Source organism: Labrus bergylta, chromosome 14, assembly GCF_963930695.1.
Source record: "Labrus bergylta chromosome 14, fLabBer1.1, whole genome shotgun sequence".
In the NCBI taxonomy this organism is placed as follows: Eukaryota; Metazoa; Chordata; class Actinopteri; order Labriformes; family Labridae; genus Labrus; species Labrus bergylta.
In genome coordinates, this window is record NC_089208.1 from 7761108 (window position 1) to 8040069 (window position 278962).

General features: G+C 39.4%; 16 protein-coding genes across 30 annotated transcripts; 6 read left to right on the forward strand and 10 right to left on the reverse strand.

Moving 5' to 3' along the window:
- The first annotated feature begins 1177 nt into the window (after positions 1–1177).
- riox2 (ribosomal oxygenase 2) lies at positions 1178–11736 on the forward strand. Its single transcript, XM_020628072.3, has 10 exons — positions 1178–1237; positions 2179–2625; positions 4028–4147; positions 5448–5576; positions 6197–6300; positions 6515–6617; positions 8585–8747; positions 8865–8953; positions 9535–9642; positions 10120–11736. The coding sequence occupies exons 2-10, from the start codon at positions 2185–2187 to the stop codon at positions 10270–10272; spliced, it is 1410 nt and encodes a 469-aa protein (XP_020483728.2). The 5' UTR covers positions 1178–1237; positions 2179–2184; the 3' UTR covers positions 10273–11736.
- A 1407-nt stretch (positions 11737–13143) lies between these two features.
- Positions 13144–18434, forward strand: tiprl (TIP41, TOR signaling pathway regulator-like (S. cerevisiae)). The gene is made up of 8 exons (XM_020648934.3): positions 13144–13271; positions 14429–14556; positions 15021–15200; positions 16686–16785; positions 16864–16995; positions 17178–17273; positions 17426–17488; positions 17850–18434. Exons 2-8 carry the CDS (start codon positions 14432–14434, stop codon positions 17973–17975), a joined length of 822 nt encoding a protein of 273 aa, XP_020504590.2. The 5' UTR covers positions 13144–13271; positions 14429–14431; the 3' UTR covers positions 17976–18434.
- Positions 18435–19438: 1004 nt separating this feature from the next.
- ska2 (spindle and kinetochore associated complex subunit 2) lies at positions 19439–27042 on the forward strand. Of its 3 annotated transcripts, none has more exons than XM_020626957.3 (6): positions 19439–19572; positions 22695–22787; positions 23191–23367; positions 23648–23722; positions 24315–24348; positions 25426–27042. In XM_020626957.3, the coding sequence occupies exons 1-6, from the start codon at positions 19540–19542 to the stop codon at positions 25446–25448; spliced, it is 435 nt and encodes a 144-aa protein (XP_020482613.1). In that variant the 5' UTR covers positions 19439–19539; the 3' UTR covers positions 25449–27042. The 3 variants fall into 3 exon arrangements, with proteins under 3 accessions (XP_020482613.1, XP_065819024.1, XP_020482612.1); XM_020626956.3 differs by having other exon boundaries at positions 19441–19572; positions 25423–27042; XM_065962952.1 differs by having other exon boundaries at positions 24315–27042.
- Positions 27043–27135: 93 nt separating this feature from the next.
- LOC114918435 (otolith matrix protein OMM-64-like) lies at positions 27136–34365 on the reverse strand. Its single transcript, XM_065962950.1, has 11 exons — positions 34013–34365; positions 33190–33280; positions 33008–33092; positions 32061–32194; positions 31501–31616; positions 29778–30402; positions 28555–28647; positions 28354–28438; positions 27949–28038; positions 27786–27863; positions 27136–27274 (listed from the first exon to the last, which is right to left on the reverse strand). The coding sequence occupies exons 1-10, from the start codon at positions 34331–34333 to the stop codon at positions 27788–27790; spliced, it is 1716 nt and encodes a 571-aa protein (XP_065819022.1). The 5' UTR covers positions 34334–34365; the 3' UTR covers positions 27136–27274; positions 27786–27787.
- Positions 34366–34367: 2 nt separating this feature from the next.
- On the reverse strand, positions 34368–36934 carry LOC136182400 (inactive serine/threonine-protein kinase TEX14-like). The gene is made up of 3 exons (XM_065962951.1): positions 36790–36934; positions 35576–35763; positions 34368–35086 (listed from the first exon to the last, which is right to left on the reverse strand). The coding sequence occupies exons 1-3, from the start codon at positions 36905–36907 to the stop codon at positions 34931–34933; spliced, it is 462 nt and encodes a 153-aa protein (XP_065819023.1). The 5' UTR covers positions 36908–36934; the 3' UTR covers positions 34368–34930.
- Positions 36935–48495: 11561 nt separating this feature from the next.
- amot (angiomotin) lies at positions 48496–81773 on the forward strand. 3 transcript variants are annotated; one of them, XM_065962977.1, is made up of 14 exons: positions 48496–48834; positions 61790–62075; positions 64547–64607; positions 65785–66847; positions 68261–68912; positions 69409–69553; positions 70922–71014; positions 71126–71271; positions 71367–71516; positions 74516–74712; positions 75126–75254; positions 76114–76352; positions 76712–76966; positions 77314–81773. In XM_065962977.1, the coding sequence occupies exons 3-14, from the start codon at positions 64547–64549 to the stop codon at positions 77436–77438; spliced, it is 3255 nt and encodes a 1084-aa protein (XP_065819049.1). In that variant the 5' UTR covers positions 48496–48834; positions 61790–62075; the 3' UTR covers positions 77439–81773. The 3 variants fall into 3 exon arrangements, with proteins under 3 accessions (XP_065819049.1, XP_065819050.1, XP_029136070.2); XM_029280237.2 differs by lacking the exon at positions 48496–48834 and adding an exon at positions 57396–57519; XM_065962978.1 differs by lacking the exon at positions 64547–64607.
- Positions 81774–81920: 147 nt separating this feature from the next.
- LOC109995254 (mitochondrial fission factor) lies at positions 81921–94657 on the reverse strand. 3 transcript variants are annotated; one of them, XM_029280240.2, is made up of 8 exons: positions 94588–94657; positions 92949–93129; positions 92344–92468; positions 90890–90990; positions 86872–87057; positions 85807–85890; positions 82850–82922; positions 81921–82559 (listed from the first exon to the last, which is right to left on the reverse strand). In XM_029280240.2, the coding sequence occupies exons 2-8, from the start codon at positions 93127–93129 to the stop codon at positions 82428–82430; spliced, it is 882 nt and encodes a 293-aa protein (XP_029136073.1). In that variant the 5' UTR covers positions 94588–94657; the 3' UTR covers positions 81921–82427. The 3 variants fall into 3 exon arrangements, with proteins under 3 accessions (XP_029136073.1, XP_020504571.1, XP_029136074.1); XM_020648915.3 differs by having other exon boundaries at positions 94551–94651; XM_029280241.2 differs by lacking the exon at positions 85807–85890 and having other exon boundaries at positions 94551–94651.
- Positions 94658–100723: 6066 nt separating this feature from the next.
- On the reverse strand, positions 100724–122184 carry nipal4 (NIPA like domain containing 4). The gene is made up of 10 exons (XM_020648940.3): positions 121946–122184; positions 117109–117213; positions 112641–112778; positions 109501–109557; positions 108318–108408; positions 107367–107527; positions 105979–106146; positions 104528–104607; positions 103808–104020; positions 100724–102523 (listed from the first exon to the last, which is right to left on the reverse strand). Exons 1-10 carry the CDS (start codon positions 121986–121988, stop codon positions 102290–102292), a joined length of 1290 nt encoding a protein of 429 aa, XP_020504596.2. The 5' UTR covers positions 121989–122184; the 3' UTR covers positions 100724–102289.
- A 2693-nt stretch (positions 122185–124877) lies between these two features.
- On the reverse strand, positions 124878–128097 carry LOC110006110 (insulin). Its single transcript, XM_020661338.3, has 3 exons — positions 127983–128097; positions 127049–127244; positions 124878–125235 (listed from the first exon to the last, which is right to left on the reverse strand). The coding sequence occupies exons 2-3, from the start codon at positions 127230–127232 to the stop codon at positions 125054–125056; spliced, it is 366 nt and encodes a 121-aa protein (XP_020516994.1). The 5' UTR covers positions 127233–127244; positions 127983–128097; the 3' UTR covers positions 124878–125053.
- A 3379-nt stretch (positions 128098–131476) lies between these two features.
- On the reverse strand, positions 131477–134871 carry LOC109995268 (E3 ubiquitin-protein ligase RNF26). 2 transcript variants are annotated; one of them, XM_020648937.3, is made up of 3 exons: positions 134734–134871; positions 134545–134641; positions 131477–133730 (listed from the first exon to the last, which is right to left on the reverse strand). In XM_020648937.3, exons 2-3 carry the CDS (start codon positions 134548–134550, stop codon positions 132465–132467), a joined length of 1272 nt encoding a protein of 423 aa, XP_020504593.1. In that variant the 5' UTR covers positions 134551–134641; positions 134734–134871; the 3' UTR covers positions 131477–132464. The 2 variants fall into 2 exon arrangements, with proteins under 2 accessions (XP_020504593.1, XP_020504594.1); XM_020648938.3 differs by lacking the exon at positions 134545–134641 and having other exon boundaries at positions 134734–134850.
- Positions 134872–156747: 21876 nt separating this feature from the next.
- On the reverse strand, positions 156748–168782 carry cdx1b (caudal type homeobox 1 b). 2 transcript variants are annotated; one of them, XM_020648927.3, is made up of 3 exons: positions 168117–168781; positions 158569–158717; positions 156748–157768 (listed from the first exon to the last, which is right to left on the reverse strand). In XM_020648927.3, the coding sequence occupies exons 1-3, from the start codon at positions 168613–168615 to the stop codon at positions 157511–157513; spliced, it is 906 nt and encodes a 301-aa protein (XP_020504583.2). In that variant the 5' UTR covers positions 168616–168781; the 3' UTR covers positions 156748–157510. The 2 variants fall into 2 exon arrangements, with proteins under 2 accessions (XP_020504583.2, XP_020504584.2); XM_020648928.3 differs by lacking the exons at positions 156748–157768; positions 158569–158717 and adding exons at positions 158925–159775; positions 160326–160474 and having other exon boundaries at positions 168117–168782.
- A 14214-nt stretch (positions 168783–182996) lies between these two features.
- taf9 (TAF9 RNA polymerase II, TATA box binding protein (TBP)-associated factor) lies at positions 182997–190149 on the forward strand. Of its 2 annotated transcripts, none has more exons than XM_020648913.3 (7): positions 182997–183098; positions 183910–183991; positions 185810–185946; positions 187548–187682; positions 187790–187871; positions 188396–188509; positions 189731–190149. In XM_020648913.3, the coding sequence occupies exons 1-7, from the start codon at positions 183063–183065 to the stop codon at positions 189886–189888; spliced, it is 744 nt and encodes a 247-aa protein (XP_020504569.1). In that variant the 5' UTR covers positions 182997–183062; the 3' UTR covers positions 189889–190149. The 2 variants fall into 2 exon arrangements, with proteins under 2 accessions (XP_020504569.1, XP_020504570.1); XM_020648914.3 differs by having other exon boundaries at positions 187790–187856.
- Positions 190150–192375: 2226 nt separating this feature from the next.
- On the reverse strand, positions 192376–221988 carry LOC109995255 (arrestin red cell). 5 transcript variants are annotated; one of them, XM_020648917.3, is made up of 17 exons: positions 221642–221988; positions 209389–209419; positions 207908–207968; positions 207426–207470; positions 206971–207068; positions 206765–206863; positions 205370–205429; positions 205153–205220; positions 202333–202468; positions 202116–202200; positions 201731–201803; positions 200632–200769; positions 200404–200487; positions 199757–199780; positions 198568–198644; positions 198221–198275; positions 192376–196908 (listed from the first exon to the last, which is right to left on the reverse strand). In XM_020648917.3, the coding sequence occupies exons 1-17, from the start codon at positions 221662–221664 to the stop codon at positions 196821–196823; spliced, it is 1245 nt and encodes a 414-aa protein (XP_020504573.1). In that variant the 5' UTR covers positions 221665–221988; the 3' UTR covers positions 192376–196820. The 5 variants fall into 5 exon arrangements, with proteins under 5 accessions (XP_020504573.1, XP_020504572.1, XP_020504575.1 ...); XM_020648916.3 differs by having other exon boundaries at positions 192376–196911; positions 221642–221984; XM_020648919.3 differs by lacking the exon at positions 199757–199780 and having other exon boundaries at positions 221642–221985.
- A 2295-nt stretch (positions 221989–224283) lies between these two features.
- On the reverse strand, positions 224284–241210 carry ap4m1 (adaptor related protein complex 4 subunit mu 1). Of its 2 annotated transcripts, none has more exons than XM_065963216.1 (16): positions 241048–241210; positions 240334–240392; positions 239917–240002; positions 239479–239585; positions 238797–238893; positions 237113–237223; positions 236905–236982; positions 235341–235403; positions 234856–234922; positions 232216–232269; positions 231312–231418; positions 230078–230169; positions 228352–228396; positions 227882–227932; positions 225763–225880; positions 224284–224720 (listed from the first exon to the last, which is right to left on the reverse strand). In XM_065963216.1, coding segments are annotated over exons 1-16 (1329 nt in total). In that variant the 5' UTR covers positions 241050–241210; the 3' UTR covers positions 224284–224528. The 2 variants fall into 2 exon arrangements, with proteins under 2 accessions (XP_065819288.1, XP_065819289.1); XM_065963217.1 differs by having other exon boundaries at positions 240334–240395.
- Positions 241211–241464: 254 nt separating this feature from the next.
- Positions 241465–247144, forward strand: rbmx2 (RNA binding motif protein X-linked 2). The gene is made up of 6 exons (XM_020648921.3): positions 241465–241549; positions 243065–243180; positions 243317–243368; positions 243497–243626; positions 244433–244634; positions 246109–247144. Exons 1-6 carry the CDS (start codon positions 241545–241547, stop codon positions 246678–246680), a joined length of 1077 nt encoding a protein of 358 aa, XP_020504577.2. The 5' UTR covers positions 241465–241544; the 3' UTR covers positions 246681–247144.
- A 271-nt stretch (positions 247145–247415) lies between these two features.
- siah2l (seven in absentia homolog 2 (Drosophila)-like) lies at positions 247416–271732 on the reverse strand. The gene is made up of 3 exons (XM_020648922.3): positions 271178–271732; positions 253841–254020; positions 247416–251432 (listed from the first exon to the last, which is right to left on the reverse strand). Exons 1-3 carry the CDS (start codon positions 271676–271678, stop codon positions 251061–251063), a joined length of 1053 nt encoding a protein of 350 aa, XP_020504578.1. The 5' UTR covers positions 271679–271732; the 3' UTR covers positions 247416–251060.
- Positions 271733–278962: the final 7230 nt, after the last annotated feature.

Sequence of the window (278962 nt, forward strand, 5' to 3'; positions counted from 1 at the left end):
TATCAGATTTATGAATATAAATCATTTTATATTGCTGGTTCTGTTCCATGAGGCCTGTTTGGAACAGAAGCTGAACATATATAACAAACTTACATCTTTTATACATTTCACTACATGTCACATAATATAAATACTAATTCAAAATAGCAGAGGGAGTCATTTAGAGGCTGTCTTCAGTGTCTTGTCCAAAGATGCGTCGTCATTTGACTACAGGAGTTGGGATTTGAACCCTCAACTTTTGGGTTGAGCGTTGACCATGAGCCACAGATGGAAACATGCTCAAAAACTGAACAGGCCTAGTGAAAGAACCATCCATCACATTCTCATAAGGGCTGCTGTTTCAATGTGGCCTCTGCAGAATATATTTTAATCAGGCATGTACCTTTCCTATTTTCAGCAACACTTGTTCTCTAATTGATATCCTGAATGAAATTAGGAAAGCCTTTGGTTTCCTCCAAACTGCCTCATGCAGACTGTTGGTAAAACTCTGTCCATCTTCTGATGAAACAAGGAAACAACATCACCATAAAGAAGAACTACATTTCTCTGTTTTCTTTACTGCTTCTTGTTCTTTACCTGAGAGTCCTGCAGTGTTTGTACCTTTCTATTAAAATAAGTCTTTATTGGAGTTCTGTGTTTAGTTTTTAAGGTGTATTTTTTTTCAGCTGCATTATAAGACTCTGCCTCTCTTTCATGCAGAGTCTTAATGGACTCTAAAACATGGTGCTGTCTCCATAACCAGCAGGTTAAGCTGCAGGTGTTTTAGAGGACGTCTCTTCAGAGGGTTCCTGTTGATAGTTTTGCTCTGTTATGTTTCCACCCGGAGGAGCAGCATTTGGAGCATAACTAACAACAGGTCATTATGTCGCTGACAATTTATAGTTAGGCTACAGATTGCTCTATCTGTAAATCACCAACTTTACAGACATTTGGGTTTTGTTGCATTATTTTTTTTTTAGGTTGTTTTAACATTACACAAAAGGTTAATTTTCACTCTAGGCTGCAGGTATGACAAAGGTCAACAGCTTTGTCTATTTAATTCAAGAAACAAAAGAAATGTAGCCTACATGAAGCTGAAATAAAGCTGTTGAAATCATAGACTGTTCACATTAAGGTTAAAAAAAAAAAAAAAAAAAAGACACATTGGTAGTCTACGTTTTTGTTTCCAGTCGGACATATTTAGTGGGACACAGCGCGCTGGGTTCACGTGTAGCAGTGAGGGACCCATGACAGAGAGGTGAGTGAATAATCACTGCTCTGCTCTTACATGTCAGACTCAGGACTGTATGCGGTGTAGACCCACTAGCCTGCTTTACACCTGACTTATTTTACTGTATAACCTCCTGTACACGGTGCACAGGGTGTAACACCTGTGTGTGTATCCGACTCACTCTGCAGGCTTTAAACCTCTGTTACACACACACACACACACACACACACACACACACACACACATATCATCAGACATGTTATGTTATGAGGAGAGGATAAAGATTCATTATACTTTCTCTGTTTTAGCTGCTGAATCAACATCTGAATTGTATGCTCTTTAAAATGAGTAGATAGCGACATCTGGTGGCAGTAACACGTATAACAACCCCTGAAACCTGCTTTAAATGTGGATGTTGTTCCCCATAGACTGTAAAGAATAAAATTGACCCCATAACGTTTAAATGAACTGGAGAGTGATATCACTTTTTTTTTTTTTTTCTTTTTTTTTTTTAAATTAAGAATAAAAAGTATTCACAAGTTTTAACAGAATATAATCTGTTGTTTATTTTATAATTCATATGCCTGCCCACAAAAAAAAATGTCAGTGCTTGATTGTGCTCTTTTCAAGCAAGTCAAAATTGAATGCACTCATGTTGTTGTTGTGTGGCTTTACATTTCAGCAGACCATCTACTTTATATTAAGCACATTTGTCTATAGTTATGAATAATCATGTTATGCTACATTTTTGGCCCATGTGGTGCTGAGCTACAAGCTTATCGAAACATAGACCAACTACTGTAATTTTTATGAAACAACAGTGAGTAGTCTGATGTGACCAGAGGCTTTCGATGAGTGCCGACATAGAGAACAAAATTACTGGGACTTTTAACTCTGTGGAGTAATACCGTCACCGTTTCACAGTTTTTCCAGATTCCTCTGACTTTGCTCTCATCCTGTCTCCTCAGATCAAAATGCCGAAGAAGAGCAAGGTCAAGAGGCAGAGCAGTGAAGAAGAGCAGCTCGCTCCCAAACAGAGCCGAGTGGAGCCCGGCGACCCCCCCGCTCTCCTCTCCCCCCTGAGCTTCCACGGCCCTGCAGACCTGTTCAGCAGCCTCCTGCAGCCTCTGAACTCAGACACATTCTTTCGGGAGTTCTGGGAGAAGAAGCCACTCCACCTGCAGAGGTCTGACCCCTCCATAGCCGCCTACTACAAGTCTCTGTTCCAGCTGTCGGACCTGCAGGCTCTGTGCTCTGAGGGTCTTCAGTACTACAGCGATGTCAACGTGGTCCGCTGCATCAACGGCCAAAAGAAAGACCTCAACAAGGAGGGCCGTGTCAAACACAGCGTCCTCAACAAGAGCCTGCTCCAGAATAAAGCCACCATCCAATTCCACCAGCCCCAGAGGTTTAAGGTGAGAGTCGGGATGCTAATGCTAATGCTAGTCCATCTATCAGCACAGTTGGCCTCGTCCTAAATTCTATCTGGACCAGGACCTATCAGTAGGAGTGCAAAACTTTAAAGTGGATCCACGATCTGTTCAGACCACCCTCCACAGTTCAGCCACTGGAAGATGTATCATCATAATGTGAAATAAATGTAGTGCCACTATACCCCTCTGCAGAGTCTCAGTGAAGAAAGCAGCATTCAATCCATTTAATGTCGTCGAGCAAAGCTTGCTCGCTCAGCACATGTACTTTTTAACAATCGTATGGAGGCCTAGGTTGTGAATTGTGACTGCACCGTTTTGATTTAACTCGCAGAGTGTGAGCTCTGAGGTTGTGCCGACAATCTGGTCTTTTTGTGTGAGCGTATAAATTGTGAGCTTTGGTCGAGTGTCTTCAGTGGGTTTAGTCGTACAGTGTGAGCCGACATTTCATCCCCAAAATGTCTACGATTGTTCAGTGTACGCCAGGCTTCAGTGGTTGCTGTAAACATATATAATGTTAGCTCGCGCTGACATTGAAACGGCCAACTCGCTCAGTTGGTGGAGTCGATCATCTCTCAACTGGAAGGTCAGGGGTTTGATCCCCAGCTCCTGCGGCCACAAGACACTTAACCCCCAGTTGCTCCTCACTGTGTAAAAGCTCTTGGAGTAGTTTGAAGACTATAAAAGTGCTATACAAGCTCAAGTCCATTTTGCAGCTACAGTAGAACCACTGGGCTTGAGCTTGTACAGCGTTTTTCTAGTCTTCTGACGACTCTTCATACGCCGCAAGTCACACTTAAGTGTCCATTAGTGCGATTATTAATCCATTCATGTTAGTTGGACAGCAGCTCAGGAGAAGTGGAGGTCCATGTGAGCCTCGTGGATTCTGTTTAATGTTCATCACAATGCAGTGTTTCCCCTACCATTGTATTTGGCGGCGCCCACCCCCCCTAAAAGTCAAGTAAAAAAAAAAAAGATTTAAAGATTTATTTTTGGGCTTTTTGTGTCTTTATTGTAGAGATAGGACAGTGGATAGAGTCGGAAATCAGGGAAAGAAGTCATTTAAGGATACCTCTCCGATAGAAAAGGACAGCTGTCATTAAAAGTAACACATGAACACCAAGTTTCCTTCAAGTGTTTGTGTCGTTGTGTCGGCTTGTCCCCACCCCCCCAGTATATGGAGTATATGAGTAGTGATAGTTATATCGTTTGAAATGATTATAAGCAATGAGCAACAAACACTCCTGTGAACTTCTTCTTAGACATGTTTGACCTCAGGCCAACAAAATCTCTCTGTTTCTTCATGTCCTCTCTCTCTCTCTCTCTCTCTCTCTCTCTCTCTCTCTCTCTCTCTCTCTCTCTCTCTCTCTCTCTCTCTCTCTATTAGGACGAACTGTGGAAGATCCAGGAGAATCTGGAGTGTTTCTTCGGGACCTTGGTGGGCTCAAATGTCTACATGACACCGGAGGATTCTCAGGGTCTCCCAGCTCACTACGATGATGTCGAGGTACCTCTGGACTACACCAGTCTAAATGACTGAGCCCTGAAACCACTAAGCCCCCCCCCCCCCCCCCAGACATCTTCTTACAGCAAAGTTTATTTTAAGTTATACCAGAGTGTTTCCACCATGTTTTAAGTGTTTTTTATTTTTAAACGTATCAGGAGAACAGGATTACAGTCACAGTCTTTTTATTCTTTATTTTATGGTTTATTTGACAGGGTCAGAAACAATACACATACACAGACAGAAAACAGCAATCCAATTCCAGTATCATTGTGTTTATAGAGGATGCTAATTTGTGTAAATTAGATAGAATTTACCACAGTTTTGAGTCACAGTTCAGCTCATATCACGGTTTTGAGCAGTATTTGATCGTGTTTTATGAATTTGAGTCATACCTGGACTGTGCTATGGTTATAATTCAGAGTTAGATCTTTATCAGAGTTTATCACTTCTTTTTCTTCCATGGTCTGATCGTATTACGGTTTGGAGTCTCAGTTTGTGTGGCGTCTTGTTTCCCTGCACAGCGTGAGTGTGAATCAACTCACACTTTGATGTGGGAGGCGCTACAAGTCCTCCTGCTCCTCTGCTTTCCATCCATAACTGATAATGATCTGCATGATGACCACATTCTGTCTCACCACTAGAAATACACATTTTCACCTCAGTGATCAAAAGTGGCAGGCTGCGCACGACTAGTCGGTCCATTAATTGGCTAGTAGTCACAATTTTATGGTTGAAATTATTTAAATCATTTTTCAGGGCTGACGCGTAAAAAGGGTTTCGAGGGGTTATTATACTATCAGAACAAGCAGCATGTGTTTTAAGATGAAATTATTTTATTTTAGCTCAACTACATGGCCCCTCCTCTGTCTCTTGTCAACTTTAGCACGTGACATGCTAACATGCTGAATGAATCATTCAGTGATACTATATCAGTGTTACACTTCCAGCTGTAGTCCTTTTAGGGACGTGCCGGAGCAAACCCCTGAACACAGCAAGTATTAGAGTAAAATAATCAGCGTTCAAGCACTCTGCTGCCACCTTCATGTGCAGCCCCAACAGTATCACTACGGTAACACAGCAGCAGTCCAGTCATATCAAACCAGGATGGTCTGCACAGTTTCTGCAACATCTAATGGTGCTTAGCTTTAAATGGTCAGTTTCATGTTGTCATACGTTCAGAATGTTTAGCACTACAGTAACCTGACTCAGTGAGTGTTAGATCAGCAGACAGCAGGTACATTGTCCGAGTCGTTCTTTGCATTTGCATTCTTCTCGTGTTGATTCTGTGTTTTCTGCTCAGGTTTTTATTCTGCAGCTGGAGGGACAGAAACACTGGCGTCTCTACAGTCCTACTGTTGCCCTGGCAACAGAGTACAGCGTGGAGTCAGAGGACAGGATCGGCAGCCCCACACATGACATCACACTGAAGGTATGTAGGTACCGAATGTGTATAGATAACTATGTAAAGTTCCAAAAGATATTGCATGAACTGTCTCAGTTCCTCCCCCATGCTTCACTTGGTCTCTTCTCTTGGATCCAAACATCTTACACTCTTCTGTCCTCATCGTTTCTCTTGACTCTCTGCTCTGTCTACTGTCCACTGTCTTTCTCATTTCTACCTTTTTCACTGGTCGTCTCACATTTAGCTTCTTCTTTGAAAACATTGCCTTGATTCCAGCATCAGTCACCTGTGGTGTAAAAGTCAAGCACCTACTGGAGTATGATAAAGGATCACACTTGTGAGTCAGTTTGTCCTGTGAAGGAGCAGAACATGAGATCTTCAGTTTCCTGGAGGTTTCAAACATGAAGCAGCCTTCATCTCTTTACAAACAGATCACACTGAAAAGTTTTAGGAGAAAGTCCTTCTCTTGCAATCAATACAGATCCAGTTTCTCAGCTTCTTTATTGCTTTCAACACACATGTTTAGTGTCATATGTCATCATGGTTTTCTTTGTTTATCATTAGTGCAACAAGCATCAGTATCATCTGAAGTGTTTTCACAGAGAAATGTTTTAATTCACAACCAGTGTTTGTTGTCTTCTCTTCAGGAAGGAGATCTTCTGTACTTCCCCAGAGGAACCATCCATCAGGCCAGCACTCCATCAGGAGTCCATCACTCCACCCACCTGACCCTCAGCACCTACCAGAGAATGTAAAGACCCCCAGACACAGTAACATTAGGGTGGGGGGCAGTGTATCACAGGGGGGCACTGAAACATATAGGGGGCACAGTGTATAACAGGGGGGTGGGCAGTGTAACACCATTGGGATCATGAACTGCTAAACTATGAGTTAAAGGAGGTCTCCATGATTGGACTGCATAAACTCAAGGATTAATACTGTTCTGTGTACCTGTCCTCTCTAAGGTCATGGGGAGATCTGCTGTTGGATGTTCTTCCCAGCATGCTTTCTGAATCCAGCAGGACTGATGTCAGCCTGAGAGAGGGCATGCCCCAAAGAATCCTGCTGGTAAAAAAAAAAAAAGTCATTTCTGTTTACTCTGTTAGAACGTGTGTGTCATGGTCAATGAATCACAATTTGAAAATACCCCAAAGTGCCACATTGAAATGCAAAGACAGCTACTAGCAACACAGGGTGACACATCAGATTACAAGGTGGGCCCTGGCCACCCCGACCACCCCCTGGATCCCCCCCCCCCCCCGCCCCCCCCCCCCCCCCCCGCTGCCAAGGCATCATCACGCTCATCACTACGCGTACAGAGGTGACTGTGGTGCAGCATTATAGATGCAAGCACAGGAAACTACACTCTGAAAACTACACTTGCACTTGGTACAATCTTTGCCAGATTATTCTAATTACATTATCACAAGATTACCGTTCAGCATACGGTGACCGAGAATTAAAGACAATGATGGGCTCACCTAGGGCAACAAAAGACGCCTCTTTCTCTGACTGGAATAGATGTTCACTGTCTTCGGAGTGACTGTTTTGTTATTGTAACCCTTATTACTGTTGATTTATTCACCTTATATGCCAAATGTATTAGTCATACATATTCACCTAAAGCTAACTTCAGTTGTTTTGTTTGTGTAATTCTAAAAAGAGCAAGCAGATCTCTGACAGAGAAGTAAACAACTCCTGGTACAAGATTGGTGAAGAAATCACAAACACACATGTCACTGTTTATAACAGAGGCTGTTTATACTCTGCTAGACGGGCCACTTAAAAAAACAATTAAGAGTATACCCACTTCTTTAGGCACAGCTACACCACTGCCTGCTGCCACATGTCTTACAGTGTGTGTCCTTGTGCAAGATACTTAACCCCTAGTTTCTTCCGCTGCTCCGTCAGTTAGTTATAATTTCTAATTTTTCATAGTTTTAGTGTTTTATCTTTTTATTATTTTTTTGTCAGTTTCTGTGTTTGTGTCCTGCTCATCTCACAACCAATCAGAAATCATCATCTCTTAATCTCACATCAATCACTCAATCTTTATTTGTGTAGCCCCAATTCATAAAAAATGTTATCTCAAAGAGCAGGTATGAGACCTTACTCATTGTTTTTTTTTTTTATCTACAAAAACCCAACAAACATGACGTGTGTCTCTGGGATCTGATGTGAAATTCTAGTGCTGAGTGTTAAACAGTTTACAGACAAGATTTCCATTACCGTGCAGCGTTTACATTGAAGACATAAGTACCTTTTGTTTCTTGGCCCATAACATCCTCTGGAGTAGCGTCTGTTTTTAGTTATACAGTTGCTTTACTCTGGCTCACTTCACTGATTTATTTGCAATTAATGGAATTAACTTTACTGAAATAACACTGAAATCATGATGCAGATTTTTTTTAAAGTCCAGTTTTGTCAGGTCTGTCATTAGGATGAAAAAAAAAAAATACTTGTTTGTTGGATGGAGATCTATGACTCAAGTTGAAATGTTTGATCAGTACTGATTGCTAGTCACACTTTTATGCAGATTTCTATTAGAGTTGTATAAATAACTAGAATACTACAGAAATGAGCTGGTATGTCAGGTAAAACATTCCACCTTTTATTTGACATCCAGGCGGACTGTTTTTCCTCCACATGTCAAAGTCTGCTGAAACCTAATTGGTCAATACAGCTTGGACTACAAATGTACTACAAACTGAAATAGGAACACTTCCCTTAAGGAAAATCCAGATCTCTCTGAACAGATTCTATATTTCTATGTAGAATCAGTAAATGGAGCTTAGTGTCCTGTCTGTGTGTTCTTTTTGAAGCACTTGGGGCCACAAGCTGTTATGAATGAAAGGTGCGATACAAACAAGGATGAGTTGAGTTGTTTTTAGCAGTCGGTGACTTTGACTCACTCAGTGAGTGTGACTAAGAGCAATAGCAGCAGGTCCAGGGTGTTACACATCCACACTGCTGCTGTCTCTCCTCTCGAGAGGGAAAACCATCCTGATAATGTGTTTGTGCGTATGCGTGTGCAGGGCAACGGTGGAAGTGAGGACACCTGCAGGCGGCTGGCAGCTCACCTCAGGTCCCTGGCTGATGTGATGGAAACGGGGAAACTTGAAGTTAGATGCACTCACCTGAAGAGAGACTTCATCACGAACAGACTGCCTCCATACAGCGAGCAGCAGATCGCTCCATGTGAGACTCTTTCTCCTTCTTTCAATATGACTCAATATGACAACTTAAGAGTCTAAATGTGTAGCTGTGTGTGTGTGTGTGTGTGTGTGTGTGTGTGTGTGTGTGTGTGTGTCACAGCTGGAAGGATCCCTGCCCTGGAGGATGTGGTGTGTTTGAGGTTTAAAGAGCACATGGTGATAACAGTGGAGCCCTCCCAGCAGAGAACAGTGAGTCTGTTTTAAGTTTTCATTGAGACGTTAAAATGTGTTGCCTGTAAAAAAATTAATAAAATGTTTTCATAAACTAAACCTGCACACACAAGACTGAAACACACTCTTGTATGTCATTGTTCTCACAGCAGCCATAGTCTTTCCATACTGTTTGTATTCATTAACATGATATGCAGACTTTAAGAGTTGATAAGCCCTTTTGTTGGCTAATTGAAAAGAGAATATCAACTTTTTATTTACCACTTAAAACCCTGACATTGGTCATTTCTTTCAACAAAAACTGTTCAACCTCAGGAAAGAGATTATTCAAATCAATTAACCTTAATGATCCTCCTGAAAGTTAAGCTCATTAGGAAAAACTTCAACATGAACAAGTTACACTTTCTGGTGGCTCAGTGATATAGTCAGATGTCTCTCAACCCGAATGTTGGGGATTTGATCTCCAGCTCCTGCAGTCACAGGTTAGATTTTGAAAGCGACGACCTGTCACAACAGGATTAACTGACAATTTCTTACCAATCATTGTCTGAGTTTGAACTGCACTGACCAGCTATACGTTATGTGAACGTGTGTTTTAGGAAGAGGCCACAGAGCAGGTTGTGTTTGTGTTACACTCCCTGAAGAACCAGAGGGAGAGCCACATGATGGGTGAAGGTGATGAAGAGGAGGACCGGGATATCTCCAGGGTAAGATTTCAGTCACTGATTCCTCAAAACACTTACCCACAGGTGTCACCAAACACCGGATCAGCAAATAGAACAATTGAATTGCACCAACCAGGTTTCAGCCTGTAGAGGGCAGTTGCTATTTCTAACGTAATATGTAGGATTTTAAGACTTTGAATTCAAATGTGGAGATTTGCTGCCACTACTACTGTATGCTATAATCAGGTTTTCAGCTGAAAAAAGTTGTCTGGTGATTTAGTTACTCTTAAATATTATCATCAGAGTAAGCTGTCACAGGAGGACCTGGACAAAGTTCCTTAATGTCCACATCTGCCACGTGTCACCACAAACACCTGTACCTCTGTTAGTTTGGTTTTAACAGTTTGTTTACCTCTCATTCTGTCATCATGTAGTCTTTTCCCTAGTTCCTCAAATACCAGAAGTCAGTGTATTTGCTAATCAGTGTGCGCTTCCATGTGTGTGTCTCTGTCCATGCAGGGTCTACAGTTCCCTCTGTCCCACCTCCAGGCCCTGCAGCAGCTTCAGAAGGAGGAGCAGGTCCCCGTGGTCCAGCTCCAGCTGCACTCACAGGAGGAAAAACTCAGTCTAGTCCTTGCCCTGTGGTCGGAGTGCCTGCTGGTGGCGCTATAACCCAGCACTACATCTATTTTATCATTTTATTGTCTTTCTTTGACTCTGCGTGTTCTTTACTGACTCCTCTTTAATAAAGCCGACGCAGGTCCAGCCCTGACTATGAATGTTACATGCTTGGCAAAATTGAGGCATTCAAATGGACTACTGCTCTTGTTCCAGAATACAAACACTGACAAAGTAATGATTTGTTGATGGAAGTATGTCTGACTCCACTAGAGGAGGTTGTGATATACCACCCTAGCTACGATTGGACTGGTTCTGGTTGACCTTACCGTCAAGTTAGCAAGTGGCAAACTGGTTGTATGTTGAATGGTGAAATCATGTACTTTTTTTCATATTCTTTGCTTTACCCTTGGTACAAATGCAGTGCACGCTATCCCTCTAGCTTATTGTGAAATCTGAAGGCAGACGACAGCACATCTTCTTTTATGCTACGCATTTATGCTTTTCAACTGAAATGATCTAGTATGAGGAAATAAAAGCATGAATATTTGATTCTGTTTTGTTAAAAGATTAAATTGACCTGATCTTTGAGGTGTTTCGAGGTTGATAAAAAAGCAGGATTAAATAGTTTCTTGATGTTTTGATTGAAACTTAGGTCACTTTCAAATGTAACTCCCAAGTTTCTAACAAGGCTTTTAACATTTGAGAGTAGTGGGCCGAGCAGTGGCTGGATCTGGTTCCGACTATTCTCAGGTCCAATAAGAAGAATTTCTGTTTTGTAGGACAATAGTTGTAAAACGTTTGTGACATCCTGTCTTTTACAACAGTTAAACAGCTTTGAAGTGTAGCTGCTTTACTGTATTTAGTGGGTTTTAGAGATAAATATAATTGGGTGTCAACAGCATAACAATGACATGAAATGTTGTGATGATGAATGATATGACATAATGCGAACATGGCAAAACAGAATTGGACCAAGAATTGATCCTTGTGGTGTGCCACATGAGGTCTCTGCAGTATAAATGACGAATTAATCAAAGAGACATAACATTTTGTGTTTAAAAGAGAGGAGGAAAACCAGTCAAGGGCAGTACCAGAAATTCCTACCCCATCGTGTAGTCTGCTTATTAAAGTAACATGTTCAATGGTGTTGAAAGCTGCGCTAAAGTCAAGCCACACCAGTATGGAGCAGTATGCAGAGTCAGCTACCTTTCATGAATCCTAAGTTATCCATAGAGAAGTTTCTGTGCTGTGTTGTTTGCAAAACCAGATTGAAATTTCTCAAAAATGCATATGTTGAGTCATTTACAAGCAAGAGAAAATCATCCTGCAACTGTATTATCTACATGTGTTAGTCCGACATGGACAACTTTGACTTTTAGACGCACTAACCTGTGTACATGCATTTAAACAGTCAAGTTTTGATCGTTTTACTCAATAAATCAACTTTATAACTAACTTTTACAACTTAATGTGAAAGCATTGAGTTTCTATAAATATAAATCTGATGTGAGTGCATATGGATGTCCAGCTCCTTTCATTGTTTCTTCTTTCAGACTCCATCTCACGTCACAAATTGTTCTCACACTTTTATAACAGTAATACGATTAATTATCATAAGTTTGTTTATTCAGCCCTTATCAACAAAAAAATCTTAACAATAAAGAGGATTACGTAAAAGGGGAACAATGGTAGACTAAAAGACACAATAAAAAAAATGACAAGAAAGCCCTTAGATGAGTGTAAGACTTTAGAAGTGTTTTAAAGTGTTGTAAAAGAAGTTGTATAAAGTGAGGTTGTATCGCCGCTGAAGGAAAAAGCAAGTCTTTACCTGTGATATCACTTTCCTGGATACTAGAAGCCCTGACATAACTGCTGTCGCTCTCTCAGGAGCTATATGTCAGTAAATGTTAACTCATGGATTTGAAGATTAGATTTCATTCATTTTTTTTCCCTTTTTCACAGTGAAGCGACTGTACTTCAGTAAGTGTAGTGAGCATTACTGTTAGTGATTTTAACTAAGTAAGCAGATAACTTACGATGAGCAAAAAGTTTAATTTCAGTGTGTAGAAAAGCTGAACACCACTGTGTCTGCTGTGATTACAGACAGATCTGAACACCACTGTGTCTGCTGTGATTACAGACAGATCTGAACTCCTCTGTGTCTGCTGTGATTACAGACAGATCTGAACTCCTCTGTGTCTGCTGTGATTACAGACAGATCTGAACACCACTGTGTCTGCTGTGATTACAGACAGATCTGAACACCACTGTGTCTGCTGTGATTACAGACAGATCTGAACTCCACTGTGTCTGCTGTGATTACAGACAGATCTGAACTCACATGGATTCATCTGGCCTATCATGGATTTATTTCTGGTCCAGCATTGAATCAAAGGTGGATTTATAGCTGACACAAAGGGTTAAAAGAATACCACCCCAGCTGTACATGTCAACAGTTTGACAGAGGTTTGATACAGTGTTGGATTTCACGCGTTGATGTACCTCTGCAGCTCTACACATGAAGTTATATGGTTGTATTTTGTTCTAACTGTATTCCTCCATAAGCTTTTAAAAAAATATCATCCTTACGTTGGTATTGGTCTGTTTTTTTAAACGTGCTATATAAATAAAGTGACTTGACATGACTAGAAGTCTGTCTGCTTTTTTGGTTACCTTAATTATTATTATTATTATATATCACTAAGAACTATGATCACAGTGATTTATTCGACTTCACTAAATGAAATTCAAATGGGCTTTACTGACATGTGAATCATAATTTGACAATCATAATTTTACATCGAAAATAAAAATTAAACACGAATGTAAGTACAATCAAAAAGTATTAAAAAAAAACAGCTGTTCGGGATTGCAGTATGACCAAAAGCGCCAGCAGGGGGCGAGCTGAGCCCCGCACCCGGCCGGTGAAACAACACAAAGAAGAAGAAGGAGAAGCGGAACCACAGCGGGAGCCAGAGCGGACACACGGGCAGCTTTTCAGACGGACTCAGTAGCTTCCATGACAGGCAGCAGTTAACTACTAAATCGAGGTAAACAGAGGTTGTTGTTTTTTGTTTTTTTTCACATTCATGTAACTCTCAGTGTAGAAGCAGTGACACTTTGTGTGGTGCTTAATGTTCAACACGCAGATGTACAGACTGACATCAGTGTGACGATGAGAGAGCAAACATTCAGAAGCTAAATGACAATCATTAAGATCTCAGGTTTTTACTATTACTGTCCGGAGATCATTTCAGTAAGACAGAACAAAGCTGGTGTGATATTATCAGTCTTATAATATGATGTATGAGTGGATAAAAAAAAGCATTATGAATAGATTAAGGTGCAAAAAGAAGCGTTTTGATTGATAAATGACTTAATTGACTTGAGTACATTAAAAGAGGGTTGTGTTTGAAATGTGCTGATAAATCTAACAACCAGGAACTGTTTCATTATTTCTAAACCCGGGCTGTGAGTTTCATCTCCCTCTTCATCTCTTATTGTACCTCCTCAATTCCTTTCCTCACCTCCTCTCCTTGTAGTTCCTCCTCACATGTGATGAGAGTCGATAAATTATAATCCAGTTTACTGTGAATGTAAACACATCACTCACCATCTCATTATTATTATTATTATTATTATTATTATTATTATTAACTACAATTAAAATGATCAGATTTCCCCATTTTACTGTCATTTCAATAGTTAGTGTTAATATTAGAATGATCAGCAGGTTATCATACTTTGTTTTCAGAGTGTATACTTTATTATGACTGGAATTGTAGCTATAGATCAGTTATATTCATTGTTGTTGTTGTTGTTGTTGTTGTTGTTTTGTCTGGATGTTCAACATGAGTGTGGTTCTGCTCGAGGTGTTAAAGGCAGTGCTTTGCTCAGAGTGGACTGATGTAGGGTTTTTATAAATAATTGAATCCAGAGTATGGTGTTGGTAAGTGATCGTTACACCGCATGTCACACCTTCCCCATTCACACGCTGATGGTAGAGGCTTCTATGTAGTGAGACCATCAGATATAACTAAGCATTCATACGCCGCCGATGAAGCAGCTGGGTTTAGTGCATTGCCCAAGGACACATTGGACATGCGGCTGCAGGGGATCGAACCGAATTTGTGCTGTACAAATGAAAGTCGTGTTTATGTCGGGGCGTTTCTTAACGGACTCTCTGCTGTTTGCGTCTGTGTTGCAGTTGATGTTGGTGTCTCTGTCAGCCATGATGTCACATGGATTCAAAAGCAGTAAGCAGGACTTCACCTTCGGACCCTGGAAAGTGACGGCAGCCAGAAACCACATCATGAAGTCCAAAGACATCGAGCGGTGAGACGGTCCCTCGTGTTAACCGCTGTGTGTTTGTCTGCTTTGATTGTTTTAGAATTCATTTTGGGGCTGTTGCCTTTATTTTGACAGGACAGGCAACAGGAAATGATGGGAGAGACGGTTTGGGGTGACATGCGTGGGCTAGTCAAACTTGAAGACTGAAGCTGCACTTACAGAGATCAGTCAAAGCTGAATTGTTGTCACATGACTGCCTCGAAATGTTAGTGGACGAGACTACAAGCAGAAACTACAAACTCTGCCGATTCCAAATTCCAGTCCCACTAAGTCCCACAGATGAGTCACCTAGAACCCAAAATAAAAACAGGACTGAGGTTTAAAAACTTCATTTTCAACTTGTCTGTTATTGTCTGAATATTTAGGCCTAGCAGCGGTCTACCGGTTGGATTGTGATGACTGGATGTGTACGTTTATGTCGTGTTTCCTGTTTCCTGTTGGGGTTGCAGGTTAGCAGAGGAGATGAACATGCCCTCCCTGCCTGAGATGCTGTTTGGAGATAACGTCCTCAGAATCCAGCACACAGACGGCTTTGGCATCGAGTTCAATGCCATCGACGCGCTGAAGAGAGTCAACAACATGGAGGATGCTGTGAAGGTGGCGTGTGCTCAGGAGTGGCAGGAGAGCAGGTAGGACACGCCCCTCACTCTCTCACTGCTGCAGGAGCTTTAGTTCAGGATTCATATTTCAAACTAGAGATGCATTGATTGCAATTTCTTTGGCCGAATCTCACTTTCAAGGCCTGACCTCTGTATTCTGATTATGGCCAAGTCAGATTTTCCATCTTCAAAGAACCATAATGGACAGAAAAAAACACAGAAATGTTGTAACCTTTTTTGAAGGAAATTTTAAGAAGTTGCTGACTGTTAATTAACTGTTTATAAAATGAAAAACTTAAAAATGGCACCAGATAAAAGACATTTGATGTAAGGGAGGAAGCACATCCATGTGCTAATTTTTGTTCTTCAAATGTTTTTGGTTTTTTTTTACTCTCCAAAATTATTGAAATTGGAATCAATAAGAACCGGAATTGATGAATTCGAGGCATCCGACCCCTAGACTGAGTGCAAGTGTGGACTTTATCAATTCATACTTACACTTAGGAATGTGTGTGAATGTAAGCACAGCTCTGACCACGCTTACTCACAGAATCTACTGGAAGAATAGTAAAACTATAAATACGGAGCATTACAAGTGTCTCAGCATGAAATTAACAAACTCAACATCCACGTTTGTTGCACCTTTTCTTTAATTTAAAAACACTCAGTCGGTGAATTTGTCTAGTTTGAAAAGGACATGTTGCCTAATTGGTGTCAAAACCTTTCAAAGACATCTGTGAAGGATGTATGAAATGTAGTCCCGTCGCTCATTTTGCCTTTTTTGGAAGATTTGGCAAACCTATGCAACCAGCGTGTTTTCAGAGAGCGTGCCGTTTAGCTCAGCTTGTTCTGCTGGTGAAGGTGTCGCTGTCTTCTTGGGTATTAATCCCAGAGGGAGCTGTGTCTAGAATTCTGACAAATGATTGGCCAAGGATGAAATCTCTATGGTACTCCGTTGTCCTTCAGTTGCGTATGAAATGCGCTGACGTTAATATCAATCCACCTCTTCTTTGTTTTCTGAAATGTTCTCTCCTGTGACCCAACAGAGTGTACTGCATCTGTCATCTTCTTCCATGCAGCATGTTTTCTTTTGTGAGTTACTCCCTCAGAACCTCTCAGTTTGGTTTCTGTTGAAGTTCTTCTTTCTTTGCTCTCTTTTGCCGTCATGCTGAGGTAAAAAAAAAAAAAAGCCATGTGGTTTTTTAAAGGGATGCGTTGTTACCATATTTGCTTTATTGGAGGCCAACATCTACACGACTCAGTACATGGACCTGAAGGTTGCTAGATGATTTATTATTTAAAATCATTTAATCAAAGGTACCAGTACCAATCAGTGAGCACTGCATGCTGGTACGAAACAGAAAAGAAAACATGTGTAATTACATTAAGCCGAGGAGTTAACTGAAACCAATCTGAACACATTATGCTATTCATACAACATATTGAAAAGCCCCGCTGGCAGGCCGGATTGTTGTTGTTGACAGGAAACGTGCACGTGTTGTGATTTGTCTGCAGAGCGGACTCTGAGCACTCCAAAGAGGTTGTGCGTCCGTACGACTGGACCTACACCACAGACTACAGAGGCACTCTAATAGGAGAGGAGATGCAGATGGAGGTGAGTTTCTTTGTGTCACGTCAGACACTCTGTTACATTAAAGGGCTACCTGTTGATCAGTGTGTCCGTCCTCTGCAGGTGACGAAGACGTCGGAGCGGATCGACTTGGAAAAGCTGAAGGCGCGGGAGCAGATCATGTTCTTCGACGAGGTTTTGCTGTTTGAGGACGAGCTGCACGACCACGGAGTGTCCATGATCAGCGTCAAGATTGTGAGTGGTCGTGTTCAACAGCTGATCAGATTCAGCGTCGCAGACTGAGTAGAGTGACATGAAATAATGAGCTTGAGCTGCTGTGTGCTCCTGCAGGTGACGTCATGCACGCTGTCATGATGGGCTTTTGCGTCAAATTCTAATGTGTGCGTGTGCGTGTGTGTGTGTGTGTGTGTGTACAGAGGGTGATGCCTACCAGTTTCTTCCTGTTGCTGCGCTTCTTCCTGCGAGTGGATGGAGTCCTGATCAGAATAAACGACACTCGGCTCTATTACGAGGTCAGCTGCAAACACACAGGCTTTGTGATCAAATACACAAAGTGAAGCATTTAAAGTAACACCAAATGCACAACCATAAAATATACACGGTGTAGTATGAATAATAATAATAATAATAATAACACACAGTGACTGAGTATTTGTGTCTCCAGGCTGGAAAGAGTTACATGCTGCGAGAGTTCAGTACGAGGGAGAGCAGGATCACAGAGCTGAAGGTGAGATCTGACACACTACAGACAGAACGTGCACAGGTGTGTGAAGGCGCTTTGATACAACCGACAGAGGGGGAGGAGTCTGACATGTCTTGCGGGCTGCAGCGGGAGTTTGATATATGATTCTCACTGCTTTAAGAATGCTGTGCACAGCAGCAAAGATGTTCAGTCTGCTTCAGCTGTGAGCCCATCTCAGAAATAGACTTCCAGGAAAGACTTAAGTTTCTTTGCGGCAACATTTATTCCATCATGATTTATTGTCCATGAGCTTCTTTTTGGTTGTGATGTGTGCGAAGACGTAGTTCTAAATCTCCTGTGACGTCCTGTATATTTATTTATTTTTATCCCTGCCTTCCTCTCATAGAACGTTCCGCCTGCATTGTACACTGATCCCAATGAGATTGCTCAGCATCTGACCCTCAAGCTGACCGAGTGTGAGCGTCTGGAGCTTCCTCATCCTAACTCAGCTGCTGACGAAGAGCTGCAGTGATTGGTCGGACTGTAAAACTGATGTGCTGCATGATGAAGAAACATCCACTGATCTCCTGGATGTCCTCTCACACACACATACACACACACACGTGTACAGTATAGTTTTTATATGTGACCCCTTGATCATCTGTTTCAGGATTTAAACTGTAACAACTGAAATAAAAACTCTGTTCCAGTTAAACTCCGTGAACACATTTAGTTGAATTAAACATTTCCCCCAGTCGTTTATTACACTTTGGGAAAAAAAAAAAAAAAAAGAGCTTTGTGGAAAAGCTTCTGTGTTTGTTTTTAGTAGTTTATTGATATGTTTGTAAAAAGCATCACTGTTAATATTTGAAGTCAGTCAGTCAGTGTGTCTGTAAATATGTCTCCTGTGTTTTCTACAATAAGTCAGACTGATCCAGAGCCTGTGAAAATGTCAGAAGTACGGCCAAATAAATTCACAATGTGCAAAATATACCCGTTTTGTTTTTCTGGTTCTCTTTGACAGGATGTCTATGAGGGTTACCTTAACCTCATTCTAACAATGACCAAATAATCTTCAGTGACCTGTAGATGATATACAGTACACTGTATTTAATCAGACAGAGACAAGAAGTCAAATAAACAGAAGCTAAAACACAGGAATAAATTAGAACTGTTTTTACGATATCATAGTCTACAGCAACAATGCGTGGTTTCCTCCTAGCCTTTAAAAGTTACATTTTAGAGAGAGGAAATACCACAAGACTGAACTCTGACTTTAAATCTAAAGTTGACACTTGTACGGGTGTTTATGTGTGTGAGTTACAGACAACTGCAACATGTAAATGTAAACGCTTAAGTGCAAAGTTTTGGAAACTGATTCAGGGATTACTTTTCATAATAATGTATTGGTCTCAATACAGTGTGAACTTCATGAAAAGACGAATGAGAAGTGTCCCAACTTCTTTTTTTTTTTGGAAACAGGGTTGTGCAACAAGATGGGATCTGCATTTTCTTTAGATCTGTCTTTTTTGTGTGTGTGTTAATATCATTTTAGACTTATTGTGTTGTAAACAATTATGTTAGTGTGTCCTTAGCTGACAATTTGAAAAATACTCTTTTTTTTTTTCTTCTTTTTTTTAGATAAGCAATAAGTTCAGCTCATTCTAATTGATCTGCATTGTTTCTCCTCTGAGCATTATTGTTAAAAGTTGATGTTACAGTGTGCTGTTTGTGCACTTCGTGAGCCTTTTTCATGTTTTTTTTTAATGAAGAGAATAATAACGAATATTTTTCAAGACGTGTTTTGAAACTTAACGTGTGTAAATTAAATCTCTGGTATAGATTTAAAAGTACGACATGTTTACGGAAGAGATTTCCCAAAACCTTCAGGATGATATTTACACGAACACACAAAACCTGCCGCGTTCTGTTCAAAGCGCTGTGTTAATAAAGTTTTTCTTTTTGCTGTTAGAAAAAAAAAAATGACTGGCACTCAACACAGAGGCTTTCTTCCTCACGCAGTTGACCAATCAGCTCTCTCCGCTCCTCGCAGTTGCCCAATCAGAGCGCGGGCATCAAGCTGACAACAGTTCAACATGGAGACCACAGTGGAGCGGCTGGAAGCGATGGTGAGCTAACTGTAAAACTGTTTTTATTGTTGTTTATCAGTCTTAAAAAAGACACGAGCGCGGTGAAACGATTACTGAGACAATCTGCAGGTTATAAATGATCGATCATTTCTATCATCGCGATGCCTGTCACTCTCAAGAGAAGTCCACAGATGAAGTCATAAACAGTCAGACTGTACAGCAGGCCGCCTGCTAACGTGACAGCACAGTGAGGTGACAGCACAGTATTCAACACAGTGTATCATAACAAACTGAGTATTCAACACAGTGTATCATAACAAACTGAGTATTCAACACAGTGTATCATAACAAACTGAGTATTTAACACAGTGTATCATAACAAACTGAGTATTTAACACAGTGTATCATAACAAACTGAGTATTCAACACAGTGTATCATAACAAACTGAGTATTCAACACAGTGTATAATAACAAACTGAGTATTCAACACAGTGTATCATAACAAACTGAGTATTCAACACTATAATAACAAACTGAGTATTCAACACAGTGTATCATAACAAACTGAGTATTCAACACAGTGTATCATAACAAACTGAGTATTCAACACTATAATAACAAACTGAGTATTTAACACAGTGTATCATAACAAACTGAGTATTTAACACAGTTTATCATAACAAACTGAGTATTTAACACAGTGTATAATAACAAACTGAGTATTTAACACAGTGTATCATAACAAACTGAGTATTCAACACAGTGTATCATAACAAACTGAGTATTCAACACTATAATAACAAACTGAGTATTTAACACAGTGTATCATAACAAACTGAGTATTTAACACAGTGTATCATAACAAACTGAGTATTTAACACAGTGTATCATAACAAACTGAGTATTCAACACAGTGTATCATAACAAACTGAGTATTCAACACAGTGTATCATAACAAACTGAGTATTCAACACAGTGTATAATAACAAACTGAGTATTTAACACAGTGTATCATAACAAACTGAGTATTTAACACAGTGTATAATAACAAACTGAGTATTTAACACAGTGTATCATAACAAACTGAGTATTTAACACAGTTTATCATAACAAACTGAGTATTTAACACAGTTTATCATAACAAACTGAGTATTTAACAGTGTATCATAACAAACTGAGTATTTAACACAGTTTATCATAACAAACTGAGTATTTAACACAGTGTATCATAACAAACTGAGTATTTAACACAGTGTATCATAACAAACTGAGTATTTAACACAGTGTATCATAACAAACTGAGTATTTAACACAGTGTATAATAACAAACTGAGTATTTAACACAGTGTATCATAACAAACTGAGTATTTAACACAGTGTATCATAACAAACTGAGTATTCAACACAGTGTATCATAACAAACTGAGTATTCAACACTATAATAACAAACTGAGTATTTAACACAGTGTATCATAACAAACTGAGTATTTAACACAGTTTATCATAACAAACTGAGTATTTAACACAGTGTATAATAACAAACTGAGTATTTAACACAGTGTATCATAACAAACTGAGTATTCAACACAGTGTATCATAACAAACTGAGTATTCAACACTATAATAACAAACTGAGTATTTAACACAGTGTATCATAACAAACTGAGTATTTAACACAGTGTATCATAACAAACTGAGTATTTAACACAGTGTATCATAACAAACTGAGTATTTAACACAGTTTATCATAACAAACTGAGTATTTAACACAGTGTATAATAACAAACTGAGTATTTAACACAGTGTATCATAACAAACTGAGTATTTAACACAGTGTATCATAACAAACTGAGTATTCAACACAGTGTATCATAACAAACTGAGTATTCAACACTATAATAACAAACTGAGTATTCAACACAGTGTATAATAACAAACTGAGTATTTAACACAGTGTATCATAACAAACTGAGTATTTAACACAGTGTATCATAACAAACTGAGTATTCAACACAGTGTATAATAACAAACTGAGTATTTAACACAGTGTATCATAACAAACTGAGTATTCAACACAGTGTATCATAACAAACTGAGTATTCAACACAGTGTATCATAACAAACTGAGTATTCAACACAGTGTATCATAACAAACTGAGTATTTAACACAGTGTATAATAACAAACTGAGTATTTAACACAGTGTATCATAACAAACTGAGTATTTAACACAGTGTATAATAACAAACTGAGTATTTAACACAGTGTATCATAACAAACTGAGTATTCAACACAGTGTATCATAACAAACTGTGTTGAACACACACACACTCACACTCAAAGCCCTCTATCCCAGCACACATTACTACCACACACAGTTTCACAGTTGTTCTTCAGAAAGGGAAGGGAGACGATACTAACTAACATTTCAGATGCATGCTTAAGGTTTATTCCAACGTGTTTTTAACCTCATTTATTAACATAGAAACAGTTTTCTTTTAGCTCAGCAGCAGCAGCAAGAGAGGCTGTCATGGTGGTGCATTAAAAGTTGTTGTTTTTGTCACTGACAGGCTCAGATTGTTCTTCTAAGAGTCTTTTGAACATGACAGAGAGAGACCTTTTATGTTAAAATGTATTTTTTTTTTTTTAAATGTGGAAGAGTGAGACCGTGGTAAGCTGTTGGCAGCTGCTCTGACTTCATTGCACTACTGTATGAGACAGCGAGCAGTGCAATAGTATTGTCAAAGCATCTGAAAGCAGCACACACACACACACACACACTGCAGCTGTGAAATGTGGCCTGTTGCACCATCTAAGTTGGTGTAAAGTTCACACTAAAGCTTACATAGAAAGTAAGTTTGTAAATTAGGTTGTGTCATAGTTAACGCAGAGACTTAAGCTTCATCTGAACCGTGCAGTTTTTTTTTCTGATTATGTGAGTCAGATTATTACACTCAGGAAACTGCTCCATGTCTGAGAAGGAGGATGATGAAAATGGTGTGTGTGTGTGTGTGTGTGTGTGTGTGTGTGTGTGTGTGTGTGTGTGTGTGTGTGTGTGTGTGTGTGTGTGTGTGTGTGTGTGTGTGTGTGTGTGTGTGTGTGTGTGTGTGTGTGTGTGTGTGTGTGTGTGTGTGTGTGTGTGTGTGTGTGTCTGCTTTCAGTTTGTGAAGTCTGAGGCGGACTTGGAGTACATTGAGAAGCGTCTGAAGCTGGACTTCATCAACAGACCAGCAGAGACCGGATCAACTGCTGAGGTAGAACACACACACACACACACACACACGCACACACACACACCTACAAACACACTGAACGCAGTGTGTGTAGACACCTTTTCAAACACAGCTACACAATGTGTGTGTGCGTATAATGAATACAGCTTTTATTGATAACTTGATGGTAAAGTACAACTCTTTCTTTATGATTTAAAAAAGAAAAAAGTGACCATAATTCTTGAAAAAGTCTTTATAAATATGAGTTCATTCTGACATGATTCAGAAGCTACAGTCAGATTACAATCTGATCAAACATGTAAACACTTCAGTCCAAATAATGAAAGGGGAAGTTTAAGCAGTTTACCAAACTGATAAAAAAATACAAATAATGAAGGTTTTAAACTCGTAACTGAAAAGATAACCTCTCTGTCTGTTTCTGCAGGAGAACCCGGCTGTGATGCTGGAGAACCTGAGAACCATCAGAAGCAAACACTCAGAGCTCAGCACTCAGCTGAAGGAGATCTCTGCTGCTCAGAGCGAGTCCATGAAGAACATCAGATCAAGCCTGAACTCTGTGAGCGAGCTCATCCAGAACCTGCAACACAACCAGGACCTGAAGGTACACGACCACACCTGACGTACTACAAGAACACTGTACTAAAGTACTAAAGAACCACACAAGGCCAGCACAGCACTATACACACTGCAATATAACACCTCAGTACTTTAACACTACTGTAATACAGCACTACTCCACTGTGGCACTGAAGATCAACAGAACCATACAGCACCAGTACTGGAGGACTTCAGTACTTCCCTCCCCAGCGTGGTGTCGTGTTCATTGATATAATGAAGCTCACATTGTGGGTCTCCTCTCGTGTGGTTATAATCTGCTGCAGGTGGAGCCGCTGACAGAGGAGGAGAAGAAGGCAGTGGAACTGATTGGATCCTTTTTAACAGACACCAAATCACAGGTGAGACCCTTCAATGATGTCACACGTCTAATGTTCAGATTCTCACACACAATAGTTAGTTTACTTATGCAGGAGGATCCTGCAGGGTTTTGTCGTTAGTTAACATATCAGTGATCACTTCATCTCCTGTTATCATAAAACAAATCCTCTGAAATAAATAATAGATATACAGCTCTTGTTGTCATAAATGAAAACCCCTGAGAGTTTAATTAACACATTTACAGCTCGTGTCGTCAGCATTACTGCTGATGCTGCACCGACATGTTAGTCAATCTTAGGATCCATTATACCCTTAAAAAAGACCCTGAGATACTTAAACTCCTTCACTTGAGGCAGAGGCTTACTCCCCAACCCGAGGGAGCAATTCACCATCCCAACAGCTTCTCTTATGGCTGCAAACCATCTTACTCACCACCGGGTCCAATCTGGCCACCAGATGCTCGCTGTCAAGCTCCCGATGTTAGACATGTGGGACTGATGGGAATTTGTGTTTGTTAAAGAAGTCACAAGCCGCCTGCAGTCAGTAATTATGATCAGTGTTCACACTGTGAGAATAACGTTTGATGAATAACTTTAAAATGTTTTCTTTCAGATTTCTTCTTCTGCATCTGAACAGGAGCCACAATGTGAGTCTGATCCTTCTAAATCCTCCACGGTGATCTGAATGTGTTTGATAGACCAGCAGACATCAGAGAGATCAGCAGACAGACCATCAGACATCAGACTCTGAGCAGCAGACAGCTTTATTTCATGACAAACATTTCACTTTTTAAAGGTTTTAAACAGTTTTTTTAACCTGAATGTGTTTTACCTGACAGACGGCAGACCTCTAATATTAAGGGATTTAGGGACCATGGGAAGCAATGTATTTTGTGTTAAACCATTATTTTATGTTGAAAGGTAAAAACAGACTGTACGTGATATAAAAAGTTGCAACAGTAATTGCTACCCTCTTTAAAAACACAACGGAAATCCTTCTGTGAACAAAAAGTTTGCTGTCATTTACAAAACGAGTTAGGCTTCGACACTGCTGAATATGCAACATCAGACACTGTTCAGTGTGCGTGTGTGTGTGCTCCTGCAGCACATGGCAGCTTGTGTTCAGGGACTGAGGCTACAGGATGACGTTACCTACGTTAAGTTAACAAGTCTTTTCACACAGAAACAGCAGCTGAAACCTGCATGATAAATGCAAACATGGCAAGAGTGAGAAAAGTCAATACACAATGAAATATCAACACGTTACAACCAACTTGTGTAAAAATGTTTGTTTTTTTTAAACTGGATTGTATTCATATTTGTACGTCTGATCTCCACAGCGCCTACACACACTGCTTAAAAGAAGCCTTATTTTAACTGAGGGACCTCACAGGGATTTGGCTGCAGTACTTTTATTTCATCTATCTCCACATCACATGCAGCCTGAACCATGGGAATAGTAGGGAGTAGCTCATGGATCAGCCGTGATTCTTTTCACCATTATTTGTTATTAAATAAAGTGTTTTACTCAGCAGACAACATTTGAATCAGTAAATTTCGTAATCCAGCAGATGCAAATAAATCAGTTTAGTGTAGAAGATTATGTAAGTTTTTGAGCTGTTAAAGATGTTACATACGTTCAGGACAGTGAGTGTTCTGCGTCATGTGGTTAAAACACTGTTTATCACGTTATTATAATAATATTTCTGTTCTGTGTGCAGCAGCTCAATCGGTGTGCAGACGATGAAGATGAAGGCTCTGTTGTGCTAAACCTCTCCATGGTGTAGCTGAGTAAGGGGGCAGCTGAAATCTGCAGGGGGGGAGGGGGGGGGGGTCAGTCCATGTGTTTGTTGATTCAGCAGTCATGCTATTATGTTTTCAGTCACTCCTTCACTTTCTCACTTTAGATCCACACACTTCGCAGAAACAAACAAATCAGTGTCTGACTCTCACCTGCATGCTCCTCCCCCTCCGTGATCTTCTACTCCTCTTCCTCACGCTCAGAAACATGTTCAGTGTTCTTGTTTCAATGTATTCATTTATAAATATAATTAAAGGTTTCAAGAGAAATGTTTGAAATACGAAATTACGAGAGCTTTTATTTTGAAAAGGTTCAAATGATCCACAGACTAAGATGTATGACAGATTAATAAAGTATTTAGAAAACGGTTGTTGTTTATGGTTGGGGTTGCATGCAGTCTGAAGGGGGCGACAGTGAGCAGTTTGTGTTTCTGTGATGATGAGAAGAGTAAAAGACAAAGCAGGATTTTCAGTTATTGAGGTCACTTCAGAGGGAACTCTGGGTATTCAGAAGGTGGTTGACGTCCTACCGGGTTAGATCCCCATGGTAAGCAGGTTAGGTGTTAGGATGAGAGATCAACTTGTATCAACCTCCGCCCACTGACCAATCAGATCTCTCGATCGTGGAGCTCTGTAAGCAGATCATGATAGGGAGGAGCGAGAGGGACCGACAAAACGCTTCCATCTGATTGGACATGAAATCTATGAATGAAAGTCACTCATTTTGCTTTACTTTTATCATCCTTTAACGGAGGCTGAAAAAGCTCAGGAGCCTTGGAGATGTGTTTATAACATTTAAAATATGAGGACTGGTTGCTTTGAATTATGTATTTTAATATAAATGTTTATTAACTCCATACCACTCTGTTAACGTTGGGGCTGCAGCTGAATTATAACGTTTAAAACAGTCCTAGATGCCACAAGAATACTGAGCAGTGAATACAATCAAGGGGAATAAACTTGAGCTTTTCTTTTTCTGCCATTTCCTCCTTCAATTTGTAAATGTGGCTGTTTTGATTTTAGTCTGTAGTAGCCTAAATGTTTAATTTCATATTGTTTGATTATCAGTTTGCTCAGAGTTTGTGAGTGAAGGCGATCTGCTGGCGGCAGACTTGTGCATGCAGACTTGTGCATGTGTACAGTTGGTCGTATGCTACTTGCACCGCCCCTTTCATGTGAAGCAGTCATAGACACTCTGGGTTGACTCATCGAGTTGATAACCAGCTTCGTGTGATCTCTGAAGCAAGCAAGACCAGGAAAAGTTAGCCTGGTTATGTTGAACTCGCCTCGTAGTACACGCCCCCAAAAGAGGGTTCATGATCTCCTCTCACCTTCACTTCTACAGGTGTGTAGTGTTCTGTAGACTGAGGTGTTTGTGATGTTGGAAATGTATGATAATCATGTTAAACATCTGTGATCAGTGTTCTTCTAAAGAGAGGTCAGGTCAGAGAAAAAAAAAAGAGCTTCTTTTGACTTTTGCTCTACTTTTAGTGAAACATTGTCAAACAGAACATTGTGTAATAAAACCTTTTTTCACAGTGTTGTGTTTGTCCTCATTTCATGAAGACTTTCAGCTCAAACATTTGAAGGGTTGGAAACTAAACAGGACTTCAAATGATCTGTGTTGATTAGAATTTCAAACATTTTAAAAACGTTGACGTCAGGTTTTCTCCAACAAGGTGCAAACATTTACAACAAACAGAATATTAATGGAACTTTAACAAATTAAACATTTAGAGAACATTTAGTGTCCGTCCTGCCCCGACACGCCTCCTGTGTAAACAGAAACACAGAGAGGAAGAACATTTTAGATTAATATCCTCAGAATAAAAACTATTCTTTAAATAAGCACATGAATGTTCATGGGAAACCTCACATTATTAAAATGTTTATTAAATGTCAAATTGCGTTATATAGCGTTCATCAGATTTGTACCAACAGTAAAGCATTAAGTGTGTGTAAAATGTACAGAGCTGTTTAAAGTAGTCGTATGTTTACAACTTTTGGCATATAACCAGGTGGGGGACAAGGACAGTAGTCCAATTAAAAGGTTTAATTTAGCTATAAGCTTGAGCATGTGAAAGTACCAGATTTTTACCAGTTCAATAATCCGCTTCGATTCCCAAGCCCCTGCAGTTAAATTGAAGTGTCTGTTGGCAAGTCACTGATGGCCATATTACTCCAAGCAGGGTTTGAACATGTGTGAATAAAATAGTTCTTTGATGGGAACGTATTGTGGAGTGGAAGTGCTTTGATTAGTCAGAGGACCAAAAAAGCCATTTACCATTACTGCTGTTGACTGTGTCTCTGTCCTGCTGAGTGTTCTTCATGGTCACTAGTCTGTCCCTCAAACAGCGCACACCTGCACATTACACACACTCTGTTAGACTGGTCTGATACAAACACACACACACACACACTAGTATTAGTGTGATGTGCTCCCTCACAGGATTTTGCCGTCTCTTCGGGCTCCTGGACTCTCTCTTTCCTCCTCACATTCAAACTCCTGCAGGACGTCGTCCAGGGTAGAGTGAGCTCTGAAAAACAGAACAAACAGGAAGTGACATCACCGCCCCTAACCGACAGACTGCAGTAAGCCTTAATGGTGTAAAAGGACAACAGACAACAAGCTCAAACCTAGGGTCCGGCCAAAAGTACTAAAAAGTTCCCAGAAGATGGAGAATTTAGACAACTCTAATCATGGCTGAAGTTAAATACTTCCGAGTCAGTTCACTCAGTCAGGAACCTTCCTAACCAAAAAGGACTGCGACCAGACCCCTTGTTTGATTTCTGTTCCTGGGGCAGGAGCGTGTGGGCTGAGATGTGTGTAGCAGAGGTGTAGCTGCACTCACCTGGTGGTGTCTTCAAGTAGACTCTGCTGTGACTCCATCAGATGTTCCTTCTTCTTCTGTGACCCAGGCAGTAAGCCTGTTCCACCTGATGAACCAACAGTAATAATCATGATTATTCTTATTAGTAGAAGAAGAAAAAGAAGAATAGTGTTTACAAACACAGCCCGATTCACTACACCGTTCACTGGCTGAATCTGTTACCTGCTGTTTCTTGATCAAATAATCCTGATGTCACCTTCCTCCTGTCATCAGCCTCGTCCTCAGGCCCTTCCTCCTCCACTCCTGAACTCACCTCTGCAGAACACAGCCAAAGTTTAAAAAAATGATAACTGTGTTATTCATGTGCTTTCACACTTTCCCTTCACACATGATTCCTATGAGATCTCCTGATATCAAACCGTTCATCTGACATCTGTGTTGATAGTGTTCTAAAATCAAACTATAACAAAGATGTATATTTGAAATATAAAATATCACATTCAATATTCACCAATATTGTTTTTCAGATAAAGTTCATTTTGTAGGTAAATGATTCATGTTATAATAGACATGCTTTTTATGGTCAGCATTTATTTTTACAGTAGAATACATTTCATATTTTGAGCCTTGAGCTCCTCTCTCTCTCTCTCTCTCTCTCTCTCTCTCTCTCTCTCTCTCTCTCTCTCTCTCTCTCTCTCTCTGCATATACAGTACATCATATTACTGCATGTATCTATCTGTAAATCTCAGTCACTAACCACCTACTTTCCTGGGAGCTCTTGAGCTCTCTTAGTCTCCTCAAGATCGTTGGTTGACGGCCTGCCAGAACAACCCCCCCCCCCCCCCCCCCCAACAGATTGTTGATGGACGGTTTGCCTCCCCCTGCCTCCCCCAACCTCCTTGCTCCCTATCCCTCTTCCTGCGTCTTATCCCATCTCTCCTCCTATCCCTTTCCAACCCCGGCGCAGTCTAGGCCTGTGAAGGCTGTTTCGTCATGAGATTTCTGCCTTTTAATAAGGCAGTTTTTTCTTACCACTGTAACTTTTGCTGCTTTGCTAAAGTGCTCATGATGGATAGGCCAGATCTTTGTAACATAGCAATAAGTAAGGTCTTTTACCTGCTTTTTGTGAAGTGTCTTGAGATAACACTTGTTATGAGTTGACGCTATACAAATAAAATTGAATTGAATTGAATTGAATATTTTTACACTCAGATCTGTGTGTCTGCTGCATGTTCTGTCTGTAACACATTAGTAACATGTCTGTCCATAACATGGATGTAGGGAGTGTATTTAGTGTATTGTTATGGATAACCATGTTAAAAGTGTTTGGGGGTCATCAGTCATCTCTTCAGCTGAGGATGGGGGGTTCGATCCCCAGCTCCTGTACGTGGCCACTTAATGGATCAGACCCCACCATCAGTGTGTGAATCTGCTGTGTTCTCACCTCTCTGTGGGTGACAGAGGCCGGCCTCATCTTCATCACTGCCCTTTTCAACCCACTCCTCTTCAACACGCTCATCTTCATCACTGCTGCCTGCAACCGACTCCTCTTCATCACTGCCCCCTACAACACGCTCATCTTCATCACTGTACTCTTCATCACGCTCTTTTTCACCAGTGTACTCATCAACACACTCCTCTCCATCACATCGTTCTACAACACAATGTTCTTCATCACTTCCTTCTTTAACACACTCCTCTTCATCACATCCTTCTTCAACACGCTCTTCTTCCTCACTCTGCTCTGCCATGTTTTCCTCTTCGTCCCTGCTTTCTTTTGCAGTCTGTGATGATTTCTCCTCTTCTTCATAAGCTTGCTCTTCATCCTCCAAATGTACCAGAGGTCGACTAAGGCTGGTTCCATCCTCTTCCCTCTGCTCTGCCTCAGCGACCCCTGCTCTCTCTCCCTCCTCCTCCTCCTCTTCCTCACTTCTGTACTCCTCTTCCTCAGTGCTGTGGGCGATGGAGGTGTGAGATGTGGTATCGCTCTGCAGGCAGGCAGTGATGAAGGTCTGGGAGCTGCAGGGAGAGTGCATACTGAAAGGCGGAGGCTGGAAACTGTTGAAGCCCTGAGAGTTCACAGGAGAGAGAGTCAGCTTTAAGAGCAGGAAATGTTCAAAAGATTTTCAAGAGAAGGAACATCAATTTAGAAATGATGAAAATTCAAACAAAGTCAAAATAAAACACTGATAGACATGTGGTACAATAAAAAAAATGCTGCAAATAAATAAATAATAATAATTTAACATGAACAGCAAACATAAAAGATACAAAGTGAGACACCCACATTCCCAGAAAATGCAAAAGAAAAACTCAGGAAACAGGAAAGCTCCAGATCCAGAGGCGCTGCTAGCTGTAATCCTATGTGTACACTTTATTACCAGTTACATTTCTTCAGTGTGGTTGATTCTTTTTCCCTTTCCCTCTATTCTCTTCTTGAGTTGCAGTCTTGGCTGTACCTCTTACTGACATCACAAATCATTTGACGGTAAATATTTGGTGTCACATAAATAGTCGGTGTAACAATCAAGGGTTATTACATCAAAACATGTCTGGAGCTGAACTGTGAAGTGATCTATGCTGAATTTTGTGTTGGGAAGAATTTCAGTAGCACATGAGATAACGCAAACAACGGAATATTTTTTAAGCTTTGGGAAATAAAAAGCAACTTTGAAGTTAAACTAGCATTGCTAATATGGCATTTGTGGTAAACAGAAGGCAGCAGCCATTCAGTTTATAGTGAAGTACAGAAGGAATCTATGGTCACAGATATCCCTGTCAGTTTCTGTTTTCCAAGCCCAAAAGACTCTGATATTTTCCCCAAACCGCAGCAAATATCCACGGTATGAGTTACCTCAGCCTCTCCAGATGACATCACCTGTGTTACGGCTGATGAGCTAAAAAGGCCATGTGACTCTGTCAGAGCTGTTGTGTTTTTCTTATTGCTGCTTTACAGTCACTCCTTGTTGTTACACTCTTTGTCTTTCTGTTGCTTTTGTTGTCTTGATAATTGCTTTTGAATTTTTCAGAATTTGTAGCCTGTCTCTTCAAAGGTAAATCTTTTGGGCTGTTTCACCGTCTACAGTATTTCTAATCTTCAAACCTGTGACGATGAGAATAACTGGTGCGCAGATTAGAGTAACTGTGATGAACGAAATGATGGAAACCTGTATTGAGTCTTCTCTTGCTGTGTTGAAACTCTTCAGGTTGGCAGAATGAAGGGCGCTGCATGCAGGGGATTGTGGGAGATCGGCTTCCATAATCTTTACGCGCCGATGAGTGTCTGTCAAAAGATAAAAATAAAATACCTTATGTGGAACTGAAATCTTAATAACAAACCCCTGAGTCGAGGGTTCACTGAAACTGATCTAACAGATAAATGTCTTCAGGAGAAACACTGATTGTTTTCATGTGAGCAAAATTTGTTTGCAAAAACGTGTTTTTAAATATAAATGCATGTGACGGACCAAACATGAAATAACTGCAGGTTGAGACTGAGTCAAAGTGACAATCGTTTCCACTGTTGAGAGCATGACTCTTTTAAACCCTAACTGTGAGGACACACAGTATCATCTGTTGGATAATTAACTACTATAAATAATCTTCTTCATCCTGAGTATTATGTTTTTAAAAAGTGAAAAAGCACACACAGAGCGGTCAGTGTGTGTATGTGCGTGTGTGTTTGTGTGTGCGTGTTTGGGTGCCTGCATGTGTGAGTTTGTGTTACCTGGACTGTAAGGGGTACTGTAATAGGGCAGGGCTCGTGTGTTCACAGGGGGACTACAGAGTTTCTGTTGAAGCTGAGCCGGAGAACATGTGATGCTGGACATTTCAGCTAACAGAGCCACATCAGAACATGTCCTGGCAGACACACAAACACAAGGATCAGCCTTTGATGGCATGGCAGAAACACTTTTTTAACCTCAGTAACTGATCTGATGGTTTCTCTGAAACATTCTTTCATTTAAAGTTCCTGTCTATGGACGGGTACAATTTCTCACAGACGGACTGGTATGTAGTTTGTTGGCTTGATGCTAACACATACTGGAAAAAGCCATTAACTCACAGAATTATCTTGGTGATCATATTAACTTAGGATATGATCTATTTTAGTTCTACATCAGACCACGACAGTGTACAACACATACAGTAAGCATAATCTCTTTCCTAATCAACATTGTTAGCCAAGAAACGACTCATACAAGCTGCTGATCCAATAAATCAGCTCCAGAAATTACATTAACCACTCTTCACTGGAACAGTCAAAAAGACCACTCGTGTAACCCAAATCAGCTCTTTTTCTGATACTTATGGGGGCAATAATCCACCCCCTTTTCCTTTATACATCCATCTAACTATTGTCAGCATTAATACAGTCTAAACTTTCTTGAAATCTTCCGATGTTGTTGTTACATGGTACTAACAAGTGAAGGTCAGTGGGGAAGACATGCTTCCTGTGTTACCATTAGGTTTATAATGAATCACTGCCGAATGAATAAATATGTTAATGGCTGAACAAACTGATCACACTGTCAGTCCAACCAGTCTGCATTCGTACAGAACAGTCTCTATGTTTTCATACAAAGTAAAAGGTCTTACATCCATAAACACAAAGCTCACTCTGAGGTGTCTGAATGAATTATAAAGCACACATGTTCAGTTCAGGGTCCTTACATGTTGGTGTTAGATGTATGTTGTGTTTGACCGGCAGCAGCATCAGTGACAGTTTCTTCACAGTGTTTAGGGAAACTCTCGTACTCTGAGGAGGAAAACAGTGAAACTGTGTTAAAACTTCACACCATTCTGCAAACACTGCCCTGCTCCATATTGGCAGGTTTTAGCAGGTAATGTCTTACTAGTGTTCTGAGTATCCACCAGCAGATTCCCTGTAGATGCTGGTCTGCACATCTCCACTGTTACATCTGCATCTTCTTCTGACCTGGAAGTCTGGACGAGACATACACTATCTGAATGTTGATATGCATTTAAGAAATGTTGCCTGTGGGTGGGAAACGAGGTACAACACTTGGGTATGAGGATTGTGTCCTCATGAGATCAACCAGTAGAACCATTATCAGAATGACTGTCAAGGCCAAGCGTGGACAGTGAGGAGCTAACAAGAGTTGAACCTCGTTTCCCTCCGTCAAGGAACATGACGGAGGGTTGAAATACAATACGCCACTTCTTGTTTCTTTTTACATTTTACTTTTGGGCCATGTTCACCTTTATTAGACGGGACAGTCGGGGAGAGACAGGACACTTTGAGAGGAGAGGAGGAGAGAGCGTGGGGATGACATTCAGCAAAGGGCTGAGGTTGTTTCATATAGCCTCTGTACGTGGGGAAGCAAGAGAGGTAAAACATTCCACTTTCAAAATGACAGAAACTGGTCTCCTCATTTCCCAAAAGGCTAACACAGCATTGTTAAAAGACAAAAGTGGCGCAACAGAGTGGTAAACATGACCGTGTCCAAACTTTTTTGAAACCTTTTACTGGCATCATGTAAAAAATGGGCGTATGAGTTTCAAAGAAAAATGAAATTTCTATGTTTTAATATTTCATATGTTGTCTTTGGGCTTTTTTCAATTCAAATATGCAGTTTTCGGTGTTTTGCAAACCATCTAATTTTGTTTTGTAATTACATTTTACACAAGTAACTTATGTGGCCTGTCACAGTGTACCTGCTGCTTCCTGTCAGACATGATGTTGAGGTCGCTGTCATCCAGAGCAGAAACATACTGACTCAGCTGCTCCGAGCACTGATCAGCTTCTCCTGTAGAGAGACCTGGCAGAGACCATCTCTGCTCACACTGCATCTGATCAGCTGGATAATGACCCAGCCATAAAGACAGCTCTTCCTCACTCAGAAGCTTAAAGTCTCTGCTCAGAAGCTGGAACACCAGGTTCTCTGTCCAGTCATCTCTCCCATAAGGGGAGAAAGTGTACCACTCTGAAGGAGGTCCAACAGCAGCTGTGACCCCACAAGGATCTTCTGAGGACATAGATAAGAAGAAGGAGGAGGAGGAGGAGGAGGAGGAGGAGGAGGAGGATGTGTTGTCATGGATACAGGGAGGATCATTTCTGTGGACCAGCTGGCAGTGGTTCTCCACTATGTCCAGACTCCTGTGTGCCTCCTGCAGCAGCTCCCTCGACACTTTTAGGTTCACTGATATTGTACTGATCTGCTGATTTATTCTGGGCTGCATCAGGCCAACCAGCTGCTCCACCGTCTCCATGTCTGCATCAGGTTCTTCATCGTCTGTTACTGAGTCAGGTTCTTCATCATCACTGCTCGAGTCAGACTCACTAAGCAGAGGAAGGGTGAGTGTGTGAGGGTGAGGGAGCATTGGTTCTCCTTCTGAACATGTATCTCCCTCTCTGTCTGACTCGGACTGTGGTCTTCTGTCCAGCTGTTTGTTAAGAGGTACTTCATCACTTTCCTCTTCTGTGCTTGCTTGGGTTGTGACTGGCCTTAAAGCTCTACAAACAGCTGACGGAGACAGATTACATTTACATTGAATTATATTTTCAGAAAACACAAACACACTTAAACACATTTAGAAATCATAGATGTGTGATTGCACGGTTGTGTTGTAAATTCACATGCAAAATATGTCTGTGTGTTTTTGCTCAGTACCACTATGTACTTGTTCCTTCACAGTGGTTTGCTGTGTTCTGGTCTGGACTCTACACTCAGGATCTGGTTCTGGGGAGGCACTGATGTTAATCCCCGGCTGTTCATCCATGCAGAGCCTCTGCAGACAGAGAAAAACAAATGTATGATGTAAAGGCTCACTTCATTAAAATGATAAACACTCTTTAGCTGGAGGTTTTAAACGTAACTCATACATCAAATTATATGGAGCTCAGCGTAAATTCAAGCAGGAAGACAGCAAGCAAGAGAGATTGATTGATTGAAAAGTGGGTCGCGGAGCCATTTTTATGGGTCGTCAATGTGCACCTGGACAAAATATTGTTTTAAAAAGTCTATGAAGCACTTTTTCAACATGAGTGCTTTGTTTTGTTCTGCTGCATTTTGAACTGTCTGAGGTCCAAACAAATCTGGTTGGATGAAATATATCCGAATGATTGGTGGTGGGCTAGACCAGTTGCCCTAACCCTTCTTTCCTCTCTTCAGCTTAATTCTTCCTGACTCCTGAGCATGTTCAACAACAGAGTGTGAAAACTGAATTTACCCTTGTGGTATTATTAAAGTATATCTTCTTCTTCTTCTATGACCTAACCTTGATGTCCTGTTGCAGTGTGTTTGTCAGAGTCTGCAGGCTGCAGGTCCGGTTCTGAGGCTCCAGCTGCAGGCCTGTGGACACCAGCTCATAGTACGGCAGTGGAACGTTGTTTACTGACAGGGCCTGTCCTGAATCCATCGCCTGTTTGATTTTGAGCGGGTCCAATGTGCCCCATGGTTCATCATCTAAAATAGTGAACAACCCATTGGATTCTAACATACCTGGTCAATAAAACAGTTTTAAATGCATTCAATGAAGTCAAGAAATCTAAACACTGGCTATTGTATTTAATCAAAACATTGGGGTCACACCACAGCATTTACGGTAGCAGATTTTTCACCTTAAGGGTAAATGTTTGATCTATAAACAGCACTTACATGAAGATATCTGTTTATAGAGATAAATAAAATGATTTTGGATTATAGATGATGGGTGCTGGAATGTCATTACAGTGGATTGTGTTTTGTTTGCTTTTGCTTCATTTAGGGACTGTTTTTCCATGCAAAAGCCAAAGCCTCCTGATATGTGATTGGTCAATACTAATGAGACGTCAAATGCAAACCAGAACACTTTATATATATATATATATATATATATAAGTCAGGTATATACCAAAGTCAGGTCCTGAGTTAACACATTCTACAATCTATAAATAGAGATCATTATTATTTTAATGTAAATGGTAAATGGACTTGAGCTTGTAGATTTTTCTAGTCTCTGACTACTCAAAGCGCTTTTACACTTTATGTCACATCAACCCATTCACCCCCATTCACACACTGATGGCAGAGGCTGCTATGTAAAGTGACCATAAGAAGTAACTTATCCCATTCATATACATTTATACACCACTGATGAAGCAGCAGGAGCAACTGTGGCTGAGCGTCTAGCTGAAGGACAAGTTGCTGCAGGAGCTTGGGATTGAACCCCCAACCTTCTGGTTGAGAGACAACACACTCTACCAACTGAGCCACAGCCACAGCTGATGGATGAACGGAAATGATGATTATATGACAATACTCCTAAAGCAGATTACAACTACAATTACGGCTTATATTAACACACACACACACACACACACACACACACACACACACACACACACACACACACACACACACACACACTATGAGCCAAGAATGAGAAAGGCACTATGAAGTTGAGTGTTGTCTCATTAAATCAATTCTAAAAACATGCAGGGTGAGAGCTACCTGTATACAGCTCCAGGATCAGAGCACACACACTGTAGATGTCAGCCTCTTCCCTGCAGGCTCTCTGTTTGATGACTTCAGGAGCAGCCCACCTGTGCAGGCTGGGGGGGAGCTCCATGTAGTGGGGGGGTTTAACACGTGAAGTCTCACTGCTGGACACAGAATATTATAATAACAAAAATTGTGATGAAACAGAGAATTAACCAGGAAAGAAGATTCATAAAATATCATTATAAATAATACTAGATATTGAATTGTATCTGTTGTATGTATTAATAACATGTTTCCATGAATAGTACAGTTCTTTTTCTTTAGGCAGAGCCTCTGTTAATGAGTGACTGTATCTATATCAGCAGGTTACTCATCTGTCTGTTTGGTTCATTTAGCACTCACATTAATATACTTGTCATTAGGGGTGTAATGGTACGCAGGCGTCACGGTTTGGTTCATATTTCTAGGTTTCTTTTTTCGTAAAGACAGTGGTGCAAGTTACAGTTTGTTCCATTTTGTGTTATTTAGAACTTCCTGTGATAGTTGGTACAACCTGTTGTGTATTAAACAGTAAACACAAACAAAATGATGCAACACAGAATTTAATACGTCTCCTGATTTGAAAATATAAAAAATACATGTCAAAAAATAATATATGTGCCTTATCATATTTATAATTAACATGCGAGTCTGGCAGGTTAATATGCTCGTCTTAAAGGTTCAAACTGGACCGCTTGGTGGAAACGAGACTAATGACCACTCCCAGTTGAAGAAGTATGTTGTCACTATGAGATAGCTATAAGTGGCACCCTCTCTGCCTTCACATGGAGAGGCTTTTTTTAAAAACAGAGGGGAAAAGGTGCAGTGATTTGTCAAGAAGAAGTGGACAGGTCTTTTAGCTCTGCTGTGTCATCTTGCTTTATTACTCTTCTTCTTGTGTTTTATTCATAGAATGTAATTTTTTTTTTAAGGTTTTGCTGCGTCTACTTATTCTTCTGCATTTGTTGTTTAATCGCAGTAGGCAAAGAGTTACCATCATAACTGTTCGACCATCATATCATCACCAGCTGACTTCAGAGTTTTTCTACTACACTCAAGTCTTTGGTAATCATTTTGAAGGCATACTTGACTACTTGTTAGGAGGAAATTAAAATCTTTTTTTAGAGCTGCCCAGGGTTAAATCACATCTTCAAATTGGCTTGACATCAAGTTTTTAAAAAATTTCAGTACAAACCATTCAAAATGTAAATACCGATTATTTCTCATTTTAAGATCGTTATTTGGCCATTTTCAACAAAGAGAGAGAGAGAGAGAGAGTATTGGAAGGAAAGAGGAGATGGCATGCAGCAAAGAGCATGAGAGCTGCTGCATTGTGTAGCCTCTGTGGCACATGCTTTAATTATTTACTAAAAACAGACTCAGCTGATAAATCTATGAATAAATCAGTAATTCTTTCTTTGCACCACCTTGCAGAAGTGTTCCAGGCTGTGTAACCACAAACAAATCATGCCATCAAAGTTTCTGTATTAAGAGACAGATAGTAAAGAAACAGAATCACTTTTATGAAAGGAAAGTCTTTCAGACCTTTTGTTTAGCCACAATGATCAAAATATCAGAACACACAATGATACACATCGTGTGTACTTAAAGGGAAAATGACTTTTTTTAACAGAACAGTGGGAAACTCAAAGCTAAACGTTAATATCTTGCACCAATCTAGAAGCTGAATTGGGAACGTTAAAGTAAACATTTAAAGCAGTTAAAGCAGTTACAGCCTGCACACTAATTTGCCCCTCTTCCTTAGAGGACGTTCTGGGTCTGGTGTAGACCTGAATCCACCTACCTGGAGACAATGAAGCCTAAACAGCTTAGTTTAGCGACTGTGAGCTTTGTGAGGATCACGCTATGTGAAGAGAGGGCCCTCATCACCAGTGCCCCCCTGTGGAGGAAATGAAGACCCTCACAGACCTGCAGCATCACAGAGAGGATCCACCCTTCCTGCAGGACTGGGAACTCTGCTCGCTGCAGAGAAAAGGAGACAAACAACACAAGTGAGAGTTTGATAACACACAAATATATATGTAAAAAAAACATTATTGATACATGCATGAATCAAATAGCCTTAGAAATTTAAATTAATTGTTTTAGTTGTCTGACACACTTGCTATAAAACCTCTTTTACAACCAAGCAGAGGGCCCAAAACAAATTGTTCAATGAGAGAATATGACGGGTTCACGTCACTGTTGACACCATTCAAAACAAAAATGGACCAAAGATTGGCGGAACCTCCATTGTACAACGTACCTGCTAAGTGAAGTGATTGAATAAGTATACAAGCTGGTCTAAAGGGTTCAGACAACACTGCAAATCAAGAGAAAGGACCAACAGACATGCAAACTCTACAGAGAGTCCACAAATTCTCAGGTATGTGTTACCTTGTTGTGCAGCAGGCCGTGCAGTGTGCCGACGTCGACCTGCTCAAACACCAGACTGGTCCTGAGGAGGTCATCAGAAACACCCACTGCCATCAGCTGCAGTAGCTGAGGATGGTTCAGCTGGCTGTGTATACAACACACACACACGCACAGAATACACGCGCACAAGAAAAGATGCATACATTTTTTTCCAGAGGCTCATCTTGTAGTGTCATTTAATAGAATTAACTGTTTTGATATCCCAGGGTTAAAGAATGAACTGCAGCATCAACTAGAGTAAACACTTCCACACCGCAACATCCAATCAAAACCTCTACCTTTCCTAAGGAAGAACAGAAAATGTTTACAGATAGTTGCTGCTTCTGTTCGTTTGTGTCATTCTATTTTATCTTCTGCAAGCCTGACACAGTCTAACACAGATGACTGTTCAACATGAGTCTAGTTCTGCTAAAGGTTCCTGCCTGTTCAAAGGACGTTTTCTAAATGTTGCCAAGTGCTTTGCTCACGGTGGATTAATGTTGGGTCTTTGTAAGTTACATAAAACAGTGCGTGCTCTTTTTTCAAGTGTCTTGAGATAACATTATACCAAAAAAGATGAACTGATCATTGTTAATGTCATACAGAGGAAGATCAGTCAGTTTTACACAGAAGAAGGACATATAGTTTATCACAGAAGTAAACAGGTAGTTTCATAGAGCAGAACAGAACAGGTAGATTCCAGTCTGACCTGCAGTACTGTAGTTCTGTCAGTAAGAGGTCCAGGTGCTCTGTCTGACTGTCTCTCAGTGACTTTACTGTCACGTTGGACCCCCTCCAGCTGCGCCTGAAATAAAAAACCATTAGTGTGATTCACTTCTCAAGGTCTTTAAGATGATCTTTTTTTAATGTTCCTGCATGTCTTCTGTTTCTTGGAGAACTGCACACATTCAAGAGGTCTTATTTCTGATGGTTGCTCATATGATTGACCAATCAGCAAACATCAAGTGACTCATGCCAGAAGTCGACTTCTGCTTTTTAAGGAGAGAGAGTCCTCAGGCTTAATCCGGGTTGGGTCTATATTCCTCCTCAATGAGGAAGGATTTCCTTTGGTATAGAGACACAGAGAATCTACCAGCTAACACAGTGTGTGGTTATGTATATTTTGTTTTCTAGTATTTTGTTGTTGCTGGTAAATGCACCTGAACTAACTTGTATAGCCCTTTTCTAGTCTTATGACTAATTAAAGCACTTAAATACTACATACATATCACATTCACCCATGTATTCAATAACTTGGGGTTCTGTGTCTTGCCCAAGCACACTTCAACATCTCCCTTTAGGAGCTGTGGATCAACTACATTACCTTCTGGTTGGATGTCATATCAGTATGATTTTATGACGACCTTCTATGCCACTGAGCCATTGTAGCTGTTTTTCTGGTATGGTTCTGATTGTAGCTGTTCTTTTGTCCCCCTCTTATACTTGTGTTTATTTTTCTGTCTGTGGTTGTTATTGTGGTTGTATTTTGGTTTTAATTGTGGTTCTGGTTGTTCATGGTGTTCTCCTTCTGGTTGTGATCGTTAAACTGGTTGTGGTTGTTTTTTTGTTGTTGTTGCAAATGTGTTTGTGGTTAAGGACCTGTTTCTGTCTCTGGTTGTATTTCTGATTGTTATTGTGTTGTGTGTTCTTTTTTTGGTTGTGGTGTTTTTTTTTGTTTTTTTTTACAGTCGTGGTCATTTGTCCCATTGTGGTTGTTGTCTTAGTTATGGTTCTGTTTCTGATTTTGTTTTTTTGCGGTAGTGGTTCTGTGTGGTAAATTGCTGGCGTTACCTGGTCATGGTGGTCAAAGGTCCACAGCTGAGGGACAGCAGAGGTTGACCATGAGTGTGGGTGAGATCAGTCACTCTGATCAGAGGAACTGATGCTGGAACAGTTAAACCCTGACAGGTGTGGTTCATACACAGCTGTAGAAAAGCACCAGTAGAAGAAGAGCAGTCAGGTGTGAAAACAGAGACACAGCTGAATGTGATCTTTGAGTTACACACACAGAAAAACAACTCAAACATCGAACGAACATGTTTTTTTTAAATATAGCCTAAACTTGAATTTATATTGTCATTGCTGTGGAAACAGTGTTCCCATTAACAGTCAGCTGTATCAGTCAGATCATCCTAGTGTGTTTTAATAATGTAATCTTTGTCCAGGCTCACAGCTGGTATCAGCCTGTTTAAGTGATATTTCTGCCTCACAGCAGACACACACAGTTAAACACCAGCTGGTGATTATGTAGCCACTAAGCAGACCTCAGACATTTAAACCACACCTCTATTTATATATAAAACTACTATTTTCATTTCAGATGCTAACACATAAAATGTCTATTGCGGTGGTGGAACCCATACAGAGTTAAAAAAAAAAAGAAACAGAAGTATTAAACACAATTACATCCCTGAATAAATGATAACTAATGCTGTGTATCTGCTGACCTCTGCTGGTAAAACAATGAAGTAACAAGCTAAACATTGACAGCAGCATTGTAGAGGAGTTTTATGCAGAGTAATTATCCAATAAACCCTTAAAGCATGCTCATATGATATCCAACATTAATAAGAGTGTTTAACGTTGTTTACAGAAAGAACAGCTCAAAGGGGGCATATTGCAACCTCCTGTAATAAGTGAACCTACCACCGTTAATAAATCGATTCTTCTCTGGTGCTTGTGTACTGTTACAAAAGCAGTAGTCCGATTAAAGTATGTTAATGTACCAACATACTGACTGTGACCCAGACAGGAGCTCCAGAGATGACCACCATCATAACATCCGTCAGGAAATCACTGCTGTCCCATACTGACACACACACACACACACACACACACACACACACACACACACACACACACACAGTGTACAGTCTGTATATATACCTTTCCAAAGCCCAAACAGAGAGCTGCTGTAGAGGAACACCTGCAGTTTGTCTTCTTGTTGAACAGCAAGTCACTACAGAAAACACACACAACCGATACCGATATTAGACCGATGCATCAGAGCTTGCTAAATAAAGACCTATTTAAAGAGTTTTTCCAAACCAGTTATCCTCTACCCACTGAATAGCAGTCAGTCCACAGCCAAGAGTCACAGCAGAGCCACTTGTAGAGTTTCTGTTCACCTAACTGGCTCAATCTCCTTCAAGGCGTATCATGCCAGGTACCACCTCGATGTTGTGTCATCTGTATTTCATCCCCCAGTTTATACTTTATTCTCAAAATCTTGTTCCCCTCCATTTAGACCTACTTACCTGGAAAAAAAACGTTTCTGTCAAACTCGTCACTATCCTTCATTGCATTTCCGTCTCCCATTCCCAATTAACAATGTTAATCAATGGCTTTAGAAACCAGGAACCTTCAGTCACGTTTAAAACACCGGCCACTAACTTTTGACTTTTTCAGTCTCTGATGGTTCAAGCTACTTATCCCTTGTTGACTGAATCTAACCTAGAGTCCATGTTCCTTCTAGCTTTCTTTGGTTTCCTCTGGTGCTCTGGATTTGCCCCAACTTCATCTGTCTTCAATCCATCCCGCTTTTCCCAAACTACAATTTACGACTTGACTCTTATCATTGTCCACACAAACCACTGACAACATACATGACAGCAGGTATGCTACTCAGGCATGACCTCGACACCCACTCATACTAACTGAAACAGGAAAAGCGGCAATTAGATTTTGGTTCATGAAACAGTATATAAGGTCCTCCGCATTTCCGGTAGAATACTATTCAGCCCATTCAGTCCACTGCATCCTCGGCAACTAGACTAGGCATTACAGACCAAACCATCGAGGTTCTTGGACGCTGGTCATCTGAAGCATATCACTACTACATCCGGACCAATCTTAATGATTTGCGCCGAGCCATTAAACAACTCAGATCCATTTAAATCTGACTCTTACGGGGGGCTGTAACTCATCAGGTAGAATTACGCCTGAGACGAGGCCCCCATACTGAGGGCTCTTCTCAATCTTCAGTTCATTCTCCAGACCAGTCCAACAACAACAACAACAACAACAACATCATTCTTCCATCCAAACTCCCCCAACCCCATCTTCAAATACATTAAATCTGTTTCAACATATATGGATCCTATATTTTAATTAAATACTTCAATGCATCTTGTTGTGGTGTGGTCCTTGATAGTGAACATAAAAAGTTCACTAAAAAGACAATTCTGAGACATTTATGATTAATAAAAAAAAAAAACTATTTGAATAATCAAAAGAAAATGAAACATTATCATGTTGTGTAGATGAAAGTCATAAATACCGTGATTTAATACGATCCAGCAGAGACACGGGCTGTAACAGGCTGGAGGTTGACCTGTAGGGAGCGCTAAAGCAGATATTCATCATGCCTGGACTCTGAAACAGCTGCTGCATAGAGGACATGCAGCCCTGCAGAAAGTCCTCCATCTGAAGAGACAAAACAGTCTGAACTATTGAAATCATCTGTTTTAAGTTCTGCATCTTTCATCATGTTTTATATCTATTTAATATCAGTTTTATTTCCTTTTTCTAACATTTCCTGCAAGTGTTGAATATACTTTTCTACTTTTAAATACATGTTTACAGTGTTGAGTTACCCTGGTCCTGCCGTCCTGTGGGGCAGACCTGAGCCAGTCAAAAGGACTCCTGCCCTCTTGATCATGAAGTCTCAAGTCTCCTCCGGCATCCAGCAGGCTGCTCACCACTAAAGGGTTACAGGAGAACACGCCTGCATGGACCGGGGTGCTGCAGTCCTCACAGCGACTGGAAAACAGGTACATCACAGTCAGGTAACTGACTCCTATTATCATTATTATTATTATTATTATTATTATATATCATAAGTGTGTTAGCTGACTGACAATGTGAACACCAGAGATCAGTCGAGGTCACTGCCTCATGGGTCAGTCTTAAAATAAACTACTTCCAAAAGATGAATCAACCCAGTGGCTCAAATCAGACCCTAAAATCAAACAGGAAACCATCACTGCTGCAATCGTTTCAATAGCTGTTTGATATGCCATGCTCAGATATTTTAAAGGGCTTCTCCCTCAGCCAGTCTGAGCTCAACAAGGTGCTTGAGATCCTCCTGCTCAAAGTGTGAGCTTTTATTCCACAGAACATCTAATCTGACACAGTTTTGTTTCTGAAAAAGGGCCAAATGCTGAAACCAGCAGCACACGTCACCAAATTATAGAGAGATATCGCATCTTGAAACTGCAGACCGTATAGGGTTTGAGTCTTGATACTCTTTATTTATCAACGCTGTTTCTTTTTTTGTCCTTTAAGCTCAAACATTATTCTAAAGACGAGCCTGATCTCAATCTAATTAACATCATGACTCAATGGGTTAATTACCTGGTTAAATAAAGTTTCAATTAAATTAAAAACTGACTTACTGGTTTGGGTCTGCTCCATAATCAAGCAACAGGTCTGTCAACTTCACTTGTCCCCACAAAGCAGCACAGAAAAGAGAAGTCTGACCCATATGGTTCACACAGTCCACATCCACACCTGGAACACATGAAGACAAAGTGAAACTATAGCAAGACCAGGTCTAAGCCAGACCAGGACACAGTGAGACTTAAGATATGATCATCAGAATGCAAGACAATTATCATTATTCTTATTATTATTATAAGTAGTAGAATTATATATGTGGCTCACCTCTCTTTAGCAGCCTCTCTATCTTGTTCAGGTTTCTCTCCACAGTGTATTTGTGCAGCTGGGCATGTTCTCCTCCAGTGGTCACAACCCCGACATGAACAGGAGCGGGGAATGGCAGGGAGGTCATCTTCTTTACCTGTTCACGCAGATTTAGCAGAGTGTGCCGTCTGTAAACTGATAAACCAACCTAGTTCACAAGTGATTGTCTTTGAAATCTGTAATCCAATAAACATGGAGTAATAAAAAAAATGTAACAGAGCCCCAATATTCAAGAGTACTACACTAATAAAGATTACTACAGCAATAAAAAAAAGTACTGAAGAGTAAAACAGTAAGAGTTTATTACTGTAGTACTCTATTGGAAACAGCCAGGTGCATGATTACCTGTGAAGAAGTAACCATTAGTTCAGACTTTTCATTTATTTTGAAAAAACAAAACAAAGGTAAGTTCTGTGGAGAAGAATAACAGAAAACCACCTTCAGGAGACTTACACACCACCAGCAAACATCCGCTACAGACATCTACTTACATCTGCTACTGCCAACATGTACAGATATCTGTTCATACACCTGCAAACACCTGCTAACAAGTGATAACATCTCCTGACATTGACTAATGACTGTATGTGCAATACAACTGTTAATGTCTCAGATATTACAAATGTTACATCTGCCTTTATGTGAAATTATTAAGAATATCTATGCACTTGTGTTCCCCCAATTACAATACTTAATCATATTTTCACGTTCTTGTCTTTGCTGTAGAGACAGAGTTATTACTGAAGTGTTTCACTCAGGTTGAGGTACTTGTACTGGAGAAGGTCACCTGTATTTACCTGTAGAGGAGTACATAACAAACACATTGTCATTTGAATACTTTACCATATTTGGCAAACACATACTATATTTTTACATATATAAAACAACGATAATAAACTATGATTATTATCTTTAATTAACTCTCACCTGACATAACACCGCTAACTATGTTAACTCAAATACTATGATACTGCTCAGTAACAGCTAGTAGCTAATCTCGAGTTAGCATATTAAATATTACACACAAGGTTTACAGATAAAACTCTTCATCAGAAAAAATTGGAAAAAAATCCAGTTTTTTTTATTTACTGTCTGAAATTCACACAACACTTGAGAAGTACAAATTTAAAGTTTTTATCAACTTAAAAACGGATAACAACCAGCTAGCTTAAAAAAAAAAAAATCCTAATCTGCCTCCTGCTCAGCCTGCTAGATATCTTGTTTTTTATTTAGCTTTTCAATTTTCAATGTAAAGAAAGACAGCAGAGATACAAAATGAAAGCCTTTTTAAAAGGTAATCAATCGTGATGAGGTATTAATAAACAATAAATGAAAAGAAAAGTCCTACCTTGATCAGATAGTTGTGTTTGTTTCATGCAGCTGTAAGGACTGGAGAGACATTAACACTGCAGTGTAATTATCATATCAGGCCTGTATTGTTTTTATTTATATATCAAAGCAAGGTAGACTATCTAAGTGTGCATTATGCCTACTAAAATCTTGTATTTACAATCTGCTTTCTTGTATGAATATGTTGGCAGGTACCTTTTCCAATCTGCAGAGCATGCTGCAGAAACACCTTCAGTCATTTTTTTACCTCTTTTCCAACAGGTGGCGTCCTCACCTGATGCAAAGGGTCAAAGGGTTTGCACTATTTGCTACTTGGGTTTTGAGTAATCTGTTTTTTGTTTTTTTTAATTATTAAAGGACTTGTTAAATCCTCATATGTTATCATTTTAAGTAGGCTATAAGTACTGAAGTGTTGCCTTGTCTTCTAATCTGAAGAGACTTTCTTTATGAGAAAAAAAAGGTTATCCTAATTTAAATAAAAATAAGTTAACTCAGAGCCTAATTTTTTTTAAATGCATTTCTTTGAAACAAGTAATAAAACACTTTTATTTTTCACTAGAAAGTTTTCTGGTGTAGTGCTACATCTGTCCACTGCAGACAAAGCATCAAGACAATTCATACCCTTACAAATAGAGACCAAAGACATTAAAATAACATGTTTTATGTAGGCTATGAGAACATTTGTTATGAATTGGCGCTATACAAATAAAGATTGATTGATTGATAAATGTAATATTAGATGCAATCGGGCAATAGAAAAAAGATTCCTAGACTGTAACAAAATATATATATATATATATATATATATATATATATATAGCATATTTACCATCAGTAAAACCAAATTGAATATCTCTAAATCCTATCATTTATAATACATTAAAACTATTCAATCCTCCCAAAACAAAAGCCATTAAGACGATCACTGTATATGTACCTCATTTAAAGTGTATTTTCTGTCTCTGCAGTTACATATTTAATGTTTATCTCCTTGCATCTGTTATTTTGTCTTGTCGAAACCTGTCACAAATGTGTAACCTTTTTAATGATTGATGTATTCGTGCTGAATTTTGGATTACATTAAAAACAAAGGCTGTGTTAATCAACTTCATAAGTAACAACCAGACTGTTAGGCCACAGTCTGTGGTCACTTTAAGGGTCTGCCCCTGGTGTTCAGGACACGGTACTACACCATACATGTTTCAACATGGCTTGCAAACATCTGCAGTTAGTAAACTTGATTTTAAATGTGTCTGTGTATTAACACACTGAACACTTCAGTTCAAACAGCAGCGTGAGCCACATCACGCCTCATCAAGTCACACTGACTCAATATCAAAACCTGATCTAAACATATTAAACGTCATGTCCGGGTTGATGCTCTGCTACACAGAAACAGCTGTATGGCCTCACACAGTAGCCTACTGCGTGCGTGCGTGTGTGTGTGTGTGTGTGTGTGCCTGTGTGTGTGTGCGCGCGTGTGTGTGTGTGTGAGAGAGAGAGAGCGAGACAGACTGCAGGAAAAAAACTCACTCTTTGTGTCTTTAAAATGAACGATCATAAATGACTGTCCACTGGATTTGAACCACATGGTTCTAACTACCCCTGATGTAAGGCTATGTGTACTGTGTCTCGAAATCCGACATTTCCGATAGCACTTGAATGCATCAGTACCAGAGTTTAGATTCACAAAAGCCTCTTTGTTTTGGTTTTTTTTTTTTGTTGTTTTTTTCTCTCAGTTTCTCCTTCTTATTCCTGTTTCATCCTTTCTATTCAAGAGTCCACTGAGGTGGACTTCAACCCCGGCATAAGCCGATACACTAAGCAAACTCAGGTCAGATCTGAAACAGTCCATCATGGGAGACAGAACATGTCAATTCATGCCTAATAAAAGTAAACTAACCTATAGAGACTATATAGTTTGACCAAAGACCACTTTAGTTTTATCTCATAATTAAACATCAGATTTTTAATTTATTTAATGATTAAACTTGATGTAATTCGACACATCTTTAATCTTTTACCCTATCAGCTTTCTGTGTCACTTCTGTTTGATGAAAGTCACATTTATTTGATGAAAAAATAGACCCAAAGAGCATTGAGGAGGAGGAGGAGGAAGAGGAGGAGGAGGAGGGATTTCCCTGCTCCAAAAAAACTCTTTTCCTCCAGTTTCCATGAGGAGGTGGAGGGGGTGAGGGAGGGACATTCCTCTCATTCTGTAGGCCAGGCAGGGGGGAGAACTTCCTGCCTCTGCTCTTGTAGGCCTACCGCTTCTTCTTTCACGGTGAAACATGAATCTAACGGGGAAAGGAGAAGACTCTGTTGCCGAGCATGAGCTCCTGTTCCCGGGAAAAGGATTAAAAGCCACGGAGAGCAAAAGGAGCGAGCCTTGGCAGAGGCTTTTCTCTCTCTAACTTTTTGAGTTTGAGGAGTTTTTCTGCTGCTGAGAGCCGCTTCAGATCCGCAGAAAAACTAAAGAAAAATCACCGAAAAGATGATTCAGTGAGCGGAGAGCTGCAGAGGAAACGACAGAAGTTCAGCACGAAGGTAAAACTGCGTTTGCTTACTTTTAGTATGAAGTTAAACTCATTATTAACGAGTGTCAAAACTCTCGTGTGGTAAAGTAGGCTATAGTGAAAGTTTGAGGGGAAACAAACGAAGAAATGTGTTTTAATTGCCACTAGGCCCGAGGTGAAATGTTTAATGTTGGACAGATTGTTGGAGTGTGTGCCTCCTGTCTCTGACACTTTGATGTGTCCGCGAAACTTTGAGGGAAACAAGCGGACGTGACAGCGAAACTGGTCCAAGGTCTGTTAGATTCTTTTTCTTTTGTACCGTGAAGGCATCACGGACAGGCAGTGTGAGTTTTTTTTTTTTTTGATGAACTAATTCAATTTAAGAAAACAAAGGTAGGCCACGAATCTGTGCTGTCGCTGTGATTTCAGACTCAAACTGAAGCTTCATGCTGTGGCTGCAGACTGAGCTAAACACCTTCTGTTTGCTGTGTTTTAGATGGCATCTATTCTCCAGCTGGGGGGGGGAGTTGGTGGGGGGGGGGGGGGGGTCATGAAAAACATTCAGGTTGTTGTGTCACTGGTGATGCAAACAGCAGCTTTCTCCGAGAATGTTAATGTTCTCACTGTAATCTGCTTAATCTCAGACTTTGTCACACTGTTTACACTGAAACAGTTACAAGATTTGATGTGACAACCTGGAAACAAAGGTTTACACTCCTACTTTCCATTGGGTCACTGAATACAACGTAGGCCTGCAGGTACTGCAGCAGCAGGTGAGCTTTGACCAGTGGATCCGTTCATCATGTCATTAGTAAACATAAATAGATTTAAAACTGGAGAAACATGCTGTGATTTTCATTGGTGGATGATTTTTGTATGAGAAGTGGACCAATGTTGAGTTCAGCATTTACTTTCAGAGCATGAAATTCTGTTAGAAGAGAGGATGGATACATATTTCTACATCCTGGGTGACAGATTGACATTAGCAGTTAGCCCTGCATGAAATCCTCTCTTGCTTTCTGGTCTATTTGACTCTAAATGGGACCATCATTTACTAAAGTTGAACCACAGACTTCTATACAGACATTACATTTCTAGTTAGCAACAGTGCCTTTTTTACTTTTTATATTGCAACAGCATGTTATGAGTGTGTGATTTCACATTGCATTACGGTGTAGCTGCAGCAGGAGCATCGCTGTAAGCAAGTTTTCACATTTGCACTCCTGAAAGTATCTAGGTGATTTCAGGGGGACTGCTCCCGGACATTCTCCTGACTTGGCTGTCCACACATGCTCCTCACAGCGGTAGACAAGGCTTGTGTTATCTGCTGTCAGAGTGTCTGTTCAATCTAGCTGTGTTTGTTTACGGCCCTCGAGGTGGCCTTGCGGGTAATGTATGCATGTGATGGGCTGAAAGGTTATAACTTGTGAATTAGGTAGCTCTGCCTTCACTATAAAAATATGTAGCTGGAATTATAATATTTCCAGATTTATTCAGAATTAGGGGTTTTCTGACCTGTGGGGATGACCCATGAGACAAAGGCTGTGTAAGAAACCACATACTTTCATACTATTCATGCTAAGCATGACATCAACTTTAGTATGTAGTACCTTCAAAATTCGTAGTACTCGTTTTTGTGTATGCAAGAAATGCCTGGATGTGTTCTTGACTGGCCAGAATTTCTAAGTATGATTCGAGAGTAGGCTTTGCTGATAAAACGATAACATTAATAATCACGATGTCATTTTTCTCGATACAAATATAACAAAACCTGTAAATTACACCACCTTAAATGAAGAATGTGTGACTTTTTGATCCAGTAGGTGTCGCCCATGAGCTCCAGCATGAAACCAAAACAAACTGCTGTTTGGTGACACCTCCGCTCTCCTACAGGGGATATGCCTCCAGCCCCTCTCCCCAAAATTGTCACGGTCTCGAGCTGCGTTGTTGTGTTTAGCAGGCTAGTGGTAGCGCTCTTTAGTTTGCTTGTAGCTTCACATTGCATGTAAGTTTACACGGAATGATCACGACGTTCAGCCTTTGAATTTGAAAGGAATAATGATTTCACATTTATCGGGATAATTATCGAAATTGAAATCGTGAAGTTTTTTATTGCGATAACATTTTCGCCTATAGCCCTACATGAGAGCTCACTTCTCATTATAAACCACCCCCACAATGCATTGCAGCTTTTCAGTCCATCCAATGGCGAAGCTCGCAATGCAGCTTAGAAGTTTTATATATCTACCTGATGTGACCTACAGTATGTACATTGTTGTAAAATCTAGTAGTAACTAGTTTTGTGCTAGTTTATTTAACATAGCTCGGGCTGGAAATACAGCCCAGAGAACGAGTGTTAGTAAGGTGCAGTATGAGTTTGTAGAAGGCAGTAATGTGTGTGTGGTTCCGGACACAACCAAAGATTATCCAAGAGGATGTGAGCTAGTGTTGTTCATCTCAAAATCAACCATCAGTCATCTATAAACAAAAACAGACAGCGGTATAAATGTGTTAAAGTGTGAATGTTAACATGTAGTTTAAAGAGTTTCTAAGAGCAGTCATATTACAGAGTAGAATGTTTGTCAATGATTTAAATTAAACTAAAATAAAACTAGCGTATTATATTTTATGGGATAATGTTCCTGATTAATAAGGACATTGCTCTGTGTTTAATGTCTGTAACTTGTTCATTGTGCTGCTGCCTGTCCTCATGGGGTTTTCTTATGTTAAATACATTTTAAATAAAACATTAGTTTGGCACAGACTAGGGCTGGGAAATTAGTCCAAACCGACATCCAGATCATCTAACGGTTACCGACGTAATCTTGCCCATGTCGATTATTTTGATTGTTTTGAGGGCGGAGTCACGTGACGACACGTCCAATCCACGACATGGAAGCAACGTCTGTCGTTTTGGACACATTTTGTCAAATGTAAACACTGCCGAAAAACTGCTTGCAAGAAATTCAAGTTATTTGTTTTCTACTGTTTTGAGAAGTTAATTTGTACTTTAACACTAAAATGTGTCGTTTTCATTTCAAGCGATGCTTTGATTTCAGTTCGAAATATTCAATGAATAACCACAAAATAGTTAATCAGATATGAACTCTTTTATTAGTAAACATATCCCAGCTTTAATAGTTGAGCATATTTACAGTAGAGACCATGTCAGTGAACTATGAGGGCAAAAAAACTAAAAACAAATAATCGTTCATTAATCGTGATCAAGGTAAAATGTTCAATTAATCGTGATATTGATTTGAAGTCATATCGCCCAGCCCTAGCGCAGACCCTTTGCTGCATGTCATCCCCCACTCTCACCTCCCAACATTTCCTGTCCCTCTTCATCTGTCTTAATAAAGTGAAAAAGCCTTTTTAGGTCATTAGTTTGAACAGCTGGTTGCACTACAGTAGAAGTAGCAACTTTATTAATGAAGCACCAAACAAATTGTTTAATTGTTCCACCGACAAAGCAAAGACAGGAGCTCCAGATTAGATTATGAACTATCAACAGAGGCTGCACGTTGGTGATGTTAGTGCTGTTGCCCCACATCAAGAAGGTTTGAGACAGGAATCAGAATCAGAAATCCTTTATTAATCCCAGGGGGAAATTCGGTTGTTGCCATTGCTCTAAGACACAATACAAGTAGGAAGTATAGAAATAATTTAAGAATGTAAAAATAAAATACAGATAATAAAATAAGCAATAAGTACCAGGTAGGACTGGAATAATATGCTATATACAAGTGCAGTGACAGTGAGAAGACATGAAACAATATTTACAGTTACTAATACAATGAGTTAAGCAGTGTGGATATTGCACATTGTATTTATAGGTTTCAATAGAAACAAAACATGTATGACCGGTTTGTAGACTGATTGCACGTGTGGGTTCCCTCTGGGTCCATAGACATGCAGGTTATTAGGTTGATTGGTTAATCTTAATTGCCTGTAGATGTGTATTTGAGTGTGTCTGTGTCTTTGTGTCAGCCCTGTGATTGACTGGTGCTATTCAGGTATTGGCCGGCCTCTCGCCCCAATGACTGCTGGGATTGGCTCCAAACCCTCATGACCCCAAAAGGGATGGGCGGCATGGTTAATGGGGGAATGGATAGTCCTACAACTGTCAGGCCAAATAGAAAGTAGTCTCTAAAAAACAAAAACAAAGAGCCATTACATTTTTCTTCCTTCAAAAATACACAAAGAGAGAAGAAGGAACACTTTTATACATTTTTAAAAAGTTAAATCTTCGTTTCTATGTTGACTTTGCCCTGGTTAGCACCAGTGATAAGCTAGCCTGCTAAAATAGAATAAATAAAAAAATCAGTTAATTTAGAACAGAAACGTTATTAACATCGAGTCCTGCTTTATGATCGAGCAGTCTGTGTTTAGATCTGGATCAGGATGATGCTCAGTTAGTTGTTTACAGATTTTATTTAAAATCATCAGAATACTTTTTCACTACTCATTTACTTTCAGTCTTTTTCTCAGTGAGGCTTCAGCGTGGTGTTGGACATTAGTTTCTTCGTTGTAGATGTTGTTTAATGGTTGTAAAGGTTAAAACATTTACATTTCTTTCATGTGTGTCCTCTCAGAATCAGAGGTTTGTCTCGTGATGACTCTAAGAGAGAGAGAGAGCTCAGAGCAGAGCGAGAGGCCCTCTGGGTTTGAAATTCCTCTCAGAGCTGCTCTGTGATATAAACACTCCTCGCTCCACTGTGAACTTCTTTCTCTTGGTTTGTCTATTTGTCTGTCTCCATCTCTATCTCTGTCTCTCTTTCTCTGTCTCTTCCCCTCCCTTCATCTGGCACCTTGTGCACAGGTAGGTGAGAGTGAGTAACCATGGTTACAGGGATGTTTTCATGTTACCCTTTGTCATAAGACTTAAAGGTCACATATTATGCAAAATACACTTTGCCATATTTTTCTAACACTAATATGTGTCCCTAGCATGTCTACAGTCCCCCTAAATATGAGAAAAGTCCATCCTCTCCGTCTTTCGCCTGCTCCACTTTTCAGAAAATGTGTGTTCAAACAGGCTGTTTGGAGATTTTCCCTTTGTGACATCACCAAGGGCAATGACCCCTCCCCAGGTGGTTGACACTCCCACAGCTAGGTGTTTGTTCTGCCCTCTGAGTCTGTCTTCTCATAGTAAACAACAGGGCATAGAGAAAAAAAGCCAAAGCCACATCCCTTTCCAGAAAGGGGGCGTGGTCAGACGCAGCTCACTTGCATTTAAAGGTACAGACACAGAAACAGCCTGTTGTGAGCAGGGCTGAAATAGAGGGGTTTATAGGCATGATAAAATACAGGATCAGAGTAGATTTTTAGTAAGAAACTTCACACACATGTTTTGGGGAGCTCTGAGATGTATTCCTTGTTGAAAAGGAGTCTAATGTTTGAATCTTTAAACCAAAATTTAACCTCTGTGTTCTGTGTTTTTTCCCACCCATTTTGAAATTTGGTTTCATATATATCAGGACAGATTCTAATCTGTGATTACATTAATGGGGTCAATAATAAGATATATTTAAATATAATAATAATATAATTATGAACACTTGATAACATTTAATACATAATATATTATAGACCTGCCCTACACAACCCATGTATTAGTCTATGAATAGACTAGTTTTCATAAATGTATAAAGAGTCTTTTTCCACTGCAATGTTGCTGTAGCAACCCAATCTCATTCATATGTATTTATCCAGGATCATTATTTTCTCTATGGGCACTGTTACGTTTAATTTAGAGTTCTTTGGGAGTGTTGGCGTGTTCAGTCTGACAATATAGACTAATCTGGAGTAGACGGTATTATTACATCACAGCAGTTCTGCCCGCATCGTGGTGACAGAAAAACAGGGCTATAAAAAACACACATTACACCCCATAAAACTGTAGCTTTCTACATTTGAAGTTTTGGAATCACCACGTCCTAATATGCTTGTCATGCTATTTACAATTTAGGGTGGGGGTACTGACACGCTACTGATAACGCTACATACAGGGCTAGATATTAACTGTTATGCTAACCAGCTACTATGGCTAATGGTTTCGCCAGTCACAATTCTGTTGATAGGAAATTAGGTTTTATACGATTGAAGTTGACTATGGCATCATAAAAGTTACTCGAGCTACATTTATAACCCTTTAAAATGTAAATGACCCCTGTACACACCCAAATCTCGACCTTTAATATTTTTGTATTATTCATTTGTAGTATTATTCACACACAATCTATATATTCAGATAGTTCATGTACAGTAATGCAGCACTGCACTGTTCATCTTCTATCTTCTATTAACTTCCTCTGTCTATATTCATCTTTCTCTATATATATATATATCTAAAACTGCTCTCTCTCTCTCTCTCTCTCTCTCTCCATTATGCACTGCTGTCACATCTAAATGGTGTATATATATATATATATATATATATATATATATATATAGTTTAAGTGTTCGTCACATAAGTAAATATTTGTTGTCATAACAGTTTTTCTGAAAAACAAAAAATGATTCATTAAGTGCATACCATTTAAGCACATAGTGATCCAGCACAGACCACATGGGTTGATCTGATATTTCAATATAAATCTAGCTTACAATGTAGAAAGTGAAGAACATGGAGGTGCTATTTTGGGGAGACATTTGTGAGGAATCAAACTCTATTTTGATGCTATTTCATGCACTGTGGGCCTTTTTAATAACATTCAAATAGCCAACATGTTTTTGCTCATTGCACATTTGATGCACACCAGCTATGATAAAAAATGAAATGGTGAGAATTGGAGAAAAGTTACTTGCATTTATGTTACCATACCTTTTAATCGCCTACCTTTTACAAAAGGGTTTTCTACAATCACACAAATGTTCAGATACAATTGAATCAGTAGTGTCTGCACTGTTTAGCGACCTGTCATAATCTGCTCATCGTCTCTCTGCAGCTGTCTGTCAGAACAGATCGCATGAAAGTATTCTTTGTGATCACTTAACGGGACAGTTATCATTTTATTAGTGCCGACGATCATATGAAGAAACGTACAGTGAAAAAGTCGTAATTCTTCATGTTACTTCAGGGTTTAACTTTTTAACCTCACTAATGTTTTGGAACCAACAAAGATACTGACTTGTTTTTTTAATGCCAGGATCTGATTACTCTCCTCTTGTCCTACTGTTGTGGAGTGTGTAGTGAGTGGTGAAGTCAGCCAGAGGGAGACTTAATAGAGGAGAAGGGAGATAATTGGGTGACTCCCACTTAAATCTGGAGTGTTGGAAGGTCTGCAGATGCCTTTTGAGAAGACTACGATTAAAAAAATACATACAATCCAACCCGCCAAAATGGCTAGTCACAGGAGTGACTGTGTTACACACCACTGCTTAAATCCGGCAGATGTTAATGTCACCATTGATCATAACATAATTTAGCAGCACATCATGTTCCTAGCTAGATCATATGCTAAACTGTCATTTTTTGTACATCATGGAGAGACGCTGTGAACCTAAATGAATGTCTGGCGCACGTCTACTTTACCATTGTCTCACTTGACTAACTTGCTCAAACTGCCACCCAGTGGAGAATACAGATAATAGTTTTTCACACCGGAGCTGCATTTGACCTACAAAAAGACCCAATGTCGTAACAATTCTAGTACCCAACTGTTTTGAATAAAAAGGACAGAAAAAGTGCACAAAATGTCGGTACTGTGCAGCACTAATAGCTCAGCCTGAAGAATTAAACTGCTCATACTAAACGCTTATGCTATAAGACTTGTTCAATGGGTTCTCATGAATGAACCGATCATTGATGTGAAAGGTCGTAGATGTTTATTTTAAGAGGATGATTCTCAAAACATTAAGCACATTAGAGGTCAGAGGAATGAATGATGTAGAAGACAAACAAACGAGTGAATATCAATTCAACAAGACACTGAAAAAGATGTTCCTTTTATAATGAATGAAAAGTCTTTTATGATGTATCGCTCACACAGTTGCAGGATATTTTCTGTAATATTTCCTGCTAAATGTATAAATTGAGTCAATAATACACAAATGTATTATTATTATTATTATTAATATTATTATCCAGACTGTATACAGAACATTGCAGGTTTTCTGGAGATATTTCTGAATGTGTGAAAGTGTGTGAATGTATTTCTGAATGTGTGAAAGCGCTACATGTGACAGTATTTACTCTGTGAATCATAAATTAACTGTCTCTGCCACCATGTGGAGATTTATTGTTCAGACTGCAGACTCATTTTCAAGTTTCTTCATGTCGGCCGTCGGCTGTCTTCCTTGTGAAATTTAAAATAATGAGAGAATCAGGAAACATGTGCAGTGAAGCACTGACTCATCTTTTTTGGTCACAGAAAACATGAAAAAAAAAGCATTTTCTACTCACTCTGTGGGAAAGAGGAAGTGATAGTCTGAGGGTTTTTTTTTTTCTCATTCGACGGTTGGCAGAATAAATGCTGGTAGTTACACCAGCACACAGGTATGAAGGAGTGGCTCAGTCCTGAATGTTTTCCAGATCCACCTGTCTCTCCCTCCCTGCCCCACCTGTTGCAGTGAGGGAAGAGGGAGGGGGGAAAAGGAAAGAGAGGTGTACCGCCTCAAACCTGCACAGAGCAGCAAGATGTTAGTAAAACAGAAACTCACCGTCTGACCACCTGGATACTTTTTTAGTAGAAGATACAGGATTTCCGAGGAGGTAGGAATTAACTCATATAAGCCACATTTGTCAGAAATCAACAAGGTTGGAGCTAAACTCAGGTTTATATAGAAGATGGTAACAGAGTGATTAAGGACAGATTAAGAATCTAAATGTATTTTTCATTCATATCTACTCATAGCCAGACAGTTTTAAAAGTCTTTATAGTTTTAAGCTTCTCTGCTGGGTATACTCTGCTGGATTTTTATTCCCTTTGTTTTTATTTGATTTCTGGCTTCATTTGTTGTCTTAAGGACTTTAATATTACATGCAATTTTTCTTAATTTTATCATTAATTAGTTCATAAATTGAACCTTTTTCACGAGCAGCAGGTGATATGCTTGAGCATTAAAATTGAAAAACAACAGTCACAATGATTGAATGAGTGATGACCAAAGAATGTGGCAGTCTGGAAAACATGTACAAACTTGTCTGAACAACATGAATCCAAGGTGACTTAAGTTTCACATTTCAGGTTTGATCACTTTGCATATTAATTCACAAGAAAAGAAAGGGCAGTGTCACAGCTGGACGTGTAAAAGAATCCAGGAGGTCCAGTTTGAGTGACACATTAACATGTTTTAAGGTTCATCAGACACTTAAACTTCAAACAATGGCAGAGACATGGCTGACGTCTTTGTTACATTTAATTAGCCTCAAAATGCCGATGCAGAATAAACATTTCACTTCCCCAGTGTTTTGGCTGTTAGTTTAGATTTCGTTTCAGTATTAGTCTTTAAATGAAAATGTATTTTAGTTTTAGTCACAGTTTAGTAGTTTTTACCCTTTTTACAGTTTTAATCCAGTTTAGGTGACGACAATTCTAAACATTTCAGTCCTGTTTTGATCTGTAAAAAATCATTACATTTCAGTCATTACTTTAAGCTAAAAAATCTTTGTATCTTAAAATAATTTGTTACTTAAATAATTAATCGGGACAAAGGTAGTATAATCTGTCTTCTTTAAACTCATATAAAACCTTCACACCAAAAGCAATGAACTGCTACATGCATATTAATGCAGCTATAAAATGAATAACCTATAACTAAAACACTTTCAGGGAAATATTACTTCAATATTGATACTTTTTAACATCATACTAATGACGATACTGACCTACTTTGACTGAAGGACTTTTACTTGTAGTGAAATACTGTCAGCGTGGTACAGTAAGAGTACTTTTATTACTGCACCTGGTATACATTTTTATCACAGAAGAGCTAAAGATTCTTATAGGTTACAGATTCATGTAAGTTAACTAATATTAGCTCAGTCTTCAATCAGTTACAGAATCGCTACGTAAGGCTATAGCTACTGGTCCGTCCTCAGTTCTGATGCTTCTAGACTTGTCAGCTGCCTTTGGCATTGTTAACTATCAAATCCTCCTATCCAAGCAAGGATTTGCTGGTTCGTGTCCTGCCTCTCATGGGAGATCTTTTAGAGTATCTTGGAAAGAAGAAGTCAGAACTGCACAATTTATCCACAGGGGTGCCCCAAGGGTCAGTGCTTGGTTCACTTCTCTTCTCCATATACATCACCTCACTTGGTGCAATAACCCTTTCTCATGGCTTCTCGTACCACTGCTATGCTGAAGATACCCAGCTCTTCCTGTCATTCCTTCCAGATGACGTCACAGTCTCAGCAAGAATTTTGTCCTTCTATGGAACCACAGATCAATATCCAGCTTGGTACAACCAAACTCATGCCCACAAAGTCTTCCCATAACCTCTGTGTCATGATTGATGGCCAGCTAACATTTAGGGTTCAAGTGTCCTCGATTGCTCAGTGAAATCAAACTGCAGATGATCCAAAGCACAGCAGCGCGACTGGTCTTCAACCTCCCCTGTTGTGCTTTCTCCGCTTGTCACCGCTCACATCAAATTCTAAATCCTGCTGCTCGCTTACAAACAGGCAACAAAAATGGCTCCACCTAATCTCTCTCATTCAGGTCTACACTCCCTCCCACCCACCAAACTCTGCCAATGAAAGGCCTCTGATCCAACCTTCACAACATGGTCCTAAGTCTCTAGCTAGACACATCTACTCTGTCAACCCTGGTGGAAGAATGAACTTAAAAATTCCATTCAATCTCTTTGCATCTTTAAGAAAAGCAACCCGGAAGTAAATTTCCCCATTCAAATCCTCCATTGACATTTCACAAAATCCTGATATCAAGAGATTGAAGTCAACCAGCTACCCCAATTGTGACAATAGAACATTTAATTCAGTGCAAAAACTGAGAAAAAGGGAAAGTTACAAGACTATGTACATAATGTTCATCCAAAGTCAATTATCCATCCCATAATCCATTGCGAATGATATTGCTTCTTCTTAAATGTAACTTTTTTGTTGTTATGGCGTCTATACTGGTAATGCAAGTGTTGCAATATCTTGTAGTCTGTGTTGTTGAGTATATCAATTACCTTCACTGCTCCATAACGAGGTTATTAGTACATTTCCTGTTAGCTAACCAACCAGCTAGCCTGCTAGCAAAACTATTGAAACATTGTCACGGTAACAGTGAGCTACACCAATCAGAGATGTCGTTGTGACACTCGCGAATAACCCATGTTCAACGAGGTTGATATCACGCAAACTTGGGTCTTCTAAAGGTGTATATAAAAATAGATGAAGCTTCAGTCACCCATTGGTTTCTGAAGGGCCCATCCACTGGGTTTGGAGATGCTGACTATATTAAACTATGTCAAACAGAGATACAGCCACAACGTGATGTCAATAATCTTCATAAATAAATGTATTATTTAATAATAAATTGTCTTTACATATACTCTATACATCCTATAGAAAGCAGCTGAGCATCATCATTTGATGTTGTTTTTTTCCTGGTGTCTTTGCAGTATTTAGATGATGGGATTTTTTTTTTAATTTCTTCTACAGTTTCTATCTTTTTAATTTACAGGTCAAAAGCTCAGATTGATCTTGACAAATATGTGCATGTTTGTGGGAGGAGGGGTGGAGGGAGGTGCAGGCCTGGGGAACGTCCCGGCCGCATCTGGAGCTCATTATTTTTCTCTTCAGAGGAGCAGAGTTAGTTCTGTTGTCGTTCTTATCATCTGAGTCACACTCGGAACTTCTGTCCCCTTAGGACATTCGTGTGTGTGTGTGTGTGTGCGTTGTGTGTGTGTGTGTGTGTGTGTGTGTGTGTCAAAGGCAAGTTTGTTATTCATTGTTTTAAAATAAATAATAAATAACATAAACCATTCATCATTGTTGATAATATAACAGAGAGGAGGTATTTTACCGGCTCTTTTGTAGTGGTAGCATTTGTTATGTGATTGATTGATTGATTGATTTATTGATTGATTGATTTATTGATCATAGCCACATACACAATGTTTGACTCCAAAGTGCAACAAACTTTTGCATCTTTTTGTGTTGGTGACAGATTCAGTTTTTTACTCGCAGCATTTTACATCTCATACATACAACCATTAAAACTCTTGACTGTTTTGTCAGTCTCTCTGAAAGGATGACATCAGTAGAGAACAATTAATAACTTTCACTGTTATTTTTCACATGTAAAATCTGATGGTTATGACAGAGTGTTTGCTGGTGTCAAAGTTTAAGTGATGAATTAACTGGAGATAGTTAGGCACGAGCGGCTTTTGAGGACCCGAGTTTTCTTTCAAAATAACATTTAACATCCTAAATCTGTCGCTGGCTTCCCATATGAGAATTTATCAGTGCCTTCAGCGACATTAGTGTTAAAGAGTTTGTGGAGTTTGCCTTGTTTTGAACACATTTTTCAACATTCTTTTGAAGACAGTAATAAACTCTTGTAATAGGGAAGTAAGTTGAAAAGGATGGTCAATGTTATTGGATAGAAAACAATAGTCCTCAAAAAGGCAAGCATGCTAAACATCTGCCAGAATTTCACCAGTTAATTCATGACCAGTTACACTGTGACACCGGTCTCTCTCCCTCATCCACTTCATGCTCATCAGCTCACAGAGCTCCACGATAAAGGGCTCTGATTGGTCAGTTGGCTGAGACTTTTACAGAATGATCTCTTACTCCAAACATAACTTGCTCTGGAGCAGGATAGGTGTTCAGTTAGTTCAGCAAGTTACCACCTCGGTAAGAAGTGAACCTCATTTGCAGTCCTGAAAATCCAGAGTTAACCCTGAAGTTACCTCAACCGTCAGAAATCCTGCTTTGAAGTATCCCCCCCTGCTTACACTGATCCTCAAACAAACAAAGCAGTACATTACATGTTTAAATGTTAAAATTAATCTCTCTCCTTTTGCAGGAACATTCACCAGAACCTCTCTATAGGACCTGCAGGGAGGCCAAAACCAGGAGCTGTGCCACGCTACACTGGACCCATTCAGAACAGACCTCCCTAAACTGTACCACCTTAGACAAGACCACTTTAAAACGGACCACTTCTCCACCCAAAACACCTTTTGTCATCAACATCATCAACAGCTACTCCCAGACCCCGCCCCGCCTCCAAGTGCTGGTGCTGCAGCATCTGAACATGAACCACTTCTGACGCCCACTACAGGCACAGTGCAGTGTGAGCAGCCTCACAGGTAGGTATGGGTGGGGGGAGGAAGTTAGTGTGAGTAACTTAGTGGAACGTCTGCAGAGGAACACATACAGTAGTCACTGCTTGTGTGTGTGTGTGTGTGTGTGTGTGCGTGTGCGTGCGTGCGTGTGTGTGCGTCCGTGTAATAGTGTAAGTCTGTGTTCTAGATAGAAATTTTTTTTTGTAGTATAAAGTCTCTTGTCCTTTTCATTCTGCATATCAAAGGTCTTGTTGCATGATCAATGATTCTGATTTGCATTGGTTGAACAGTCTCTGATGTCATGTTATTTATCTCTCTGCTTCCTATGAATTGAATTTTTAAGTTGAAAGATACCAAAACATTTAGAACAAAGTTACCCCAATGTACATTACATTACAAAAACTCTATAGTTGTGGTATGGATATTAAACTTCATGCCAAGAAACAAGTTTCTGTATTTGACTCACAGAACCAAAACTGTGTTTTTTAGAGACTTAAACTGAATTTCTATAGACTGAGCTGGATTCATAGAGACTGAACTAGATTTATAGACACGGACAGAGAACTGGATGGGCAGAAGAGTTGATGTTGACCTGCAGAAAAAATGCAGTTGAAGTATGCTATAGAGAGGAACAGGGCTGGGTGGTTGTAAAAAAACGAAAATCTGAGTTGTAGTCAACTAAAAACTACTACACCATCTCTAGGATACTGATCCTGGTTTATGTCTATTGCACAACCTGCCAAAACCTCCAATCTAGTTATCTAGTAATTCTGAATGTATTCCCCTTCACTTATTATCTTAATTTAAAATAAAAACAACTTGTGCCCCAATAAAAAAATATGAGCGCCCCCTTCCTATGCACACACACACACATTGTGACCGTGTCCCAGTGTTTTTGACCTACTGATAATTTACCTAACACCCCACATGGTCTTTAGTGGCGACAACAACCCAAACAGAACAGCCAACTACGACAGACCCAGGCTATGCGCGGGCCAGGCGCAGAGCGCAAAGAGGTCAAAATAAAAAAAACAATCAGAGTGTCAGCTCCCATTCCCTTAAAGAGCCAGGTGCGCCTACAGAATGTCACGTTGCTATTTACACAGTGGATTTCAGTTTTTATTCTGAGATAGATCAAACGCCAGATCATTTAACTGAATTCCTTTCATTGTGCCACTGAACACAGAGAACACAAACAGGATGAAATATGTTGATGGAGGATTTCAGTTTTATTTCGCTGAATTATTCCCACAACATCAAAAACTTTCAGAAAGACACAGTGAATATTTCTGCTTGAGACACAAAAGCATATCCCCACTATTCAAATCTCCAGACACGCCGACAGGATCTATGTAAACTAATGTTCTGTGTGCTCTACATCAAATAAAGGTGGCTGTAAACATTCATTCACTTAATTTCTCTGCTGGAATCCTAAATGAACAGCCAGTATTGGATATCTGTGGGCTATTTTGACAGTGGCAAGAAAGAGCGCATGGAGTAGAGCTTGAATACAAACAGAAACAGAAACAAAAGCTCTCAGTCTCTCCGCCCTACAATCCATTAAAAACAAAATTTGAACGTATCACCAAATCCACATTAAAGTGTGGAGTAGGCGTGCTGTTATGCATCCTGTGTCTGTGGCTTAAGCTCAGTGGACTCACTCCTGGGCTGTAACGGGAGAGCAAGTTCATTTGCAAGTTTTTAAACATGACCCATTGCCCCTAAACCCACATGAGAGCTTGGCGTTAAAATGACACCCTGCAACAGAAGGCAAATATGAATCACACTTGCTCTGCACTCCAAGTAGGAATGAAATGCAGGATAGGAGTTACAGTTTGACTTGGACATGTGCCGCCAGCTTGGAGGACGATGGACTATAGCCTCCGTACATGGGGCACGACCTAACCGCTAGGCCATATGCGCGCCATTGACACTTAGTTTCTCTGTGTATGTTTTAACAAGTGGCAACTTCCTGTGTTGAAAAATGCAAGTGCAAAAATAAGCACATTTTAACTGCAGAAATAAACATGTTTTCAGCCTTGTACAAAAAAAAACTTGGGGGATCACCATCGATGGCCTTCAACAGTGCACTTCAGACACCAAAAGTTGAAGTCACTGAGTCTACAAACGTGTTCGTCTTTAGTCTTGAACTAATCATTATCACGGTAAGGTCTGACACTAGTTTTTCTGACAGAGCAGTCCCACATTGCAGCCCCCCCCCCCCCCCCCCGGCAGGTTCTGTAATTTACTAACAGTTAAACATGTTGAATAACGCATTTAAAACATCTGTCTCTTCAGATCAAATAAAACAGTGATTACGTCAGTTTAGACACATTTTCTCCTCTGTTGGTAAGCCATCAGAAGACATCCACCCAGCCTGCAGCCTCTGTGCATACTTTGTTCTTTTCTCCCTCTTCAGCTTGAAGAGATGTGACCTATTGTTGACCAAAGCTAACATTTTTTTCCTTTTGTCTCACAATTTCATTTATCTGCAGATGTTTCGGAAAAAAGCATCTTCCTCGTTGAGAATGAGAAGAATATCAGAAAGCGCTAGATGTAATGATTTATTCCTTTACTCTGTAGAGAGAGGTGTAAAATGTTGCAGTTGTTAACTTTCAGGGTTGTCAGCAAAAAACCACACGTAGAATGATTTATTATAAATGATGTCCCCCTTCAATAACGGGCAAAAAGAAGGAAACTGTATACAAAGCAGTTTAACCACTCCTTTATTTATTAATAGAATTAAACAGGGTTTGACTAAGGAGGAAACGAAACAACATCACAGCAGATAAACACTATGTGGTTTCCACTCTGACAACTTTGGATGTTCAACTGAACACACATGCTTCTGTCTCTTACTCTATATGAATGTATTCAAATCACTGGGTTTTGATTCTCTTCAAATGAAATAATTGTGTTTTTTCTGTGCCATAGCCAGGGGGTTTTAACAGTCATATATATATATTATATTATATATTTAAATTCAAATAATTGATTTGCTGTTCTTCATGTGAAGGGGTCAAATAGAGACACTGGGATCCTGTGTGATTTTCATTTTTCTGTGATTCTTGTCCAAATTGTAGTCTGATGAAGTGTCATACAGTCATCTGAAAAATCATGAAGGCCACTGAAATAAATAGTTCAGACTTCTTCTCAGAATTCAGATTCTTTTTTTTTTGTGGAATCTTTAATCTCAGAATGCTAACTTTTTCCTCTGAATTCTGAGAACAAGTCAGAGCTAAAAAAATAAATATTTACAGTGTCCAATCCTCTTCTGGATTCATCAATCAATTGATCTGATCCTCCTATAACATTACAAAGTTCTGTACTCATTCTGTCCCATCATTTGATGTCGAAAGTCCCTTTACAAACCAGAAGGTAGCTTCTTTACACTCTGATGTTCATTAGTCAGAATCTCAGATGCTGTATCCACTGCTCAGTTATTAAACTTCTGCAGCTTTAGTGCTAACAATGCTAATCTGTTTGTGCTACGCTAGGTGGTGGAGTAAGCAAAACTAAAGCCTAAAACATCGCGGTCAGTCATCTGTCACAGTCTTTATTGTCTGGTGTTTATGTTTGTCAGGGTTTTCAAGACTGTCCCATCGTGAGTCATTGGGTCTTCATGGGCTTTGGGGAGGGGGAGGCGGGGGGGGGGGGGGAGTGTGGTAGACTTCAATGCTTCCTGTCCTTTTATCTGTTGTCTTTTTGCTACATTGCGTCCTCCTCCTTGTAGGGAGTATTGACCGCGGCCGGAGTTTGTCCTTCCATGAGGTGCGTAGCCAGCGGGAGGCAGAGATGAGGGCTGCAGCGGAGGAGTCATCCAACAGCAGCAGCAGTGTGGGGGGTGGAGGTGGAGGAGGAGGTGGCAGCAGCAATGTCCTGCAGCGCCTCCTGCAGGAGCAGATGAACCGTAACTATGTCCTGCAGCAGCAGCAGCACCACCACCAACAACAACAACAACAACAACAACAACAACAACAACAGCAACAACAACAACAACAGCAACAACAGCAAGTAGGAGGGGGAGGAGGTGGTGGAGTTGGAGGAGGTTACTCAGGACAGGGTCAAGGACAGATCAGCCTCCCTGATGACCACTCTTTGACCCCCCACATTGCCCGGCAGGAGCCCCAAGGTCAGGAGCTGCAGACGGACAGTGGTGTGGAGAAGCTGGGCTCCAGCAGAGGAGGTGGAGGTAGCAGTGGAGGAGGTTTGAGCTTCCAGGGGCAGTGTCAAAACCCTGAGGACCTCCCGACGTACGAGGAGGCCAAAGTGCAGTCTCAGTATTTCCGGGGTCATGGTCCTCCTCCTTCTCAGCCTCCGCTACAGAACAACGCTCCCCAGCAGCCTCCCCACCCCAACTCCGTGGGAGCCGCCTTCTATGTCACGGGGATGACCAATGCGAAGGTGCGCACGGAGGGTCGTCCAACGGTGCAGCGGGTCAGTGGAGCGGGGAAGGTGCACCAGGACGACGGGCTCAAAGATCTGAAGCAGGGCCACGTTCGCTCCCTCAGTGAACGCCTCATGCAGCTCTCCCTCGCCACAAGCGGTGTGAAGGCTCACGCTCCCGTTACCAGTGCCCCACTCTCCCCCTTGCTGCCCCCCCCCGGGCCTCCGGGCGACTACTACAAGCCGCAGCACCGGGGCCCGCCTCCGGACTACCCCTTTAAAGGAATGAGCTCTCCCTCGAAGCAACAGGACTCTGGAGGCCACTTCTACCAGGAGCAGAGAGGGAGGGAGCACTCCAGGGAGGTGCCCCATGTCAGATACCAGCCCCCACCTGAGTATGGCTCCTTCAGGTGAGGAAGGGCCCCCATCAACACACACACACACACACACACACACACACAACATAAAGAACAAACTCTGCAGATCTCTCTCTGTCTATCCATCAGTGGATGTTTTTTTTTTTTTTCATTTTCGCTTTGCCAACGTTAATGTTTTTAGATCTATAGATAGAAATAGAAGTGTAGTTTTCAGGGCTGTACTCCGTGTTTCAAACAGACACACTCTCTTAAAAGTCATTAAGATATTCAAAGGACCCAGTTTAAGCCCCATAAAATGTTACAATCTTGGGTTTAGTCATTTTTTTCTCTCCATTACAAGTCATCTGAGCGGTTTCCGTAGCAACTTCAGCCAGAACAAGACCTCTAACACATCTTTTGAAATGAAGCAGAACAGAGATTCTCCACAAGAACACACGCTCATCATCCCGTGATCACAAGTCACTTTTTTTTGGGGGGGGGGGCATCTCCAAATGATGTGGAGAGTGATTGATTATCAATCAGTCCAGCTGATCAGAGCACGAGCCGGCTGTTTGTCATCAACATACTGCCAGGTTTAAATGCACACAGGTACTGTTTGGTTGTGCAGTGATCGTAAAATGCTTTTAGTTTTCTGAAGAGGCAGGCCAAAGAAAGATCCAAACAAACATTCAAAAGGAAAAAAACAAAGGACCTCGTTAGGATTTCCCAAAAGTGTTTTTCTTAATAAAGATAAAGGATCCTGTTGGACCTGTTTCAGTGTCTTTACCTGGAAGGAACCAGATATTCACACAGACATGAATACCGCAGGATTTATATCATGAGGCAGGACAAGTTGAGACTTGACTTTGATTACGTTTTTTTTTTTAGACTAAAGGCAAGAATGTTAGCTCACTGCAAAGCTGGTTTTCAACTGGTGATTTCCCACAATGCAGAGAGAAACAGACAGCAGGTGAATCAAACGGACAAAAAGAGTTCATGAGATCAAAAACACAACTCATTTTTAACCTGTATATTCTTCTGTTTTTGAAAATAATCTTTTTTATAAGCAGATTGATTCGATTTCGGAGCTTGACTGAAACACTCTGCGACACTCTTCAACTTTGTTCTGGGAAAATGTAGCTTGATCAATAAAACAGCAAAGCTATCTGATTCAGAAATCAGTGACGATACCCCAAACATACTGGAAAATGTAGGTAAACTACTGAAGGCTAAATGTTAGTGTCCTCAGGCAAGACACTGGAGCCCACATTCATCTAGAGGGCACATTCATCAGTGTGTGAATGGTTTGAAACTGATTTGAAGGCTGGCACTTGTGTAGCGGCCCCTCAAATCAGTGTATGAATACATGTGTGAAACGGGTGGTCAGAGTAGAAAAGTTCTACATAATAACCATTTCCACACCTCTTACAATCACACCTTGATAATGACACTTTGTTCTCTGCTCAGGTCAAGTAAGGAGGGGTCACTTCATTCCCAGAGGACCCTCCACCAACACAGTCCCACCTCCTCCGTCACCTCCGTGGGGTCCTTATCTCGCGCTCAGTCCTCCACCCTCAGCAGCATGCTCAGTGCCTCCCACTCCTCCCACCCATCCTTCCCTCACCAGCACCCCCATAACCAGGGGGAGCCCTTTCCCACAATGGGACCTCGCAGTCCAGGCTCCCACCCTGGAGGAGAGAGCTTCACAATGGCGTCGATGCACCAAATGCCACCCAGAGGTCATGCCTTAGCTCAAGACCCCTACGGCTCCACCCACAGGATGCACCATCAGCAGCAGCAGCAGCAGCATCAGCAGCATCAGCAGCAGCAGCAGCATCAGCAGCATCAGCAGCAGCAGCAGCAGCAACAGCAGCTTTACCAGCACCACCAACAACAACAACAACAACAGCAACAGTTTACAGGAAACCCTCCTCCCATGCTCCAGCCGCCTGTCCAGGCTGCACATTTCCCCCACCCACACTCCTACTCTCACATGCAGGGGGAGCCGGTTGCTATAATGGCTCGGGCTCATCAGATGGTGGACGTGCTGACAGATGAGAACAGGATGCTGAGGCAGGAGATGGAGGCCTGCCGCGAGAAAGTCACCAAGCTGCACAAGGTAACCTAAAAACATTAACCCCTGCAGAGGGTCATTAACCCTTTAAATCTGATGGCCTGGGCCCCCCCCTTGAAATCTGATCGGCCAACCCATGTGCCAAGACAAAATCCTAAGCCACTATGATTGGCTATTTGCCTTGTCAGAAGCAGGATTTATGTTAAAATCAGCTACTGATCAACTTTAACACTCTGAGTTTAAAGGTATGCAGAGGAATATAAAACATGTGAATCAAATTTGTCATTCCTCACTCTCTCTCCCCAATTTCTGACTCTGTCCACTGTCCCGTCCCAACTGTTCATTCAAACACACACTGTACTAACTGTACACACACTGCATACATGGTACACACATTGCACACACACTTTACAAACATTGTACACACTGTAAATATTGCAGGTTTACAGACCAGCAGTCAGAGTGCAGTATGTTGTGCATTTATATCATGGATTTAATCTGAAATATTTTCACTGTGTTCCCTCCATTCTTCCTCTGGCAGCTGGAAACGGAGATCCAGTTGGTTTCAGAGGCTTATGAGAACTTAGCCAAGTCCTCCTCCAAGAGGGAGGCGCTGGAGAAAACTATGAGGAACAAGCTGGAGCTGGAGGTGCGCCGGCTGCATGACTTCAACAGGGACCTACGTGGTGAGAGTTAAATTAACATGTGTTTTATCGAAAGGACAAAAAGGTACAAAACATGTAAAAAAAAAAAAATTGTTTCGGACATTGGAATGGAATTAGAGCGCTGGCTCAAAGGTAAAGAGCTTCTTCTAATCTGATGGTTGGTGGTTGGATCTCTGTCACTTGCTGCCCACATGTTGAAGTGTCCCTGGGCAAAAAACTCAACCCCAAACTGTTCCTGAAGGCAGATCCATCAGTGTGTTTATGGTAGTGTATGATCGTGAATAGCTTGATGGGAAGTCTAGTTTTTAGTTTAGTTTAGTGCTAGCATTGAAGGTGCAAGGATCAAATATCTGTCTTCATGGACGATCACAAACAAACACAAAATCATCTCTGTGTGAAGGGCCAATCATGCTGAGCTCTCCTGGAGCTTTAAACTGTATTTACAGTCAAAGATCAGCAGCAGGTACAAATGGTGCCCTGTCATCTCTGGCCTATATATCTCCTCCTGGGATTATACCACAGAGTAGGATTTCAGGGTTAACTCTGGGTTTTCAGTACTTTGAAGGTGGTGATATCACCAACTAACTTATGTTGAACATCTTATCTGCTCTGAATGAGGTCACGTTCGAGGTTAAGACCTCAACCCGTGTGAAACTCACTGATCAATCAGACACGTGATTACACAGGTCTGTGAGCTGATCAAGACAGACAGAGAGACTGGAAAACACATTTTGTCTTTGCTCTCAGACTTTACATCAGAATTATGTTAATGAAAAGTATTTCGCTTTACTTATATTATCCTTTAACAGAGGCTGAAAGCGCTCCGGAGCCTTGTAGCTGTGTTTGAAATATGTAAAACTATCACTTTTGTATATATTTTTTATTCATTTTATTAATTCCATACCCTTCTGTTTGTGACTGTCGGGATTACAACTGATTTATGAGGTCTTAAAAAACTGCAGATTTTATGTTCAGGTGTATTTTGCGCTAAGGATGGGAAAGAGGTTAATACGCCTTAATGTGTGCATTCACCCTTTTCTTCAGTTGTACTTCCTGCATTTTGTTTTAAGTTTGTAAAATATGAAGATGAGCTGACAGCTTATTTATGTTTGCAATTGGTCATATGCTGCTTACTCTGCCCCTTTGTGTGACTATGCTGATAAAAACTCTCTGTTAAACTGTTCGGTTGATAACCAGTTTTCTTCAAACCTTTTTTCTTAAAAGATAAAAACTGCTCACTTCCCGTCACGCTCTGAAATGTTGTTGTTTGAAGTTAGTTTGTTAGAGTTATTCCCCCTCCTTTAATGCAGCGGATCCTCATGAGGTGTGTATTCTCTCAACACATCTGTTCTTTGTGTTGTCTCACAACATGTTTGTGTTTTTCTAAAGAGCGCATGGAGACTGCCAACAAACAGCTAGCTGCTAAAGAGTGTGAAGGCTCAGAGGACAACCGCAAAACCATCTCCCAGCTGCTGACTCAGAGTGAGAACCACACAGAACATACATGCAATACACTGACATTATGCTCACAACAAATTACACACACTACACACAGACTTACTGTGACTGAACAGTGTTCTTGGGTTTACTCAGATAAAGAGACGCAGCGTGAGAAGGAGAAGCTGGAGATGGAGCTGAACGCTCTGCGCTCCACTACGGAGGACCAGAGGAGACACATTGAGATCAGAGACCAGGCGCTCAACAACGCTCAGGCCAAAGTAGTCAAACTTGAGGAGGAGGTATGATCCTGTCTGGTTAAATCAGCAGTAACACACGCTGCTGCTGAATAGGTTTTCATTTGTGTGTGTGTGTGTGTGTGTGTGTGTGTGTGCAGCTTAAGAAGAAGCAGGTGTATGTGGAGAAAGTGGAACGGATGCAGCAGGCTCTGGCTCAGCTTCAGGCAGCCTGTGAGAAGAGAGAACAGCTGGAGCATCGCCTCCGTACCAGACTGGAGAGGGAGCTGGAGTCTTTACGCATGCAGCAGGTAACACACATGCAGCCGGTTACACTCATTTATCAGGTAACACTAATGAAGCAGGTAACACTTGTGCAGGAGGTTAGATTGATGCAGCACATACCTTACACCTGCAGCAGGTAACACTAATGAAGCAGGTAAAACTGGTGCAGGACATGATGTAGCACTCATGCAGCAGGTAACACATAGACGAATTAATAATAATAATAATAATAATAATAATACATTTTATTTAAAAGCGCCCTTAAAATGTGTCAAGGTCACCTTACAAAGCAGAGAAAAACAACAAAGTAACAACATAACTATAAAATGAACATTAAAAACACAAAAAATGCAAATGTACAGGATGTAAATATAAAATAGGATACTAATATTTGAGACTGAGAAGCTCATAAACAGCATCTTGCACACTTTTTTGTCTGGTTTCTACGTGAATTTACTGAGGAACATGTTTGAGCCTTGATGTCTTTTACTCTCTAAAGGTTAACTACAGTCTCACCTTCGAAGGTTTCCACATGATCTAGGTCACTTCTGTAGCGTAATTAAATTATTAAGATGTTATATCTTTATTTAACCTCGGATTAAAAGAAAGGGGCACCACTTCCTCTGTTAAAGGAAGAAAATAACTTTAATGGTGTAAGTTAATTAATTAATCAGTCAGTTTCATATCTTGAAAGAAGTAAGTTCTGGAAATGTTAAACAAGAAAACACACAGACAATTTTATGTGTAAAATTTAATATAAAAGGGGTAAACAATAAGGTATAGATGAAACAGATGAAGAATATGATTATTATGATCAGGATAATGCAATTATAATGTGTGGTGACACTATATATTTAGTAATGAGATAAGACGCGGTATTGTTTGAATGACTTAATCAGAAAATGGTCAAAAAGAAAAAGTTGATAAAGGAATTTTGGGATTCTATTTGGATTTTAAGGAGGGCTCTGAATAGACACGACTCAAGACTTGATCTTCCAACACCCCTTGCCACCAGCAGTCTTACTGTGAGATGTGTTCAATTGAACTCCGGCTGGTCCCGTTTTTCAGTCTCTGGCAAGCGGTTCTTTTCAGGCCCAGAGAGGTCCACGGGCCAGATTAGATGCCTTGACAACTTGGTCGGAGTGCAGCTGGGATGGAGATCGTACGTCGGTTCAGACTTTGGAGAAGAAAGTTCAAAAGCATTGCTTAAGCCAGAAAGAATTGATGTTTCCAAAAATTGTGCGTTGAAAAAAAATGTTCGGCAGAGAGTCGTCTCTACGGCACAAACTTAAAAGAAGTGATTCGGACCGAAGTTCGAAGAGAAGCGAGCAAGAGCTAAAGCTCTAAACTTCACAAACCGAAACTAAGAACTAAACGTCTGAGCTGAGTGTGAACTCTTATCAGCTGGATGAGAGGAGGGGGGTCTGCAGGCAAAGAGGGGTGCCGCCCACGGGTCACTCCCATTCTGACCGGAGGTCAATTGTTTAAACTAAACCGAGTTTACTCAATAAGATTAAGAATAAGAATCTAAACATATATACGTCACCATACATTCATTTTGATATTATTTCTATCAGATCCACGTTGATGTAGGTTCACGTCATATATTTAGACAAACGTTTCTATCAGATTCATGTTGAGATGAAAATCACACCACCTGGGAACATCCTCAGTTAATCCCAGCCTGTTGGTGAACAAAAACATGTCATATAGTCAGCATTCTTAATAAGACATATTAACAAAGTAGGAAAAGAAATTGATGTCTTTAAATAACACCTTCTATAGCTAATATCAAAGAGTGTGCTTTATAACACGTCTAAATGTATAATTATGAAGGTTACGTATTCATGGAAATTCTAACACTAGATGGCAATAGCGCTCGATGTCAGATTCTTATTAAACATAATATAACTCTTATTCCTATTCTGAAGATCAGATTTTAAGTTTAAAAAGATGATTATAATACATTCAATGTGACAATTACAAATGTCTAGATGAAGAAAGACATGAATGTTAATTTGATGCAGAATTGAACGCTGTGGTTTAATCAATTCTTCAGCAGTCCTTCAACAGATGGTCAATTTTTACGACTTTGCAGAGACTGGTTGCGGTCACAGTTCATGTCTTTGGGGTCAATTTGTAGATAGCAGAGTGTTCTGTTTCCGCTCGGTTGTTTATTCAAGGTGTTGTAAAAGTTCATAATATCCTGTCTAAGAGGGAGACTTATCAGTTGCTTTGTTCCTTGGTAAAAGTAAAAACATGTTAATCCACTGTCCTGAGTCCTGCAGGAAGAGAGGTTGTAAAACGTGGCTGCTGATAACGGCTACACTTCTAATAATAATAATGTTTACTTTATTGATCCTGTGAGGGGAAATTTGTTTTTACACTCTGTCTAGTTAACATGCTACACAAACATAGGCTGAAATACACACACACATGCACAAACAGGATCCTATGGACATGCACTAATGGAGAGGTTTCAGAGTGATACCTAACGCTTAATAATTACATTTTGAAGGTATCAGAACAACTGCAAATCCTAACATGAGTCCTCCTCCTCTGCTCTACTCCTTTTTTGCACTTTCCCTCTGCTCTGTGTCCTCTGTTTTTCTCTATATATTTTTCTTCTTTCTTATCTTCCTCTCCGGCTCTGCTCTTCCTCTGCTCATGTCCTCTGCTCTTCCTCTGCTCATGTCCTCTGCTCTTCCTCTGCTCATGTCCTCTGCTCTTCCTCTGCTCATGTCCTCTGCTCTTCCTCTGCTCATGTCCTCTGCTCTTCCTCTGCTCTTCCTCTGCTCTTCCTCTGCTCTTCCTCTGCTCTTCCTCTGCTCATGACCTCTGCTCTTCCTCTGCTCTTCCTCTGCTCTTCCTCTGCTCTTCCTCTGCTCATGTCCTCTGCTCTTCCTCTGCTCTTCCTCTGCTCTTCCTCCGCTCATGTCCTCTGTTCTTCCTCCGCTCTGCTCTTCCTCTACTTGTCCTCTCTCTGCTCCGCCTCCCTCTGTTCATATATCCTCTGTCGCTGTAGCGTCAAGGCGGCTCTCAGAACAGCGGTGTATCCCCCTCCGAGTACAACGCCACAGCCCTCATGGAGCACCTGAGGGAGAAGGAGGAGCGGATCCTGGCTCTGGAGGCTGACATGACCAAGTGGGAGCAGAAGTACCTGGAGGAGAGCGTGATGAGGCAGTTCGCCCTGGACGCTGCTGCATCAGTTGCCACTCAGAGGTGAAGTAGAGCAGAAATTGTCGCAGCCAAACTTTTGTATCAAAGACTCTCAGAACTATTTATGAAACTGTTGTTGTGATAATAAGAGGAAAACGCACTGATGCAGACTGACATGCAGGATCAGGTAACAGATTGTGCGCTGATCTAATGCCATCAGGTGTTTACAGTATTACAACAGGGTTCAACTCTTCACTGCTCCAAAGCAGAATCTTACAATGCCTGAGATGTTTTATGGCTGCCACTTTTAACTCCTGTTTAGAGTCGAGAAGAGGAACTGATGTCAGGTTAATTCTCATGTGGTGATGATAACTTTAAAGAATGGCTGTTGGAAATTGTATCAGTATTCAGAGCTAGCATCATTTTCAGGAATCTAAATACAGTAGTCTAACACAGGTTTCTCCTCTGTGTGTCAGGGATCGGTCTTCAGCCATCATCTGTCACTCTCCCAGCAGCAGCTACGACACATCGGTGGAGGCTCGAATTCAGAAGGAAGAAGAGGAAATCCTGATGGCGAACCGACGGTGTCTGGACATGGAGAGCAGGTACGCATACAGAACTATTCAGACGAAGACACACAAACACTGAGTCCAGCAGCAGCCTGAGGAATATATGAGGAAAAGATCTAACAAGGAAATGTCAAAATTGTGCAAAATATAAAAATAAATAAATTATATAAGAAAAAATGTGCGGATATTAAGACAAAATATCAAGTGCAATCCTAAATTCAAAGAAGTTGGGATGAGGTGTAAAATGTATGTAAAACCAGAATTTGATGATTTGCAAAACATTGAAACCCCATATTTGATTAAAAAAAAAAGCCCAAAGACAACACATCAGATGCTGATGCTGAGAAATGTCATTGTTTTGTTTTTTTAAACATGTCTAATTTGAATTTGATGCCAGCAACACTTTCAAAAAAAAGTTGGGACAGTGGGAAATAGACTATATAAATGACATCACTTGTTATGAACAGCGGAACATAAAGAATGGAAACCTCAGCTGAAGGCTTTCTTCTGTTAGGCAACACAACTACACACACAACTACAACCCAAGCAAATATATTTGTCTAATTTCTAGTTAGAAATATCTCATTACACTTATTTTAAGCCAAGGTCTCCTGACAAGTATATACATATCTTATTTCAAGATACAAAAATAAAATAAAAACTAGCCTGGTCTGGTCTTAAAATGAGATGTTAAATAATTGAGTTTACACACTTCATTTCAAGACACTAAACAAGTATTGTTCTTGCACCACTGGCAGTTTAAAAAAGAAAATATTATGAGGAATGCAGGCCACTTGCTTCGATTTGAGTTTTTGCAGTGTGAAGGTGCACAAGTAATGATCTCAGGGTCTCGGGTCGTCCTCTAACTGTTGCTCCTTTTGTGATACTGATCCAGGATTAAGAATCTCCATGCGCAGATCATAGAGAAGGACGCCATGATCAAAGTACTCCACCAGCGCTCCAGGAAGGAGAATTTGAAGTCGGACGTCCCGTCTGCCATGAGGCCCTCCAAGTCCCTGATGTCCATCTCCAACACGGGCTCAGGTGGATCAGGTCTGCTCTCTCACAGTCTGGGACTTAGTAGCTCCCCCATCACTGAGGAACGCAAGGACGCGAGCTGGAAGGGCAGTCTGGGTAAGGGTTCAGCCAGGGGTACCGTCTGGGTAAAGTCTTATTTTTCCTTCCTTCGCTTATGAAAATAGACACATATGTTTGAAACAATAAATAACTGTCACTACCTACACAGTATACTCCCATGTGTCTCTTTCTTTGGCATGGATGTTTAAAAAAAGGCATCCACTAGAGGGCGTGGTATCGCACAGACCTCCACTTCTCTACCAGATCTTCACCTAGCTCTTCTGTGTTCGTTTTTTGGGTGGCGTAACATCGTGCATATGTTTATAGTTCCTAAGCAATTTGCATAATCTTGACTCTCACAGCAGCTCATACTGGCCCTTTTGGGTACTACATGGTTCTCTGCTTTGGTTCCTCAGGGGTTCTACTTGGTCCAGAGTTCCGTGCTGAGTCCCTCAGGACAGATTCAATTTCCTCGTCCCCCTCGCCTGTGCTCCCCTCCACCCCTATGACGGCAGGACACTCCAAGACGGGCAGCAGGGACAGCTGCACGCAGACCGACAAGGGCCAGAGTCAGGAGAACAGTAAACCCAGCACCCCGGCACTGCAGAGCATGACGCTGCCAGCACGCCTGTCAAACCCCAGTCCAGTCTACATCCCAGACCGGCTCGCAGGTCAGCATGCATCCACTGACAGTCTGAGGCGGCCGCATGGCCTACCTGAGCAGCATAGTGAGGGTCATAGAGTCCAGTTGTTTTCAAGTCAGGAGTGGCTTACTGTAACACAGATATCACACACAGTATGTCAGGTCAGGTAGAATCAGATTAACAAACATCATATGAGACTGTGATATCTCAGATAAACATGAGGGTTTATATCAGATTATCAAACAACATGAGGGTTTATTATCTCAGATAATATAAAACATGAGAGTTAACAGCAGATATCAGGTTAAAAAAAACAACGAGAGCTTCTCGTTTTAGAAGTGCCGACCCTTTTTTTTTTTCTGACTCGTCCGTAGATGTTCCAGTGTTTCACAGCAGCACCCTGGAGAGGAGGCTCCCCGTGCACTCCCATCCCCAGCAGCAGGCCCCACCTCCCACACAACAGGAAGTAGACAATGACATGGTGGAGATCCTCATCTGACACCATGGCACCCAGCAAAACTTTCACTTATATGAATGATTGGACGGCAGCTCGATCAGAAAAAAACGAAAAAACAGACATATAAACCTGCAGCTGTGAACAAGTCAGACATTTCTAATGTTTACATTTCATTCACAAACTTCCACTTCTTCACTCTTCATTGTTGAAAAATCAGAGCGGACAAGCAGAAAGTGGGATACTGGCGCCGCTGCCTGGCTTATCTCGACGGGCAGGTTTTCTAACATGAGTGATTCTATGAAGTTGTGACTGGAATCTTAAAAAAAAAAAACATGAAAAGGTCAAAGCCTCACATTGACTTTTCTGATCCACTTTTATGGATGCTTCCTTCTTAAACGTGATTTAGGTTAACCCTGGAAACGGGATAATGGGATGGAAAAAAAAAAACTGAGCATGCAGAGCTGAAACCAAAACCTCCCTTTTGTAAATCAACACAGAGATTACGCACACATAACCCCCCCCCCCCCCCCAACACACACACACACACACACACACACACACACACACACACACACACACACACACACACACACACACACACACACACACATACACACACACACACACACACACACAAACACACATTAATCTGTATTAAGGTGAAGGATTTCTCTCTCAGCTTCTGTTGTATGACTCTCAGGAGTCACTGCACTACTCTTTGACCTGAACAATCATTGTTACTGTGTTTGCGACTGATATTGACCACATCATTAACTGCAGCGCCATTTCAGCATATTCAGAAATGTTTGCATAGCTGAGTATGTAGCATTTGTTTTTGTTTTTTTAACATACAAACAGATGGTGATGATGACTTTAAACTGTCCTTTGTATGGCGTACTGTGTCGATCATCAGTGTTTCTGAAAGCTGCCCGGCTTCATCGGACCAAACATATCCGCTATCTTTCTGTTGCATTTATTGCACTAGTCCTGCCATGTGTCTATTATGTGCTATGTTACTTTGTATTCAATATTGTATTTATGTGTATTTTTAAATGTAGTCAGACATGGCACTAACTGTGTAAATAATGTGTTTACATTGTGTATGTGCTGTAAAGGCCTGTGTAACTCTGTGGGTTACATTTCCATAACTTTTGAAGCGTTTGGATGTTTTGTTTTTTGTAGTTCTTCTGCTCCATGGTTAACCTCAGCAGCCCTGGTTGGTTCTGAAACCACCAACACATTCGTTTTCAGTACTTTTGTGGCCTCTGGCTACAGAACGGGAAAGTCTTTTGAGAGCCGCTGACATCAATCAAAACTTTATTTATATAGTTTTGACGTCACCCATCAATCTGTCACCCTCATTAGAAAGAAAATATTACTGTGCCGCTAAACATATGCATGAATACCAGAATGAACTATGGACTGCAACTGACGAAGGAGCCTGTGTGGAATGTCTCGTGCATGAAGCTACAAACTTTTAAAAAGCAGCTGCAGCACAGAAAGCAATAAGTTTAAATGTAAAAGCAAGGGGACCTTGAAGCTTCTCTTTATTCTGCCTCCTCTGAAGGCCCATCTGCTCTGTAACACATTTTATTTCCTATCAGTTACAGCTTTTAGTCGGTCATTGAGCATGAATGGCATGGTGGCATGTGCACAGTATTTTCACTATTTAACCTTTATGTTCTCGATGTAACGACACTAATGCAACAAGCCACCAAGTCTGCTCTAAACGCGCTCTGAGGTTTAATTACATTTAAGCAGGCTGATACAGGTTAGCATGACTTTACACTATGCACAGTGGAGTGTTGAAGACTGTGGACGTTTTCCATTGCATTAATGAGGCAGCATGTTTTGACCAAAGGTTACAGAATGGATTGGTACTCATTTGTGTGAACAAATTGAATATATGCAGTCTTCTTGACATCAGGTGAAATCATTCTTAACTGCATTAATGCAGGGCTGCCAGGTTTAGCTCAGTTTGTAGAGCAGGCGCCCCCATGTAATGAGGCTACAGTCCTCATCACACTGGTCACAGGTTCAACTCCCGATCCTGTCGCTGTTTGATGCATGTCATCCCACTTCCCCTCCCCCCCCCCATATTTCAAATTGTCTGTCGAAAAACATGATAGTACTTTGAGACACTAAACAGACTCACTTCAATTATATCAAGATGTTGCACATCAGACTCTTCAAGGAATCAAACTGTAAAGCTTAATAGAATGTACATAACCAAGCTATGAGTTTTGTTAAGGTGGTGTTGCTGCTTCAACTGGTTAAAAGCTGGAGCTTCAACACAGAAACACTCCTACTCAAGAATAGCCGAGCCTGTGAAAAATCAAATGTATTGGGCTTATGTGGGTAAATGATATATTTCAAATCTAAAGTTTGAATGTTCACTGAAAACCAAATATTTTGGACCAAAGACGCTAAAAGTAGTCAGCTTACTTTGTGTGTAATACCGGTACTGACAGTGACTGTTTCCTCAGAAGCAAAGACTCAATCAGCAATTACTTTTTCTGCACTGACGGTTGGAAGCAATGACTTAGTCAGCTGTAGATCTTCCTGAAGGACTTAAGTAGGAATGCACTGATTTGTAGCAACTATATGGGAGGAATGAGGAGTCTGACTGGTGATACATTTCTGTGTGTGTAATCATTTAAAAGTCTAGTTTGCTTCCTGGCACTGAATAAGCAGCACTCTAATTTTGACTGAAATGTGTCCATAGCTGCCGTCACATTTCAGTCCAATACTGGTAAATTATTGTCACAATTACATTTATTCTCCTGGTTCTAACACGTTATTTGTTCTAACCAAACAGAGAGTAAAAAAAAAAGCACAATTCCAGTGTTCATGAATAACAGTGTTGATTTTGTTTCTTTTTTTTTTTTTTACCATCACCAGCTCATATTAAGTTACCTTGATGCTGGAACTGTAAAACATATTCTAGTCGTCTATTTGATTTCAACCCCCCCTCACTAAACCCCACCCCTCCATTTGGCACTATGTTATTTCATTGGGGATTAAGGGGAATTGTTCATCGAACCCTAAAAACAAGACTTGAAGGAGAAAAGTCCCACAATGCTTTGCAAACGAAGGTAGTTGAACATGGCACAGGACTATCGAGTGTGGGGAAATAAGCCCACATCTTTGTAAAAAAATCGTGCAAACAAGTTTAAAATCTTTAATTTTATTTAATAATTTGACTAGAAAATAAAAGGAGTGTGTGTAACTACAGTATGTGAGCGACGGTTGATAAATATGAAGTAAGATGGGGTTAAGTCTTTAACCCCTCAGTGCTCATTTTTGATTACATGTACATGTCTCTGAGGAGGAGGTTTAAGAAATGGTATATGGTCACAGTAGAAGTTCATGAATATTTCCTGCTGCCTTCTCACATCAGCTCACTCCAACTTCAAGCGGAAAAATTCCACGTCAAGTGGGAGTGAAATATTCTGCTGTATGTGTTCACATGCAGCTCACACAGACATTTTCTGGAAGTTTTAATGAGTTTTGTGCAGGTGTGTAAGCACCACAAAAATCCATCCTTTCACCAAAGTCCTGAGCAGGTGTCGTGAGCCCGGTGCCATATCAACTACTCCCCCTGGTTTAAAAAGCAACTTTTAAGGATTTTACTTCCTTTAAACACACTTTTCAGATCAGTTCCTAATGAACTGCCTCTGCTTTCAGTGTGTGGATGTGTGAAAGGGTGAATGTGACACGTCAAGAGCCCCTTGTGATGGTGGACAAAAAAAGGCTGGAGGATGATCCATTTACCAACTGTGAGACAGTATGAACTTTTAGGTGTGGACTTTCACAATCAGATTATCTCTGAGAGAGAAATATGGTCTGTCTGGTTTTAACAGGTCGTGTGTTTTTTTTTGTTTTTTTTTTTAAATCAGTGTTGGTGCCTTCTGGAGAAACGTTGGCTCTTCTTTTGTCTTTACCAGGCTTTGTCACCAAAATGTTGTCTGTTAGTATGTGGAGCTAATCATCCGTGCTCATTCACTGCACTTACTGAATGTACGAACAGTTCCCCTGGTAATGTGACCTTGCCTGACAGAGAAATGCACAATTTTAAACTGTTTCTGATTCCTCCAATTGAAGCTGACGCTGAAAACAAGATTGGAGCACATTAAATGTTCGCCAGCTGTAAAAGTTACGCTATCATTTTTGTCATTGCTGTACAATCACCACTTTCTGATAAATAATCTGTACTTCTAACATTCATCTCATGCAGTTTCTTATATTCTGGTATGAAGTTATTTTTCATTTTATGTTTCTGACAAACCCCCCAAAAAACTGTATCTGAATGTTTCATAAACATTTGTTAGTTTTCATTTTCTTCTTTTGTTCAATAAATTTAAGTTTAGACTTTGAGCCTGTTTGTAGTTTTCACACACACACACACACACAGTTCACTCCTGTTTTAAATTGTAATGTTCAGTTGACCATCACATCTTTTTTTTTTTTAAATCATTATTCTCTGTTTAACTCTGATATTGACATGTTAAGAAATCACAACACTTTCAAATATAAACTCTACTTTATTAAATATAAAGACATTAATAGAGACATTTACATAAATGCTGCTTCAGAGAATATCGGCACAGCTTCAAGAAAAGTCTAAAATAACAAATGTAACAATCAGACTTCAAACAGTGTTAGGTTTGTATTCACTGGTGCTCATAGTTTCATGTGATAGATCTTTAGTTTCTAAGATTAAAATGACAAACATTCCTAACACAGATCATTACACTGCATCACATCATCATCCCGCTGTAGTATTCAGGTTGAAACACCTGCACGTGTCACAGAGCATCATCATGTAGCTGACAGGTGACCTTAACCATCAACATGCAGTCACTCAAATATTCACCTGTGGGGTGGACAGCAGCTGCAGTGCATTCTGGACTATTTCCTGTTTCTACATCAATCGTTCTGTGGTGTTTGTGTCTTTGTGTCACACAGAGTGTTTAAGGTGTGTTTGTGACATTCGCTGTGTGTGTGTGTGTGTGTGTTGTTCAGTGTGTGCTATCTGCGGATCCACAGCCACACGTTCAGCATGCAGGCTGACAGCAGCAGAGAGAACAAAACCACCTCAGTGTTCCTCCGCTCCGTGCTGTGACGCTCCAGAGACGCCAGCCGACGGCTCATCTTCATCACCTGACAGAGAGAGAATTTAAATATAAGAAAATATCTACTAAAAGCAATGTTTCCCCGAGGAATGTCTTGTAGGAGTGGTGTGGAGGGAACCTAACAAATCTCTCATAATCAAGCCACTCTTTGCTAGCTGACACGTCGGAGTTTAACTCTCAAACACAACAACTTTATTCATCCTGAATGCACGAGACTGATTGTGGTGTTCTCCCTGCTCACCCACAGACAACAGGACCTCCTCCACAGTGATGATACCATCTAAAAAGGGAATATATGAACACAGACGAGTGTCCCACCTGTCTCCTGAGGATGATGAACTCAACTGCAGCTCCTCCATCCTCCTCGGGGCTCCAGCTCTCCATCATCACCCTGCACACAGAGAATAACATAAACTAACAGAAAACTTACAGCTACATGAGTCAGACTGACAGCTGAGTGACTTTTATTTAGGGTTGTTGATATACAGTATATCCATGTACAGACTTTATCCCATCATGTCTTCCTGGGTGGGCTAAGGCTTTTCTTAGTGCGCAAGAATTCTTACTACGTCTCTTCAACTGTGCATGTCTTTGTTCTTTCCCCCTGCAGACCTGCACTCGCCCCCTGTTTATCTTCTGCAGGGCGAATATTTACTGCCGAGCTCGCATTAGGAAGAAAAAAATAAAAATGGTAAAATAAAAAAAACAGACATCCGGAGTCACCGACGTGAGAGAAGAAGCCAATGAAATATCAGTCGCACAGAGAGACGGGGAGAGTGAACATGATTTTTTTTTTTGAGTAGGGCTGGGCAATATATGAATTTGATCAACGAATCAGGGTTGAGAAAAATTTTGATTTTCTCTTGAACTTACTCTGCACTTCCCCTTGGGCTCCCGTAGTTCACGTCCTCCCCCCCTCGTTACAGAGTGGCCCCAGGTATGTGTCACCCAGACGCATGTATTCTGCTGAACTTGTTCTGCCTCATCTGTATTTTTGCTGTTCCCTGAAACTGCATAGTGCGCTTTTAAAGACAAGTTAACAGCTGGTATTTTAAGTCCAAAAGAGAAATCCAGGTTACTTTATTAATCCTCGAAGGGAAATTCTGTTTGCTTTTGTTGAACACGCTTACTCATACCCCCCTGTTCACCTTTTATTAGTGTTCAGTGTCTGCTGTGTTGGATGTTGTGTTCAGTGTCTGCTCTGTTGGATGTTATGTTCAGTGTCTGCTCTGTTGGATGTTGTGTTCAGTGTCTGCTGTGTTGGATGTTGTGTTCAGTGTCTGCTGTGTTGGATGTTGTGTTCAGTGTCTGCTGTGTTGGATGTTGTGTTCAGTGTCTGCTGTGTTGGATGTTGTGTTCAGTGTCTGCTGTGTTGGATGTTGTGTTCAGTGTCTGCTGTGTTAAATGTTGTGTTCAGTGTCTGCTGTGTTAAATGTTGTGTTCAGTGTCTGCTGTGTTAAATGTTGTGTTCAGTGTCTGCTGTGTTGGATGTTGTGTTCAGTGTCTGCTCTGTTGGATGTTGTGTTCAGTGTCTGCTCTGTTGGATGTTGTGTTCAGTGTCTGCTGTGTTAAATGTTGTGTTCAGTGTCTGCTCTGTTGGATGTTGTGTTCAGTGTCTGCTGTGTTAAATGTTGTGTTCAGTGTCTGCTGTGTTAAATGTTGTGTTCAGTGTCTGCTGTGGTAAATGTTGTGTTCAGTGTCTGCTGTGTTAAATGTTGTGTTCAGTGTCTGCTGTGTTAAATGTTGTGTTCAGTGTCTGCTGTGTCTGAAGTTATATCAGGAATATCCTGTCGCAAAATGATGCAGAAAAACTAGTTCATGCATTCGTTACCTCCAGGTTGGATTATTGTAATTCTTTTTTATCAGGGTGCTCTGATAAGTCTCTCAAGACTCTTCAACTAGTCCAGAACGCTGCAGCTCGTGCACTGACTAGAACTGGGAAAAGGGACCACATTACTCCTGTGTTGGCTTCTCTGCACTGGCTCCCTATACAGTCTAGAATAGAATTTAAAATCCTTCTTCTCACTTACAAAGCTCTAAATGGTCCGGCACCATCTTATCGTCAAGAGCTAATAGTGCCGTATTCCACTTCCAGAACATTACGGTCCCAGAATGCGGGCCTGCTCGTGGTACCTACAGTCTCTAAATGTACTATGGGAGGTAAAGCCTTCAGTTATCAGACTCCTCTCCTCTGGAATCATCATATCAGCTGGGGTCTGAGAGGCAGACACACTCTATACTTTTAAGATTAGACTGTGTCTATAGAATAGAATAAAATGTTCCTTTTTGATAAATCTTATAGCTAGGGCTAGCACAGGTATGGACCAGCTCCTCGCTATGCTGCTATAGGCTTACATTACCGGGGGACCTGGCACCTTGAGCTCTTATCTCTCTCTGTGCATCCACATCATATTACTGCATGTCGCTATCTTTAGATCATAGTTACTGACCACATACTTTGAGCTCTCAGCTTGTAGATTCCTAAGGATTGTTGGTGAGGACTGCCTGCTGCTGTGGTCGTCCCTCAACCACCGCCTGACGCCCAGACTCCACCTCTACACCCGACACCCAGCCCACACCATTGGACCGTATCGTCCCTCAACCACCGCCTGATTCCCAGCCGCCACCATCGGACTGTGTCGTCCCTCAACCGCCGCCTGACGCACAGCCGCTAACATCGGACTGTGTCGTCCCCACAACCATCGCCGCCTGACGCACAGCCGCTACGACCTCCACCTTAGGGGCAAGGAAGTGTGGACAACAGGAACGTGAGGAATAGAAATCGTTCCTGCATATCATCCCATATGCTATTTTGTAAAGCGTCTCGAGATAACACTTGTTATAAATTGACGCTTCACAAATCACGATTGATTGATTGAAGTTGTGTTCGGTGTCTGCTGTGTTGGATTTTGAGTTCAGTGTTTGTTCTGCGTTTCCTTCTGTCACTGTGGACATGCAGATGTCATCTTCAATTGAAGTTCAGCTGAACAACATTACACCATATTATTTAGACCCTTGTTACAGTCTTTACTGCACTAATCAGACACAGGACTTACATTCATTTAAAAACAGACATCCAACAAGCTTAACAAGAGCCTGAGATTCAAACACTTATTTCAACACATCCAGATGATCATTTCCTCTCATGCTTACACTGTTCTTATTCAAAAACAGAATTAAATAATCGCACATATGCTCCACAGTTTGAGCGCGTACAATGCAGAGATGTTGTGTAGTTAAAAAAAAAAAAAAAAAGGCAGTTTGTGTTCCGTCACCTTCTCTTGCTGAGCTCCACCTGTGCTGCAGCAGGAACCTCGGCCATGAACCTGGCAGCTGGGGGCTTCCCTTCGCTTTTCAACCTTTGCTCCGATAAGAAAAAGACAAACTGAAGTCTGCTGCCTCACAGGCCCACGTCAACATACACAGGTACGCAACTAGAGCAGATAAAAGATGCAGGTCGAGAGCAAAGCAGATACTGAGACACAGGCATGATGAACAGCCAATATGAGTGCTGGAGAACATTTTAGATCAAATAAGACTCAAAGACACACAGAATTAGTTCATTTACACTTACTTTCATTCACACACATCCAACAACGCAACAACAGCAGCTGAATCACCAGCTCGTATAAGTCCAGTAACTGCAGAAGACTAAGTTATTATCAAATATCCAAGCAATAACGAGTTGCATTAAAAAAAAAGATTAGAGTCAGAAGCAGAGCAGGAGAACAAGCTACTAACAAAACAGAGAAACCGTTATATCACTTATTATTCACTGTGTTTCTAAGAAAACCAGTAAACTTAATTAGTATTTGAATTTTAGAGTAGTTTGCTGTTAAAGGTTCACTATGTAGATTTGGTAGTGAAATTTGAAAGTTGGAGGATTAATACGATTCTATGCTTTATTTTCTGAACTTAGAACACAAACTTTATTCAAAGAAGAAAATGGCCCCTGAACAATGTTTGGAGCTTAAAAGCTTAAAACCCCACCATAATGTCTCGCCAGGAATTTTATCTTCAAACTGTGTTACTGGGACAAAATGTTCCTCTGAGGACAGTTTGTGTATATAATTATGAACATATATCACGTAATCTGTACACTTCTCAAACGTTCACATTTCTTTACCAAAATTCCACAGTGCACGTTTAAGTGATATTCCAATAAAGAACTACATTTCCCATCAAACAGTTGGGTAATTCTGAAGTTCAAAAAGACTGAAATAAGACTTTTATATTGTTAGGACTTCAAAGATAACGACACATGTACATTTTGATTAGTAAATATTACAGAGGTGAATCTTTCGGATGCATTGAGCGGCTGGAGAAAACATGGCTCAGACCTGTATTTCTGGGTGACTGCCTGCAGGAGGCGCTGTGAGGCCTGCAGGCCCAGTGCCCTGGCTGTCTGCAGAAAGGACTGAGGAGATGAGAGGCTGTAGGGACTGGAGGGCGGGTGCTGGGCCTGAGGGTCACTGGTGTGGGCAGAGGGAGAAGATCTCTGGAGGAGGGGACGTCCTGAACCTCGTCTGTTGGACGGTGGAGAGAGGGAGAGAGGGAGAGCGGGATTAAAGGAGGAAACAACAACACCAGAGGAAGGAGACAAGGACACCAGGGGCCATATTCACAAAACCTTCTTAATTTCTTCTTAACTTCATAGTTAAGAAGATTTGATATTCATGAATGAAGTGTTTATTTATTTTCTTAACTTTCTTCTTATGTTTGTTCCTTAGAACAAACTTGAGAATAAATGAGATTCTTGAAAGTGATTTGGATTTTCAGTTTTACTAAATGTGTCTAACATTTATTGTTAATTTTAGCTTGCCAATTTTGTTTTTGGTTTAGGTCTCATGTTTCTGGTACTCCTGAAAATCGGAGCAAATTGGACAGTTAATTTTAATCTAATTTGCCTTTACTCAAAAAAACTAACTAAGTTAAATCTTTAAGTAAATCTAAAATATGGTACCGACAGACAGCAGTAATGTTAACAAACCTGCTTATTTTAAAATATTCAAACAACACTTGATCATTAAGTCAATGATGCTGAACCCAATATAAGTAGGCATATGCATAGATTTGCATAGATGTTATGCAGATTCTGCCCAATAAAATCTGAGAAGTTCGTAAGTAAGAAAATAAAGTTTGTTAGAAATGACATTGTTAAAAGAAACATCAGGAATTACAGTTAAGAACATTCTTAAAAACGTCAGAACTTTTTTATTAAGTTTAATCTTAAGAAATGTTTGTGAATCTGGCCCCAGAAGAAGAAAAAGTGGAGGAGGAAGCAGGGCAGAGAGGAAAGGATGTTGTATAATGAAGTATTGTGCAAGAGCTATTTCATGTTCATAATAGCTCGTTTGAACATGATCATTTTTTTTTTGTTTTTTTAATCTGCTCTTTTCCAGTAGAGCCTCCTACACACCCAACCTTTGTTGAAGTCATCATTCACTTGCATACAAGAGCGCTGTCAGATGCATGCTAGGTGCCATGTATTCGACATTGTTACACAGCGCTCCGTTACTCTCAGTAACTCCTAACTCACGTTCTCCTTCATGAGTTATGATTCGACTTCGTTCAGTTCACTGTTCACCAAAAAAACAACAAAGCAAGTTCAGTCAAGGCTCTGTTAATATTATGATGCCATAAAAAAATAAGCTGTTGATATAATGCTGTATGTTGAAGTATTACAGAGACTGCAGGAGCTTGTCTGAGTCAATACTCTACTCACTGGCACTGGAATGTCACATTGGAACAATGTTAAAAAGCTTAACTTGAGCTCATTACGTAAACTTAATAGACTCTCTCATCTCACCTGCTGCAATAAATAAATATATTATAGAGTGCTAATGGTATATACCACAGACTGTATACTAGTGGACGATGCAAACACATTTGCTCTTACTCTACGTTCTGGAGGCCAGCATACCCCCCAGTCTTGTGCTTATATTTGGAGCCAAAGGTGTGCTGTCTCCCTGCTTGTTCTCTACCCCATGCATGCACGAGCCCACACTCAAAGAATGAGCTGAGGTCCGTTGTTGCAACCAGTGGTGCTTATGCATGTAATTGAGGGGTGGGGCTTTTGAGGGAGCACAGAGGGGAGGGGGTGGGTGCAGACAGGGCACGGGGGGAATGCTACTTTCAAAATCATGCTAGTTTTACCAACCCTGCCTTTAACTTGAACTTCCCGCCAACACCAACCATACGCAGCTAGCTATATTCACCAAAGTTAGCCTTGCTCTCTGACCAGTGACGCCGCAGTACATTCTGACACCTTTGGCAAGGCAAACTAGAAGGCTTTGGCATGTCAAAGAATACACCCTATATGTCAAACTCAATTCTGATTGGTTGAAGAATATGACACTCCACAATATTGTTATCATAAACTTGAACTGCAGGGAAGATTTCATGACCTGGAGACAACACAGAGGCGAAAATCTGATTGGATAAAAGCTATAATCAACACAAGCTGCACAGGAAGCAGCACATCTGAGGGAGAGAGTAGCTATCAAAGTAAGATAAACTAATGGGAACAAAAAAAACACATGATCTTGATGAAAAAAAAATGAAATTATAAAATACAAGTTTGAGATTCTGACAGTGGTCAGAATACCACTGGTGTAAACTGGTACAGTGATATCATACTGGTTTAAACTGGTACAGTGATATCATACTGGTTTAAACTGGTACAGTGATATCATTCTGGTTTAAACTGGTACAGTGATATCATTCTGGTTTAAACTGGTACAGTGATATCATTCTGGTATAAACTGGTACTGAAATATGAGACTGGTATAAACTGGTACTGTAATATGAGACTGGTATAAACTGGTACTGAAATATGAGACTGGTATAAACTGGTACTGTAATATGAGACTGGTATAAACTGGTACTGTAATATGAGACTGGTATAAACTGGTACTGAAATATGAGACTGGTATAAACTGGTACTGTAATATGAGACTGGTATAAACTGGTACTGAAATATGAGACTGGTATAAACTGGTACTGAAATATGAGACTGGTATAAACTGGTACCGTGATATCATACTGGTATAAACTGGTACTGAAATATGAGACTGGTATAAACTGGTACTGTAATATGAGACTGGTATAAACTGGTACTGAAATATGAGACTGGTATAAACTGGTACTGTAATATGAGACTGGTATAAACTGGTACCGTGATATCATACTGGTATAAACTGGTACCGTGATATCATACTGGTATAAACTGGTACCGTGATATCATTCTGGTATAAACTGGTACTGAAATATGAGACTGGTATTAAACTAGGGCTGTGAAGTAAGTCAAAATTATATTGTTATCACAAAATAAGCATTCTCAATAAACACATTGCAAAAGTAAGAAGTTATCACAACACAAACAAAAAGTTCAGTCCAGACTGTGCACACAGATGAAACTCAATCTAGCTACCAGTAAGCCTAAGGGTATTAAAGTTCGCCATGCAGACTTTGACGATTATGCAACATTATAGGATCAGAACATAATCGATGCTGACCAGGGTTGGAAATTAGCATCTTCCACACCCCAAATGAGGGTGTTTTGTACAGTGTCGGATGAATTTGTTCAACTACCAGCCACAGTCAACACAAGTAACGTAGGATTGAAGAGTGATTTGTGACAGAAAACAACGTAAATCCCGGTCCTGTGCTTGTTCTGCTCTGACTGTATGACCACAGCCAGATGGTCCTGCTCGCTCCCTGACTAGAGAGCTCCTCCTCAGAGCGTCAGAGCGAGTGTCAGTGTTTACAATGATGGACTATGTGTTGAAATGGCTTGACTAAATGTCTCCTATGGTTGCAACACAGAAAAGCATCACCATTGCAGCAGGTCTACCTGCACGACGTAGCGTTTGAAATGGTTACTGTCGATGCACACACAGGTTGTCCCGGACGGAAGCTTCAGTGTTTAGCAGCTCTGCGTCAGTCTTGAAACCTTTCTGCATTCTAACCTCTCTCCATTTTTCAGATGTTCAATATTAATCATAGTTTGACCACGTTTCTGGTCATGGAGCTTTGACTTCCCAAGTACTGCTGAGGTGCCCTTGAGCAAGGCACCAAACCCTTGACAGTTCAGGGACATCCCCTGGGTGCAGCCCCCTAACTCTGACAACTCTCCATTACTGCATGTCCATAGATTCTATTTGTGAATGTGTTTAATTTGAGCCTGTGTGTGTATACTTGAATTTCCCCTCTGAGATGAATAAAGTACATATACATATACACATATATATATATATATATATATATAAAATCTCTGACATACTGTTTTAAACTGGTACTGTGATATAAGACTAGTATAAATTTGAAGGAAATTTGAAGGATGGTGCCAGTACTCACAGACTGGATGGGTGTCTGGCCAGAGTCTGTTTGAGCTTTGTCGGTGTGCCAGGGGGTGTCCTTCCAAAACTTTGATCACTGTAAGATCTCCGAATGGGGCTCTGTCACACAGGAAGAGAAAGTAATTTACAGCTGTCATACATCTGAAAGAAACAACATATTTTCATAATTTTAACAGAAGGTTTAAATTTACAACGGTTATAAACCCAAACAACTGCTCTATTTTCTGCTTAGTGAGTTTTTTACTCTTCATACAAATACACCAATCATTCCTGCAAACAGTCTGTGAGTCTCATAAGTCTATGGTTACCATGAAGCCTGAAGATAAATAAAATATAGTGAGGTCAGCAGTTGTAAAAGTGGAAAAATACATCAATCAGGGTCGGGATGTCTATCTTCAACTCTGGCTGGTGGATTAAAAAATCTGCTTACTTAACCTTTTTATATTTTTATCTTGTATGTAAGTTCCCTGTCAGCAGGATCACTGCTGTTTTATAGCATCTTACTATTTTTTTAAGATTTATTTTGGGCTTTTCATGCCTTTAATGCAGAGATAGGACAGTGGATAGAGTCGGAAGCCAGGGAGAGAGAGAGCGGGGAATGACATGCGGAGGGGGGCCACGGGTGGAAGTGAACCTGGGCCTACCGCTTGAGACGAGAGTCTCAACACATGGGACGCGCGCCCTAACCATTGCGCCACCAGCGCGCCCCAACATCTTACTATTTTTGCTTTATTTCATGGCTAAGTTAAATTCCTTGTATGTGTAAATGTTCTTGGAAATAAAAACAGATTCTGATTATGGAGGGTTTCTGTGGTAACTTTGCAAGGCTGGCTGTAAAACATGATGTTAGTCAGTGACAGCCCTAGGAAATTAGCATTTGGACATTGTCCACAATAGTCTAATCAGGGATGCTTAAAGAACTGCTATTGATGAAGGCCCACATGTTGCTTGTCAGGTAAAGTCGGCTTCACCTCAAGGAATTAAACCTCTACCTCTGCAGGGTGGCTTTAAGAGGTTACCTTTCAAAGCCGTCTTTATATGCCTCATATAGCCAAACGTGAGAGATCACATTTAATGATTTAAATCTAGAACCAGCCTCACAAGATGGTTCAAGCTCCACATGCTGATATAACTATCAGCATTGTTTAAGATCTTAAAAATCTTTTTGTTTGTGTCAGGATTTAGTCATGATTTCAGATCCCACTGGTGCAGCACTTATTTAAATAATAAATCTGTAAGTAAAGAAGATCATAGAGTACATATTATTCCCAAAGCTAACAACTGCTTTTGATAGTATGGACTTAAACACTGCTTTCAAAATGAAAACAAATGGAATTTTTAAACGCTGTGATTAATCACAATTAACTTTCAAATTCAGCAAAAGTCACCATTAAAAAATACACTTAACCGGCCCTAAATTAAATACAACACAGTGGTCACATGTCCACCTACCTGCTGTTGCTCTCTGATGAAGACCTCTCCTGACGGACTCTCCCAACAGGGGTCCAGACTCTGGGGTCCACAGAGGGTCAGTTTGGACGGGGTAAACAGAGGAGTGGGGCTCATATCGGGGGCTTCTGTAGGTGACAAGTTAAAGAAGACTTAAGCACAGCTCATGTCAACATGTTTTCTAAACCAAGTGATTGTATCAACAAACATTCTGAGGCGGTTCAAGTCAAAAGTCATAAGATTTGCACGAGTGAATAGTGATTTGGTAAAATGTCTTCTTCTTGACTTATGTAATGCAATTATCCATAAGAGATGTGCTAGGGGCTGTCAAATCCAAATGAAGTAGAAAGAAAATTATGTTCCAGCTCTTTCCGCTGCAACAAGAGGAAGAGTGGAGGATGCACGCTGCAGGCAGAGTCAAACTCACCAGCAATGGGCGGACTTCCCCCGCATTGAAGTCCTACGTGACATTCACCGCCCCTTTTAATAACAACAAGTAGGAAATGTGTGGAGAGCACCGTGTCCTCCTCACTGTCTCTTTTTGTAACACATGGCTCATATATGTTTGTCTCTGTCTTTGAACAGTGTTTATAATAAAGGGTTATTACCTGTGTATGTCAGCCTATCAGGGACCTGCATGGTAAAAGCAGGAGGAACGTGCTCCTCCCTCCTGGTGGTCTCCTCCTCCTCCTCCCCTCTCCTCCACTGCTGCCCCGAGCCCACACTCAGCCGCTCGGGGACCCTCATGTGTTTGTTGATGGCCTCCATGAAGGCCGGGTCCTGAGACATCTACAAGAAGACAAGTTAAGTTACCTTTATACACTGGAAGAAAAGCGCCTTTCTAACTGGAATCATATGATTTATAATGTTATGTCTACAAGTCGCACTATACAGCATCACTCTGTTTGTCTATTTTATAAACACTATAGACTGAGAGACATTAAGACGAGTCCTGATTCACCTGCACAGGTAACTCTGCTCATATACCTGTCTGTGGTCGTGATAATCCAATTATTATCATGTATAATACTAATTATTAGTTCAGTCTATGGTTCAGATCAACATTAAGTCACATTTGAATCCCAGTATATTCTCTTATTGTCAAATTTAAACTTAATTTCTTGACTTCTGTTACATCTGATTTCTCATTTACTTCACACATTATCTCACTAACTTTACAGATTTATTTTTTTTAAGTTTAGTAATTTTAAACATTATCACAATAACGTCACAGATTATTATTCATGTTTATTTATTTTAAATGTTATTCATATTCATATTTATTTATTTTAAATGTTATTCATATTTATTTATTTTAAATGTTATTCATATTCATATTTATTTATTTTAAATGTTATTCATATTTATTTATTTTAAATGTTATTCATATTATTATTCATGTTTATTTATTTTAAATGTTATTCATATTCATGTTTATTTATTTTAAATGTTATTCATATTTATTTATTTTAAATGTTATTCATATTATTATTCATGTTTATTTATTTTAAATGTTATTCATATTCATATTTATTAATTTTAAATGTTATTCATTTTCATGTTTATTTATTTTAAATGTTATTCATGTTTATTTATTTTAAATGTTATTCATATTCATGTGTATTTATTTTAAATGTTATTCATATTCATATTTATTTATTTTAAATGTTATTCATATTCATGTTTATTTATTTTAAATGTTATTCATATTCATATTCATGTTTATTTATTTTAAATGTTATTCATATTCATATTTATTTATTTTAAATGTTATTCATATTCATGTGTATTTATTTTAAATGTTATTCATATTCATATTTATTTATTTTAAATGTTATTCATATTCATGTTTATTTATTTTAAATGTTATTCATATTCATGTTTATTTATTTTAAATGTTATTCATATTCATGTTTATTTATTTTACACGTCACCACACTTACTCTGCAGTGATAATTAACATTCAGTAAGTTTAGCCACATGCAAACACAAACATATAACAGCACAGTAAAGAGTATCTTTGTTGACATGCAGAGGACATCACCACTTAGCTTAGCTCGGTAAGGTTAGTTAGCAAGTTGGCGAGCAACAGGTTGCTAAAGGAAGCTAACCAACAGGTCACATCAGCATGGCGTGACGCGTGACGTCAGGTTATACTATGTGTTTGAAAAGGTTATACATGACAAATAAAATAACGAATGATGACAAACCTTGATTAGAAGGCACAATAACAACTTCTTCTCTTACTTTTCCTTCTTATGTTTTGTCTCCCCTGGGCCCCCCTGGACTTTTTCTTCTTCTTAAGGTTCAATGGCAGGTGGCCAACAACGTTTTAGTGCAACACCGCCATCAACAGGTAAGGAGTATGAACAGGCTGTAAATGCACTAAATAACAATATAGTGTTTTATTTCAAAAGCACTTTACACTTGAAGGAAATCTCAAAGTGCTATAGAGTTAAAACAGGTGCATTGAAACAACAATCACAAAGCCATTTTAAGGTGACTACAACTGAGAGCAAGAAGATTGAAAACATGAGCTCAGTTGAAGTTTCTTGTGTCAATTTGTGGTGTTGGAGGTTCTTTGAGGTGGGGAGGGGCAGTCAGGGACAAGAAGCCAGTGTTATAAATGCAAGATGGGTGTGATATTTCTGCACTTTCAACGGGATCCTTTCAGCACTGTTCTGGATGTATTGACCCTTCTTTAGGCTACAGATGACAAGATGTGTATTACAGTCGTCTAACCTGGAAGAGACAAAGGCGTGGATCTTCTCATCCCTAATCAATAACTTCTACTCGTCACGTGTTATTTTATTTTTTCTAACTACTGGATTTTACTATTAAAGCCTACTTAATTTTCTCTTTAATTAATCGATTGAATTGCTCTTCTGTAGTATTGCTTTATTTTCCTGCCTTTATCTGTTTTTATTCTTTCTGCCTACATATTTATTGATGTTATCGTGTTTTTATGTTGTTATCCCCTCTAATGGTTCCTACTCTTTTTAGTTGCTTACATCATCTGGTCCTCCTGCGGTCTCATTTCATGCTGTTGGGTTCTTGTGTTGTCTGGGTTCTTACGATGGTTTTTTATGAAGTTCTTTGAATTATGTTCGTTGAATATTTTGTTGTGCGGTTATTGTATTGTCTTTGTCTTTTGGTGTGGCTTTGGTTCTTTTGTTTTTGATGTTTCTTTGCTTAATGTTACTTTTATACTTTGTAAACCTGTGTTTTTAAAGGTGCTATATGAATAACATTATTATTGTTATTCATTTTTCAGCATCTGGAAACTGGAGTCAGAACCTTTTATTGCTCTTAAGAGTCTTCAATCCATTGTAATGCTAACTTAATTACCAGCATTTCTCCAGTGGACACAGATAACTCACTCCTTTTACACTTGGCCAGGTTCTTTAAAGCACTCATATAAATCTGAACAAGGCTTTAGTTGTTTTTGTTTTTAATGTATACCTGTATTGGTCGTCAGCTTTGTGCTATCGTCATTCGATGGAGACGAGATGGAGTCATTATGAGGAAGAGGCATCTTTCTTCCATCTTTAGTTTTCCAAGAAACACTTGTGACTTGTGACTATTTACCACTTTCCTTACATGCACACGCATGACTTTCAAGGAAATAACTTGGCACCCTGTTTCTTCTGTCCCCGCACTTCTCTGTTTTGTGACTCTGCATTTAAAAAAAAAACTACATGTCAACATTTTAGAGAAAATGCAGAATTAATAATGTAAGTTAATTTGTCATGTTGTATGGTTGAGTGTTTAAAGGTCACAGGAGGAACAGAAAGTCGATTGGGTGGAGAGGGAACGTACTGTTACTGTAAACGGACATAAATACTGGCGGCAACAATCAATCATTACTTCATATCATCATCACGGTTTGTCTGCTTCATCTTTTGCAATAAACGGGAAAATCAGCCAAAGTCATTTCATTTTAGACATTTTATTTTATTTTTGGCGCGCATCAAGAACTTTCCATACACCTGTACAAGTGACTCAAAAAGTTTGATTAGAACACTGGGACTTCAGATAGTCACTACAGTGTTTGATAAATTATTATTTTAACTCTCATAGGAAGCTGGCATGGAAAAGTTTCAAATCGTTACAAATTTCATCCATATCCTAAAATTAAACATTATTCATATCAATTCATAGAACTGTGTAAATATGATGAACAGATTGTAGATAAGTGCTTCAGTCTAACCAGTTACAGTAACTGTGTTCTTAGTGTGCTGAGTCACACTTCAGCCAACCTCTTTGAAAGTATGGTTTATATCACTAGGGTTTAGTCTAAGATGGTTTATAAAAAAGATGCAGTAAACCTAATACAAATATGTATAGGGTATAATTAAAAACATGTAAAATATTCCACTTTAAATGAAAATATCAAGACTTCATGTTTCCCATTATTAGATTTAAAGGTTTAGAGTGTGTTTATATTCATCTAAAATATTCAGGAATCATGGAGGCCTATTGCCTTGGATGGCTTATTTCTTGATTTCATCCAAACGTTTCTCTAGTTTCCTCTCAGAACATTTGAAAATCTCTATTCAAGCTCAAGTCCATTTACCATTATCTATTTTAAATTATGTGCAGTTTCTAAAACTGTGCCCAAAGACAGTTGGCTTCAGCTTGACCTCGCTACGAGTCCTCAAGATCCCCTTCTGCCACCTAGTGGCCACAGTAAGTCACATAATAACTCCTCTGATGACATGATGTGTAAGAAGGAATGATTAAGAGGGATTCAAGGAACAATGTATAGGTAGATTTATGCCGTTTTATGAGAAATTTATTAAATGAAGGACTGGAAGGAGTTTATCAGAAAGTTTTATAGATCAAAAAAAAAATTAAGGTAGAATTTTGAGTCCTTTATTATTTTCTGTTATGATGAAAAATGTGTTTTGAGACAGTAAAAGTACAGTTGTCACTCATTGTCTTGTCCTGTTCTCCTTAAATCTCCATACCATACAATAACCGGCTCCAGCCTCGGCCTGCAGCTGTCTTACAATTCAGACTGGACCAACCTTTACCTCCAGCAACATCTAGTCTGCTGCCTTCTCAAACTCATCCTCTGACCCTGCAGGTCTTTCTTTTTACCACATATCTGAATGTGACAGTACATGATGCAAAATGGCAGCTAACCTGCATTATGGAAGCAAGTGCGTAAATACATCTTGATTAGTTCTTCTCCAAACGATTCTATGTCTATGTTGTTGCCCTGGAGTTGAGGAGCTGGACAGCCCTAGGAACAAAGGTTGCTCTTCTCCTCTGTGTCCTGCAGCAGGGACAGCGAAATCGGCGTCCTGAGGGGAGCCACTCAAACGCTGGGAAGAGAGCGTGTGAGGGATCCTGCATAATCCGACCTGCTAGCCTGATTGTCTGTTGCTCATAGATCGATGTCAGAGTCCTTACAGGTAGTCCAATGATCTTAGAGCAGACTGTGACCGTGCTCTGCAGGCGGTTTCTGTTCTGGAGGGTGGCGGAGTGGAACCAGCAGGTTATAGAAAATGTAATAATGCTCTCAATGAAGGAGTAGTAGAAGGTCAGAAGAATGTTCTTACTGACTCCAAAGGAATTGAGCTTCCTTAAGAGGTATTTTCGCTGCTGACATTTCCTGAGAATCTCCTCGGTGTTGGAGGAGAATTTCAGCAGGCTGTCGAAGATGGTACCCAGGTACTTATACTCCTCTCCTAGTTCGACAGGATTCCCATGGATTGTGGTGATTGCAGTTGCAGCCAGTTCCCTCTGCTTGTTGGAGAAGGTCACCACCATGTCTTTGGTCTTGCTCTCACGTTCAGTTCGAGGCAGGAGCTGTCACACCACTCCACAAACTCCTGAAGAACTGGTCCATGGTGCTGAGAGGGGCCTGACAGCAGAGACAGGAGAACTGTGTCGTCCGCGTACTTCACCAGGTGACAGTTTGGCTGTGTGGTTCTGCAGTCATCGGTGTAGAGGATGAAGAGCAGAGGTGAGAGCACGCAGCCCTGAGGGGGAGCCAGTTGAGGTGTGTTGGAGGCTGGAGAAGGTGTTGTTGACCAGAACTCTCGGTGATCTGTTGGTCAGAAAGTCCAATATCCACAGGATAAGCTGGTCGTTCAGATGGAAGAGTCATCTCTCTCTCTCTCTGCAGGTTGTTGAGGTCCTTTAACCTCAACCGGTTGCAGCGGCTTCTCCCAATCAGTGGCATGCGTCTTGTTCTTTCTTTTTCAATGAGTCTGTTCTTAAATGAATTGGGGAGAATGACATCTCGCTCCCATGTATGCTGACAGTATATAATGGACATGACTATAAACTGAATCTTGAATCTTGAATGACTGACAAAACAAAAAGTGAAAGCAGGCTGTGTCCTCTGTGAGAGAGTTTACCCACAGGAGAAGAAGCAGAGCAGGAGCAGTGAGTTATAAGCAATGCTTGAAAACCAGAATAAAACAAAAACAAACCTCAGAGTTTAGTTTTGTATACTATATGTATAGAGTATAGAGAGTGAGTTGTTAAACCCTCCAACAGCGAGTCTGCACCGACGCAGGTGAAGCACCTTTCATTGTTTGTCATGGAAGACGATCCTTACATCAAAGTTCTGTGTTATCAACCACATAAACTTCAACACATTTGAATGAAATAATAAGAGTAGTATCTTAAAGATATAAGATTAAAAAATGTTAACATTATAATCAAAATGTAATGAATAACTTTCTTCTTGAATATGATGTGTTTATTTTACTGTGAAGTGTTTTTATGTTAAAAGATACAGACAATAACGCGTCATCTTATAAACTTCAGATTCAATCAATAAGATGTTGAAAAAAAGAAATGGCACCAAGCAGCGGCTGTGGCTCAGTTGGCAGAGTCGGTCGTCAGAAGCCGCTGCAATCGGAAGGTCGAGGGTTCGATCCTGCAGCAACATGTCCGATGCGTCCTTGGCAAGACACTTAACCCCTAAATGCTCCCGCTGCTACTTCTGGTGGTCACTTTGCATAGCAAACTCCGCCATCAGGGTGTGAACAGGTAGGTCTGACACAAAGCAAAAACGTTTTACGAGCTCAAATCCATTTACCATTTACCAAATATTTAGGTGTGTTTTTTTTAATCATATTGTGGAGTGATTTTATTGAGTCTGCCTAGCGTTAAAGTTCCCTTTCCTTTGAGAGTGAGGGGAGTTTGTCCCAAAGCTTGCTGCTGAATTCATCCCCCTGTGGGCTGAGTTCACTCTATGTCGCAGAATGGAGTGTGAGGGAGCAGTTTGAGAAAGGCCCTTTGTTTGTTTCTAAAAATTGGGCCAAGATTAGTCATCAGTTCCAATATTGTGACCGCGATCGTTTGGCTTTGCTTTCTTCGGAAACCAATTGGAGATGTCACTGAGACTACGTCCATGTTTTATACAGACTATTGTTCAAAACATGTAACTCTCAGCAAGAGAACACAAATACTTCCAAAAATGTCAAATTACAAATCTGCCTTCCTCACAGTCATGCATAACTACCGATTACACAACACGTACCACACATCAGTAATTTAAAAATCCCGGTGACCTTAGAAAAACAGTGAGTTTTAATGAGGATTATACAATAAATAATGGAACTGATCATCAACAGTGGTTTAAATAAGAACAAAGTGAGTCTTTATTTAGGTTCTTCCTCTGAGCTTCATAGACAAAAAGTTTTCAGCAACAGAAACACAAACACATTATACATGCACACAGTCCATTGATCATCATTCAGTGTCTACACAACTTGTCAGTGTCACACATTGGAAACTGGAAACAGTGGTCCCAATTGTTTGGGTTTCAGATTACTAGTTGTTTTATGAGTTTTATTATTCACCTCATGTGATGTATTGTACAGTGTATGTTTTTTCCGTTTCCCTTTGCTGCAAGATAAAATGGTAAAACTGAATGATGATCAGTGTGTGTTAATGTCATCTGGCTGCTTCATAGACTCCAGCCGTCAGCAGAGAGAAGTTAAGTCTGGAGCAATTGAGACAATGTGCAGGAGTTTGCCTCCAATTGTTGGTAATTAAAAACAAGAACTGACCCAATATTAGGTACCTATAGGATTTCTATTTTTGTTGCCATGGTGTCTAAGAATGCATTGATTGATTTTTCCTAAAATAGACTCCAAATCTAAAACTGACAACCCTAGTTTAATCTGCAGAAAAATAAGAACATCACAAAAACACATCAAGTACAGATATCTCACTCTGCACCGCAGTCTTACAGTCTAACAACAAGTGTGCATGCCTGATAATACGTTTCCTTCATAGACAGTAATCTATTCCAATTCCCATATCTGTTTGATTTTACGGCCTCTAGTTTGAACCAGTTGACAATTAAATATTTTGTTCCATTCATTTAATGTCACAAATTAAATAAATAAAATAATTAACCACAGAAAAAGGGACTTGTTACAGATTGAAAACTAAATTAAAACCACTAAAGGGAACAGTAAAAGAGAATGTTTGATGTCATAAAGGTGGATATTACTTTTGACTCCTCAACTAAGCTGTAACGCAGTTTGTTTGTATTAAAGTGAAATGAGACATTCATTCAGAGGCTCAGCAGTTGTACGGTGTGTCTAAAGGCTCAAAATAGCATTCAATGAACGCGAAAAAAATAATTAAAAGCATTAATTTCAGACCTTAATTATTGGCAATAAATGCATTAATGCTGACAGCCCTAGTAAATACATTGTGGAGAAAAGACTTCCTGAAAAGAGAGTGAAGTCATACATTTTTTCCCTGTCCTATCCCTGCAACCATGTGGGAGAAGAGAAGAGAGACACCCCCCCCCCCCCCCCCCCAACATGCACTGTCATCCACCCTGCTGACAGTTACACTTCTACCTGTTTGTGAGACACTTCAAAATACAGCTCATTACTTATTTACAACTAATCTCCAGAAGAAGAAGGTATCAGGTGGCATCAGGACATCGATATAGTTTGAGTCTTTACAAGAGATTTTTTTATTTTTAGTATTTTGTTTCTTTGTAGTCATTTTTATAACTTTTAAGCTGTTCTTCTCTAATTCTGTCTTTGACATCACTTTGTAGCTCTTTTAGCATTTTTAATCAAATTTAACAATATTTCTCATTTTAAAAGGAGCTTACTCATATGAGTGCAATATGTGGAAAATGTAATCAACTTGATAATATTATTTTGGAAATTGACAGTCCATACTTATTGTTATTGTTGTGTTTTTGAAATGATTTGTTTTAACTGGGAATTCTTCATTTTGTTAATTTTCATGTTTTTACTGTCTTCTAACTTTTTAATTCTTCTTACTGAACTCTTCCTTGAACACTGTAGCCTTTTGAGACCTGATATATCAACCTTCACGATCAATAATGATAATAATCATAAATACTAATTCAATTAGTTGTCAGTCAACAGGTTTTAGACATTATTGTTTGTATTTACTGTTTATTCTAAAATGTAAATGTGTACACAACGTCTTTGCCTTAAGGAGTCTTTTAGTCACTGGTTTTAACACAGCAGGTGTACATGTTTATTTTAAATTGTTGACCTTATTTATGTTTTGATGTGTGATTTATTGGTTGTTATTTTCATTTTAAAGTAGTCAACAGAAATATAATCAAAGAACATTAGTGAACATATTTTATACTTCTGCGTCTATTTTTTTCCCTTAGGTCTTACTATGTATTTGTGGAAAAAGGTACTCCATAAAAATAAATTGAAGAATCTAAAATGTTTAACATTTAAAAAGCTGGTCATTGCTTTTTCTTAAGATGCAACAGACATGAAGTGATGAAAAGTCTTTGAAAAGTTGATGGACCTCAGTGATAAAATGTAACGTCGTCAAACTAGAGGACTGGACCTTTAAATTACTGCACAGCATCAGTCAGAGTCAGGACTCCACCTCAGATCAGTCTGAACTAGAAATCCAGTGAGGAAACACAAACCTGTGTCTCTGTTTCTTCTTCACATTTCTTTCAGCTGATGATGAAGACTCTGGGTCCATCCTCTCTCATCGGAGGAAGACTCTCTATCATCATGTTGTCCATCAGTCCATATTTATCTTCTTTTGTGTTTCTACTTCTTCCTCCTCCTCCTCCTGCAGCTACTCCTGCAGCTCCTCCTGGTTGTACATTGGCAGAAACCTCGCCTGCAAGCTCCTCCCTCTCGACCGTGAGGGTCAGCTGATTGGTCAGCTCTTTCATCGTTACCTGCGAGACATTTGAGAATGTAGAAGTATGTAAAAAGCTGCAACATTAGAGTTATTATATAGTTTCATTAAGGGATGCATTACAACTTGCTAGCTGTCAAAGCTTAGTATTGTTGGGACGATTTAAACCCTGGGACAAATAGGAAAGTTACATCATGAATCTAAGAGCACTGAGGGTGTGTTCAGGCTAACTGCTCTTTGAGGGCGCACTGAGACGTGGGTACTTCAGAGGACGATCCACCTGATTTTCACTGACATTTTAATAGATTGGTAAGGGCTAGTCTTACAGTTCAAAATGCAAAATGACTTGAGGAAAATGATAAATCAAATGCAGATTGAATGGCCAAAGGTGTCAGGCATGTAAGCATCATGAGGCGGCAAGATGTAGGTTTGGTAATTTAAGAATATGGACCACAGCAAACACACATTAAATATTTGACATGCGGAAAAGCATTGCAGAGAACATCAAACCTTTTCAAAAATCGTATCTTTTTTTTTTATTATTTTCTTAATTTCTATGGAAGGTTTTGTTTGGATGTTTGCTTGTTTATACAAAATTGAAACAAACTTTATGAAGTTTTTAACTACCAGTGGCTTTAAACAGTCTCAACTGTTTTGTTATGTTGTGTTTCTCTGCAGATCTTCTGCAATAAATGTTTCTTTCCGTTTTGTTTTTTTGGCATGTGCATCTCTGTTAACATGTGGATTGTTGTTTGTTTTAATGTATTAATATAATAATATAGTAACATATCATATATCATCATATATAAAGTATTGTAGAGTATGGTATTGTATCCTACTATACAGTATAATATAATAGAGTTTAGTATTGAACATCTACACCCACCCCCTCCCATCTGTGCTCCCTCAAAAGCCACGCCCCTCACTTACATGCACAAGCGCCATTGGTCCAGAAGCAGAGCTCAGCTCACGCTTTGAGTGTGGGCTCGTGCATGCATGGGGTAGAGAACGAGCAGGGAGACAGGGAGGCGTGATTGGTTCATAAAAATGGCACCTCGTGCAGACATTGGTCAAAGTTTTTACAGGCTTACAACTGCTAGAGATGACAGATTTTCTTTGTTCCTTTTTCAGAGCACATGAGTTATTAATTTCTGTCAGGACCTAAAAGACAATTTCAACCAAAATCTTAAAAAGTGTTTCTTGAGAAAATTACCAAACCTACTTTAAGTTGTGGAAAATTGCATGTTCTTCCTTTAAGATTTTAATGGCTCTGAATTTTAGCCAAAAAACAACAACAAAAATGTGTAGGCCATGGAGCACCAACCTGCAGGTCTCTGAAGAAGTGGAGCATGGCCACGCCCACCACAATGACAACAAAGGCTCCCAGCGTGGTGACCACATCCACGATGGCCATGCTCCTCCACTCCTGGAAAAGAATGATGGAGGAGCACAGAACCACAGAGGTGAAGAGGACATAGTAGATGGGGTATACCAGCAGGGTGTTGAAGGTGTCCAGGGACTTGTTCAGGTAGTTCACCTGTAGGTAAGGGTGAAAGGAAGATTATGAAAGAAACATTTCCACACAGGAAATCAGTGGTACAACAACCCTCCTGTATCCTCTGATTCTAATGGAATCCCTAAATGGACATACATTCATACATTTTATTTCACTCCATTTCCCAATGATAACGTCTAAAGTATAAAGTATATTTTTATTTTCTGTTTCATCAAGAACTTGACTGATTTATCTCATTATCTCAAGTTAACAACGCATGTTTTCCCATGATAACAAGTTGATTTCAGTCATTTCTTTTCAACAAAAGTAGGTCAGTCCAGCTCTAGTCCAGAAAACTTTAGTGACTGGGAGCTCAAGTCCTATTTTTGCAACTACGTTACATTTTTAAAGCTATGTTCACACTCTTTCTTCTAGAGCAAAGAGCTCCTTAAGTATTAAAAATATGCCACAGACCTGAAGACCAGCTTTTTAGGTCAGCAAAATCAGTAGAAAATACACTTCATGAGGATGAAACTAACTACAGCTCACCTGTGTTATTATGGAGACAACAAGAGTTAGCAACAGGATCCAGGTAAGGGGATTAGCGAGCACTGCAATATCATAAAACACTACATGGAGAGGGGGAAAAAACTGTGTTAAAAGGAGTACAGATTTATCTTTGCACTTCAAACACTAGCATACTCATGATGATAACTTTAGAAAAATAGATGCAGCAGAAAGACTATATCCTATTAAAACTTCTTTATTATAAAAACATATGAAAGCAAACATCCCCAAATGAAACTATACCACCAAAAGTTCAGTTCTAGTGTTTTAGACTAAAAATGGCTAATAAAGAAGTGAATGTAGGTAGCACTGGTAGCCTAGTGGTTAGTGTGAGTGCCTCTGGTATGAAGGCCATAGTCCTCCAAATGAAAGCCCGGGTTTGAATCCTTCCCTGCATGTGATTGCCAACTGTATGCATCACATCACAAAGCCTGATGTAAAGGATTAACAAAGCCTACATTATTGGCTTACAGTAGGACTATCCCGTTTTTTAAAGTGTATACCCTATCCATCAGTACCCTGATACAAATTAAAGGGTAATTTTGGCTAGTTAAAAAAAAAACCAAAACACAGACAAGACCAGTCCAGAGTGTCTTTTAGTTGAACCCAATGCTTAAAGAGAAGTTTTTCAGGTTGCCGTACTAACAGCTTGTCAACCCCAGGGTAAATCCTCCCCTCCTTTCTGGTCTATTTATCTCTAAACAGGTTTGTCATTTCCAAAATAAACTTCAAGCTGTATCGGAGAAGACTCGAAACTAGACGTTAAGACCATAAGGAAAATGTTTACCTAGGGAAATAAATCAACTGACAAGTAGGACCATTTTATCAAAGACATCTACGATACAGTTTTTAAAGGTTTCTATGTGACTGACTGCTAAGTCGACACTAGGGAGCCTTATGGACAGAAACCCCCCCCAAAAGATTAGGTAACGAACACATTCGATGGCCAATTTCAATCAACTTATTCATATTTATTTGTAAAAGCACCCATTTATAACACGTTATCTCAAAACACTTTACAAATGAGCTGGTAAAAGATCTTACTCTTTGTTATATTATCTATAAAGACCCAACATGAATCCATCATGAGCACTAGGCGACATTTATCCTAGTTACAGTACAGAGGCAAGGAATAACTGCTTTGATGAGATAGAGAGAGATGCAGAAAGAAAGAAATGAATAGAGAAAAAGAGCAACAACAAACAGCAGCAACAACAACAACAACAACAGTGACTGAGAAAGATTTATAGCTTCAATGTCTGGAGGAACAACAAATGTTATTAGCACAAAAAAAAAAACTTGAAAAAGAGTAAGTGCAAGAACAAATTCATTTTCTGTTAGTCTTCCCACATGTTTGTAATAGATTGGTTTTTAGTTTTGATTTCTAGGCATTGATAGTGTGTAAGAAGATGGTGATGTCGTCTGTCTCTTACCGGTGTTGATGACGATGGCGAGGCCCTTCACAGAGGAGACGGTAAAGGCTCCAAGCAGCGAGCAGATGCTGATGTAAATGAGGATGTTGGAGCGACCGACCCGTGGAGAGAAATACAGCACGAGCACAGCACACAGCACCAACACCACCGACATGTACACCAGGAAACCTAATACACACACACAGTACACAGTTGTCACCGAGAATTCAGAGTGGAAGTAACAGCAATATAATTATAGATCCACATTCCTCTCCAGTGGTTTAAGAAAGTCATCAATGTCATTAGTTCTGCAGACATTTGTTTGTAAACCAAAGATTTGGAAACATTATCAATTCTGACCTGAACATAGCTCACATGCAGATTCAGAGGATAACAGAAGTGATAGAGAACCATCTGAACAAAATCCATTAAAACTTGCAAGGAATGACAAAGTTTGTGATTCACAATATTAACATGGTGACCTGTTCTATAAAAGACTTGTAAATGATATACGTTTAGGTAATCTGTCAAGTTGTATTCATTTTATGGCTTTCCAATCAGCAACTGAAAGATAATGTGTAATAAACAAGTGACTTCTGGCTTTAATTGAAGTTAGTTATTAATTATAAGATTTGATAACCAATAAGCTGTCTTAAGATGGCACAAATATTAACATCCGGCTACTTCTTAGCCAACTCTGTAGTTTGATAATGTTACAGGATACAACAGGGAAGGGCATGGGCAGTTCTAGGCAGGGGCCAACAGGGGCCCTCTGTGGCCACCCCTCCAAAAGGAGGAGACCCCCAAATAACAAATACACAGTATTTGAATCAACAACTGGACTCACAATCTAGTGTTAAATACTGTTACTGAAACAAATATAAATCATGGTATTTTATGTTGTGGTATTTAATGATGTGCGCTATTCATTGGCATAATACATATATATATATATATTTTTAGTGACCATCTTTGTCTATTTTTCACCTGCCACCACTGGGGAAGGGAATAAAGCAGTAGATTTATGTTAACTAGCTTCAATAGCTAGTGTGAATAGAAGAGCTGAGAAGTTTGTTGAATGCTATTTTTAGAATTTGTGACTTAGTCTTTACAAGTTAAAAGCTTGTAAAATATGTTGTTTTACCTTAAATTATGACTAATTGTCAATTCTATTTGTCTTTTTAGTAGATGATCAATCAGAATCTTGTTTATAAAATTTGCAAAAAGATTGTATTCCATTTTAACATCCTACCCTGGGATATCAGTGGAAATTGGCAGATATGTGAATAAAGTGAAGCAAACCACATGCTATAAATCAGGTTAACATACAAAATCTAATCAATTAATTATAAAAAAAACCTGCATGTAAACACACTGATAGACCCACTTTAGATTAACCCTGAGCTCACCAGGCTCCAGCAACTTGTTGGTCATGTCCTCTAGTGATGTCACTTCCCATTCCTGTGGGGCGTGGATAACCAGTAAGATGCTTCCCAGTATGCAGAGCAAACAACCAAGCTTCCCCACAACGTTCAACATCTCCCCCAACAGGTGGGACGACAGAACTGCGCTGAAGGGAGAAAAAAAAAAACAGCATTAATGTATTTATCCATTAATCCCATAGACAAAGAAAGAAATGTCTCGTTATTTAATCTGAACTCTACAGTATGTGTACAGAGTTAGAGTACGGTTTCGGTCTAACAGTGTGACCTTAAACAGTTTTTTTTAAATTTACTTTTAAGGAAGAATGTGCATTTTGATCCAGTAGATGTCGCCCAAAACAAACTGCTGTTTGGTGACACCTCCCCTACACTGAATCCTCCGCTCTCCCACAGCGACACACCTCCAATCCCTCAAATTGGAACGCACCATAATTAAGCACTAAGCGATAAGCACAAGCGGTGGACAAAATTGTCCTTGAATCGAGCTGCATTGTTGTGTTAGCTGGCTCATGGTAGCGCTCTTTAGTTAGCTCAAAGCTTCTCGTTGCATGTAAATTTACACGGATTGACAATGATCTAAAAACGCTTATGTGACATTTAAATAAGCAGTGAGTACAGCATGGAATTCTTCTTTTCTCTCGTCCCTCACTTAAACTGCTTCTATACACAATGGGATGAGCCGGCCAGCCGTCCCGTCCATGTAAACGAGCTGTAAATACGGCTCAGACAACATCACAGACCGTGGGTCTCGCCCTTCACACTCATTGTAAACAGTCATGACTCAGAGAGATATTTGCAGAGGATATACTGGATTTCTGCTTTATTTATGTGGAAAATGTTGCACATTCTGCCTTTAAAGACTCTCTGTGCTGATGGAGTGAAGCATAACTGAAACTTGAACTTTGTGAAGAAGGCTACCTGATGAGGACACTCAGAGCGCCAAGAGGAGTTACCAGGGTGGCAGGAGCAAACATGTAGGCGACAAAGTTACACACCTCACCAGCTCCCACTGCAGAGACAGAGATCGAGAGATAGAGAGAGAGAGAGAGAGAGAAAGACAGACAGAGGGAGATTGGAATCAACATGCAAATATTTTGTCAAAGCCCGGACAGTGTAATGTTTTTTTTTTAACCCTTAAATAATTGAACCCTTAAAATAGTTGACTTCTGGTCGACTTGACGATATGAGTCCAACAGGCTTTTTTTCTAGGTTCATCAAATTTCAGAATCCTAGGTTCAAAGTTCTTTGGGGGCTGACTTTTTTAAAAACATTGTAGGGGGCGCCACTGAGACAATACCAATATCAATTCTCTGATTGTTCTACCAGGTTTGGTGAATGTGCAACCTATTGTCTGTTTCATGGCGAAACAGGAAGTTGCCGACTGCCAATAGGTGGCACTGTGACTTACTGTAATGTCAGGGGCTCAGTGGTAGAGACGGCTGGTTAGACAATTAACCCCAAATGGATAAGTTAATACTGATGCACACTTTACTTTTGAAGTGGTGTGAATGGGTAGGTGTGACCTGCGGTGTTGAATCGGTTTGAGTTGGCAGGAGCTTTGACAAGGGGCTATACAAGCACATTTACTGCCTCAGTGACATCACACTGCTGCTGGTCATCAACTAACATAATCAGTATCTCTCTGCTTACAATGTTTGTAGTAACCAAGGCTTTAGGACCTGTGAATCTCTGTGCTGCACATACATAGAGAAAGCTGTTAACAAAATTCATATAGATAGATCTTTACTGTCATTGTGGTTCACAAGTACAGTACAACAAATTGGATGGCTAACTTTACCAGTGTAGATGGCATAAAAGAGATATAGATAATAATAAATATTTTAAAGACAAAACAACAAAACAGCTTATTTAAAACCCAAGATTGCACATTCACACACACTTTGCATATTGCATATACTCCATGTACAGTATATTGCACACACATATCTGACAGTGTAACATACAAAACGATTTCACAGTCACTGAATTATTAAACAACATACCATTTCTAGTTATTTTATTCCTCTCATATTGACTGAGAATCAATTATATGTACGTATAAATAATTTATAGACTATAAAATGAGATAAAAAATACTTACTGGTTAACAGGCCTCCCCACCACAGCCAATCCTTCAAGTAGCCGTGTCCTCCATCACCTACACACACACACATTAAATGTAAGAAGTGTTATCTTATATACAAAGGCCCTTCCCTGTTGTATCCTGTAACATTATCAAACTACAGAGTTGGCTAAGAAGTAGCCGGATGCTAATATTTGTGCCATCTTAAGACAGCTTATTGGTTATCAAATATTATAATTAATAACTAACTTCAATTAAAGCCAGAAGTCACTTGTTTATTACACAAAACCATAATACCTCATTACTTTGGTCATGAAAAAACATTTTTAGGAAAAAATACTGTTACTAAAAATGACCAATTATCATAATTTTCATAAGCGGAGGATATGAGTGACATCTGGAGAATGTGACGCTTACATTTATCAATGGTGACCTCATAACCATATTACACATCACCATTTACAATACGAATGCACACACAGTGACGGCCCGGTGTGTGCGGATTCAAACCCTACAGCAGCCACAATCTACGCATCTGTCAGACCACTGACAAACAAACAAACAAACAAACAAACAAACAATCTCTTTTAACTTACCATTCAAATCCAGTAGAAGATATCAAAACACATTACATCCATAAAGATCCACGGATTGCTTTAAATTTACCTCTTCTGTTTCGCTGACATTTTGATGACACCTCATGACAGCCCATAACATCCAATGAGAGCCTTTGTTGAAAGGAGGTGCCGCCCCCTGTTCTGACAGCTAATTTCAAGATGCTGTGCCAACAACTGACACTTCTTACAGCCAATGAAATTCTCCAAACATGGATAAACTGTTTCTATCAATACTTCAGGGTGATTTCTTCATGCACACACTAAGGAGACTGGTTTTCAGAACTGCATTTAAATTAACAATGATTAGATATTTATACCAAAATAGGCTATGAGCCATGAATTATTGGGAGAAAACCAGCAAATCCATGTAAAGTAAGACATTGAGCACCACCAGTCGATTGAGGCTCTCCTTTCATTCTGACAGCCCTCATGATCCGTTTCTTGTCCACATAGTTAAGGAGTTTCTTCATCACCACTCCGGGTTGCGAAACAAGCTGAACTTCAGCGTCATTAGCTTTAAAGTCTGTGTGCTCTCTCAATCAATAGTAGCCTAGAATAGTTACCTGCCCCAAGCACCTCAGGCAGCTACTCTAAAAATGAACACAAGCCAGTTCCTTCCTTCCCTTCAGGGTGACCCAAGAGACGAAGGTTGGAGAGACAACTGCAGCAATCCCATTTGACACTGATTATGTCTTCAGCTTCAGTGATACGCAATGTCCCAGCTTTCAGTTCACCCTGTATAACTTTGAGTTGCTTTTAACACTATCAAATCTCTGTATAAAGGGTTAGCATGTTGTGTGGGTTTATAGCCATGGTAGCATCCACAGCTTCCTGTCTGCTGGTATTATTGACATTTTGAACTTCACCTTGCACTTGGCAATAAAGTATGTGGTATTCTGAAATAATAAGGGTTGTTTAGTTTAATTCTTCAGCCTTGATAGGGGAGTCCAAACACAACCGCACCATAAACAGAAGTCATCAGACTTATCATCATACATGCATATCCATTTTATTTTCTAAAACAGAAATAAGTAGAAAAACATCCTTTTTTCCTGTTAGATTTAACTCTAGCCTTCATAATACTAAAAGTATCTCACCAAGATTCTAAATTTGAACTCTATTGTTGTTCGTTTGTTTGAGAACACACTAATAATCTTCATTGTTGTGTTTTTGTAACATTAAATAATTCCCATTTATAATATTGGTCATTTTAAGGTAACAAACTAAATATTAAAAATAAAAAAAAATAAAAAACATTATTAGCTTCCATGGTCGCTGTCTGCTTTTGTTGTTAGGTACCCCAAACATTTAGATTATGTTTCCTGAAAAGCAGCTCAAGTCAAGTGATCAAACATTTTTTATCTCTAACTGGTCTCATGGTTGAATAGTAGAAAAGAAAACGTTTGTACATGTTTGAGACAACTGACGACTGATCTCATGTCCAATCCACATTCTTCTGATTCTTTTTAGGATAATCTTTTTCCATCAAGGAAGTCACCTGATTTAAAGCAATCGTTTACAACCATCTTGAAAAGGCTTCAACCTTTGTACAGATTTGAAGTTGATTGAGGTGAAAAATGTTTGTCTTTGTTCAGTAAAAAACTATCAAAAAAGGGTTGTAAAAAGACCAGGTTTTAAAAACTTTGATACAGCTCTAGTAAAACTAATACAATTATGATCCCTGTTTTGATACCACAGTAACTAAAAAAGTCCTGGTCACCAAAACATTGGGTATTTTTTTGTTTTAAGTTTACAAAAATTGAAGGCAAACTCTGGCACACTGTCTAGATTGTAGGACAATTAGGACAGTGCTCTCTCATTCTCTCACAGCAGATTTTGATTAGAAATATGACTGAGGGGGACGCCTGAGGCCTAGTGGACGGTGCGCCTGAATCATACAGAGATTCAAGTCCTCGAAGGCTAACAGCCCATGTTTGGAATCTGACCTGTGGCTCTTTCCCGCATTTCATTCCCCACTCTCTCTCTCCCCCCAATTTCTGAATCTATCCACTGACATGTCTCTCCAATAAAGGCATATGATGGATGATCAGAATTTTTCGGGGGTATTTTTAGATAAAATCTATGATTAAAACAATTTAAATGTTTCAAAACATGTGTTATGATCGAAGTATGGAATACTTTGACCAGCTTACTTTCAAACAAGTGACACAGAGGTTAAATCCCTGGAGATACAATTAAGGATGCACTGATCAAATTTTCTTTAACAACTGCTGTGAAAAGGAAGAAAATGTTATCCCTTCTTATTTCCTTGTTTGTCTCTTAGTTTTTCTTATTTTCAGAGAAAGAACTCAACACGGTCAATATCGATGTGTCCAAAAATGCAACTGCACAAAAGAAGTAATGCTGAAAACAAATAAATGACACACAAATGTCAAAATCTTGTGGAAAATAACTTTTTCTTATAATGAACATCATTTTTACATATCAAATGAAAACAGTCAGTCATGTTCAGGATTGAGACCTCTTTCTCCTTAACATGTTACTTCAAAGAAATGAGTTCAGTCATCCCTCTGGGCTCACCTGCTCTGGTTTGTCCGTTTCTGGCCAAACGGAGGAGAGCTTTCTTCTTCAGGATAACACTCCCACCAATCAGGAAAGCGGACAGCAGAGCGAGAGTCAGACCCAGCCACAGGTTGTAAGAAGTGTGTATCTGTAAATCTGCAGACAAACATTCAGTCAGCTGAGTGTGTGTTCATGAGGGTGTAGGCATGCAGTGTGTGTGTTTAATGACACTATCAGACCTGAAAAATAACACAAAGAATGCACTGTATTCAGTTGTGATTAATGATTACACTGAGCCATGTTTGTGGACGTGGAATATTTTTCACTTGACCAAATCCAAGCTTTAAAGAGTCTGAATCCGAAACTGCAGCAGAACAAGCTCTGATCTGAAAACTAGGAAACGTCTGACGCTTCAGCGTGGCCACAGAGCCCGTGCATCCACGACTACTGCTTTGCCTATTTTCTCTGGTTATCTGCTATATGCAACACGTGCTACAAAGAAATCTCTGTCATTTATGGGAACAGGAAAAGACACATCTGTCATAAACAACGAAATCTTAACAACTTGTCTCTGCTTAAGAAAGCCTCTTCTACCCTTCTACCTTCATTTACTTTTGGCCTCTGGAACTGTCAATCTGCTGTGAATAAAGCTGAATTCGTCCAAGCACTTGCAAAAATGTCAGACATTCAGGCACTTGCCCTTACTGAAACCTGGATCCACCCAGAAAATACAGTCACACCAGCTGCCCTTTCTGTTGACACAGTGTTCTCACACACACCCCGCTCTGTTGGACGTGGAGGTGGTACAGGTATCATCATTTCTAATACCTGGAAATTCAATAAACTCTTCTGACTGAGCAACAACTCCTCATTTGAATATCACACAATCATGGTAACTGCTCCTATTAAAATGTACATTTACCGCCCACCAGGGTGTAATCTGAATGATTTTGTTGTGGAACTGGACATGCTACTCTCAGAAATCCCTGATGATGGCACACCACTGATTGTAATGAGAGACATGAATATACACACTGATAAAGCCCAGGCAACAGACTTCCTTGCTCTCCTATCCTCATTTGACCTCACACAGGTCCCAACCCCTCCTACCCACAAAGCTGGCAACACTCTTGATTTAATCCTGACTCGGAACTGCTCGACAGCAAACCTGACTGTCACCCCCCTGCATCTATCAGACCACTTCTTTAATCAATTCACAATCTCCTTGCCGGAACTCCCTCAGGCACAGCCACAAATGGTGTCATACCACCAAAACATGCGATCGCTCAAGCCAGCTCAGCTGTCTAACGAGGTAATGGCTGCCATGCCTGCCCAAAAGGTCTTTAACGCACTCTCTACAGTCGAGGATACAGACACACTCTGCTCCACACTAGCCTCATCTCTGAACAAGCTCTGCCCTCTGGTGTCCAAACCCGCTCGCAAAACCCACCCTAGCCCATGGCTCACGGAAGTCATAAGAGAGCAAAGAGCAGGGCTGAGGTCAGCAGAGAGAAAATGGCAAAAATCCAAACAGTCCGCTGACCTCAATGACTATAAGCAAAGACTTGTCTCATTCTCCTCCAGCCTGAAAACGGCCGAGACAACATATTATCAGAACAAGATATGCAATGCCACAGATACTTTTTTTTCTGCTTTTAACTCACTGCTTCAACCACCTCCTCCTCCACCCTCCGATCTGTTCACACCAGACATGTTTGCCTCGTATTTTACTGAAAAGGTTGCAACCATCAGTAACCAGTTTTCTGCCCAACTCAGCCCAAAGGCACCAACCAAAAGTGCCTCACTCGACTCATTCTCCTCTCTGACTGAGGATGAAGTCTCTACGCTTGTGCTAGACTCTCGGCCCACCACCTGTCCTCTAGACCCAATACCATCAAGCCTCCTGCAGACCATTTCCTCTCTGCTTAATGCTGCACTTAAGCATATCATCAACTCCTCTCTGTCAACGGGTGTGTTCCCCACCGCATTCAAGCAAGCTCGGGTCACCCCTCTGCTCAAAAAACCCACACTAAACCCAGCCCAGGTTGAAAACTACAGACCGGTTTCTCTTCTGCCCTTGCTGCCAGAGCTGCGGGTCAGTCCTCAGTTCTATTACTTCTAGACCTGTCTGCTGCCTTTGACACAGTCAACCACCAAATCCTCCTATCCACGCTCTCTGAACTTGGCATCTCAGGATCTGCCCTCTGCTGGTTCGTGTCCTACCTCTCTGGGCGATCCTTAAGAGTATCGTGGAAGGGAGAAGTGTCCAAAGTGCACAGCTTATCCACAGGGGTACCTCAAGGATCATTGCCTGGTCCCCTTCTCTTCTCCATATACACAAGCTCACTTGGTTCAATAATCCGCTCTCATGGCTTCCCATACCACTGCTATGCTGACGATACCCAGCTCTTCCTGTCATTCCCACCAGACGATGTTACAGTCTCTGCAAGAATCTCATCATACCTTGCTGATATTTCTAAATGGATGAATGAACGGCACCTTCAACTCAACCTTTTAAAGACTGAGCTCCTCGTCATCCCAGCCAGTCCCTCTATGCAACCACAGATCAATATCCAGCTTGGAACAACCAAACTCATGCCCACAAAGTCTGCCTGGAACCTGGGTGTCATGATTGATGACCAGCTAACTTTTATGGTTCAAGTAGCCTCGATTGCCCGGTCATGTCGATTTGCCCTGTAAAACATCAGGAAGATCAGTCCTTACCTGTCAGAACATGCTACACAGCTCCTGGTACAGGCTCTTGTGGTATCACGCATCGACTATTGCAACTCTCTACTGGCAGGTCTTCCTACATGCACTATCAAACCTCTGCAAATGATACAAAATGCAGCAGCATGACTGGTCTTCAACCTTCCTAAAAGAGCACATGTCACTCCGCTATTCATCTCCTTACACTGGCTCCCAGTTACTGCTCGCATCAAATTTAAAACTCTGCTGCTCGCTTACAAAACAGCGACAAAAACGGCTCCTCCTTACTTAAACTCTATAATCCAGGTCTGCACTCCCTCCTGCCCACTACGCTCTGGGTCTGATCCAACCTTCACAACAGGGTCCTAAGTCTCTGACTAGACTCTTCTCCTCTGTTGTCCCCCGGTGGTGGAATGAACTTCCAAACTCCATTCGATCTGCAGAGTCCCTCTGCACCTTTAAGAAAAAGCTAAAGACCCAGCTCTTTATGAATACCTACTAACTTAATGATGATGGTCTCAATATTATTGATGATGATGGTGGTTGTGACGATTGTTTTTGTTTGATAACAATGACTTATAAGATGGTTTCTATACTGATTAGAGCTCTCAAGAACTGCCGTCAATGTTGTGCTTTGCCTCTGGTCACTTCCTGTCAGCACCTGTGTGTCCAATTGGACTCAAAGCTGATTGTTTGCTCTTACTGACATTGTTCCCTTTTTTCTAGATCCTTGCTTGTGTTGTACTTACTCTGTGATGTACGTCGCTTTGGATAAAAGCGTCTGCTAAGTGAATTGTAGAATTGTAGACAGTGGGACTTAAGAGGAAGAGAGAGAAGCAGGACTTAAAGCTGTATGAAGTGTTTTGAAAGTTGGTCAGTAAAAAGAAAAAAAGCAGAACCTCAAACATCTTTTATTCAATATTTCCAAATGTAAGCCTTTTTATATGAATCTAACTTTTTCAAAAGCTGTCTGTATGTTTTTTTGTAATTACATACACACATGATTTTAATTGAAGAAAGAAAATATCTTTTGAAAATGTATTAGGCCTATTATTTTTTATGTTCATAGACACCATCCACTTTATCATAAATGTTGTAATACTATTGAATTCTACATTGAAGTCTACTCACATTCATATAACTACCAGGCTCCTTCAAAATGTCACTGAATCATACCACAAGTTAGACATTATAATGTTCTGGACCTTCACTTGAGGACATTTTTTAGATCCGAACCTCGTTGAATTTTAATTGAATACCACTGTTTAAATATGCTTTCATACTTTCTGCCCACCAAAAGGTAAGGTGAAAGAAACCTTTAACCTCACAGTTTTACTTTAAGCTATATCTTCTACATGCAAACAATGGACCTATTTTTTCTCTTCCTCAATGAGCTGTGATAACAAGGAAGTTTTCCTCCTGTTAACAAAGGATTTCATTGTCGATTAAAGCAAAATCAAAAAACACATTATCAGGTTATTCTCTTTCACACACATGATATGTTCCTCAGTGAGCCAGGTCAATTCATTCTGCTGGCATCTAGCTTCTAAACAACCCTGCTAAACACATGTTCTTTATTGTCTTCTTCTGGTTTGTTAAAAGCTAATTTTATTTTCATGTACTTTTTGCAGTGTTACATGTAGATTGTGTTCTACTGACTGTAAAGTTCTGGATATACATTTATAGTGCACACTTGGTTAAAACAAAATGTAGTCTATACATATCTGCTATGAATCCTTCATCATGAAAGACACAGACCCTAACCCACGACTTGTACCTGTTGTTTGATTGTTGTTGTCCAGGTGTGTATTGAACACCGGTTGATCCCCAGAGACCACACACACTGCGGACTGAGAGCCACACCACAAACGCACCACAGATCCTGCAAAGAGAGAGAGAGAGAGAGAGAGACAGCGAGAGAGAGACAGACAGAGAGAGAGAGAGACAGACAGAGAGAGAGAGACAGCGAGAGAGAGAGAGACAGACAGAGAGAGAGAGACACAGAGAGAGAGACAGACAGAGAGAGAGAGAGAGAGAGGCAGAGAGACAGACAGAGAGAGAGAGAGAGAGAGAGAGACACAGAGAGACACAGAGAGAGAGAGCGAGACAGCGAGAAAGAGAGAGAGAGAGACAGACACAGAGAGAGAGACAGAGAGAGAGTTAGCCTGTTAGTGTTCTGGGAGTATTTCAATGTGTCATGGCTTAAACATTATTCAAGGAGAAAATACATAAAAACACTCAACAGGAATATGAAAGGTTTTACACCAGAGTATTTTTTGTAAAGTAACTAAATATATATATGTAGCTTTAAAGGGAAAATAAATAAATATGAGTGATGTAATTTACAGTATATCAGAACTTAAATGCAAAACAAAGATTCAAATACTTTGGGCTGGACCACATTGGGCCGGACTTTCTATTTGCGTTTCTATCTGACCTCTGCACTGCAGAGAAAGAACCTGTCTTAATGATGATATCCACACAGATGTCAGCATGTTTTAGGGATTCAGTTTACATCTAAATCCAATCCAAAAATGATGAGAGACGCTCCTTATCCTCAAGGGGGGCCCTCAACATTTGAGAACATTTACAAGATATTTTGTATTAAGGCTGTGATATATTAGCTCATAAGTAGCTTCTGTAATAATTCATTTATTGGAATCTGCAGTACAGACAATGTTTGATTAATGCCTGTGTCCACCAGTCTCAGATCGCTTCTCACCAACACAGTATACTATAGTAAAAGCAGATGCAATGATCCAATATCAAAAACCAGCTGCTTTGAAGTGAAGTATCGTGGGACAATAACCCACAACAACAGTCTGGTGCTAGCAGAGACAGGTATGTCAGTCAAAGTTAGCATAATGTAAATATTAGTGTTTTTCCACCAGCAACATGTTTATTTTTCAAATCAAACTTGTCTGAGGGGTAATCAATTTGGCTCATATTCAATCTAGGAATCAGAACGGGCTTCAGGAAGACAAAAATAGTACCACAAAATGTTGTTCTCAGAGTGTTTCCGGCCACAATTAATACAACAAAATGTTTATTACAACTGCAAAGTAAATTACAATTTCATCATTACCTCAATATGAGCATCACAATAAATACATGCTCAATTCTGAATGAATGCAACAAAGTTCGGCTTTTAAACTCAGCTGGTGCACATTTTAATTGTTGGTCGGCCTGAGTGTGAATGGTAAATGGTCATGAGCTTGTATAGCGCTTTTCTAGTCTTCAGACTACTCAGAGCACTTTCACACTATATGTCATGTCACACCCATTCACACCCATCACACCCATTCACACCCATCACACCCATTCACACACTGATGGTGGAGGTTGTTATGTAGTGAGACCATCAGAAGTAACTAATCCCATTCATATGCATTCACACCGCCGATGAAGCAGCCGGAGCAAGTCAGGGTTAAGTGTCTTGCCCAAGGACACATCGGACATGTTGCTGCAGGAGCTGGGGAGACAACGACTAACTGAGCCACAGCCGCCGAAACAGAAACTGTAAATCATAGCTAATCTGCACTCTTATTAATATTGTTTTTGGCACTTCATACCGCTATTGCAATGTTGAGAAATGCAACTGCACGCAGTGTTTTTTCTCATATTGTGCATTCTTAATTTGTATCATATTAGCTGACCTGGTTCAGATTAAGTAACCAAAAGACAACATAGAGCTTTTGGAACAATAAGACATAATCCCCAATTAGTTGTTGTCCAGGGAAAATTTCTATAAACTTTATTCACATTAGAAAAAAAGTCCTCAACAAAAAGCAGAGAAAGACAAATTAAGCAAATCTGCTATTAATCAAACAATCAATCATTATTGTATAGCGCCAATTCATAACAAGTGTTATCTCAAGATGCTTTACAAAAGAGCATATGGGATAATATGCAGGAAGGATTTCTCCTTTGTATTCCTCACGTTCCTGAAGTCCACAGGACTATGCGCATAAGAAGATTGAAATACAGTAAGAAAAGATACAATTAGAATGGGAATTTTTTTAAATGCCTCTTGGGATTATTTTTTGGTTTCTCTGCTTTTTTTTTTCTAAATGATCAATAATCTATCAGATTTTTACAGAGTTGACCTGACAGGAAGTTTCTCAAAAATCCTAAATAAGACTAAACTTCCTCGTTACTACAGCTTCAACAGACAAAGAAAAAAAATAATTAATGTAAGAGAGAGAATGATGTGAATAGATTTTCTTTGTTAGCTGAGCCTCTCTCTCTCCTCTTTTTGAATACGATTATCTATACAGACGGGTTGTGAAATACAGGTTTGACCACCGAAATGTTTAGAGTAACATGAGGAGACAGAAGAGTTTAATATTTACACAGTAAACACTGAGGCCTCAGTACACACATCACTGTCTGTGCAGCAGTAACTCAACACAAAGTGGAAACTAATAGGTTTCTATGTCAGATGTTAAACATGCTTCAGTATCGATATATGAAGATTAAATGCAGGAAAATACTGGAAGAAAAAACCTGGACATGAAGTCTATGACTCATATTTAATTATAGTTTCCATAAAGTTTCTTAAGATTATTCTGTAGTAGCTTTACAGTTCACCTGGTGCACTTTTTATTTCTTAACTCCAAAAATCTGCTGATGCAACTTAACACTCGACTGATTTTGAAAAATGTTATTTATCTGCAGATTAGCGGTCAAATTAAACATCTGAGATACTGTCAATTACAAGCTCACTTATACAGCAGTATCATCATTTCTTTAAACTATAGTTGCAATAGGCAATTTGTGTCACAAAACTTCAATCAGTAAAACATTTGTAGATTTGGAGTAATTATTATCAATCCAAATACAGTTCTGTATCAAAAGCCTGATTGTTTACACAGAGGATTAAAGCCCTTAAATAACATATTTTACTCCTTGCAGCTTGTCTTGACAAATGAATTAATCTATTAATGAAGAACGCAATTGTCAGATTATAAAAATATACAGATTGTAAATTGCACCGCTATAAAGATATTAAGTAAGCAAAGGTAATGAGAAGTAAATATCCTGACTTCATATTTAGGGGCGCTGGTGGTGCAGTGGTTAGTGCCCGCCCCATGTGTGGAGGATATGGTCCTCCAAGCAGGCGGCCCAGGTTTGAATCCCACCTGTGGCTCCTTTCCCGCATGTCATTCCCCACTCTCTCTCTCCACTGTCCTATCTCTCCATTAAAGGCACAAAAAGTCCAAAAATAAAACTAATTGAAGTTAGCCATATTCATTTATTAGAGAGGTTTTTCTGGAAACTGTGAGCGCACACAAGCAGCCCCCAGCTCGCACAGAGCAGCTCTTCTCTGAAATTGGGGAAACTTTTGACACATTGGGGCTGGAGACCTTGGATGGAACTAGTCCATTAGTAATTGTTTACTTTCAACACCATCACGCCCACATAACATAACAGTTTATTTAAGTTAGTTTACTTTGTATCTTCAATCATTTATTGACAAGAGAGACTGAGCAAGACGAGGAACTGAATTTATTTTTCAGATGGGAAAGTAGTTTTACAGTCAGAGAGTAACGTTATAGTTTCAGTAGACTAGCTGTGACATTTAAAACCAGTCCGGCCTGGCAAGAGAGCTGAGCGGGGTTTTGCCTCCTTCGCTAACACAACTCATGTCCTTAAAGCCGAACAGTAGGGATGTAACAATGTCAAAGTCTCATGATACGACCATGTTGCAATAACAAGTCCATGGTAGGCCCTACTATATTTATTCGCATTTTAATAATTGAAGACTAGGAAATAAATGCTGTTTCTTAAACAATGGCTAGACATTGAAACAGGGGTATGAGGGTCAAATAGCCTAAGTCTCTTTTATAAAACAACAATTGCACCAGCTGGACCTTGTGAACAAAAAGTCATACCGTAGGCTATGACATTGAATAACTTTTCTCCCTCACCATCCAGGGGGTGTGATCTGGCCCTCTGGAATGTCAGGGAGTGTGCCAAAGTATTTATTCAATTCAAAGGACAACCCACACATTATTTAGAGCTGTTATTTTTTACAAAGAGCACATCTCCCGATACAAATATAAGATGAATAGGATAAATCATTGCAAAACAGTGCTGTGCTGAGAGCTGCTGGAGTTGTCCCCATATAGGTGGGATATGTAACAGCATTTGGGGGCAATTGTAACCATGAAAATGCACTGTAGCCTATCTAAAACAAAAAGCAACCTTAAGTTAATCACATTTTTAGACTTTAAGTAGGTCATATGTCTATGACATGAATTGAGTCTAGACATAGTCTATATCAGTTTCTAAATAAAGCTATAGGTGTCTCTTCTGTCCAATAGGCTTAGGCCTACAAAAACACCAGTTTGTGCAAAAAAAAAAAAAGTAAAGTAAAGCTAAATGATAGGCTTAAATGTAGAGACATCTAGGCTATGAGCCTATTTAACGGTGGAGTTCAGAAAAACAAATGAAAGGAGTTTTAAATGAAAAGAAGTGTAAAAGTAGGCTTTATGTAGACTACATTAAGGCCAACTTTGTCCTACATTTGTGTTTCCTGGCCAACGAAACATGACAGAGACATTAGGCTGGCCTACAGACAAATAAAATCATGAGAGATGTATTTTGCTTACCGTTGCCGCCGCACGTCTCATTGTTCAGGTGAACGTCTCGCATCGTGTTGCTATGATGGAGAAAACAACGTGAGGAAGAAACAAAACACAAAACGTCTACAAAGCGAGCAGAACTTTCTCCAGGTACATTGGGCCGGACCACAGACTGTGGACCGGACGTGACGACAAACACAGAAGGGCTCCTTTTTATCCTCTCTGCTGTCTGAATTTACAGGTGAGCTTAACAGGTAACTTTACAACGCCGACAGAACAGACAGCAGAGAGGAGGAGAACGTAAACAAAGCGACACCTGACCCCGCCCAGCCGCGCCCCGCCGGGACGAGCCGGTGACACTATGGTGACCCACAGCAGGTGTATCAGCTTTCAGACCCACGGGCATTAGACATAAACACAACAAACTGGAGGGGGAATTATCATTTAATTGAAAATAAATCATCACTATTAATACAAGTAAACGAGCTTTAATTGAATCATAGGAGAACTAGGAATCATAACGAAAGTGCCTATTTGATTAGGACTTTTACATGAAAACAAATGTTACCCTATAGGGACCTGTAGGCCAATGAGGCTGAAGAAGTGTTCCACTTTGCAATGAGTGGTTGTGCGATTGTGTAGCTTCTTGAAAAAATAAAATAAAATAAAATGCAAAAAAATGTTAACGTATGGAATGTATGGAAATTGTGAGATAATAATAATAAATGACTTTATTATCTCATGATTTCGATTTTTTTTATCTCATAATTACGACTTTCTATCTCATCATTACGACTTTCTATCTCATTATTATGACTTTATTATCTCATAATTTCGATTTGTTTTTTTTTATCTCATAATTTTGATTTTTTTATCTCTCTTTTTATTTTTTTTAACTGGCGGAAATGGGCTTCCATACTAAATGGGGTTCACAAAATACAAAACGTTGTCTGTGTGGTTATCAGTCATCCAGGTCATGGTAAATTCGCTTGATTCAAAGGCAACTGGACTGGTTCAAGATCTTCAACCAGAAAATATACGAAACGTTATATAATACTTTCAATCGGAATGAATTAAAAGAAAATCAAAAATGTCAAATCTTTTGACATGAGTTAAGGCCTTTTCATGCTATATTTCATGCATATTGTAAAAATATCGTTAGCCTTTTCTTGATTAATTGTGAATTCATAAAATAGATACATAAAACAGTCTTCAACACCTGTGATGTCAGAAGGAGAGATACCGCAGGTCCTTCCTTCCATCTGCAGTCACACTGTTTAACCAAGCCTGCTCCCAGTAGATCACAAAAAACACACACACAAAACCGGATAATTCACTACATTGTGCAATAATATTATTATATTATGTTTATCATGCCACCTTGTTCAATAACGGGTTCCACTTTATAGGCCTATTTATATATTTTTTAATGTTTCTTATTCTGTTTAATTGTGCACTGTGTGTTTCTCTTGTTGGCCATCCTTGCTCTTTGCTGCTGTAACACTGTAAATGTCCCCGTTGTGGGAAGAATAAAGGAGTATCTTATCTTATCTTATCTTACAGGAACATTGATTTGAAGTGGAACTACTCCCCCTTGTGGCTGATCACGATAGAATCGATGGATTATGCTTATTAAAATAATGAACACATCGGAAAACACTAATTCTCTTTACAAGTGGTTTCTTCCTGATAAGCTAGGGACAACAGAATTTTGTCATGTGTTTGTTTGTATTTCAAAGTTTTTAACCGCTTATTTATTGCATGCATCTTGTTATAGCTAAAATATCAAAGAAACATTTATTCTCCTTAAATGATTTAATTTTTACACTGCCCTCTTGAACTAATGAATATAGTCTGTATGTTAGGGTTGTTGTACCGTTGCTCTGTATTTTCATTTGCAGTGCCTGGGATTTTCTTAGATAATTAAATGTATATCTTTACAAAGAAAAAGAGCATACTAGACATAGCGTAGGAAGACAAAGGAAAGACAGGTTACAAATACTGAGCAATAAATTAGAAGAGACTTGAAAAGACAATAACAAAAGTGTAATTATAATAGTAATATTAATAAGAAGAAGAAGAAGAAGAAGAAGAATAAGAAAATGAGTAAAAAGAACAAGAAACAGAAAGAGAGGAAAAGAAAAAAGCAAGAAAAGATAATCCTTGTTTGTCGGTATGAGAAGCAGAAGAGAGGATTGAGAAGGGTGTTTATGTGCAGACATTTATTTGTTACGGTTTCCTCCTTTAAGGGCTTACCATCAAATTGTCAATGGAATCTTTTGTCAGTCAGCCTACGTTCATTTTTTGTTTTAATGCATCCGGACTTCAGTATGTTTTTTCATATGAAAATGGTATGATTGAGAGCCCATCTGTGAAAAAAATGATGATTGGTAAAAGGATTTAAGCTTGTGTAGTGCTTTTCTAGTCTTCTGAATACTCAAAGCGCTTTAACGCTGCACACCCATTCACACACTGATGGCTGAGGCAGCTATGTGACGTGGTCATATTAGGTAATCCCATTCATACACATTTATACGCTGCCAACAAACAGAAGGACACACTGTACTGCCGAAGGACACATCGGACATGTTGCTGTAGGAGCTGGGGATCAAACCCTCGACATTCTGGTTCAGAGACGACCGACTCTAACAGTGATCCACAACCGGCAATAGATATAGATATTCAGCCACGGCCTGCTCCGACCTCACCCCTAATTAATGTAAGTTTGAAATATTCAAGAACGCAGTGGATAGAAATGTACTTAACTGTGTCCTGTGGAAATTTTCATTGGTGCCACTTAACTAAATTTATTTGGGATTATTTGGCTTCACCGTGAATTTAACTGTAAATCTTTACAAATGCACTTTCTAATGATGTTCCATTAAGGCCTAGTTATTAACAAAAATAAATAAATGAGTATACAAAAATACAGCAAATCAATGAACACATTTCAAAAAAGTTCTCAATTCATGAAACTTTATTTCTTAGGAAAAAATAATTTCATCCATTTCTCTGCAATTCATTTAACAGCATTTGGTTTTCAGAGAGAGGACAGCACTGCCTCTTCTGAAGCGGGAGGAGGGGGTGTAGACTATGTTAGCCAAGAAGCTAAGCGAGGCTATACAAAGCCAGGCCTTAGTTACAGTAGTTCTGCAGGTCGAAGAGGTTGCAGGGTCTGTGGCAGCACTGCTCCACAATGCCGCGCTTAACCATCATCTCCATCTGGTCCTTGAAGGGCAGGTCCTTAAAGGCGTACTCCGCCACCTCGTTCTCGCCGCCCGCTGTTGCCGCTCCACCTGCACTCTGAGGGAGGAAACCTGCCGGGACAAACAAACGGACGTTCAGAATGGAAGTCATCACTAGCCCCATTCAGACTGTCCGTTTAAAGTGCTCCCTATTTGCACCACTCTGACGTCTCTCCTTCAATATGAATGTCACGGTGGTGTAATTGGGGGATGAAGTGATCCCACCACTGTACCGCTATCGGAGGTAGTAACAGAGGCGTTGCAGGGTAAAGACAGGATCGGCTGAGCCAGCGGGGGAGATAAGCGCTGTGTGTGTGTGTGTGTGTGTGCATGTACATGTTTCATTACATGCAATGCTTTCACAATGCTGAAATGTGAATTCACAGACTGGGACACCAATATTATGCTGCTGTGGAATCAATATGAACGTACAAAGACTGACAGCAGAGCTTCGTTGCAGCACTGTTGTGAAATCGCACTCTGAAAAGGGCCACTGACTGAAGACTAGGGACCGTGCTCTCTCCTGTTATGTTCACCCTGCCCTAAGGTTGACTTTCATTACAACTCTGAGCTCTGCCACATGCAGAAATATTCTGACAACACTGACACTGATTGTTGGTTGTGTCAGGGATGGACAGGAGGGGGAGTATGGGAGCCTGGTTGAGGACTTTGTGAGGTGAGAATGGTGGGATGAAGTCGCTATGACACTGATCTGCTATTGGAGGAAGTGACCTGGCCCCAAAAGCGTCTAGCTCTTTGCCTGTTTCTCAGTTGACCTAAAGTTAGTTTGAGGCAGCATTTCCAACATGGCGACTGCCAGTTTCAAGCTTACTCTTCAGAAACCAATGGGTGACGTCACCAAGACTACATCCGCATTTTATAGTCTATGGCCGTACTTCTCGGGCCTCTGCAACGCCATAACGCTACAGTAGAAATCACACACTGCGTCAGCAATGAAGGTTGTGGATGCAATGTAAAAGTACAAAGAAGTAATGACAGAAAATCTTCATTATGTTTGTTCATCGTGTTTCAGAAAAGCAAAGTATAAAGGCCATAGTAATACAACGCATCAAGCTGACTTGCTGCATGTAGAGTCTATAGCTATTGCTGATTTCCTGCTCTTCTACCTCACTGGGCCTTTGAGCAGTGTAATAAAATAAACATTAAACCACATATTTCAAGAAGAAGATAATAATAAAATATATATACCACAATATAACAATACAAACATTGTATAAAGCAAATAAATGAGAAATTAAATTTATAGCAACCTAAAAATGAACACAGCTCTACTTTGCTGTTAGCCAGCTCTTGGTAAGTTGAAAGTCCTTTATGGAGAAAGCTGGTAAGGTCGAACACCTCTCAGTTATGGCAGAGGAGAAACATGCAGAAGTCATTTACTCTTGGACTTAAAGCATTTGGATTGCACAGCTGTTTCACAGATAAAGCTTGTTTTGGTGTATTTATGTGAACTTACTGGAATATGTATTACACAATTACACCTCAAAATATACACAGACTTTGACTATCTACTTGTCATGTTTAACTTTGCACTACCTCCGTACAGACACTGCTGTGCCAGAAAAAAGAAAATGCGCAGCTGCACAATACGTGTCTCTTTCAACTTGTTGTACAGGTCTGATTTTTAAATTAGTTTAAAAAGTATAAAATTGATTTAAAAATGTGCACAGGTTTTATTTAAACTTTTGTTAAGGGTTCCACATAAACAGATGAGGCAGAGTGTTGGTGAATGTTAGATGTCGTTTCATGTCATGTTATGAATCTATCTATAAGAAGACTAAAACAATTTAAAAATCAGATATGAAAATAAACACATAGTTTAGGTTTAGTGCATCTTGTAGTCTCTTTAAGCCCAGCATCTCACCCATCAGAGTGTCGGCGGATCTCTTGGGGTTGTAGAAGAAGCCTCGCTCCCCGCAGACCAGGTAAAGGGCGTCGACCAGGTGAGAACCGCACAGGTGCTGAGGAGAGGGGACGGACTGAGTGCCCGGCCACGACACAGCCAGTAAGACCAGCAGAAACACGGACTGGAGACCCAGAGCAGCCATACTGGAGGAGAGCTGAAAAAACACACATGAACAATGATTCTAAACAATATGATGCGATAAGATCACTTAGATTGAGATGCAATAAGAGAAGATAGGAGAGGGTGTAACATGATGCAGTACAATACAATCTTATGCGATGAGTGTTTATGATGTGTTTCTTATCACATCTCATATACGATATGACTATTGCCCCCTTGTAGGAATATTTGCCTTAGACTTAAGTGCTGCACACATTTAGCTGCCTCTATAGTCCTCCAATTTAGCCCACTAATAAATAAATAAACACTACTACTGAAGCTAAAGTATATGCAGAAATTTCAGTTAATTTTAAAAAAAATTTTTTAGAGTGTAGTAATAAGATAAAATACAATAATCAGAAGATTATTTTCTGAAATCAAAGAAATTTTAGGAGAAAGAGAAGGGGTAGAAAATACAGAAGTGGAGAGCAGCTCACCTGTAGATTAAGGAGGAGGTGTAATCAGGAAAGGGGTGAGGAATTGGGTAAAGTGGACAGAGGAAGAGAGCTCATAGTAGTCAGAGGAGCAGTCAGTACCTAAGAAAGAGGAGGATTAGATAGAGCAAGGAGAGAAGGGAAACTCAGCGTAGAGTAAGAGGGGGAGGTGAAGATGGAGAAGACAGAAAAGCATCTGAATTGAAAAAGAAGGACATGTAAAGGAGGAGGGCAGCACAGCTCTAGATTTGGAAGAGGAGACAAAGGAGTAGACCGAGGGAGAGGGAAGAGAAACTCACCTGGAGGAGGAGGTGATCCTGTGATGAAGAGGTGAAGCAGGGATTGCTGAGAGCTGAAGGGTTTGAGGCAGAATCTAAATTCTCTTCTTTATTTATACTCCACCAGCACCCCCTGGACACGCCTACTGCTTTGTGTGTATGTGTGTGTGTGTGTGTGAGAGAGTGTAGGTTTACTTCTGATTGACTGCTCACATCACTTAGTAAAACAAACAGCGCTAATGAGCCGACTTGATCTGATCACCTGTGATAGACAAATATTGCTCATCAGTCAGCCAGCTGAGCTCAGCAGCCCACCAGAGAACACAGATTTATTTTAATAATGTAGGGAACAAAGTTGTAGTTTGTTGTACAGTACATCTGGAGCTGTGCGGTCATTTTCATCTGATTATTAATCTCTTCGCTGAGCTGGTACACTTTCAGCTCTCATATAACCCCATTTCAGACTTCAACAAAACTTTTTCGGGGTGAGTTGCATGTATGAATGCAAACGGCCAAATTTTTAACCCCAACTTTACCCAGAATGTTTCCTGCCAGTCCTCTTGTAAAATTTCCCTAGAAAATATTCCGGAAAGCTCGTGTCCGAGCTGAAGTCGTCAAGTACCTTTGACCTGTGCCACACCAGTGTGATCTTCTGATGTTATTAAGGTACTTCATATTCTTTTAGGCTCACCAGTTTGTTATTTTCTACTCATTCATTGATACTGTGATACAACAGTGAGTTCAGACCAAGAAATCTGATTGGACAATATGTATTATATGAGTGACAATATAGGATAATAACATCACTAGGACTTTTCACATCATGTATCCCTCCTCCTAAGCCTGGATTTCTGTATACTTCTGTATCTACAGCGTTAAGCCTGCTGCCTTGTGCCTATGACCGAATATTCAGTACAACAGTCCCTCTTGTGTGATATTGCTTAACAACATCTAGCATTGATTTAAAGGTAGCCTTTGAAGGGTGCATTCAAAGACTGATTGTGTCATTAAGTCAAAGCATGACCCATTTCAAAATGTCTTTAAATGCGTGCTCCTCTCCCCGCCAGATGAAAGATCCATTAGATGCATCATTCATGGCCCAAAATATATATTTTTTTTTTACAGATTTATTTTGGGGGATTTCCGTTCATTTCATAGAACAGTGGATAGAGTAGGAAACCGGGAGACAGAGCGGGGAATGTCATGCAGTAAAGGAGCCGCAGGTTGGACTTGAACCTGGGCTGCCTACTTGGAAGGCACTTGCCTCCGTACATGGAGCGCAACCTAAACACTAGTCCATCTGTGCCTCAACGGCAATTTTAAGTGTAAGCTGTTGGTGTAAACTCAATAACACAGGTAGCAACACAAATGTTAAAAAAAAAGAAAAAAAAAGAAGAAAAAAAAAAAAAAGGAAACGAACGTGTACTTGAAACTTCAAGGTATCCTAAAAATAACAAGTGACGCGCATGATGTAGTTATGTTAGCTAGTAATGAAAAGGTAAGGGTGGGAACAGGTGGTGACACAAACGGTAAATACTCAATACATTAGTACTGTTCTGTACTGTACAGTTCTGCTTCAGTGAAAACTTAGTTTGATTTTTTTTTTTATATCCTTTATTAATCCCAAAGGGAAATTTGGGTTTACACTCTGTTATTTTTAGGGACATGCTTCTCACACACATGGGCCAGAATCACACACATGCACAAACAGGACTTGTGGACACACGTTGGTGGAGAGATGTCAGAGTGCGGCTGCTACACACTATGCACAACAGAGCAGTTGGGGGGTTCAGTGCCTTGCTCAAGGGCACCTCAGCAGTGCTCGGGAGATGCCCTGGCACCTTTTCAGTGACCAGACCAACTTCCATATTATGGTCCGCACTGGGACTTGAACCTGCAACCCTCCAGTTGCCAACCCAAGTCCCTACAGACTGAGCTTCTGCCAGCCCTTTTAGTTTAGTTTGAACGTATGTCTAGTTTAGGACAGAGTTTACGCACTGGGTTTGAATCCCAAGCTTCTGCAGCCACACGTCCGATGTGACCTTGGGCAAGACACTTAACCCCCTGATGTTATTGAAGATTTCCCCACTCAACGTTTACACTAGCTGTAGATTAACACTATCTTTGTAGGTTATAGTAATACTATCTTATCATTATGCTTTGTCATATTTTACACACATTTTCATTGCTGTTTGTGGATTAATGGCTGTCAATTGAAGTTATTTTCAACCATTAGCCGGTGTTCTATTGAATAGTGCTGTCCATCTAGTGTGCTAACATGAGGCTCTGTGCAGTAGTGGGATCATTTTATGATAGGAGCTATTTATTTCATTTATTGAGATATGCTGATAATTGTGTAATTTTAAATAAAGGTTGTATTATAGAGTATCAAAGTTTGCTTCCTTACAGCACAAATGCAGCAAGTAGTGTTTTATTAAATGATTCTGTGCATAGAGAATTACAGTTTACAGATAGTCGTCCATGAAGATACAAATCCCCTGAACTCTTAAATAATAGAGCACCAAAACTTGCTCCCCATTCTCTGACAATGCACATACAAGTATTTTTGATCTAAAGCTATTTTGTACTGGTAGCATTATTTCATAGGGGATACAGATAGCCTCTGCTGTTGTTTCGCACAATATAGAATCAAAGCAACCCTTTTATCACATCACCTGAAACATAGTTACTTCTGCCATTAGAGGTTAGCCAAACTATAAATATAAATAAAGGATCTAATAAGCTGTTGCAGAGATGACATACAGGATTGTTTCAGGTATGAAACATGAAATAAACAGCCAAGTAATACTCTGTTCGTTGATCAATCTTTCAGTTTTTACCGTTTTAAAAAAAGGTTGACTTACTATTGGAACAAAAATATAAAGTTTAGGTTTCTCTACGTTAAAATCGCTGAGGAGTGGCGGACTATACAAAACCAAGAGCTTTAACTGGCGACTCCCAACACTTACACACATGGAAACACACCAGGTGCTTAATGGGTGTCACATCTGTGCTGACAGCGCTCTTCTTTCCGCCTGTTGGTCACTGAGAGGGAAACTCAGCAAACCGTGCGGAGCGTCACCATGATGACAGAAGAGGACGCAGGACCAAAAGTGTTTCTGAGAACTTCTCTAAATCAAAGTCTACATAAATCTCCCAGAAACCACCTCTGACTAAAGATCTCCATTATGGTCTCTAAAGTAAAGATGCATATTTTTGAATGAATAGTATTAATTATTTTATGTTTACTGCTGGTAGAGTCTTTTTCCCTGTTGAAACACTTTATGCATGGAGCCTTTCATGTGTTTGTGCAACTACAAATTATTTAAGTGAATTATTCTTTTGTCAGTTCACGTTATTTAGCTGCTTCGTCTGCTGGTAAAAACATTTACACTGTATATTTGCAGGGTATTTGGAGATTGTTTAGGAAATAAGGACAGAATGCACTTAACTTGGTTAAATCTTAAAAACTGAGTGCTGGATCCTTTTTAAAAAAACAAATTGAAAAGAGAAGGAAAGATTCATTTTTTTAATAAAATAGTAAGTTACATATTTAATACATGTGTCAATATGAAGCCTACTCTTGTTGTAAACAAGTCATTGTTATTTGTTATGGTCTTAAGTGATATAAAGGTTTGTAATGTGTCATTTTGCTTTTTAAGTGATTCCCATTTGCGCTTCTTCCCCATTCTAATTCATGCTACATGATATTAAGGCTTTATTACTTTCAACACGCTGCAATAAAACAGCTAAACAAATGACAAATGTATTAAATGAAAAGTGAAACACAACTTCTAGTGAAGTATAAAACATTCACATTTATCATGAAAACAGTTTTGGGAATCAGGAACAGTATTGAATAATTAAATCACCTGGAATACATTTTTGGATTTAAAGAAAATCAAGGAATAATATCTTAAACTTCAGCTTTAATAAATAACAAGAGCAGAAAGTAAGGCATAACTATAAGAAGCAGTATGATAAAGAAAAGGAGGTACCGACTACTTATGAGGGTAAGAATTTGGCAGTTTGAAGGAATAAAATTCACTTAATATGAACTTCCACAGTAGATGTGCAGTCTTCTTAAACATATTTGACAACCTTCATATGTTTACATAAATGTTCAAATATATATATAGTATATAGTTATATTATATATATAATAATAATACTGTACATAAGTCTTGGCACAAATCCTCACATGTAATTATCCAGTGTTGATTATCAGCAGCAGCTACAAACAAAAAAATGATTTGTCGTTGTTTTGGCTTATGTGAACATACAGACTCTTTTTTTTCATGATGAAAAAGCAAATTGCACAAATACTTTTCAGAGGAGTGGAAAAGTCCTGACTTGTTTTGTTTTTTATTTTTTAGAAAATATTGCAACATGTAATAAACAAACAGACCAGCAGTTGGCACTTCTTGATACATAAGGACTTTCATTTAACATCCAGACTTACAAAGATTTATCATAGTGCAGCAAAAGAAACAGTTTTGTTGGTCAGAGAAAGACGTCCATGGTCTTTGTGATTGGCTGCCTGCAGAGCGGACAGCACCGTTGTTGCACAGCTCGGCGCTGCGTCAGGATGTCGGCGCAGTGTCTGCAGAGGCAGAGGTGACGACACGGCAGCAGCAGCACCGTCTTACTCTGGTCCTGACAGATGACACACTTTTTCCTCTCCTCCTGCTCCTTCAGCAAGCTGAGCAGCTCCATGTCTGTCAGAGGGCCGATGACATCAGGAGATTTTTTTTGGTCTTTGGTCTTGCTGCTGCTTGCTGGCTTGCTGTCATCCCGAGTATGGAGCGGCAGAGAGTCTGGCGGGCTTGGTTCAGCCTCTGGCACATTGGTCTCAGTATTTAGAATACCTGTGTGTGTGTGCGGAGGCCTTGTTCTGCTCACGTCCTGTGCGGTGCGGATGTAGACAGCCTGATTGGCCAGAGCTTGTTCCACAATAGTTTGAATGTGACCTGCTCCTTGGAGAGCGTTCATGAATCTGACGCTCAGGCGTGCAGCGTGGACAGGAAGTGTTGGGTTCATAAACAGCAGGGCAATCAAGACGATGACAGCGGTGATGAGCAGGACATGCAAGTCTAACGTCAAAACACTGAGGAAAACTCGTCCCAGCGCAGCCAGGAAGTCCAACAGCAGTTGGCAGGGGGTCCACAGCAGCACAGAGGCCCCGACCAGGCAGCTGTACAGGAAGGTCAGCAAAGTCAGAGCCAGATCCACCACCCTGTGCAAAGGATCCGCCACCACCTCCCACACCCCAACCAGCACAGAGGCACAGTTCTGCGTGCTGATGAGGACAATGTTGATCACTGTGTTGACAAAATAAAGCACAAGGCTGAGCGCGATGCAGAGGCCTTCACACGTCTGCCGCAGGATGCAGCCTCCTGATATGAACCCACGGTGCAGCACGTCTTTTATTCGCCACCCCATGTGGCAGAAGAGATGTCCCACCATCTTGAAGCTTTCAAGCACTCCTCCCAGCATCTGCAGCCAGCCCTCCACAACCTGCAGGGCCCCGCAGGCCGCACAGGAGACAGCCTCCGTGGCAGTGAGGAAGGAGAAAAGAGCGAAGTTCCAGTACTCGACCAAACTGGAGCTGCTCAGGGCGACCATCGTGCTGTGCAGGGAGGCACCAACGCCGGACAGGAAGCGAAGCAGCCAGGTAAACGCCCTGACGAGCAGGTCGAGCAGCAGGCAGCAGGCGTCCACACATCTCCCGACAGCAAGAGAGACAACGTTCACTTCATCCATATTAGGCTGAGAGGTGAGAGAGGGGCAATGTGAGCAGCATCAATCAGGCACTGATAGACAATTTACATATTTAAAGAGAGACCACTAATATTTTTAGAAGGGGTGAGCGCATATCTGACCCTAACTAGACTAAACATTCTTCTACGGTGGAAATTCTTTGGTTACAGAGGGACTATTGGACATTAAAGCGTACTTAGGGTGAAACTGCAACTACTAGTGAATTTCATTTTTTCCCCCAGATAACAAAGTCTACACTACATTTAAAGGTCAAACTTCAACTAAAGAAATGAAAAGGAAATGGTTGTCCATGTTGATTGTCATGATTTGATTTGCTCCAGTAGAGGATCAGTTAAGAGAGAAATGACTTTCTACATGGTACTGACTCTAAGCATCATGGCCTGAACAGTATATGTCAACATGCTATACCTATAAAATATGTTTATAATTTGGTTAATACCAATAAAATAACTCATAACCCATGCACCAATATTTATATTTAACATTTGTATAGAGTTAACATGAAGGGTCTTCAAAGTAGTGAGTCAGTGTTGTCATGAGATGCTAACCATAGTGCACTTTGTTTATGTCTAATTTAAGTCAACAGATATTGTGGGGCTTACAATGAAAGCAAAACATGTCACAAGTTACAATCAATTTGAATTATAATTATTGTGTATAGTGTTAATGCCGAATTTACAAGAGGTTATGGTTAATTTAAATGAAGTACTCTAATCTCGGTCTTAGGCGTGCGTTTTCTTTGACACTATAAATTTAGATTTTTTTTAACGGAGTTTCGCATAAGGACAGAACCGTAACATACCCTCATATCTAAACTTGTTTGTATAGTTGTTATCCGTTATCTCCCATGTCGGAGTAATAACCAGCAGAGGCAAACCACACCCATTAGCATCAGATAGCTGGTTAGAAACATATACAAAACAAAACAAGCTTTCCGTGAATAACAAAACAAAAAATAAATCAGTACGTGACAAAAGACAGCATGACTTACGGTGACCACATGGCGCGCGGGGGGGGATTAGTAACAGGCACGTGCACATACTATAGTAGAAATTAGGCACATTTTAGCATGTTTTCATCTTTTTTTTTTTCTTCTTCGTTGTGTTTGATTTAAGAACCAGCCAGCAACGTAAAAGCTGCATTACGCCACCTCCCTTTACTTTGGTGTATTACAACGCATTGGTGTAAGATGTGCTGAAATAATGTATTTGAAAGCAAAAAGCATTACTTTAAAATGATCTAGCCTATTTAAAGTAGGCATAATAAAATGAGAACATTTTTTTTTACATTTTAATTTTCTATGTTTGACTTGATAATCAACAATACTCATTTTTTGTAATAAACAATGTGCGAAAAGAGGACTTTTTTTTTTTTTTTTACAAATCTGAAGTTGCTCAATAAGGAGTTGATGGGACTTCTTAATTTCTGTCTCTTTCAGAAAGCATGAGAAGCTTCACAATTGCCCCCCCCCCCCCCCCCCCCCCCCCCCCGCCACCAGACAGAAAACCAAACTTTTATTAAAAGAAGTATATATAGGAATATAAAAGGAAAAGAATATACATTTAGTCTAGACGTGTTTAATCCAATCTGCCACAGCTTAACTGGATACGCCTAGAAATGAATTTCTTTTTGTTTAGCTACAGTATAAGCTTTTAAATACGATGTCTCATGTCCACCCCCTCACAAATCCAATCACAATCCAATACAACTGTACCTGAAGAAAAGGAAAAAATAATGCTCCCGGAGAAAACAATATTGACATCAAACTAAAGGAAGGAGCCCCAGTCCCCCTCAATACCTCAGACAGGTTTTTACCACCTGCCTGAAAATCGGGCACTTTCCCTCACCCTGGAAAACAGCTGCTGTTATAATGATCCATAAACCTGGCAAAGACCTTCAAACCGCCATCAACCTCCTCATCCATGTTGGAAAAGGATATGTACCTACCGTCTCACCAACCACTGAATCATTTAGTCCCCCACTATAACAGTAAACACCCCCTATCATTCATCCTGCATCTGAAAAAAGACCCCCAGCAGCCAACCCTCAGTAGTTTCTTCCCCACCATAACTGCCTGAGCTCATATCACACATCAGGCACACTCCCATCAATGAAAACATTACCTACATAGACCTACAAACAAATGTTCTTTTAGTTTGTTTTGGTTCATTCATTTTTGTTTTGGTGCCTTGGTCTGCATGTGTCCTGTAACCTCTTGAGTCGTCCGCCTCCTTAAGCCTCGGCTACCACCACTGAAGACCCCATCTATGTATAGGATAGGGCACAAACCCTGAGCTATCCTCAGGCTCATGATCTTTTAGACTTAGACCTCTCTTATTTTTGACTCTGACTAACTTCTTTGCAGAACTACAAAATGAGTAGTCTCGGAAAGGGAAATAAAGGCGGTGACACTCCGTCCAGAGGTTAAGTTGTTTTCCTTTCTTGTTGTTTTTTTTATTATTGGCATTTTACTGTTTTATGTTGTTACTTTCCCTTCCCACTGTCCTCCAGATCCTGCTACAGCTGCCACATTGCTCAATTAGACAAAATATATGCTGTTTAATCAACATCTGACAGCTGTGTAAGAGTTTTATAAATGCATGATGTAAATCATGCATGTGCATTAAGGTAATCTTTATAAATTCCTGTTAACTGTTTAAAAACATTAGTCACTTGACTTTTCCCCCAAAGTGTTTTTGGGTTGGGCTAAATGTAGGGTTGGGTTACGGGTTATGATTTTCGTTTGGTTTGTATGTTGGCAGCAAAATATGTCAACAAAAATATCATACAAAAAAAAGAAAATAAATTCCCCCAATAGGTCAAATTCATTTACATACTAGATGTATCAGCAAAAGTAAAAACCAAAAAGTCAGAGAAGTCAGCAGAATTCATATCTGGCATCACATTTAAAATGATTTTTTTCTTCAACAGTGTTTTCAAATAGGGGCGCTGGTGGCACAGTGGCACAGTGGGTGGTGTGCACGCCCCTTGTATGGAGGATGTAGTTCTCCAAGCGGGCGGCCCAGGATCGCATGGCTCCATTCCTGCATGTCATTCCCCTCTCTCTCTCTCTCCCTGATTTCCGACTCTATCCACTGTCCTATCGCTCCATTAAAGGCACGAACAAAAAAAAAAAATAATGTTTTCAAATAAGTTGATTATATCATAAAGTTTCAGACTAAGTTGCATGTGATCCACTTAAATATTGAAAAAGTCAGCTCATCTTTAAACCGTCTTGTTTGAAAAGAATCATTGGAATACATTACCCTCCATTTTCTCTAGATTGTTTTGTAGATTTTGTTTCAAGTGTTAAAAATAATAATATCAATGAAGTGCTTTCAATACACAAATCATTTGCAGGTTCTTGTTTTTATATTGAGGGTGTTCCATGAAAGACCAGAAGGTGGCAGTACCGCATATCAATTGGGTTAACTGTGAAGCTGTTCATGCTGAACACATCAGTGTGTGACCAACATGTTGTAACTAACCTGCTCGGGCAAAAACATTTATTTCAAGGCACATACATGAGTTAATATATGTGGATGTATATGATTTAAATTATATATATTATATGTCATTATAAGACATTTAAGAAGACGTAGTAGTAAAACACTCAGACATATTAGACCTATTTGTTTCAGACTATTCAAATAGATTCACCTACATCCCCTATCTGCCCCCTCACATAAATGCCCCATTAAAGTATAAACTCACCCCCTTTAGCTGTTTATCTTTTCTATTCTGATCATACAGAGGCAATCGTTTTGCTGTGTAGCTTTATTCTGCAGTTTATATGACATAATGACCCACAATTAACTTCATTAGACGTTACTATTAGAGTAAAATCACAGATGAATATAGTAGACTGTTGACATAGATATTAAACTCCTTCATGTTGTTATAAATGGAGCGATACAAGGTTGTAAACGATTGTTCATTTGGTGGGGATATTGGGTGTTATATTAGCATAAAAATCTGTGCTTGTTTGCCATTATTATGTTTGTTTTTTTCTTCTTCAGTTTTTATGAATGTAGCTTGCTATAAAATCTCTTTTGTATAATCAATTAAAGACACAATAATCAATATGCAAACTACACATCTTTTGATCCCTCACAAATTGTTGTGTTTAATTCACAGAATGGTCTGAAGCTGGCAAGAAAAAGCGAAAGCACATCTCCTTTCACATGCTAGCTTAGCTTTGCCACAGGTTTGCAATAGCAATGGCTGTTGTCTGTTTGTGCAGTTTTTTGTACACAAAGGTGTGATTCCAAAGCACAGAACTGCATGAACGATACAAAATTCTCAAGAGTCGTATCTCCAATATAATATATATAAGTATATAAGTAATATATATAAGTAATCACCATCAGGACAAGCTAATTTTACAAGCTAACACATTCTTTAATATCTGTCGACATTAAGCTATACCGTTGAATTATTTTTATTTTCATTTTTTGCAATGAAGCCTTTTAAAATGAATTAAACCTTTATGGTAACATTATTCAAGTCTAATGCATTCCATCCCAACAAGTTAGCAATGAAGCTAGTAAAAGATAAGAGGCAGCAGGATGTGTTTGATTTTTCTTATCTCTCTTTAACAAAAAATGTTTTTAGGAAAAATCTGCAACTACTGTCTGAAATTTTAGATAAAGTTCTTACTACAACATATTACACTACTTTTACAAATGTAATGACACCGGATCCCTACAGTCTACATTCACAAACGTGTACGTTTACCAACTCAATCATGAACAGATGTAAAATCTTAACATGTATGTTAAGTGTATTTATTCTATTTAAATAACTTATTTGCTATTAACAATTAATTAATCTTCAATATAATTGTAAGCCTGTTGGGAGTAAATGGACTTGGTAAATGGACTTGAGCTTGTATAGTGCCTTTAAAGTCTTCCCACTACTCAGAGCGCTTTATATCTTCCTGGTAGCTCCGTTGTCTCAAAGGTTCCTCTGGATCGTTGGTGGGGACGGCCAAATATACTATATTATTATAAAGAATAAGGTCTTTTATCTGCTGTCTTCAGATAATGTTTGTTATGAATTGGCGCTATACAAATAAAGATTACTTGCTTGAGTTATTGATTGATTTTACACCGCACCTTTTGTTGGCTGTTGGGGCACGAGGCAAAAATTCTCTGACTCCAAATGCAAATGTTACAGCCACAATGTTAATGTATGTCCATGTCAAATGAACATATAAATAATTACTTGGTCAGCATTTTAGTAATTTACTATCATTTTAAATGTTCTTTTTTCTCTTCCTCTTTTTTCACACCAAGACGTATAACTCATCTTAATTTTCCTTTAGTGTCTTTCATTGACAAACTTAAGTTTTCACAGGAATAACACATGCGATGTTAGCAGTGCAACAAGAGTGAGAGCTGAGTGAGAGCTTCCTCCTGTCATTGCAAACTTTGCTAAATTTGGAGTTTTATGCTGTGGTTTTATTTGTCGGCCCTCAGCATTTTCCTGCCTTGCCCGTTTACAAGCAAACTGAAATGTTGTGGAGAGAGTGTTGAGCCTTGCTGTGACGCATCCCAAATAGCTATTGGTTACACATCAGTTTAGCTAGCAGCAGCTTGTGATGGAAGATTTTGTGATTAAACTCCACCCCTCGCTCGTGTATTCAAGGAAACAGAAGTTCTTTTACATCAATGGCTGGACTTTAAACATAATAACTGGGATTTAACTTCATTTATTAAGGGTAAACTGGAATATCCAGACATTCTGAATATTCATAGTAAAATAACCAGACATCAGGAAAGTTTAATGCAACGCATTTTACAAGTTATTGATGCCTCCCCCTCCCCCCACTGACAAAGTGTTATCGCCTTTTGTGCTGCATCCCAACTAACTAGCGGCTGCAGCAGCCTGAAGGCTAAGCTAGCAGCAGTCGCCTGTGTTGGAGGGTTTGGGGTTAAACTCGCTGACATTTATTCTCGCATGAAGACTGTGTCAAGGTGAGCAGAAACCTCCAGCGAGGCCATAAAAGGCTTCGGTTTTTATGACTCGCCCCCATCATCAAACTTTCCATAAAGTGGAGTTTTATGGCTGTTAGCGGGTTAATGGTTCACCTGTAGACAGGTGACAGGGGGGAACAAGATGGACGCCCAGTTCGAACACGCACACACACTATCCTGTTTATCTCTTCTTCTGAAATGTTCTGCTTCCTTTGCTTCCTTCTTCTCTTTGCTCTGTCCTCTTTCGTACCTGTTCGAGAATAAAAAACAAGTAAAACAAACTAATTAAGGCGTCGTCTGATTTAAATGTTGATAATGTAAGGAGCGAGTAATATTACTGCTCGCGCGCTCTTTTGCACTTTAACAACTTTTAATTGTAGCTTTTTAACTGTATATTTTGTATTGTAATTTTTTTTCTCCTATTGAACAGGTTTCTGACCCTGATTATTATGTTTATTTATTGTCATAATTCTGTTTTTTTGCTACCAGTTTTTCAAAAGAAAATGAAATATAGAGAAAGACGACCTGATTATCTGGCTGTGACCTCTCACTTAAATCATAACAACGTGGATGCAGTCGTCCCTGCCGTAATATTTTGAGGTACAGCAAAACAGCACACACAACGATTTTAGGTTTTTCAACTCTTAAGTTAGCTTTTTGTTTATTGATTGGAATATTTATTGTAACTGTCAGTGCTACTAGACAGAACCAAAAATACTTACTTTATATGTATTTCATCAACGTTTATTAAAAAAAATGAAAACAGTTAAATTACATTTTTATAATCCATTTAAATCGATGTAACCTAAAGAACAGAATGTTTCAAACTTTTTTTTTACGTTTTACAACAAACAAAAAAAGGGCGAGGACATTACTGTTAAATCAATGAGAAATAAAATACAGTGATAGAATAGACACAGGTTCAGGCAGTGCATAGAGACATTCTGATGAATATTTAAGAGACTTTATGTTTGAAGCAACCCCATTTTTTCTCTCCATCTCCTTTCCTCTTAGTCACATCATAAAAGTAATTTTCTCTGTACCTCCGATAGAGTTCTAGTGTTTATGAAGAGTCTCATAATGGGAGGATTCCTTTAGATGTTGCTTTTTTGGTCACAACCATGAATATATTTAGGACTAGGATTAGTGTTGTAATACTCAAGACTACTTTTTGAAGGTCCTGGTGTCATCTCGGTCCTCAAATGTAGTCTTGTCCTGGTCCCGGGGCACTCTGGTCTCAGGCATGTCTTGGTCTCGATTGTGGTCTTTCAACTTCCAACTTTACTTTATTGTCCCCGAGGGGAAATTTGTTTCGCTGTCAGGTGAGAACAACTATGAGAAAATAACAACTACATTGAACACAGGAACATAGAATCAGACAATATAAACAACAAACATTGTGAGCGGCATTAAATACATAAATACAGGAGTTCATCAGGTATCAACAGGGGACTGAGAATGTATAAAAACTTTGATAAAACCATCATCAAAAGCAGAATAAAAAAACATTTTCAGCAGGGTCATCATTGGAGTTCAGAAGCTTGATGGCCTGAGTAATAAAATCATTTTTTAACCTGTTGGACTTTGCTTTTGGCAATCTGTAGGAGAAATCCAATGTCATGTCCAGATTCTCTGCAATCAGTCCCAATTCTTTCCAAAAAAGTTTGAGATATGGACCAGACCATATCTCTTTGTCGCTGGTGTGCTTCATTAAATCTGTCAGGACAGCCTAAGACTGAGTGAAAGAAAATAACCATTAAAGACAGATCAATGTCTTTCCATTTAGCCTCATGAGCCAACAGATCGTAATCCCTCAGACAAAGTAGCTTGACCGTCTTTATCTACACTCGACTCAACTGTTTTTCTGCCAACATGATGCACATGCACCTGTGACATAATTGTGACGTCTACTACAAACTGGTTTATTCATTTCAAATATGTTTTATGCACCTGTAATGAACAAATTTGACAGAAAGCTGAAATGAATGTAAAACTAATAATCAGTGTTTGACAAAACTACTACTTTTTTATTAAAAAAAAGTTTTATTTAAAACTTTTTTCCACCTTTGAACATTTAAGTGTGTCAGGCATTGAGAAAAATAAATGGGATGTTTGCTAACAGAGACTTTATTGTTTCTTTTATATGAAGATCCTTAAGAAAATCAATCATCATCATTATCACCAATCTTTATAAAATATAAGATGAAATTAAAGATAAGCTTTAATCTTTAATGTAAGAAATGTTTCTCTCTCATTCATGCGTATCAAATAATACTGATAAGATTTATAATAATAATCATTTAAAGTTTGTTAGTATAAAAAATGTCATAACAAATATTTTTTCAAAAAACAAATAGAATATACACATATAAATGATTTACAATCAGCTACTGTTGAACAGAAGCTGTTCACATTATACAAGATCAATATAACGTCTATCAAACACTCAAAAACACAAATACTGGTGTTTGTGTGTGTGTGTGTGTGTGTGTGTGTGTGTGTGTGTGTGTGAGATGAGGATTATTGTGGTTTATATGTGATTTTACTGCAGCAGACTAAACTAAATACTCATCAGTGTAAAACAATAAATCTCCCATAAATCCATAAAGACACCGATAATTCCTCTTCAGACGAGGACCAGACGACGAGAAAGCAGGACCAGTAACAAGACAGGTTTGGATCCCTGCAGCACAAAGCACATGAGCAGGGCCAGTGTTGAACTGTCTTTGAAAATGTAACAATTAACATTGATTTGTTCACACATTGCTAAATTGAAGTAATACATGTTCGTTTATTAGGTCTCCTTTATGTCAGCTTACCAATGAATTTCATATTCATTGAGTTTTAAAGAAGGAAAATGATTATACACAAATAATAAGGATATGAAGCCATCATAGACGATAACTAAGAAGACGTATAGACACTTTCGTAAGCAAGGGTCTTAAACCTACATTCCCTCTAATAACCAGTAGGGGGCTGCTTCCATGGTGACAAAATAAAGTCAAATTAAAGGCCCATATAAGTCTATTAAAAGATTTTCACTTCTCAGTTGATTTAGCAAACATTTCCGAGTTAATGGACTTCAATACAGCATGCTATTCATTTAGTAAATTATGGTCACATTTAGGGTCCATAAAGCAAGGGAGCTACCAAGGAGACATCAATCAATCAATCTTTATTTTTACAGCACCAATTCATTACAAATGGTATCTTACTCTGTTATATTATTTACAAAGCCACAACAATTATCATGAGCACATAATAGATGAGACATAAAAATGTGCCGTCAAGCGCTGAGTTGATCAAAACACACTCTGAGGAGCTTTAAGCTAATTAGCATGTCAATGAATATAGTAGCTAACTAAGTAGATTTTGGCAATTTTACCTTGCCTATAGGGCTTCCACACTTGCAGAAAACTCCTAAGCCCGTATTCACAAACATTCTGAGAATCATCTCAGAGAGCTCCTAACTTAGCTTAAAAATGACTTTTAGCCTAGGAGTGATTTAGGAACAATCTCAGGACAACTCTGAGCAAGGAAGAGATTTTATCTTAGAGAGGAGGTGTGGTTGACCCTGTTACTAGGTATGACACATTTTTTTCAGAAGCTGTGATTGGTTAATCCAAAAAAATTGAGAAAAAAAGTCAATCATAGAATCTAGTCAGACATTATGAACACTATGTAATACACAAAACATACTTTAAAAGTATATAGCATACAAATTGATTGAAATCACATGTCCACTGCATTGGCTTCTTCACATGCTGATCGTTACATCAGCAGGTGAAGGGTCTTAATTAGTGATTGGATACACCTGTGGAGGTGACCGCATGTAGAGAAACTCAACATGCATGTCTCACTTTGTACTGAAAAAAAATCATGGACGGATTGAAATGTCTGCACAAATCATTTTAGTTTGTTCGTCCCAACAATGAGTCAAAAATCACATTTGTTAGTCAGTGTTTGAAGAACATTTCTTCATTTTCTCCTCAGCTTGAGAAACTCTTAAGTCTGTTAAAAAGTCCTCCTCACTACTCCAAACACATTAACACCTTAGGAGCTCTCTTAAGGCCTCAGACACTTTGTGTATAACTTTTATCTTTACAAGGATCCAGTCAGAACTTTGAGGAAAAATCTGTTTCTAGGAACGTTCTTAGAATTTTGTTCACTAGAGTAACTCTTAGTACTTAGAAGGCTTCGTGAATATGGCCTCTGATATTCGCCGGAGGAGCTGTGTGTGTGAACACATCTTTCACTCAGACTTCACCTGGAGTTTCTCCTGTCAGACCCCTAGTATTTTTTCCACAGCAATTCCGAATGAGCAGGATATTCTCTGGAGAATTCACCTCGAGCCAATGGAGAGCTGGAGTGACATTAATATACTGTGACTGCTGCACGATGCTAGAGTGTATGGATGATACGATCTCCTTACACGTAATTAAACGGCTGCATTACGATTTCTGTTTGTCAGTATCGTGTTCTCTGACTTTAACATAGAGTCTAAATACTGCCTCTGCTGCAAACACTGCTGATGCAGGAGGTTACGCTGACTGTCTGCAGTTTTCCCACCGCTGACAACATTGTTTTTAAAAGAAGCGTTGAGCAGCCCGTCTCTGTGGCGTCCTAGTGTTTACCTGCAGAGTTTATTGATACATTGACACACATCAACGCCATAAAGTCATGAGAACCTCGACACTTCGCTGACTGTATGCTGCTATACATGTGTGTATAATGTGCGTGTGTGTGTGTGTTTAAATTGATAAACCTTTACAGCCTGTGGCCTCCTCCAGCTCTGTTCATCTCTCTGTCGTAAAAATTACGTTTCTGTCGTTCATATCTTAAAAAAACATCAACTTATCAGGAAGCAACCCGGATTTAAAAGAACTGTTTTATCAACATTTTTGATAAGGTTTTAAATAGATTTTCTTCTTCTGAATGCAAAGCAAGGAATCATCTTAAATATAAACAACACATTTTTGATTTCAATAAATTCAGACTTACTTGGATTTTCTTTTTTTTTTTTGCCATTTGCTGTCACTCGATTCATTTTCTAGCTCAGATCAATTGGCAAGAACAAATAAGGGATATTTTGTGCTTTTTGAATTTTTTCCAATGAACTTAGGCACCATCTTTAGGTTTCCAAACTTCAGACAGTGGACTATCATTAAGCTAACACATGCCAGCAACAATATACATTTTAAAGTAAATCAGTATTTTAAGTGTTCAGAGAGGCTCACAGTAAGGCTAAATAGCTTTGATGTCTTATTATTGGGTTATATTCTCATTAGATAAACTAAGTAGTTATGGTCGATTGAAATTGAACATTTAAGTAATAGTTTTTGTTTTGTCACTTGCTTGGATGCATTTAGATACCACAACCAACCTCTCTAAGATAAAATCTCTTCCTTGCTCATAGTGTTTTACCTTTAAAGCTTTATCTAATCCAAACTTTCAATCAGAAGACATCTCTCAAACTGCACCTTAGGGCGTGGTCACACTGTCAATCGGTATAGGATGTAAGTCTTCCACTCTAAAGTCCAGTTCATTTGCTCAGTGATCGCTCTGTTCCTTGGCCCTGGTGCGCTTGGAAGACGAGTGCTTCAGCACGGTACAGTTCATGCATGAGCACGAGCACGCGGGTACACAAAGTTGACAGCCTTTATTTTGGAGAAATCCTGAATGTTCTGTCTGTATCTGACTAACATGACTCTAAGTAAAGTCACAAAGTGGCAGTCATGTTCTCCGCTGTGCGGACGCGGGCTGACAGGAGAAACATTTGGCTGTTTGCGTTCACATACAGCTCCTCCTGGAAATATCAGGAGTTTTTCAGGAGATTTCTGCAAGCAGTTATCACATTTTGTTCTCCAGAAAGTTCAAATTAGATTCATACAGTACTGCAAGTGTGAAAGCCCTAATATTGAGTTAAACCTACAAAACATCATTATTACAGTGCACATCTTGGCTGAATAGTTCACACTGCTTGTTTGTTTTTATGACACTTTTTTTTACAAAGCAAAAAAAGTTTAATTCAAATAAAACACCATGTTCACTTCTTGTTTGAGCTTCATTTTTGGAAAGACATAGGGTTTTGACATGTATTCGTCTGAATAAAGGATCTTAATTCTCACCTGGGGTGTGTTTAATGAAATATTAAGTGAAATCAAGTTCTCAGGCTGTAACCGAAGCGTTATGTGACTTGACAGTGTTCTACCAATAAAGAATAATAATTGTATGATTAATGAAATACTCTCACAAAGTAGTATGTTTTAATTTATTAGAAAAGAAGATTTCCCCTTTCTAATAAAGCTATCTAATCAGTAACCTCAGTAGGAAGTTTTACTTGGAAAATCTGTATGGTACATAGTGCTGGGCTATGAAAAGTTGCTTCACTGCTAAAGCTCCTGTGAGGAGGTTTCAGTTTGTGTTGATTCTGGTGCTATCTGTGGACAAAGTGGCACATCGTATTTCTTTGCTGATCTTGTCTAGTACACATATACGTACCTGTCAGTAGTGACTGACCGAAAAAAATAACTTTTGTGAATCTTTGCTGTTGAAAATGTTAACCAATGGTATTTTTCGCACATGCACAAAACTCCTGAAAACTTCCTGAAATTTTTAGTGAGATGCATATGTGGCAGCCAGTCCGTCTCGCCTTATATTCTAATTCTTAGCATATACACAAAGCTTCCCAGCACCTGCTTCAGTCACATCAGATAACAAATGTTACTTTCTTCTTTAATCTTTATTTTTATGGGTTTGATTATTTAGCTTGTAAAAATGATGCCATACACCACGTTATAAATCTAATCACATCAAAATCAACAACAAAAACACAACAGACAGTACAAAACAAACTCATCATTAACACAGAACAACATTTGGAACACCCCCCCAGTAATGTAAGAGCCCAACAAAGTGGTAACTGAGTGAACATGATAAAATGACTGTTAGCATCTCTTTATTTGACCAGTCTATTCTTCCTCTTCCTCTCTCTTGTTGTCCTGTTCCTCCTCCGTCTATGTTTCTCTCCTTGCGTCAAAATTCACAGGTGCACTTTGGGTAAACAATGGCAGTGGGCGGAGGGAGACAGGAGGCAGGAAGAGCCGGGGTGGCCGCCCCATTGTTAGCATGCTGTAGGAGAATTACCATTTTTTTTAGGCCGAGGCTAGGAGGTGTGAGTCCTCCAAAGTGAAGTAAGACCGGGGTTAATGTGGCTGTAAAAATGTCGGCAAGCTGCACGAGTTAGAGGTCAAATTATTAGATTATAGCAGAGCAAACAGTGACACACACACACACAGAGTCAGATTACAGCAGGATTACTGAGACACAGCGGCTGTGTGTGTGTGTGTGTGTGTGTGGGTGTGTGGGTGTGTGTGTGTGTGTGTGGGGGTGTGGGTGTGTGTGTGTGTGTGGGGGGGGTGTGTGTGTGTGAGCTAATCATACATAGAAAACATACATAAATCAGCTTATTTGCGACATCACTCAAATGGATTGGCTGCTTTAATTGAGCTAATGTGTGTGTGTGTGTGTGTGTGTGTGTGTGTGTGTGTGTGTGTGTGTGTGTGTGTGTGTGTGTGTGTGTGTGTGTGTGTGTGTGTGTGTGTGTGTGTGTGTGTATTTGAACTTCAGCTCATCATTTTAAAATGTATTTAAAGAGAAGTCAACATTTCGATAATTAGTTCTTCACATTTTTCTGATGATCAAGTCTGATCAGCAGATTACTTTGTAAACAATGTGTTTTTCTCTATAATTCACTGGATGTAGTAACATAACGTAACATAATTTGGATTAGGTTTTCAATAAAGATCAAATCTGAAAATGTGTTTAATTTATAAAGATCCTCAGTAGTGTGATTAGAAGATTGTCTTTTTAAAATAATGGTCAAAATCAGGTAGTTGTAGTACTTTCAGAATATGCTCTCACATGTGTGAAAGAGGCTTCAAGACTCTTTCTTTCTTTCAGATGCCTTTAATGCGCATGTGTTTAAAGAGCTCTGACATAAATCTTTAACTTTAATTGGGGTCATAATGAGGACACATGTCATATAAAAGTATAACAGAGGTGACAGAGCTTCATGACTTCCTTTTACTTTTTCATTGGTTAACTACTGACTCTGTTTCACAGCCTGCAGGTCATAGGAGACACATAGAGAGTTCATAATAAAGATTTAATTTCATAATAACTGGCCTCCTATTCTTTGCACTGTCTACGTAATTAATACATATTATCTGAGTAATCTGTAGTTCCAGTTTCAGTTCCAGTAATTCAAACAAGCACATAATGCAGAGAACTATACTGTGGTAAACAAATGTAACGTCTGCTTTTGAAACTTTACTGAAAAATGTATTAATTTTCACTTCACTTCATCTTTAGCTTTGACACTACAAATCTCTTCCGATCTTTAATGCTTATGTCTTTTCAAAAGAATATTAGCTGGCACTAAATGTCCAGCGCCAAAATAATGAAATGTATAATTACATAATATCTATGTTTGTTTTGGTTTTGTTTTTTGCCCTGGAAAGTGTCTAAACTAAATTAAGACTAATGAGAAGATTGTAGGGCGCCCCGGAAAATAAAGGAAGATTATTCAAGACAACTTCTCATCTTTGGGTTTGATTTGGTTTTATTCTATAAGCAGAAACAGCAGCGTCAGAAGAAGGAGAAGAAAACCATCTCTGTTTCTTCATCTGTTAACCAAACATGAACTTGGAGAGGAATCAGTGTTATGAGATGTCGTGTCGAAACCATGAATATTATCTGTAGGACGAAGGTTAATGAGGGGGAAAGGTAAGGCGGGTAGGACACACACACACACATACACACACACACACACACACACACACACACACACACACACACACACACACACACACAAACACCTATCTTCAGGTGAATAAGATTTTATAAACCGCAGGTAAAAGCAGGTCAAAGTGAAGCTCTTCCCCTTCAATCATTCTTTGTTAAACAGTTCAACGCAGAGAAAACCTGACACTATTACAAGTTCAGGGGAGGTGTCAACTACGACTCCCATGGTGCATTTCAACAATAAACATCTAGTCGTTCTCCTCTCTGTACCTCCGTCTGGCTTCTCCTCCATGATAGGTAGCGCAACAAAGGCTCGCTCACACTTTTAGTCAAACTGTATTGCAAAATGTGCAGGCGAATATCTAGCCTGTTTGTCAACCTGACTATTCAGATTATTATGAAATAAATAAAAACAGTCATTCATAAAATACAAGTTTCAGAGAGAAAAGGGAGATATTCAACAGTTATTACAAACATAAATCAGATCGTTAACACACAACTAAAAAAGAAAGATAAACACCATTGAACACTTTATTTCGTCTGCTGAATTTAAGCTACCTGTTACCTCAGTCACTGACACGATACTATATCTGTAATTCTTGTCAATTTGTATACTACTTTAATTTAGTTCTTTTCTTATTGAACAACTTTAAAATTAAAATAATCATCAAATGTATTATTCTCATACTTCACTCTGTCGTGAAGGTGACCATCACGCTGATTTGTGTCCAGGAGTATAAAAAGGAGTATAGTGCCATGATTGACAGCTCTGTTGACAGCAAATGTCTTCCTTCAACAAAAGGTAAATATAGCAACCTTTGGTTGGTCATTATTATTTTTTGGATCCAGTTCTGTGTCTTTATTATCTGAGGTTTGTATTATTCATTTACCACTGTCCATAGTGTTTTTGACATCTCTTTGTTCATCATTCTGAGAATACATACTCTTGCAACATTAAACTTATATTTTTATTTGAAGACTTACAAAATGAAAAGTAGATTTTTATATCGAGACATTTTACATCTTGAACAACATTCTTTGAGGTTATTATATGACATGCAAACTTATCAGGACTTAAAAAAGAAAATGTGCTATTTATAACAAATTTCTACATCTGTTGTCAACTCATAAAATTTTTGTCATTCTGATGTTATAATATAATCAATTGTATATTATAATAACATAAATGGTTTCATTTTAAAATAAAACAAGTTTATACCGTATGTAGTAAAGACATAAAATCATGTTGTTACGTTGTGATATAGAGCTTACAATCTAAAACAATACACTTCAGTATCACATTATGAGGTCATTTGTTTATCTTTTCTTTTGAGGCATCAGTTTACTAATTTATAGTAAACATTCAGAAATAGTAATGTCTCGGGTTATGTTGTGCACCCCTTGTACAGAAAGCGGCCGTTGGGTTCAAAATCCGACCTCAGCCGTACAGTATGCTGCATGTCATCCCCCACGCTCTGCTTCCAACATTTCCTGTCTCTCTTCAGCTGTACTATCCAATAAAATAAAAATGGCTCAAAAGTATTTTAGAAAAAAGTAAAGTAATAGTTTCTTTGTTGAGGTTCCTCTGTCTCACAGTTAAGGCAGTAAAATAATAATAATAATAATAATATTAAACAAACTGTGGATCACTATTTGAACTTCACTTCATTGAGATTGTCTGGCAGATAACGTGCAAAGCTGAAGTGTGTGTGTGTGTGTGTGTGTGTGTGTGTGTGTGTGTGTGTGTGTGTGTGTGTGTGTGTGTGTGTGTGTGTGTGTGTGTGTGTGTGTGTGTGTGTGATGTAGGTTAATGGGGCTTGACTATATGATGAGTTGTAATTGAGACAACAACCTGTCTGACTGATAGACAGTAATCACAGCGTTCATAAAACTCCTCGATTCTCCTGCACACACACACTGACGTACAACAACGAACACTTCATTACACACAAACACACACCAGTAATCATGTCATTTTATTGTATTGCATGTATTTAATGTTAACAGTTCATAACCTTGTTATTCATTATTGCAGTCTTAATGAATTGATGTCTTCACAATAATGAAGTCACAGTTACCGTTATACAGCAGATATTTTATATTCAGTAAATTGAATATCTTTAATTTATTCAAATGAAAAATTAGCATAGGAAAAAGAACAAATAGATCGATATAGACATAGATAGTACAATTTGAGTTTACATTTTGTTCCATTTATACCCCTAATTCTAAGAGGGGTCGGGACCCTAACATTGAAAAACACATGTCCCATACCAAACTTCAGTAAGTAACTGCAATTCATTTTTGTATCCATTATTTTTACAAAAATAAATAGATCTCATTCTGTTTTTTGATTATATTTTATTTTCATTTGGTGATTTATTTTCTACTGTTTTGTGAATTTATGTAATATCTCTGATCCTAAAGAAACCAAACCTGACCAAGAATCTCCTGTTTTATCATTTGCTCCTTGTTTTGACATTAAAGAAGAAAAAAAATCATTTTATCATTTCGTCCCTTACTCTTGAAAGTTGGTCAGTCTTCTTTTTGTGTGTTTTTGCAGCCCCACTGCTGACACGACCTTCGCGACACAGACCAAACCTCCTCGAGAATCCACTTCGTTTCAGGAGCTCTTCCTGGGGAATACCAGTAGTCCCGTCATGTCTTCAGTATTATCTGTCCTTTACAGCGCACTACCGTTCCTTTACAACTCCTCTGTTTATCCACAATCAATGTGGCCAATACAGGGGCGTATTAGGGGCAGTAAGTATATTGTAAATGAAAGTTTATGGTAAAATGGCCCATAAACACGCGGCTGTATAAGTCTGGATGAGGTGCCGCGAGAGATGATTCTGTGAGCGTTTATGGACGCTGGCGAGAGGTGAGAGTTATTTACTCACTTTGTTGTCTTTTCCTTTTATTTGCAGTAATTATTCGACCTGTTTAAGATGCTGTAAACATTTTTGATTGATGTAAACCCAATTTTTATATCTTTCATGGATTTCATGTGGTGTTACAGTTAGGAATTCTCAAAGGTCATCCCGCACACTAAATAAATATTTGGGTTTTATTTTATTCAAACGTAACGCTTCATCCTTAAGTCTAAGGGAACAAGTTGGTCACAGTTGCGTTATACTGTCGACCATTTTGTTTTGGCGAGGTGAAAGCGTGCCCTGAAATGGCTGCCACCTCCGTCAGACTGATGTCACTGTTTGGAGGAGTTTCAGTTCAAACACACAGCACCTGTTTGATTCTATGCGTGTGTGTTTGTGTGCGGATGTGTACGTGTAGTTTCCAGGAAGGACTCACTGATCTCATCTCATATTGATACTGTTCATGATAACTACCTTTTTTCCGGGGGACAACATCTTTAACGTCCGTGGAAGTGAAGGTGGAAAATCAGATTTCTCTCAACAACGTTATTATTAGATTGACTACATTTGAAGACAGTTAAAAACGTTTGTTCACATTTGTTGCATAGTAACAAATGTCTAATAGCTCGACGATTATTTCGCAGCTTGTCCTCGACACCCTGATCCTCGGCGGCCTCTGACTCGCTGCCAGGTGAACATTTGACCTCGGTGATAACAGTCGAGGATGTTGTTCCTCATTAACAAAGTCAGTGCTCCACAAGAGAGCCGAGCTGAACGGCCTCGGTCATAAAACCACTCTTTTAACTCTGAGTAGTTTTACATTCAGTCGCTGTTTACGAGTCAAACGAAAGGAATCGACTCCGGACCCTCTGTACCCTTTGAATGCAAGAAATGTCACTACAAATCTTACATTATTAAATCTGGTAAAAATGAACAAAGAGTAAGAACCACACATTTCAGCAGGTATCTGTGAAAATGACACTGTACTCCAGTTAGTCTTATTTAGGTTTTTATTTATCTGGTGCAGGATTTATTCAGCATTATTGACATATTATTGATAACAAGATGAGGATAAGGAGTGCACACCTTTTGATTTGTATTAGCCTTAAGAATTTAAAGCCATCATTCTGTACACCTTTTAATATGCAATAATGACCGAATGTCCAATAAACACTCAAAACTGCACAGAAAGCACTCGTCATAATACTCCTTTTTACCAACAGTTGAATTCACATGTATATATATTTGTTTTAAACATGCGCAGCAAGTTTCATTATTCAAAGTGCTATAGAATAATGTTTTATTTTAATTCAGTTGCAGCTGAAGACTCAAAAACAGTTCACCTGGTCATCAAAGTATTGATCAGAGCGCCTCAATCTAATCAATCTAACAGCTAATATTCTACTGTTAAAGGGTTATTTATTTGGAATATGAACAGTTCCAGCTGTTGTTTTGTGATTCAAATCATTTTAAACGTATTTCAAGTTTACATGGATCCCCCCTATGAATAGTTTTTAGACCTGAGGCAGGTTACTTCATGGTTCTTTATGTTGTATGAGAACATTATTCTACTGTTTGTTCTCGTTCATACTAATGTCAGTATCTCCTCATGTCCAAACTCCGGCGGTGAATCCTCTGGCTGACGTGCTATCAGAGCTCATCACGCCTTCTCAACAAACATATCTGCGTCTCTGTGGTGAAACCTTTTTTTTTACTGCTCCCACCCCTCAATAAACTTTATGGCTCCGCTCTCATTACGCTCTGTTTGCCCAAAAATGAGGTGCGAGCACGGCCGTTGCTATTCACGACGTGGACACTCTCTGTTTGTCTCTGTTTCGTTCACATGTGAAAGTATTTGTTTTCTCCAAATGCAGACCCATTTTCACCTTTACTTTACCACATTTTCATTTGAATATCTGGAATACGATCAAAAGAGGGGCATCATGAGGAGGGGTGTTTACTACCAAACACAAATTTGAACTCAAACATGTGCCGACTAGCACGAGGAAAATTGATCACATTACTCCTGTATTGGTTTCTCTGCACTGGCTTCCAATAAAATCTAGAATAAAATGTAAAATCTTCTTCTCCCTTACATAGCTCTAAATGACCAGGGACCATCTTATCTTTAAGAACATTACGCTCCCAGAATGCGGGCCTGCTCGTGGTACCAGTCTCTAAATTCATTATGGGAGGTAAAGCCTTCAGTTATCAGGCTTCTCTCCTCTGGAATCATCTAGTCGAGGTCAGGGAGGCAGGCACACTTTTAAGAATGGACTTAAAACTTTCCTTTTTGATAAAGCTTACAGTGAGCGCTGGCTCAGGTATGGATCAGCTCCTAGTTATACTGCTATTGGCTTACCGGGGGAACTGGCACCTTGAGCTCTTATCTCTTCCTCCATCTCTGTCCATCTCTCCCTCACACACTTTTTGGCTCAGTTACGGCAGATATAAATGTTAAATGGACTTGAGCTTATAAAGCCACAGACGCCTCAATGTCTGTTCATCATGAGTCTGGTTTTGATTTCCGCCTCTTAAATGGAAGTTTTTTTCTTACCACTGTAACTTTGCCAAATGTTGCTAAATTCTGTGCTCATGATGGATTAACGTTTGGTCTTTGTGAAAGCAAAGATAGCAAAGTGTCTCGAGATAACATTTCTTATGAATTGGCGCTATACAAATAAAGATTGATTAATAAAGATTGATTTTGTTGATATTGTGAACGTGTCAAACTACTTATAGCACTGATAAAAAAAAAACATTGTCAGCATAGTTCTGGACTTTCGGTCATCTTGTCTTGCCTGGCAGCCTCCTCTCTAGTCTCCTGCTGTGAGGTGCATATGTGAACAAGCGGCTCAGGGAGATTTTAAAGGTGGCCAGACATTTGCACGTTTGATCCCTGAAGTCCAGTTTGTTTGACCACTGTGAGTACTCTACTTCTTCGGCACTGGTTCAGTGGAAGAGGTAGGCATGGTATGGTGAGTTTGGACATTCACATGCATATAGGCAACATGGACATGATGTATAGCCTAATCCATTGGTTCTCAACTGGTCTAGTTTCGAGACCCACTACCAACTCCTTCAAAAAGAATTGTGACCCAAATGTCTGCTATTTTTTAACCAATCAGACTCATTTCATGAAAGATTGTGCACTTTGGATCTCAGACAGTACAAAACATGTGACAGAACAAAGAGTTGGAATAAAACAAATGGGTTTAAAAAGCCCTTCTTAGACTTATTGACACTTTTTTTTGATTTTCCAGGCACACAATCGCCACCCACTGAAAACAGCTTTGTGACCCACTTTTGGGTCCCGATCCACCAGTTGAGAACCACTGGCATAATCAATCCGACGTTCCTCTAGTCGGAGGAACTGTGCTTCAGCACAGTACAGGACAACTGGGCCTAATGTGCCCTCAGAAATTTTCAGGAGTGGATATGTGAAAAAAATGTTTCAATTCTAAAAGGCTTCTCCTAAATACATTTCTTTAAGTCAACTCACAAAAACCTACTGCTGCAAACATCTATTCAAAACATATTAAGGTTTTTGTGCATTTAAAACAGTGTTTTATTTAAGCCTTCAGATCAAGATGGCGGACTGAACAACTGACACACACACACACACACACACACACACACACACACACACACACACACACACACACACACACACACTTCTGACAGACTCTATCAGGGTGAAGATAGGACTGTTGTTGGAGGTAGAAATGGAGCCAGAAGGACAAAGGTCTGATAGAAGACAAATGAACACTACCTACATAATAGACACACACACACACACACACACACACACACACACACACACACACACACACACACACACACACACCGCACACCACACACACACACACACACACACACACTGTTACAGATAGCAGGATCTGTGCTCTGTTTACCCAGCGTTCTTCTTGCCCTTTGGACACCACACCTAAACTGCTGCATCAATTAGCAAATATATGAGTGTGTGTGTGTATGTGTGTGTGTGTGTGTGTGTGTGTGTGTGTGTGTAGGTGTGTATTTTTATTCTTCCATCTTTTTCCTTTTCCTGTATTTTCTTATGACTCTTTATTTCTCTTTCTCTGTTCATTTGAAATGAGGACCTACAACTGCAATGTATCCTTATTTCCATTGTGAATAATCTGCTAATTGTTGCTAATTGCTTTATTTTACAATTATTTAAGAAATGTTTGTATTGTCAAAAACAAAGTGACCTCGAACCCTAAGTGACAACTCCTCAGTGTTTGTTTCATCCAAATGACAGTCCAGACCTCAGTTATATTCAAATCAATAAAAGCATTTGGAGGGGATGTAGCAATTCATCACATATGAAAGCCGTCGTTATGTTATAACCTCAGCCATTACAGTATATTAAAGGTAAAATTACCCAATAAGCAGCCAAATATCTGCTTTTGATTGCGTAGGAGTAGCCTGAAAGCCAATATGTATCAGATTTAAGATGGCAAATCAGAGCAAAATGTGAGGTCAGAATATCCCCACGGATGCTCAGGAGGACAAGGATTTGATTTCTTTGGTAATTCTTTTAGTGGTGGTTAAAGAATTCTTCTTCTCGATAGTAAAAGTATCAGTGGCAAAATAATCCAAAAGTCCTGCATTCAAGACATGTACGTAAAGAAATGTTAGTCTTATCAGCAAATTCTGATATTGAAATGAATTGGTTCAATGTTTTGAAATGTAGACATTATAAATACTTAAATAAGTAGTACCTTACATTTGAACTAACTTTATGATGACTGAAGTGTGTGTTGAGAATAAAAAAAATGTGCACTCATCTTCACAATATAACTTTTTATTTTAATACACTTAAAAACATCAAACTGTGGAGCCCATAAAAGAAAATGGCCTATGATTTTTTTAATAAAATAAGTTTCTTGTGCACACCAGCAACTAACCTGCGCTCACAAGAAAATGTCTTCTGTTCTTGAGAAAGTTTATCATGTTTGCACACACAAGCAAGTGCTCATATGAAACTCTAGGCTCTGGCTTACAGAGATGGCAAAATAGCTTCTGGCTCGTCCTCTGAGACGGGATGGCTGAAACTTTCTGGTGCACACACAGTACTTTCTAGTGATCATGAGAAACTTTGTCGTGCGCAAGCAAAACGTTCTCATAAGAATGGCAAACGTTCTCTTGCTCACAGACTTGTTTCAGTGTGTGTGAATATAGTTTTCCATGCACATCTCATTTAAAATGTTATTTCTGCCCATTATCCTTTAGGGGCTCCGTATCAAACAGGAATTTAGTGAATTAATATAACAACTAAACTGAGAAAAATAAAATGTAAAGAAGAGAAAACAAGTCCAAAGGCAGAGGCTCGTCCAACTTTGCTGCTTTTATTGTTCTCAGGAGTTATCAAGTTTAGAGTTTGTTTTCTGAATTATACACAAGATCATAAAGTGATTCTGCTACTGTCACTGAGTGTTATTGTCCTTTATGGGTAGTGAAAACATTTCTCAATGAAGCATGGTACACATATTTTTTATTGATTCATCATGAAGCCAAAAATAAACCCCTGCAAACCCTTCTTTAAGTAGCTTTAGGTTTAAAAAAAAACAAACAAACATATTCCACACTGTCTTACAATGTGGGTCATTATCTGTATCTGCAGATTTTCTTTCAGCTCGATAACATTTAATGGAAAGAAATGTTCATAGCAACGTCATGCTTTTGTGGCTGCGTCAGTTCCATCAAATGGAAATATCTGACAAATCTTGCACATCATTTTAAACATCATTTTGACATCTTTGTGAAAAACAAGCTGGACCCAGTCATGGATCAGGTGGTGAGGAGGAAGTTCGTCAGTTTGCTGTTAATAAGCAAACAAAGATGCTGAACGTCCTTTTGACGACATCCGAGCAAGCACACATCTGTTCACATTCAGGATTTCTTTTCACCAACAGTCTTGTGGGAGAAGTAAGACTGCTGCTGGTGAACATTTCTCAAGTTTTTACCAAGTTAAAGCTTCAAGTTGGCAAACTGCAGGATGACAACAAGTCTTTGAGTTCATTGGGGAGATTTTTTTTTTTTTTTAGTCCTCATCCCCAACGTCATCGTCAAATAGAACATCTTTTTTTCCTCAGTATTCCTCTTTGATGCTCAAAGGCAGGGATGAAGGTGAAACCAGCCCGTTGCTGCCACTGCTGCTCGTCACCATGCCCACACCACTTCCACCGTTTCCATGGAGCCCACCGCCGCCTCCGCTGCCATTGGTGCCGTTGGTGCCGTTGGTGCCGTTGGGCGGGTTTGGCGTGGTCGTAGAAGAAGCCGGCTGCTGGAGCTTCTTCTTGTTCATCTTGCGCTCCTTTGCCCGCCGGTTCTGGAACCAAATTTTCACCTGGAATGGAAGGAAACATTTCTTTTTATCTCTAGACAACAAAAGGAAACAATACAAGAGTCAGGAGTAAATGTTAACCTTTGTAGTGTTTTTGCATCTTTTAGACCAAATAAAGTTTCTTTTATCTTTTATTGGAGGTTCAATGTCATTGCCTTAAGCACCCACTTAAGAATAAATGCTATGATTTGCATGCTAACATGCTGACGTTGATTTAAACTATATCATGCTCACCCATAAACTGTATTGATATGGTGACGTCCCGCCCCTTCCTCTAACAAAGACACACAATTATCTTAGTGATGAAACACAGAACATATTCTTCTGTCAGCTTGTAGTTTAGACTCCCACTAATGGAAATTCAGTGATGGTATTGTTAGTTTTTGTTTTGTTCCCACTTGCCTTTCCTCCTCTATTATAATATGCCTGTAAAGAACATTACAGGGGCCACAATTGTCAACAGATGTTTCATCAGCTTTTTTTTTTAATCAAATAACTAAAACTAAACTACTCAGAACAATGTACACTTGGACATAAATCTGCATGAAAAGAACTACCTATAATGAAAGAAACCACGTTGGAAGAAAAAATATTTGATGTGTATTTCAACTATATAGTTTGAATCATGTCCAATCTGTTTAACATGGAGGAGGCGGGGTTTCAGACTTAATCTCCAGCCAGTCAGCAGGGAGGAGCTCCAATGATTTTGTCTTTAAATCCATGTGATTGTTAGTGCAGTCCAATATTTTGAACACTCCTAAAGAATAACATGCATTTGTATTAAGATTTTGTTTGTATTGTACCTGTCTCTCTGATAGGCCGAGCGCTGTGGCGAGCTCCGCCTTCCTCCGGATGGTGATGTATTTGCTGTAGTGAAACTCTTTCTCCAGCTCCAGCCGCTGGTGGTCCGTGTAAACCACCCGGTACTTGTCTTTAGTCCGCGTCTTTCCATCTGTAAAGCACAAACACGTAAAGTTAACAAAAATCTGTTAAAGGTCCAAAGGCAGAGGCTCGTCCAGCTTTGCTGCTTTTATTGTTCTCAGGAGTTATCGAGTTTAGAGTTTGTTTTCTGAATTATACACAAGATCATAAAGTGATTCTGCTACTATCACTGAGTGTTATTGTCCTTTATGGGTAGTGAAAAAAATTCTCAATGAAGCATGGTACACATATTTTTTTATTATTCATCATGAAGCCAAAAATAAACCCCTGCAAACCCTTCTTTAAGTAGCTTTAGGTTTAAAAAAACAAACAAACATATTCCACACTGTCTTACAATGTGGGTCATTATCTGTATCTGCAGATTTTCTTTCAGCTAGATAACATTTAATGGAAAGAAATGTTCATAGCAACGTCATGCTTTTGTGGCTGCATCAGATCCATCAAATGGAAATATCTGACAAATCTTGCACATCATTTTAAACATCATTTTGACATCTTTGTGAAAAACAAGCTGGACCCAGTCATGGATCAGGTGGTGAGGAGGAAGTTCGTCAGTTCGCTGTTAATAAGCAAACAAAGATGCTGAACGTCCTTTTGACGACATCCGAGCAAGCACACATCTGTTCACATTCAGGATTTCTTTTCACCAACAGTCTTGTGGGAGAAGTAAGACTGCTGCCGGTGAACATTTCTCAAGTTTTTTACCAAGTTAAAGCTTCAAGTTGGCAAACTGCAGGATGACAACAAGTCTTTGAGTTCATTGGGGAGATTTTTTTTTTTTTAGTCCTCATCCCCAACGTCATCGTCAAATAGAACATCTTTTTTTCCTCAGTATTCCTCTTTGATGCTCAAAGGCAGGGATGAAGGTGAAACCAGCCCGTTGTTGCCACTGCTGCTCGTCACCATGCCCACACCGCTTCCACCGTTTCCATGGAGCCCACCGCCACCTCCGCTGCCGTTGGTGCCGTTGGGCGGGTTTGGCGTGGTCGTAGAAGAAGCCGGCTGCTGGAGCTTCTTCTTGTTCATCTTGCGCTCCTTTGCCCGCCGGTTCTGGAACCAAATTTTCACCTGGAATGGAAGGAAACATTTTTTTATCTCTAGACAACAAAAGGAAACAATACAAGAGTCAGGAGTAAATGTTAACCTTTGTTGTGTTTTTGCATCTTTTAGACCAAATAAAGTTTCTTTTATCTTTTATTGGAGGTTCAATGTCATTGCCTTAAGCACCCACTTTGGAATAAATGCTATGATTTGCATGCTAACATGCTGACGTTGGTTTAAACTATATCATGCTATAAACCTATAGTATAAGCTATACTATATCACCCATAAACTGTATTGATATGGTGACGTCCCGCCCCTTCCTCTAACAAAGACACACAATTATCTTAGTGATGAAACATCCAAGATCCCTCAGGTGGGTATAAGTCCACAGAACATATTCTTCTGTCAGCTTGTAGTTTAGCTGACAGAAGCTAAACTTTTTGATGAGCCAGTCAGCAGGAAGGAGCTCCAATTATTTTGTCTTTAAATCCATGTGATTGTCAGTGCAGTCCAATATTTTGAACACTCCTAAAGAATAACATGTATTTGTATTAAGATTTTGTTTGTATTGTACCTGTCTCTCTGATAGGCCGAGCGCTGTGGCGAGCTCCGCCTTCCTCCGGATGATGATGTATTTGCTGTAGTGAAACTCTTTCTCCAGCTCCAGCTGCTGGTGGTCCGTGTAAACCACCCGGTACTTGTCTTGAGTCCGCGTCTTTCCATCTGTAAAGCACAAACACTTAAAGTTAACAAGAATATGTTAAAGGGAATCTTTCAATACACTGGATTAGTGTTTTGGTAGTGTGAAAATGCAATGTTTTGAAAAACCCAGAGTACTTACCATTGAAAAAGGCACCATCGCTGTCGCCGTGTAATCTGGTAAAAACTGTTCTTTCCAAAAATGGTGGCAGACAATAGCCATAATGCGAGTAGGCTCATCGCAGGCCTACATTAAGGTTTCAGCGAATATTCATGCACGAGTTGGTGGACTACAACAACAATGGCGGACTCCCGAGTTCCGTTTGTGCTGCTCAATCCCAATCGACTTTTTCTTTAAATTTACATTCTATGTAGTTTATTTTTGTTGAAGGGAGAGTATGTGCGCATGTTGTCTCATTAGAAAGTCACACTGCCAATCACAGGTCTGGCATGTGTACGGCATCGTTTTCAGTCGTGTTGGTAATCCAAATTTTGTCGCTTGGCAGCGAAACTTTTTTGAAGACGATAACCGAAAAACTACTCAGTTTTCAGAGGATAGTTCTCATGTAAACATGCCTTAAATTGCTTCTGTCCAGACGCAGATTCGGCCTGCCAGCATGCAGGACAAAGAGGCGAAAAAACTTTTTTTTTTCTTGCTGCGCTTACCCCAAAAATGATTTACAAAGGGAACACTGTCAGCAGAAATGATTAATTTCAAATCCCACCAACCACTTACAGTGTTTCCCCTATATTGACGACACTCAAGAAGGCCGTCCTGTATATAATCTGTAATCTGTATATTTAATCTGGTACCTCCCGCCAGTAAATGCACACATTGAGCTGGAATGTCTCATGTTTAAACTGGAACTCTTCGTGGCTTCGTTTAATGGATTTTCTGCTGCTGCTCTCTGCCAATGCTGTCCTGCACTTGTAGATTATGATGAGTATTGGGATTCGTCATTATCAACAAGCCTCCACACATATGGATCACCTGATGTGATAATGAAATACCAAATGAAACATTTCAAACTAATCTTATTTGAGTGTCTTTAGTGTACTAATGAATAGTGTAAAAAAAAACAAAAAAAAACACACAAACAAAAAACAACACGACGTAATGAGGCGGGATGAGATAGGACACTGTGACAAGCTGCGGTGTGCAAGTGTATTTGTGTGCTTGCGTGCGTGCGTGAGTGAGTGATTGTGTGTGTGTGAAGATGAGAGAATGAAGAGAAAGCAAGGGAAGTAAGATGAGCAGATTCAATCAGATTCAATTAGTCTATAAACTAACCCTAATAAAATTAGAGAAAGATTCCTGCCCCTCACCCACTTCACCAACTCCACTGCCTATTGGAAAAGTGGGAAACATTATACATCATACTTTTGTATTGCTTAATAAACTATAACTAGTATCCCTATTATCAAATGCTAATTGTTTTTAAGGAAGAAAGAATGAGTAGGGCAAGGTTGAGTACCACTGACTTAGCCTGTCACTGTCCTTAGAACCCATTGATTACAAAGCAGGACATAGCTGCTAACTTCAGCTTCAGGAACATCCAGCTCACACGGACACTGCAGGTTTTTGGTCCTGGACAGGGATTTTCTAATGAGCTTTGTAACACCACCAGTAAGGAAGTTAAATAATGAGATCATTATTAGTAGTTTTTAGTCGTTTGCTGACACAAACATGTTGTCATTCAGTTCTGGAGATCTAGCATTAAACAGAAAGTCAAAGTGAATTAACTGATTCAGCACAAAATCAGTGTACAGCTGTCACTTAGTAAAAACAAGAATGGAGTATAGTATTTTATATTGTGTTATAAACTGCGCTCATAAAAGCTACGTCACTGTTTCTGGACACACTGATGCAGCTGAGTGTTCTCACCATGTCTCCTGTATTCAAATACTCCCTGCTGCTGCTCCATTTGCATGAACTGAGCTCTATCTGCTTTTATTCATTTATCAACTCATGTGTTACCGACTTACTGTTAAACCTCGACACTGACAGAGGACACAGCTGCTAAAACTGCATTAATGAGCATTTCATGAAATTTGCAATAACTATGTCATTGGTTGAATTTTGGGTGAGGTATGTATTAAATTCTGCACAATAGTATAAGCTTTCCATAAAACTGAGTGTTTTTTTTTTTTAAGTCATTGTAAATATATGACATATGATCTAAATGAAGAGTTCAATACACAATGTTTGCAAAATCTTCAGAATCAAAAAAGAAGGTGTGATATAATTTGATGCTTGCAAAGCACTTATGTATATGTTACTTTATGCATTTACAAGCTTTGTGACTTGTTGTCACAGAAGCACACCTGAAATGTACTAGACATGTTCAGGGGTCTTCTGTTGCATCATACCTTGTTTGTAAGTTGCTTCTGACAAGAGAGTTTCCCAAAAGTGTCTGAATAAACACAAATGTTCATTTATTTCTAAACTAAGTACTGCTGCAAACATCTATTGCAGACTTTTGGATGGACATTTTTCTGCTTCTCAAGTCATACTATTAACATTATTGCAGAAAAAAATTCTGCTTAAAGTCAGGCGATAAATAAAAAAGTTTGCTTTTTGCATTCACACAAGCAGCTCACCATGAACATTTTTGGATATTTTTAGGGTTTTTAATGCATGTGTGAAACATTATTATTTTTTCACTAGTGAAAGCGACATCACAAAGGGGACGTATGTGTTGAAGTTCATTAAAATACCCTCAGCTGTCTTTAACACGGTCTGAATCAATATTAACACTGAACACACAACACTTTAATAAGTGATGTGTCTCTCTTCTTTAAACGCCGGCTGTCCTCTAAACACTCACCGGGCAGATTTACAACTCAAACATTTTAGTTTCAGGTTGAACATCTGTGTGAACTGTGGAGTTTCTGCTTCATTTGTCAGAAAGTAAAAAACCAACAGTTTCAGATTAACAGCTAAAAGAAAGGAGACGCTAATGAAGGAGCGTAAATCAAAAAGCTCTTCAGTCTGTCTCAGAGCAAAAGCAAAGGTTTACTCTGCACATGCTGAAGTCCATCTGTGTTTCAGAGATGCGTAACAGACTGCGATACGTAGCTTATATTACTCTCACAGACATAAAATAACTCCCATACATGAACTATCTTTCAAGTACATTATGTAACTACAATAAGTGAAGTTACTCCCATGTTTGATTTCACTTTCACTTAAAACAATGCTTATCTACACACTTTAACGCTAACTAAATGTGTGTTTAATGTAAAGACATAATGTAAGTAATATTAACATACGTAACATTGCTCACAAGCAAAATGTATCAAAAATAAATAACATAGCTCACATATCTGACTTTGCTCACATAAATAATGTAAACTTCAAAAGCATAACATATAGCTCACAGGCTATACCAAATGTAGTCAACATAGCTTACATAATGAATGTAGACTATTTCATTGACGGGCCGTTTCTCACACACTTAATGTAGCTTTCCTACATAAAGTCACTCACATAACGTAGCTCTACATACTTAATGTTGTTCAAACACATCATGTAACTTTCACCAGCATCATATTGCTCACAAGCAAAACACAGATCGTTATAATTGAAGTCCCGTACATTACACGACTCAAATATGCAATGAAGCACACGAATGTAAAAAAGGTCACATTCATGGTGAAATTCACATCCTTGATTTAGGTCACAAGTAGAACATAGCTCACATGTTACATGAGTCATAAACATAACATAACTCAAGTAAGTAATGTAGGTCACACCCATGGCATAGCTCTCCTATATTACATAACTCTCACTCCAAACATATAGTTCACATACAAGTCAAATGTATAAAACTGTTTTTTATAACCAACATAAATAATTTAACTTTTACATCCAAAACCTAACTCACATAAAGTTTCTCCTGTGATATATAACTTTCACATGAATAATAATGTAAGCCATGTGATAAATCTCAATACATAACATAACTCGCATGTACATTAGATTACTCAGAGGTACATAACATAAGTCATGAACATCATGTTGCTCGAAAAAGGCCGATGTTATTAACTCACACGTATAACGTGCCAATCTAATCTTAAAACCACAACCTTTTCTTTTAACTTTTAACAAGTTTTGGTGCCAAATCTGAAACGTTGTTACAGCTCTGAACTGTGCTCCTCATGTTTGTTGATCCTGACATAAGAGCATGATGGCCTGCCAGTCTTAGGGGTGCCTATATTGGTCATTTAAATGTAAAGACATTTTATTTTATTTTAATTCTGTATTATCGTTGTCTGAAGGTTCCAAAACTTTTTCCACAATTTCAGAAATAAAATCAACAATCTTTTTTTTTTTTTTTTACTATAATTTTTGGCCTAAAATAGACAATCGGTGATTGACACACAAAAAAAGAAAACTCAATCAGAATGTAAAACTCTAAATTCATTGTTCTCCGAAACGATACTGAGGACATAACTATCTGTACAGGTTGCGTTACTTTAAAGAAACAATCAGTAACTCTGACACGTAGCGTTTAAATGGGTTCTGCAGTTGAAATAAAAAAACATAAAGAGAGAGCTGTCTCCATCCGCCCCCTCCTCCCTAGAGCAGATGCGCAGAGGTTGCCATGTTGCGGACACAGAAAGCTTCAGTGTTTATCCAGCTCTGCATCGGTCTAAAAACCTTTCTGAGTTCTAACCTCTCTCCACTTTTAAAAAAGCATCTCCAATATTAATCCTAGTCTTACCACTTTTCTAGTCGTGGAGCTTATAAGAAATATGCAGAGGCTTTTGAGGTCCAGCAGAATCAGTTATAGCTAAACCAGTTTGCGACTGGCAACACCTGCTGGTTTGTCGTGATAGCTGGTCTCATCAGCAAACCGAGGGGCAGGTTGCCTTAAAACCGCCTCGCTTCTCTGGTCAAAACACATACAGACCATAGCGGACCGGAATCAAAACTTAGAAGGTCATAGTGCGGCTGAATTGTTATCAGATAAGCCAGCACTTCAACCCAGCATGTTTCCTTAATGTCTGATGAGTTACATCCATTTTATTATTTCATTCAGTGGATATTGCTTCATTAAAGGCATAGTTCAGTATTTTTGAAGTGGAGTTATGAGGTATTTATCAATAGTAAGTTTATTAGCCACAATGCCAGTCACTGTGGCCCCTTTAAGAGATCGTCTAGACAGGTAGGCTACCGAATACCAAGCTATCCCTTTAAGAGATTTAAAGGGGTAAAACTGCTGCCTATTACGGTTTAGTTTTAACTGAAGAAAAAAAAATGTTTAAAAAAATATATATATATTTTACTGCTGTCCTCTCTAATTAATTACTAATGTATTATGTGAGCAGGTTCTACTCTCATAACTCATTTGAATTCCTGTAATAACCAGTTTACAGGAAGTCAGCTTCAAACAAGGAAACTCAGATTTCCCTGAAAGCTCGAACACACCTGACCTCCTGTGAAGTAAGAGAAACTCTGTAAGTCAAGGCCATAGAGAAGATAACTCTGAAGCAATAAAACTATGTCCCATTTTTGCTTCACCTTTCTCAAATCAACCACATACAATGTAAATACATTCATGCTTTTTTTTAAACAGTACACAAATGAAATCTTATAGAAGTCAGCTGCACATTCAAAAAAGCTTTCTTTGTTTGTGAACATGTGATTTTTCCACATTTAATGCATAAAAAAGAATTAGAGGAGCTGCTCATACTGGCAAAGTGTTCAAATTAATAATTTAAAAAAAGCTCCAACATCTAAGCACAAAAAACTGAGAAAATAATAAGATATTATTCCTGGCATTACTCTGCGTTATCTTTCATAGAATTTAATCTGCAGACTTGTGTATTCAACCTGTTTGTGATTAAAGATGTAAATCTCTTCTTTTTTTTATAGAAATGAAACTACTGTATGTTGTGTCTTTTTTAGTAATTGGTTATTTTCTGAAACAGTGGCACAATGTATATTTTATCAAACTAAAACGGGAAACAGTGCATTTGTTAGGGACCATTTTCTTTGGCAGGTGAATCCGCAATCGGTGCTCCCTGAGTTGACAGACCAAAACTAAAGAGTAGTCGAACTGTCAATAGTTTAACAACGTAAGTTATTTTAATAATTCTGTACAATTTGAAGGTATTTATGGGCTACTTTATTTTTATACATTATAAATTTTCTCCTTTATATTTCCCACATACATTTTCTTATAGATTTGTGTTGAAAATTTAAAATGTCATCAAATAAATTGCCTATGATAAAAGCTTACAGGTAAAGATAACACTTTATTGATCCTGGTGGTATCTATTTATCAGTCATAGAACTAGCACTATTTTAAGTCATTTAAATGCGATACAAACTTGCTAACTTCAATATTTTAGTGAATAACACATTCACAATTCAATCATTACAATGTTATTATACAATATATATTTCCAACATTTTTAGGTGATTTTGGTGTTATACTTAAAGTTATAGGTATGACATTTTAAGTATTTCTAAACCACATTTTTAGTTTATATTGGCCTTTAATAAATTCAGGGTATAGCCTACACTTCTGACTGCACCTGGTGGGATAAATCCAGGCGAAACGCATACACACACGCCTACCCACACCCACACCCACACACACACACACACACACACACACACACACACACACACACACACGCACACACCGGGGTCAGACTTCACACTTCAAAGTGAGAGCTGTCTTGTAAACTCGTGTTTTCTCCTCCCAGAAACAAGTGGAGCACAAAGAGCGAGCTGAGCAGCCCGGAGTCACATCCAGCGGGGAAACATTTACATCACAACGGCTTCAGAGCGCCTCCAGACCGGCTTCACACGTTTGATCCCCACGAGACAGGGCTGGACGCGTGGGAATATTTCACCTCCATGAACCTGCATGTTTCACATTTTATTTGATAGATTTTTATCTTATTGATATAGAGACTGTAGAAAATGTGTCGATGGAGCTGGGGGAGAGATTTATTCTAAAAAAAATAAGCAATGTAAGATAGCCTAAAAAATTAAGAAAGCCTATATGGTGTTATAATCAAATAGCTGAATTATCCCCATACACGACAATTACTTAGTGTTCAACGACAATAGGCCTACTTAGGTTTTTAGCCACATGTGCACTAGAATATTATGAAAAGACTAATAAACTTGAATGGATTTAATAAAGCTGCCCATGAGTCGTTCATTATGTAACCTATAGGCTATAATAAAGGTCAGCTCAAGAAAATAAAACCGTAATGAACAGCTGACATAGGCTATTTGATTCACACCATTAGGAATATAAGAAAGTCAAAGTCTGCTTCCTTCCAGTCTGCTGCTATCTGCTGAATGAAAGTAGAAACATTTGAGTATCACTGCTGCTGCTATCAGCCTCATATTAAAATATTAACCAGTCTGTCAGCTCTGTTTGTTTTACTAACTGCAAAGTGTGATCAGTGTTCAATATCAGAAAATATCCTCACTCATAAAGAGAAGGAACAGGCATAGTCAAATTAGATAGACTATTTGTTTTTTTGGGGAAAGGGCCTAAATAGCCTATTGATGAAATGTTAAAGGAATAGCCTATTTTTATATTATCTCACGTAAATTGGGATCGGCCTAGTTCGTGTTTACAGGCTACATTAGGCTATCAATTCAAAACTAATAGTAGTGTAACAAGTGTCTTACTTGGGTTGGAGGGCGGTGCAGAGCTGCGTCGGATCCAGTCATACGGGTTCCTCCTCTGCTGGGATCCGGGGGACAACTGCCCCGCAGACGCGTTCAGGGACGCGGACAGCAGCGCGGTCGGCTGTCCGGAGAACTCTGGGGGACTGAAGCCGAGCGTGGAACCCACCGCACCGGGCCCGGAGGAGGGTGCCCCCCCGGCTGCGGCGGCCGCGGCGGCAGCGGCGTAGTGATGCGAGGACCAGTCGTCCCGGGCGGGCGGAGGAGGCGGGTATACCTGGCTCCAGCCGCCGCCGCCGCCCGGCCCGGCCTGCTGCGCCGGGTGCAGGTCATTGTTGAGGCCGGGGTGATGGTGGTGGTGGTAGCCGGCGAAGTCCGAGTACTGTGGCGGGCCGGGGACAAAGTTCTGCGGGCTGAGGCTGATGCCCGGGTGGCGGGTGACGGAGGTCTGGTGCGGGTACATGACGGGGTCCTTGTCCAGCTGCAGGTAACTGACGTACATGTTTCCAGGTGAGGGGGCTCCCTCTGCACACTGCGGCTCCAGCCTTTCTCTCCCCTCTCTCACCTGAGCTGCAGGTAAAATGAGATCTTTCTGTCTCTGTGCTGTCTACCTGCCCACACCTTCACCTGTCCTCTGTGTGCGCGCGCCTGTTTGTGTGTGTGTCTCTCCATCAGCTGCATTTTAAAACTGCTGCAGTCACATGGGACGTTTTATTACTCTTATCTCCCCCCCCCGCCCCCCCCCCCTCCCGCACCTCCTCTTCTATCGCTCTCTCTCTCTCTCTCTGTCTGCCTCTCTCTCTCTTTCTCTCTCTCTCTCTCTCTCTCTCTCTCTCTCTCTCTCTCTCTCTCTCTCCCTCTCCACTTCATCCACCTCATTTTCTATCACAAACATAAACCGTATGTTATCATTTATTTTCTATTAGGCTACATGAAATGAACAGGTTACCCACTCTGACACCCCCAGTCACATGAATCCATCCCCCACCTCCTCCCTCCTCCCTCCTCCGGCCTGTGGTCTCTCTCTCGGCCTTCATTTGCATTACAGTCCGCTGCTGCATTTCAAAGGCTCCATCAAAGGAGAGGAGTCAAACTTATAAATGAGCAACGAAAAAAGACTAACATGTCGTCAGTCAGAGAGACGACAGCGTTATCCTCTCATTGATTTATTATTATTTTATGGCCAATAATTATATAGGCCTATATCCCGCTTTTTGGCCTACTTCTTGAGGTTCTCTTAAAAAAAGAACAAAATAATAATAATAATAATAATAATACTAATAGGCTAATAATAATAACAATAATAATTAAGCAAACTATGTTTAAAGAATACAACGTGTTTTCAATCTGCTAGGTTTTGTTGCTTTCATTAATTAATCAAGAACTTCGAAATTCTAAATTCTAAAACAAAGGATATAATTCTTAGGTAGGTCTACATTATTCGTAATTTTTAGAACCCCCTTAAATGATTTGTTGGTTTGAAAGTCAATTGTCAAACAAAAATGATCTGACAATAACTCAAAGTGATAAAACAATCATTTGAGCAGAATTGAGACCACATTTCTATATTAAAGTGAATCTTAGAGCTGCTCAACTTCAACTTCTATAACCTAATAATTAACATGATCCCCGTGTCATCAATATTACAGTTAATGTTAATATACTGATCAGACTATCACTTACATGTTACTGCTAATAGCCTACTTTCACCATCATCACACTGTGGACTTGAGCTTATAAATATATCTCATCCGTTGTTGCTGTTTGTCTCTCCTCTCCTTCTTTCTGCATTTCCCTCTATCCCACTTTTCAAGCGCAACACGCTTTCTGCAGATTTCTGCTCAACTGTGTCTTCCGTTAACATTTGTTATGAATTAACAACATACTAATACACATTGATTGATTTCTCTGTTGTTAGGTTAATCATCAATCTGCCTTTGATGGAAAATAAAAACGTATTTTTCTTGTATTAATAACAGATTTTGTTTTTTTACAATTCTGCAGTTGTCTTTTCAACTCAAAATAATTGTTGAAACAAAGTTTTTTTTTTTACACACAAATGTAATAATTTCATACCTAAGAGATGTTCCTTTTATTACATATTAATAACATGGAAACATTTATTAAATGACTTAATAAACAACTCATAACTGAAAAAGTCCTCCCTGTAAATACTTCAATAATTGAATTGCATTAAAATTTCTGATTGTTTTATTTTCCCATAGCCTATATTTTGAAAATGTATTATATTTAAGGATTGATCTTGTTTATTGTTATTTTAATGCTTTCAGTTGTTTATTTGTACACAAATTACTGGTACAAATTCCTGCAATGGTATTTATTGATTGATTGTGTCACTGCACAATGACAGTTTATCTATTTATACAGCGACTGTTCCATAATGATTTATTTAGTGACTGCATTTTAACTGTCTATTATTCCTTCACTGAACAATACTTGTTATTTAAGTTTATCTGCTGTCTATTAGCTATTTGTCAATGCTCTTTTAATCACAACTACACAGTTCTTTTTTTACATTTGACAACATTGTATTAAAATGCTTCTGTACAACTTTGCTGCCAACAAAGTTTCATTGTGTTCTTTTATACAACAACAACTCAGACTTATAAGAAAGAAAGAGTCTGGAGGAGACATTTGTTATGAATTGCCACTTTACAAATAAATACACCACAGCCTCATAACAATAATTATTATTATTAATAATCATTAAAAAAAGGAGACAAACTTTCACTGATTTAAGATTTTATTAGTAAAAAAAACAAACACTTTTGAATGAAACATATATGATATAGTTTTATTTGTGTTCTGATGTTGTTCTGGTAAAAAAAAACAAAAAAAAAAACAACAACTCTAAAAGTACTTTACAATTAAAAAAAAAAACCCAAATGGAATCAAGTTAAAATTGACTTAATTAATGAAAACATTGATCAGAGAAAACCCATGGAATAAACATTATCAGGTTTGTTAGTCTTTACAAAACAACACACACACACACACACACACACACACACACACACACACACACACACACACACACACACACACACACACACACACACACACACACACACACACACACACACACACAGACAGAGAGACAGAGAGAGAGAGAGAGGAAGAGAGAGACGGAGAGAGAGGAAGTAATGAGGTCACTAACAGGTCAGCAGCAGTTTGTCTCCTTCCATTAAGAGTTAAAGAGGAGGTGTCTGTCAGAACAAAGAGCTCCTCGGGATCTTCTGAAAACCTGAATCAGGACATTTACAGTCGGATCCCTCAGCTTATCACAGATCAAAGCTGAAGAACACCAAAAAATCACTTCCTAATACCTGTCCTCCTCCTCCAAAATAAATTCATTATAATCATTCAAGTGACCTCTGTTTTTTTTTATTTCTGTTCTGGTAAGTTTTGTCATTTGTTAATTTTACACCTTGAAATCTTGTTTTACATTCTCTAATTGTTCTTCTTCTCCGCCATTTCACTCAAGGCAACAACATGTAACTTTTTTCGACTCTAAATAGTTTCAAAGTTGATCAAACACAGAAACTTTCAACAGGGAGAACAGCTTCTCTCTCTCACTGGGAAAAAGAATCGTCTCTGGCAAATTTGTCTAAAACCGGCCCCTTACTATCACTCAAACATGACATAACTGTACCCTTAATAGTTTTATCACATATTCCCCCAAATCATTACAAAGCTGAGAATCTAGTGCCATGGACGCGTACTGTTTAACAGTGTGTATCAACTCTGTTTAGACTGGCTCAGTTGTGTGCGATATGGGAATGGTTTGGCTGTGAAAAGAAATCAAATGAGATTTTTCCATCAGATTTTTTAAATAATTTTTTTTGCATGTAGGTTACAGGCCAAATATGGATTAGTAGTTAAAAGATATTGCTTAAACAGCTTTTTTGGAACAGATGAATATACAAGAGCAGAAGAGGATGAAGAACAACAAGAAAAGTAGAAAATTTGGTAAGGCGAAGCCACCACTGACTTTACTTTTTTTTTTTAACTCTTTTTATTGAATGTTTTTTTTTTTTTTTTTTTTAATTAAAACAGAAACAGGCAATGGGAAAAAAATACAAGGGAAAACTCTAAACATAAATTATTCAGAGGCTATATGTTCCCAAGCCTGCCTGCAAGTTCCCACTCACCCACCACCCCCCCCCACCCCCACCCCACGCATGTTCCCAGTTTCATACATACATATATCCACACAAACCTATACATACATACATATCAGTCAATAATAATTGATTAATAAAAATAATAAATAATAAATAAATTTTAAAAAAACAACAACAAAAATGAAGAATACAATTCATGCATCCATGTTATCCTAACATATTTTCATGTCAGAAATAAACTAGGGACTGACAAGCCCCTTATTGGTGCCATAGATAACAGGACCACATGCAAAATATTCACAAATATTTAAAAGGGTTGGTCTGGTGTAAACCTCCTTGTGACATGATATGTTGTCAATGTTCCACATTTTAAAGAGCTATTGATTTACCTGTATACATTTTTAGTAAGAGAATACAGTGTTTTATAAATTCCTGCCTGTTTATATATGTCTCTAAATACTTACACATACACATATATATATACAAGCACTTACTCACATACATATACCCATCCTCACACATACATGAATACACATACTCAAAGTGCACATATACAGTATATACATACATACGCAAGTGCCGACCATATACATGCATTATTATTATTATAATATTCCCCTTTTCTTTTTTCTTCTTCTATTTTTCTTTTTTTCTTTCTATTTTATTTTTCCCATTTATGACTCAAGAACAGTTGTTTGATCGCAGATCAGAGTCATTACCGAGTCATATCATAAAAGAGAGAAAAGGGCCCCAGATTATGTCATATTTGTGCACAGTGCCTATGTTGCTGTATATGACTTTTTCCAGTTTGGCTATTTTTCCAAGTGCATGACACCAGTCTAGGGTGGTGGGAGCTGAAACGTCTTTCCATCTACAGTATATTAGCTTTTTAGCGACTGCAAAAGCTGTAGCCAGCCACTTGCTGTTAGCTTGAGATTCAAGTCTGGAAATTACACCAAGCAGGCAAACTGCGGGGACTGGGTCTATTTGCTTACTTATTATTTCACTTACTTTTTGACATACCTCCACCCAGAAGCTCTTAATTTTTAAACAATCCCAGACCATGTGTAGGTAGGTCCCTGTCTCAGAGGAACATTTCCAGCAGGTGCCTGTCTGTCTGAGGCCTACTCTATGTAACTTACTAGGGGTCCAGTGGTATCGGTGCACGGTTTTGAGTTGTGTTAATTTCAGTGAAACGTCTTTGGAGACTGTATGGGCTCTGCGCCAGACCTCACCCCACTCTTCTTCAGTTATGTCGCACCCTAAATCTGTACTCCACAATCTCCTTGTTCCCTGAAAGTTCGATGTTATCTTGTTAATAAGTTCTTTATAGATTCCAGGTGTGTTTATTTTAGATTGATCTCGTTCTAGTAAGCATTTGTCTCAATGTGTTGCAGACGTTTTTTTTTTACTATTATTCCTGAGGGACTCGACTGCACTTTTTAATTGGAAATATTTCCACCAAGGTAATTGGACAGGAGACATCTCTGCTTTCAGATCATTATATGATTTGAATCCAACCTCTGTGTATAAATCAGCCACTTTTGAAACGCCACTTCTATACAACTCCTTCCATTGGATTGGCTTCTTACCTTTAGTTAAAAACGGATTATCACAAAGGGGTACCCATGGAGACTGTAATACAGCTTCCCTGGTAATTTTATGAATCTTCCTCCAGATCTGGTAAATGAAACTCAGACAAGGGTGTTATTCCACTACACCTTGCTGTTTAATATGTATAGCATCTTTCAACTGAGCGGGTAGGATGAAGTGTTGCTCGATATTAGCCCAGGATGGCTCGGGTAAGGGAGATCTAACTGTCATTATAAACTTATTAAGTGTGAAAGCCCAATGATATAGTTGGAGATTAGGCAAATTAAACCCTCCCTTTTCTTTGGGTGTTTGTAAAGTTGTTAGGCTAAATCGTGCCTTGCGTCCACTCCATAAAAAATGATGCATGTGTTTATTAACTTGTTTGTATATATTATCAGGTATTTGGATTGGCAGCATGTTTAGTAAATAAAATAGTTTGGGGAAGACCATCGTTTTTATGGAGGATATTTTACCCCAAAGGGATAGGTTCAGTCCCTTCCACCAAGTATTTTTTTAATTTCCTCAAGTGTGTGTCCAAAGTTTACTTTTGCTATGTTCTTTATATCCTGTGGAAATGTAATGCCTAAATATGTAATGCCATGTTGAGGAACGGAAATGTTAAATGCACTCAAGTCAGGCAAAAATGTCGGATCGAAGAGGGGGAAGGCCTCTGTTTTGGACCAATTTACTTTGTATCCAGAGAAGGTGGAGAAATCATCTATTGTTGCCAAGACGTTCTTAACTGACTGTAGGGGCTGGGAGAGGAGCAAGATAATGTCGTCTGCATATAATAGTATTTTATGAATTTTATTTGCTATCGTCACTCCTGTGATATCAGAGTTCTCTCTTATTGCAATAGCAATAAGGCTCCATGGCAAGGATAAACAGCAAGGGAGATAGGGGGCACCCCTGTCTGGTCCCTCTGTGTAGTTTAAAAGTGTGAGAGGCTAAACCGTTTGTAATAACAGAGGCACAGGCCCCAGAATATAAACTACTAACAAACCGGATGAAATAAGGGCCAAACCCATATTTCTCCAGTATATTAAACAGGTAACCCCATTCCACCCTGTCAAAGGCCTTTTCAGCATCTAAGGACAGTGCCAGGGTAGGAGATGGGGAGTTTCTTTTTGCCCACTTTATATTCAATAGATGTCTGATGTTATCGGAGCTGTGCCGTTGCCTAATGTAACCTACTTGGTCTGGATGAACCAATTTAGCTATTACCCGTTCAAGCCTATTAGCCAACACTTTGGACAATATCTTGATATCACAATTTAGAATAGACAAAGGACGCTTGCTCCCGCAAAGCAAGGGGTCTTTATCTTTCTTGGGAAGAAGAATAATTGTGGAGAAAGCGCCAGTTAGAAAAACTTCATTGTAGTGTGCCAGTAGTAGGGGTGTAAGTTTGTGTTGAAATTTTGAGTAAAATTCTTGCGGGAGGCCGTCCATCCCAGGTGATTTGCCGGGAGCCATTTGGAGGACAGCTATATTTATTTCTTCTACTGTTACATCTCCCTCTATTATACTTTTTTCCTTAGCATTGATAGATGGTACTTGTATATGATTAAGAAATAGCTCCATCTTGTGGTTAACACTTTCGTGGTCAGATAGTGTTATTTCTGATTGGTATAATGACTCAAAATATTCCTTATAGGTGTTGTTTATTTGTTTCTCATTAGTCAGCACATTGTCATGTTTATCTTTTACAGCTGTAATTATGTTCCTAGTTTTTACTTTTTTAAGTCTGCATGCCAAGAGTTTAGAAGCTTGTTCACCGTCCTCATAAAATTTTGCCCGTGTTGTGAACAACGCATGTTCCACTGACTTTGCATATAAGGAGTTAAGTTGAAATTTGAGACTGGTAACCTTCCTAATATTTCCAGTTATGGGATTCGTGTACATTTCAGTCTCAGCTTCTTTTAATAATGCTTCCAATTTTAGTTGCTTCTCTGTCTCTTGTTTCTTCCTTCTGGCTTGAAATCCCATTATCTGACCTCTTAAGTAGACTTTTAAGGCCTCCCACAATATACTCAATGAGGACACTGAGCCCATGTTATGTTCAAGGTAGTTGTCAATTTCAGTATTAATAAACTTACACAGCTCCTTGTCTTGAAGTGAACCCCCCCATACATGCACCAGTTAAACTGCTGTCTGGATTTTTGAAAATGTGTTATGGCAAGTTCCATTGGACTGTGGTCTGAGATATGCCGACTCCCTATACTGCAAGTCAGAGTATTGTCCACCCAAGGCTTGCTCACCAAGAAATAGTCCAATCTGGAGTGTGAATTGTGGGGTATTGAATAGAAAGTGTAATCTTTCCCTGTCGGATGTGTTAATCTCCATATATCCACTAATGCTTGGACTTTCATCAGAGTATTCAAAGCTTTTTCAGCTTTATTTCTACTTTTGCTTGGAGCAGAGGGCGATTTATCGATAACTTTATCCAATACAATGTTAAAATCCTCCCCCCCATCACGATAGGGATATCTCCCAGCGCTGAGATGTGGTTATTAATTTCATGGAACACAGTACCATCAGAATTGGGGGGCGCATAAATATTAATAAATGCCATTTGGATGTTGTTAAGAGAACCAACATACCTCCCATAAGCGTCACTTATATTTTGTGTGATGATAAAGTTAAGTTTTTTGTGAAAAAGAGTTACCACCCCTCTACTTTTGGTATTATATGTGCTGGATGACACTTGGCCAACCCATTCCCTTCTCAGTTTCATAGCTTCTTGTTGGAGAATATGAGTTTCCTGCAGAAATAATATTTGACAATTTTTACTTTTAGCGAAGTTCAGTATTTTTTTTTCTTTTAATAGGCTGGTTTATCCCTCTGACGTTCCAAGTCATGAGATGTATTGTACTATCTCTACTCATTACTAGATGTGGCATTGTATTTATCAACTTTTGACCGCCCTTTAACAGAAAAGATACACACACAAAAAAAACATAAAATATTTACATACACATGAACATGCTCCCTCCCTCCCACCCCTGCATCTCAACCCCATGCTTTGAGAGCAATACCCTCAGTAATTTGGTGATGGCATTAAACGCTCAACACCAAAGACTCCCGTTGGACCCCCTCTATATTCAGAGTAGTTTACTGTCAGGGAACTGAGTTTTTATTCCTAATAATAGAAAGAGGAGCCTCATTTTACAAGTAAAATACTTTATAGTAGTCACAGTAATTGTTGCAACATAAGAACTCAACAACATTAAGCAACTCCTATTCGGGCCTGTAATGTATGTTAGCATAGAATCAAACTATTTCAATATTTGAAATAATGGTCTACAGGTATATCTGGCAAAGTCAAAACAAACTAAGACACACCTCCAAAAAAAAGAAACAAACCAACAGAACAAAAAACAAAAAACAAAAAGGAAGTTACTCCTGATACTTTAGATAGCAAATATTTTACAGTCAGGAGCGGCAACCTGTAGTCATTTTGTTAGAGAATGACCAAGTGTTGCCTTGAACAAATATTGAAAAAGGCCCAATTGGCAGATTTAGGCTACTTTACTTTAGTGAAGGCTACATGCACCTTAATATCTGCACCCAAACAGAAAGAAATTTATCCCCAACTCGTTATAAGTGTTCCGTTTTGGTAACGATGCTCTCAGTCAGTTTGTTTATAAGTACTTGCCAGAACTTGAAGCAGAGCATCCGGTTTACTTTGGTTCTTACGATGCTGTCTCTGGTTCCTTGAACGCTGCGTTGCCCTGTTCTGTCACAGGTCTTGTTTGCGAGTGATCTGTGTGCCTGCACAAAGGTGACGTCATCCCCGGGGATTCCCAGATTGTTTGCAAAAAGAAGTTTTCAGGAAACCCCCGATGTCCTCTCCTTCACTCCCTTCTTTCACCTGGTAGATTCTTATATTCAGCTGTCGAGATTTATTTTTCCAGATGTTCCACTCTGTCTGCTGGTTTTGTCTGTTGTTGCAGCAGGTATGTGAGGGTTTCTGTGACGGTGCCTTCTCGCTCCTCCACTTGGCATATTCTCATTTCGGCGTCTGCCACGCGTCCCGATGTTGTCTTTAAGTCTGAGGCCAGACATTTAACTTCTCCCTGTAGCTCGTTGAAGTCTTTTCTTATCTCAACTCGGAAGTCGTTTCTAAAATCCCCGATTTGACCAGTGAGTTCGGATTTCAGTTCTCTGAGCATTTTCCCGATGGAGCTCTTCCATTGTGTTTTTCACGTGGCGTCGTTCCACCAACTGACTTTACATCTTTGGAGAAATGGTTTGCAGACCATGGGAAGCCTTGCACCACCTGATGAAAGAAAAACTTCCTATAACAGGCAGAAACCTCGAGCAGAACCAGACTCATGCAGAACAGCCGTCTGCTGAAACTGTGTTGGGGTTGGAAAGTGAGCTAGAGGGAGATGCAGGAAGAAGGAGATAGATCGAGACAAAGTTATAGCTACAATAATGATACCAGTATGCATAAGACTATCAGTAACAACTAAGTATGATAATTTCATATTAATGTTAGCAACTGATGATGAAAAGAGGAGGACTTATTATGTCAATTATGATGAACTTTAATATTTATATTAATGATTATACATTTAAGGCAGTTGGAGTGGGGGGGGGGGTTCACAGGAATATATGTGGTATTTATTTTCTTCTTTTGTTCAACAGAATACTGCTGTTTATTTTTTTTTATTCTACTTCTATAATTACTGTAATGCAACAAAACCACCAACAAAAATCCCTTTCAAAACTACCACACAGATTCTAACTCTGATCGATGTTGTTCCTAAATTTTGCTTGATTTTTTATTGACTGGTATTTTGCTGTTTATGCTCTAGTTTGTTTTGTCTATTTCTTTTTGTCTTGTGGGAAAAACTGATAAAGTGCCATATGAATAAAGATTACTTTCTCTACATTCATCCAACTTCATAATACTTTTGCACTTGCTAGATTGATATTATGATTTATATTACTGCGAGAGAAGGTGTTTATTTGTCTGAACCCTCAAACCGACATCCGATGATTTCGAGTGCACACGTTTGTTTTGCAATCTTAACATGACAAATCAATTGAAAAAACAAACAAACACATAAAGCAGTTAAACAGCTGCTGTTAACTTAATGTGTCAAAGGGAAACTTAAAAAATGGTGAAACTTGAGACACTGAAGTGCAATCAGGTGAAAACAAACTAAATGACAAGAAAACACACTGAAGCCCAAGTTGCTCCTGCTGCTTCATTGGAGGCGTGGTTGTGTATGAATGGATTATTTAAAGCTGATGGACACTTTACATACGTAGCAGCATCTGCCATCCGTGTGTGGATAAGTGTGAACTGCTTTGTTAAAATAACTTTGAGTAGTCAGAAGACTGGAAAAACACCACAAGCTGAAGTTCCTTTACTATATAATGCAAACTCAAATTCAAGGAAAATTGACTGATGCTGGGTTCTGTTTCAGAAATACAGATGCGCACAGCTGCAGAAATTTGGTGTTTAGTAGCTTTAACACACACACACACACACACACACACACACACACACACACACACACACACACACACACACACACACACACACACACACACACACTAACTTTTCTTTTATCAAAAGTTCCTCAAGAAAATGTTCCTTCAGTGAGGACTACAGCCTGCTGCTCATGCTCATCTCTCCCCTGAAGATGAGCTTTATAAACACCCCACTACCACACTGACCAAGAGCAAATATAATACAATTAGGTAGACAATAATCAAACCAAAGGGAATTAAATAGAAACATAAAATAAATAGGTGACTATTAAATACAAGTACATTATTGTCCAGAAAATTCACTAGAGGTCATCATATATTTTCAGTTCATAATAAGCTCTGAGGAGATACTTAGTAGTTTCCCCTTTCATTCATTTGAAAACACTGAGACTTACTGTGAAGACAGTAAGGAGGGGTTTCACTTTACAGATTGTACATTATCAAGTCGTATTTGCTGCCCTTTGTATTGTTGATACCAAATACAATGTTATCTGTTGTGAGAGGGTCCAGTAGTGAGAATTCGGTTGACAACCAGTCCATGCAGATCCTTCAAAGATGTCATGGAGTACAGTGGACAAACAGGTTGTCTGTTGTTTTGATTTCAACATCACAGAAGCTGCAGTCGTTGTGATTTCCATTTCCATTAAAACAGCCTATCGCTAAACGTTTAAAATCTCAATTTTGAAATAGATTTCCTCTGCTTTAGGGCTTACGGGACATTTAATAGTTTGTTCTTCATTTAGTCTGCGTCTGAAAACAGTTGCGTAGTGGAGTTTCTGTTGGGAAGTGTTGGATACAGTATATTCTGTATGATACAAGTGTTTTCAATTTCTTTGATTTTTCTTCAGCCTGGAAGTCGTGACCATTACATTTATCCATCATAAATTCAAAACACATGGCTGTTTGTGGATATATGAACTTATAATCAGACTTCACGCTGAAAAAATACAAAGGCGCAGGCAGGAGAAAGTCCAATGAAAAATGTGACTGTTTGTGTTCAGACATGCAGCTCAACCTGCAAACTTCAGGAGTTTTTCAGGAGTTTGTGAAAGTGAACAAGGCTTTACTGTCATTTAAAAAAAAATAATGTGGCTCTGTATCTTAGACTCTTCATGTGTCAAGTTTGAATACTTTGATAACCTGAAAGTAGGATAGGATAGGATAATACTTTATTGATCCCCAGAGGAAATTCGGGCGTTACAGCAGCACAGACAAGAAAGCTCAAAATACAAAAATACACATTAAACAGAATAGATAAATAAAAATAAAAACGGGGGGTATATACAAGTACAAAATTAATGATGAAGTTAACTATGCAGGGAATTTAGACAGTATTGCAGAGAATGACAAGATAAAGTGACAAGTGATTAAAGTGACTTGGTATGATAAATAGCAGCAAGTAATGTAAACAGCAGAGAAGAGAGGCAGTGTTGTACCACAGTAATGCAGAGTGCAGTTATATAATATAATGTAATATAATATAATATAATATAGTGCAATATGAACAATATAGTGTAATATAATGAAATGTTATATAATATAGACTAGTATAATAATATAATAAAATATATAGAATGTACAGTATATATGTATATATATATAGATGCTAAATAATAATAATAATAATAATAATAAATAATAATAATAATGATAATAATAATAATAATAATAATAATGATAATAATAATAATAATAATAATAATGATAATAATAATAATAATAATAATAATAATAATAATAATAATAATACAATGTTAGTAATGATAATAATAATGAAGCAGGTCATGTGGGTAGTGTTTTATGGGGGTGAAGTTTGTGTCAGGATAGACTGTTATTGTTGTCATAGGCTGCTGTTGTACAGTCTTCTGGCAGTGGGCACAAAGGAGCTGTTTTGCACCTGGGGGGGGGGCGTTGACCGAAGGAGCTGCCCACCTGCCACAGCTCACCATGTAGAGGGTGAGAGGAGTTATCCAGGATGGATAAGATTTTGTCCTTCATCCTCCTCTCACCCACTGTCTCCAAACTGTCCAGATCAAGACCCCCTACAGAGCGGGCTCCTCTTATCTCTGGTGTCTTTAAAAAAAGTCATCTTGTTTTAACAGAACTGGAAAATGTTGTTTTATCAAGAATCAGGAAAAAACTCACAGGAGCTTTAATTAACAATGAAAACAGAACAGAGTTATGATTTTTTATTGTTTTTACATTAATTTGTCTTTTGCTCTTTTAACTTGGTTCTGTTTTAACTGTATGTCTGAATCTTAATGTTTCTGTATGTGAAACTGTGATTGTCTCTTTAATATTGTTTCTGTAAAGCACTTTATCCTCCTGTCTTGGAAAGTGCTCTACAAACAAAATGTTATTATTGTTATTATTACTGCAGAGTAACTGTATTAAGTTCTTTACACAATTAAAAAGGCAACCAACAAAAATATAGACAAAAGATCATTTAAAAAAAAAATAGAAATGGACATGACTTAAACTTAGGTCAGGAAGGTTTTAAGCTTCTTTAAGCTTCTTTTACAACTCAGTCTACAGATCTATAGTCCTATCAGAGATCATTTTAAAGTTTGGGGGGGCTGTGGCTCGTCTCCTAACAGGAAGGTTGAGGGTTTGATCCCCAGCAACATGTCCGATGTGTCCTTGGGCAAGACACTTAACCCCAATTTGCTCCCGCTGCCTCGCCGGCGTGAATGTGTATGAATGGCATGAGTTAATACTGATGGACACTTTACAGAAACCTCTGCCATCAGTGAGTGAATGTGGAGGTGTGACCTGCGGTGTAAAAGTACTTTGAGTAATCAGAAGACTAGAAAAGTGCTATTCAAGCTTAAGTCCATTTACCATTTAGGAACCAAAACATAAACGTCTTCCTAAGAAACCTGCTGCTGATACAGGACTGCAGTAGACTTTAGAGAGAGTACACCTTGAATCCTTAAGTAATGCAGAATAAGATTAATCTGCAGCGCCCCCTGCAGGCTCTCTGTTGTTTAACCTCTGCTCTGTTTTGGTATTATTTGTTACTCATCCTTTTGTGACGGCATCTCTGCATCAATCAAGATCTCAAGACAAATTGATTTATGAAATATTGGCATATCAAATGAAAACAAAAGTAATACCCCCCCCCCCCCCCCAAACGACTGGCTGAGTACAGAAGAGGTATTACATTATTATTTTTAAATATCTCAAGTTAAGTTAAGAACAAGAATCCCATTATTGTATTCCGGTACAGTTCTTTTGAAAATGTAAATCTGAATACTGCAAAACAGAACTCTGATCATTTAACCATATGTTTGTATAGATATATCTATATGTAAATATATACAGTATATATATATATATATATATATATATATATATATATATACATATAAAATATATAAATATATACTGTTTATTTAATATATATATATATATATAGGCCTATATATCTGTCTATGGGTTCTCTGTTGTTCCTGTGTAGCTTATATTTCTGTGAATGGTGTTTATTTGTGAATTTTAATTAAAATGATTAATAAAAGCTAGAACTCGTGAAAATAAGATTGATATTTCCTATTTTACGTAAGAAATTTACATAAATTGTATAGCGGGTCTCTTGATAAACCCGCTGTAATTCACACTCTGACCACTAGTGGGCGCTGCACAGTTATCTCTTGTTTTTTTTTAATTTGACCGTAGAAGAAGAAGTGAAGGCGCTGCGGGGGAAATCATGTCTGCTCCGAAAACCATCCCTAAAGATGCTCAGGTAACGTTAAAAAGCCTTTTAAAGTTTTCCGAGTTCACCTGGCACTGAGCTTCCGTTCAGATGAACTCGACGTGTGATTTAATTTAGTACCAGAATCAAGATACATTTGTGCACTTATCATTTACGCTGCAAACGCTAGTTAGCATGCCAGCTAACATTAGCGCTTAGATTACCGTTTACAACAATGACCACCAGTTAGCCTGTTACTGATGAGCAGCTGCTGGGTGTAAACACGAGTCACTGCTGCCTGTAATCCTCCTAGTTGTGTAATATTTTCTTTGTTTATGTTGAGGATTGTATATATACATGTGTACATTTGCGTTATTGGGATATTTTACATGAAACAGCGTCAATGTGCTGCAGAGAGTTGAGATAACAGTGAGTGTTAAATTAATATAATCTTAATCCAAGAAGCATCTGATTCATTCACACGAGTGGATTAGTAATGTTTTGTGTACATGTACAAGGAATGCACAACATTCACAGTTGTTTTGGTGTTACAGGGTTATTGCACAGTGACAGATCTGACACTTTGACTTGTGTGGGTTTTTTTTTTAATGTGAATTCAGCTTCAAACTAATACATTCAAATTTCAAAATGTGCAATTTTAGATCCAGTTTTAACAATACACTTTAAAATGATGTGATTTTAAATTATTCAACCACTAATTTCTGCCCTTAAAGGCTGAAGTCAGAGGTGTTGTCTTCAAACTTCAGGATCAGTGAATCAGCTCTTTAGATGCTCTGTGAGTGAGCTGTTCTTCCCTGCTGCTGTCCTCATTGTCTGAGAGGTGTTTACCTGTGTGTTTCAGGTGATGATCCAGATCCTGAAGGACATGGGGATCACAGAGTACGAGCCCAGAGTCATCAACCAGATGTTGGAGTTCACCTACAGTAAGACAGCAACCCCGCCTTTTTAGTTTAAAAAAACAAAACAATAAAAAAAAAGTGAAGTTTTGTGTTTTTCACATGTGAGCCTTCAGAAGCCTACAGGGTTTACGTTGTCGTGTGCATTTGTCCGACAGAAGAAGACATCAACGCACGTTAATCTATCACGAGAAGTGAGCAACATTTAGCGAAGTTACAGTGGTAAAGTAAAACACCCTTAAAACAGACAGAAAGCAAAACAGAGCAACAAAAACCAAAATGAGTAAGATAGATTTGTAGCTACTGCGTCAGTAATGTTGATAATAGTTGTAGCTCTTAAATTCCCTTTATTATTTTTATAATAATGATATTGGCTGTAAGCAGACTCCAAAATTAAAATCAACCAAGCTCCAGTTGGGGGTAGATTTTTAGTTTGGTGAGTACATTTCACCTTTAAATCCAACAGTCAAACGATGCTGAGTATTAAACATGTTTGATGTGTCTGCAGCTACTTTTCCCTGCTCCTCTGCTGTCTGCACACTGAGGGCTCGCTGAGACACGCCGTCATACACACACACACACACACACATTTGGAACGCCCTCCACCATGTGCACCTGTTGACTTCCAGTGCTGAAGAACATCGTTGATGGCTGATCAGTACAGACCGAGTCAAGAACGCACGACGTGATTCGGTCAAACCGTCGGTTCAACTTCTCTCTCTTCACTCTCTCGTTGTCTGCTTCTATCAGTAACTTAATGTTAGTGACGTCATCCCACAGCCTGCTGTATTCTGTCAACTTCTCCACAGACTCTGTGAAACAGCAGTGCATTATAGACTTTGACAATACAGTGCAAGGTAAACGCAAACTCCACTTTTCATTTCAAACACGCTCTGCGGGAGCAGTCACACACACGCGGCTTCTGTTACGTGTTCAACATTGTCAAAGTTAAATAGAGAGGAAAAAACATGTTCTTGTAGATTTAAAGTAAGTTCCTATTGAGAGGTGGATTTAGTTTGAAGTTTGTAATGTAATGGGCCTGGGCTCTACTACCAAAAAAAGGCGAGCTAATATATTTTGATAAAACACAGTTTCTCATTTTGGATGGAAAAACAATAAAGATTGGTCAGTCATTTTTTTTAAATCTACTTGCCACCGGCCGGTTTTTACCCCAACGCCCGATTTCTATTTTCCTCTCTATTGCTCACGTAGACGAAAGCACAGTGGGAGCTCCACACACACACACACACACACACACACACACACACACACACACACACACACACACACACACACACACAACTATCAACAACATTGATAGATGAGACTCACTGCTTTGTGTGTGCAGCCCCTGGGGACAAACCAGACTCATACACACAAATGGGTGATGGCTTAATCTAATGCATTGTAAATGATATCTATAACTTCAGCCTGCCACATTACCTGGTGTTTATTAGCTTTTGTCTCCTTTGTCTGGAGAGGTGTGTGTGTGATTAGTTGGGGGTTATAGATGGGTGGAGTCTGTACATTAATTCAACAACAAACTGAAACACCAATCTCCCCGCTGGCTCTGCCGATCCTGGCTCTGCCGATCCTGGCTCTGCCCTGTAATTACCACATACTATGGCGGTACGAAGGCGGGATCACTTGTACCCCCCGTTACGCCTCCATGACATTCATATTGAAGTAAAGAAGGGGCTTAAATATCATAAATACCTAAATGGAGTCTGAATAGGAATGTTAAGACAATACTGCACATCACTGTGTGTTACAGAAACATGGTAATAAATCTTACATCAAAGCATCCTACACATCAAGTCATTCAGCGGCTGTTTCTGTTCTCAGGATACGTGACGACCATCATCGAGGACGCCAAAATCTACGCCACACATGCCAAGAAGTCCAATGTGGATGCAGACGACATCAAACTAGCCATTCAGTGCCGGATGGACCAATCGTTCACATCGCCTCCTCCACGAGATGTAAGAATCTCGTCTGAGCTGTTCTAATAATAATGATGGATTTTTTTGTCTTTTGTGTTGTTTTGTTTAAAGCCCGGCTCACACTGCAGGATAATCATCCGGCCAATTTGAGGTCCGATTCTTCCTTCGCGATAATCGCAGGCTGCTCGGAAGCGATTATCTGCCCAGATTATCTTTGTGGTGCGAGAGGTACAAAGATCAAATCTTAACGTCCCCGATCTGCTCGGTGATCGTTGGGGACGCCCCGATTTGTTTCCGACGTGTTTGATATTTAGAATTTAAATAGCGGCGGATACAGACATCCTGGTGGTCCGCTGTGTTTCCTGCAGCTTGTTGCAGCACTGTGTGTCTGTGGCATTTAAATCCCAGTTCTGAATGAAAGAGCAGTGATGGTAACATATGAGTCCGTGGAGAGAGCTGTCCATGAGTCTAAAGTAAACAGACACTTTGCTGTGCCGCACAATCCTGCTGATCTTTTTCCGCTCTCGTAGCTGCCGACGGTGGCTTGTACTCCGGCTCGACAAACGACCAATCAGCTCGCGGAAGTCTTCTCCGTTCATGGGAGCGTACCGTATCTCCAGTCACGCTGAGTTCTCCTCGTGCTTTAAGCTCGTGTGCTTAAACATCCAACTAGTATTCCGATATGGACGTTACTATTATCTTTTCTAAAAGTACTTTCAGACATCACTTGTCCTGTTCACGGCTGACATGGTGCATGTGTAACAGACTGTTGAGTTGGTTATTTGCATTTTGAGTATTTTGTCCCATCGCCCAGGGCTGGCGGGGTTCAGGAATTCCCCCCTGCCGTGATCCAGGGTGGCGGTATTATTGCACAAACCCTCCTTATTTATGCAGCAAATTTGTTTGTGAATTCGGGGGCTACATCTTGTCATAATATTTGACCCCACAAGATTATTTTGATTGGGACTTTTATTTATGTCATTCCTTTCTCAATAACACCATGACAATCAAAGTGTGAGCAGTGCATCGTCATGGCAGCAACAGTTACCTTAAAATGTTATTTGAGTAATGATGTCCACAACAAGTACCCATCCCCCTTTTTCAGAATCAAGCACAATTTATTAAAAAATGTCTGCGGCAAAATGATGTAATTTATTTATGTTAGCAGCGCTAGCACCACCAGACTTCGGTTCTCCCTGCAGCTTAATGTCCACATGTTGGTGCTGAATATGGTTCCACATTGCTCTGGTCAGTATGCCAGTTTGACCTGACACAGTCTACATGGACAGCAACTACAAAACGCTTCCAAACAGCGGTGCTCCCACGAGACGCCACCCGTTCGCTCTGCTTGTTTACATTCAGGTTGTATAGCAGGGAGGGCAGGCCCATTAACAGCAGCTACAGCCCCAGCTAGTGGTGGGTGGTTGCATTGCATTTTGAGCATAATAGTAGAACAAAATCTGAGATCAAAATCTGAGTAATTTGTTTCCCCAGTAATTTTATTTTAACTAGTAATTCTGGTGCCGACCAGCGGGGATGATGACGTTTAACAATCTAGTCAACTTACAAAACACATCCCTTGTTTTGTTTCTATTTCTGTGTATCCTGTTGTTTACTCTCCTGCTCTTCTGTTTGTTCAGTTTCTGTTGGAGGTCGCGAGGCAGAAAAATCAGACTCCTCTCCCACTGATCAAACCGTACACTGGACCTCGACTTCCTCCAGACCGCTACTGTCTGACTGCCCCGAACTACAGACTCAAAACTGTGCAGAAGAAGGTAAAATGTACTCCCAAGTTAAACTTCCATCACTTATATTCTGCTGGTTTCCGCTGTTCATTTTAGTCTAACACAAATCTATGGTGTGAATGTGTTCGTCCCTGCAGGTGATGTCCTCTGCTGGAAGGATAACTGTGCCTCGTCTCAGCGTCGGCGCCGTCTCCAGCAGGCCAAGTACGCCAACCCTCGGTGAGGCTGTGGCGGGCGCTACAGACACACAAACACTTTCAGTCTATGTGAAATCTCAGAACAAGAACTTCTGTTTACTGCAAGCAGCAACCTCAGGTGCTGAAAAAGGAAGCCATTGCAGAAGTGCAAAAAAAAAACTTGAGTTGCTCGAGTGTCTTCTTGAGGCTGGCTCCAGTTGACCTGAAAGTCAAATACAGACCCACAAGCATTTCTGTTTTTACATTTCCAGCCTGGTACAGAATGCAGGGCAGCTACAGCGCCGATGTGTCTTTCTGTTCCAACTTTAAAAGCAACTCCAGGCTCAAATTTGTAGTTTAATACAGGAATTCTGGGAAATGTAGGCACTAGAAGCAGACCACATTAAACTTTGATGCCGTACTCATACTAGATTAATTTTTATTTGAATAATTTACAACTACCTTTTTCTCATTTCAAAGGTTGAAGGGGCTCTAAAATCTGGCTCTGTGCTTTCATCCCAGTTAAACCAGTCTATGTGATGTCTGACCGGTTTGTCTTCCTCACAGGGACTCCATCTGTTCAGTCCGTCACCTCTAAAGTCGGAACTCCGGTGTCTCTGACGGGTCAGAGGTTCACGGTTCAGATCCCACCACCCTCCCAGACGGCCACCGCAAAAATCAGTAAGTTCTTTTCTTTTCTTTATTTTTAATACCAGTTTAATGCTGGCGTGCAAACACAGACAGGAGCAGGACAAATGAAACATGATATGTTTGACCTCTGGTGTGTTTATAACTTCAGAGGGCTTGAAGCAGTTTTCACGTGCACTCCTTCAAATGTCTTGAACATTTCCAACAGGCTTCTCCTGAGTGGCTCTTTCACACATGTCCCTCACAGCGCAAGACTTTCACTCTCAGACATTTCAAGTATTTCGAAAAATCAACCTTTCCCGCATGTCATTCCCCACTCTCTCTCTCTCTCTCTCTCTCTCCCTGATTTCCAACAGTAGCCATCGTCCTATCTCTACAATAAAGGCCCAAAAAAGCCCAAAACTTAAGTCTATGACGCGAACTGTCATGCTTCTTGCGGCCGGCGAGCACGGTCCCTGCAAACGTCGAGTCGTTTCATACTGATTTGCGGTCAGAGCGGTCTGATTGCTCGCACTGTTTGCTAGCCATAGGAAAAGATGTTGAGAGAAATGTGTGCTAGCTTGAAGGTAACTTCATCCAGCTTTCTGGTTCATTATTATCTCAGGCAACATTAAAGTGACAGCTGGTCAACACATGTAATAAGAGAGGAAATATAAACTTAAATGAAAACCAGCAGGAACAAAACATCAGGTTAATATATTGATAATGTTACATATTTTATGATAGAAGAGAAAATATTGTCATACTTGATGACTGCATTATGTTCTCTCAGTCTCTGCTCTGAGAGCTACTTGCATAGTGACTGCCCTTCACATCAGCCCTTAGTAGAACATGGTAAGTCCTGTTCTGCAAATTCATCCCATTTATAAAAAGGGACTCAAGGTTTGGAGAATGGGTTTCTTCATGTTTCACTGAAGCTTTATCAAAAAGTTAAAACAGAACATAGATATAGACAAGCAATTGTGTTTTTCTTATTGTTTGCACTGCTTCTTTAGTCTGAATGCTAAAATCTTCTGTAAATTCACATTTTAAAGCTGATATTTAAAAAAAAAAAAAAAAATCTTCCCAGGGGGAGCAAGACCCCGGACCCCCTTAGGGGATTTGGATCCATGTCACCTTTTTCATCCCTGATGAGTTTGCACCCCTGATTATTGATCATTAAATTAACAGATTGTGTTGTTTTAAAACACTTTGAACCCTCTCACCTGTAAGACATTCCTCTGGGTTTAACAACAAAACTCCTTGTCCCGACAGCGACGCCGTCAACGCCAGCCGTCTCCAACGTCCTCATCAACCCGTCTCTGATCGGCTCCAAGAACATCCTCATCACCACCAACATGGTGTCACAGAACTCTGGAGGAGAGTCGCTGAAGAGGAAGCACGAAGACGACGACGACTACGATGCTTTATGACGACATGACTCCACACAGCTTTCATTTTTGATAATCCAAAAAACAGATCGATCCCTGCTTCTGTTTTCAGCACAAACTGATCCTGGTCATGTTTGTTTAGTCTTCTAGAACATTTTACAAGAGAGAAGAACCGAAAGAAAGAAAAGTGTTATCCTTTTCCCACTGGGAGCAGACCAGTACAACCAGTCTGCTGCAAGTCTCAGACCGACCCACATTGCTCTGATGTTTCACTGATTTCAAATAAACGACATCAAAATAAAACCTGAGTCTTTTCTGTTCCTGTAAGAGCTGCTCTTAGATTACACATTTTATTTAAGAAACCATCACATGAGAGGGAGTGACTAAAGATCAGCAGTGCTGATAACATCCTGACCTCTGTTAGATTTTATACAGTACAACAGTTACACAAGTTGCAAATAGTAAAAAGTGAAAAACCAACAACCGATTATTTTAGTACTATTATATTTGATCGTATGATACTAGTAAAATGGTATTGATACCTGTTTAAATTCCACAGTTAAAGCAGGAGTCATGGACACCTAATATTGGGTCTTTTCTTGTTTTTTTAGTTATTAAAAATAGCAAAAATAAAAACTCTAAATCCCACAAAAACATTGGCAACAATTTGGAGCTGAAACAAAGGTAGCAGCACAGTTCCATCTATTCATAGCTGAATTGTTGCCAATGTTTTTGTGCAATTTAGACCGTGTGTAGGAGTTTGCCTGCAACTTGTGATGGTTCATCCCTCCTGTCGGCCTTTTTTCTGAACATTTTTTTTTTTTTAAATCTAATCGGACTGGATTACCTGACACTGGCTGGAGAAAAACCTTCTTATCTGGATCATACTTTTTCAGATTAAACCATTTTTAAAAAAAATTAAATTAAAATATTAAATAAATTGAGCCCTGGTGTTGTTAATACATCCGTGTGTTTGACATGTCCAAATGAAAACATGGAAAACCAAGTTTTGAAAAAAAAAAAAAAATCTAGGAAGGCATTTCCAAATCTCAGTCTCAATGATGTTTTATAGTTCATATACTGATTTGGGTGATATTAGCTTTGAAAAATATCTGAATGGGGAATATGACTGAAATGTTGAATATGATCTTAAAACAACCAACAAACTCAAAGTCATCAAATCTCTCTGCAACCACATTGTGAAGTTCGCGGACGACACAACAGTGGTTGGTCTCATCCCCAACAACGATGAGACGCACTACAGGATGGAGGTCAGCCAACTGGCCACGTGGTGCAGAGACAACAACCTCTTCCTGAACGTCGACAAGACCAAGGCGACTTCCGGAGAGTCCCCACTCCTAAACCCCCACTGACCATCGACGGTGCTGCTGTGGAGAGTGAGCAGCACCAAGCTCCTGGGGGTTCACATCAGTGAGGATCTCTCCTGGACAACCAACACCACATCACTGGCCAAGAAGTCCCAGCAGCGCCTCTACTTCCTCCGCAAGCTGAAGAGAGCACGAGCCCCCCCCATCCATCATGTGCTCCTTCTCCAGAGGCACCATCGAGAGCATCCTGACCAGCTGCATCACTGTGTGGCTTGGGAGCTGCACTGCTGCCAACCGCAAGACCCTGCAGCACACAGTGAAGGCTGCTGAACGGATTATCGGTGTCCCACTCCCCTCTCTTCTGGACCTCTACGGTACCCGCATCACCCGCAAAGCAACCAGCATTGTGCGTGACCCCACCCACCCCTCACACAGCCTCTTCAGCCTCCTGCCATCGGGGAGACGGTACCGCAGCCTGCGGGCCGGCTCCACCAGACTGGGAAACAGCTTCTTCCACCAAGCTGTCAGGAAGCTTAACTCTCTCCCCTCTCTTCCTTCCCTCCCCTCTGCCCCCACGAACACTGGACGTTGAAACCTCCTCCCGTTTGCCACCAAGAACTCTGGACTTAAAAACTCTGTACACTCAGTTTACTGCACATTGCACATACTGCACGAGTTTACTTTTTCTTTAAATTTTATTTTATTTTACTTACTACCTTTTGCACAATTTAGAATTTATTACTGTAAATATTATTTATCTTATTTTTACCTCATTTTATTTATCTTGTTTTACCTTATTTTGGTTGTATTGCACCACAGGACGGAGACAAACAAAATTTCAATTCCACTGTATGTCTGGCATATTTTGAAATTGACAATAAAGTTGACTTTGACTTTGACTAAACAGAAAGTAAATGAGACCAGATCTTACGTTCCAGGATCCTTCAACTATACATTTGATTAAAATGTCTTCTTCCAGCAACCTGGGTTCCATTTTACAATCCTTTAATCAGCATTGATTTATTCACTGAACACTCGTATCTCAGCATTTGGACCTACTTCATGTCAATGCTGTCATTGGATAACAAGCTGTTACAAAGTTGTATCCAAGTTCATCTTAACTTTTCCTTTCTAAACTTGTCATTTTATTTGACATGAATGATTCAGAAGAGCTGCACAATCAGCACACAGGAGCAGGGTCTGTTAGTTCATTTTGCCTTTAATAATAAAAAGAAAACTAAAATAAAAATCTCAAAATAAAAAATACATGGCAAAACAACAGACTCTTAGATGATTATGAGAATAATCATGGTCGCAATGATGATACAGTAGAAGTAATAATAGTCACCATAATAATAATAATAATAATAATAATAATAATCAGAAGCATAATAATCAGAACTCTATCTTTTCTGGTGTCGGTGCCACCAGCAGAAATCACTTTTTTTATAGACATTAAGGTAAGCATCGCACAGGCCGGGGCGTGGCACTTGTCAAAACAATTTCACACTTAGCAAATTACCCCACATATGCACGACAAAATAAGGACAGAATCACAGCTCGTACGATTCACAGCACTGCTTGGAAACAAAATCAAAAGAAATCAAAGAGTTTCAAACATGCTCTGAGTTTGTTTCTTCTTCTTCCCTTCTGGGTGACGGAGCAAAGGACGAAGGGAGGGGAGTTTGGCAGTTTTTAGATAAAAAAAGAAAAAAAAAAAGTTTGAAGGTTTATGTGAAGTTTAAAAAACTTGACAAAAACACAACAAAAAAAAAAATGTCATAAAATGGCCAAGCATTAAAAAAAAAAAACATTCTTCTTCTTTGTCTCCTGAAATGAGCAAAAATAACAATAACGTCTGCAGTTCTGTGGGTTTGTTTCGTCCAATGAAAGTGCAGTGCTCACATGTCGTTTGAAATGTTGATCCGTGCATTTTTTTTTGTTTCTTAGGGGGGAAAACCAACACAAAAGTTTTCAAAGAGAAAGATATGACTACTACGCCCGGAGCTCCTCTAAACCGTTTATGAGTTTTTATGCATGAAAACGGAGAAAAAGAGCGAGTAGAGGACAATGAAAAGGCGAGCTGATGAAGTCCTTCACATGTCTGAGGTCGGATGAAGAAAATGAAACGATGAAGAGGACGAGGAGGAGATGGTGGTGGTGATGATGTAGTGGATCTGATGGGAAACACTGGTGCTGTTCACTTTGTTTGAATCAACTCTCCTCTTTCTTTCTTTCTTATTGGCACTTTGTTCATCTTCAATTTGGTCGATTGTAGAATATGTGTTTTAGTTTGTCAGAAGGCGGAAATAAATTAATGAGATGAAACTTTGAGAACAAAGTCATCATTTTACAAGAAAAGCCCAATAATTCTAAAACAAAAAAAAGTTCTTGTCATACAAGAATAAACTTATAAATGTTTAAGTTTATATAATACTTAACCAAAGCATTGTCATGAAAAGAAAAGGCAGATTGAAAGACAGACTGACAATAGTCATATATCTTTAAAAAGGGGGGGGGGGGGGGGGGGTTACTGTTGTAGGAAATATGAATCCGATTACTTTCTCAAGAAACAAATTCAAATTTTATTTTATGAGTGAAAGGTTGAAGATTTCAGGAATGGTTTTGAGGAATTTGATGAGGGAAATCATTTCACTTCTAGAACAGCATGGACCGTGCAACGTTGAGCACAAGAGAGGAAAAAGTCTTATCCTCTTAATACTCCTCGGAAATGTGCAAATAAAATGACAATTCATGAAAAAGCAATTGTTTTAGGTTTGAGTTTTGTTAAACTAGTAACTCGTTTGTAAAACTTGGCAGAATAGAAATGTAAACTGTAAATGAAGAAAAATAATTGTCACTAAAAGGCGAAAAACTAAAAACAAATAAGCAAATGATGAATGCTCCTGAAGTATACTCAATCTGGAGACATCTTTTTTTTTATTCATAATGCTCTTTGATGAAAGTCATTGTTTATTGAAATAAGATTTTAGAAAAACACTTTCATGGAATGAGTCGCTCTTTTGCATTTCAAGTGTTTAAAAATCTGAACAGAAATATTCTGAGATTGAAATGAAAATACCCTCTCTGCTTCTCCCACATCCAAACTGCTGAATCTTAAACTAAGCTTTCATACTTTTACATTTCATTAATTCTTTACCGCCTTCATTTTGAGGGATTTTTTTCCTTTCCTGCAATTGTCAAAAAGATCTGCGCTCCACCTTATAATTACATTAAGAATGTACTGAGATGGGAATAAAAACAGTGAACTGTCTTTTTAAAGTTCCAGTTTAGCCTTTATATAACTTAAAAGTATTTCCTGTTTCAAGTAACAAACTAAATCTAAGTTTTGTTCTCCAGTCACAAAAACACAAAAGAGTGATGATTGAAGGACTTTCTTATTGGCAACAGAGATGTAGAAGGCACGATGAAGTTTACAGAACAAAACGAGACTGAACTTAATGTGAAAAAAAAAAAAAAAAAAAACCTACATGTTTCTGTGCACATCATTTCAGAGTGTGTTTGGATGAATTAGTGGATGGTGAGATTTTAAACAGAGAGATGATTGATTAGGAACTAAAATACACACCAGTGTTCCCCGTGAACAGTCGACAGTTTGGAGGTTTAAACCTGCAGGAGGAGGAGTCACCCCCAGCTCAGTGAAAAGTAAAGAACTGACTCAGTTTCCAAAGAGAATTAAAAAAATCTATTCTAGCTGTTGTTGACGTGTAAACTGAAACATGACGGTCTGAGGAGGAGACCTGACGGGTCACAGCCTCGCGCTCCAACACAGGTCTAAAGTTTGAGTTCATTAAAAACGATTCCAGCGTGATCAGTTTGTGCTCATGTTGTAAAGAATCTAAAGAAGATCATTTATTTGATATTTATGTTTCTACACAAGGGGTGTCATTTAAACACTTAAATTAAAGAAGAAGAGGTGACATCTTTACATTCTAACTGTGTGAAATAAAGTGTTCACCTCAGGCTGGTTGGGCTGACAAGTGAAAACAGGCGCGTATGTAAGAAACAAGTAAATGTGACCAATAAGGAATCAAAATGTAGAGCTGAGAGAGCCTGAGAAACAGCAGAGCGCAGAATGGAATACATTTTAAACCTGCTGCAACAACCAAAAGTGTGCGATTGGTGATATTTTGTAGACTTCTCTGTCAACATATCAAACGTTCAAACTGAAAACGTCTTGTGTTGAAAGTCTCAGTGCCGTACAATACAGCAGTTCAGTTTACACTCACAATTCCACAACTGTGAAAACTGTTTTAATGCATTTTGTTCCCTCGTTCGGTCATTACAGACGATATATGTTCGCTTTAAACTATGAACTACAGTAGGCAACGTTAAGCAGCCAGGTAGTTGCCAACATATTTGTGCAATTTACTCAGCGCTCTCTCTCTCTCTCTCTCTCTCTCTCTTCTGGTCTAAACTATGACTGAAGCTCTGCAGGCTTTAAGGCTTCAGCTCTTTCTGAGGGAGATTGTATGGTTTTAAAACACATCGTATCAAAAAGTAACTAAAATGTTGACAACCATAGCCTAAAAGGCAGCTCCACATTTATTCCAGCTTCTGTCGCAAACAGCATCTTATTATTTGAACTCTTTTTTTTTTTTTTTATCCGGTTCAAAAGTTGGAAAAGTTTCAAACATTAAACTGAATAAATTGAGAAGGAGGTTTGTGTTTCCAGCAGGATCCGGTTTGCTAAACAGGAAGTATTAAGAGGTGGATTTTTATAGGTAGTTTCTTTTGTTTGGATGAAATGTGATGACTGATGTTTTTAAATTGACTTTAGAATGACAGAACGCGTTTTAAATCAATTTGAAAAACGAGATCAACGCTGGAAAAGTTCAGAAAAAGAGAGAATTGAATGCAGAACAGAGAAGCATGCAGCCGATAGACGTGACCGTTTAGAAACTGGACGACAGGGTTCAGAGTGATGAGAGCGGGTGATTGGATGCTGGTGAAATCAAGTCGCCTGTCTAAGAGTGTGTGTGTGTGTGTGTGTGTGTGTGTGTGTTGTTGGTTTGTGTGTCCTCCCCTCGCAGCCTGGATGTAAAAGCGTCGACAGTTTGTAATCAAAGGAAAAAGGGCGATCACCACTGAACACAGACCTGACAGCTCGTAGAAGATTATTTTTTCTATGTTTCAAATATATATTCTGTTTGTACAAGATGGTGAAACGGTCGACATTCAAAAAAAACATTTCAAAATACTTCCTACGCTTCTTGCACGTCTTTTTCTTTTTTTTTTCCTCTCTTATTTCTCTCAGCCGATCAGATTTTTCCTTCACTTGACGATTCCATCCACACGCCATCGTCCATCCAGCAGCTGCTCCACATTACGAGTTTTTCAGCGTTAAAAAAAAAAGAAGAAAAAAAAAAAAGAGAAGAGAAACAGACAGACGGATGGCGGCAAAAAAAATGGCGGCGGCATGACGAATGACTGAAGCAACAGAGGAAGAACACCACCGACGCCCCCACGAGGCCTCCGTCCAAACGTGCCCTCATCCACCCCCTCCACCGGGGAATGTAAGGTGAACAGTGTGTGTGTGTGTGCGTGTGTGTGTGTGGCGTTTGTGTGTGTGCGTGTGTGTGTGTGGTAGCTTCGAAGCGAGCGTATGAAGAGGCTGGCGAGCTCCTAGCAGTCCTCGTCTTTGTCGTCCACTGCGCCTTTGAGCCGCAGGCGGGCGAAGTCCTCGAAGACGAAGTCGTCGTCCTGGGAGATGCTGCTGAGAGGACGAAGAGACGATTTATTGACTTCAGAAAATACTAAAGCCTGAAAACAAATCGGCTCTCGACAAAACTCTCTGCTCCGTTTTTTTTTTTCTCCCAGCATTTATACAAATAAACATTTCTCCAAAGCACCAGACCTCCAGTAGAGTCAAATCTGTTTGTAGAGTTTCCCTCCTCACACAGAGACTGAGAAAGAAATATCTCTTATGTTAGGAGAGATAACATTTAAACTGGTTTAAACTAGTCAAAAACACTTCACGCACATATTCTTTAAATTAGAAGGGAACTGGTTTAAACTAGGACATGACTGATTTGGATTTTTTTGGGGCCGATGGCAATATTAGGGAGAGAAAAAATCTGATACCGATATATTAGCCGATATCTTTCTTAGATCAATTTAGATCTTTCGAAAGAGATGGACACAGATATGCAGACTTATTGCGTCGATCCCTCAAATACTGTAAAATATATATAATGAAGACAAGATGGTCAGGCTACTGGAAAGTAACTGCATGTACGTGCATCACAGTTTGACCATGCCTGTTGTAATCCATATAGCACGCTCTGCTGGTGACAGAGAACTGCTCATACAAGGGAACTCAAATGAACTGCTTTTGACTGGTGAATAAATCTGGTGATATCGGCGCATATCTGCGATGAAAACAGCCGATACCGATAGTCACTGGATAGTATCGGCCGATATTATCAGCTAACCGATTAATTGGTGGGGCTCTACTTTAAACTGGTTTTAAATTGATTAAGAGCTTGTGTTTTGTTCTGTTAAAAACAAGAATAAATGTCTCTTTCTCCAGAGAGGAGATATGTTCTTGTTTTCTGGTTTCAATCGTCTTTTTGACCACTTAAGATTCTTTTTATTTTGGTTTACCTTCATTTTCAAAACAGCAACTTTTATCGCTTAAAGTCAAAAATCTTTTTAGTTTACTTCGCCTCGTGGAGCCATTATGTTAAAGATTAGCATGACTTTGTTTTTAATATCCTGACATAATGATGCTTATTTATCATGGAGCTTTGGGCTAAATGCTCAGCATGCTAACATACGCTCACAGTGACGATGCTTTAACGATGATCGTGCCGAGTAGATATATCGTTTTTCACGTTCACCAAATTAACCCAAGCTTGTTTGTCAATTTATTTCTCCAGAAATGCGGTCATAAACCAAACAAAAATAAATGCTGACCTGTACATTTTTAACAGAACCTGAAGAGAACAAGGTTTCGGAAGTGTGGCTTCAAATAAAAAATAAATCTGTCTTCTTAATAAACTGAATCAAGTCTTAAAACTCACTTTGTGTCGAATTCTATCAAATTGGTGTCGATGGGGGGGTCCATCTCTGGCACAGCTGTAACACACACAAACACGCATTACTATGTCATACTGGAGTTGCCATGGAAACTGAATTTTGTCTCCATGGAGATTTAGTGCTTGAAGAAGAAGGGACAAGAATGGAGAGTTACATAATGCAGCAGTGTTGTGTGTGTGTGTGTGTGTGTGTGTGTGTGTGTGTGTGTGTGTGTGTGTGTGTGTGTGTGTGTGTGTGTGTCCTCTTGACTCTTTCATTAAATATGATATATCATTTAGATTAAGAGTGTCAGGTTCACATTATTAGAGTTATTAGAGTTGTGTGGACTCACCTGACTGTGGGCGGGACACGGGCGGCTCCACAGGTTTAGGATGCATTAAGATGAAGGGCAGCTCCACCGACACGTCTCTGAAACACAACACACACAAACACAGAATGTAAGTCCACTACACACACACAAAGTTTTCAGTTAGATGTGGCTGTCGTGATGAGGCTGCTGCTGTAACAATACAAGAGCAACTCATCACTTAAATGTGATTAAATGCACCTTTAAACGGGAGAACGTTCTTCAAACATTCATCATTTAAAACCTTTTTTTTAATTTTTTTTATCTGCCTTATCCCGGTTTAAAATCTGATTAAACCCACTTAACTCTTACTTTCAAATGATATATTTGTAGTAGAAAACATGTCACTTTTTCAATTTTAATTAGCACTTTAATATAAAAATCAGAATGTTGAATGTTGAAAATCAGAAACGTTCTGATTTGTCTAATAAATTGATGATACTTAACTAGAGTAGTGTGCAGGATTTCTTTCTTTTCAGTTTGCCATCCTACTTTATGAGTTAGTTGGATGTGCGTTCACTTCCTCAGTTTAAACCAGCTCATCTCTGATTTACATCGGATGATAAATAGTTAAATTGATTTTAATAAAGACCAAAAAGGTTAAAAAATAAACATGTTTAAAATATTTTCCAATATATTTGAACCTGTTTAAAATATGTTACAACCCAGTGACTAACAAGTTTTTTAAAAAACCTGTTCATAATTTGTGATCACAGTTTAACACCTTCTTCTAAACACGTAACTAAGTTGAAACTCAAAGGTAAAGCAATATAATGATGTTGTTTTAACAGGTTTAGAATAATCTAATTAAAAAGGAATCAGAGATAAACTGGCTTAAACCGGTTTTAGTCTTTTTGGTGTTTTTCCATGTTAAATAACTCTAAACCCACTTAAAGTTTTACAATAAACTTAACAGTTATTTATCAGATGTAGAAAAAGGTTGAAGAAATTCACAACTAGTTAAGCTTGTTTCATTTGTTTATGACCACTTGACACTAGTTTAAAACCACTTGAATCCAGTTTCACTCTAAAAGGTTAAAGGGACAGAACATCTCTTTAATTTAAAGTGTTTGATTTCTTGTTTAAGTCGATTTCAAAGTATTTTTGGGGACATAAACAGAAACTGGCTTTTGCTTTTATGCATCATACGTGCAGTCAGTTCACACACATTTACCTCTCCATCACGCCTCTCAGCAGCCTGCAGGGGGAGAGGAGGGAGGGGGAGGCACACAGCGGAGGGGGGAGGAGGAGGAGGAGAGAGGGAGGAGCCACACAAAAAGCCAAAAAAACACAGAGTGGGAAGAGGTGAAATGAAAAGCAGGAGGCAACACGTTCACAACACGATCACAAACCTACAGTGGAAGCAAGCACAGTGAGGCGCAACTACTGAAACAAGCAGACGGTTTCCACGGTAACTGACACTGACAACAGGAAGTGAGAGGACGTAGCAGGAAGCTGAGGCGAAGACGCACCAACATGGAGTCACGATCAGGATTTATTGAACTTATAATGTAATAAAATTACAACGCAGCTCTTGTTTTCCTCTTTCCTGTACTGAGGTTACACCTTCAACCAACAATTATTTTAATGATTTCTTCATCTACTGAACATTTGATCAATACATTCATTGTTTTGTTCATTAAGTGTCAGACGATGTTAAACAGTTTGTTATAAATGTCCAGATTTTGGATTCATTTTGATGAAAAGCAACACAATTAAGACAAGGAAACGGCGACATCTACAGGACACAGATAGGCAACGAACAGGAAGTGATGTCATTAGTGTATGGAATGAAAATGTGTGTGTGTGTGTGTGTCTTACGCTCCACGTGAGACCACCAGCTTCACTTTGACTCTGTAGGACACCAGGATCCCCAGGACCTCCTTGTTGGTGACATCCTTCACTCTGAAACACAGAGTGACTTAGATTACGTGACTGCACATCTGTATAGCACATCTGTACTGTGTGTGTGTGTGTGTGTGTGTGTGTGTGTGTGTGTGTGTGTGTGTGTGTGTGTGTGTGTGTGTGTGTGTGTGTGTGTGTGCTTACATGGTTGAAGAGGCCAGGTTGGTGTCTTCATGTTTGAGTTTTCCATCGAGAGCGAGTCCTCTCTTCTCTCGGTTCTTGTCGAGCGTCGGGGTCAGAGTGTAGACCTTACAGAAGGTGGAACTGGACGACACCTGGTCACTATGGAGACCACACACTGCTGTCAATCAAACTGTTCAGATTAATCCCCGTATACCAGGTGTCAGTAGAAAGAAGTTTACCAGCTGCTCTGGTTTGAAGAGTAAACATCAACTTTAAACTGTTAAGCCATGTTACTGCTGCTTCAAACAGATATTTAAACCAGTTGGAGTCTCAAGCTCATCTCGATTAAACAGGTTTTTTTTAATTTACAAGTTTATGATTCGAAAACTGTTTAAAAAGCTCATCTCCAGTAGATCTCACATATTAGAGAGAAGGAAACTATTGAAGCAGACTAAAACATGATGAAAACCTAAAAATGTGTTCAAGGTTCCACCAATCAGGGCATACGGGAGAGAAAAGTTTCAACCAATCAAAAACACAAATAAATCATCTCTTCAGGCCGGGTAAAGCTCATATATTAACTTCAAACTGGTTTGACTGGGCTGCTGTTAACAGGGTTAAACTGGTTATTAAAAGCCACTTTAAGCTTCAAATGAAGTGGACCTGTTCTTTGAATCTGTGTATCTCTTGATGTTTATATAGAACTTACAAAACAGGAAACATTTTCTGAATGTGGGTTTGGAGAGGCTTTGACCTTAATCAAATCAGATACCCACTTTAAACTCACTCTGAACTATCACTTCTTTAAGCCCCTTTTTCGACCAGTTCAAACTGGTTTAAACCCAGTTTACCTCTAGTTTAAAGTCATTTATTGTTAGTTTGAACAGTTGTAAACCATTATTGTTGTTTAAAATCAGTTAAAACCAGTTTAAATAACTAAAACTAATTTATATAAATATCACTCCAGTATATAAAAATGTCTGTAGAATTCCTCATAAGCAGAGTTCTGTTGATCCATGATTTTAACCAATAAATATTGAACTAGGTTAAGACCTCCATGAAAACCACAGGTGGAGATTTTTCTACTGGGATTTCTGGGAGACATTACACTGGGACTTACTCTGCCTCCTGTTGGGCCACTGGACATTTGTACTGGGCAGTGCTGAACAGGCAGATGTCTGCATACTGACGCACTGCAGACACAGAGACAAAGTTAAAATTCAAGACATCTAACAACAGTATTTTTTTTATTTTATTTTTTAAATCAAAGAATCAAAAACAGAAATCATTCATCAGGTTTGAATCTAAATGAGAGAGAAAAAAAAACACATTCAAACCAAAAATCCAGAGATTATACTGCCTGTCGCTGGTTGTGAAAATGATGAAAACAAACAGCAGGTGGAGCTAATACTCAAGATGTTTTCATCAAACCGTCTCAGAGTAAAAAAGAAAACAAAAGGAGGAGAAAGAAAGAAGAAGCAGAAAGAGGAAGAAGAATTATTTACCTGAGATCTTGACTCTTTTGACCGTCTTGGTGGAGTTGTTGGTGACGTGAACGTTGACGCTGATGGGCTCTCCGTGATAATACAGCTACACGCAAAGCATCATGGGAGAGAAAAATATTTATTAGTGTTATCAAAACATGTTTTAAGGAGAATGTGTTCATTTCAAAGTACAGAGGTGATCATACAGCTATCCCTGTGTGTGTGTGTGTGTGTGTACCTCTTTGTCCAGAGACGCCTCCAGGTGTAGGGATCTGTCAGACATCAGGAAGTTTCGGGTCGTCTCCACCATGGGCTGAGGACCGGGTTTCTCTGGAGCGTACTGAACCTTCCTGATCACCAGACGCACTGAGTTTCTGAAAAACAAACGACACTTCATACACATTCCACATGTGGTGTGAAACCTCTTAACACCATATACATGTGTTTAAATCAGTCCATATCATTTTTTATAAACGGGTTTAAAATCCAATTCAGAACAGTTTAAACTCAAATCACTGAATTTCTTTCTGGTTCAAATCAGTCAAACTCTAAAGTTTAGTCTAGTTTAAACCTGCTTAAACCACCTCATCTATATCTATATTCATACTGGCCCTCACTTATCAAACGTACGTACGGCTGAAAAATGGGTGTACGGTCATTTCCACGCAAAGTTCGGCACTTATCAATTTGGACGTGAGCGGAGGGTTACGCTCAAATCTCACGACAGGTCTCAGTTCGTGTACGCACGTTTTCAACTCAGTGTGCAGCGAATGTGTCTGTTGGAGAATCATATCATACTATAACAGTGCTTGTTAAGATGGATAGATAGAGGTTCACAGATTTACTGTTAGATAAGATATCTAAAATGTATTTTATATTACGCTTCACCTCTAATGATCTCTGTAGGCTACATTGCTTTTTAAATAATGTTGAGCAGCGCGAGCTGTCGGGTGATGTGTGGAGCTGTGTTATATTTTATGTATTTTTTTTACATTTTATGATTTTTTTTACATATTATGTTTGTTTAATCAATTTACTTTTTTTTTTTTTTTAAAGATTAGAGAGGCTGCTTTCGGTAATTAGTACATGCTAAACATTCACGCTGCAGAAAATACTGAGACAAATTAAAACAGAAAAACTACAAACAGTTCATTTAAAAAGGACATAAAAACTTCCAGAGATACTAAATACAACTTTTAGCCACTGAAATATGAAATATTTAGGAATACAGAACATTAGCTCATAACTAATCGGTATGTCCGGAGATTAGAATAATAAATACGCTGATGTGCCACGTGCGTAATTGCGCACAGCAGACGCACATAGGCCAGAGACTACATGTGACATAATAACAAATAAAGAAATCCATGGGCTGTAAGACGGAGTCAGGACCTTCTTGTGTTAAATTCTTCTGTTTGGAAAGAAGGCTAATCGGATGAGAAGTGCACATTGCACAGCGTTTGGTCAAACACTTCATTCATGTGATGCAGGACGTTTCAGGTTTCTCTTCTCTTTTAAAGCCTCATTAATGGGGGCGCGCTGGTGGCGCAATGGTTAGGGCGCGCGTCCCATGTGTTGAGACTCTCGCCTCCACCCGTGGCCCCTTTCTGCATGCCATTCCCCGCTCTCTCTCCCTGGTTTCCGACTCTATCCACTGTCCTATCTCTGCATTAAAGGCACGAAAAGCCCAAAAAATAAATCTTTAAAGTCTCATTAATGGCGAGCACGGAGCCGATTTGTGCAGCCGACGTTATCCAACACAGATGCAGGTTCGCCTGCACCACTTGTGTCTGATATTGAGGCTGAACCGATGAAGGAAGCCACGGCTGGCGTCCTCCGGTCCGGGTGCTGCTTCTTTTAAGACCCGCTACACTAGGATACATTGTCGCGATCGTTTGGTCTGACCAGGTTTTTTTAATATCACATCATATCAACATATCACAGAGCTTTAATCCAACATTTCAGGCTGCCAGACAACACAATGTTATTCCTCTTTACTTGTCTCTGTTATGGTGTCACTCAGGTCATATCTCGTTTCTCTTCTTTTCCGTATTAAGTATCTCCAGCTGCGAGGACAGCTGAGCCGTGAATATATAGGGGCGTGGTATTTAAATGACGATCGTTTCCAGGCGCCACACTTAGCATACGCATGACCGGGTGTTGATGTGATCAGCCAGATATGCACGTTTCATAGGTCCCACGTGGACCTTGTCGTGCGATGATCTCTACACCCATACCTGCGCTGGTTTGTACACCAGATTGTTAAGTGAGGGCCAATGAACCCTGTTTTAAGTTTATTTAAACTCACTGAAAAACAGTTTTTCTCTGTTCTAAAGAACATTTGACTCAATTCACTAGGTTATAGGAAGATCATTTCATCAGTTTGTGATTCGAGTCTGACTGCTAAAACTGAAACAAGAACTAAGGTCACATCTGACAATTCACTTCCAAATCAGTTTTTCTGGTCGTTATTTTCTCTATTCATTTTTAGTTTATAAATGTCAAAAATAACAAACAAAAATGTATTAATGTCACACTCTAGTTTGGTTCCACTGTAAAAAAACAAAAAAAACAAAAACAAAACTTAATTTATTTAATTATTTTTTCAAATAGGACAATGAAAAACTACAAATCCTCGAACCTCAGAGGCCACAAAACAAAGAAATACAAGAAAAAAATGCCGAAAAAGTAAATAATTCGCTCTGATCAGAACTATAAACCTTTGACAGGCTCAGGATATTAACAAAGTTTAAAACCTCGTGATTTTTCAGATTGATTCATTACTTGTTTATTTAACAGGGACACATGCAGTAAACATTGCTTCACAAGTTAAATACAAAGTCAATGTCATGCATAAAAGTTTCAAGCCTTGGCTAATTTGAAACCCCTGTCCCTGGCTAGGCTTTTATGATTAAAACTGAATTATTAGACTAAACTGTTTTAGATTCAGATGTGTTCATGATGAAACTGTGTGTGAGTGTCATGTTTCAGACCCTCTGTGGTCTCATTCAAACACACACAAACCCTCTCAACAGGACTTCTGCAGGTGTGAACTCACCTCTTGTGAATCTTCTCTTCTATCGACTTGGCACAGAAAGCTCTGATCTCAAAGTCGACACCGCAGGCCTGCAGGGGGGGGGGGGGGAGAGAGAGAGAGAGCCTGAATCAGTCAACACAGCCTGACACTACAGATACTAATGCTTTAATCTTATTCAACTTAAAAACACACAAAGACTCAATCTCCTGTTTAAGTGTAGCTTGTGTGCATTTGTTACCTTCCCAGTGTCCTCTGGGCCGGGCTGTAAAGTGACTGAACAGGGGAGGTTCTGAGGAATCTGAAATCAAACACAGTTTGTTCATTCAACAGGTTTACCTTTACTCTTTATTCAGTCTTTGTTTTCTCTGTGATCAAAGCTTGCGTCTTCAGTCTAACGGCTGAAAAAAAAAAAACTAGTTCTGCATCATTATGTGGTCCTTTTTGGCCAAAAAGTCCCAGGGACTAAATGTAGGCAAGACATAAGGAAAATCAGCTGTTTTCAGATACAGATAAAGTATCAGAGTCCACAGTTATAATATTAAACAGTTTTTGCCTCTAGATCAATGTTACGTGTTATCAGACGTATCAACAGTATCAATGAACGAGTGGAAAATAACATAATACAGGTGAGCAGAAAAAGTATGAAGCAGCTTTAATATGTGCTTAAAGATTGAACCCCTAACTCAACCCCTGTGTGATGTAAACATCTATATATATATATATAAACATTAAAATATTCCACAAAAACACATTTTTGGTCATGAAACAAAAGATGTAAAAAAAAAACACAAAACATTTCATTAGCATAAAGTGAATGTTTATGCAGATGAACTTCACAGCTGTTCCCAGGTGCATTTAACTCCAGAAACTAAGAAATATTCAGGAGTTTTATGCATGTGTGAAAATAGCCTTAAGACCTTTTTAGAGTTCCATGTTTTAGTTATTTTGTCTGAAGAAACATAAAACAACGGTATCGTTTATTTCACAAAACTACATACCGGTAGATGTCATACTTTATGTATTTTGTTTTTTTATGCGGCTGTTCTTTGAGTATTAAATGACCCAATGATTACACTAAAGAAAAGGGAAACAGAAAAAGAAATGCCTCTCTCAAAGTCCAAAACCTTCTTTAAACCCAGAGGAAACTAGCTGCACGTAAAGTTTCATTTCTCTTCTCCCTCTCTCGGCCGCTCAGTGCCTCGTTAACTACAGTCACTTCCTGTTTCCTGTAATCAGAACTGTTGTAGTTCCTGAGTTTGTCCAAAATCTGGGAAAGTTCCTGCAGTGGAGACACCCTGCATAAACTCTCAAATGTTTTCACATCAAACAAGAAGTAAATACAAGTTTGTTTCTCTCTATGTGATATATTCCTCTGTTTGTAACCTGTTGTCTTGCCTTGTTGGAGAGCTGACTACAATCAATAAACATCAGAAAAACATGCGTCTTTCATCCCAATACTGAAACTTAAGTCCTCCCATTCTGTTTCATGTTTGCACCAGGCTGCACACACCAGCTGCAGCACACAGAGACACACAGGGACTATTTCAGGACAGGGAGATAATAGTTCATCTTGGTTGTGATGTGAGAAATGCTAGGTAAAGTTCCTGTGAAGAAATGAGACATGCAGACTCACAGTGAAGTAAAAAGGGTGCGCATGTTGGCCCAGTTTCTTCAGCAGCCTCTCCTGCAACCTGCTGTTGGGTTTACGCTCCTCAGGAACCGGAGGGAACGCCTGAGAGAAAGACAGAGAGGAGGAGATGAGAGGCTGATATTTATCTTGTTCTAAAGCTGAGCAGCATCCTCAGGTGGATTCAAGTCAGACGAGGACTGGATTCTGACCTGGAAGGTGGAGATGTAGAGGTCCTTCCTGAAGGACAGACCGAGCACGTCCAGGTCCTCACGGCCGTAACGAAATGCACAGGTGAGAGTGACAAAGACTACAGGAGGAGGAGGAGGAGGAGGAGGAGGAGAGACATTTGGTCCAGATGTTGTTTATTCAAACTCACAGGTTGGCAGATTCTGACATTTCATTTGGCTTCTCATAAAGATGTAAAAGTGAGGTTTATGTCTATTACAGGCAGACGGATGCAGAGGAGGAGACACTGACTTAATTCCACAAATACAGCTCAACATTTCAGAGTCTTGTCAATGTATTAGTGCTGTAGAAATTTGCTGTAGAGATTTTTTTTTTTTTTTTGGACCAGATCCTGAAGTTAAGCATCCATCAGAGCCCGTCCCTGGACCTCACACTGACTTTTAAAAACACTTTCATGTAGATGAGGTAGCTGCCCTACCTTTTCTGTCCTTCAGATACTCGGGGTCGACGAGGATCACTCCATCTGTCAGCAAGAAGGAAGAGAAACAGCCGAGTCATCAAAAAAAACAAAAAAACAAAACCAGAGTCCAGAGAGTCCAGAGATCTGCTTCTACTGCTCGTTGTACTATTATTTCTGCTCTGTTTCTGTACAAACCTGAACGTAGTTGTAGTTTCAAACATCAATTAATGCATAAATCATTTAAATGTCCTTTCACTTAATCTTAACAAATAACTACCTGAACTTGACAGATGACTATACTTTTATGTACAATGAAACTTATAAAATGCAACAAAATCTGCAGAATATTTCTTTCATTAATAATTATGACACTCGTCGTTGCAGGACTTTAAGAAAGGGTTTTAAATGTTTCCTTTTTCAGCAAAAAGCATCCAATCAAATAAACCTCTTAAGTAAACCAAACGCTTTAAATGTAGAAACATGTAGATGTTCTGACTCACCCACAGGGTCCACATGGTCCAGGTGATCCACAAAGTCTCTCTTTCCAAGATAAACTGTCACCTGCAAAAAACAATCCCAGCGCCCGGTTCAGTTATCTGCTCTCTTTGTCTCTCTTGTCCTCTCGCTCCAGCACCGTCAGAGTATAATACACCTTTTTATTTTACATTCAGCGCTGTCACGTCTAAAAAGCTTTGATATGTCGATGTGTTGTAGAATGATCACATAAGAAAAAACATTGATAATAAACGGATAAAAACAAGTTAAAACTTAGTTTTAACTTGTTTCTAACTGCAGTAAAATAATAAAAAGGTGAAGTATGTTACAATCTGGCTGATGTAGAATTCTTTCTGTGAGGTAAGAAAAGAGATGAAGAAGTAAACTTCTCTGTGTGTCTGTCATGTTCATCATCAGACTCCATGTGAATTACACTTTAAATCTGATAAAAGTTCAATTTGACAAACCACAACTGTATTATTTACATGAAATAACGTTCCTTTTAGAAAAATAAATAGAAAATGTTTTTTTTTTTTTTTTTTGCCAAATTGATCCACAAAAAGTCACCATAATACAGAATAGTATAAAGAATTACAGTGTAAGGAGGGAGGACCCCTGGACCCCCCAGGCTTAATTCTATTTACCATCTTTGCTCTAATTGTTGAAATGAACACATGAGCTTTTTATCACATTTTAAACAGGGCACATTCATCTGTAAAATAGATAAGGTTTTAATCATTAATTAGCCTTCCTACACAATTATTAGAATGGTTTAAGTTGCTTGTAAAAGTGCTGAGTCAGTGTTCATATTTGTTACATCTGCACATGAACAAGGGAGGAAAGGAGCTGCCACTCCGACCTCATTATTAACCAGGATCAATCCCTGTTGTAGAGTCGATAAAGTTCATCTGTTTGTTTCTCTATTACTACTATAGACATCAATTAGAAATGTATCAATAGAAGTAGATGTCTAAAATGAGGGTAACTGGTATTGATTGGTGCCATTTGTAAAAAAATACAAAACAAAACAGCTTTAGTACACTGTGATGTAAAAATGACTAACAACAACAGTTTTGTGCTTAGAGAGTTTAATGTTAGTCAGAGTTATCAACACTACGCTAAAGCTACGTTACTAAATCAGTTAAATGCTTTTAGAATATTTCAATAAATAACAAATATACATTTTTATATTTATACGAGTTTATAAAACACAAAACAGCAGCTCAGTGTAGTTGGGGACTATTTTCAGCGGCAGATCATTAGATAGTTGGTGCTGTAGTGTTTATAGCAGCAGGTCAGTTCTTATAGAATTGTATTCATCTTTTCTGAACTCATTCTGGTAGAATTATTCTCTCTTTGTATTATCACGTCTATTCTGATTATATTTGAGCCCAAACAGGTTTTTATATTGAAACATTTCAACAGCAGAGCGAGCAGTACTTCCCCCCCTGTGTGTAAGAGTGTGTAAACAAACGGGCTGACTCACCTTACAGTTGGGGCTCGACTTCTTGAAAACTCTGAGAGGTTTGAAAAGAGGAAGAAAAAGAGGGGAAGACAAAAGAAGAAGAAAAAGCAACATATGAGTTTATCCATTTCATTTGTGGGTTGAATGTGTCTCCATAAACAAAGAAGTGAAGAGATGTACCGTATTTAAAAAAAGGGAAACATCTCAGTGAGTAATCATGAATGTTCTGTGTAAATAATCAGAGGAAATATCAGAAGTTCAAACACACCGCTGTTTATTTCACCACAGCAGGAAGCCGAGGAGGAAGTGCTTATAGAGACATCGAGTGGGGGTTATTATGGGATGTCACCACAGAGCTTTAAAGCAACAATATATAATAATCCACGTATACTAGATAACACCTTGAAAAAACACTGGACAATAGTTTGGGGATGTTTTTTAGACAGTTGGCAGATTTAACTTTACTCAACAATGGAAATGCTCTGGCTGGTGAACTGTATCATGCAGAAGCACGTCCATGCCGGGCCTAAGGAAGTGTTCCGCGCTGAAGACTTGGGAAAACTCACACTAGTCAAACAAGCTGGACTTTTGAGGGTGAAGTGCTCTTGGGCACGGTACGGACTGGTTAATGTGAGTGCGCCTTTAATGAGCTTTTCCAGGTAACTTTTGACTTTGAGAGCGGATGTACCAGCTGTATGAGGGGCGGCATTGAGGCCATGCATCATTTCCTTGAACCTGTTCAACATGTACCAGTAGATCTCATCATCATTACAAAGTTCATATTACAATTGGACTACTTTATATTTTTTCATGATTTCCCCTTTTGCACACAGCTATTTCTGGAATCCAGTTCCTCTTTAATCCCTTTAGAAAAAGATGTTTTTCTTCAATAGCTGACAAAATTGTATTTGTAATTCAAACTGGATTTATCGCCCAATCCTAGACACTGAAGACACAGAAACCATGGCTCAGTCGCCTCCTTTAAAGTCATTGGAATAAAGAGGGTTCCTCCTACATAGCTATCATGTGACGTTACACGCTCCCATCCAGCTGAACGCTATGGAGGAGTTGCTGGTCTCAGTTGTCCTCTGTGTTTTTATCAGTTACATTTTTAATTTTTCAACCTCACCTTCCCCTTGAAGTAGGAAAATAGTTCTGTGTCATGATAATTGTCATTCCAAGCATGTTGTGGTATTTAAAACTATCTGCATCGATACATGTATTTGCAAGGAGTGCATGACGACATATTGCCATATCGATTTTTTTGGAGCAAAGCAACTAGGAGACATAAATGTATGGAGACTAATCAGCACTCCGGCTGCTGATTGGATTCAGTGCAGCTGCAGCCTCGTTAAAAAAAACACCTGTGCATCGCCATAGCAACCCTGACGAAGCCGAGGGTGAAACTTTTAATGACTGATGGTATCCAAGGAGGAGCGAAACATTAAATAACCCTGCATACTGTCTTCACTTGAAGTTTCAATGTGTTTGACTACTTCCACAGTGTGTCGGGGTCTGCCTCCCCCTTCTGATCATTGAAAATAACTAATTATTTAATATTGTGTGTCTAGGACTTCTGTTTCCGTTGCCATGGTATCAAAACATATCAATATAGTCTGATTTGAACTAGTGTCATATAAAAGTTAAAAATTCTGGTATCAAAACAATCCAAAATTGAAGTTTTTTTAGCAGCCTTTGTGCTTCATTAGAGAAGAATCAGTTTCACAGCACTGGTGTGATACGATCACCATCTCCAACGACCACAACCATGAACAGGAAGTGACACACACACGGTTTCCTCTCCTCACTACATCTCTGGCCTGAAGCTGAAGTTATTGATCAGCTGGGAGGATCAGGAGAAACTCTGCAAGCACCAACACACTCTGAAACTTTGTGCTGCTCCCTTCCAGCTGATGACCGCTTCCTGTCCACACCCCCACAGTTATATTTAGATCACTTCAAAGCTCACATTAAAACTGATATACGGCTTTTCTGTGGCTCTGGTTTTGGCCGTTTATCACTGGTGCTGTTTTCAGCTGCAGCTAAATAATGAGCTGACGGAGTTCAGAGAGACGTCGCTCAGCTCTGACTTTGAAGAAAATAATCAGCCATTCAACAAGAATAAAAATAAATCAGTGGTTAGTCTGAATGAAAACTCCAGACAGCAGCAAGAAAGTCTGAATCAGATCAGCAGAAAAGCAGCAAATCTTCAGACTGGAAATGTTTGAACAAAAGAAGAACTGGCCTCAAAACAAGACTTCCAAGGTTAGAGCTGCTTTTAGATAATACCCGTTTTCATTTATATGAGACCAATCAATGTATTCATCCATGAAAACTTAAAGTTGAAATCATTCATCTGTCCAATTCTTACCTCATTTTATTATTCATTTATAATTCGAGCAAAAATGCTGACGTTTCACCCGTTCAGCTTCTGAAATGTAAATACTTGCTTGTTTTCTGACCTTAATATTGTTAAATTGTTGATTGGACAAAGCAGTCATCATTTCTGACATGTAGGTGAGCTGCAGCTAAGGCTGGAGACATTAGTGTCCTCGACATCCTCTGATTGGTTAGTTTGAGCTTCTGCCCTAAGCCAGGAGATACTGATTACCTAAACCAAAGTCCAACAGGTTGAAACATTATTTATAACTCACTTCATCAGGCTACTGAACTCTAATGATTGGTCTTGATGACAGATCTTGATGGTTTTATACATTCTCAGTTTACCTGTCGTTACCTGATGAACTCTCATTTATGTAGAAAACGTTGTTCACAGTGTATGTTGTGTCTGTGTTTCTATATATTTGACGTGGAACCAGTTTTCAGTTGAGGCTTTCAGCATCACTCTCAAATATCCGACTGCTGCTGGACTCGGGTCTGAAAACGCTGCTGAATATTCCTCACGTTTCTCTATTTTCCGTCAGAAATCGGAGCTCGTTTTGAGCAAGATGATCTCTGGAGACTGATCCTCAGACTGTTTGATGTTTAACAGTTAATCAGGAGGATTGTGACCTGTGAACAAAATGCTCTGTGTACTATAAGTTACTGAATCCTAGCAACAACGAAAAAAAAACATTAATCTCTGGAAGTTTGAATATTCATGTTAAAATAGGCAGCATGTGCAAGCTTAGGAGCAGCTCACCTCTTTGTGTTTGTTAATACTAGTTGTTGGCAATGACTCTTTTCAATCCTGACAGAAAATAGAAACTATTGTTATGATTGACATCTTTCCATACATAAAGCTCTGAGTGCAGTCAGTTTAAATATCTGCTGAACTCTTTGACTGCGTTTGACTTTTTAAAATCCCTTTAACACAGAAACGGTTAAAATCCTTTTACGTTTCACACATTTCTTTTTTTCAAATAAAATAAAAGGTGCAGCACTTGAATTGATTCTTGGAGTTTTCTGTTTTAAATGTCAGAAATAATCCTCCAACAGGATGCAAATGTGACAAGCAAAGTCTGAACTGACCAAGTGTTTGCATAATGTCTCCATTGCTCTGTTGGGAAACAGGAAACCTTAAACTGGTCGAACTAGTTCCTTTAGCTCGGAGCTGTGAAGAGAAATATGAAGGCAATTCTCTTTCCCTCAAGTTTCGTCCTGAGCTGTGAGAAACAAAACGACTACATCGGTATAAAAATATCCGTCTGCAAACCGTGGGAGCAGACGCAAGACTGTAATTAACTTAAACTGTACGCAGTGAACGGTCATGTCACCAGAATTCAAACTTCAACACCATTCAAGTAAAAAAAAATCAAACAATACCAAAAACTTTATGCTTGATTGTAAAATCCTCATTTACAAATATTTACAAGTTATATAATAAAGTGAATTCACAAGAAACGCTCAGGTGTCATTCCATTTTTGTCAATAGAGGTTGGTCAAACTTTGTTTTTATTCTTTCAAAATTGTAAAATAAAATCATTAAGAGATACTTCAATATTAAAATGTAGTTAATATGTTTTTAAATTAGTTACAGCTCTGTGTGCAACTGAAAAGGTAACCTACAGATGATTTAGCAGCACGCAAACTTGAGAGACGGCTCCTAAAGGACTGTATTTAAAATCAGGTGTTTGATTCTCTGTGTGTGTGTGTGTGTGTGTGTGTGTGTGTGTGTGTGTGTGTGTGTGTGTGTGTGTGTGTGTGTGTGTGTGTGTGTGTGTGTGTGTGTGTCATGTGAGGCAGAATTGTCCGACGGGGGAAAACTCTGGACTAGAAAACAGCCGGTTGCTGTAAACACTTTTCACGCTCGACTGGCTGCTTCCTAAACTTTCCAGGCGGGTACACAAATCATAGCAGCGAGCGGCGAGCGGCGAGCCTCTGATCCACCTGCAGTAAGCTGGTCTGCAGGGATGCTGCAGGTAAACAGACCGTGGAAAGTCCCGCCCTACTGTGACATGGATCGTTCACCTGCACCTGAACCAACGTCAGTTTCACGGCTCTGTGTCCGGCTGTTGTTGTTGTTGTTTTTTCATCCAACAGATGATTTAAATTGTTTGGGGTTTTAGTGGTGACTTTATTGTCCCATAAAAGAGAAAAAAACAGTTTTAAAATGTTCCAGCTGCTGCAGAATTACAAGACCTTAGACTGTTTGTATGAAAATAGCATCTTTAAAAAGACACATTAACGTTGTTACAGACCGAAGAATAAAGATTATATATATATATATATCTCATTCAACAGAAATGTCTTCGAGGACTGTTTTTATATGCAATTTTTTTTTTTTCCTAGTTTAGAGGTTACTGAAAGGTTATAAAATGTGGAAAGGTTTTTACAGAGACTTAAACTTTAGTGCACATATTATTTTCTATTAGATATATATTATCATTATTTGCAGCTGTAAAGGAATCTGTCTCCTTTTTGTCAGTTAATTATTAACACGTTACTCAAGCTTTGTAGTTACTCCCTGTTGTAAAAGATATCTGTCTCTCATTCAGTGTTTTTAGAACCTGTTTCTTTAAGACTCACATTGTGTTTTTTGACAGTTCCATTTGACATGGATTCCCTCCTCACCAATCTTTTGAAAAAAGATGTAGTTTCTTAAAGTTTTGGGACTTTTCTTTTCTATCATCACATTAAAACACGAGGTGTTAAAAAATATTGAAGTATCGAAAATCTTGAAAATCTTGTTGCTGAAACATCGCCGACATATTTGAGCAATTTAGACGGTGCGCAGGAGTTTCCTTGCAATTTTTTTGAAATTGCCAGGCCTGTAACAAATTGTTTTTCCCAACAGAACCATCACGGCGTGGACGTCATGGTTTGGCGCATGCAGTCATACGACCAATACGTCTGAGTGGAGAAAGCTAGTCACACATGGCGGTATCCACACCTCCTTAGGTTGCGTTGTAACGTTTGTAATATAGCAAATATATGGGAGCAACTAACAAGATGACAGAGCGCCGCTAGAACATCTGCCTGCTTCTTTAAAGCAGTTGCGTGGGTAAACTTCAGGTTCACAGTGTGAACTGTCATTGGAAACACGCTAATGAATATAAGAAGGCATCACCCAGAGGGGCCAATCGTGGTAGCTAGGCAACAGATAACAGGTGTCCAACAACAACAAAACCTGGATATAAAAGTAGAGAGGAGGGGGGAGATATTACTGAAGTAAATATATCTTTAAGGCTTTGTACCCATACCAAACAGTAGAGGACCCCGGCTTCAGGTGGGAATGAAACACCAACATCCCATCCAGTGTGCACATCCGCCAATCCGTGATCTTTTCCTGCAGCCTCTACTCACTAACAACAATGTGACAACTGTGTGAAATCATAAATGGTAGGGATTCATGATGGCTCCTGAAGGCACATATGGATGTTTTTTTATTTCTGTTTATTTTGCATAATTTTGTCGTTAAGCTTTCCTTGTTTCCATGTTTAACACACTCCAGGCTGTACCAACTACCAAAAGTAGATCCAAAATAAACTTTATAGAACAAACTGTCTATTCTCTGTTCTAACACTCGTACAGAACTGTATCCCTGAAACCGAGGTATTAACCAAACCCTGATCTCTGTGAACTGTTAACACCCCAAGAGAAATGACCCAATATACCTGGGTACCTTGGAGTTCGCTGTGGTATCAAAACAGGTATCATGGTTTGATTTCTACCAGTATCGCATTGAAGTTAAAAACTAATGAACGGTTTCAGCCCAAGCTCTTTACGTGTAAATGGTTTAAATACTGTAAATGTTTCGAAATGGATTATTGCACATCAGGGAACTCCAACAGGACACGACCCTGTGTTAAATATAAACATCTCTCAGTGCAGATCAAAGAGCAGGAAACCATCTTTCCTTTCAGTCACAGTTCAGTCGATGAGAAACTCTCCAGCAGGACGGCTTCATGCTGAATCAGACATTTCAACACCAAAGTTAAAAAAAAACAAACAAACAAACATTTCAACACCAAAGTTGAACATCACACACGTTACACGACCGACGATTGGACTTCACTCTGAACACAGTGACTGAGAAACCCAGACTCTGACCCGCTTCATGTCGACGGCACTTCCTCATGTTCACTTGACTGTTTCCTCTCTACACTTCCTCTGCAGCACTCGAGTGTCCGCCCACACACACACACACACACACACACACACACAACATTAACAGGTCTCTACCTTCAAGAGGCTCATTATCAAGTAAACAGTCAGTGAATCTTCTTTTACATTCAAAAGCAGGAAAAGGAAAGAAAATCCCAAAAGTAGAGCAGAGCAGGAAAGAAAACTCCACTTCCTCATAGAACAGGTTTTAATTTGGGTCAGTCAGTCCTGATGACATGTAAAGGGGATTTTGTGTAACATATTTCAGGGATGAATGACTGACAGGTACAATTACTTCTGGCGTTTGTGCTCCGGTAGATTTCTTCAGCCTGCAGCAGTGAAACGGGCTGTAATGGCTGCAACATAACCCTTGATTTTGTCACCGACAGGCTCAGGTTATTATTCTGATTGTCTGAACACATTACAGAAAGGAGATGGACTTTTGTTAAAGAGGAAGATGACTTTTTTTTTTTTTATAACCAGAAATGGCAATTCCATCTCTCTCATCAAAGCAGAAGCTACTTGTCAACAGGCAAGGTAGTCAACTGCTTGGGGCCCCAGACCCTTCAGGGGTCCAAAAGCAGCAGTGACGGTGGGAAACCTCCACAGACCTCACTCTTGTTATCCTGCTGAACGCTGGTTGGAGAGTTGATTTTTGGCCTAGGGCCCGGTCAGACTCTATAATCGACACCGCCTAAAAGACACCAGACTCCATTGACAAAACCCTCTAATTTTACACAACAGCACACAGGAGTTTTTGACCTATCCCTGCCTTGCTCAGTAAGTTTGCTCTTGTTTTTTTTTTTAATATAAACAATATACTGTTGGATCCAAGCTAGCCATTTTCAACACCAAAGTCACAAAATAACACAAACAAACCAAATGTCTGAGACGAAAACGTTGGTGTTCTGAGAGGCAAAATTACTATGTTTTTCCCCATTGGAGTCTGGTGGTCGTGATGAGATGGTGAAAGAGTGGTTTTGGGGGGGGGGAATCTTTCTGGGAAATGTGTTTTTTTTTTCATTTTCTGATTTCAAATCTAAACTCCCTCCTACTGGGTGCAGCCCTCTGACACCCACACGGAGCAGGAGGAGGAAAGGTGGAGAGGGAACAGGTGGAGTGACACTGTATAAACTTTATAAATAAACATTTGGCTTGTAATTGTGTTGCTTGTTCAACCACTTGTAATGATGTTCATAGTTTTGTTTAGTCTAAATGACCAGTCTGTGATTGTAAGTTCTTATTAAACTAAAGCGCACCGTCTTGAGCTGCCTGTGACTCAAACAACGCTTCACCGTGGTCGCTGCACGTGTAAGTTAAAAAAAAAAAAAAAAAAAAAAAAAAAAATCAGCAGCACATCCGCCCTGTTTATGTATGTGGCCACAGCATTAACATGCACCAGCAAATCTGTGATTGTGAGTCTGCCTTCAGCGTCATGCCGGTGTAGTTGACACAGACTCTGCATGCACAGTGGTCAGTTCTCTGACTTTTCAAGGTGATATCGGACAGACTTATTGTAGATGTTATTAAACGTGAAAACTGGCGGTTTTGGTTTGCACCCAGCAGCACAAAAGTGGAAGCACTACGTTCTACAGACATCACACCTCCTGCGATGTGACCGTTGTGCACGCACACATCACGATCGGGAAGTTAAAGCGATACATCGTTCAGCTGTAGTGAGGATCCTTTCTGTAATGTTGTCAAGACACTCGGAAGTCGAAATGAGACACTTAGGCGGTAGTTTGATCAGCATTCATCAGAGTCTGTTTTGCTGGTGCAGGATTAAGAAATCTTCTGGACCAATATGTGTCGTATGTAAACAAAGGGCCCATGTTTAAAGTACTGGACTTCTCCTTAAGCACGTCTCATGCACATTATTTTACATCCCAAATGGTACAAAAGTAGAAACTCAACCCAAAACACAGCAGAGGACGTCAGAAAACTCCACGCCCTCAAAACATCGCTCTAATTATGATAGTTTAGCCCAACCTTTCTTTCATTTTGCTGACATTTATATCACCGGCTTAACGATGGAGACATTATAATAACAATGATTATAAAAAATAATACAGGTAAACCTGGCTGGAAGTACACAGAAGTCATCAGACAGGTTTGAACAGAACTCAATGAGCCGTTTAAACCTGCTGCTGCTGTAAACAAGAACAACAAAAACACTGGAGGTCAACGAGGAAACATAAAGTTCATCTGAGAGAACGGCAAAGGCTTTCAATCACGCAACGTCAGGAAAGTAAAGCAGAAGGATTTATGGGAATTTTTAACTTCTAATTAAATGCCTCTATGAATTCTAACTCGTCTGTATTTGTGGTCTTTCCAATAAAACCAAGATGTACTAGAGCTTTAGCAGTGAACTAACACAGATAATTAATGTTCAACTACTTTGACAATAAATCTCAATTTTCAAAACAAAAAAAAAACCAACAAAACATCTTGATCTAGTCTCTCTAATTTAAAAGGTATGGTGAAATGTAACAATAAACTGAATATCTTTTAAGTTATAGACAATTTAATCATGCTTCTTTGCTACTTTTAATTGGACCGTGGGAGAAAAAAACCCACAACATTTTTCACTATTTTATAGAGAAATCCATAAACAGAGAAAAGCAGCTCTGGTTAGCCTGAAGCAAAACCACAAGTGTTCTTAGTCATTCAAAGAAGCCGCTTGTTGTTGCAGTCCCTCGAGGTTTAAATAATGTAACTCAATAATAATTGGATATAATGAAGCCATTAGGCTGTGGGTTACATTTAGTCAGAACAGTTTTATATTTGTGTGGTCAGCTTGATGTTTTTCTTTGATAAAAAGCTGAAATGATTAAAGTCACTCTGTTAATACCTCAGCACTGAGCACTTGCTTCAGTTTTTTCGTGTCGCTTCTTTGATAAATCAAACTGGGTCACACAAACCGCAGGTACAACAGGAGGACATTCACGGTTACTTTAACAACAAACAGGTTCACCTTCCTGTGAACGTCTTTCTGACAAACACAAAACACATCATTAGTAGTTGAATGGAATGGTGTTCTCCTCCTCTCCCTCCATTGCCTTCTACAATCATTTCTCTTCTTTCAGTGACGCAATCTCTAACAAATGTCGCTGGTCCACTGGGTGTCTTCACACCAACAACACAGAGGATGCTATACTTGCTGCTAGCTCGTAGCTGGCTGCTACAACATGTTGGCTTCCACTGCAAAAACAAATAATAAGCCCATAAGAGGACGTTTTCATTTTGTGCACGTTGTATCAATTTAAAACAACAACACACAACTCTGATGACTACTGCATGAGCCAGAGAACGACTGGAAACCCTGAGGGACATTTGTTCAATAATTTCTGACATTTAAAAGACCAAACAATAAAATAGATTAAGTGAGATAATGAATGAATGAAAAGAAGTGTTGTAAGCATTATACAAGAAACACCCTTCACTAAGACATGCAGCTTAGAGACTTAGATACTTTTCAATATATAAGACAATCCAGTTTTCACTACTCAATGATTGATGATATCAAAAATGTACCAAAGCTTTAATAAAAACTACAGATTCATGACTACAGGTCATATTTTTAATCACGAGAATGAGGTCACCTCTCTAAATTGCTCAATTACGTTGGCAACGTTTGTGAGTGCATGAATTTGCCTGCAATTTTTGATAATTGAAAATAAGAAATGACCCAAAGTTGGGTGTCTATGGCTTCACTTTCTGCTGCAGTTGTATGAAAACAGGTTTTGATATTGTTTGATTCGTATCACATCAAAGTTTAAATTCTGGTTCTTGACATCCTCATGGCAGCTTTTCCAACAGATGAATGAGGAATTGTATGTAAAAATCAGCTGGAGCAGTCAGGAACTTTCCCCTGTTATATGTTGTTGTTTTATCATTGAGGGCAGCTGATCATTGAATCTATCCAATATCATGTTTATATGTTCAAAAGTCCAACTTTCTGCTTAGTGTTTGTCTTTCCCCCTGCTCGTTTCCTCTCCTCCCTTGTTTCCCACCTGTTTCCTAACAGGAAGTGACAGAGAGAGAGAGTTCAGACAGGAGTGAGAAGGTCTGTTTACTTAAATCTCAGTAAATGTCAGTGTCCGTTACAGAAGAAGGGACGCCCTGATTGTAAAGTTCAGTCACTATAAAAGCAGACGAGAAGAAAGCCTGAGCGCACCGCAAGTAAACAAAGAGGTGTGCAGATAATCCCACCAACCCGTGTTTATGTATGCATGTACATGACAAATATGCAGGACGTAAATAGCCTCAGATTAAAGCTGAGTCAGCGCTGTACTGTAGGAAATCTCCTTCTCAGCTGCAATACACCGAAAACAAACAAACATGTAAACAAGGCAGAAAACAAGAAAAATCCTTTAAACCCCAAGAGCTGATTCAGATGGGAAACATTTGTAGATTTACCTCAGATCAGAAGTCTGAAAACAGGATTTATAATTCTGATCAGGATCTGCAGATACACAACAATCCTAACACACTTTATGTAGAAAAAAACAGTAGGGCTATCATCAGAATATAAACCTTAGGTATCATAAAATAATTGGACATTTCTTGTTTAAATGATCAGAAACTGCAGGCAAAACTGAGCAACAATTATAATTTAGACAGTGTGCAGGACTTTGCCTGCAATTGCTGATGGATTTATTCCTCTCCTAAGCACCTGTTTTATAAAATAGTTTTTTAAAGATACTATCGATCATTAACTAAACAGCGATTGAATCCTTTTTAAAAAAGACAAGTAAACTAAAGTATGGAGAGCTTTCACAACCTTACAGAGCTCGCCGAAGCCCTGAGGAAACCTGACAATCAGTCAATCCAGCAGGTGTAATATTGAAGTCAACACAGCATCTTCATATGTCAAAAAAACAAACAAACCGAGGTTTGTTATCACGGTTTATCTGCTCACTCAAACTGGGGTTGTTTTTTTTTGTAATTTAGCAATTCTCGTTTATTTTAAAGATGCAACAAGAGAGAAAAAATTCAAAAACAAGTCTCCAAACTCACCAAAATACATTTACAGGTAATTATCTGAACACCCGAATAACCCTTCAATAGTAGCAGGCTAACATCAGATAGCCAGCGCACTCCCACCAAACTTCATTTGAATATATTCATTTTCAACATTTCTCCTGTAAATCGGGGAGAAAAACGAAAGTGTGTGTGTTTCCTTTAATAATTAAAGTCCTGTGTTTAAATCGGCTTTGATGCCATCCATAAAGCATCACCAGATTAAATATTCTCGGGTGTTTTAACACTTGATTCCCCCTTGTCGATACCGCCCACCACGGCCGTATTTTGTTGGAAAGGCACCGTGGGAATTCCTACCCACAACACTAAATCGTGTTTTTGCATAAAATATGCTGCTGTGTGTGTTTTGTGGAGTATATAATGTACATTTCGTGTTGATGATTGGTCAGATATTTAGGTGTAGAGAAAAGAGATTTGACAGATATGTGAGCAGCGTCCTGTTAGCTAACCCCACCCTGCTGGGCTAACTTCGCCTCCTGCGAACGAGGTCATCACAGCAAAGATGAAGTCACGATCCCGGAGCCCACTCGGCGCTGTTTATGTCAAGTTATTGTCATGAAGCTGGTAAATCTGAGCTGCACAAAACTCCCTCTCCTGGGCCAGCATCAGCTCGGCTAACGCTTAGCAAAGTACGCGAGAGCTGATGCTAACTAGCTTTTTAGCATCTGTAGCTTAGCCGTCCTACCTGGTGCCCGCCTTGTCCCCCATCTCCTCGGCAGGCGGACTGCGGCAAGATCCAGACAAAATGAGCCCGGACCGGCGGTGTGTTGTCTGTAGAAGCTGTGTGTTTGTGCTGCAGCTCCGTTCACCCGTCCATCCACATCCGCGCACTGCTAAATAGTTAGTATGCTAATTTAATTTAGCGCCGCCTCGGCTCCTCTGGCTTCCGCAAAGGCTGTGTGTGTGTGTGTGTGTGTGTGTGTGTGTGTGTGTGTGTGTGTGTGTGTGTGTGTGTGTGTGTGTTTCTGTGTGTTTCTGTGTGTTTCTGTGTGTGTGTGTTTGTGTTCGGTGTGTGTGTGTTTCTGTGTGTGTGTGTTTGTGTTCGGTGTGTGTGTGTTTCTGTGTGTGTGTGTGTTTGTGTGTGTGTTTCTGTGTGTGTGTGTGTGTGTTTCTGTGTGTTTCTGTGTGTGTGTGTGTGTGTGTGTGTGTGTGTGTGTGTGTGTGTGTGTGTGTGTGTGTGTGTTTCTGTGTGTGTGTGTTTGTGTTCGGTGTGTGTGTGTTTCTGTGTGTGTGTGTGTTTGTGTGTGTGTTTCTGTGTGTGTGTGTGTGTGTTTCTGTGTGTTTCTGTGTGTGTGTGTGTGTGTGTGTGTGTGTGTGTGTGTGTGTGTGTGTGTGTGTGTGTGTGTGTGTGTGTGTGCAGCGGCTGCAGATCATGTTGCGCAACACTGTCTTCAGAAACATGACAACAAGAAGCTGGGTTAAATGTTGATTCATCGTGAAGATAGTGGGAACATGTTTAAGTGTCATTACAACCAGACACAATGAATTACTGCATCACATACACCTGTTATACACCTGATATACACCTGTTATACACCTGATTATACACCTGTTATACACCTGATATACACCTGTTATACACCTGATATACACCTGTTATACACCTGTTATACACCTGTTATACACCTGATTATACACCTGTTATACACCTGATATACACCTGATATACACCTGTAACCAAGCCTGTCCTAAAAGATTGCACTTTCAGTTATTGGTCAAAATTAAATCTTATTTCTATTATCTCATATAGGCTATTATAGCGACTTTCTCAGTATTGCCTGATTTAGGTCTACAGCTTGTTAAGTTGTGTCATTTATACCATTTGTCTTTGTCTTTTGGTATTTTACCCACATTTTGCACACATGCTAAAGAAACAGTTGTATTGCATCAAAAGTCACCAAGACAAATTCCTTGTATGTGTATGTGTCATGTACTTGGCAATAAAAACAGATTGTGGTTCTGATTGTTAGGTTTCTTGGTTTGATTCTGCCGAATATCCTATACTTGACATTGCATCAATAAATGTATCAAACATATAATTGGTAAAAAAATATAATTGTTAAAAAAATAAATTAAAGTTACCACAGTGGGGACATTTGCAGTGCTAACGCTGGAAAATTTATACTTGATGAAGAGTGATACACTCAGTGGCGGTTCTAGACCACTTTTACTGAGAGGGGCCAAACTGGGGCCAGTTGTTTTGTCAGAGGGGAAAATTAAACCCAGATGAAAAATAGACGAAGATGATGGCTTTAAAAAAAAAAAAAAAAAAAAATATATATATATATATATATATATATGTGTGTGTGCCAATAATAGTGCACAACATTAAATACCATGTATTATATTTGTTTCAGTAACAGTATTTAATACTAGATTGTGAGTCTGGTTGTTGAGTCCAATACAGTGTATGTGTTATTAGGGGAGGCTCTTCCTTTTGTAGGGGTGGCCACAGGGGGGACCAAGTGTTACAGGGGCACTGGCCCCTGTTGGCCCCTGCCTAGAACCGCCCATGGATACACTGAAAATGGTAAACTAATCATATTGTCTTCACTTCATGCTTGCTTTTTAATGTGTCTGTCAGTTGTTATTTGCTGAGTATTTTTTTGAGTAATTTCTTGTTGACAGCAAAAGCCTGAGATGAGATTTAAACCAGCTTCATGTCTGTCAGGTATGAAGCTGCAGCATGCACTGCAAGACCTGCATCCGGAAAAAAAGACTCATCTTCACCCTCATCCTCCTTAGGTTTCTGAACTATTCCTTTAATGGGTCCGAACTTTAAATTGACTTAAAACATCAACCTTGTTGTGCACTGTGCGCAACTCAAACAGTTTTTTTCTTTAACTTTTTAATTATCAGTGCAGTTTTTCTGCTTGCATTTGCTTTGCTGCTGTTAACACTTAAAATGTCCCCGCTGTGGGATTAATAAAAGTAATAAAGTGTTTATCTTATTTTTAAAAGGTTAAAAGCTACTTTGAAAAACCATTAAATCTTAAAGAGAATCTGAACAAGTTGTTGGATAAATTAAAAGTATATGTGGATCATCTGTAGACTACTGATTAGTGCGCACACCCAATGTACGGAGGCTGTTGTCCTCCAAGCATGTCAGAATATGTTCTGTACTGAAATGTGTCCAGTACTTTTGTGCAGGAGTGTATCTGCAATTGTATGAATTCATTCCTGGCATACACACCGGTCTTGTGTGACGTCTTCATGTTTATTTAAAACGATAGATATTTAAAGTAACAGAGATTGTATCGTTTTAAAACACATGGTATTAAAATGTATCAAACTTCCATGAGAACAAACAAAAACACAAACACATGATCATGTAAAGATAACACATGGCTTCATATTTTATTTAAACACAAACAAATAAAGGTACATTGTATTATTATCTGTTGAGCTGAGATAAATTCAAACACAAAAACAGAATAACATGTTCTCATTGGAGCCAAAGAAATGTACAGATAAAACATGAACTGTATAATGGCCCCAAAGTCTATAAACCAGATTTTCCTGCAGCTCCATCATAAAACTGACGGGTACTTTGAAGCAGAGGTTTTTGGGGGTTAAACTCTGATGATGTAGGAGTCAGAGTGTGTGACATAGCGGACCCAGCGCTGCGACGGGCCGGGCTGGACGGGTGACAGGCGGAGGAAGCGGATCTGAAGCCCTGTGACAGTGAGTTGAGGCAGCTCGAAGCTCAGACCGACTGGACCGACCTCCAACATGGAGGCCGAGCTGAGACCAGGGACCTCCAGCTGGAGCAGACAAGAGGACCATAAAACAGTAATAATCATGATCTTTTGTTTATTGAGCAGCAACAGGCTTTTTCATGATTAAAAAGAATGTATTTGTCATCAGGTAAAAATGCTGCTCTAAATAGATTAAATCCAGTGAACAAGCATAAGAAAACATTTGATTTTAAAGGTGCACTGATTCCCTGATCATTCCCTGCTCAATTTCCTTTAAAGACATGATGACCACAATTTCCCAGTTTGGGATCAATAAAGTAAATCTTTCTATCTATGATTGGTGCAAATAAGCAGTTGTTTATTTTCACAAATTAAAACATACCAAAACTCAAATCTTACCAAGTCTATTTGTCTAACATCTAGTCAAAACTATTTTATTAAACTTGATGTAAGCTACTTTAACCTGACAAATCCAAATAAACATCTAACTTCATATATAAAAATATATAGAAAAAGGTCTACAGGGCTTGTAGCTGTAACAAACTGCCAATGTAGCAGGTCAAATTGTAATGTCTTATTTTTGTAAAAAACTAAACTTTACACATCATTTCTAGGCAATAAATACTGCAGATTTTTTTAAAGATGACAAAAATGATTTTTACGTGCGTTTTAAATTAAAGGATTGACCAACATCCCTTCTGTTTACATGGCGGAGGCGGGGTTTATGACCTATACTGCAGCCAGTCAGCAGGGGGAGCTCTAAATATCTCGGCTTCACTCCCAGGCAGCTGTTGCTCTGTCCATCTTAATATACAGTCAATGGGCTGTATTTAGACTGACGGGTAAGTTCATGAGATGATGTCATAATATTAAAAAATGTTGCCGTCTTACATTAGCATGTTATAGGGCTAAGTATATTTGCAAGAACTTGGTAATATGATACGTGATTCAATTGTAAACAAGGAGACACATTTTGCTCCTTTTCTAAAAAGGGTTAGGGCTTTTAGCAAAAACTTGGCAACAAACCTTTTGCCGATAACAGCAGGTTTCGTGTCCTTTACCAAAAGTATCAATACGTGTGATTGTGTGTGTTTGTGTTCATAATAACCTTGAACAGTGCAGACAGTTGTGTTCCTCCAGTGAAGCGGGGGATCTTCCACTCAACAGCGCGACTCTGCTGCTTCAGCTCGGCACTCTGATCTGGGCTGCTGAGCTCTTGAGACAAACTGAACCCACAATACACACACACACACACACACACACACACACACACACACACACACACACACACACACACACACACACACACACACACACACACACACACACACAGTGATTTGATTGATAATCCAGTTGAGAGCTTTCACATGATTTCACTCTGTCACAGCATCATTCAACCACAGAGCTTCAGTCAGGGCGTTTTGGTGTGTTTGTGTGTTTGTGTGTTTTTGTGCATCATGGTTTCAAACTGTATGTGTTTTTTTTTTTTTTAAAGTTTGGCAGGCAATCACAGCAGCTTTGTGCTTCTTGAGATGTGAATTAAAACAAAGACCCTGGAGGGGTTTGTTATTTCTTATTTCAACGCAGCCTGCCCGTGGATGCACAAAGATGCAAACCTCTGACAGGCCAATTTATTTTGAACATCATCCTTCACACACGCAGCTCGTCCATGTGTCGATGCACACGGAACTTCTTTTTTTTTTTTCTTCTTCTTCTTTTTCCTGCCGGCCTCCTAGTAAAATGTTCCTCCTGAAGTCAACATCATATGATGTGTACATCACACAAGGGTTGAGTGAGCGGTTCTATCTTTGAGTACATGTTAAAGCTGTTTCATACCTTTACTGCTCACCGAGAGAGCAACTCGGGAAGATTTCAGGGGCAGTCTGTCCTGACATTTCTAGACATTTTCAGAAGTGCATGTGTGAAAACAGGTTTTTTCACAAAGACCATTGTTACATAAGAAGTAGAAATACTGTGTTCTTGGTGATATATGAACACAGTATTTCTTCTATTTATTTACACAAACACATAAGTACACATTAGTACACTGGCTCCCAGTTACTGCTCACATTAAATTTAAGTCTGCTGCTCGCTTACAAAACAGTGACAAAAACGGCTCCTATATGTATGTATATTTGCGTAATTTAGACAGTGTGCAGGAGTTTGAAATTGGCACTAGGTGTGAGGATTTATATTTTTGCATCCATCATCTACATTGCTTTTACCGTTTGGGGTCGCGGGGGGGATGGAGCCGATCCTAGCTGTAATTGGGCGAGAGGCGGGTTACAATCTGGGCTGACATGTAGAGACAGACAACCAGGCACACTCACATTCACACCTACATGCAACCTAGAGTCACCAATTAACCTAACGAGCACGTCTTTGGACTGTGGGAGGAAGCCGTGGCACCCGGAGAGAACCCACGCTGTAGTATTGAAATTGTTACCGACATTGTTTGATTTAGTATCATCACTAAGTTTTAAATTCTCGTATCTTGACAACTCTGGTTTGCACCACTCCTCTCAACCCGATAGAAAGGTCAGACCGGTCTCTTTGGATAAACAGTAGGTGGTTATAAGAGGCCATTTCACTCTCATTGAAGGGATAGATCATCCATGTTTTAAGAGGAAGTCACAGCTACAACCAGATGATTGTTTTTAGTCTGGATGGAGTGTGAAATTAAAGAGAGACACATTTCTTACTAAGTTAAATTTAGCTGCTTAATGTGGACGTTCTCTAAAAGGTCTTACCTCTCTAACTTGTCTCAAAGTATTGCTGCATCAGAAAACTGAAAGCTCCACCTCATGTCAGGGAAACTGACGGTCCACGAATCATTGACTTACATTTCCATAAGTTTTAAATAACAAATAAGGAGCGCCTCATTCTGCTCTATAAGGCGACCTACTTTGTTAATGTTGTTTCATATTCAAAAACCCAGCTGCCCTCTAAAAATTAACAGTTTTCAACATTTGATTCTTGTCCGTAGAAACAGGACCTCTCTGCCTGTAAACAACTTTCTGTCTGGACTGAAACATTTCTCTTTTTGTTCACAGAGCTTATAGACACAACAGCTATGGAGGACCTAAACATCAAGTCATATTCAAATAATAGCTGATAGAAGCGGAGCAGAACGGACTCAGGTCTGCAGCCAGGTGAGTTTTTACATACAGACTCATTTTCATAACAAACACGAGAGACCAGCAGCTGATTTGAATGAAGCAGCTCACCTCACAGAGCCTTTAGGGACAGGGACAGACGCACACACGTTGATGGCAGCGCTGTGGGAACAATGACATCATCAGCAACATCAACATGCACTAATCCTCAGTATGTTTATGTACACGGTGTACCTGAGTGATCACCTGTCAGACCAAAGCCTACTAAAGTACAACCCTAAAGTAACCCTAACCCTAACCATTTGTCTCATTTGAAAGGTTATTATCTAAATAACTGATTCTCTAAGAGGCTAAATCACAAACTTTTTATGAACAAAGTTAAGATTAAAAAAAATGTCCAAAAAATCAAAAAGATTAGTGTACCAGAACTTTTCTGGTTCATTCTGATTAATCTGGTGACTTTTTAGAGGCGCTTATCTCCTGAATTTGGTATCACTGGACTTAACGAGGTAATTGTTTAACAAGCACATAACATAGCTCCCTGATATATCTGGTTTTAGAGTAAGTACATACAAACTGACCTCTTTGGTGGCAGATCACAGCGGACCTTCAGATACATCAGCAGCCTGCAAAAGAAAAAGGAAAAATATATCCATGTATATCAAATCTACATTTTCAGGTTGTGGTGTTTTTATTTCACATTTTTAGACTTCTAGTTTTAGGTGTAAGAATACCAAAATATATGAAAAACAATCAGCATGAGGAAACACCATAGACTGCAGCTGATGGTTCAATTGGTAGAGACGGTTATCTCTCAACCAGAAGGTTGGGGGTTCGATCCCCAGCTCCTGCAGCAACATGTCTGATGCTTCCGCTGCTTCATCAGCGGTGTATTAATGTGTAAGGATGGGATTAGTTACTTCTGATGGTCACTTTACATAGTAATCCATCAGTGTGTGAATGTGTAAGTGTGACCTGTGGTGTGAAAAGCGCTTTGAGTAGTCAGAAGACTAGAAAAGTGCTTTACAAGCTTAAGTCCATTTATCATTTACAAAGATGGACGGAACAACATTCCCCTGGGAGTAAATCCCAAAAATGTGGAGCTCCCTCTGCTGAATGACTGCAGATCAGGACATAAGCCCCGCCTCCTCCATCTTTACAGATGGGACATGGGACAAACTTTGATTTTGAAATACATGTCACATTTTGATCAAACATGGTTTCTGTCTGTAGTTTGTTCTTATCATGCTTTTTAATGCCCAAGTGTACTTTTTTTTAAAGTTTAGTTTTAATTAGTTACTTGATGCCAAAAACAGCGGATGTAACACCATGATTGACAGCTCTGTTGACAAATGAGACTCCTGCGTCAATTTGTTATCAGCTTAGAGGAGGAACAGTAAGAGGAACTGTTACAAACACTAACATAGGAGTCTTTGAACCTTCGATAACAGTGACTGTCTGCTTCTAACCAACATGACAATCTGATCTGCTGTGGGCCACACCCACCTGAGGGATCTTTGACCTTTTATCGCTAAGTTTCATGTGTAGGTTTTTGTTAAAGAAAGGGGCGGGACTTCAATTTTGGCGGCTCCACCTGCCGATCTTTACTTCTTAGATTGGCTCCAAAATTATTTCACCAGAACAAAATGTCAGCAGTCGTGGCAGGAGTACTTTGGCTTAAATGTTTTACAACAGGAGGAGATGGAGATGTGACGTCCATCCTTTTATACAGTCAAGGAGAAATACATTTAGAACTCAGAGCATGTTTTATTGTGGAGCTGTACATTGTAAGTTGGGAAGTGACTATTCTTTTGACCAATCAACAGGCTGCAGCGCGTCTACCTCCACCCTTTAGGGTCGGATCGGCACCCCAAAAGAAGGGAAGAAAAAAGTAGGACAGTACAGATCAGTTTTTTTGGTACCATTCCCAACTTTTGACAGTGAGAACACCAATAAATGCGTACCGTACCAAATCAAACTGGAACACTTAGTGGAAACAGGACATTATATTCTACTGTTGAACTAAAACTCAACAGACGAAGGGGCGCTTCTCCGGGATGTTATTGACCAAGAAATGACAGTGTGTACACAGCGGACGTTAATGCCGCACTCAAAGGAAGTCTTGCCTGGAATTCGTTCAACGCTAACCGCTTGATCAACAGAATTATGGAGTAATTAACATCCATTCTGAGGTGCATGTATCGTCTGTCAGACGGCGATAGACAATGATTGCCAAAGGGTTCAAAGATTTAATGCATGCAAACATGACTTTAGGAGCAGAGAGTTTGAGTGTGTGAGTGAGTGTACCTTCCTCCGCTGTCTCTCTCGATTGTCGGGAAGAGTCTGAAAGGAGGAGCTGAGGGCAGATTATCACTCAGCTGATACTGCATCACTGTTTGCTGCGAAAAAGAAAAGAAGAAGAAGATGAAGAGGAAGACAGAGGAATAATGATTTGGCAAAAATCCATCCAGTCACCTGTTGAGTTTAAAATTGATAATGAATGTGTAATAGAGGAAGGAAGCTGTTACAAAACATTGTCAATATACGTATTAGTACAATTCAAACAGTGCAGTTCTTGGTCATTAAAAGTATTGGGTGCATACTTTTATTTTTGTTGCCATGGTATCAAAACACAACTAAATTGTTTGATTTTTACTAAAATCATATCAAAGTTAAACATATATATAGTATCGTGATAACCCCATGGGGTAGTTCATCAGTAAGTCCATAAGTTTTTCAATTGTCCAAAAAAAAAAAAGTCAGTCAATAAATCTTGATGTAAATAATTCTGTCTCTGGCTATTACTGCCTTCGCTGTTTATTTTTAACGCTGTCTCACTTCCTCAGTTTCAGAGTGCTTCTCACATGCGTTAAATGTTGCTAGGTTACTAAAGTTAAACACCAGTTACCTTGGTAATGAGCGTTAGGTGTGTTCCTTTATATAAGTCAGGAAACAAGTCCTCAAATAAATCGGAAAAAAAGACCTTAAATAAGGTTAGTAAACGAGTCATAAAGACGTCAGTGAACAAATCCTGAGTCCTCTGATGAATCCTTTAATCATTTATACAAAGTCAATAATCAGATATTAAGTGTGTAAACAATTCTGTAAATCCATGAATTAGTCAGATAATCATCTGTGAAAGAGTTAGTAAGTCTTTAAATCTGTCAATGAACATATCAGTCCATGCATACAGTGAGTCGTAATTTTTTTTTTGGGCTTTTAATGCCTTTACTGTAGAGATAGGACAGTGGATAGGGTCGGAAATCAGGGAGAGAAAGAGAGAGAGAGTGGGGAACGACATGCGGGAAAGGAGCCACAGGTCGGATTAGAACCCGGGCTGCCCGCTTGGAGGACTACAGCCTCTGTACATGGGGCGCGCACACTAACCACTGAGCCACCAGCGCTCCAGTGAGTCGATATTTAAGTGTGTGGATTTGCTGACATTCAGTGATTGTTGTTTGATGGACGTTTTGCAGAGTTATCACAGAGACAGGACGAGAAGAAATGAAATGCAGTAACACAGTGAGTATTTTGAGAGCACCTCTCCCTGACTGGGACACAGGCGGAGGATCCGGTTGCTGTCGAACTCATCCAGTCGGACCGCCTGGTGGAAGCTGCACTCGTCGACACGAACAGAAGAGCCGTAACCTGAGGACGGGAAAACACACAGGGAAAAAAAAAAAAATCAGAGACCCAAACACCTGAAACAACATGAAAGATTCCCCTGCAGAGTAGAGTGAGACACGTTTTAGACCAGATAAAACCAAATCCTCGACTCACTGAGGAGGATTTTAATGCTCTGGTTCAAACTGTTGCCTCACTTTTCAGACATTTTTACTCGTAAACAATGACTCCTGTATCACTGTCCTGTTAAATCTATGAAAAAAGAGAATGGAACAAAGACAAATAAATCTATAATAAAGGCAATAACATCATCATTCATAACGATGTTGAAGAATAATTAGAGAAAGTGCAGATTTCAAAGACGCAGATGAGCTGTCTAAATCCAGCCTGAAAAAAAAAAAAAAGGTGAACAAATAAACAGTGAAGTAAAGACACACGAGCGTAAGTGTTTGGACGGTGCTGTCAGCCTCTATAAAACTCAACTGCAGGAAATTAAAAGATGGAGGAAATGAAGTCATCCTGTTGACGGATTAAAAACATGCTGTGTGTGTCGCTGTGGATTTAAAACATGAGAACAACAAAACTGACTTATTGTTGTTTTCACTCTTTAAATTATGATGGAAACTAAAGAAAGAGAAGGTGACAGGTTAAGGTTTGGTTTTAATATGACTACAGGTGCTCTGGTGGGTTTGAGTTATTTACATTCATTCATTTATTTGTTTCACATTTTGAGGTGGCAGTAGCAGTTTCATTCAAATCTGTGACCAGACTTGTGTGTGTGCATGTGTGCATGTGTGCGTGTGTGTGTGTGTGTGTTTCACCTCTGAGCTGTGACTTGCCAATGCTGAATTCTTCATTCAGGCCGATCCGCATTTCTGTAAAATCAGGACATCATTTTAGGATTTTTAAACTTTGATATTGTATTTAAAATGACGACGTGGATACCTGTTTTGATACCATGGCAACAAAAATACAAGTCACAAAAACAATGAGCCAATTGTTGCTCTTTTTTGCACTTGAATTGCACATTTGCACAACTTCACTTCGCACTTTAATAACTTGGTAGGAATTCCCATTTTGGTATGAGCTCTTCACTGATTTTATTGCTACGTTTTATTATGTTTTCTATTTTGTTGCGCTGTCTGATTTTTTAAATTATTTTCCGTTTATTTTTTATGGTGATGTTGTCCTCGTGTTTCTTGTCTTCTGTGTGCGACTGCTGCAACACAAATTTCCCCTTGTGGGACAATAAAGAATCTAAATCTGAATCTGAAGTCAACCAGTAGTGGGTCATTTCTTATTTTTATTTACCAAAAATGGCAGGCCGACTCCTGCACACTGTCTGAATTACACTAATAAGTCTTCAATGTTTCACAAATACGTTTAGGATTTAGACAGTGCAGTCTGTTTTATGTTTTTTTTTCTTTTGATACGATCAATCTTTGAATGAACAGAGATTGTATTGTTCAAACAGAAACACCTTTTAACATCAACAGAGAGTTTTAATTAAATACCCTCCCTCATAAAGTCCTGCTTCAGATTGTTTTTAATTAACTGTGACGATAATGTGGGTTAGTTGATGCATTTCTGTTTATGTCAAGTCCTGACATATAAAGTGAAACTGTCCAGATAAAAACAAAAAAGCAAAATGTTATTTTCTATAATGTCCTCTGAATCTGACTGGAAAAATTAAAAAAAAAAAATCCTATAATCAGTATCTGAAAAGATGAGATGGAAACTATTGCCATATCAGATGTATTCATCGATTGTGTATGATTAAAGGAGCACTGTGGAGTTTTGGTGGTGACATTTGAAAGTAGGAGAAGTGAAACAATTTTATATTTTCTGAACTTAATACTCAAACTTTAATCAAAGGAAAAATGGATCTCTGGAACACTGTTTGGAGCTAAAAAGCTACCAGGAGAGTTACGCTTTCACTTTTGCAGACCCTCCTCCATAACTTCTCATGTAGCATTTTATCTTCAAACAGTGTTACAGGGACAAAATTTTCCTCTGAGGACGGTTTGTGTAGAGAGTTAAAAACCACATAATCAGTACACTTCTCCAAATTTGACATTTCTCCACCAAAACTCCATAGTGCTCCTTTAAATCAGATTTAGCAGCAGGTTTTTATTAGTAAACTAAAGATCCAGGCAAAGCACTTTATATTATTATGAAACACCCCTATTCACTATAAGAACCTGGTTCCTTGCTTTAATGTCGCTCTGTTGTGTCTGTTTTGATTCTGTTATTGTGTATATGTTGTGTTTCTTAAGTGTGTTTGATGGTTTTTATAAAAGTGGTACCTCGTGTGTTACCTTGTGATGTTGAACACATTTGAATATGCAAGTCAAAGACAAACTTCTGCCTTTGGATGCAAAAATAGGTAAATGATTTTCTGTTTTATTCTGACATCAACGCAAACAAAGAACGGACATTCGTTGCTGTTTGACTGAAACTGAAAATAAAATTGACAAACTCTTGTCCTAATTACAGACACATATGCTGTTGTTGAACTTTGTTTTGTCTGTATGATAAAAGGTAAATATAATAATAAAAAAATTATAAGAACACAAAAAACCCTGAAACATATGCGCATTATTTAAAATGAATTAATCTTTTTGGTCTATTAAGAGATACCTTAACAGCTTTTATTGGACAACCAACAGTTCATAACCAAAAAAATGGACATTTAGCGTCATCATTGACAAAGACAAGCAGAAAGTTATTTCACTTTAGATAAAATAAGTATGTGATTAAATGAACAATTGCTCAAAACAATTGATATATATTAAAAATGGTGCTAACCTTACTTTCCTTTAAGTGAATAAATCTGCTCATCGCTGCAGTTCTAAAATTGACCAATGATGAAAATGAAGCGACATAATAAAGTTTATAAAACATACAATCCAGTTCAACATCTTCTGAACTTTTGTCTTTTCAACTCAAACAAACTGCAGCACAATTATTGGATTATTAAATGTCAAGTAGATCATAAAAACACACTTGTAGCTTTGAAACTGAAATTAACTGATCGACTTTGAATGTAGCACAGGAGAGAGAGAGACTACAGACACAAACAGAGTCAGTTCAGAGTCAACAGGAACAGTGCTGAGGAATGAACAGACGGTCAAGCTAAAGCCCTTCTCATACGAGTCCAGAGCCATGCTGACATTTATTTGACTTTCTATAAATGCTTTGTGTAATTCAATGTATTCACTGTATCAGCACCCCTACCATCTGCCTTGCTGTGAATTTCCCTGAATACTTCCTCACTAATAGAATACTAATATACTATTAGTGTATATGTTTCAATCATATTTTCACATCAAGGCCGAGGCAGGAAAAAATTCTGAGTAAAAGTCAGGGTGAAAAATGAGGCGGTTTGTGTTCTCATATGCAGCTCAATTTTCTGGAGTTTTGATATCAGCAGTCTGTACACCTGATGCGATCAATCTCACCTGAGCAGCTCGGCATGTAGCACTTGACTTTGATCTCTCCCTCGATGTCGGCCTTCATCACCACTCCCTGCAGCACAAAGCATCATCATCATCATCATCATCATCATCAGCAGCAGCAGCAGCAGCAGCAGCAGCAGCAGCAGCAGCAGACAGAGAAACCAGGTCAATGAATAAATACTGTTTTCTTTATTACTGTTTCTCTCTGAGCACCTGGAGAGAAGAGTCTGAAACATTATATAACATCATAAATAATGGTACTAATAAAAAGACATGAATATATATGTCTGCTTGATTATAAGACCATGACTGTATGTTTACTTCCACTGTATTTAAAAGACTCAACTAGTTAAGAGTTGAAACTTAGTCAAATCTTGAACCTCTCTGTGCAACATTTCATTTGATCTCCTCTGATCAAATCAAGAAAATTGTTATTCTAAATGTCAGTGTTCCAGTAATGGCTGTTTATATCACGTTTTGTTACTCACGTTGGAGCCGATGACGACCGACATCCTCTCTATCACGTCCACAAATATCTCACTCTTCCCTCCCTGGAAAAAAACAGAAAGACACAAAAGAAGAAAAAAAAAAGCCCATCAATGGAAAATTTTCTTTTTTGGTTTCAGGAAGTCCAGCGGGGACGTGACTATTTACTGGAACATTAAACTGAACACCCAGCCCCCGTAAAAAACAACTCAAACATGATGCCACATGCATTGAACAACTCTGACTTCCTATTGATAATTATAAACATTAAAATGTCTGCATCTCCTTAAACTTTGAGTAACATTTGAGGCTCTAGGGTTTCTACGACAACCAGCACATGAGTTTATGTTCTTTGACTCAGTCAGATCCCAGAAGATCCCAAAATCTGACAACTGTAAATGCACCTCTTCCCACTATTCATATATTTAGCCCATAAAAACAAGTGTAAAGTAGGAATGTTTTCTTGGACATTGATGTGAATTTTCAGCAACATAGCTTACTATGTGGCACAATAAGAAGTGTAAAATAGTCATGTTCTTTTTCTTGGACCTTGATGTGAAGTTAAGATTATTGATAAGCGTTGGGTATTGCAATTTCATACGTGTACAAACAGCAGCTTAATTCAGCTGATGTGTGCTGTGTAAATAAATGCAGGCAATGTGATGCAAGTAGCTCTTGGCCACTTTCATTTTTTTTTTTTTTTTTAAGTAGTTCTCAGATGAAGTAAGGTTGGAGACATCTGCAACAAAGAGTGTAAAACCTAAACTCTGTTCATGAACTGTCACAGAAAAGTAGGATTTATGAAGCAGCAGATGTACGACCTGTTTTAATTCAATTACACGACAGGGTTATCAAAGATCATCAATTTACTTTCTTTAGTTTTAACTTATTGATTTACTGAAAACCCGGCGTGGTTCTCAATCTGAGAATCAAAAACAACGTCAAAGTTCAGAGAATTTGTTTTTGTCCAGATATTCAACTGAAAGCTGGCTGACAGACGTCTCTTCATCCAGATCGACGATTAAAACCAGCAGAATTTTTCTTTTAGGGTTTTACTATTTGATTTTATATTGCTTATTGTATTTTTTTTTATCTTATTGTATTTAAGACAGTACAAGTACTGCTTTCTCATAGCTGTTTACTTCTTTTTCTACATTAATTGATGTTGCACTGAAACTCTGAGAACTATTTATTGTATGTGTACATGTACTTTGCAATAAGAGTGATTCTGATTCTTTGAGCGACATTGAGCGAAGAGTTAACACTCAGAGTTCAGGCATTTAAATCAAATGTCAGACATGTGAAGGAGGCCAACAAAGGGACATCATCAACCTGCTCTTGTCCCCAGTTTGTTCATGATCATGTCTCTAAAGACGAAAATATACTCGTGGAAATTGATGCAAATCTCAAAATTCCCATTCAAGTACTTCCCCAGAGACTTGAAGGACTTCCCCTCCTGGAAAAAAAATGTTCCAGGGCTGACTAATCTTTAATTTTTTAGGTTCTATGTTTTGTCTGTGGCTTTACGTTCAGCTTCCTCAGGTCTACAGGTGAGACGTTGGGTACCTGCTCTCTGCTGGTCTGGATTGGTCTGGTGGCCGCAGAGCTCGGGGCTACTTTACTCTGCTGTGTCTCTGCTCCAAACTAAAGAACAACAAAAAGACATGGCCAACAAAAAGGGCTACTTAAAAGAATGAACAATACAAAGAGAGACTTTTAATGACGACGATAAATTCAGAATCATGTCAAGCTGATGTTTTTAGTTATAACGTACCAGGCCGACGTTGCTGAGGTCGAACAGGCTGAACGGTCGAGAGGAGACCGCCTCAGTCTGGATGAAGTTCTTCAGGACGTCAGAAGATGTGGTCTGGATGTAACCAAAGTCCTGACCCACCAACACACACACACACACACACACACACACACACACACACACACACACACACACAGATAAATTAAGAATTCAGATGTTGCAGCCACTCGTCTCTAAGGTTTTCAAATGTTTCAATTAATCAAAAACTTTTAGCACATGTTTTAAAACGATACAATCTCTGATATTTCAATGATCAGTAGTATCGAAAAGTACCAAACATTACATCTTCAGTCGTATTTGCAACCAAAAGCTTCAGCGAGAGGAAGAGAGCAGCTGTGGTCTGTTCAGATTCACAGGTCGGTAAATACTTTCTCAAGTTCTTTTTTGGCGTCTCATAAAGAACCTAAAGTTATGTTTATTTCTCTTACAAACAAACAAAGAGCAGAGGTGGTGACACTGTCTAAATTACACAAATATGTTGGCAATGTCTTTGTAAAATGTAGACTGTGTAGGGGAATTCATCTGCAATGTTTGGTTATTACAAGAATCAAAGTTTAAAATTCTAGTACTGCGACAACCCTACATCACTAAAAGTATTTTATTATTGCTCAAAAGATGTCCGCTTCAGTCCTGCTCTGATGGTAGCAGTAGTTAGCAACACAGTAATCCTGGTGTGGTTTTTTTGGCTGTATATTTAAAGGGATACTTCACCCACTTGCATTAAGCACTGTATCAGCAGTAAACTGGTAGTATTTTCGAAAGGTCGTGCACCCAGCCCTCATTTCTCCCTGAGACTGGAAAGTTCTCTATTTCTAAGTCTGAAAAGGAGCTTCCAGTGACGCAAATATTGTCATATTGCGTCACTGGAAGCTGTTCCGGTTAGCGGGGTGAAACTACAAAACTAGTTCCTCATATTTTCGACCACTGAAGCTACAGACCAATCACAGATCAGTGGGTGGGAACTCCCAGAATCAAAACTTAACGTCCGCCGCCACGACACAAGACCGGCCTGTCGGCAGCAACCGTCTGGCGGCTATATTGCTGGCCGCCATCGGCCGCTGCCAGCTCAGCAGCGAAGACATAAGGCCTGCCTGTTGGCGGCATTGAGGACGAGGAGCCGGGGGCCGGCTTAAGCTGAGGCAGTCTGGTAGTGTCGGTGCTCTCACTGTTTGTCTATGGACACGGACATAGAGTCTGTTTTCTGCCAGGAATTTCCAAGATCAATTCTTGTAGAAATCTCGGAATCTGGAAATGGCCTCGTGTTGAAGTAAATATGTCTGTAAATGTTTTTATTACTATATTTCTACTGCTATACTGTATATTTTGGAGAAACTGTAACGATCGAATTTCCCTCTGGGATTAATAAAGTATTTCTGATTCTGATTCTGAAATCGAGGACCTTAGTGGGAGTGGCCTGCGGTGCTGTGCATTCTGGGATTAGGTGTCTTTCACCCACATGAGCCAAAAATACACTTTCTGCCTTTTCTGAGTCAAGAAGGCACCAACTTCAAAATGTATTTCACATTTCTACTACATATATGACCCAATGTCAGTACAGATTCATGTTTCAACGGGTGAAGTATCCCTTTAAGGTGGGGTACCTTACGACTTTCATAGGAGAGCTACCTGAGACAAAGACACTCACCACCACCTCGTCCAGCAGCTCATAGATGAGAGCAAAGTTCATCTGCACAGACTTCTCAGACAGGCTGCCGCAGTAATCTTTGACCAGAGCTGTTAGTCTGAAAACACAGAGTCACACAGAGAGAAACAAACGGCTTCATCCTCCCTGTTAACTCATTACAACTAATCATTAAATAAACATCACTCCCAAGCTTCCTGTGTGTGTTTAGGGTCAATATTTTAATGAATAAGGATAAGGATTTTCATATTTCTAGATTTACTTCTTCAAGTGAACAGCAGATTGTGACATAAAATCAGCCATCTAACTGTATTACAGCTTTAAATGAGCAGTGCTGGAAATATACTGACTAGATTTACTCAAGTACTGTAATCACCCAAATATAAGATGACCCCACCTTTTATCAGGTGTGTTTTCAGAAGAAGAAAAAAACGGTCTTATTCTCCTGCTTTCTCTGTAACTACTTCTAAAAAGTAACTGTTTTCATTTTTTACTCTTTTAATCCATGGATCTGTAGTTTCTTTGTAGGTTCCAATATGATCCTGATCTTTATCACAAAACATCCCCGATTTAATACACTTCCTATTTCTTTTCCCTTTTACCGTTTTAATGTTCTCAACTCATGTATGTACTGAATAAACACTACTATCTATCTGTGGATAAATATGTATACATATATAAGTACCTGTTGAGGAACTCAATGACAGTGAAGGGGGAGGAGTCGGCTGTTGTCGTGGCGACCCAGTACAGCCCGCCCTGTCTGACGTGGATGAAGTGAAGATCTTTGTGATTCTGAAAAACAAAAACAATTCAAGACTGTTTAAGGTCCATGGTGTAAAATGTAAAGTAATAACATGACGCTCGTGATGTTAATGTGGAGACTTCATTCGGCTTTGGTTGAACTCATTCATTTTATTCTTTTATTATAGTTTTATTGGTATGTTGTGAATGTGTGAGAGTGAAGCTGCAGGTGACGTACAACCCTCTGAATGAATTCTACAATTCATTCAATTTTCATCAACTTCATTCATTTATCCAACGTGACGCATCAATCATTGAATGCTGCGTACAGAGCCTCCAAACATTCTAACACACACACACACACACACATAAACAGTGTTACCATGACAACTGGAGGCTGGTCTCCAGTCAGCGCTGTGACCTTCTCGTAGAAAATATTGACAGCATCACTTCCTGCTTCTCCGCGGACTGATGACAAAGTTAAGATTTGTTGAATAAGAATGATTTCTTAGTAAGAACAGGATTAGGATTGGTTGGGAACTTTTAGGATTTATTGTTAAAAAGGTATCTCTAGTATATTATCTATCAAAACAGCAATAATCTGAATAACACCAGATGTCAAATGGTATAATAGAAGGATATATCATATTAATATAAAACAACATGTGATGTAACATAAAGTAGATAGACCTAGTGTATGCCTATGAAATATTATATATATTGTGTATATTGATTAAGAAAGAAGGGTTCATCGGTCTGTCACATACATGTTTTGTACGTGACAATAAATGGAGGATACAGTCTTTGTAGATGAGGTGGTCGCCCTTTGAGGACAAGATGAAGACCTGAGAGATCATCCTGCTGTGAGACAGAAAGACAAGTTACAGACAGAGACACACATCGATAAATAAATGCCAAAATAACCCATTTTTGGGATTTTTGCTTTACTTTATCAGTGAAGTGTCATGTTGCAGCTCCCCCTATCGGTGGTATTAAGTATAGTCGGTCAGGTTTCAAGCAAACACGAATTATAATCAATAAAGCCCCATTAATTAATACATTATTTAAATTTATAAAGCACTAATCTTTAGTGTGGGTGACTTGTCTCAAAGAATTTAGCTACAAATAGGCATTAAAAAAAGCAGTGTTAAGTCTTACTGTAGGGAGGGAAATCTATGAGCAAATTCCATTAAATAAACCAACAATTTTAACTTTGCCAAAACATTATTTAAACCCTTGGTAAAAAAGTTTATTTCAACAACACCTTTGTGTCACATTTGTATATTTTAAGTTATTCAATTGCACAATTTTCCAGTCTCAGTTACCATTAGAGCTTTTTATCTGCTGACTTATTTAAGTTCAAAGAGGAGTCACAATGTTTCCACACTGTGCTTTCGACATGCACATTGGGTTTCAAAACTAGTAGAGAGCTCAAACTGAATACATTCAGGAGGAGGTTCCTTTAGAAATCCCGAGAATGTGAACCTTGTGCAGCCGATCCAGTTTTACTCACATGAAGTAGGTTTTCAGTCACACATATTTAATGCAGTGAAGAGGATTGATTACTTAAACTATGAGTTATAATGCCACGGATTGCAGTACAAATCAACGACAGTAAATATTACAAACACTGCTGCTGCTGCTGCTGCTGAGTGCTGCCTGCTCTCTCTGACAGACTTTCTGTTTATTATCCGGCTCAGCAGAAAGAGGATGAGTCCACAGCGCCACCTGCTGTACAGGCGGAACAAACCAACATTTATTTTACAGCATTAATTCAGTCAAATAACATTTTTTTTATTCTAAACAAGCAATTGTTTAAAATAAATGTAACGGGCCGCTGGTTATATACCATTTTTTAAAGCTTCTGAATGTGTTAGCCACATAAAGGTAGCTTGTAGTAGAGTCATCCGAACTGAAGGCGGCGACAGAAGCGGAAGTTACTACGGAAGTAGTTCTTTTCTGTAGTTCGACCATAACATCGTCGTTCTGTCCCATTCAACCTGGCTCACCATGAAGTAAGTCTTCACTTTAACTGTAGTATATTATTTTGGGGAAAAGGCACGAGTGTTTATCCACTCTTGAGACTTAATTTAAGCTACCATTATTATTATAATATATATATTATTATAATTATTATTATTATCAGTCGATGTATGTGGGCTTATGTGCAAGCTAGTGCTAAGAGCTATCAAACATAGTTAACTATTTAACTATATTACTATATATAATAGTTAACTCCCTTTATCATCAAACTGTGAAGATATCTTTTAAATGCGGTAGAAAGTACATTTCGTCAAAGAAGGAAATAAAGTGATAAATAAAAAATTACAGCAGTTTTGTAGTTTTTCACAAATCATACTGTGTATTAAAGACTGTGTTGTTATTGTGCTTGACTTGAGTTAACCAGTTACAGGTTGTTTTTGATGTGTTGAGTTCAATGTTTAATTATTATCTTGCAGTACATGTTTAGTTGTCTCTGCCACTTTGTAAAACAAGATGTCAAATTAGCTTCAAAGTAAATGTAGTGTGGTGTGATGTTTCTCCAAGAAGAGAATCTTAAAGGATTTTTATACTGCCTCAGATTTTCACTTTACACTGCCAATTTCTCACCTTGAACGTTGTTTGCAAATAACCTGAGAAGTCTTAATTGCATTATTGTTTACGCTCATTGGTTGCCTGTGTTTTGGCAGTGTGTAGGAGTTTGCATACACTTTTTTTTTTTTGATAGAATTATTCATCGCCTACATTGTTCTTTTGTTTTTTTTGATACTGTTGATTATTAATATAACAGAGATTCAAGATTTTTATTTGTCACACGCTCATACAGATGTGCAGTGAAATGTAAAAGACTGTTCTGCAAGGCCGTGCAATAAACACTCAAATTACTAATACACATATATACAGTAAACTAGAAATATAATGTAAAATTTAAGAAATGAAGAAATGTTTGAATATATAAAATATAGAGTAATGTAAACAGTGTAAAGTGTCAGTGTGCAATGTGCAGATTGGAATGTGTGGTGTGTGTGCGTCGTGTAATCACAGTTCTGTTTTGTTTAGTTCTGTTTATGTTTTTAACTGAGGAGAGTGGAGTTAACAGTCCGGACAGCCTGAGGAAAGAAGCTCTTCCTGAGTCTTTTCTGTGTTCGCCTTGATGTGTCGAAGGCGCCTGCCAGAGGGTAGCCATGTAAACAGTTACCTGGGTGGTGGGGATCACTACTGTATAGTTTTAAATTGTGTGGTATCACAAAAGGGTTGAAGAATTGAAAATGTTGTCAACCTTATTGCTAGGACAATTGGGGGACTTAAATTAACCAGTTTGCAATAATACATAAAAACACATCCATGGATGCATTTTCATTCAGATCTTAACGGTTTGGATTTAATTCTTCAGGACCAGGATGAATCTTCTTTATACTAAAATAAAACCTCACAGATATACAAGCTCCTGTTCCTTTTCAACTCAAGAGTTCAGATTAAAAGCATAATGGTGCAAAAGATGAAACATTTCTCTGACTTTCTGTTTTCAGTCCACTGACGAAGGTGAAGTTGATCAATGAGCTGAATGAGCGAGAGGCCAAACTCGGGGTGAATGAGTCTGTTTCCTGGCACAGCGAGTACAAAGAAAGCGCCTGGATTTTTATCGGTAAGATGGAACATAACCGCTTGGATCAGGAAGTAATGTTTTCCTTGTTTTTATCACCAGCTTGCGTCGTATAGTTTCTCTGAGAATTGACAAACAGAGGAACAAACTACTAAATGGTGGTGTTTTATTCCTGAAGGAGGATTTCCATACGAACTGAGTGAAGGTGACATCATCTGCGTCTTCTCCCAGTACGTACCTGTGTCATTTTAACAATCCTCTGACACTCTGCTGTAATGTAGATGCCAACCTGTCCTCCCTCACTGCAGCAGCCACAGATCAGAGAACATGAAGATGAACTTTCTTTTTCTCTCTGCAGGTATGGAGAGATCGTGAACATTAACCTGGTGCGAGACAAGAAGACCGGGAAGTCCAAAGGTTTCTGCTTCATCTGCTATGAGGACCAGCGGAGCACCATCCTGGCTGTGGACAACTTAAACGGCATCAAGGTGACACAGCTGATGTACTCAAACAAGTGTTTGTTTAACCTGTACACAAAAACTTCAAATGGTTTGTTGTGGATTCAACCTACACGTAAGCTGACTGATTGATTACAGCTGATAATGTCAGCCTGCTGCACATTTCCCGTCCCTATGTCACTGCTCCTGACTGATGTTTGCTCAGAAATATTCCTCCAAACCTTCTTTGTTTGTGTGCAGTTTAGACAAAAAAACATCATAAAATCGTTAGTAGTTGTTTAATTGCAGAATTCTTGAACGGACTACGTTTAGGCAATGTATTTCTGCAATTTCGTCTCTCTCTCTCTCTCTCTCTCTCTCGGTTTCTCTTGCGGCAGATTTAGGTAGAAAATGTAAACTGATGATCTGTATTTATTTTTAAAGATCTGATACTTTTTGATACTGTCAATCATGAAAATAAAGATGTATCAAAGTAGTGAACATTTTGACAACCTTAATATGACTGATGTGTTCAAGCTTAGTATGAAGCTACAACATGCAGACTGCAACACATTGAATATTGGTTTTGGGCAGCATGTGGATTGGCAGATTTATAAAGATAGGAGAAGTTATGTTTATATCATTTGATTTTTGTACAGTATTTTACTTATAAAGTGTCAGGGAACAGGAACAGAATCAGAAATACTTTATTAATCCATACAGGTAAATTCAGTCGTTACATTTGCGCTAACACACAAAACAACATTAGAAATATAGCAGTGTTCATCTTCGTTCTCCCTCTCTAATGTGTCATCATTTTGTGATCTAAATCCTCTCTGTGTTGTGTTTGCACGCAGATTAAAGGTCGGACCATCCGCGTGGACCATGTTAAAGACTACCGTCCTCCCAAAGACTCGGAGGACATTGATGATGTCACCAAACAGCTGAGGGAGCAGGGCTGTGCTCCTAAACTCCTCCCGCCGCCACCGCCCTCCTCCTCCTCCTCAGAGGAAGAGGAAGATGAGCAGTACGCCATCCCTGTGAAGAAGCCCAAAAAAGGTGAGATTACATCGTCTTGTGTTTAATTGATCCTTCACACTGCCCTCTACAGGTGGAAAGCAGTAACTACTGGATCAGTATTGGTGAGGAGAAAGTGTTTAGAGACATAAACGTAAAAGTTGGAATGACTGACTTTAATTTCTTGCTGATATTAAAACCATTAATCATCTTAGACACCAAACTTAAAGGTATAATATGAAACATTTTAAACATTAATATAGTACATCAGAGATCACACTCACCCTCATTAAAGTGTGTTGATGTTGAATCTTCAACAGATCTTGTCAAAAATACTCCAGGACTGCAGTCCAATGACTTAAATGTCTTCTTTTATTGCTGCACAGACATTTCAGGCAAAGCCCTTCCTCAGTGGCTTCAGGCAAAGGTTTGTTTGTCTGAAACATTAAAATAACTATATCGGCGAGTAATGCCTTTCATACAAGAGTGAATTGAAACTCCCTCTGGGTTTGTTGTTTTCAGCTCTCTGTGTTCCGATGGGACAGCACTTCCTGCAGTTGGTTTATGACTTACTCAGAGGCTCAAACATGTTTCATTCACGTGAACCCATGCCTGTTCAACCTTTAGCCCTGCCACCATGTGGGGGAAGAGGAGACAGGGCCCTCTCTGTTAGTAGAATCATAATGGGGGAATTTTATGCCAAGAGTGCAATGTAATGGAGGAGGACAAACAGACTTTCCAAACTGAAGAAAATACTTTTTTTTCTGTATATAATCTACAAAGAATTAAGAACTGAGTTTTCATTGGGTTGCATATCTGAGTAGAGATCGGTCACTGACATGCGTGTCATCTACTGGACATCTACTCTGAACGTTGCAGAGTATACCTTTAAAGCTCCCATGAGGAACTTTTGGTTGCCTTAGTGGTACATCTTATGTCTTTGCTGATCTTGTCCTTTGGATTCATGAGTTGTGTTTAATACCTTTGCTACTGTATTTGAAGTCAGTTGTGTCATTCACTGTGAATATTTGCTCAAAATGTTTTTGACAGATGCTGTTTCAGTAGCGCTGTGAGGCGGTGACCCCTGACCTCACTGCAGAGTTTACAGACATTAAAAATCACTACCGGTATCTAGAAATGATCGGTTGTGTTGCTTAGCTTATTCATATTTATATTGACTACTTAGATGTAGTTTGAGCACAAAAGATTGGAACAATAACTGAAATTTGCTTAGCAAGCTGCCTTTATCAGGAATGTAATTGTTGGTTATGTGATTGATTTTCCTGCTGTCTCATTTAGAATGGTTTTGCTGTGACTGCAAATATAAAGAGAGTAAAAAAAAAAATCTCTTATACAGAGACTCAGGTTGATCAGAAAGTCAGATACAGCTAATAATGTTATTATAAAATATGCAGTTATTATGTTTTGCCACCATGGGGCGGTATAACTGTTAAACTAAACAAGGATGCCTGTGAAATAAAATGTTTGTTTCACCTCTCGTTCCCCTCTGCTTCAGACAAGAAAGAGAAGAAGAAAAAGAAGAAAGAGAAGAAGGAGAAAAAGAAAGCAGAAAAGGAGAGAGAAAAAGAGATGGGGAAATGCTCTTCCTCTTCTCCTTCTCCTCCTCCTCCTCCTGTTAGAGTCAAAGAGGAGAAGCAGGATCCTGGATATAGCAAATATAACCAGAGGGGGGAGCCACCAGGAGGACAGGAGAATGGACAGAGAGCGACGAGGGACAACGAGAGACTGAGAGGGGAGGAGGAGAGGAGGAGAGAGACAGAACGAGAGAGAGAGGATGAGAGGAGGAGGAATAGAGACAGGAGCAGAGACAGAGAGGGTGATAGGAGGAGAGAGACAGACAGAGAGTATGAGAGAAAAAGAGAGACGGGGAGAGAGAGAGACAGTGATAGAAGAAGAGAGATGGACAGAGATGACAACAGAAGAAGAGAGACAGAAAGGGAGAGGGACGGTGATAGGAGGAGAGAAACAGAGCGAGATGGTGAGAGAAGAAGGGAAACCGACCGCGACAGAGAAAGTGATAGAAGAAGAGAAACAGACAGAGACAGAGATCCATCACGTAAGCACTGAGAATCTATCTGTTGGTTTCATGATGTAAAAACATGTCAAATGTAAAGTACATAGTGATATCTTTTATCATTTTCCACATGTTTGATGTTTTTTCTGGATTACAGAAGGTTTAAAGTAATGCTGGCACTCTCTAGAGGCTGCAGTGTTTTACTACATAACCTGCACATTTAAGTGCTTATCAAACAAGACTGTACAATGGATTTAAAATGTGAAATTTATTGCTTTAAATGGTTGTAATGCTTAAATTCTTTGTAGTTATTGTGACAAAGAAGCTATTTTTGTTTACATTCCCAAAGGTTGACATTCAATCAGTTGAATAAAACAAGTTTAAGGATACAGTTGTTTAACAAATCTCTTAAAAAGAAAGATATTGGTGTTTGATGGCTAATTTTCCATCCAGAAAAGTGCATTTTTGTATGAGTTTTGGAATAAAACACAGGTATGTATCAGTGTTTGCAACATTATGGATTTTATATAATTCAGATATCATGGTGATATCAATATATGTAAAAAATACAAGTGTGTCCCTTTGACTGATTTAGAACAAATGTATGCGATAGAATATTGTCTTACTTTCCTGGCTGTCATTGGTTTATATTATTAGGAACATGCTTAAGTAGTATGCTCATAGTATTCAATGTTATTAAAGTGTAAATATTTAAATAGAGTCTGCAGCCAGGTTGGCAGCTCTGCAAAGGCCATACTTAAAAAAAAAAAAAAAAACGTTGATCAAGATGATATCTGGAGAAAACTTTAATTTAGGACTTATTTAACAGACAGTGTACATTTCCAGCTTTTACTACAGGAATACATTTGATAACAGTATCTTTTCAAAACAAGAATTATAATCAAGGTGAATTATTGTAAATTATATTAAATAATCCTGGAATAACCAACAGTCAATTTTACGGAAATATAAAGTCATTTAAGATGTTATTAGACAAAGTCTTAGTATCTTAAATATTATGAGAAATTAATTATCATTATTTACTTAATAAAAAATGTAGGCCATTTTGGTTGATTGCTCAAAACTACAATATCCATAAGTCTCAGCTTCTGTTGCTATGGAGATATTGACTAGTAAATTACATGTTCCATTGAAGTTCAGTAAAATGTATTTTTAAGCTTTAACTCATTAAAAATAGTGTGAAGCTGTGATTGGTTGTCTGTAGTGAACTGCACCTTGGGAGTCGTAGTGGTCCACTTGCTTTTTGGAGCAGAGGTTCATAAATACTGCTGCTAATCTTTTGTCCTAGTGATTCAGAGTTTTAAAACAAAAATAGAAACAGTACATGAACACACCATTCACTTCATTATGAATAAGGTATTTCTGCATTATTAGGGGGAAAAATAAACCGTTGTTTTTGATAGTAGTCCCTGGTTGACTTCCTTGTCTTTATTATACCCCATAACACATTTTGAGGTGCGACATTTCATCAAACTACAGCAGCAGAACAGGAGAGTTAACAACAATATCAGAAACACCTTAGAAAATATGAAAATCTCTGTACATCCGAGCAAACGCTAACACAAATACATGTCCAAAACAGCACAGGAATAAATGCAGCAGTCTCTGTTTATAGAAAATATATACTGTTATTACAACTTTTTTACAATATCTTTAAACATTTCATCGAAAGTCGGCAGGTTGTAAAGTGAAAGTGATGATTATAGAGCAGCGTTTCCTCTGTGTTTTTTTATTCTTTGATAAATTATTTTCATGTGTTTTGTCACTTAACACCACCAAAAATTAAAATAGAAAACTATTAGATAATAACTTTACTCTAATGAACCTCAGATCCATTATTTTGATTGCAACAGTTATTTAGCCAGTGAATGCATATCATATCATATCAATATGATCTTAGTTAACAGAACAGTTCTCATACAATCTCAGCCAAGACTTAGCAATAGTAAGCTAACTAATTAGGATCTTAACTTTGTTTTTCAACAAGCCAGATCTACCGGTATTCCTTTAGCTAAAACCTCCAATTTACAGATCTTGGCCAAAACCTTAACAAGTTAATTTGTCAATGTCTGCTAAGATACATTAATTGTCAAGAATAAATAACAAATAAAATTTAAGCCAAGACTTAGCCAACTAATAAGTATCTTGGCTAACACATCCATGATAGATTAGCATGCTACAGAGTTATCCCGCAAGCTAATGTTGCTTAGCAAAAGTAGCTCTGACCTGCTAAAATAAAAATGTGTCTAGAAAGCTAAAGTACACAGCCAAATTTTAAATAAGACCCAGTAGACTACTACTGCTATGTTAGCCGAGACACTTGTATGTTAGCTAACTAAGGAACGTCTTTGAGGAGATATACAACTAGTGTACTCTGCATGAGAATTGTGAATTGACCTCTTGGCTGCTAGAAAACTAGTCCTATAGCAAGCTAATGTATATCAGTCAATATTTATCCAACTTAAAAACCTAATTTTAGCTTGCCTTATAACAAAGTTATATCTTAATGAATAATTAGCTATCATTTAGTTGGCCTTATGGTTGTCACAATTCCGAAATTTTAATCTTCAATTTCATATTAGTAGAAAATCTGAAAGGTTGCCAAGCAAACTTTATTATTAATAGCTATTCTATTTGAAACGAGAGCCATTCCTTATTGCGTCACATTTCAGGGGTTAGTCTTTTAGAAAATCACAGAGTGATGTAGTTGAATTTTTCCCCTTTTAGATTGGTTTTCTCACACAAAAACACGGAGGAAGCGCTGCTGAGGTCTGAGGGGTTTGTGGTTGAGTTACAAACGAGTCTGTGATCAGAGGTATCTGGTGAAGTTGATTTCTTCCTGGTCAGTTGCTACAATGGTTTAGAGATAAGGAATGTTGGGAAATCTTTAATATTACCTACAGTGAGTGTTTAGAGATACTAATGTCCATGCATCGTGTCACTGTGGCTTCAACCAAGCTAACAACATTTCTGTTAAATAATATTTATTTTAGAATTTCTGCAAAAGAGTCTCAGTTGTTTCATCCCCCCCCCCCACCACCCCCGGGCAGATTTTCAGTGATTAAAAACCACATCAGCACCAAGACTCCCTCAGAAAGAGCTCCAACACAAAGAAGAGGAGGTTGGCGGTAGAAAAGTAAGGCGCTGGCGGCTAAACGGACTGCAGGAAGAGGGACAGGAGGATTAGTCCTCTATTTCACTGATTTTATCTGAGATTAAGAAAGGTCTGAGGATTAACCGGATTCCAAAGCTCACCTGCTTCCACAGAGGTCACACACTTCCAAAATGTGGCAGACGAGTTTTCAAAATGTCAAAAAGCTGTCAGATACTTTGCTGCTGCAGGGATTAGAACCAGCAACCTCTCACACATTGCACTACTTTACTCATTTAACGAGAGGTGTGTTCACATTATTCAACTTTAATGTAACAGCAGCCTCGACAAACAGAGTCAAGGCCTCTTAAGCTACTATGCAAATGTTTAACTTTTTTCATACCAGTGTATCTTGTGTTGGGGTTGTCATAGTACCAGAATTTTGAACTTCTATGATTCTAGTAAAAAATCAAACAATATTGACACCTGTTTCTATACCACAGAAAAAAATAGAATCAAAATGTAACGGAGCTTGGAAAAAAGTTAATTTATTCCACACATCTGGTGTGTAGAAGTTATCAAAAACATCAGGAAAACTCCCACACACGGTCTAAATTGCACATTTCCAGAATAATTGTACAATTGAGACAGTGTGCATGAGTTTACTTTGACAAGAAATAACCCAAAAGTTGGTGCTTTAATCTTCTATTTTTGTTGTCGGGGTATTAAAACAGATGTCGATACTGTTTGATTTTTACTAGAATCGTATCAAAGTTTAAAATTCTGCAATCATGACAACCCAAATAGACTCAATATAGACTCGACCCGGACTGAAAGCTGCTTATGAGCAGCAAAGAGCAGAATATTGCAAACGCATCTGTCTGACAGGAAGTCTGATAGAGGTGCTGTTTGTTGGAGACGTAGATTTCTTCTTTCCAAGAGAGTAAACTCAGCCTTGCTCAGTGTGAGTCCAGCATGACGGATGGCTGTCAAAGCAGCCGGCCTGATGCCGTTTGCTGGTGGAGATTTTGTCCACTTTTCCTTTAGCGATCGAAGGACAGAGGGACGACCTGTACTGTCCCAACCAGTCGTCAAATACCAAAGAGACATCTCACGGGGCGGAGCAGGTAGGTATCTGTTTGAAAAGCTGTTCAAATGTTTTTTTCCTGCATAACAAATTCCCGCTGTATAAGCTCATGTACACAGCAGTCCCTGTAAAGTCAGAACGAGACAAGAGGGTCAACTTTACACCTTTGTTGCTCTTAAATTGTCCCTCGATCGTGTCTCTCTGTATCTGTCCTCTAAATGCCGCTCCACCCTGTCAGCACATGGAGATAGTGACGTTGATCCCCAGGTTTCCGTTGTCGGCAAACAGATGTGCGATGGAGGTGTCGAAAACCAGGCAGTCACTGTTTATGATGGCAGCGGCCACACCGTCGTGGATGGAGCGCGGCGTGGCCTCCCAGGTGAGCCGCCGTCGATTGCCGTTGAGCTCGAGGCGGTATGCAAAGTTCTCGGCCTGCTTCCTGGTGCCGATGAGCAGCACGACAGCGAAGAACTGCTGGTGACCCTCGTACTTCTCCTGCTTCTCCAGAACCAGCATGAAGTGGTGACTGAAACACGACTGCATCATCACCCAGTCCACTGCGCCAGGCAGGTTGATATCTGTCGCCAAGAACACTATGTCTTCCCCCTGCACAAAGAGAGAGTTTAAGACGGTTATGGAGAATTTATTTTATTCATTTTTTATGACTCACATTCATTGTTTTCCTATTTATTCTCATTATTGAATTGTTTCACTCTTGACGAGTTGGCATCAGTTCCAACAAAATATAATAAATGTATTTGAATTGAGAAATGTTGTGTTTTGTGGTAGGACACTAAATGATGTTCTGTGTCTAAGCAGGCAGTTGAAATAATGCCATCATACACAGCATCATTTTTAAAACCTTAAGCTATCCTTGTGTTGATGAGCAGCGTCTTTTTGTCTTCATAAACAAACACAACAAGATGAAAGAGTATGATGCCGTACTAGCTGCAACTAAGGGCGCACTCCCACTAGGCAATCCGTACCGTGCCCAAGCACGCTTCACCCCTAAGGTCCAGTTTGTTAAGACTAGTGTGAGCGCTCCGATCTGTGCTCAAGCACGGTACACTTCCAAGAGGTGTGCAGTGGCATGGTGTTGACACAAATGTCACGCGGGTACACAGCGTTAACAGCCTTCATTATGGAGAAATCCCAGAGTGTTCTGGCGGTATCCATCTAAAAAGTAGCTGTCATGTGTTGTTCTCCGATGTGCGGACCCGACAGCGCGTTGTTTTTTTTCTTCTCGAGCCCGCCTGTCTTGTAAACTAAGCATGCTTCATGATCACTTCAATACATTATTTGTTGTACTATGAGGTTGTGTACAAGAGGTAACCGTGCTCAGGCCCTGTTAGTCCTGGATCAGTGTGAGTGCAGGCCAGTGGGGGAATGGGGGGGGGGGGGCAATCGTGCTTAAGCTGGGTACAGGACAACTTTGCTATTGTGAGAGCGCCTTAACGCAAACATGTGCTTTGAACTAAATGCTAATTTAAGCATGCTAATATGCTCATCACCATAATAATTCTTATATGCTGATGTGAAAGAAGTATGATGTTTACGACATTCATAGTCTTAGTTAAGTGTGTTACCATGCTTATCTTTTCTAACTGGACCTAACCACAGCTCAGGCTGATAAGTATGTCATTGGTTGACCTGATGGTTGCGCCACAAAAAAAAAAGTTATTCCTATTTACCGTGATATTGATCAGATTTATGATTAGGGGTGGGACAAGATATTGATACGATAACATATTGTCTTCCTGAATTGTGTGTTACATTTATTGAATCACTGGTGCTTAGAATCGAGTTTAAAAAAATGTCACAACTACTTCATGATTCCTCATTCTTGTGCTTACAGCATAAACAAGGCCGTGTGTCCACCTAGAGTTTTTTCCGGGGAGAAAAGAATTGGCTGTGCGCTCGTGTGTGAAGAGTTTGTGGGCAGAGAAGAAAAGCGCTGCAAGTCCCTCCAGTCTCCATAACAACAGTCTTGACAACTGCAACACTTTTTACTGCATGTTTTTGATTTGAGATAGTTTCTTTCCCGATCAGACACGGAGCACAGAGGATGTGGGTAAAAGACACGATCCGTAGGCGTAACACTACGGGGGAATATCATACATATGGAAAAGTGTGCCGTTGATGTCAACAGCGCTTTTCCCAAAAGTGGAAACATTTTCAACTTGAGCTCTCGGACAACTGGAAAAATACGCTGGGCGCTGGGCTTTTTCTCCAGGCCGCAAAGGCTTTCTCCTCATTGAAAACAATGGGAAAAAAATGCTGGCGCTCAGAAAAAAAAAAGCTAGGTGGACACGGGGCCTAAGGGTTTGTTGTACATAAATGAATTTGACATCTCTGATTAAAAAGCGTCTGCTAAATTAATTGTAAGATTATAGAATTACACATAGTAGTTGATGGTGGGTAAAAGTTTAAGAATGAAACATAAAAAGAGTTTAAACTGACACCAAATTGCAGTAAATAAATACAATAATCCTGAACCATATCTTTACAGGAGCCTTTATGTCCTTTAGTTGATGTATCGTATTGTGTCGCATCATATCGTTCTGTGTCCCAGCCTGAGTTCCCCATCACTATTAGTGAACAATAGTATGCTGCCAAGCGCCTGACCTTTATTTTCAGTCAGTAATTCTCTAATAATTATTTAATCGGCAACTTGTCAACAAGATAGTCCTTCTGTCTCCTTTATGGGAGAAAGTCTTTAGAGATAAATCAAGTGAAAACGGCGCTCGTATTTAAGAAGGTGATGAAATGAAGGTAAAGAATTCCTTTCTCCTCTCTATCAATTCAAAGATCTACAATCACTATTGACATCCAGTCTGTTACAATCTACCTGAATTCAAGACTCTTTAATTGGAATAAATATTGACAAACAAAAAAATCTTGTTTAAGTTAAATTGTTCAGCTTTAACATAACTTCCAAAATGATCCTCTTCATGTAGCCCCTAAAGTAACAGTAAACCTGAAACTTGGAGTTGACTGTGTGTGTATTTTCTGACCTGTAGCGTGGTGATGGACTTGTGAGCGTGCATCAGGTGAGGCATGACGGCCTCTAGGGAGCCGTGCCACTTGCAGGTGGCGCCGGGACACGGACAGGTGTACGGCCTGAACTCACACACCTCCTCGTGGTCGGGTTTCTCGCTGTGATGGAGACTGAGCAGGCAGCCGGCCGACGAGTACTGAGGACAGAGAAAGAGAGACAGGAGGAGGGTTAAAGGTACATTTCACTAAAAAAAGTACTGGTATAGAGTACAGCTTACCATGTGGCGGCTGAGTGTGTTAGGTGGTTAAAGTTGGTTGGATTTCAAATTAAGCATGAGTGATATAATCTGCTTTAAAAACACAGTACTGTGTGTTGGAACAGAATGAGCCAAGAATAAGAGACAGTAAGCAGGACCAAACATAAATGACATGAATGACACTTCATGTGTCAATTTGAACGTTCTCCTTCTTTCTCTTGGTGAAATTCATCCAAGCATCCGCACACTGATCTGTTCAAGACTCATTTATAAAGACAGGATTTCAAAAAGGGAACGTGAAACATCAAAAAGAAACAAGCCCAACTTAAAATATATACGCAGTCAAAGGATAATGTATCAGCTTTTTTAAATACTAGAACCAACTGTCCTGAAGTAGGAATGTTAAATAAATGAAGAAATACAAATGAAGACTTAAATACAAATATGTGAATGAAAAAAAATATTATGGAAATAAAAAAAGTAAATATAAAATGTTTTTATAAGGAGACAAACAAAGAAGAAAATAGTAAAAAAGAGTGTTGCTGATTATGATAATAATGAAATAAAAGTGAAATATCTGCAGAAATTAAACACAAATACTAAAAAATAATGAGACTTATTGAAAGCTTTTTAAAATTATTTCCGCATTTATCCTTTTTTCCTATTAATTTTACAGAATAGTTAAATTATATACTTAATTTCTTGTAAATGAATGAGTCTTTGAAATCAATATTTTTTTCTTTTATTTCTTGACTACTTTAATTATCTCTTTTTATAAATGATTATTAAAATGTACTTAGTCATTTGAATCCCTTAATTGCTTTCCCTTTTAAATTGTCAACCAATTTTATATTTTCTTCCCTTTATGTTATTGCACCTCTATGACTCTAAATATTTTTTAAATAGAGCTCTTAATATCCAAACTGAGAGATTCTTTCCACCCTGTACTTCCTGTATTTTCCTCATGTATATCTTCTTTATCTCTGCTTTGTTTCTCCTCCTCTCTCAGTGATCTTTCACTGTGTTTGTATTTTCTCCTGATCTTTCACTGTGTAATAAAATCACCCTCAGAGGTTTTTCTCTACCCCAGTCTTTCAGGAGCAGATTATAAATGAAGCAGCCGAAGCTTTCTCCTCAAATATTCTGAGATGCTGCTGAAGGTCACAGTGATGGGATTCCCCCCCACCCCACCCACCTCCCCCAACCCCCTCCTCTTTTATCCTGAACAGCACCTATAGTTAGAGCAGCCTGCAGCGGAGGGGGAAGTAAATGAGGTGTGAAAACAGCAAGGTGATGAGGAGCTCAGGAAGACAGAGAGACTCCAGGGAGGAAGGACGAGTCGTTAGAGATGCTGTTTGAAGATCAGAGATAGAGAGAGAGAGAGAGAGAGAGAGAGAGAGAGAGAGAGAGAGAGAGAGAGAGAGAGAGAGAGAGAGAGCGAGCATACATAAAGATGAGAAGAGACAGAGAGAGAGTGAGACACGAGAGCGAGCAGAAATTTCAATCAGTTTCCCTTTGATTGCAGCGAGTCTAGAAGATGCCTGCTGATTGGTCCGTTTGTTGTCATGACAGCCTGGCGGAGACCGGATCAAAGAATAACATTTAAATCAAAAAGGCATCCAAAACCCCCCCAAATCCCAGACAGTTTGTTTCAAATGTATCCCTTGAAAAAACAATTACTCCTGTGTAAGACTGCAACTAAGTCTGTGGATGTTTATCAATGAATTGAGAGAATCCTATTATCGCTAAATTGTTGGGTCATACTCGTACTCGGGTTGTCATGATACCAGAATTTCAGACTTCCATAAAAAATTCTAGTCAGAGTCCAACAATAATGAAACCTGCTTTGTTACCACAGCAACAACCATAGAAGTCCTAGGCACCCAATACTGGGGGTAATTTCTCCTCTTCTGGAACAATAGCAGAGATCGAGACCTTTCATCATCCTGGCAGGACAACTCACACATTGATACAAGTTAGTGAGCGATTTTCCAAGCGTACAATGATTGATAATCACCCAAAACAAAGCTGGGTGCATTTGATGCGATGCTCCAGCCTGTGAACGGTTTCCACAATAGTCCAATTTGCAATATCAGCATTTGCCTTGGGGTGACTACACAAGCGTAATAAATAACTGTGGAAAGTCGTTTAGTAAAAGGAACAGAACATGCACACCTTGTTTTCTCAAAAGCCCAGAGTCTTTCAATAAATCTATAACTCCCCCGGTCTCTCTGACTGAACCAGTAAATGTAGAAAGTTCTGTTAATGCAGACATTTGTCATCTGTTGTTTCATCCTACCTGAAAAGAAGATAACCAGTGGAGGGTTGGTGTCATGTGTGTGTTCAGTTTCCTACAACCGTCTCGCCTCTGTGAGCAAGTAGGCTAGCTAGCTAATTAGCTGACAAGCTCATGTAATGGCCATTCCATTTTTTTTTAAATTAAGCCTTTAAAACATCAGCTGCCATCCACTAAAGGGCAAAGTCAAACTAGAAAAAGTTTCTCTGTACCGTGCTGAAGTAGTTAGGCACGTAGCTGACATGATTGACAGGTGGGCGCGATGTCATGGTTCGTCAAGACGCTTAAAAAGCCCGCCTCAGCTCCGGCTCTCAGCCTGTCATTAGGTCGACTGAACGTTTAGGGTGAGACAGCATTTCCAGCATGGCGGCGGCGGCTGCAGATGAGCCTCCGGAAGCCACTGCCCTAACAGATGGCTGACGTCACTCAGGCTGCATCCATTAATATTTACAGTCTATGGTTCTGTCAGTGTAAACGTCAGTTAACCTGATTCTTAAAAAAACTCTTAAGACAGTTAGCTGATAAAAAAAAGGATTTCACCGAGGAGTGACAGTGATAGACTGTTCTCTCTGACAGTGTGATGACAGGATTATCTCCTGGAGGAGCAGCGCAGGATCTGTTTGCGTCCTGGATGAAAGAAAAAATATCCAAATGTGCAGGAGGAAACAAGAGCAGGCAGAAGGAGGATAATATATAATTCTAACCTCTCTCTTTGGTTCTTTTTACACAGACACATTTCTGATTTACAAACACAGAGACACTGACCCACACTCTGCAGACTGGAAAGAAAACAGCTGCAACACATCAGAGACACACAACGACACCTCAGAGAAAGACAACACCCGAAAAAAAACATCGACCTGTACAGCACCAGTGTGGTTCTCTGAAACCTGCAGAGATGCAACCTACAACGTTCAATCCTTCAATGGCTCTATCAGTATAAAGTGTCAGTGATGCGATGAAACAGAGGAGGAAGGTGACACAGCAGCAGTTTCACTGTTCATCTCATTAAATATTCATCAGCTGCAGCCTGCAGGTCAGAAAACAGCAGCAGTAGCTTCCTGAAAAGCAGCAGGATGCAAACAACGACCGCCTTTCCTTTTACACCAAACTGCTGCCTGACTTTGAAGAATGAGAGCAAAAGCCAATTTATAGGCAACATAATGCAGTATTTTAGTCATAGGTGTGTTTACAAATGTTTTAAAATCATCAAGAGTAGGGTTGACACGACACCAGAATTCAAACTTCATTATTATGATGAACCTTCTCTACGACTCCCATTTGTTGTTGCTGCAGGGTAACCCTATTAAAAAAGGTCATACAAAATGTATACCACTGCAATGAAAAATCCCAAACAATATTGGATCATTTCTTGTTTTTAAGTGCTAAGAAATGCAGGCAAACTCCTGAACACTGTCTGAATTGCACCGACATATTGCATGTGGGGCGGCTGATCGAGGGTTCGATCCCCAGCTGGGCAACATGTCCGATGTGTCCTTGGGCAAGACACGGTGTATGAATGGGATTAGTTACTTCTGATGGATGATACTGCATAGCGACCACTACCATCAGTGTGTGAATGGGTGGGTGTGACCTGTGGTGTAAAAGCACTTTGAGTAGTCAGAAGACTAGAAAAGTGCTGTATGAGCTCAAGTCCATTTATCATATTGGGAAAACACTGCCAGTGATTTTATACAATTCAGACAGTGCTCTCTCCGTGCACAAGGCAGCATTTGTTCAAAATATAACCGAAGAAAGTTATTTTAAAGCATCAGTACTTTATAATACTTGATATTAAGATAATGGAGATTATGATTTTGATAACAAAAACGTCTTTGTTATATATATATATAACAGGCCCTGTATATTCACCACGCATTAGTGAAACAGGCTGTAATGACTGCAACACAATCCTTCCCCCCCCCCCCCCCAACAGGCTCATAGTTAGTCAGTCAAGGTCAAGTTGCAGGACTAGCAGCAATGGAAACTCTTACCAGCCTCAAAATGATAAACTCCAAGACACTTGTATTGGGCAATTTCTTGCTTTCCATTTTCAAAGACATTCTGAGGAAACTCATGCACATTGTCAAAACTGTAAAAAAAACAAAAGTTGCCAATGTATTAGGGTAATATAGACCACTCTTGAAGTTGCTTTTGACAAAAAATCAGATTATTATTATTTTTTTTTTTAAGCTTCAGTAACTTTTATTACCATCGATCATTAAAAGAATACAGATTGTTTCTCTTTACGCGTGATATCAAAGTATCAAACATTTTGACGACCTTACACTCATCTAACCTTAATGTCATATTAAACAAAACAATTTGAAAAAGACACAAAAGTCTTAGCTGCAAATAGAACAAAGCCCCCAGCTATAATAGCATCGTTTATGGTGTGTTTTAACAGGATTGTGCAAACAACTTTCTCCTGAGTCTGCTTTTAAATCCTGAACAGAGACCGAATGTAATAAACATTGAAATGACTGGTTTTTTTAAAGAACAGTGGCCCAGATACGGAGTTATGGTGTTAAAATAGACTTCTCTCTGGAGACACACTTTTCAAATGACTTCACACATTCCTCTTCCTGACACACCTGATATCAAACAACCCGAGTCGAGCTAAAATAGCTCAAAGCTGGATCAGTTTGGTTTAAAGCTCAAACAATAAAGACACACACAAACCTGTCCTTAAAACACACTCACACTTCTTTGGATCCATTATATACCTTTGCAATAAACCAGCTGTGCACACATGCAGCATGTTTAACCAAAAGTTAAACATCTGCAGAATGATGTCACCTTTAACCAGAACAGAAATACAAACCTGAACCAGCTCACACCAGATTCATCAGAGTAGCAAGAAAAACACTCTGCAGAGCCGAGATCAATACCAATCAAGCTAAAAGCACTGTGTGTGTGTGTGTGTGTGTGTGTGTGTGTGTCTGTGTGTGGTGAGGCCACTTGGTAAATGGGTTAGAAGTAAAAAAGATTCCCTCCATCACGCTCAAGTTCAGAGCGGTTTAATTTGATCTTTGGGGGGGAAATCAGTCGAGTCAATTTGTTTCAGATCAATACTCCAATTCATCGGAGGATTTGAACAGATGAAGTCAGGTCCCAGGATTATGGTAGTAGAAATATGGCGCCTCTTTTATTCCCACTCTGAACGTCTCTTAGTACTTGGGTTGAGCTGTACTTTCTCCCAGGAGAAGGAGAAAAAGGGTTACGCAAACTTGTGTTAAAATATAAAATATGCTATATATATATATAATAAAATGAATCATCTGTGAATAAAGTCTGTAAATATGACTTTTTTAAATAAGAATCAGTGGTTAAATCAGCTGAGAGGCGCCAGAGGCTTAACCCTGATGTTCTTTCAAGATATGCTTCCTTTGAAAAATCCTATCATAGCATTAAATGATAACAGATGCTATGATATCAGAATCTCCTATTAAACAATTCTGCCATAGCAGAAAACTTTATATTAAGTCACTTCACTCGATATGAATTATCAGAGTATGGGGAGCAATTTTTGGTGATGGACCCCCTTATCAAACAATCACTTTAAAATACCACATTTGCACTGTCAGGAAAAGGAAGCAAGTTTTGATTTGTCAGGAAGCATATTTCAAAAGAGGAATAGCACCTATGAAAAAATGCTCCCCGTACTGCACAGAGCTGCTTGGTAGCACTATTTGTTAGGATCCGGCACATAACGCACACACCTCGGCCACATGTGTGGAGATGGACAGGGTCGTTTACACAGCACAGGACAGGTATGTCTTTTTTTTCTTTCTTTTTTTTAAAATCTGCATGAGTTGCTCTTTCTGGTTCGTTACAGGAAGGGGGCTTTATTATAAAAAATGGAACATCTGTAAGGACTCCACTACAAAATGAAACAGAAAAAGTGCCTCTCCCCATCCCGTTCATCATGGACAGAATCAAGCTCCGTCAGGATGAGAGCGCACAGTGCAGCACAGAGAGGAGATACTGACGGCTCAACTCCACAATCCATAAAGCCCATATGGCTCGGTGCAGATTGCTCCTATTACAAATGTTTGGGCTTTAATATCCTAAACATAATGTATTTTATGAACTGGAGCCTGAGACGGATAGCAGATGCTTGCAGAAAGTTGTTTAGGTCAGGTTTTACAGGTTTTATCATTGTTTACCAAAACAGCTTTAACCTTTAATATTCAAAAATGACTTCAGAGATTTGAAATACCTAAAGAGAAGTATGCATAAGTATGTAGCTTAATTGAATAATCTGAGATACGATTAAAAGTGATGAAGCCAAATTTCATTCCAACATACAATGACAGTAACTCTGTTTCCATGTTTACAATATTCGCTGTTTACATGGCGTAAGAGAATTTATATTCTGCTTACATCCAAGCTTACATGCAAAGTCATGATAAAAACTGCTTTGTTTGTACAAAGTTGCTGCCAATGAAATCAAACATGATCTGCTCCGTCTTTGTGTTAAACCAGCGAATGCACCTCATCCACACGGACTACTGGGCATTTCTTTTCCTGCATAAGAAAAACAATGACGCTGTGACATCACACATCAGAGAGTTTGACAAAAGAAAACGTTTTAAGGATTCAAAAACATCCTGTTTGGCAGCAACAAATCCACCACAGAACGAGAATTACAGACACCTCAGCAGTTTTGAACCTGAACTCACCTGACTGCCGGGCAGCGGTTTGGTGCGGCCTACAGGTCGACCGGCTCTGCCTTTGACCTCTGATCCCTGTTGTTGTTGTTGTTGTTGTTGTTGTTGTTGTTGTTGTCCTGTGTTAGCGGTTAGCCCTGCGGCGCTACTCGCACCAACTCCGTGGTGACGATGCCAGCCCAGCAGGCAGCGCCACTGAGCCAGCTCCCTGAGGAGAGGCAGGCAGGAGGCCGGACACAGCATCGAATACACACACACTGCTGACAAACACACACAGACACACACACACACACACACACAGGCCTGATTACTTACAAACTTTCAGTCCAGAAACCAGCAGAGAGATGACTCATTCTCCCACAGAGCTTTATTTAAAAAAATAGATAAATTGAACTTCTCTATGTTCAGAGAATAAATGACTCTCTACTTTGACAGCAGCTCCACCTAATCTTAATTGTACGGCTTAAACAAAGAGTTACTTTCACATTGATTTATCTGGCTTTTTTTTTTTTTTTTAATCTAATTACAGATAATAATGAAACAGAAAATATTCAAAAAGTAGGAATTCAACAACACACTCAACTCAAGATACGATACATATCCTGATTTTTGTTTCAGGATATGATTTTAACATGATTATTTAAGATTTTCTAATTTTGATCATTTTTTAATGTTGAGAACATGTAGTTACTAAAAGTTTTCAACGTTCTCGTATTCACAACCAGAGAGCCCAATGTTCAATATAATGACAAGCAGGTCATCTGGGGTTCACAACACGAGGAGAAACAGCCCTGAAAGAGGCCTGGTACTTGGTGGCTTGTTTCGCACACACACACACACACACACACACACACACACACACACACTTCAGCTCGCGATTAATGACAGATTTACAGTTTACAGTAAATCTCTACACGGCACTGTTGCCAGCAAAGCCCTACAAGACAACCAGCAGCAAATGCCACTGCCACATCACCGGCTCATTCAGTCAAAGGTGGGCGGTGGTTGCCAGGGCTGAATGAGGAATACTGGCAGCTCACGGAGGACGCAGCGCCAGTGTGTACAGCAACGAAGTGTAACACAACAGCAATGTCAGCTTAGACTGATCTCCGTCAGTAACACTTAACCCATCACAATAGTGCCCATAAATATACAACTTGGGGCGGCTGTGGCTCAGTTGGTAGAGTCATCGCCTTTAAACCGAAAGCGGCGGTGTATGAATGGATTAGTACTTACTCTCTGATGTACGTCGCTTTGGATAAAAAGGGTCTGCTAAGTGAATTGTAACATTGTAACATTAAACATTGTAACGACTCATGTGGAGGAAGGAAGACTGTGCACGAGTGCAATTCAAGAATGAAGTCCAATCCTCCCAGACGAAGCGACTGATGGCGAGAGCAGTAGCCTCACGTTGACTTGTTATATTTCAGTTTGCAACTTTTGCTTCAGTACATTCTCCATTCTTTCCAAAGCATTTGGTTTAAAGCAAGCTGTGGCTGATAATTAATTTAAAAAAAACGGAAGATCGAGTCCAGCCAGTTGACATCTTCCTCAACACAAGCAAGTATTTTAACACCTGCACAGCCACTGGATGCAGAATCTAAGCTGGGAGAGCTGGGAGAGCCGTTACTAGAAAAAAAGCTCATTAGAATCATCTTAATCTGAAAGTGATGTTTTCAAATAGTTTGGTTTGTGTGCATAGTTCCACATTATAATTAATTTATTATGATTTGTATTAATGTACAATTGAGGGGCTTTAGTTTGCTAAATATTTACACCAAGGTTCTCGGTAATATGAAATTCATTATGGGCCTCAAAGCTTAATCTGCATTTAAGATATCTTTCAAATAAAGTTTTAAAGTATATTAAATTATTTCGGACAAAGTTATTCAAAAGACTTACAACCACACCTGTCACAATGTCTCTGATTGAAATTGTTTTTGAACCTGTAGTTTCTTGTGTAGTTTCTGGCGCAGACTTTAAAGTTACATTTGGATGTATTGGAGTTGTTTGTCCCTCTCCGCTCTCCGTACATCCTCAGACAGAGAGGAGGAGTGAAACAGACATGGGTCTTTTGGTCAGCAGCTGTTCAGACAGACCGCTGAGCCACGTGGAGATCAAATATCAAGAGATAAAAAAACTCAGCTCAACCAGAGGCTGCATGAAGGACCGGCTTCAGTTTCTGAAAAATACATGAAAGTGACTTCAAGTTTAGTGAAGGTTGAGTCACAAATAACTTCAGGGGAAAATGACCTAAACTACAGTCAGACACCATATTCATGAAGATAAAAATAGCAGCAGTATCCAACCACATTGTTCGACAGTGCTGCATCTTTTTATGAGCAGTGTAACAATATGACTAGCTTACTCTTCATCTCCACAGAAACATGAAGTCATATTTATAGTTGGAAAAATGTATTTCTGTGATGTCACCCAGTTTCTGGAAATCATCTCCACTTTTAAAAAAAATAATCTTTGTTCTAAATTTGAGTGTTGAATTAACAAGGTGTACAAGCTGTTTCAACATATTAAAGATGGTGATCGTCCTACAGTGACCTACGTACATGTTAATATTTATTAAGGACATTTATTCAGTTATTTTATATGTAATCTTTTATGTGAATTATGCAGGAATTTTTGATGAAAAGGACCAAGCAGCACCCTTGACAAAAGAAGCCAATGCTGAAGTGTAAATAACTCTAAATCATAAAACAGTCATATTCTGTTTACCCATCTTATTGGCAGAATATGTATTCAAAGGCAACCATACAGATGGGGAAAAAAATCCTTACTCATTTTATGCACAGTAAGGTGATTGGATCGAGATTTACTGTTGTAGGGTTGTCATGATGCCAGACTTTTAAACTGTGATATGCTACGAGTAAAAATCAAACCTTTTTCGATTCAATAGTAACAAAAAACAGAAGTCCTAAGCACCCAATAAAGGGTCATTTCTTTGTTTCAATAACACAAATTTGCGAGAATCTCCTGCAGTGTCTGAACTGCATAAATACTTTGGCAATGAAACGTTGCCAGGATTTATGCAATTTAGACAGTGTGCAGAAGTTTTACTGCAATTTCTGATGGATTCATTCCTCTCCGACGCCCCTGTCTTACAAACTAGATGTAGCTTAATTGAAGCTTTAGTACTTTTGATACTGTCGACCATTAAAATAACGGAGATTTTATCCTTTATACCAACACGTAGTATCGAAAAATTGAAAATGTCAAAAATGTTAACTGCTGATTATTTGATTAAATGTCGATAAAGTGTAAGGACTATTTTTTTTTAAAGCCCCAGGGTTGGTAGTCACATCTAACAGTTATTTTGTGTTTCATTAGTTTATGTACAGCGGAGCTGCAATGATTAATCAAACAGTTGTCATGTTTGGCTTCTTTTCCTCCTCTGATACTCAACTAAATATCTATGAGACTTTGTCCAAAATTAGGGGTAAAAAAACGATCTACCTTACTTAAAGTATAGTATACAGTTTATTGTTTCTTAACTTAGTATTGTTCTTCGTGTTTTATCAACAGTCTTATTGTAAAAGGCTTTGTCCACAATACACAGATTTGCTTTCTGTCTGTTACACTGAAGTAAACATCTGAATTGGATTTCTGATTTACCGTAACGAGACAAATGAAGGTGTCACGATAAACATTTCCCTTCTTTTAAACCAGTAACTTGTGATTATATTGGCAGATATAGATATAGGAAGATAACTTCTTAGACACAAATTAATATCCAGTCACACTCACTTCACTTTAAACAAGGAGTCCATTCATTGAATATGATCCACAGACATACATTAATGTTTACCCCCGGCAAAACAAAAACCAATCACACACACACACACACACACACACACACGTACCAGCTCCTGTTGGTGAATGTAAACGGACGCAGCAGTAATGCAGCTGAACCTCGCTCGCCCCTCTCTCTCTCTCTCCTGCCGCAGCAGCAGAAGAAGAAAAAAAAACAACAACAAACTGTGTTCTTCTTCTATGGTGAAAAAAGGCACAAACACACACACACACACACACACACACACACACACACACAAGCTGACTGACACAGATCTCAGGGACGGAACAAATACCGACACACTCTCTCTCAAGCTATGTGGCGTTTCTCCGTCCAACCAGCGGTGAATATCAGCAACACACACACACACACTCTCTCTCTCTCTCTCTCTCTCTCTCTCTCTCTGTCAGTAAATGTCTCTCATCCGCTCTCCTCCTCTCTCTGACTGAGCAGCAGGAAAACATTCACCCTCCAACCAACCGCACAGTACCGTCACAAGACGCTGCTGCAGCACACACACGTGAACACACACAGACGCACAGAAATCAAAAACACACACGCAGAAACACACACAGTGGGGGCGGGGAGAAAGAAGGCTGAGAGAGAGAGAGAGAGAGAGAGAGAATAAAAGGAGAGTATCACTCAGCCGAGTATGATCCTCCTCCTCCCAGCATCTGTCAACTCCCCCCCAACACACACACACAAATACACACACACAGACAGGCAAGCAGACCTGCAAGAAACACATACACCTTCACACACACATACAGTAATACACACATTTTTTTTTCTCTTCTCCTTTCAAATTTGCTGTGTGCTTAGATCACACATTGTACCTGTCCGTCTATGTATATATTTGTTTCTGCGTGTGTGTATATATGTGTGTGAGTATACAGTATATATATATATATATATATATATATATATGACAGCTGCTGAGAGAAGCAGCTACCCCCCCCCCCCCCCCCCCCCGTTTTTTTTACATTGACACACAAAAGAGAATGTGTCTTTTCCCTCAACTGAAAAACTGAGCATCATGAAAACATAATTCACAAACACATAAACACAAATCTCACCTCATCTGATGGAGATTGGGTTGTTTAAACATCCGCTGACACCTTTATCTATTAATGAGTGTGCCTTTAAATACAACAAGCCATCAGGACAAATCTCAGGATTCAATGTCCTGGAAGTACAAAAGTCTATGAGTCAAGAGATTTGCATGGCTTGAGTTTTTTTCTTTAGTGCAGACGTTGGGTTTTCTGATGTCCGTTCACTTAAAATGAAGAATGTGCGACTTTTTGATCCAGTAGATGTCGCCCTTGAGCCCCGGCATGAAACCAATACAAACTGCTGTTTGGCTACACCTCCACCACACTGAAGCCTCCGCTCTCCTACAGCGACACAACTCCAACCCCTCTCCCATCGCGTTTGCACAAAAGGAGTTACCAAGTTGGATCGCACCATAATTAAGCACTAAGTGCAAGTGTGGGACAATATTGTCCTTGTCTCGAGCTGCACTGTTGTGTTAGCAGGCTAATGGTAGATCTCTTTAGTTTGCTCGTAGCTGCACATTGCAATTGTTCTGCTTGCAACCTTTCTGAACCGGTTGGCTCCACCCATAAAACACTGAGCACAAACAGAAAAATGGTCAGTTACCGGCTGGGTTCACTAAAGGTGGGGGAAAAAAAATATTTATCTAAAAATCGACATTCTTCTCTTCAGAGATTTTCAATAGATTCATAACTTCCGTTTTTTTTTTGGGGGCTAATCAGTAACTCCTTGCTAAGTGCTAAGGCTAGCTCTTTAACTCTGTATAATGAATGGAGCAACAAGCAATTCAGCCAGTCTCACAGATGACTGGAGGAGATCGTGAAGCATGTACTAATTCATATATAGACTTTGAATCCATGGATCAATGGATCAATGAATCCAGAATCGTTTAGAAACGAAAATCGATGCTGAATCGAATCGTGACCCCAAGAATCGGAATTGAATCGTGAGACACACACAAGGATTCCCAGCCCTTGGGTTGTTCACACATCGATTCACTCCGACTTCTTACAGACTTTTTTAACGGGGGCAGTAGGAAAAAGTCACATTTAAGTCGGGGGAACAGATTCAGACATTTGTGGTCACACATGCGGAATAATCGGGTAGAGTTTGGGAATTTTCAGGTGTGCAAGAACTGGTTTAAAAAATGTTTGCTTCAGTAATGCTGATACCTGCTTATTTAGAAAACAAATGTAAATGTCAAAGAATCGATCTCGTGGTTATTCATTGGGATCATTTCTCCACAGAAGACAAAGTAAGGAACAGAAACACTGAGATGGAGCGACTATATTCAATTCATAAATATTCCTTTTCCCCTCTGGTAGAGAACAGGCTTTATATACAGCACTAGTGCATCATTATTACATGATAGTGAATATTATAGCCACAGTAGTTCTATAGTTTTATATACATTTATTCAGATAAAGAGTCTGAATGATGTATCTATAATAATGACTGTATTTGTAGTGGCTATTTGTCCAAAACAACAAAAAAAATCTAAATAAACTAATATCAAAAATAATCAAATGACCACTGATGCACCGTGAGGGATGTAATGTACGCAAGCAAAAGAAATCCAATGTCCATGCAGGAGCTGCGGTATTTTGCTGGTTTATTTGATGAAAACAAAGAAAAGAACAAAGAAAATCGTGGCTCCCGCTGCCTCTCTTGACCTGGTAAAAAAACAATAGGCCCACCCAGGTGCATGCTGGTCCTCTACCTGCCGCTTACTTAAATAATCTCCGGTGCCCACAGTATTACCCAAATACCTAACTAAACTAAATTTACTAAACAAATAACTAGCAAAAAAGAAAACGTTACCCAAAATCTTTTCTAAATAAAGAAAACGTGTAGAATAATGAAATAAACAACACCACCCAAATATTAGTAAACTAAATACAAAAACTAATTCTATGCCCAATTAAATAGCTCCAACAATATTCAAAGCTCGCTGTTAATGTGCCTCATGGTGTGACACATTTGTTTATTTCTGTCTTCTGTGTATAATCTTTTCCTTCACTGTATGTGATATTCATTTTTAATTTATCAGACAATAAAACTGTTGTATAGTTGAACTACACTCACCATGCAGAACTAGCCAACAACACGTCACTGGAAACCCGTTTCTGTAAAAGATCTGCAGCTGTGTCACGAGCTTCAGGTGACTATTAATAAGTGAAGAGTGTGACAAGATATTCTGAAGGTTTGTAGCCTTAATATAAAGAAAAGGTCTGACTGAAACCCTACAAAGTGGAATTTCTCGAAGTTGGACTTAACACACCTAGATAATGTGGTTTGGATTCTATTTACTCTTCAATTTGAACTTCAACTCTACTGTCCCCTAGAGGTCGCCAGGTCAAAACAAGAAACATAGAAAACACAAGCACATAGACTCAGACTTTCTAAACAACATAAAATCATTGAAAACATGCTAGAGTACATCAAGGAACAACAGAAAACAAAGAACATAAAATGTCCATAAAACAACTCTGGCTATATTTATGCCTTAATCAGACCCAAACATTCTGTGCATGCCCCGAGTTCCTGTGCCAGGCTTTGACCCGGGAGTCGAACAGCCTTAATGTGTAGTAAAGCAGAAGTCCCGTTGTTGACTTCCTCTGAATATCACCAGCGTACGTCGCATTTGAACCAAAAGTCAAGTGTAGAGAATGTACAAAATGAGCAGAGTTGTAAAGATGTTTTCACCGTTCAACGTACAACCAGTCCGCAGCTTGATTACTTGTTAGCAGGGTCCACCGGAAGACGGTCCAATAGTAACAAGCTGAAAGGTGGCACATCACCAGTAAATCTGGTGGAGTTGGACATATGTCCGTCATTAAATCAATTTTCCCCAGGTGCTTGTATCCTGAGACAAGGAAAATAGTCCAAATAAATGACCTAATCGAGCTTGACTTGTCATTGCGTGTAAACTTTCTGACTGATGGAGAGTTCAGTAAACGATGGGATTACGATGGGATTGGATTAACATAACTCATGGCCTGTTATGTTGGACACATTTTGGAATTTTGTGATGTAGCGCTACATGCAGGTGTTTGCACTTTGTGGTAAACACAGAAGTGATTGCAGTTTGTTCTGAATGCATTGGCAAATAGGAGAAGGGGAATCTCCATTACTTAGAAATGAGATCACGTGTATGTTTGAATCAAGATTTTTCACGATTAATCAACTATCAGTTTAAAACGTTTAATCAGGAGGACTTCATCCTGAGCACAACTTAAACGGTTCTTTGTCTGACATAAAAAACACTGTACAACATAACCGTCCTACATGCAACCAGCCAATTTGCCAAAACATGAAAGATATGCAACAGACTACATATTTGACATTGACAACATGACTTTTCACAAGTTAGCCGTGTGTTTTCCAACGATCTGACACCCTCTGATTCTGTGCCCTGAATATAAATCTGTGCAAATGTAACAAGGAAATCAATAACACAGGTGGGTGTTCAGATGTACACACAGAGGGGAGAACACTACACAGCTTTACTACAAAACAACCCACATTTATGTCTTTAACTGTCAAACATCTGGATCAATCATCAGACACCTCGGGAGAAGTCTCACAACAAAGGCTGATGGGTAAATTGAACACACTAAAACACACACAGAGCACAACAGCAGGGTGTAAAGCACAAACACGGCTGCAGGTAGGCTGTGAATGTGTGTGTATGAATGCAGATGAGTTCTTCAGGGTTTGAAATGTAAATGAAGAAGAACAGCAGCTCGATAACATGACTGACATTTGAAATTAAAGACAGAAGAGAAATGAACTGACCTGCAAGCCTGATTTTATGTTCTGGGATCAGATTTAATCTGAAAAGAGGCCCGGCATCTTAATCGCACCTGTGTGGACCTGAAACTCTAATTCTCACGGATGGAAATTTGCAAGAAAAGCATCTGAGTTAAAGTTAAAGAAACAGACTGTAATTTACAGCCTGTAAACTGTGGCATTAAGGTTGTCAAAAATGTATAAAGACACGTCTCAATACTAAGACAATCTCAGATTTTAAATAATCGATAGAATCGTAAAGTTTACTACAGTCTGCAGCTAGCAAAAGAAAGAGTTCAGCATCACAAGTCAGCAAATACAGATGTTTGTCTCGTCCTCCTGGTGTCTCATAAAGACACAAAAGTTCTGTCATTGTCTCTTACAAACAGACAGGAAGTAGAGGAAGTGACACAGGAGTGTCATCTCAGTGTCAGGAGTCAAGGTGTGTAGGAGGAGGAGATTCTTTGGTTATTAAAAACAAGAACTTGTTGTTGACTTCTATTATTGTTGCCATGGTTTTCGAAACAGGAATACGGTTCATTAGATTATTTCTGTAATAATCATATTATTGAAGTTCAGCATATGTGAGCAATATAGACAATTGTCTCTCTCTTTCGCTTGTGGCAGCGCTCAGTCAGAAAATATGACTGAAGGTCTCAAGTGTTTAAAAAGCGATGTTGCTTTTTGATACTAAACAGTATAGATCATTAAAATTAAAGGAGATTGAATCATTTTCAAACGCAAAGTGTCAAAAAGTATCAAATTGCACAAATATGTTAGCAATCCTTGTCAATGTATTTGTACAATTCAGACAGTACAGGAGTTTGCCCGCAATTATTGACAATTAAAATAAATAAATGACCCAATGTTTTTTACAATATAGTTTTTTTAAATGATCAAAAAGTTAAACTCCTGCACACTAGTATTTGTTATTCTCATGCCAAGAGTTTTCTAAATCTCCTATACTTTTCAGTACGATCCCAAGTAAACTGAGATTGTGTCATTTCAAAAATCAATCTGGAGTCGATCTGAGTAAGGACATTTTCTGACAACCTTAACAAGCAGTATCACATAACACTTGTAAACACATTTTTAATTCTCTACAAAGTGCTGTGAGGACCTTAGCTTCAAGTCCTTTATTATTTCATGTAGGAACATGAAATAATAAAGTATTGTATTATTATCAGTATCTAATATGTCAGTAGTCATAACACATAACACATTGACTCGTACAAACTACTCTTGTAATGTCCCTTTGTGTTGAGAGAAGAAGAAGGGGAAGATGATGAGCACATTAGACAGATTGTTTTGGTTCCTGAGATACCCCTGTGACGTAACACAACTGTCAGCTAGCTCACCGCGGGATGAGGAAGTAGCGTGAAAAGTAGACAGAAGTGAGAAGTTAGCTCGTGTTCGTGTCGGTCCTCTGTGAGAGCGGGGGACCAGGTGAGTGTGTGTGTGTGTGTGCGGGGTTTTACCTTGCAGGGGAACGGCAGCGTGGAGGCCACCTTCTCCATGGCCAGGTTTCGGATGCTCGGGGTGAGCGGGCCTCGGCAGGTCGGACAGCAGCTCAGCTTCTGGCGGCACTGGTTGCACACCAGGTGACCCGCCTGGCACTGCAGGATGGGCGGCAGGACGTAGTCGAAGCATACCGGGCACTCGAACAGCGCCGTGAGCTCCGGAGACTGCCCGGGCAGGCCGGCCGAGCTCAGGGACACAGCGGAGGAAGGGGTGACAGACCCCGACCCGGCCACAGAGCCCACACCGGCGGCTGCTGCCGCTGCGGCGGCCGCGGCTGCTGCTGCTGCGGCGGCGGCGGCTGCAGAGCTTCCCGATCCCCCGTGTTTCCCTCCGCCTGGTTTCCCGGCCCCGAGTCCTCCTCCTCCTCCTCCGGCTCCGGCTCCGGCTGAGGACGGGCGGCTCATGGCTTCCAGATGCGGTCCGTTTCCTGTAAACTGTCGATCGGGCGGTAACGTCATCTACTGTTTACTACCGGACCTCGCTCCCGGCCCCCGGAGACACAACATGGCGGCTGCCGGTTTGTTCTGCCGGTCGCTGTCATTGGACGCCGCAGCGTTGACTGTCAGAACGCCCAGCCAATCAGAGAGGGGAGCTGTCTCATTACGTAGTGCTTGGCAACAAAGTGAAAAACTAGTAAATCAACACCACAAGTCTTTTAGTCAAATATAGCGTTTATAATATATTGCCAATTCTCCATATATATATTTTTTTTTACAGACTTCTGACAAAATGTTAACATCCTGATTAATCTATTTACCGCATTGACTGTGTATTTAAATATCGAACAAATTACGTTTTTTGTTAAGATATTTCAACAGGAATAACTTCCTGAAAATATTGAAAATTAATCCAATTTAGTTTCTTCTTTTAGTCATATTTTAATCATAACATTCTTTTTCCTTTTTTTCCTTTTTATTTTTTACAGTTCTCTTAACTTGGATATTCAAAATGTGTGAACAAATTATTGTTTCAACGCAAAACATGACGTTTTTATAGGCTAATTTTAACAATACAATAATAAATAGATGCTCCTAAATAAATCAACCCATGATAATAATAATCGGATATATACCAATTGCACGCTGACAGAGAACATTATCTTTCAAGATAGCCAAACTTTGGGACATTTTTAATCTTTCATTAAAAAAAAAAATTGCCATAACATTGACTCTTTACTCAAACTGGAACATTTCTAAAAGATTCTCAGCTTGTTATGTGTTGGATAAATGGTCGTTTTGAAAAAAGTTTTAAACCGCAAATACATGAGTTAATGTCATGTATCTATGGCGCCCCTCAGTGGAGGCTTACATGCATTGCAACCTCTCTTCTCGATTATAACTTCCCTGTCAAATTATCGAAGAGAGCCTTTAAACTCTTTGGATATTGAGCCAAGTTTATTATTTTAGCCATTTCAACAATACAGTTGATAGGAATTTGTCTTGGTGTGCTCACATACACCACACAATGACATCAATGCACAAACATAAACAATAAAGTCCATAAAGTGCTTGGTGCAGGAGGAGACAAGCCAGAGTGCAGTAAGAACAGTCCATAGTGTAGGGGGGCATTCCATAAGTACATAGTACCGTAATAATGGTGACAGGCTGTCTGTCCAGTCCATACTGTACAATAAATGCAAGCACATGGTGTGCGTCACGGGGAAAAAATGAAAAAACAAACATTAAAACGTTAAGCCATATTTCAGTGTCGTAATGCTTGGAGGTAGGTGCTATCTCTGGAGCGTGATGTTCTGCTGGCGATGCTCCTGTGCCTCTTCCCTGATGGCAAAACAGTGAACAGGTGATGTGCTGGGTGGGAGGGGTCAGTGGTGATGCTTCTAGCCTTCCTGATGATTCTGGTGTCATAGCTATGGCAAGCAGACTGCAGCCATTGATCTTGGAGGCTCTGCGCAATACTTTCTCTAGCTGTTGTTTATCCTGGCTGGTCGTGTTACCGTATACCAGGACAGGATAGAGAAGGTCAGCACACTTTCTATGACTGCTCGATAGAAAAGAGTCATATAACTTTCTGGCTAACTAGCTGACGGAGAAAGTTGAGACTCTCTTGGGCTTTGCTTACAATGAGACTGATGTTCAGGTCCCATGAGAGGGACTGGTGTGTGGTGGTACCTAAGAAGCGGAAGGAGGAGACCCTCTCAACAAACTGGCCATCGATGGAGAGGGGGAGATCCACCTCTCAAACGTTGACATTCCTTTTATTTATCTTAAATGTATTCATATTTTTCCTCTATTTGTGTCGTAAAAGTAGCTGATGTGCTGTCACAATCAATGATGATTATCTCTTCATAAAAATCTGCAGATGGTTAAAACGATATCTCTGCACAGTTTCATTGTACATCTTTCAGTGTCTTTTTTCAGAAATACTTGTTCTATTTTTTACATTTTTACATTTCAGATTTAATGATGATTTCCAAATCATAGTTTCCCACATTTCAAAATGTTCTCAAAATGAGAACGTAGGTGATAAAAACACGGAAGTAAAATCTGCTCAATATGATGAATGTGCTCCGAGATGTTTTTTCCTTTTAAGCTGCTACCTCCAGGTCTGTGCTCTCTGCAGTAATAACTCACCAGAGGAGGAATGAATCCAGACCGTGTGAGGACATTTTGGCCTGCAGGCTGCATTCATTAATGTTTGGTTCAAGGTCAGACAGATCCTGTTTAAGCTCCAGAAACACTAAACATGAAACACATTTCCTTTATTAGACAGCTGCAACAAAGAGGACAGAATGACAGCGCTTGAAAAGTAATTGCTAAGCTATTTTAATTTTTATGTTTATTTTGCAAGTATATCAGGCTTATTTTTGATCATAATGCGTTTAAAGTTCAATCGGAAGCAGCAGAGTTCATTTCTTTAATTCCAGAGTTTAAAAACTGTTTGATTGTTCTTCCTGTCTGATCATGTTAAATGTTCACTATATGTTGAATCATAGAATAAATAAATAATGGATTAAAACATAATGACTTCACCTACTGGTTTCTCGACTGTATATGAAGCTTTAAATTCAAAATTTGGCCACCAACCGGCTGGTCTCCTGGAGCCAGAAGTGAAAGATAGATTATCCGTCCAATTGTTGAATAAAAAAATCTCCTACAAACACCACAAAAAGGCAAAGGGGTATACTCCAGTGACTGAATTAGCTAAGGTGATGCCTTAGGTGATCCCAACTGTCACTCAAAGCCTCATTATGATAAAAAGAGAGTAGGGTGTATGAGGATAACTCAAAATCTATAAAAAAAAAAATTAAAATGTGATCAGTGTCTGATGTGTAAAAACAGAAATTTCCCCTTGTGGGGATCAATAAAGTAAATCTTAATCTTAATCTTAATGTGATGTCGGCTAATGTTAGCTGTCATTTCGTGGCTTTTAGCGGTCTTTACTCTACTAACTTACCTCTGGACTCCATCAAAGACCATTAATGGGGCCAGAGGCCTGAAATAGCCTCTAAACATAAGCAAAATGGCCAATATGTAGTTGAATGTTATGTGTACACTTTGACAATCACAGCACATCAATTAGTGCTAAACGCTACAGATCCATGGGAAAAAGACAGAAGCCTCACTTTCTGTCCCTGCAAGTGACTGCCAATGGACCTGTCAAAGGGCAGAACTCCTCACATATTGCTGGATGGTTTACTTAATTTAGTTAACAAAATTATTCATTATTACAGATTGTAGCTAGAACTTCTAAATGTTTTAAATATCTGTAAAATACCAATGACAAAACAGTATTCCTATGGTTAAGGGAACAGGATGAAAAATACTCCTGGATTATGATGTGGATATCTTGTGTTACCCAAGCACCCCAAGCACCTTTTAACCATGATTAGAACCACTATTAAGATCACAATTTCAATAGGATGCAATGAAAAGACTTTGCCCATGCGAATGTTGGTCTAATTGGAAGTAGCCCAGCAATGGTTACAATGAGATGGCGCTCTCTGACTGGTGGTCAGCAGACCAATCGGAGATCCAACAAAGGGTCAGTTATATTTTGTATAACTTTAGAGCTTGTGTCCATCAATGGCTATCTTTGAGCAAGCAGCACACACAATCTCAGTTTCTGAACGCATCTCTCAGCTGTTTTTGAGGTTACAAAAGGTGTCTCATGGCACTTCCCCTGCATTCATGTGAATAAAGTTTCCAAGTTAGAAAATGCACATGAACACCTGCTCAAGTCGAAACAACAAGTCTGAAATTATTAAGAATTAGTGGTGCATTACATTTGATCTCGGAAGTCGGAATTTCATCATGAACCCTGAAGTCAGAACTCTGACTTGGAAACTCGGAGGAACTTCATTAGCCAGAGATAAAATCCAACATGGCTGCTCTATGCATCAGCAATACAAAGTTTAAGCTGTACATAAGTGTTTGTTAACAACTTAGTCTTGTTTTTGTGTAATTTAATCAATCACGCTGATAGAGCAAGTTCTATCTGTGGACATGATGTCATGTAACTTTCGCACGCAAACTCAAACGTAGTGTGTTGTTATCGCCTGGAAGCAAACAAAACAAAGATACTCATTGAGGCGTCAATGCAGCTTTGTTCAAATTGTTGCCAATTCGTTACTGGAACGCGGTCAACTTGGGTGTGACATCACTCCCAACTCAGACATCAGACTTCAAACTTACAGTAAATGGATGTTTTGTACTTTATAAATTCATGTATTGCACATCAACTCTTGCTCAATTATAACTTGTAACATTGACATTCCACACTTCTTCTTTGTAGCATCCACGCTCTACGACTTTCTGAATTCAATGAGCAAATGAATGCAGCATTCAGTAGTAATCATAGTCCCTTTTAAATTGCTCCATATGTTTATAATTTTTATTTATTCAAGGAAATTTAATCAGACACAAATATGTAAAATAATCATGTCCTGGCTTTAGCATCACCTATAGACCTGGAAATTGTATCCTCTAAAAGGCGAATCAGATAAGTTTATCCTATATGCCATTGTTGTTGACAAAGTTCATATTAGAAGTCCAACCCTCCTTGATTTTGATTGGTTGGTGAGAGAGAAGTACTGCATAGCTCCAAAAGCTATATTAGTTTCAACTACGAGCGGAGCGACAAAAATGCTGATTCTGAGGCGAGCGTTTCTGAGCTCTAAAAACACTGAGCTGCATTGGTTTATCCAGAAAAAGAGTGCTTTTTAATTCATATCTTTCTAGCAGATAATAGATTTGTTATACCTTACTGAATGTTAACTGACTGTACAAGACAAAAAAAGCCTTGCTAACATTAACAACATTGTCTAACAGCTTGAAACTATTTGTGAAATCAAACTTGTTTATTTCTACTTGCATCATATCCAAATTAAAAATGTTGGTATCGTAACAAACCAACATGCAGAGCGGTGACAACTGAGAGCTTCTTCTCTCTCAGTATCAGTGTGCTGTTAAAGTTTGGCCCTGTTTCTGGTTCCTGTTGGCCAGTTCAGTCCTGTTCTGGCCTGCAGCCCATCTAAGAGGCTCTTACTTATATTTCCAGGAGGAGTTAAAGAATTGGCTGACAGCAGCTTCCCAGCTCAATTAACCTTCAGACGCCTTCAAGCTCACTCAACAAAAGCTGTTTAAAAAAGAGGAAAAAAGAGGAACAAAGCTGGCCGGGAGTCTGAGGTGGAGGATCACACCAGTCCAGTGAGCACAGATTCACTGTAACACCCTATCTATCTGAGTGCTGACTTTCAAATACTCCCATTTTTTTGCTGATGTTCTGCTCTTTTATGGTCTGAGATCAGGTCTTCTGAATGTCCAGAGTCCAAACTTACAGTGGCCGGCAGTGAAGGACGACCTGCATATTTAAAACGCTTTGCAAAGGGATAAGACACAACAACATTAATAGAAAGACAAACAACACAGACCACAACACAAATGCCAAAAAAGGAAGTTGAAGTGCAGTCTGTGCAGCATTTAGGCTTTAAGATACTAATATATGAGACAAAACTCTCGATCGATTCATCAAATCAGAGCTTCAAATGTTTCTGTATTCTAACAGTATTTTCTTCTGAAGCTCATGTTTTTACATGTAATTTATTCTATTAAATACAGTTATAATGGAGGTACCTTGGGCAGAGGAGGAAGGCAGACACGTCAAGGCTGTAGCCATGAACAAACAGGGCAGCTGGACGAGGTGGGAGAGTGTGCGAGAAAGGGCACTGACCTGGAAGGACATCTGGAGCATGATAAAACACAGGATCAAGTTTCTGTTGTGTTCCGTGTATGATGTCCTGCCGACTCCATCAAACCTCCACACATGGGGGTTGGCCAAAAGGCCCAGCTGCACGCTCTGTGGAAGGCCAGCTAACCTGGAGCATGTCCTCTCCTCGTGTGGGTCAAGTCTGGCGGATGGGAAATTCAGGTGGCGACACGACCAGATCCTGACACAACTGGCAGCTGGTGTGGAACAGGCCAGAAAGAGGCTAAAACAACGTACTGATGGTCCTCGTTTCATCCACTTTCTCAGGTCAGGGGAAAGTGCAACAACAGAGTTGAGGACTAAAGGAGTCCTGGGCACGGCAAGTGACTGGGAGATTCGGGCTGACCTTAAGCAGCAGCTCAAATTCCCAGAGGAGATAACCATTACCAACCTCAAACCCGACATTGTCCTCTGGTCTAAAGGTACCAAGCAAGTGATCCTAATGGAACTTACAGTACCCTGGGAAGAGAGGATTGAGGAAGAACATGAACACTGACAAGCTCAAGAAATATCAGAATCTCATCCTTGACAGCCAGCGTAACGGGTGGAAGGCATGGAACCTGCCGGTGGATGTCGGCTGCAGGGGCTTCGCAGGGCAGTCGCTCTGGAGAGCTCTCAGACTGCTTGGAATTGAAGGCCTGGCTAGGAAGCGACTGATAGCCAACATCACCAAGCAGGCAGAGGCAACATCTCGGTGGATTTGGATAAAGCGGAATGAGCGGTGGCAGAGCAAACCTGGGGAGGGGAAACATCAGAGTTGAGTGGTGGACTGCGGGGGGTAGTACCAGGACGCTGGTTCTACCGTCGAGCCCCCCCCGAGATGTCATGGGCTTAAATCGACGAAACATTGAGGAAGGGAGGTGCTCATTTGAAAACCTGCATAAGCCACTCAACTCATCTTCAGTTTGGAGGTGGGGTGCCTTGAGGGAGGGAAAAGGAGAGAGTGATTCCACTGGCTCACAGATGGTGCAGGGGAGAGTACCTGTAAAGTTGAGCCGGTTGCGATAACCCCTATCGTATTTTGCATTTGTGTTTTATTTTATGATGGTCTTTCCATGCAGAGACCATATCTTCACCAAAAGTAATTCCGTGATCATTGTGTTTTAAGAATGGACGGCGCAACACCTTGCCTAAAGTGAAGGCTTCAAAACATTTAGAGCTCCCCCTGCTGACTGCCTGCAGTATAGATCATAACCTCCACCTCCTCCATGAAAACAGATGGGACTTGGGTCCAACTATTAAATCAAAGTATGACGTCAAACCATTTTTTAAAAACATGGAATCGTCCTTGTAGTTATTATCATGCTGATCGTCTTTTTTTGTCGTTGAAGTTTCTTTTCTTCAGTTATCATTGACAGCTCTGTTGGCAGATGAGGCTCCTGCAGCCTCAGATTATCAGAGTAGAGTAAATACTTTTCCACTACATAGTCCTTTGTCTTTCTTTATTTTACAAACTGGATATCTTCTAGTTGCGAAAACATTTTACTTTCTTTTCTTTCAATAACAGAAATATTACA

What these genes read in the sequence shown, in the direction of transcription:
- riox2 (XM_020628072.3), top strand. Translation starts at nt 2,185, where the DNA reads ATGCCGAAGAAGAGCAAGGTCAAGAGGCAGAGCAGTGAAGAAGAGCAG. An exon ending in ACCAGCCCCAGAGGTTTAAG is followed by an intron (nt 2,626 to 4,027) that starts GTGAGAGTCGGG and finishes TCTCTCTATTAG; the next exon opens with GACGAACTGTGGAAGATCCA. An exon ending in TGCCCCAAAGAATCCTGCTG is followed by an intron (nt 6,618 to 8,584) that starts GTAAAAAAAAAA and finishes ATGCGTGTGCAG; the next exon opens with GGCAACGGTGGAAGTGAGGA.
- tiprl (XM_020648934.3), top strand. Translation starts at nt 14,432, where the DNA reads ATGTTGGTGTCTCTGTCAGCCATGATGTCACATGGATTCAAAAGCAGT. An exon ending in CAGGAGTGGCAGGAGAGCAG is followed by an intron (nt 15,201 to 16,685) that starts GTAGGACACGCC and finishes ATTTGTCTGCAG; the next exon opens with AGCGGACTCTGAGCACTCCA. An exon ending in GAGAGGAGATGCAGATGGAG is followed by an intron (nt 16,786 to 16,863) that starts GTGAGTTTCTTT and finishes CGTCCTCTGCAG; the next exon opens with GTGACGAAGACGTCGGAGCG.
- ska2 (XM_065962952.1), top strand. Translation starts at nt 19,540, where the DNA reads ATGGAGACCACAGTGGAGCGGCTGGAAGCGATG. An exon ending in AGACCGGATCAACTGCTGAG is followed by an intron (nt 22,788 to 23,190) that starts GTAGAACACACA and finishes CTGTTTCTGCAG; the next exon opens with GAGAACCCGGCTGTGATGCT. An exon ending in AACACAACCAGGACCTGAAG is followed by an intron (nt 23,368 to 23,647) that starts GTACACGACCAC and finishes AATCTGCTGCAG; the next exon opens with GTGGAGCCGCTGACAGAGGA.
- LOC114918435 (XM_065962950.1), bottom strand. Translation starts at nt 34,333, where the DNA reads ATGTCCTCAGAAGATCCTTGTGGGGTCACAGCTGCTGTTGGACCTCCT. An exon ending in TGTCTGACAGGAAGCAGCAG is followed by an intron (nt 33,281 to 34,012) that starts GTACACTGTGAC and finishes TGTCTCGTCCAG; the next exon opens with ACTTCCAGGTCAGAAGAAGA. An exon ending in CTACTTGAAGACACCACCAG is followed by an intron (nt 28,039 to 28,353) that starts GTGAGTGCAGCT and finishes TCTGTTTTTCAG; the next exon opens with AGCTCACTCTACCCTGGACG.
- LOC136182400 (XM_065962951.1), bottom strand. Translation starts at nt 36,907, where the DNA reads ATGGAGCTCCCCCCCAGCCTGCACAGGTGGGCTGCTCCTGAAGTCATC. An exon ending in GATCCTGGAGCTGTATACAG is followed by an intron (nt 35,764 to 36,789) that starts GTAGCTCTCACC and finishes TCACTATTTTAG; the next exon opens with ATGATGAACCATGGGGCACA. An exon ending in CACTGCAACAGGACATCAAG is followed by an intron (nt 35,087 to 35,575) that starts GTTAGGTCATAG and finishes CTCTGTCTGCAG; the next exon opens with AGGCTCTGCATGGATGAACA.
- amot (XM_065962977.1), top strand. Translation starts at nt 64,547, where the DNA reads ATGTTTCGGAAAAAAGCATCTTCCTCGTTGAGAATGAGAAGAATATCA. An exon ending in AATATCAGAAAGCGCTAGAT is followed by an intron (nt 64,608 to 65,784) that starts GTAATGATTTAT and finishes TCCTCCTTGTAG; the next exon opens with GGAGTATTGACCGCGGCCGG. An exon ending in CTCCCAGCTGCTGACTCAGA is followed by an intron (nt 71,015 to 71,125) that starts GTGAGAACCACA and finishes GGGTTTACTCAG; the next exon opens with ATAAAGAGACGCAGCGTGAG.
- LOC109995254 (XM_029280240.2), bottom strand. Translation starts at nt 93,129, where the DNA reads ATGTCTCAGGACCCGGCCTTCATGGAGGCCATCAACAAACACATGAGG. An exon ending in TCATCAGAGAGCAACAGCAG is followed by an intron (nt 90,991 to 92,343) that starts GTAGGTGGACAT and finishes CCTGTGTGACAG; the next exon opens with AGCCCCATTCGGAGATCTTA. An exon ending in TCATCATCCTCAGGAGACAG is followed by an intron (nt 82,560 to 82,849) that starts GTGGGACACTCG and finishes TCTCTCTGTCAG; the next exon opens with GTGATGAAGATGAGCCGTCG.
- nipal4 (XM_020648940.3), bottom strand. Translation starts at nt 121,988, where the DNA reads ATGCGAGACGTTCACCTGAACAATGAGACGTGCGGCGGCAACG. An exon ending in AAACGGACAAACCAGAGCAG is followed by an intron (nt 109,558 to 112,640) that starts GTGAGCCCAGAG and finishes GTGTGTGTGTAG; the next exon opens with GTGATGGAGGACACGGCTAC. An exon ending in ACTTCTTCAGAGACCTGCAG is followed by an intron (nt 102,524 to 103,807) that starts GTTGGTGCTCCA and finishes AATGTCTCGCAG; the next exon opens with GTAACGATGAAAGAGCTGAC.
- LOC110006110 (XM_020661338.3), bottom strand. Translation starts at nt 127,232, where the DNA reads ATGGCTGCTCTGGGTCTCCAGTCCGTGTTTCTGCTGGTCTTACTGGCT. An exon ending in ATCCGCCGACACTCTGATGG is followed by an intron (nt 125,236 to 127,048) that starts GTGAGATGCTGG and finishes TTGTCCCGGCAG; the next exon opens with GTTTCCTCCCTCAGAGTGCA.
- cdx1b (XM_020648927.3), bottom strand. Translation starts at nt 168,615, where the DNA reads ATGTACGTCAGTTACCTGCAGCTGGACAAGGACCCCGTCATGTACCCG. An exon ending in TGCACCGCCCTCCAACCCAA is followed by an intron (nt 158,718 to 168,116) that starts GTAAGACACTTG and finishes TGTGCTTTACAG; the next exon opens with ATGGAAAGACGCGGACTAAA. An exon ending in TCGGCCTATCAGAGAGACAG is followed by an intron (nt 157,769 to 158,568) that starts GTACAATACAAA and finishes CTTCCATTCCAG; the next exon opens with GTGAAAATTTGGTTCCAGAA.
- taf9 (XM_020648913.3), top strand. Translation starts at nt 183,063, where the DNA reads ATGTCTGCTCCGAAAACCATCCCTAAAGATGCTCAG. An exon ending in CATCGCCTCCTCCACGAGAT is followed by an intron (nt 185,947 to 187,547) that starts GTAAGAATCTCG and finishes CTGTTTGTTCAG; the next exon opens with TTTCTGTTGGAGGTCGCGAG. An exon ending in TCAAAACTGTGCAGAAGAAG is followed by an intron (nt 187,683 to 187,789) that starts GTAAAATGTACT and finishes TCGTCCCTGCAG; the next exon opens with GTGATGTCCTCTGCTGGAAG.
- LOC109995255 (XM_020648916.3), bottom strand. Translation starts at nt 221,664, where the DNA reads ATGGGGGACAAGGCGGGCACCAG. An exon ending in TCTACATCTCCACCTTCCAG is followed by an intron (nt 206,864 to 206,970) that starts GTCAGAATCCAG and finishes TCTTTCTCTCAG; the next exon opens with GCGTTCCCTCCGGTTCCTGA. An exon ending in TTGATAGAATTCGACACAAA is followed by an intron (nt 196,912 to 198,220) that starts GTGAGTTTTAAG and finishes TCGTCCTCTCAG; the next exon opens with CAGCATCTCCCAGGACGACG.
- ap4m1 (XM_065963216.1), bottom strand. An exon ending in ACCAGCCTCCAGTTGTCATG is followed by an intron (nt 239,586 to 239,916) that starts GTAACACTGTTT and finishes TTTGTTTTTCAG; the next exon opens with AATCACAAAGATCTTCACTT. An exon ending in TCCAGACCAGCAGAGAGCAG is followed by an intron (nt 235,404 to 236,904) that starts GTACCCAACGTC and finishes GTTTTTTTCCAG; the next exon opens with GGAGGGAAGAGTGAGATATT.
- rbmx2 (XM_020648921.3), top strand. An exon ending in ACAACTTAAACGGCATCAAG is followed by an intron (nt 243,627 to 244,432) that starts GTGACACAGCTG and finishes GTTTGCACGCAG; the next exon opens with ATTAAAGGTCGGACCATCCG. An exon ending in TGTGAAGAAGCCCAAAAAAG is followed by an intron (nt 244,635 to 246,108) that starts GTGAGATTACAT and finishes CCTCTGCTTCAG; the next exon opens with ACAAGAAAGAGAAGAAGAAA.
- siah2l (XM_020648922.3), bottom strand. Translation starts at nt 271,678, where the DNA reads ATGACGTTACCGCCCGATCGACAGTTTACAGGAAACGGACCGCATCTG. An exon ending in CGCTGCCGTTCCCCTGCAAG is followed by an intron (nt 254,021 to 271,177) that starts GTAAAACCCCGC and finishes CTCTGTCCTCAG; the next exon opens with TACTCGTCGGCCGGCTGCCT. An exon ending in AGTCCATCACCACGCTACAG is followed by an intron (nt 251,433 to 253,840) that starts GTCAGAAAATAC and finishes CTCTTTGTGCAG; the next exon opens with GGGGAAGACATAGTGTTCTT.